At 33.9% G+C, this 278464-nt stretch overlaps 5 protein-coding genes and 3 long non-coding RNA genes across 14 annotated transcripts in view; 4 read left to right on the plus strand and 4 right to left on the minus strand.

Annotated features, from left to right (window-relative positions):
* LOC105836320 (neuronal acetylcholine receptor subunit alpha-7) overlaps positions 1 to 3238 on the plus strand; it is a 197484-nt gene extending 194246 nt beyond the window's left edge. For both annotated transcript variants that reach the window (XM_028193255.2, XM_028193254.2), the window contains one exon: positions 1 to 3238. This exon is cut by the window's left edge and continues 7051 nt beyond it. The gene's annotated coding sequence lies outside the window, so the exon portion shown is untranslated.
* A 193-nt stretch (positions 3239 to 3431) lies between these two features.
* On the minus strand, positions 3432 to 10440 carry LOC105836321 (acetylcholine receptor subunit beta-like 1). The gene is made up of 7 exons (XM_012680264.3): positions 10091 to 10440; positions 9716 to 9852; positions 9420 to 9574; positions 8670 to 9008; positions 8156 to 8533; positions 7549 to 7879; positions 3432 to 7450 (listed from the first exon to the last, which is right to left on the minus strand). Exons 1-7 carry the CDS (start codon positions 10146 to 10148, stop codon positions 7286 to 7288), a joined length of 1563 nt encoding a protein of 520 aa, XP_012535718.1. The 5' UTR covers positions 10149 to 10440; the 3' UTR covers positions 3432 to 7285.
* Positions 10441 to 10785: 345 nt separating this feature from the next.
* On the plus strand, positions 10786 to 13033 carry LOC118647301. The gene is made up of 3 exons (XR_004964611.1): positions 10786 to 11551; positions 11854 to 12155; positions 12235 to 13033. It is a non-coding gene; the product is annotated as an uncharacterized LOC118647301 (long non-coding RNA).
* Positions 13034 to 24623: 11590 nt separating this feature from the next.
* On the plus strand, positions 24624 to 241049 carry LOC105835671 (furin-like protease 1). Of its 6 annotated transcripts, none has more exons than XM_036291646.1 (15): positions 24624 to 25289; positions 31801 to 33846; positions 108530 to 108616; positions 161560 to 161641; positions 205320 to 205538; positions 206004 to 206132; positions 207184 to 207349; positions 208170 to 208342; positions 214283 to 214700; positions 214980 to 215097; positions 216055 to 216136; positions 216735 to 216945; positions 218872 to 219606; positions 223948 to 224226; positions 240380 to 241049. In XM_036291646.1, exons 5-15 carry the CDS (start codon positions 205341 to 205343, stop codon positions 240823 to 240825), a joined length of 2955 nt encoding a protein of 984 aa, XP_036147539.1. In that variant the 5' UTR covers positions 24624 to 25289; positions 31801 to 33846; positions 108530 to 108616; positions 161560 to 161641; positions 205320 to 205340; the 3' UTR covers positions 240826 to 241049. The 6 variants fall into 6 exon arrangements, with proteins under 6 accessions (XP_036147539.1, XP_036147540.1, XP_036147541.1 ...); XM_036291649.1 differs by lacking the exons at positions 24624 to 25289; positions 31801 to 33846 and adding exons at positions 49796 to 50176; positions 50481 to 50520; XM_036291647.1 differs by lacking the exon at positions 108530 to 108616 and having other exon boundaries at positions 24625 to 25289.
* LOC118647221 lies at positions 46692 to 48943 on the minus strand. The gene is made up of 3 exons (XR_004964524.1): positions 47826 to 48943; positions 47505 to 47540; positions 46692 to 47413 (listed from the first exon to the last, which is right to left on the minus strand). It is a non-coding gene; the product is annotated as an uncharacterized LOC118647221 (long non-coding RNA).
* LOC105840423 (dynein intermediate chain 3, ciliary) lies at positions 173622 to 181371 on the minus strand. Its single transcript, XM_012687348.3, has 7 exons — positions 179155 to 181371; positions 178291 to 178719; positions 177503 to 177785; positions 176916 to 177200; positions 175508 to 175977; positions 174619 to 174957; positions 173622 to 174274 (listed from the first exon to the last, which is right to left on the minus strand). Exons 1-7 carry the CDS (start codon positions 179310 to 179312, stop codon positions 174022 to 174024), a joined length of 2217 nt encoding a protein of 738 aa, XP_012542802.2. The 5' UTR covers positions 179313 to 181371; the 3' UTR covers positions 173622 to 174021.
* Positions 194999 to 198438, minus strand: LOC105840424. Its single transcript, XR_003626498.2, has 2 exons — positions 197255 to 198438; positions 194999 to 196839 (listed from the first exon to the last, which is right to left on the minus strand). It is a non-coding gene; the product is annotated as an uncharacterized LOC105840424 (long non-coding RNA).
* On the plus strand, positions 198563 to 203504 carry LOC114255171. The gene is made up of 2 exons (XM_036291651.1): positions 198563 to 201273; positions 201512 to 203504. Exon 2 carries the CDS (start codon positions 201623 to 201625, stop codon positions 203354 to 203356), a length of 1734 nt encoding a protein of 577 aa, XP_036147544.1. The 5' UTR covers positions 198563 to 201273; positions 201512 to 201622; the 3' UTR covers positions 203357 to 203504.
* Positions 241050 to 278464: the final 37415 nt, after the last annotated feature.

The raw sequence follows: 278464 nt of genomic DNA on the forward strand, positions 1-278464 counted from the left end.
TGCACGTACCTGCATTCGTACATTTTGTATGAATTTGCAGAAATCGTGATCGTGTAACTGAGGATTTAACAAAACGTGGATTTGATTGAATAAAATTCGCGACAATTAAAAATCAACATAAAATTACTGATTATTACGTGGTCAACATATTTTACGACTTGGTCGATCCGATCGCGATGATCGACTAATGGCGGTGCGTTTCTTAAACGCGCGTAGCTTCAATTTCTGCTGACCTTTGGAGACAGTGTGAATTTTTCATAATAAATTATTCACACGCACACTTTCGATGGGAAAGCGACTTGGAGAAGTGACACTAGCAAAGAGTGATTACTATACTTTGTTACATTCAGAGTGCAGGGACCGAAGCGCCGAAACTACGAAAAAAAAAAATATATAGAAGCAATTACGCTTTCTACTTTTTAAATAGTACGTCAGACTTTGTGAAGAGGGTTAACTTTGGATCGGTGGAGACGTTCGAAAGATCGACGATCCCCCTTGCCCTTCTTATTAGACCGCTCTTTATACATACATGTATATAACTACATATGCATGGATTATATATTATACATACGCGACAGAGGTTTAATTATATCGACGACACGTAGCGTGTAAATCGTTGCGCTCAGCCCCCTTGTTAAATTAAGCGAAACGAGATATCGTCCGCGTAAGATATTGCTGTCGATTACACGAATCGCATCGTTCTGCTTATCGATCACTGTATTAAATTCTTGTAATGAATTTTTACGCGTAAAGAAAAGTGATGCGACAGAGAACGAAAGAAAAACTATTGTCGCAAAGTGATGCTACGTTACTGTAAAAATGTTACCACATTGTGTCGAAAAATATCATGTGTATTATAAATCATGCGTAAATAATATAAATACTAAGGTACTGCAAGTAAACTTTTTGATTCGGATAAAATACAACGGTAGACTAATTGTCAACACAAAGGGCATTCTTCTGATATTCTTCCGATTGGAAAGCCCGCGTATCCAATCTCGGCTTAAATCGCTCTTGATGGAACAATCGGAGATATTTTCGGTATAAAACTACGCCATCGTATTCGCGTTCGATGGCTCGTGGAAACCATCACGGCGAAATAGCAAAAGCAAAACGACGCTTTTCGTGCCATCGCACAGAGCGACGCGGATTTCGAGTGTCACGTTATCGCCATCAAAACGTTTTGTGCCGGCGCGGCTCGGGGCATGGTTTGCGTGTAAAAATTCCACTGTGCCATTGTTTGTAAAGCATTACAATGATCAATCACCCGGGTTGGACCGGTCGATTAGCGCGAGCAAGCGAAAACAAGAAAACCAGGATTAATTAAGGTATGCTCATGCGCGTATCTCTTTTTACAACGGTGGCGAATTAATTAATTAGATTAACTGATTAGGTGAAGTTGTAAGTTCAAGTGCCAAATTTTTAGCTAATCCTTAAAGCGTAAACGAGCGCACTGTGAAACGACCGTGTACGCGAATAGGTTTGAATAGGAATGTAATTAACATGGAGAAGATCAATGGCGGCGCGGAAGTAACACGTAGAATCGAACACGAATTAATTCGTTGCGGGGCTCAAGGAGAATTCGCGAATTGTAGATTTTAGAGGTTCCGTCAATTTATTTCGCTGTTACATTTATTTACTAAACCTGAATACAAAATAACAAAGACATTCTTCGGTACTCTTTGTAAACAATAAGTTCCTCGAGATAAAGATATAATTAAAAAAAAAAACAAATTAATGTCCGACAAGTATTACATATGTAACATCGGTTTGACAAGGAGCAAATCTAAAACACGTAAACGTTTACAAAACATTTACGTTTGTAAATATTTTGCAAATGTTTTGTAAATATTTTACGGTTGCAAATGTAAACAAAAGTAATGATTATTTCTTTAATACAGTTTCTTTTGATTATGCTTTCACATGTGGAATGCTACATAATAAGCAGGTTTAGTGCGCAAAATTGTGGACGACAGAGAAAACAAAATTCTGAGATCGAGTATCGAGGAAGTATTACATATTTTGTGTTCCACGGTAAACGCGTGACCGACAGGAAAAAGAAATATATAAAGAAGAATAGAAAAAAACGCGTCACAGCCAACTGAATTTAAAAATAAATTAAAAATTTTTACAAAAGCAAAAATGCACACACAGTTATTTCGGCAGGCAATTCTCGTTTCCTTTCGTTTTCAAATCTTCGCTCAGCTAACTTACCACGCGCGATTTCACGGAAAGCCGCGTTGTCCTGTCAAAAAAGAGAAACAACGATTACAAAAAAAAAAAAAATAAATAAAGAGAAAAAGGAATCGAGAATTTGCGTTGGGTGGTTAGCGAAATAGCGAAAAAGAAATATAGTTTCTAAATTACCGCAAAAAATAATAATAAATAAAAGCGAAACTATTAAGCACATGTACCACTAAACATAAACAATATATATATTTAAACTATTAAATGCTAAAGTCATATTCGTAATAATGAATAAAAGAAAATGGTTAATAATCGATTAACTGAATATTAAAGCTAGCCTGTAATCAATAGCGTCGTAGTTATACTCTGACAGTAATTATAGGGGTGATTCAAAGGTAGTCTATTAGCAATTAGGGTCGAACTTTATCGAGATCACTTTCTCTCTAAACTAACAATGGAAAAAAGATGAAGTTACAATTATTATCTCTCGATGCTAACCTAATGAATTTAAAGGACGTTAAAAACCGCGCTAATGCAATTTCAGAAAAACCGAAACTATGTAGAGCGCGATCTAACTTTCTTCATTACCTATCTATATCTTTATTCCTTATATACTTTTAAAAGAAAGAAATCGCCTCGTATTGTCCATTACGCCAGTCATTAAGATCGACTATTAAGGTGCGCGTCATCGATCACACCACCATCGAGAATGCGAGGGGAGAGAAGAACGAGAATAAAGAAAGAATGTTACTCTGTTTCCCTAGATCTTGGTGGGACGATACAATTGAACTGAACTCACCCGATCTCACTTGACTTTCACTTATGTCTCCGATGTAACAGCTTGGTCCGATTAATAGTAAATCCATACCGGAGGAGATATAAGAGAGCGTGAATGAAATTTGTTATATTTCTACGCTGGGCTCCTTTTCGAGGCAACGTTGATCGATATGAGAATCCCTGTTAACTGGTGAGCACTGTAATCGCCGCATTGTAATATTATTAACATTATTACGTTATTATGAAATTGTTGAAATAAATGAAATGAAAAGAACTGTCTTTCATTTTCCCCTCTCTTTCCCTCTCGGTCGTACACGAGATGCATTTAATTTGCTGTAGTGGATTCTTGTTGGAGATTCGAGCGTGAAATGTTATTCTTCAATGCCTCGTCTACACATTTGCAGCATTCAAAACGCTGCAAAGTATGATTGTGATATTAGTCAAGACATAAAATAAACGTGAAGATGTAAAATTCTTCATGAGTTTTATTGATGCATTATTTCATTATAAAAAGGACTACTTAACTTTTATGTTAAATTTCTCTTTTACCTGGCAACATACAGTAATGCACGAATATATAATCCCTATGTTATTTATCATGCATAATAAAGTACAAATTTTTCGGTTCAACAATTTTTTTTTGTTTTATGCGCAAGATAAACTATATAATACATATTCGCTGATGCGCGATCGTCTTCCTTTCCTCGGTAGACACATACGGACTGAATTGTAAAATCTCGTTTATTGTTATTCGTTTATGTTAAATCGCGTTCAATAACTGACAGAAAATCTTTTGACATGTGAGGAATGGAACAAAACGGAATATGCCATTATGCTTGGTTTCTAAATTTTAATTATTGTATTTCTTTCCAGGAAGACACGACATACGCTATCATTAAATAACGGCATTGTGTAACAGCAAAACATTGTCGATAAATTTGACTGTACAAAAACTCTTCTTTAATAAATTATATTGCAACGTAAATTTGTATCACATAAAAAATTCGTAAATGAAACAAAATTTATAAATAAATATTGTTGATTTATAATTAGTAAGAAGAACTTACTCTCTAAATCGGAATCTATGTATTAGTCACTGAAAAACAGTGAGTAATCTGTGATTTCGGTAATTTCTATAGTTATAATTATATAAATCAGTGATATATGTATGTATCTTTCGACGAATACTTTGGTTTCGGTCAAGAAGATTACTCTCCTCTTAATCGAAATCATTGAAAGACAGCGAATTATCACTGATGATCATAATTATAACATTGCAAATGAGTAAAATCTCTCTGATTCAGATTTAGACAGTGCATATTAAATTTATTTTAAAAATAAGATAAACCTTCCATACATAACCAAATTTACTAAGATTGACGCAAGTAAACAAGAGCATCTTCCTATTCTAGGATTCTGCGTTTCCTTACTATCGTTATCAAGCATCCTCATAAGTATGTCTAAAATTATTTTATTATATTTACTTCAATAAAGACAACGATCGGGATATATAACAACAGATTTAGATGCGTTTGAAGAAACCATTACAACTATAACATTAACATTAACTTCGTTAAACAGGATAATTGCTAATGCCGCTTATGACATTAAAAAATCGTGCGAGGTTAGTTAGTTAACAATCGATGTAGTCAAATAAATTATTATAATTTTTGGCAAACTGTAAAACTTATAAAAGAAATTTATAAATACTATAAATTTTTTGATATATTGAGAGATTGCAAGAAATTATAATTAATTGCACAAAATTATGAAGAAATATAAGAGATTACATTTTCAGTTTTTTTTTTCAGTTCATTTTTTTACTACTCGTAATAAAATCCTCGATATCCAACAATCGAATGCAATCTTCTCTCGGACCGAGTTTTTCCATTCTCTATTAGAGGATACTTGACCGTTTAACAGTCTCTCTGTACAATATATATGGTAAGCATGACTATGACGTTCTATTAACGCACGTTCTTATGACGAAGAAACGTGTTTCCTAATATGCGCATAATTATTGACGCAAAATATTGGCTCATATTCTCATTCCGCATTTAACTAAGTTTATTGAATAACTGGTTTTCGTTCATTTAATAACTTTTTACTCATTAAAACACAATTTCTTACATAAATTGCGTCTATATATACAAGTGACAGTAAATTAATAATAAAAGCCGTTTTATTATATGTTTGTAAAGTAAAACAGAGATATATTTGTTAATCTAATGAAGAAAAAAACTACAAAAAGTACAATTAAAAAGAGGCACGTAAATTATGTCTACATATTTTAAATAATACACTAAGTAATATTTAGTTCACACATATAATACAGCAATATTTTCGTGTAAGTACGCGATATGAGAATATGAGCTATTTTTTAGAAAGACCAATCAAATCAAAGCACAATTTTTGTTTGCTGTCAGTAAAGACACAATCAATTTTCTTACCAGAGAGATTTGTGTAGTGTTTCAATTAATGATACATAAATATGTCTTTCAGTAAATACGAATATGTCTTCGATTAATAAGAATACTCTCCTCTTATTCAAAATCTTTGAAAAACAATTAAGAAATTATTGTTAAGAATACCTTGAGTTGGATTGGTCTTCCGAGTTTCTCTCAAAAGTTACCGATTAGATACGAGAGTATCCCTTCGCAATTAATTTAATTTACAACGTCTCGTTCGCAAGTGAAATTTGTCACTACGAGCACGTTTGTATGTCTAACGATTACGTCAAGATCGTCGCGTTCGATATTTATGATCAATGCCATAATACGAGTATCAAACGCGAAATCGACTAAAATACGATGTGACGACTTGCGCGATTATTATCAAAATTATTTCAAATTTTTATATCTAAAACATTATCGCGATTGACTCAGCATGATCATTCGCATATGAATCCGCGCGCCATAAAGAACGTTTCGATCTTATGCGGAAATTTATAACTTTGATATCGAGAATTTGATCGATTTAATTGAAGCTGATCGCTAAAATTATTATCGAGAGATTAAATACAGGACTGATTTCCCTCACACGTTTAACACTAATATATTGACATCAAACGCGTGTATATAACGTATAGTAATTTAAACATAAACAAGAGGAACTATATTAAATGTATTAATAAATTGTTATCTGAAATTATGATTCTAGAAAAATATGCAATGTTTTTACATAATTTTTAATGTTAAACGTGAAATTCCTGTATATCTGAATTACTTTACGATAAATAATATTTTTGTTTTATATATTTCTCTAACTTACCAGACTATTGGATTATTTGTATTTTCTAATTAAGAGATATCGATAAGTTGACTAAACAGGTTTGTGCGTACCATCGTTATATTAATGTATTACAGTAATTCTGCCAATTTAACTAATTAACTAACGATTAACTAATTCCGTATTTTTCTAGATACGATATATAATACTACACAAGCGGATTTCATCGTTTAACATTAAGTGTGTTATGTGGTAACTATACTTTTAAAGGAGAGCAATTATGGGGTATTTCCAATAATCACCATATAAAATGTTATACAAAATAAGACATTAAAAAAATATATTAACTCAGATTTTTTTTCTGCAAAATCTTTGAGCAAAATTTCACTGAATTAGTAAGTATTAAAATTCTTTACAATATTATTTAAACAAAATCACTAAATTTTAAACAAGTTTTTTTTAATTTGGAAACCGTAATATTATTTAAAAAAATGTCTTTACAGCTAACATAATATATTACCTTGTAAAAATTATTAAACTGTAGTAACACGTTATAATATATGACTTCTCGTGTTTAAAACCTTCGGAAATACCCATTCCTTCGGTGAAATGAAGAATGAGAATTCATTCGATCGTTTCATAAATTCTTTGTCTAAGCGTGTCGCAATGGAGCTACCGGAAGTTAATGGCATCGGGGAAGACAATAATCGCAGAGAGGCAGCCATGATTAACTCTAGTGGAATTATTATCTACATAATGTATGCCACACATTTCGATCGCTCGAGTTTCGTCATTGAGAGAGCTTATAAATCGAATTTTACAATCTTACAATTGCACAGAACCGAAATATGCATACAATGGCAGAAGATTGTATCGATACTTTCATTAAATAAATTTGTACTTCATATACATGGAATTTCATAAAAATCTAGGTATAAAAAATAATTGCTTGTTGAGTTGTAAGCGTTTCACACTCACAATTGAAACGACAAAATTATTCACATGACATTATGAATTTATTTTTGAAGGAGACGAAATAAGAACGGTCTGATGGCATATTATTTGTGATTGCGCTTCGTTGGGGTAAATCAGATTATTTTCCGCGATAAATTTCTATGATACGATCCTGGTCCACGTATTCGAAAATATGAGGCGCGTCCATTAGGATCCCAATGGTACCCGCAGTCGTTACTAAAAAGAATATATAAAGTTGCAGTCGATCGATCACCATTGCGACGTATTTCCAATCCTCCCTTGTCTGGAAGAGAGATATCGAGAAGAGGGTATTTAGGGAAACGATTATATATCATCTGAAAAGTGTTATGTTTCTGCGCGTAGAAATTGCGAGGCACTCACCTGTATATACAAGTCCTCATTCCTGAGATGCTCCGCTATAAACTCCACGGCCTCGGTGGCCTTGCTGGCTTCGGGGCTGAGCAACACTGAATCCGAACTCTCGGATCCTCTTCTATCGCCCATACCTTCCCCTGCTCCAGCACCGCTGGAGCTACTCGTGGTGTGATGAACCTTACGATTAATCTTGCAATTCGGATGATGCAGATCGGACAGCTCCATCACCTCCATCTTCGATTTCGCCAGTGAAGCTGGCAGATGCTTCGGGACCTCGGTCGGACTTCCCGAGTATGTAGCGGCTGGCAGTGTTACGTTTGGTATCTCCATCATCCATCTAAAAAAAGTAATATTCGTTTTACTCGAGTAGTATTCTGTAAAAGCAAATTAAAAATCCTTACAAAGCTTCAGCGACACGTTTAGATAATTATTGTAAACAAAATCTATATTGTATATATTTATACGTTTATCAAATTTATGTCTATTAGAACTTATACATTTCATACTTTTAATTAATATTATCTTAATTACTATGATTATTATTTTTAATAAAACATAAGTATTATTATATTCTAATTAATTTTTCACAGATCTCTTAAGAAAAAGTCCATACCTCAACCGCGTCTTCTTTGGTCGTCTCATGAACAACATTATTGGTAGATATTTAAGAAAGATCTTGCGTATGAATTGAGGCATCCTGTGAGTCCTCGGCCCGCGAAAGTTCCAGTTGATGATGATCACAGTCACAAGGATACTGACAGTATTCATGATGAAAGTAAACAGCAAATATTTGGCTATCAATGGTAACACCAGCGAAGTTGGTGGTAAAATTTTGCTGACTAACAGGAGGAACACGACCAGTGATAGAAGAATGCTAATGCCTAGAGTGACTTTCTCACCGGCCTCCGCCGGAAGGTAGAAAACGAGCACGCAGAGGAAAGAGATCAGAACTGTCGGCAGTATCAAATTCACCGTGTAGAAGAGAGTCTTCCTGCAATAGCAATAGGAACGTTTGTGTAATATAAAATTATTATGTAATTAAATCTTGCATTATAGTCATAAAATACAGAAGCTGTAATTAAAGCCGAAAGTGGAATTGAAATAAGGATTAGAAATAAAACACTCACCTGCGGATAATTATGTAGAAAGTAATGTCCGTTTCTGTGGGAAAATCACCTTGGTAAGTGTTGAGATATGCCGGGACGCTAATAATGTCCCATGTGCCGCTCTTCCAATAGTCAGACAGATCGACGAAATTCTTATCGTTGTAGAGCGCGAGAGAGACTTGGTCGCCGTTGAAGGTCCATGAGCCGAACTTCATGATGCACGTTTGTTGATCAAATGGGAAATATGTTACATCGATTGTGCACGAGCTCTGATAAATTGCTGGAGGTACCCAAAGCACTTCGCCGTTCGGGTATATCAGCACGTTGCTCTTATAACGAACTTCATAATTACCGTCAGCGCTAAAAACAAAGTAAATATAAACATTATAAATGTGAACCTTTGAAGACGTACGTATGAATTTATATGACTAATTTTTTTTGAGAAAAAAAAATTTTAATTAAATTGCCGAGACATCTTTGACCAAGAAATGGAGAACTAAACGTTGTTTTATACTCACGGTTAATTAAAATAACTTTAAAGTAGTGGCAACTTTTAAATAATCTATTTAAAATGTTAATACTAATATAAAAATATAATGTTGATATTAATATAAATATATGCTTCAATTTTTTTCTACAAAGCTACTTTTTATAAAAGCGGTTTTTATGTTGACATAAAAACTTACGTAAGCTATTAAATGACTCATACACGATCGATAAAGTTTTCACGTTTAGTAAAGTATACAAATAAATTTTCTAATATATTCATACTTATTGAATAAGACTATGTCCGGTTTCCACACTTTGTCGGGTGGTAATCTGAGGACACCGATACCGCCGTAATCAGCCTCATCCCATTGCAGCTGATAATCCATCCATACAAATCTCAACCATACGTTCGATTTCATAATCTGATTCTTCTCATTCTGAAAAATTTTATGAATTTTATACGATGAAAATTTGTTTTTTGTTTATGTTTAATTATGTAATTTAAACGTGCACAATTTCCTGCGTCATCTGGTCCATTCGCGCCAAAATGTAACAGTAATGTAGCAAGAAAATCTCACCACATTGATCAATTGCACGAAGGCGAGGCCAAACCTCACGTGCACTTTCTCCGTCATATTTTGCACTGGTCGGATGAGTTTATTGTATCCTCTGAACAAGTCTCGCACCAGTCTCTCCTCATCCTCGGAGCACAGACCTGCAAGTAAGGCGATTAATGCGATTAACGGAAATAAACAATTCAATGGAACTCCGAATCGCGTGAGACAAATCCCGTAAATTATAAATTTGCACGTCGCCTTCTCACGTCGTTACTCCACTTTCTTCGCGGATGTCGAAAAAATTATTTGTTATTCTTAACCGAACGCTGCACTTTTTCTGCGAGGCGCGACACTTTTTCAAGCTTCACTCCGTCGCTCCGGAAACGGGGAACTTACCGACGCACAGGATCGCCGAGATCAGGAATAGTCGCACGAGACGCAGGCAAAAATACATTTTGGGCGGGTTCGTTGTAGGGTTGGTTGTGGTCCCACCCGAACACTCGAACGCGCCGCGAGCACAGCCGCCACCACCGCCGTACCTCCACCGCCACCACCACGGATCAATATAGAAGCGCAGACGCTGGCGAATAATTGCATTTCCTTCCTTGCAACCCGACACACCGAACCCACCCTCGTCGAGCAGTTGCGATCCTCGTCATTGTATACACCCTCACGATCTTCGAAGATTTATCGTCGAAGACATCGGTGAAATTGCCGTACGATCACTCAGCAAAAAGGAATGTTGTCGGGGGGAACGCGGAGAAACATCATCGGGCGTAGCGAGATTTTCAACGCGCCAGAGCAGACTGAGTTACCCTCGAAGGGTTGGCAGCTAGGGGTGGTTGGCCGTTCTTGCAGCGGATGCGCTGCTTTACCGAGGGATTCTGGACAAGTCGCGGAGAATAGAGTTGCATAGAGGGGAATCGATCGAATTCAATGTTGATTTTTGAACCCTGCTGAGAAAGTTTTCATAGAAAACTTTTTCTTTCGCAGCAAAATGATTAAATTAAGATTTTCATAAGAAAGAGGAAAACAAAATTTTTTTTAATTATTTTAAATAATTTTGTGTACATAAAAAAACAAGAATAAAGTATTAATTAAATTTGTTTACTTAATAATTATTATTGCATTAATAATATGCGGTCATGTATATTTGTTCTTATTAATTACAAAATTTATGCTAACGAAAATGCATTATTGATACATTACTGATTTTGATCTATAATTAATATGTTAACATATTAATTAATACATTTTATAATTTATACATTTTCTACATAACAACAAAAATCTAACTTTATATATAATAATTATTATACATGGAGAGTCTTTAACGCAATCTCGTTTCGGCTAATTAGTTGAAATTGCCTATATTATGTATAACGTATAAACGTTCGGCTCCACATACTTTGAAACTTATATATGGAAAACGCTATGCTGAGGCTGCAATTATGAATTATCTATTAGTTTCCTAACTTTTCAGTGACATATAATCCGCGTCGCAGTGAAACGGCAATATTATGCACAAGTTCGAAATTGTTTGGAAAACATGCGCCTATTTGAGAAAGTTTCTTTGCACATTGTCATTATTATGTTAACGAATGCACAACGCGATATCCGTCATGTGATGAATGTGTATAATTATCAACTACTACCGAAATATAATATAATCAGTGTTTTTGCCCCAAGAAATTTAATGGTTCCGAGCCGCGGCTTTTGCAGAGTTTTCCAAATTGAATTTTAAATTTATCGTCATTTACATTTCTATTAGCTCGTTATTCATGCATTACCTTTTTATAAAACCCGATCATCGGGTGGAACTTAACGCAGAGATTACAAGTGCAGTGATTTTATATGGTAATTAAAGAAATTTTGGATAAATGTTTTTAAAATAATCTACTGTTTACTCGAATTTACTTAAAAAAATTTATATAACTATTATAATTTGTTTGTTAAATAAAAAATAATTAAATGTACAAAATATTAAAAAAAAATTGTTATATATTAGACAAATAAATATTATATTAAAAATATTATATACATGTATAGAGAGAGAGAATTTTCGTCGCAGTAAGGATTTCTCACAAAAAACATTAATAATTTACAAATTACAATTTAACTCTAATGTAACAGTTTTCTACACGATTCTTGTTCACTAGCCACTGGGTGGAATATCTATCCAACTAATGCCTGTACTAGCTATACCAACAATGCTCCAGCTAAGTTTGATCATTGGCGTGTAACGTTGTGCTATGGTAAACGCTGCTATTGGCATAATATTGGAATAAGAACATACGGAACAGGATTGATACGACATTATATAGTTGAACTAGTACTTTGAAGATATTAGTGTTATTGGAGGATATTGATGTAATTAACATTGGCAGATATTGGTTTGAACCAATAATTAATAGGGAGAGATCTCAATACTCCGTTTCTTAGATTAAAATATTATTTGCACGTAAGCAAAGATTTTGCACTATATTAAGCCGCCATTGTTCTTAAATTATTTCTAACACTGTTTTGCATTAATATTGCAGGTTCGCCGGAATTAATGACGAAATACCACAGTGGGATGTTCTGATTAATAGTCAGCGAAGAAAATATTATTGTCTGGTTGTCACTACTGAGCATTGAACTCATTCGACAGTTTCTCGATGGATTTTTACAGCACGGAAGCGCCATAAAATTCCATATCGCGAAAGTGCACATTGGCAACTGCAGACGGATTTAACGGCGTCGTACGAATCACGTCAGGAGCAATCAACGGCAGTTCAGTTGACCAGAAACAATAACTCCGGAAACTCCAAATAGAGGGATCGGCTATAATAACGGTGCGCTCAGTAAAATAACGGGCGGGCAAAATCGGTGGTGTATCGCACCTCACACAGGAAACAAAGCCAGTCGGTCCGCCTGCATGCCACTGGGCCGTGCATGCAATGCGCGCTGGTCCACCGCAAAGCTACACGCGCGCACGCGACCGTGTATATGTATGCATCGGTACATGTTATTGTTTGATCAAGCGACGCCCGCGATGCAACTGCATCGAAGTAGACCATGTATGACGAAGCACACAACTTGGCCCGTACTCATCGTACTGCAACGAAACTGCACGCAGCGTCCGCTTTTTCGGGAAAATATTTGCAGTGACAAGCACGGTTCGCTTTCTCTGCCTCGTATATGCCTTCGCGTTCGTCGCGCGGAGAACTCTTCAAAGTCTAACTGTTCGCGCTCAAAGCGTGGTGTAACGAATTTCGAAACTCGACGTAGCTCAACATGAATTTGTTTTATTTTTATTCGAACATTGTTGTCTCTCTCTCTCGAGATTTTGTTTTATAAATAACATTAAAAAAAAAAGAATTATAAAAGATTATAGGGAAAAAGAATGATAGGAGATTAAAAAAATTTAAATAATAAATATAAATTTAAGCATGTGCATTGTAACTCGCTGAAAATAATTGGTTACATTTTTTTTTTTTCAGAACCGCCATGACATCGAAAAATAATGCAATATTGATTAGATTTCACGCACCTATTATTCGCAATTGCACTTTTAGAAGAAAAATAAACTTTTATCGTTTAATCATAAATATAGATGCAGTTTTGTTTAATTCTTTAATAAAACGAGACAAATGGATTTATCTTTTGCTTGGAAAAGCATAATCTCTTTCGGAGGATCATTCCTGTGTATTACGGTGAACCACTTCTCGGTATTAGCAATGTAGTTTTTTTTTTCCTTTAATTTAATGGACATACATAGCCACACGGCCATATCCGCGTTTCTTTCTTTTTTATTTTTATTTTTTAGGTCGTGCATTTAAAGTGGCCACAGTCGCTGGCTTAAAGCTACTCGCTCGTACTCACGGTAGAGTGAAGTAAAAATTTTCACATACGCGAAGGCGCGCATTTCACGGCGCGTGCGATTTCATAAAACCCCTCGCGCGTCGTCGCTCATTGCGTAACCATGGAAATTCAGTGGCGATAAAACGCGTCGGGTTTTATCACCCGTAATGTAGAAAAATGCATAAACTACACGGCACGTCGGGGTTAGCCGTAAAAAACGCGTTACTTCTATATTAAGGCGCCACGGCTGCAGCAAGACGCTCATACGCGAGTTACGATCGGATCGATTATTTCGGCATACATATAAATCAACGAGATTGAATTTTTTCATCGAAGACTATTTGTTTTAACAAATTACCTTCTCTCCACTTTCTTCATGTAAGACTTCATGTTCTCATCGAATTAAGCAAAATGACGTTTTTATACGTAATTTTTTAATTAAAATATTATAATTTTAATTTTGGTAATCGCACATATAAATTGCATACATAAATAGCGTCAATAAACTTGCTTTATATTTTCAAAAACACTTCAAACACTTTCAAATGTATAATAATTTATTAAAGCTTATAATTAATAATTGCGATATGATGCGTAGAGCAAAGAGAGAAAAATTATGAAAATATTTGTGAAAATTATTTTGAAATCATTTAAAATTAAAAAATTTGGAATTAGTGACACATTTTATAATATAATATATTTATTTTTATTTAAAAAAAATGCAATTTTGATGATAAATTTAGGTCACTTATCTATGAGATTAATTTTTTCATGCAGAGTAGCGCATGCAACGATGAAACCTGCAGAATCTAATGAAAAATCTTATTTGTTTCACAGAGACAAAGAAGGCTTCAATAGAGCTAATTAATGCACCTTTTGTCAAGTTTGCATTTGTTCGCGGCCATTGTGCCACTCTTAAGTACTTAAATGGGCTCTCCCGTGAAACTGGCTACGTTTGACAATTCATTTGAGTAATTTATTTTTTTATTACAATCCAAGAGGAAGGTCGCATTGTTATGACTTGCGATCACAGCCGAGTAAAACCCACTCTCTTTGTTCTATAAAATATGCTCGAACGTGGTTAGACGAAATCGAAATTTCGCCATAGAAGATGAGTCTTTGTTTAATCACTTTATTAAAATATAAGACGCAGACCTTTTAAATTTTCTAAAAAAATTTATACAAAGAAAAAACAGGAAATTCTAAAAGCTTAAAAGAAAACGCAAACGATTTTATAGTAAAAAGCAACGCGTTTCGAAAATTAATTTTTCTAAAATATTATTAAAGAGAGTGTTTGAATGTGAAATATTTGTCACATTTAATATTCACAGATTTTTCGTAATAATAATTATTTTATTCACTCTCAGAAGTATACATTTTATGGAACTATTTTATATCTTTATAAAAGATTTGTAAAAATTATATTATTGTTAATAAGAAAAATATAACTTTTATGTCCTCTTTTCTGAATTGTGATTCAGGATTCTGTTCATCTGAAGATTGAAGTGTAAGCCTCGTTGAAATTCTACCTCGTGACGCAAGCTCTGATAGCCGTTAAATTTGGGAGATCAAGCGAGTAACGAGCGGGGTTACTGTCAATCTTCGCGTAAATCGCAGACAAATGACCACTTCAGCATATGTCCAGCCGGCCCCTTTGTCTTCGTGAATATCGTTCGCCTATCGATCCCGCGCCGGTCAATATCTCGAGGTTCTCAATTAACCACCAAGCTGCAGATCCAATGTTCCCGTGGCAAACGCCTTAATCCTTCCGCATCCAGCTAGACACGTACATTGGCTTGTCGGTTGATCAAACCGACTCTATTAATTGGCTCTGGCAAACTCGAATGCGGATCAAAGCTTTTGACAAAGCTCCGCGCACAAATTTCTGCCATAGTACAGCAATAATCCGGTAAGACATTTTTATTATTAGAGCGATTTAATTTTCCCAAATAAAAATATAATAACTTGTTTTATTACATACCTAATTAAACATCTGCGCGAATTAAATCAAGAATCAAATAAAATTTGAATATATGTATCTAAATATTGTTAATAATACGTAATAAATGTACGTAACAAAATACATAGTAGACGTACTAAAATAAAATATTGAATTTTATTCGATGCATTTAAAGCATATAAAACATTATTATGTAACTGAGTAATATCCTTCTGTTTTAGTACAGAGATTAAATTATCTGACAATATTCTTTAATTGATCATATAATTATGCATTCACTTTATAATTAGCAATTTAAAAAGCGTAAATTAAAATATCGAAATTACCGACGGCTTTGATGTTAAATATTAAAAGCTTTTAATCTACGAAAGTAAAATTTGCAAAGTAATAATGTAATAACGTATGAATATAAAACAACTGCGACAAACTGAATAGCCAACAAAGCATCCCGCTGATCTCCGGACGTAATGTCGATCTAATAATTTGTGCCAGTGGTATGTCGTCGGTCAATTGTTAATAAATCGCAACAAATAATCGGAAGCTTCGCGCTGCGGATCGATCTGCCGACGGCAGAGTCCCGTCGCACCATTAGATAAATCGTCCGTTTGACAAACAACACGGCGAAAGGACAAACTAATTTAATCTCAGTACCCGATGCATCTCGGCATTTCTCATATTTGCCCATGTCGAAATCGAATTGCGAGCGCGCAATCGACGTATGGCGCGCACAGCTCGATATTTACATTTAGCGGCGGCAAATAGCAGACACCGGAGGTATAGATCCGGGAAGTTCCACAAATTTCCAATGTGTGGAGAATCGCGCCAAATTGCTGACATGAAACGCGAAATGACGTTACCAAATCGAAACTGACAGTCAGTGCAGACGCGAGACTCCTTTAAGATCGATCTCATGCTACGCGAACTGTCTAGTTACAGTAAGTATACTGCATCCGTCTGCATGTGTATCAATATTTGATATGGAACGAGAACGGCATGTTCATCTTTTCACTGTCAAGTCATAGTGGCGACATTGATTGATTACTCGTCTTCTGTGAAGTATTTTTGCAAAATATTAGTTATACATTAGTAGAACACGACCGGCACAGTTTCAGCTTTTATGTATACATGTGATATTTTCTAATTACAAAAATGTCAAAACATTCTGTGGAAAAAAACTTCACGCCGGCCTTCAACAAAATAAAAACAGTTGTTCGTGGGAATAATGTAGCACGAGTAGAAGCGGCGATGTGAAAACTGCATTGAGGTTACCGTACGTATACTTAATAATCCGTATTCAAGTTCTAACGCTTGCCGATGAGGGGCAAGTGCTTATATTTGCATACTGCTCATTTAACAGGAACATAAAGTTCGTTGAACGGACGCACTCTAAATATCTAAATAAGATGTTCTAATTCCATCTGGGCACGTCTTTTTGCAATAATTTCTATTAATAAGTCAAGCTTGTATTTTTTGCCACATTGCTCAACAAGAAGTAAAGAAGCTTAAACGATAGGCGAAATTTAAGCAGCTTACGTTTAACGCCGCCAGCCAGCAAGAAAGATTCTGTTTCGCATTTTCTTCGCTTTTACCTCGCATCGATAGTTAATTACGCAATTGCATTATATAATTTAGCATTACGTAATAAATTGAGCAATCATATTATTAATGAAAGCGACAATGTGTTAAACGATTACGGTGATTAAATGCGACTAAGCAAAAATAATTATTGTTATCCACATCAGTATCGATATGGTACACAAAAGCGCGCGTTTTACATGTCGTTAACATTTCTCACGGATCTTTCACGAGACAGTTGTCATTGTGCTTCCTCACAAATTGACTGCCTTTAAAGAATGCCGCCCCGCTTTTGTTTGCTCGACAGCAGGTCGTGTTTTCCGCTTTGTTGTCGATAATTCGCCGTTTCGCTTAGCACCAGTGCATCCGTTAATGCTTCTTCCGCGACGACTTACGAATCTGCGCAGCTGCGCTAATTGCTGCGGTACTAATCAGCTTAACTAGTCGAGTGGGCAAGTGAACGTCCACACACGTGCTTCCTAAATGCATTAGCGTAACACAGGAGGATCTGCCAACCGAGCGATTTCCTATCGATTTTCAGAGTGTCCCGTCGCCGCAGTGTTACGACATGAAACCGCATTTCTCTGCCAAAGCCCCGAAATTTCGTCTAATGGAAATCGACCAGACGAGTGTATCCCGTAAACAAAATTTAATGCCATATTAAATATATACACAGAGTACTTTCGTTGTTTTTTGCTTCTTACATTATCTTGATAATATAAATTTCTTAATTTAAAATTGATTTGTTCTTAACGAGATTATTGAAATAGCCATAAATATAAAATGTGAAAACTTGAAATAGTGTACAAGTAATAATAAAAAATAGAGTAGTTTTTATGCTTTTAGATTTACAAAAAAAATGAATAGATATTGTAAAAAATGTTTATTCTTTAAAATATTGAGTGTTTTATACATATCAAATGTATATTAGTTAATATAAAAATTTAAATGTAAAAAGAATATAAAAAATGATTAATATTATATTTGTGAGAAAGAAAAAAAAGCATGATTGCTCTTAGAAACATCTGATATAAATAGACAATAATCTATACATAACTGCTTATCAGTTTTATCATTTACTTTAGCGGCATTTTTGTTTCAAATCATTCAACCATCGCCAGCTTTCGTACTAATGACACTAATATTGATAAAAAGAGAGCAAACAAATGAACTATAAAAAAGCAATATGTTTGGTCCTTTAGTTTCAATCCAAGTAGAACACAAAAGTCATTTATGTATATGAGAATCATTTGTGACTTCATCAATATCATAATAATGTCAAAAAAGTATCTCATATGTATTCTTATAAATACATATAACATCGATAAATAAAGTTATGATTATCCTTATGATGTTGAGCAAAACCTTGATTTTTATATGCATAATTAAGATAGATAGATCTTGTCAAAATGCTTTCACTATAATTAATAACATGCAAACTCAAACAACTTTTATGTAATTATACGCTTCAATTAAGAGTAAATTTGACGGATAGAATCAAATGTATTATTGTTGTAGCGATCTATTAATTTAACCATTTGTTCGTAATAATCATATTAATTTGGTATGTTTCAGGATAATTATTGATTTCTGAATTAGCTATGCGACGAGGTATAATCGCCCAAGGGCGTTGAAATGACAGCGGCAGTATCGGTGAAGATGACAGAGACGTGACACGACAACGACGATCCACAGAAGGGCGAAAGAGGGTGCGCATGTAAGAACTATAATTGATGGCGTCCTGTTTTGACAGGACATTACACAGAGGATTTAGGTACGAGAGATCTCGTTTCGCTCCTGAATATCTTACTCTCCTTTCCAGTCTCGTGAGTTAACGAACAATTCCTGCGAATATCCTCATTTATGTACAGCAAGATTGAAGAAAGGGAGCAATTTTCAAAAACAATAGCATTGCTGTATTATTTGTGAGACTGATTCATAATTGAAAATATTATCCATAATAATGCAACTTCTTCATGCTCAATAGCTAATAATAAACATATTTAATTGTTAAAAACAAATATATTTCTATTTCTCTCTTACTTTTTTATTATTAAAAATTAAAAAATTTTAAACAAACGCTCGTTACTATAATAAAGAAAAATATGTTTTTATTCTGTAATTTAAAACTTTTTTTTATTATAATTTATTTTAATAAATATTGTATAATATTGAATATATAATATTTGAGCTGTTATTTTATACATATATATTTCAAAACATTTTATTTTTCTAGAGAAGATTTAAACTTTCAACTCGGATTAATGAGTAAATAACTGTAGCATGTTTAATTCTTGTTTTAGTTCTGCAAATCAAGTTCTCTCATCCCGTTAAATTTTCAGTTATCACTTTTCTCCCAGACATCAAGAATGACTGACAGAGATTAATGTGAAAGCGCTAAATGTCGAGTGAGATGAGACCGATAAAGATAACGGAAGGATCGCGGATTTCCGCTCTACAACTTCTGTTTTACTTCACAATCAATCTCTTCTTCTGTTCGCTGGTAAATCGGTCCATACTTATTGTCGATTAGCCATCTGTTGAGAAAAGTGCTCTCAATCCTTGTTTATAATATTATAAAATTGTAGAATATTAGTTTTTTAAAATTAACAAAATGCACCTTATAATCTGCATTGCATTCCAATCAAAATTCAACAAATAATATTTCAAGTTTGATAAATTGCAAAAGTAAAAAGTTACAACAGTTATATAACAATTGTCCTAAGCTAGTAAACTTTCGTGCGAAGACTCGGTCAATTGCGGCGGTAAGAAAATATGTAAGCAGCAGTGTACATGCCTTTAATATGAAAATAAATCAAGCTCATAAGAGCGTGAAAAATTGAAAAGACTAAGCTCACATGAGGTTGTTTGCGGACAATTTAACAGATTTAGCGAGCAGATAATAAAGCGGAACTTGAAAAAGTCGCCATTTATTTATTGCAACACGTGAAGTAAAAATCTTGCAGTCATTCAAGTCGCATATTAGAAACTTCTTTCAATTTATCTCTTATAATGAAATTCTCGGGAGCCGGAGCATCGATTTAAAGGAGGGATGAAATTGTAATTACGAAATGCGCGGATTGGCAGCTGCGTTTACAATAATGGCAACGGGAAATATCGAATTAATCGAGACTTCTGTTGGATGTAATTGAGGCGCGTTTTGTTACAAGAGCAGATGCTCAGAAGATTTCTTTTCGCAACACCTTAGCTTAAACGCGAATAAAAATTCTTTTTTTATATAAAAGGGAAGATTCAAACGAATTACTGATTCGAACGAATTAAATCGTTAGTGGATTTTTAGTGTTTGTTGACAACAGATGCGTTGCTTTCATTGATTATTTTGTATTCAATGATGATGACATTGATCTTTTATTAAAGACGACCTTTAATTGCGCGTAATCGATGGCACGTCTTTAGATTTGCATAAAATATATTACATGTCTCGAGTATTACTTATTCATGAAGGACGTCGCTCAAAGATAATAGCCAGATCGACAGTGGAATTTTCAAAAAATATGGTACGCCAACGTACAGGATTTTGCACTTTAGGCATCGATTATTCACGACAAATGCTACAAATATTGAAGGTCTACTCAGTAATCCTGGCAAAAAGCGTTATAATGTTAACTGTACGTCCAGCCTCGTTTTTCATGTATGTAAATTCCTTTATATGCTGACTGCCAACTGCGAGAGTTCGATAACTATTCGATTAGAGAACATAAATGGCGCAAATTCCCCACAGTGGTGTTGTGATGTGTACATATGTCATCTATTTTATATTTAAATGTCTATCTTTCTCTTACGTTATTAGTCTAAACGAAAAAAAAATTAATAAAAACGAAATCTATCGCGCGCCTTAATCTACACAATACTGTCCGAATAGATTACTTTACTATTTGAGATCTTATAAGCTTTGCAGTTATTACAAAGTTTTTTCTCGAGAGCATAAAAAGCGTAATGATGAACATAGGAAAAAAATTTTTTGCACGCTCCCACACAATAACCAACCCATAAAAAATTGAATCGAAGGCTCGGTATTTGACTTGCGGAGCACAGGATACACGCTCGGAAAGAGGTCGATAACGAGGATCCATATAGTGTCCTACCTATCGGATATCCGTATGTTCGCCGATAATAACGACGACGATAGTAGTTTTCTTCTACGTGATGCCATTTTTTTGTCAGTAACGCCGTGAGCCGAAAAATTAAGGACCGAGCGGAGATACTCAATCGGAAGAGGATCACGAAAGAGATCGCGTGATTAGGCGCGGAGGATGATAAAGAGGAAGGCAAATTTGAATTTTCGGGAATAAGCCGTGAAAGGCGGAGAGAATCTTGAGGGAAACATTAAGTTTCAAGTCGTGTTAGGAAAATGGTCTTGCTCTGGTATCTGACGAATTTGTTTTCGAAGCATCTCGGCCACACCTACAGCCTGACGAACGAAGGTTTCTTTATGGACGAAAATGAGACAAATTTATGGACGCGCACGCGAAAGAAACGAAGAAGAGAAACATACAATATTTCCATCATTGCAATTCTTGCAGAAGCGATATCTGACTACGTCTTATTTTGCACGGTACATACGTAATATGTGATACTCACACGTGATATACTTCATGAGTATATCTCAAGGTGATGCAGAAATTGAGATAGAAATCATGTTCTCTTTGAGTTATAAATAACTACATAATAAATATTGTACAAATCAACTCTTGGTAGTCAGAAGTCGAGAAGAGTATAATCGAGATTCCTCGATAAAATTTATTTCCGTCGTTAATTTGTATATTATTTATTTAACAGAATCATTTTTATACACGCTACATTAGATACGTTTATTTTCAAAAACAAATCTATTGCGATCGATTTATTAGTTGTTACAAATTCGATAAACAAAGATATGCAAAAATGATGATATTCTTTCAGTTTCTTGTTGAATTGTGTTGATTAAAGAGTTGCAAAACAATATACAAGATGCGCACTCACACAAAGGCATACATAAGCACACGGAGAGATGCATAAATCCGAGAAGAGATCCAAGTAGAATCTTCCTCTGAAGAAGGAAGGAAGAAGGAGAGATACAACTTCCCATTCGCTTCATCGGAATGCGCGCTCTCGGTGCTTAACATTCGCATTCGATACTCGTTGCGTCTTTGTTGCCGGACGGCCTTTGCAGGGAAGGTGAACGAGATGGATATATCGGGATCAGACAGTACGGAGAAGAAGTACATGGCTGGAAAGTTGCGGTGAGAGAAGGAGAAAGGAAAATGGCCTGTTAGAGAGATGGTCAGCGGAAGAGGGAAGGAGCGAGAGAACAGAGAACGGAGAAAAAGGCTGGGTTGCTGCTGGGTACCGCTTGTATATACATGGACGTACGTAGAGGAAGAAACAGGAGGGACAAGGAGGAACAGAGCAAAGTGAGACGTAAAAGGGATATGCCGCAACCACCAGGACCGATCAAAAGCCCGACGGTGCCCCTTGTAGTGCGGATTTCAAATACAGATAGAATTCAAGGCATCTTCCTTAGCGTGTCGACACAGCCAATGCTTGTACCTGATCTCGGAATGATGACGAGACTACGGTGTACAGGTGGGACACAGAAGCGCGGTTGCCGAGTGGTCAGACTGAGAAAGGAGCTACTATCCGTTCCGGTAGCTGAAGGTTTTCACTGGAGTAGAGTATGCGCGTGTTTATGCATCTGAAAGAGAAGTTCAAGAAAAGGAGAATATGCACGAGAAGGTAAGAGAAGGAAGAGCCGTTTCGTGCAGGAAATCCTAGGAATGTTCCTAGTGTAGTCGTGCGCGTGCGGATGAAGAAATCTAGGTGAGAACAGATGCGTTAACCGATTGTTAGACCTTGAAAACAAAATGCATTGTGCAACAGCGTATCATAGAATAATGAAATCAATTAGCCGTTTTAGTACGATAGTTATTAAACTACGGACCATGATAGACATTTATCGAATATTGAGAAATTAGGATACTTAAATTAATGACTGCATATGGCGCGATTAATATTCGCGTTTAATTATCGACATCATTAAAGATATTCGAGCCGAAGATAAATTCTCTCACTAAAAGCAATTAAGCTAGTGCGTAACAGACAAAACACAGCGTTCGATATTTGCATAATTTCATTTCAAGAGTACAGAGTAAATGTTTTCGTCATTGCATTAGTTGGCATTAATAGTTAGCACGTTAATAAAATTAACGCCAACTTTGACCCCGTTCCAAAATTTCGCTGCATAAGTTTCCAACTCTCGCTACACGCTTCCTTATTCAATAATTCGTGTAATTTATATCTCAGGTCAATAAACAACAGATACTAAAAGTAAATCTCGCCGTATTGGTCTTGTTTTACATCGAGATACACGATGGAAATTATTATTTCTTTAAAAAAACATATACATATTATTTCTGATTTTGATTCCGATGATCACATCTTTCACTGTTGACATATCGACGCACATTGAATGCACATTTTCATTGAGGTAGCTAAAAATTAATCCAAATTGAAATAATTAAATGTGCCGATAAATAACGGTATAATGCGCATTCAAACATTTATTTATATTTTTTCAGGGATTATTGTATTATATATGACGCACCGCATTAAAATACATCTAAAATACTTATACCCCGATAACAGTAATTATTTATAAAAAAGAATTCATTGCGCATACGCACCCATATTTCAAGGTTTCGCGATATCAAACCTGCATTTTACAGATCGATAAATTTGACCGTGCGCCCCGATATATCCTGCAACGTGAACTGTCAAATACATCTTAATTTGCATTTTCCGTCGGGGCCGCGGAATTTGCGTGACATTACAGTGAAATAATTATTCCAATAAAGAAAAGTGCGCTCTTCGATAAGGGATATATCGACGTGGCGGGGAATAAGAGTGAATATATACATATACCAAACTACTAGTAGCGAATAAAAAAGTTCGGTCGCACATATATCACGATATTAAAACGCGCCGTTTACCGGCGCTGACCTATATATCTTCATTTGGTAATTTTTTTGCTTTTTGCCGGTCAGCAAGAACGTATTTCCCGCAACTCTCGGAAATGGTTTTGGACCCCAAAAGGAGAACTCTGTCCCGCGAAAAAGTCAAGTGCCGGAGGGGAGGGGGAGGGGGAGGGGGGAGGAAAACCCGCGATAGAAAATTGAGAATTAAAACGAGAGTCGCGCGTCGCGCGGTAGGGAGGTAAATCAAAGAAACGGGAAATCGGGCAAAATGTGGAAGCGAACGCATAAAGAAAATCAAAGCCTTGGGTCTGCTTGTGCCATTACTCCGACACTGGCATCCGCCACGTCCGCTCGCTCATTCTCCCGTTCGCCCTCTCGCTCGTGCTTCCGTCTGGCGAAAGGTAGAAAGGGAGATCGCACGCGGGCGTGTTGGCGCGAGAGACCCGGAGAGAGCGAGGATAGCGCGGATCGTGGCGTGTGGACCGAAGAGAGAGAGAGAAACCGCGGAGGCCGAGGGAGAGACCGAGAGAGAGAACACGGCGAAAGGGAGGGGAGGGGGACGAGAGGAGGGAGGTTTCAGAGAGGAGATCCGAGCGAGACCGAAAATACGCTGCATAACGCCGGTAGACGGGGAAAGGTGCAGCGGGGGTGCTGCACCGAACCTTCGCGATGGTGGGGATGGACCGCGGCGGGTCGAGAGTCGTAGGCGCGAAATGGTCGTAGGGAAGGGATGAGGCGCGGGAGAAGAGAGCGGGTATAAGAGCGAGAGAGAGAGAGAGAGAGAGTGCAACGGGCGGTGGAGGGGGGGAGAAGGGCGAATGGTGGCGCGGAGCGACCCGAGCGACCAACCGTCTACCAGTCAGTCATTCGTGCTCCGTCGTACGAGTGAGATCGCGGCGGTGTGGTTACTCGCGCGCGCGCGACGACGGCAACGACGACGACGACGACGACGACGACGACGACGACGACGACGACGACGACTACTCGACGACGTCGTCGTCCGACAGTCTGCGGGTCGCCGGTGTGGACGTACAACGCGAGGACGCGGCGGACCGCGACGTCCGGAGGCAGCGATAGTAGCAGGCGGAGCGGTGGCAGTAGGAACACCAGCAACGGACCGTTTCTCGTGCACGCATCCTCTCCTCTTCCGCGTTCCTTCCCGTCGGACGACGACGAGGCGTGGACCTGGAGCAACAAGAGGGACTCAGCCGACGAGCGCGCTGCTCCGGGGTACGCGAATGGGGTAAGCAAATTCATTGTTTTATACTTTGATTTTCGTAACGTCGTAACGTAAACGCGCGGAACGCGCGTTCCTCTCGTACGTTGCTCTCGGATCGCGCGGCAACATGTGATCGCTCCGTTCGCTCTGTCGTCGTCGAGAATACGCGAATACCGTTAGGCCGCAGCCAGTCTCTCTCTCTCTCTCTCTCTCTCTCTGCCGGGCCGTGAACGCTTGAATTTCAGCGGCGAAAGGTCACTTGCCGCGGCTCTACGATCGTAGTAGTAGGCCGAGTATTTTCATTGTGTGGCTTTCGTGCTCCATCCGTCTCTCATCCGGGGAGAAGGAACACAATTACGTGGGCGCGAGGTGACGCGCCGACGACGACGGTACGGACCGCGCGCCGCGGAACGCCAAGGTCAAGGACACGCGTTGCATGTATCGTGGGAATTATTTTGATTCGGAGTATCTCTTGCTCCAACTCTTTCTCTCTCTCGCTCTCCCTCTCTCTTTCTCTCTCTCTTGTGTTTACGTCGGGCTCCCGTTCCCATTCCGTTCCGAAGTCACGAGACGCGCGTCACGTGAGTCGACCTTCACGCGCGCGCGGGAACCGCGTTAATTTCGAACCAACGTGCGCATACATGACCGTCGTTTACCTTTGGACTTAATTGCCCCGCGTACGTACCCTTTTACCTTCCGATACGCGGCTTACGAGAGATGCTTGGTATTCGCGCTCACGTCTTCTGAATTAATATACATTAGTAATTCGATGAAACTTGATATCGCTTGTGATTCTTAAACAGAATAATGAATAAGAAAGATAAGCATTTCCTCCACCGACGTCCCTTTTTGTTTTCTATATTTATTTTGTAATGAAAATAATCGAGATTTCTTGTTATGCCTTCAATTTTAATTTTTACTGCAAATATAATAAATGTAGTTAAAATATATTTTAATAGGAATGTGGGAAATATATCGAAATCTTTGGGAAAATTTTACTGATTTCTAACGAACAATGTTACTAATAGTAGAAGCGTAAAAAATGTAGAAATAGAAAGAGCGGAAATATATAGTGCAGTTATAAATACTTTATATACACAGTACACTTTATTAACTGCGTCAATATCAATATATTGCAAACGGTAATAATATTCTTACGGAAGTTTCTGCAAAGAGCAATATAAGGAAAAATATTAAATTTAAAGGTAACGAATAAAAAAACACGAAGAAATAGAAGGAAGAAGATTGACTAGAAGTAAAATAAGTAATTTCTGCCGTTTCAATATGTATTTATTTTAAGTTTTGTTTTCTTAGCATTTTTAATGATTTCCATATATATAAAATTAATTTCTTTCTCCATGTATTAATTTACATAGTATACACAATTTGGAATAATTTTCTAGCTTTTCTGTAAATATTTTTCGCAAAAACTATATTGGCTTATATCTCATATTTCGCGAGCGCCAGTATCAACGAGTTTCAATTAAACGTTCACTCACCAAAAATATTTCGTTTCTCCCGAGGGGGAGAACGTCGGGTGCAAATCGCCCCCTGAGTTTCATGGAGCGATGTTAATTTGCAACGCGATGTTTACCGATGGCGTGCGCGCACTGACCCGGTAGAAAACAAATTCTCCTGCGAAACGGGCATGCCAATCTCTTTATTGCGGTTGGGCGTGTATTTTTCGGGATTCGCGGCATATACCGTCGGGTAAGTAATCTCGTTCGATTGCATTCGCCGAGGGTAAACGTTTCCGATCGCTTCGCAGAGATCGTGTGGCCCTACTCCCCCCTCTTCTCCCTCTCATGATTATTCGCATCCCTGTATATTGCTTTGGCGATATCGAACGTTTCGTTAAATATGCAGCGAATGTATCAAAGATGTATTCTCCGATGGATTTCCGTAGACGATTTTTATATGCAGCAATAAGTTCTTTAAAAACGTATACGCAGAAAATATTATATATGTAATCGGTTTATCATATCGGAGCTCGATATGCCGGAAGACTAGAATCGCTTGAAGATTCTGTAATTGACTGCTGATCCGAATATAGGAACAGTTGTGAGAAAATGCGCCCTTTTGTAATTTCACATCGTGGAAATAAATCCGGTGCGTACCCCTCAGCGTCCTGTCTTAACAAGGGGTTTCGAATCGGTTAGTTTTTTTGCTTACACTTGCCCAGTATTTCCTCGTTACGATGAACTACGCTCGTGTCAAAGTACCTTTGTAGTCGCTGACCCCGGTTTCCTGTTACAAGAACGACCTTGGCATCGCTCCGTTTCAACGGCATTGTTCCACCTCGGCGAATCGCAATTTATTTTCATTATCTCACTAAATCCAGGCTTTATATACGTTCCGGTGAATCCTCAACGAAAGTAACGCGTATATAACGTGTATTAAATTTATCGAGGGACCTTTAAACGAAATTCTTATCTTCTGAAATGATCTGTGCGACATTGCGCAAATATTAATATTAATAAAGTATCTATTTACATATCGATCTCGTTGCGATGCTGCTATCCGCGCGGAATTTACACCGGATAGTTTGTCCCCGGCGGTGTTGCTTCATTTTCGCGTTTGTAATGCATTATCGATGAAGACGAGCGAAGTTACGCACAGTAATATCGTCTATGATAGAACCGGCCGCTTTTGCTTTACGATATAGAACCGCTTCGCGTAATATTGAGATACGTATCAGTGATACTGCACCGCTATTTCGAGAACTAAAATCAGTAACGAGATACGCTTTTGCGTTGGTAGATTCATCTCGTTATTATTCCATTAACAAAGCATCGCAAATATATGTACTCGAAAAGTATATACGTTAGCACTGTGCTAAAAATCTTTTGCTGTAGCCTGCTGTTCTGATATCGCGTATCTCCATTACTGCACATTAATAATCCGTAGTCAACCTACTATTTTTTTTAACTGTTTCATCGTTTTAATGTATCTGCGGGTTTTCGTTTTGCTTTTATTATAGCATCATATAGTCATTTGTACAATACATTTAATTCTGCATCAGCAATACGGGAAAAAAAAACAGAATGCAGTATGAAACAGCGCGACATCGTGCAATACGTGTTCTCATAAAAAAATAAAAAGGCTTATGAGAGGTATTAATCTTTCCGAGTATCGAAATGTGAAAAAGAATATTTTTAATATTTTACTTTTGTCGCAGAGTTATCAGGATTGTGATTATTTTCCATCAGTTGGAATTAATTATTTCCCATCGTTTATCTTTTTATCGTAATATACAGCATACATTGAATTGCAACTTGTATGAAATTTTTAATGAGATAAAATCCGAGGTAAAATGAACAAGAGAACGTAACGCTTAGGGTGCGGTATGCATTAACACATAGACAAGACGCGTTAATACACGCTGCTCTTTCAAATAAATACTCGTAACTCCGAACTCGGGGAACTCCCGCGTCGCTCGTTTTTGTTTGAGACCAACCGTCTAACTTTCGAATCGTGCACTATATCTTCATTACTCTTTGTTACGTCGCATAATCGACTGTCAGACTCGATCTTTATAACTGTAGTTTTGAATAAAATATAAATATAACTAAAATATTACAATTGAAAAGTTTCTACAAAAATAAAATTAATTATAAAAAATAAACATTTTAATTATTATATAATAATAGTAATATTATAAAATCTATATTAAATTGTTAATAATTCTCTGACTTTTTAATTTTAAAAATAATTTTTATAATTAACAAAATTATTGTAGATATTTTTGTAAAGTAAGAGATTAAATCAAATGTTACGCTCGAGTAAACGTGTCGATATAAAAATTAGATAAAAAGACATAATATATTATAAGATATTTTAGTTAAATTTTATGTATTTGTGTTTGCTCATTTTAACTAATTTGTTGATTTTGTGAAAATCTTCAATTTCTGGATTAAATTTTCAAGTTTAAATGTTTAAGTAAACTTTAAATCAAAATTTTGTTAAAGTAAAATTCTTATCCTCATCGATTTCGCGGTTACTTCGCCTCTAGAATAAGACCACCAAGTGAATCATCATCTTCGAATCGGCAGTCAGGTAAAGCTCAGACACTTTGCGGTATCTAAGATGAGTTCGTAGAGACCATTTTCCCGGGTGAAGGTGATTATTATATACCTGACGAGAGATCCGGCAGTGCCTCGTCCAGTTTAGTTCGGCCACACTTTAGTCAAGAGACCGAATCCGTTTTAAAAGAATACTTCTTTTCTCTGACGGGACTTATAACTCGACTTGATTGACCCTCCATTTTGTTCCCTCCCTCCCCCTCACTCCATTCAACTCCTCTCGAATGGCAGTTTTGCCCTCTTTTATCTCGAAATTAAAAAAAGGGCCATTGCCGTCATCTCGGCTGGTCGCGCCGCCGGCTCGGCTATGAAGAGGATAGAAACGACAAAGAGAAACCCGACACAAAGTGCGAGAGGATTGTGAAAGAAGGGAAAGGATGGTGTCAGAGATGAGGACGGGGGTAGTTGGATAGGACGCGAGTTGGCTTAAATTTAATTCACTTCTCTAGCAACCCTTTTCTACTCTCTCTTTATCACGACTCTGGCGGGACGTAGGGGTAAGGGAAGTAGGGGAGAAACGAGGTTGGTGGAAGACCAACTCGCGAATGCAATTTCCTCGTGGCGCGAGCTAGATGTTTCTGCGGGTTGCAACCGGACCGACCAATGTCGAGCCCTTTTTCCGGAAGCTGACTCACTCGAAAAGTCCTTTGAACGTGATGATAATGCGAACTTGCAGCACTTCATTTCACTATGGAAGTTTATAGCGCGCTAATAACGCGCGCAAGACGCTATTTGAGCGGAAGTCCTATTTCTTTAGACGCTGAGATGGGTTTTGTTAGATTGTTAGAATTTTGCGAGATAATAGTCGCAGTTGGAACTACGTCGAATGAAGCACGTCGAGAAATATTATATGAGTTTTCGTCGCAATGCGGAAAAATTAAATTGCAACGTTATAATAACTGAAAATTGTATTATGATACAGTGTTATTTTCATATATCTTTTAGTTTCTCTTTGTAAAATGAGAAAAAATTAAATGTAAGTAAAAAATTTTAAACAAGATTTGAACTTATTTAGTTTAATTTTGAAACATTTGTACACTGAGAAGAAACATAATTGATTCAATAAAATTTTTTTGTTGTGGGCTGCCAACAAAAGATATATTCAATACAACAATATATGGTATTGCAATATAAATATATAGTTCAATCAACATCATTGCACTTGCATTAACAGCAAATGTTGTTATATTAAGTATATCTTTTGTTGACAGCCCGCAACTAAACGTTTTGTTGAATCAATTATTTTTTTCTCAGGGTGATGTATATAAATCAATATTTTTTCAAACATTTTTCATTACTGTTAAAATTGGAAAACTTTTGCGATGATTATATATTTGAAGAAAATTCATTTTTATGTAATACATTTTTATATATAAAAAAAATATATACTTTATATGTATATAATTTTTATATGTAAAAAATACATAAATCTATACATATGCAGCATGTAATCTAATAATAATTGAGGAGAGACAACAATAAATTAACGAACTACTTTGTAAAGGTAGGAAATTAATCTTATTTAGCGACGCAATCACCGTGCCGACAGTAATTGCAGTAAATGATCTCGAATAATAATTTTTAATGCGCAACTTTCAGTTTCTGACTTAATCAAAGTTTACAATTGATGGATAGTATCGTGCGTGAGTTATGTAGCGTAACGAGAGTTATGTAAGAAACTTGGTACGGCGATAAATTCGATGGTATGCCACGTTAGCGACTGGCCTCATCAAAAATCATGTAACAACTGTTGCACTTGTTTCCGATTGTGATTTCGCCCCTTCAACGCGAAAACGTCGAGTAAAATTAATCTCTAATTCATTCAGAGAATCGGGTCACGTTATGTGGCGAATGCAATTTCGACGAAGCGAAACTATTCCGTCGTGCTATAATCACCGTAAACCGACGTGGATTTTTGTTGGGCTAAATCTTTTTTTTTTTTTTCGGCACGAGAATGCTGACGCAGCCGAACGTTTCTCAAACGTGACGCTAATACAGAACGTGAGTCCTTGGCGATGTGACGCATCGTTAACGTTGGAGAATAAAACGTTACGAAATGTCAAGAAATGCACATAGATAATGTCTTTAAATATGCTTTTTCTCTTGTGACTCGCGCGTGTGCATGTGTTTACTTTGAACTGTTTTTAAACCCCTTGACTTTTAAACCTCTTTCTTGAAATTAATTTTTCTGTAGTTCGCAGTTTCTCCAAGTTCTTTGACGCTTAAAGTTGATATATGAAAATTCATAAATCAAAAACTGACCAACTCAGGCTTCTTTAGTAAACAGTGTATACGACATCGTGTACCAGAACTTGCTTTAAAATTAATTTTCGTGATTATCGGGCACTTTTCGCAGCATTTAACTGCAATTTTGCAAGTTTAAGTGTCCCGGAACAGTTGGAAATTTTCGTCGGAAACTTGGACTAATCAATTTCTCTTAACATCATTTGCAGCTGAGAGACCCGTTCCGAAGCAAAGAGGTATCTCCCATCCAACTCAGCCAGGACCTTGGTGGTACAATCTCCTCGTCTCCTGTGGTGCGCCCAGGGGAGCGATGCGATGCTCGATGACGTGATCGACCTCTCGGTCAGCTACGTGCCGTGACCTCGTTCGAGTGGCTGGCCATTCACTTCTTCGCGGACGAGCATCATCGTACCAAATTCTAAGAGTACGACGAAACGCTAAAACCAAATCGAGGATCTCATCCTTTCTTTTTTCTTCTTCGAAAGAGTCAAGAAACGAAGAGAAGTTTCATGGAAGAGGGCGTCTCCCGAGGCATCGACTCGTTCACGTTCTCGAAAAGAGAGAATGTGCGAGAGGACGTCGAGATCATGAGGGTATCTTTGTAACGACGGGTATCGTATCTCTTTGATAGGACGAAGGCCGGGACGGTTGAGATGCGCGGAAGGCAAGCCTGACCAAATGCCTTGCTGACACCTGAAGAAAAGGGCACAGTGGAGGTATTCCAGAGGTATGATAAACGCGTGAGGAACGGAACGTTGACGACGTCACGTGAGTTACTGAGACGTGTCGGCGAAAAATTCCACGCCGACAAAGTGCATACACTTGCTCTGCTGCACTCGAGAAGAACGAGAGAGAAAGAGAGAGAGAGAGAGAGAGAGAGAGAGAGAGAGAGAGAGAGAGAGAGAGAGAGAGAACGCGCGAGCGAAGATACGATCGAGAAACAAGAGATTTAACACAATATTCATTACAAACGGAGGAAATGAAGACATGAAGATATGTAAAACCTTCAGCAAGCGGACGTGACTATGAGAGTCGACGGACGAAGATTCAAGATCGGATCAGAAGATTTTTTCATTAAGCCAGGAGAATTAGACGCGACAATCTCTGAAAGCCGATAAATTGAATTGGCTCAGTTTGAATAGAGGAAACGACAGGGAGCATCTTGCGGAAGATGACAAATCTCTGATCTTATTGAGGTTCCCTCCCTTGCGAGACAAGGTCGCGTTGGATGTCCGCGCGGGGCGGATCGGGAAGGCCATTCGCTACGACGACACGGCGACGACGACGACGACGACGGACATCCGCGTTCGCGGTCGCCCCCGCGACGCTGACACCGCGAGAATCATTCTGTCGTTTTCCCCACCCGTCGACGGCCACATGACTTGACGATTGCCTCCTTCTCCTCCCGCTGCTGCTCCTGCCCGTTGACCGAAGGCGGCGGTGCGGCAGTGGCGGCGACGACGTCACACGGCGACGTCGACGTGGATGATAGCGACGGACGAGGAGTCAACGGCTGACGCAGCCCGGTGGTGGAGGTCCGGGGTACTTAAAACGAGTGACACGCGGCGCCGGCGAGTCAGTCATTCGCAAGCGGAGTTGGTCCGCAGGTGCGGGGAGACGTGGGTGGATGCTGCGAGACGCGTATGTGTGTAGGTGTGCGTGTGAGTGATCGCGTTTTCCTGGATCGTCGTCCGCGCGTACACGTGCGTGATCCGTAGAAAGGGACTTCCCCTCCTCACACACGCACAGAACAGGCACAAAAGGATCGGCCAAGCAGAATCACAGCAGGGAACCAAAGAGAGAAATAGGGAGAGAGAGAGAAAGAGAGCGCATACGTAAAGTAGGCTGTGGATCCTTCATCTCAGTTTCGGCAACCGTGGTGCGTCGTGACGATTGCAGTGTTTATCGTGGTGGCACGGTGTTACCGTCCTGTCGCTGCTGCTCTGGCAAGCGGTGGAAGCGGTGGCGACGGTGGCGGTGGTGTTGGTGGTGGATACATATATATATAGCAGTGGATGAAAACGGTGGCCCGCGGGGGTGGCGAAACTGGAGCAGCCGGTGGCGATCGTCGTCGTCGGTGCAGCGGAGGAGCTATCATGTGCACGCGGCGGATTTTCGGACTGGCGGTCGTGGCCCTGCTGACTCTCGGCGGTCGAGCGCGCGCGTACACCAACCAGTGGGCGGCACACATCGATGGAGGAGAGGAGGTGGCCAAGCGAGTCGCCGAGGACTATGGATTTCGCTATTTGGGCAAGGTTAGTGCTCTCTTTCTTTTATTTTTTTATTTTTCGCGATTATGAGTTATTTTGTGGACGGAAAACCTTTCTTTCCACGACGCGTAGCGCGATATAAATGTCTGCCGACGCAGCTACTTTTGGTGATAATTATCATCGTATTGATATCGTTTAATTAATCGACCGTGGTAAAATGGAACGTTTATGAAACAGGACGAGTAATAATGAGTATTATGAAATTGAGATTAATTAATCTCAATACGTTTTTTTTTCTTTGGCCGTAATGCAACGGTTTCCTTCGGATCGTTAAATTAATGGAGCGATATTTGAATTAAATGAAAAAGCGGGATTATTGAATATTTGTTAACTGAATCGTTGAAAATCGAAGACTGTGCGGCGATACGACGGAATAAACAAGGATGATATCATCGCGAAGGTGAATTATACAATGCGCCTGAGATGAGGCACAATGAGATTAAATGGCACGTTCTTCTGGGCAACAAACGATCTACGCCATTTAGTTCGGGCGGCTCGATTAGTATACAACATCGAGGTTGAAATTACAAGATTTATTCACTTGACATTATCAGCGCTAAATTTGAATGCAAATTCGAGTTAGACAATTCTATTCTCGTGTAGGATAACTCGACGTGGTGCGGTGACGGTAAACCGCTTTGTACTTTAATTAAATTTTATTTCATCATTCATTCGTGAAGCTAAGAAGCGCAGAGATCGCTCAAAATAATCTCCCTCATAAATTGGATATGCGAATTAATATTTAAAGAAGAAACATGCTTCAGTGAGCGGTTTAAATGTACAATTAATAACCATCCGCAAATACGTTTTCATTGAATTTGCTTGCCGATATTAGCTCCATTTTTAATAGAGATGTTTTGAAGAGAAACGTAATCCCCATTGAGCGATATTTTAAAACATTTTATAATTTTCAATATTTTGGTATTTTTCTTCTGAAATTGAGAGAGAGACTTATCCGTTACGCTTCAATAACATATTGGTATCAAAGAAAACTTACTACATGATAACATTTAAAATCGAAATTGGTAAGGAGTTGAACTCAATTCATTTCCAACCGATAGATCTCGTGGAAAATCTGATCTGATATCTGTATTTTACTTTGATTGTGAGTTAAGTAGTTAAATAGTATAAATCTGACTTTCCTAAATTGAAATCCTTTCATGGAGCTCTATCATCTCATGCAGTTTAGTTCGTATACGATTTACATTGCAAGCGAATGCGCGCGACTAACTTTTTTTCATTGATACAACAGAAAATTAAATCCTATTTTTTTCTTGAAGAACACAAAACTGATTTTTTAGTGACATTTGGTTTTTCATTTTTTGCGATTCAGAGGAAACATGTCGATTTCGAAACGGACATCGAATCCGTTGCCATTGCCATATTTTCCCTGCCTTTGGCGATCACAATAGAAAAATTCTCCGCTATTCATTCATGCCGTTTCATCACGCTCTTTTTTTTACCGCGCTATCGCCAGGGAGATCCAATGCACTTCGTTGATCCGCTGTAATAATTTCTGGATTGTAATTTGTTCGGAAAATTATATAACTCTGTTCGGGAGAGAGAAATCCCGTATTTTTAGATTTCGATTTATATCTTTGCGTGAAGTAGACGTGATCTCATTTTGGCATTTGGTTAGCAACCAAGTGCACACACGCAGAAAGAGCATGTGATAATTCCGCTTGGTTTACCTTATGATATGCCTATTTTGCACACCTGTGCCTATATAAGTAGAAGCGTACAAAATATATTTTAAGAGTAATAAGCTTTATAAGTATGGAATAAGATTTATGTACAGTTTTAATTAATATTATTTTTTTTAAGAATTAAAATTTTAATCAAAATCTCTTTGTTATAAAATTATATTTAACAAACACAATTTTTTAATTTTAAAATGTTTTGGAAAGAAATTGAAATATTAGATGTGATCTGCATATTATACGTGAAAATCGTACTTAAGATCAATCGTACTTAATGGGGACCTTTCGCATCAATAAATTACAGCCCGCTACATTTGTATTGCCTATCAGATAAGATAACAATCCAATTCTCGTTATAACCGACTCGACTCTCGAGAAACAGCTCTGACGTAAGTCTTGGTGACGTGTGTCTGTTTCTCAGTGACCGTGAAGGTCGTGATGATGTAAACTTCATTGTCGCAGTTGTTACAGGCGGAAATTAACCTGCGCGACAATCTCCTTTCTGCCTAAATAGTTCGCGACGGAGAATTGAACCCGCGGCACTATCTTCGGTTTCCACGTCGGTTCTTCTTCAAACGGTGGACTTCAATTTGGAAGGCCGCGTACGCTGTTCCACCAAAATGTCGATGAAATATCGCTGGCGATAAAGTGATCGAGTTGAGAATATCACGAATTTTAGGTTATCGAGAAAACTTTTATGCGATAATTTTTTTATCCCTTTACGTTTACATTGTGCTTGTGATTTTTTTTACAACGATCAGTTTTATCTTGATAATATGTTTTGATAATAAAAACTGGTTCCATATTATTCTATCGTAGAGATAAATGATTAAGCGCGTATATGTCCTCCTCCAATTAATTAACATAACAAATTAATACATTAATAAAATAATAGGTGAATTGCTGAGAGTGAGTGAGAGAGAGAGAGAGAGAGAGAAAGTTAAGTAATATTTGATATGATTATTACGGTGTTATTTAAATGAGAGTTATTTCATGTAGTTAGTTAATACTTTATTAACGTGATTACCACTAATGTCTAAAACTTTGTTTCTCAAAATAATTGACTTCGATGTTGGCTCTTGTGTGTGTAATGTTTTTCCTAACAATTAACAAACGTCCACGCTTCTGCACCTCGCATTCTGTTTTTACTTGCGGTTGTGAAACAGCGGAAGCACGACAAAGCCCAGTTTGTAATTACGCGCGTACTGATAATACTGACGATTTTTAAGATCGGGTAACAACAGGATGTTGCAACCGAGGGGAGATAAGCGTACATTGTACGCGCGCGTACATTTCACCAGCGAGGAAACTCTTCCGCTCAATTTAGTCCGCGAAAAATTCGAGCTATATAAATGGCTCGCGTTTGATCGCATTATCTTTCCATTTTTATTTTCTTATTTCTCTTTTTTTTCCCCCATTGCATTGACACGCGGATGCCTTGTCACTCGTACCGACAGACAAACGGCATTCATGTGTAAACCGTGCTCTCGCAGAATACCGCCGTAACGTGAAATCGCGTTCGAAACTCTAATGTGATAAACAGAATTTTAAAACGGAGAAAATTCACGGAATTGCGAAATTTTAGTCATATTAATCTCTCTCGCGGAATATGGAAACATACGGGTTTTCCGTTACGCGCCAAAGTGGCCTCGAATGTTTGCCGATTTAATTTTGCAAACGGCTACATGGCAATCACTTGCGAAACGCCGAATGATCGCGACCGTGCGTTTATGAACGCCTCGATAATAGGACGAATACACATGCACGTTGGATGCTCTTCTGGCTTGAAGTATCGATCTCTCGTTGTTTTTTGCGAACTTCGTAATTTTCCGCGAATTGCTTACACACGCAGAATATTTATCAAGATAAAAGCAGCAACATGTGTCATTGATTATGCAAAGTATGCATTAAACATCTGTCAACGGAATGATTTACGCAAATACACACACACACACATACACCCAGAGGAAATATTCAAAAAATTATAAATATTAAAAAGTTATTATTCAATTGTATATATTTTTTATTTTACAGTTAATCATGATTATCCTTATTAATTATTAATTTTTTGAATTAATGAGCCATTTGAGGTATCTACCGTCGTTTATGTTTTACATTTTTTATTTCGATTTATCGTATTTCTAAAAATACACATTAGAGAGAGATAACGCGGTTCACATCAAATTCATAGTTCTAAGAAAAGATGTAGTTTTGCTTGTTTTGACAGATAATGATTAATCTTCTTAATGTCTTGATAAACTCTTACTATGTTGAAATTTCTCGCAACTGCTTTTATTTATCACATGCACAAGCAGTCCTTGAAAATTGTGTGTCTTATTGAGCAATAAAGTTTACGTTAATGTATATTACACATACGATTAGCACTTGTTAATGAACCAGGGTATTCCCAGTAACAGAAAATTCCATTTGAACCATATAAAAACTCAAATTAAAAGAATAATGATTTATATCCAGATATATTTAATTGCTGTAAATTTGTCATCGTGTTGCAAAAAGATAACAGTTTTTATTTTATCTTTTTAATTTTGGCTTTATTACTTTTTAATTTAATTAGGTTTAATTAATATGAATTTTCGATAAAATATTTGAAGTTTCTTTGATATTTTTATTAATATTAATTATGCAGTGTAATTACAAATATGTTAGAACTTAAATTGGATCTTAATAAATTTTTGCGGATTATTTATTTAAGCCCAAAACATATTCGATTTGAATTAAAAATTTATTGTTTTTATTTTTGTTACATTAGTAATTATATATTTTATTTAGATGTTTTCGAATCTTTCCTAAACCTCATACATTTTTTTTGTTAAAAAATTTTTTTTACTACATTAAATAGTTGCCTTTTATTTTTAAAAGTTATAAAAATATTATAAAATGTTAGTTTATAAAAATAGTTAGTTATATTATATATCTAACAATAGTTATATTTAATATAAACATGAGAATTTTTATTATTCAATAAGCTTGCGAGATTTTAATTATTTAATTATATCCAATATTTGTACAAATATAATTAACTTACATAACCAAACTATACCGATAGAATAGGATCAGGATTAAATTGAAATAGAAAATTGACAGTAGATGAAACTAGTAAGATACGATAGCGAAAGGGTTTACGAAGAGGAAATAATCGCAAAGAGATTTGCTTCGTCGATAAACTGCGACCGCAGAAAGAATCGTCTGCTTCTTATATTATTTCTGAATCTTTCTTTATTATCTCTTGTTCGGAGGAAAGAATAATGCTCATAAAATGGATATTTTTCAACCCAGATAAATAAAAGTATTTTTTAATTGCAAGGCTACTTGTTCTTGAGAGTTTGATATTTTTTTTACTTGAAATTCGCAGAATTTTATCTCTTCTGTTTTTGAGATAGAAATTTTTTGTAAAATAATTTCGTCCGTTTCATCTTAGCTAGATTTTATTTAGTAATAAAAAGATCTCTGCATATAATTGCTTTTTTTATTATAAAAGAAAACTGTTGTTTCTAGTATCTTGAACATACTTGAAAATTTTGTTTTGAATATATCCGAAACAATTACTCTTTGTCAATAATATCCTAGGTCTATTTGAATTGTATCGCATGAAAGTTTTTTTTTTCAGACTTTGCTGACAGTCCAATTAAAGTGTAAAGTTACACAAAGCAAAATAATATAACTGTTAAGAAATAATAGTAATCATTCGATAAGAAGTAAATTTTTTCTGACTCTATTAGAGTGACTGCAAAATTTTTTCTCATAAAATTTTATTGATTATTCGTGAGATTGTATAATATTGGTACTTTTTGTGTTAATATTTAACTTTGAAATATCTTGCAAATTGAATATTAATATTTCGATTGACAGAAGAAATTATATTTTTGAAATTATATTTTTGTGTGTATTCAATAATTTGAAATATTGTATGTAATTTAATTAATTAGTTGACATTGGATGAATTTTTTCTTTGATTATCACGAATATTAATCTTGGAAAAGGAGATGTTATCGGATATTATCAATATTTGATTAAATTTAAATATTTTTGTTACATAATGGTTTATAATAATAGTGAAAAAGCTTGTCTTATCACATATTGTAGCTAGTTTTAGCTCCTGTTTTAATGTCGCATTTAGTCTGATAGACGAGCTGTACGCATTAGTTTTCGTATAAACGTGATAGCCGAAATTCTGGCGGACAGTAACTGTCTGGGACTTTAAAACTAGTTAAAACTTGTGCGACCTGGACAAGAAATACGAGCCGTTAAATAGAACCGCTCGTTGAAACTGCGACCGCTGATATCTAGCTATATACGCTCATTTCATCCGCGATAAATGTATTATAGGCTGTTATTAATTTATCGCTATTCTAACGGAGCTCGATCCGAGCAGCTGTACGGCGGGGCTGCCATTACGGTAGCTTTCCCACCCCGGATTTTAACTATGAAATGTTGTTTAACGATGATACGTGTTGTCCTAGAACCTATGTGAACAGAGTTTTATTATCTTCGTAATGCACTCAGATCGCCTTTCGGAGAAACCACAGGAACAATGTAACACTCTGTAAAATCAGTCTTGAACGAGAAAATACCCGATAGTTTCGTATTTCGCCATCGGCGATTGACCGTAACGAAAAGATTGTGGTCACATGGTGTAGATTTTTACAGCTCGGTGTCTTTGTAAACACTGAAATAGGTACTTTAAAATACTTTATTAATTGAATTTTATTAAAAACTATGCATTTCAAAAAGAACTATTGGAATTTGAAGAAGAAAAATTCAACATTTATACATATATACATGTAGTATAGTATCTGTTTTGTACAAAAAGCCAGAGGAGATAAAAGAACAGAGAAAAATGTTAGTTTTTAAAACTATTTTAGATTGCAATATTTTTCTTAAAATCTGATTTTAAAATAATAAATTTAATACTTTTATCCGTTTTATTTTTGACTCAATTTTATATTCCTAAATATAGTTATGTTGTATTTTTTCTTTTCACTTTTTATATATTTTTTTTAATTTTATACATATATACATATATGAAATTGATATTTTAATGTTATTAATTTTTATTTTTAATACATTCTTTATGAATAAATATAAATATTGACTTATGCGTTTTGTAACTACACGTGACATGCTGCGTTCAGCACATTTACGATCCTAACAAAAGAATGCATTTCCTGTTACATGAGTTGCATTTCTCTTGAGTTGCATTTCAAGTTGCATTTTATATTATTCTGCAAGTCGATGAAAAGGCGAGCATGCAAAAGAACATCAGGTATTTGCGATTTGTCTGCACTCTTAAGGGAGTAAAAGGGTGACTATGGGTGATCCACTTGATGCTACAAACGTTTCGAAACATTCTATGATTGGCCAATTTGTGAAATTCTTTGTTCTGATTGGTCACTCAAATGCTTTAAAGCGTTTATGTAGCGTCAAGTGGATCGCATCTTATATCACATTAGGTGAACATTCAAAGCGGAGAGCCGCTAAACGGCTTTTGTCTTTTATGAGTTTTCATGCTACTTTGAGATCAAACGATCGAATGAAAGGGAGTAGACAAAAAATTGTAATGAGGTTTTATCGTTACATTACAAAGAAAAAATACGTTACGCGCCTGAAATCTAAACTTTTGATTAAATTTTTAAATTAATTTTTGTATAATAATATGCTTTATATAATATATATGTGCGCGCGCGCACGCACACACACACAAACACACACACACACACAAACACACACATTACGTGCCGATATCTTTACATTATAATTAAAAATGAATTAAAATGTATTTTATAATTGCTAAATATTGTGAACTATTTTATTCACATTAACGTACGAATTAAGTACCGTATAAAAAATTAATTTATAAATAGTAAAATATATTTGTAAGCTAAATTATTCTATTTGAACACTGTATAATTTTTTGTATTCTTGTAATATAATGTATTCTTATAAATTACTACACGTCTAAATTAAATTTTTTATAATAGTTTAGTGTTAAATGTGTTAAGTGTCATTTTAAATTGATAATTTTTAAAGGTTGTATAATTTACATTTTAGATGATTAATTAATAGTTTACGATGATGATATGTAGAATCTTGTCTCTGATTTTATTTGCCATCGTGTTTAAATAACGTATTGTGAAGTGTAAGTTATGTAATAGCCTTGCTTGACAGCTATTGTGTGTTGACTGTATTAGAATCAGTAAAACGCGCACTACTTTTTGTAGGTCTGAATTGATTTCTCTTACAACAAATGTTTGAATAGTGACAAGAATACAGACCAACCCAACTTTTATTCCATGTAATATAAGTCAGTAGTACATCGAGTCACTATATTTGTTGAAATAACTGAATCCAATAGTTTTCCTATTTTATTATTATTTCAATATTGCTTTTTTATAACCATATGCAATTTTCAATATCATTAAACATATTTTACATTCGATGCTAAACGTGTATACTAAATTTAAAATATACACGATAATTAATACAGAATTTTTATCATAGAAAAAAGTAGCTCTAAATTTGTTGTGTAATTTACTATGAAGAAGACGGCACATCTAATGATATGCCGTAAAATAATATTTTATGCTGCATCGTTAAAATTATTATTTGAAAAAAAAAGGAAGCAAAATAGTTTCGGAGCACTCGTGCAACACGATCGTTTTACGAAACCGCATATATTTTTCATGGCATGCTTCGATACGCTTCTCTAAGCCTATTCAATCCATTTTCTTGTCATATCTGAAATGTGAAAGAGTTCCATCTTATCACTGATATTGCTATTTGCCTCATCAAGGTGAAGTTACTCCATTCTATCAGGAAAGAACCGCGTCCAAAAATTGGATTCTCCTTCGGTACGAAGTTTCATCGTCGCTCGATATTCTCGTTGCAAGTAATTTTCTCTTTCATTGATCTCCGTTAATAATATTTTGGTCAGCTGCAGGAAAAAATAATTTAGGTTAATTGGCCATACGAAGCAACTAACTTTGCCACGTTTTTCGACATGCCTTTATGAACATATAAAATAGAACATAGCGTTTCTTAATATTTGATACAGGCATGTTGTGATAAATCATTGAGAGATGAGAATGTTTTATGAGAATTGAATGCTTAATTTTATTTTTTCATGATTAAATGAAAAAAAGTTAGTTTCATTGTTTTTTGAAAGAAAAATTTTAGGACGATAAATTTATGTTTTAGAGATCTTTGACAGATAATCCTAATATTTAACATGAATAATGTTTCATATTCACAGCAATTTTACTTGATTTTACGCGTTAGATTTCACTTATAAATTTTCAAGAAATGTGTAACGTATTATTGCAAATATTACTGAACTAAGTAGTAAAAAGTAAAAAGTACATGCAGTTGTACATAATATTTATTTATAAATTGTACACTTATTTCTAAATTTGTATTCTGAGACTGGATGACACAAAACGTAGTTCTAATGTCACTTGTCTAAATATATGTATAATTAGTGAATGTGATTGCGCTTAATGATGTTTCGCTTTTTTCTTAAGCGTCTGTCGATGTTGAAATGTCAATGGCCATAACACATTCTCTCCCATATCTTCTGTCCACCGCCGACATTGAGAAGAAATAAATCGTTAAAGCATTTCTATTGATGGGAATGGAGGGGTTGCAGTTCGAACAAAATTCTTCAGTCTAGACATCACGCGAGAGAGAGAGAGAGAGAGAGAGAGAGAGAGAGAGAGAGAGAGAGAGAGAGAGAGAGAGAGAGAGAGAGAGAGAGAGAGAGGAGAGAGAGAGAGAGAGAGAGAGAGAGAGAGAGAGAGAGAGAGAGAGAGAGAGAGAGAGAGAGAGAGAGAGAGAGAGAGAGAGAGAGAGAGAGAGAGATGCGCAGAAGCATTCAGTATTAGAAAGAGATAGGATGATGGAAGGAGCAACTGAAGATGGAGAGAGAAGATTGAGAGTGGAGAGAAAAAGGCAACGGACTGACTGGCTTTTTTCCGACTTTTCGAACTTTCTTCCTCTTGACCTCAGTCTTTCTACGCAACTTCGATCTCTTGCGCATCACTATTATGCAAGTTGTTAACTTTTCTATCGGGTTCAAAGTATGAAAGTTCTTTTTAATTTTAGCTGCGACAAGAAATTCTCATTATAAATATTTTTGTCACAAATATTTTTTAATTCCAAATTCCAAACTGCAAAACATTTATAAATAAAAAAATTGATTTTTTAAAAGAACATTTTTTATCTGTAGTTAGCTATTTTTATTTAAATTAACAAACATTAAGTTAATCACAATTTTATATTACAATATTTTTATAATTTCTTATATAAACTTTATGCATGTTCTTTTATCTCATTATAAAATTGATTATCAATAATTATAATACGCGATAAATTATTCTGCATAATCGTTTTTTCTTTGGTTTATCAATGAACATTTAATAAATGTTATTTATTACACGTGATAAAAGGAAGAATAAAAATAATTATTAATAACTTAGTGTGAAGTAAATAAAAGATTGTAAAATGAGAATGTAATGCAATCGATTTCTCTATGCTGTAATTGCGCTACTACATTCTAGCTTTGTCTTAAGACTATCGTAATTCTGTTCAATTAAATTTCAAGTTGCTCTCTGTTCAAGTGATCAAGTATCGGTCTGAATGCTTTCAGCAGTGTCTAGCTTTGCTTTAACGTTAGAATTGATTGGAGTAATTATTGCAGTAGAATGAACGTAAGAATTCATTAAAGCAAAATTATTGAAGATATCAGAATCTTTAAAATACTGTCGCTGCATTATTATTTATTCAATAGTTATCGAAAGTTTTGAGAATAGAAATTACTTAATATTTTAATATAGTGATGTTTCATTTATCTCAACTAGTCATCTCATTTATCGCTCGTGAATTTTTGATGTTTTTAATTTTAATTGCACTTATTAATTATCTATATGCCTAATTATACAATGATTATGAACTATTGATACTGATTTTATTTATAAAACTTAGCAGTATGCTAAATGAAGCACATGCAAAAGCTATTACGCGAGCATGTGAGAGTTATAAAATAACCTTCATTAGGAAGAAGAGCTGTAAAGATAATAACAATGCAGGCAGTAATTTTCGCGTCAACGCAAAAAAAGTTTCCGGGGATAACGACGAACTCTTCAAGTTCGTTTGAGCACGTCGAGCACGTCGTCCATTTTCCCGTTGCCTTCTCCTCTCAAACAATGTCATCTCGCCATTATTATATTCTCGTGCGGAATCTCGATCGCGTTCGGTGGGCCAATCGCACGCCCTTTATCGATCACCGTCGATGGAACGTGAAGCGGTTCTCAGCACCGCGACACAATGGCCATCGCCTTTGGAAGTTCGAGCGTTGCCGTGCACTTAAAGCTACGCGCATTTCCGACCGACATGTCGAAGTGCCCCGGTCGTTGCATCGAATGTATGCGTGTGTATGTGTGTGTCAAACATTAGAGCTCGGTTGCGCCCGGATGCCAATTTACAACCTGATCTGAATCAAGTCTAATAGAGGAACGAGATAGAATAAGATATTTTTATAATGTACGCAATATATTTCTTAATAATCTTTATTTTAATTCCTTTTTGCGATGTAAATGAAACAAAAGAAACAAAACAATGATCCTTCTAAAAATATAATACTGAGCAATATTAAATTGGCTAGTAATTATTACTTATTTTGAGTATTAAAAGTACTAACCGTAGTGCTTTTAATGATAAAAAAAAGTATTAATTATTGGCTAATTTAATACTGCCCATTACATTTGTATAAGGGGAGATAACAAACTCGATCACTAATTGTTTGCATTAGTATTATAGCCTTAATTTTTGCATTAAAGTTTTTGGTAACTTAAAATTATTGAAAATATTATTTTTTTATCTCGAGAAAATGTCTTATTTTTTCATCTTTTAACTATTACAAGTTAATGTTAATAATTCTATTAATATATTTTTTAATATATACAGACATTTATAGATAAGATGTATAAACGTTTTTCTAAAGGTTTTGGATCAAGAAATATTAAGGTAAAATCTTTAGAGGTGAATAATATATTGTGTAAGGGTACAGAGAATAATGGAGTTCGCCGGCAAACTGATTGCACAAAATCGATCTATCTCAACTATCTCGTCCCACATGTATTACCGTGTTTGACATTGATACATCGGGGCGAAGTATCAATTGCGGTTAGTGTTGCGGTACAGCCTTGCACTTGTGAGTAATTTTGCAATTGAGAATCATGCAGTCCACACGAGGATGCTGGATCGCTCGTATCGTGTACGACGGAGACTCGCCCATGCAGATTCTATCGGGATATATTACGGGAATCTCACGCTATACCGATGTACTTTTCGATGTTTCGATTTATACTTCTCGATATTGACTGTCGGCGCTGTGGCATCAATTTCACCATAGTACGAGCTCGCGTAAATTGCATCCTCCCTCCCCGCAACAGTTTTCTTTCATCCAATATCGCAATAATATATACGTCGGTATCAGCATTGCTCTGTGAAAGGAAAAGGAAATGGATTCTAAACGCGTCGTCGATATTGTATACAAGAGAAAATGAGATTCAGCAGAAGTATCCTTGTTTTTTTTCTACTCTGAAATTGCAATTGGCATTTGAATCAATAATGAATCTATAGAAAAAAAGTATAACTTAGTTACATCAAAGCATCTTTCAACAAAGAGCGTTCGGTTTTAGAAAGATTGTAATTATTAATGATCAAAATGATTCCTTTGTTAAACTATTTTATTTATTCTTTTGCACTGCAATTAATTTATCTTAACTGTAATTTTCATTGTCATTTCAATAAGGTTTATAATTAAATACGTTAATATTTCTGTCAAATTTAAATTTTGACGTGTTCAATTTTGCGTGTTATATGTGTTTTGCTTTTAATATTATTTAATATTATTATATAAAAAAATAAAAATAGAAAAATAATGTGAAAATAATAGCTCTATTACTACACTGAAAAAAAATGCAATATATCCAAGATATGTAATTGCGGGCTGCCAACTACAGATACTCAATACAATAATATATGCTATTGCAATATCAACATTGTACTTGCATTAATAGTAAATATTATTATATTGAATATTTTATGTAGTTGACAGCCCGCAATTACATATGTTATTGGCTATATTACTTTTTTTTCTGTATACCTATCTGATTATACTCTACTATCATAATAATATCGTAACATTTATATATAAATGTTATATATAATATTATTGAATAGTTTTGTAATTGGTACATTAATAAGAAATTATTTTAAAGATCTCATTTCAGAATACCATTATGATATGTTTTATATTATTGGAGTATATCAGCATCAATTTAATTAATGAAATAATATATAAATCAATAATTACATAATGGCAACAAATGATTGTATTTTCTACTACAGAAACTTATGTACATATAAATACGAATTATATCACTAATTACTTTGAGAGAGACAAATCTAAATTACCAAAGCATGCTAGAGTTATTTAGCGCGATTAAATTTATTATACATTAATATATGAGTATTAAAATCTATATTTCAATAAATTTTAGGTCACTCACGCCATTTAATTTTCTCTACGTAATACGGCCTTTCGTCAAAATCCGCTCAGCAGTCTACTTAATTGGAAGCGTTTTCAATTCCACTTGATCTCATTCCCTCGATTTCTATGGAAAATAAGTGCGTTTGGCCGGACCGGTCTGTCTCGTGTCTGCAAGAGGAGAGCTGAGTAATCAGTCTCATTGATCCGACTCCTCGGTGCAATGACTCTCTGTAGTTGCAGTGTGTGTGCGTGCGCGCACGAGATGCGTGCATGTGCGTGCACACTAGACGTACAATGTGAAAATCGCATAAACTTAAGTAAAAACAAATCTTATAAGTCCGGAATGACGAAAAAAAAAAAAAAATCTAACTTACCAATACCGATGCATAGCAGCGGAGTTGTGTCACCAACTAAAAAATACAAATGTACTCAAATTAATTATTCAAATATTCAAACAGTTGAGCTCATTCAGCAAACAAAGCAAATCAGTTAGCGTTCAGTAATTTATTAATATGATTAATTCTTGCTTTTAATTCTTCGCTGGTTCTTGGAAAGAAATTGGAGCTAATAAAGAAATAAAAAATCATAATAAAGAATCACTGACCGCTGAACGGGCCCATTATTTATGTCAAAGAATAATCATCGCGCGTGTGCAACAATTAATTTTGCGAGCAAAAGATAAAATAATAAGTTACCTCAAAGTTGCTCCGCCGATGCCCGATGCCTCTCAGCCTGCCTCCTCCTCATAGGTTAGAATTCCGCGCTCGCACAAAATTCACTCGCGAAAACACAGTTAATGACGATCGAGCGACACTCGACACGATATTCCGAGGTTAATTCAACCGCTTCGACGCGTCGTCACACATACTTTATCGCGACGCACGACAACGGGAAAACAATCTCGAGAAAAACAGAAGGACCGCGACATACGCGACGTACAGTGGAATGATTGCAAAGAGAAAAGAGAGGACTCTCGCGACTCCGAATTATGTTGCACCCGGGCACAGCTAGACTTGATGCACGACGAGCGTTTCACTTTTTTCAATATGATGATTAATTCGAAGGAAACTGAGCTCTCATTGGACATCGCTGATCGCTCGCAGCGTATCGAGTCCACAGCCTGTCCGGATGGTAACAGGTCACCGATGTACACGATCCACGCACGTCGAACTCAATTAAAATTTTTTATCCCGTATTAAAATCGAGATTAATTACACGATTATATTTATGCCAACTAACGACACATATTGATGATACGCGAGTGCGATGTATTTTAATGTTGAAAACGTGGAGTGTCTTACAGTATGGCTGCGTTTATTTATTCGCGAAAATAAGATAAAACGGTCGCGTACTTCCAGGAATGCGTACAGGACGACTGCTCCTTCCCTCTCTACCCTCCACTCCCTTCCCGTGCTTTCCCGCAAATTGCCGGCGTACGAAAACATTCCGTTGCACTTGCGATATTTTTGCTACTAAATATGGCACTGTTGTAAGATATTTTATATGTTCGATGCCATAATTGTTCGTTAATCACCGAAACGCGATCGTTCTCTACATCGGGCAATTATCAATTCGCGACAATGACCATAACCTTCACTCGATCTACGCGAGAGAGACGAGAGAGTGTCGCGATACCGGCGATGACGGTTACACTACAGATCCACTGAAACATACCGTGACGATTTTAATCCCCGCGACTTTCGCGATTCGCCGGTATACGACGGGGATGACGCTGCACCGATACGCGTGTCCGGAGCGTCGTGTACCACGGTAAGGTTACCGCGCGAACGAGCGATAAAGGGTAATGGTGAATAGCGCGGCGTAACTGAGGGGAGGGGATAGGCTCCGGCACTCGCTGCTCGCTGTTCGGCCGGGCTCGGCCGCCGCCGCCGAGTCCACCCGAGCGCCGAGTGCTCGTAGTGCTGTACGCTACTCCCCACCACTTACACCGCCGTTACTCGCTAGTACGCACTACGGCCCGCCGGAGCGGTGGGCCGCCGCTCGTTCGCGTGGTGACCTTGCCTTGGGACGCGACGTGCCGGACGCGTGTTATCGGTGCGGCGTCATCCCCGTCGTACACCGGCGAATGTCGCGGGGATTAAAATCGTCACAGTATGTTTCAGTGGATCTGTAGTGTAACCGTCACCGCCGGTATCGCGACGCTCTCTCGTCTCTCTCGCGTAGATCGAGTGAAGGTTATGGTGATTGTCGCGAATTGATAATTGCTCGATGTAGAGAACGATCGCATTTCGGTGAGAGTAGCAAAAATATCGCAAGTGCAACGGAATGTTTTCGTACGCCGGCAATTTGCGGGAAAGCTGGGGACGGGAGTGGAGGGGAGAGAGAGGAGGAGCAGTCGTCCCGAATGCATTCCTGGTGGAAATGCCGCGACCATTGTATCTTATTTTCGCGAATAAATAAACGCAGCCATACTGTAAGACACTCCACATTTTCAATATTAAAATACATCGCACTCGCGTTTCGTCAATATGTGTCGTTAGTTGGCATAAATGCAATCGTGTAATCAATCTCGATTTTAATACGGGATAAAAAATTTGAATCGAGTTCGACGTGCGTAGATCGTGTACATCGGTAACCTCTGTTACCGGCCGGGCAGGCTGGACTCGATATGCTGCGAGCGATCAGTGATATCCAATGAGAGCTCAGTTTCCTTCGAATTAATCGTCATATTGCAAAAAATGAAACGCTCGTCGTGCATAGAGTCTAGCTGTGCCCGGATGCAACATAATTTCGGAGTCGCGAGAGGCCTCTCTTTTCTCTCCTCATCGCAGTCATTCCACTGTACGTCGCGTATGTCGCGATCCTTCTGTTTTTCTCGAGATTGTCTTCCCGTTGTCGTGCGTCGCGATAAAGGATGTGTGACGACGCGTCGAAGCGGTCGAATTAACCTCGAAATATCGTGTCGAGTGTCGCGCGATCGTCATTAACTGTGTTTTCGCGAGTGAATTTTGTGCGAGTGTGGAATTCTAACCTATGAGGAGGAGGCGGGCTGAGAGGCATCGGGCATCGGCGGAGCAACTTTGAGGTGAGTAATTATTATTTTATCTTTTGCTCGCAAAATTAATTGTTGCACACGCGCGATAATTATTCTTTGACATAAATAATGGGCCCGTTCAGCGGATCAGTGAGCGGTCAGTGATTCTTTATTATGATTTTTTTATGTCTTTATTAGCTCCAATTTCTTTCCAAGAACCAGCGAAGAATTAAAGGCAAGAATTAATCATATTAATAAATTACTGAACGCTAACTGATTTGCTTTGTTTGCTGAATGAGCCCAACTGTTTGAATACTTGAATAATTAATTTGAGTACAATTTTTGTATTTTTTAGTTGGTGATACACACAACTCCGCTGCTATGCATCGGTGTTGGTAAGTCAGATTACTTTTTTTTTGTAATCATTTCTGGATTTTGTGAACTTGGTACTCGACAAGTAAATAAACAAATGCCTTTTTGATAATGTAAAGAAATTCTTACAAATTAAAATTATTTAACTAAATATTTTTTTAATTTTATATTAGAAAATATCAAGTATCATTCTTTATGATATGGAGTTTTGTAGTTTTTATTTTCATTTTATATGTCTAGAAGAAAGTTATTTAGTTATACAACATTAAAACTTTATCCAGAAAGGATGAATATGAAAAGTAATGAAAAAGATAATGAAAGAAATTACAGTAAAAAGAAATATTACTTCTGACTTGTAAAAGGATAAAGGATAAAGATGGAAACTATGAAATTCATAGCGTATCAAGGAGTTGGTAAGAAATATTCATGGAAGATTTTGCTATCATTTTTTGGTGCTTATTTCAAGCTTGTGGACATAAACGCAACAATCTGATCCGAATACAATTAAAATAAAGTTTTTTCTTTATGTGTAATTTAAAAATAAATCTTAATAAAAGAGTAATCTCAAACTAATCGAAATTTAATACGCGCAAATAATGTGCAAATACAGACTAAGAGAGTTTTCATTAGCATACAATATTTTAACAGCATATTTTTTCAATTAAAAATGAGAATTAATTATATTTATTATATAGAATTGGAAATTGTAATATAAAAATAGATTTTTTTCAGTTATTGAATACTTGATAAACAATTCTATTCTTTATAACGATAGAAATATATAAAATATTATTTATTCACACATATATATTTTTTAAAAATAAATTTTATCTTTGAAATAAATATAAAAATATTAGATTTAACACATATTGTTGACGGTATACTGAAATGGATTTTGCCTTAATTTCTATACATTTTTAGAAAATATGTGAAATATGCACTCATCTATTTAAAACATTGTAAACATTTTATTAAACAAAATATGTTTTTCAGGTTTTGGATGAGCCTGGTTCATAAAAGCGTCTATATATAAAGACCCCAATTCATGCTTTCCATCAACAATATGTTAATATGCAATAACAAGCGTTTATTAAAATTAATTTTACTTGAAAGATATGAAGGAAGTATTTGATGTTTAATATTTAAACACTTGGGTAACGATAAAACAAATTGATAGACATGCAGCTGTGTACATGCAATATTATGATCATTCACATGCCGACACTCGAGCGAACTAACGTTACGAGTTGCTCTGCGTATGTCACATTATTATCCTTTGAAATGCGATTATTTCCTACAAACGAATAGTAACCATCAGCTCACATTAATTCTCTGTCATTATTAAAGATTTTTTAGCATCTCGCGACGACTAAAACAAGATGTAGATGAAACAGATATGCACGAGTTATTTTCATTCCAAATTGAAGCGATAGAGAATCGTAATTATTAGTTACTGCTTCATAATATTAACATTAGAGATGTGTGGACTTTGATTTGATACGGATTTAAATTTGTGATTTCCAAATTTTGAATCTAAAAATTTTTAATATCAACATATATTGACAATCTCATAAAATTATATTTATGTTTACGTATATTAATTTTACGTTTTGTTTTTTTATAGTTTTTTTTTAAAGACGCCTGAATTTTTAAGTATATTTTGCATTGCATTACGTTTTAAATTTTGTTGATTTATTATACGTACAATTTTCTCGAGAACGCGAAATAATAAATCATTGATATACGTGATAGGTATCAATAGTTGCATAAACTGTGATATATGTATCAAAATATTATCAATCATTAGAAGAAATAGAATTTATACAGAGTGTCAACAAATATTTTGTGAAGTATTAAATATTTTGTAACGACTAGCGTGCTACGATCGCAATTCGGTATGTTTTTGTATGGCGTGTCGTGTATGCGTAAGGTCGCTTTGTTATCATTCGCTGGGTGAGATTCAAGTATGCAGATAAGAGCGAGTCAGTTGGCGTAACTCATTACTCTTCGTAACGTTGTCGCAACGAGTAGTATGAGATGTTAAATGTGATTATTTTTAATTGTTATTATTATTGATTATTAGTTTATACTAGTAGGACTTGAGAGTTGATCGAGACAAGGCTATGTGTTGAAAACTATTTTGATATCATTATCAATCAGGCGGGCAATTTGTTATCTCTCATGATTAAGATCACCCAAGCAAGTCAAGATAGATAAAATATCAATTTGTTATTTGATTGTCTCACAAATTAGATCACACACATACAATTAAAACTTAAAATTATTTTTTAAGTAAATAGATACAAGGCAATGAGAATAAGTGAAGTAAAAATGTCTCATTCACGTGTGTGATTTAGTTTTCCGCGTAAAAATAACAGCAAAACGTGTTAAACTACACGTTTAAATATGTAAATTCTTTTTATGCAGTATAGTGTGTTATTTTTACACGGAAAACTAAATCACACACACTTGCATACACACACGCATGTAAATAAGGGATTTTTTATATACTTGGATTTAGACTCTAAATTTTAGAGTGTTGTGTAACTCATAGAAAAATTTGATGTACGATTTTAAATATAGTAATATTTGAAAAGTAATACAGTTTATGAGTTCATACAAATTCTGTTTAATTTAAAATTGAAATGTAAATTTCACATTTCAATTTATACTTCGTAAATTTAACCTACATAAGCTTTGAAGCATAAATATTTGCATTTTGCGTAGTTCAATATGTTTCTACTTCGCTAAATACAAGTTATCTGATTATTGTTATGATTAATGTGGGTAGTGAAATTGAAACACATCCGAGAGCTTAATTTTTCTACTTAATTAGAAGCAAATATTATTTCGGTGGTAAATGTTTAACTCTATATATGCCATAAACAAAAACACATTTTTTTAAATTGTCTATGCTAATTAGAGATTAGTTAGAGATTACTTCTGCGTTATTACTTTTTTATAAATATTAAGAATGTGACTTTTGTGAAACGTATTGCGACTATGAATTTCGTTCTGCGTATATTATAGTAATTGTGTAATTTGGGGAGGGATACCGTCGATCGTTCCCCGCGGTTAATATTTCACGGCCACAGTGAATGAATTCTACTGTATTAATGAATTATCCGGGAAAGATAGAGAAGAAGAATGCCATTAATCATTTAAATTGCCATTCCCTTTAATCCGCGCCCGTAGACGCCCGTCCGCGACAAAAATATAATCGGTCTGAGTTACGAGCGTAATGCGTTCCACCGCGAGTAATCGTTTGACCTCTCTCATATAATTCATTACGTCATATTTCATACCGCACATATGTATCTTGTGCATAGGGTTGCCTCTAGTTACATGGGACGATCATATCCTTTGTAAAAATTTCGAGCTAGTTTATTGCTCATGTTAGTCTCTGTCGTATCGCTCTTGAAACGAAAATCGTAGAGGGACGATGTTCGATATAATTGCAAGATGCTCAGTTTATAAAATGAGATATGAGTTGTTCAACACGTACGCTGAAACACACACACATACACACACGTGTTATTTATCTGTCTTGAATAAACTGACAAAATATGATTAATTACATTCTTTATGCAATAATATTGTATATTTGTTGTAAATAAATCTCACTTTTAAAATATAGAGATGCAATTATCGTATGATTTTGTCAACATTATTAAAAAATTAATGTAAACATTGAGAATATTAACTGTTTACTTTTAAATACTTGAATATTGAAAAATTTATTATTGCGTTATCGTATTTCAGGGTATTAAACGTATAAAAACGGATAAAACCGTGTTTAGTGAAATCTGAAGAAAAATGTAGATTTTGAATTAGCTGAATTATTGAAAATAAAAAAAAATATATAAAGATATCATGGATATATTCTGAGGCAATCTTCAGATTATTATAGCGCGTTAAAAAAATTTTTGTTTGGTATTGAGCAACTGTGTAAATTATATAATTTAGTTATAACAATAGTAGTGCGCATTGTATCGTCGGATTAAGACGTTTCCGAGCCGTAAAATGACGAGCGACTTCTTCCCACGGGCTTAATGACCCGTTGATCTGCATAATGCAGATGGTCGGCCGTACTATAATTCAAAAAGGTCAGAGATAAGCGCGTTTATCGAGGGAGATTCACCTCGGATAGGCGCCTTCAATTACTTGATACAGCGCCCTCAACGTAGCGAAATTTCATGGCGGTCTGAAAGAAGTCCGCCTTTTATTCCTCTTTTCAGGCTATATTGTGTTCCTCCACCATTCTCCGTCGTCATCACGATACTCATCCCTTTTTCCTTTATCCTGACCCTACATGGTTATGTCGAAATATGTGGCTTAAGGATAAACCGCGTAATTATTGGATAACGAAAGTAATCGGGACAAGATTTCCCTTCTTCTCTCTTTTTTTTTTTAGAAAGGAACTTTTAGAACTCTTATGCTTGTAATAGATTTAGCTTATGATGAATTTTTAAACAAGCCCTTTTACGACAAAAGTTTAGAATCATTCTCTGTAAACATACAATATTTAATTCATAACTACTCCCATGTATAATATGTACATATTATAAGTTTAAAAAAATTTTTAGATTCACAGTTGCTCGATCAGAGCCTAACAATCGTGAAATATGTAATAAAATGTTGTAATATTGAGAATAGTGAATTGGATGTTAAGAATTTTTGAATGTCAGATGAATTAAGGATTTTTATGGAATGGAAAAATTCAAGAGAGAAAATAATTTTAACCTTAATCAGAATTAAACTCGAATTAAAATTAAATTTCACATAAAATCACGGACCATTTTGTAAGTATTCTCGCTGTTTCCACTCCAAATTTCTACTCGTTTGTTCCTATTATTAAAAAAACGACGTGTGTGTGTGTGTTTGATCCGATACTGGAAGTGTATTTTTTAATTTCGCTTCCTCTTCTCGCACAGTTATTTTCGCGTTTACAGCATCGACGCGACTGCGCGCTGCGAGAATCCCTTTTAAGTTATCAGCTTGCGAAATTCTCTTTCCAAATATTTCGCCATAGACGACACCTGTTCTGACTCGTCAGAATAAATCTCCCGTTCACATATGGACGTGTGGACCCTCACAATTTTGCTCATCGCGGTGTGCAGCGGCCGCGAGCGTATCTCTTCGACAATCACGCTCAGTCGCGCTGTTATCGCACTGTTTGGTAAAAATGTATTTCATGCTGCTACATTCTACATTCTACATTCTATATCAATCCGATAATTTTATGGTTTTACAGCGAATAAAAAACTCTACCCAGTATGTTGTAACTATAACACCCGCTTATTCACAGAGAGTATGCGAGTTATATATATGAAACATCGTTTCACTTTTCCATCAACGTTTCTATTTAAAAAATCAGTAATTGAAATTTCTTTTTCCTTCGTCTACTATTACACTTTTCGCCTCGTAATACATGTAACGTGATAATAATAATATATTAAAGCGACATCTGAGAATGTGAACATACATACGTGAACGACGCAAATTACGACGGATTACCTCTTCTCAAGGGGGGAACTAATTGCCCTTCGCGAGCCCTCACTCGCTGGCAGATTAGAACGAGTGATTAGCCTTTCCACGAGGCACCTGCTACAGCCAATTATGCGTGCCATAGTGCACGTACTGCTATTATCTTTGATCACGAGATTTTAAATCGTATTGATCGAAGCGCAATTAAAATCTAGTTAAACGCGACATTCTAATGGAATAGTCGGGCCATTGATACGTTGATTGGCACGATTTATGACGTAGCTTGTCACAGCAGCGAATTGAACGCTCGTGAAATATCGCGCGTTTGAGTATTTCCATTCTTGACGTATTCGTGTTTTAGTTGAGCCGAATGTACAGCAACTAATTTAATTAATAGCTTTCCGTATGCAAACTTTTCCAGGGGGAATAATTATTTTATACTCAAAAGTAATTAATATCGAGTGCGAATGTTTAAATAATGAAAATGTTAACCAGGAACGTAAAACGTTTATTGGCAGGCAAACAGATTGCTCAAATTGATCAGATCTTAATTATCCTCGTTATTCGTGTATCACAATGTTCGATATTAATGTTACTTTTATCGATGCATTCCTGTGTGACTTCCTTTTCATTGTAAGAGAAGATTTTGCACGGACCCCTCCTAGAATGAGATCTTGTTTTACTTCCTCTCATTAACAGTTATTTAGTGTTAATACTATTACACTTTGATACACGTATGATTCTCCGCCAGCTAATATGATACGCGGTAATTGAACGTTCTTTCTCAAACACGAAATGTCGTTGTCGTTTGGGACTTCACGTCGTGCACACTCGTTCTCGTAGCACTTGAAGCACCACCACAAACACCCGGAGCGGTCGCGTAATTATCCAGACTCGCAGCCGTTCGTTCGCCACGGTTACGTGCATTCGAGAGACCCCGCCGCGGCAGCGGCGAGTGCATAGTAGAAATAACAGCGCCGGTTTCCGTAACCGGCACGTAGTAACGTAACTGCGAGAACGAGCCTGGAGGACCGGCCCTCGTTAACGTTACGGTCGTCGAAACGAACCTGTGCACGCCGATGTCATTCAGAAAGGGATGAAATTAGAATACGGTAGCTTGTGTAAATAATTTTGCCGTGTGTTGACGAGAGGAGAATCTATATGTTTCTCTCCAACTTACACACCGTGACAAATTATACGAATCAAAATTCTGAAAATGGGTTGTTGATTTCATAGACGTGATATCTCGACGTCACTAATTCTGCTTCTTTTGCTCCTTTCAATTTTTATTCGCAGCTTTAATAGTAGAAAAAGAGAGACAGGAAGAAAGTGAAAGGACACGCGGGACGAGATAGACAAGAGACTTTTCTATGTTACTTTACTGTAAATTTCCTTTGCAGTTTTCACACGCCGAGTGTGTAATTCAATGTGCACACTCTCGACGCGATGTATTTATAAATGGTACACAAACCTAGAATGAAGAAGATAGAGTAGGTCGGAAGAGGAAGAGAGAGAGAGAGAGAGAGAGAGAGAGAGAGAGAGAGAGAGAGAGAGAGAAAGGATCGGAGGGCTTTCATGGAGGATCAGGGCAGGCAAGCGACGACGGAATAATAGCAAAACCATGATGTAAGAATACACCAGGTGTAGCAAAGCGCATTATAGCAGCATGATAAAAGGATCCGTCGTAAATGCACGCGCGACATTCTTCTCAAGCTTTGAAAAATGTTACGTTGCATTCGTATGACGAATGGTGTGGGACATTGCGAATTTACCTGCTTCTTTTCCTTTTCTTTCCTTCGAGGGCGTTTAATTGCGCTTTTCTTAGCATTGTTATTAGTATGAGGAAATAAGAAGACATCAAGAGAACATCATAAGAATATGTAATAATTAATGTATAAATTTAATCCGAATGAGTACGCATTTTATCGGATTGTCATTGTGTATCATGCGTGAACACTAGAACCGCATGGATGATCATAAATTTCCTCTCTTTATCTTAGCAACAGAATTAGATTTTCCAAGTTTGCAGCACAGAGCGCAGGTGAGACAATATTGAACTTGACTTAGGTGACTTTTAGTAGTCAAACGGAGCACTCTCGCGCGAAGCAAGATTAATTTACATAATTACTTCTGCGTACGAATTATTACCAAGTGCATTTAATTGTGAAAGGATATGTAAAATAATCGCGACAAATGTTAATGCTTATGTAACGAATATTTTGTACATTATACTTTCCTTTTCACCGTTGCAATGAAAATGTTTATTATTATTATTAGCACATTCCGCATGCACGGGCGTGTGTGTAAGAAGTAGAAATATTTGTAATTATATAATAACGATATTAGAATAAATAACAAATGCAACGTTACGCAATTTCGTGTATTCGTTACTCATCACAATCTTGCAATACGGTGATATTGCAGAAACATTACAGTATTTAACTTTGAACATCTGCGTATATTTCCATAGTAATCTTTTATTTTGAGAGATGTAATGTAGATTCAACGGTCCATAATATTTTATGTTTGATGTACCGAGAAGAGAAAGCATAGAAATCTAGTAAAATGTGAATGGAAATTGTGGAAAATTGAACGAGAGAATAATTCATGTTAAAATAACGAATTCTATCGTAACAAGGGACCTCAATTTCATAATTATATGTGCTTAGTTTTATTGTCGTGCCGTTCCACTTTAGTATCATAAACTTATGCTTGCCCTCATTAATCTCGACTTCCCTATCTTTGCTCGCAGCTTCTTTATGACTCGCTAAATTGATACATAAACTAACGTTTAGAACAATTTCTATTTTATGAATTACTAGTTTAATTTAGTATAATATTTTTAAATAGATTTACATTTATCTAATAACAATTTTAACTTTAAAGAAACTTTCATATGTAATGTATGAAAATGTCACTTTTGCAGTATTTGATGCGTAAAAATTTGAAATTGCAATGTATATTTTTAACGTTTTCATCTCATAATAATATGTTTTTCGTTTAGTTTATGCAATCACGGATTTACACGTGGTGATTCTCAGCAGCGAATTTACTACGCAAATATAATACTGACATAAAAAACTTTTTACTTCGTTGAATCCTCGTTGGATTTTATATTAGTACGCTTCTTGCGTCAAATACTGGTACGTTTAAATGCATCGAAAAGAAGAAACCTTGGAAAAAACTTTTTCTAATTTTCATCTTTTTCTCTCGCTAACTGTTGAAGCTAATACATTGAGAATGTTGAGATGTGTCATTAAATGTATTTAGTATTTTGCATGTATCACAGTTTATGTTATGTAAATACGTTTTACATTTGTAGTCATATTCTTTGTCGGAAGCGGGAATAATTTTTCTTTAAAGTAAAAATAAAACGAGATAAATAATCTTTGAGTAACATATAAGGAAAAAAATGACAATAAATGTGACGTTAAAGTTTTATTTATTTAAAAAAGTTATTTTTATAGAATTTTTGACAAAGAAATATTGCTTCACTTGAACGCGACTATTACTGAACATCTTATAGTTAAAGATTGTGTCGTGGGCACCGAGCCATTTGTGCTCATGTCTGGACTATCCAGACATTCTAGGCACATCCGTAGTGAGATCGACTAGTGAGAGGAACGATCGTTGGAGCGAAAGAGGTGGCAGACGCGCGGATGAGCACGACAGAAATAGTAGAGTCGGGACGTGAATAGGCAACGAGGACGGAGCGAAGGTGGCATCGAGAAACGGCGAGTGCAGTGTAGAGATGCGAGAAAGTGAGTTGAACAGAGAGGTGGAAAGTGATGCAGTCAAGTGCAAGTGTCGAGCTTTTGATAAAACGTGTCTGAGATACGCGCTACGTCTATAAAATTAGGTTGATTTAGATTGGATTTAATGCGTATTCCTTTTTTTTCTAACTTCTTCCCGTTTTCTTTAACTTTTTCTTTCTCTCTCTCCCTCTCTCTCTTTCACTTTTCAAATAAATTTACTTTTCTCTTCCTTTTTCCGTTTGCCCCACGTTCTACTTTTCTCCTTTTCATTGTCGTGATCAGTATAATACACTTGTCTATCAGGTACACAACAAAACATCACGTGTGTCATCGATTTCGCAATTTCACGAACGAGCGGCATGTGGGCATTGTTTAGATCGTACATTGAACCCTATCATGAAACTGTTTATAGATAGAACACTCGATAAGATTTACGTTTCCCGATAAAGTAATTGTGGGGAGCCTGTTGTATTAATGGTAGAAGCGTCGTAGCGATCATTTCCATTAGCGAATAAACCTGCTCTGTAGCTCGAAGGGATTTTGCGCTGTTTTGACTTCCGTTCTGCTGGCTTTTACGTTTTCCACTTTTAGTAGTAATAGGAACCGCTGGATGGTCTACAGCGCAATATAAACACGCGAATGTGTTGATTCTTCTCGTATTCTTATCAAATTTAAGTTCCAATTTTCGTTTCGTTTTTCTTCATTATCTAAAATTTTGTTTGTTAGGAAACATTTTTTATTAAACAAACTATGCGTACAACAAATACATTGATTACCTATCTTGATTTCCGTGAAATTTTGTTTGAAATTTAATTTTGTTTTTAAAAAATTTTATATTATTTAGAATCTTGCTCTTTGAGCTTTTATCATTATTACATTTAGCAGATCGTTGACTTTATGACGTTATCTATCATCATCTTCAAGTTCTCTAATAACTCATTGAGATAAGGATGGCAAATGTCGGGAGTTAATCTACCACTTTCTTGAAATAATGAGATCTACGTGCCCTTCTTATTCTCAACGTTTATTTAACCATCACCACTTGTCATCCCTCATTATCCTGTAACTCGTCGAACAAACATGTTAATCGGATCTTCTCCAAATCGGGCAACTTTCCGTCTCAATCCCCAAATTCCATAGGTAGACACGTTCGATTCATCATCAGCCCTTTCCATTATTGCGTCCCGTTCGTTTGGAAGAATAATACGAAAACAAGCGAGACTAACAATGAGATATGATCATTCTGACTTTATATTTGATTTGAAAATAAACCAGTACGTTTATTGCAGCTTACAATAGATGAAGAAAAAATAGACATATAGTTAAATAGATAATATTATTTTATAAATTTAAGATTATTACTGTCTTAAATCAAAGATTTAGAGTTTATAAACAGAATTTTTCATAATACATAAGAGGGAAAATATGAAAAATAGATCGCTAATAATTTAAAAAATAAAGGTTTAGGATACTTTTATATTTAGATCTAAAAGCTAAAAAAAATGTTAAGATTTAAATTAATAAAGTAAAAAATATTTGTGATCATACAAACGTGATGTTATTGTGAATTTTTAGCAATGGAAAAGATGAATCATAAACCTCGAAAAAATAAAATGTAAGTAAAGATGTTCTTACAGTCGAGATGATTGCGATGAAGGAGTTTGAGTGCGCATTCCATGTCGAAGATCTGTTGTAGCGAAGAATGGTATTTTTCGGACGAATGGAGAATCCTATTTCGCGCTTTCCTGTGAGAATCATTTGAAGGCGTGACCAGGAACAGAGTTGTCTTGAAATAAAAACCTTGTCGCGTATCATACGACGGAATTGCAATAGCGATCGGACTCAGTGGACTACTTCGGCTTTGGAAATTTCCAGACCTACGCTTTTAATTTAGAAAGACACTTTCACATATATGTGAATTAACTAAAAGGGTTTATTTTGTGACTATTTTTTTTATAATGATAACGATTAAATAGTCTATTATTTTTTAGTAGAATCAATAACTTAAATTGTTTTTTTTTCTAAATTACACTTTTTGAATTCTTATGCATTTGTGAATTATGCAAATTTTATCCTTTATTTGTCTTCTTAACTTCTTTTTATGTTGATAAATGAAATTTGGTTCCGTTTTTGATTGTAAAACCATGCGTAAAGATTCTACATAGACATTCGCGTAGAAAAGTTTAGAAATTCAAGAGTCTTTTCATTTCAACTCTTTTCGCCTTTATGAGTAAGAATGAGTCATACTATGGTATATAAAGATATATTGACGGTGATAAATCCCAATAAAATTTTCGAGTCTGCTCCTTCGTGCTCAGGTGTCCGATGGCTTTTCTTTCGCGCGATCTACGGTGCAAATTCGCTTTGAATCTGGAAATGGTTTTGGTGTGAATCGGCGATCCTATTTGCACTTCACGTGATAACTCTCTTGAGGAAAATCTGAGACTATAGCACAGGCCAGAATTATGGTGATCTTAGCCAGTGATGTAGTGCACGTTTAATGCGTTTGGAATGAATTATCTTATGGCCGCGCAAATCGTGTGGCACATAGGAATACGAAGAGAACAATCGTACGTGCTCGGTAAAATTCTCGGACGTTATATTAAGAAAACGAATTGTTCCTGGATGCTTGTTCATAGAAATTTTTATAAAAGTATCTCTGAGATGCAATCATTAATTTTGTTCTGTTTTAATAATTTAGAGGAGATTGAGCAGAAATATCGAAAAATAATATGTGAATTAAAAGCGATTGTAATGAATTATATTAATAATGTAATGGTATAATGAATAAAATAAAGGATTATTAATTTGTTAAATATATTAGAAGCAACTCATATTTTAACTAATTAATTAATGTCATTTGTACAAAACTTAAATAAGCTTTACAGTGCTAATTTCAAATAAAAACTAAGCATTATATAATAGAAGTCGGATTCAAAACTTTGAAAATAAATTATTGATAACTGAAAAAAGGAAAGAAAAATATTGAATTTTTTTACAAATAAAGATTCCTTGAATTTCGGCCAGACATTAAATTGTAGAATTGGAGCTGTATTATTTTTGAAAATATTTATATATATATATATATATATATATATATATATATCGCACAACCGTGACGTTTCTTTTTCAGGCACATTTGTCTCGAGTTGTCATTATACAATTTAATGTAGAAAATTAATGACAATATATATATATATATATATATATATATATATATATTTATGTATTGCCATTAATTTTCTACATTAAATTCTATAAATGTTTAATTAATGCCTTTTAGTGACAACACGAGACAAATGTGCTTGGAAAAGAAACGTCACGGTTACGCAATGGAATGCAAAATATCTGCGAAAATTACCGCTGTGACTCGTGATTCGCACGTGCATAGTATTCGGTGGTTCGCAGAATGGTATTTTTCGTGCGCGAATACGGGGATCCTATTTCGCGCGCTTGCCACCGAGGCGTGACTTGTTTGCAGAAAAGTTGGAAATATAACGACAAAGTTATCACACGCTATGGTAGAACTTCTAATGAATCTGGGGAAGAACCACTCGCATTCGGACGGAATTGCCTTCCTCTTAACAATCCAGCTGCCGGATAACAAGACAGCATATTAGAATGTAAATTTACACGGAAGTTTTTGTGCTCGTAATTTATGAGCGAGCAATTTTCGGCGGAATTCCGGAAGGAAATATATTATTGCTGATAGCTCGAGAGTGCTTAATTTGGAGTGATTCGATGAAAACTTCCAAGGAATTGATCCAAGAAAACTGGAGAAAAGAAATAATATATATAAGAATGTATTACGATTTATTAAAAATTGTACTTTTCATGATTGCTGTGAATTGGAAACAGTAGTTTTTGCATAGATACATTATTTAACATAATTATTTGATATCAATTTAAGTATAATATTGTGAAGTTGTCTAAAAGCAACAAAAATTATTATCTTGATACACTTAAATCTTTTGCTTAGAAATTTCTCATAAATTTACAAGTTTAGATTTTCGTTTTTACTTATGATAGAAGTACATACACTCAATTCCTTTGTAGAGTTGTGTTAGAGAAATATATAAAATATATACTTGAAATAGTTGAACAAAATAGAAATATGAAGTAATACTGCAAGCACTCTCGACTTAATGTTAAAACGGATTGAACAGTCTGAATTTTACTTCACTTGATCGACATTTTATGCTTTTTTCTGCCTAAATAACGTGACCATTATGTCAAGTGGCTTCGTGTAGCAAGAGTTATGGTACGATGTCCGACAATTAGATCGGGCTTGCTCGTTGGTGTGTCCGGGGGGAACGATCGAGAAGATCTACGTTCGTGACCGAGGATGCGTGATCTGTGTTGGAACGCATCGACGGTACTCTTCCGTAGCTCGCAGTATTTTTTGTGCTCGTTAAGAAATCGTGGGACAGTCGTTAATAGTGAAAGACCTGCTTTTACTTGATTGCACTTGCAATATCGCAATAAATTCGAACATTCCCGATAAATTATTGTGTTTCCTGAATATTGGAGTTAGAAGCAAATTCGATATTGCTCGCTTAATTTTCCCTATATATTTCGACATTTTAATATAAAATTAAAAATATTTGAATTATATTCGAGAGAGCATGTTTTTAATTAATTAATGAAATAATATTAGTAAATGATTAATATAAAATTTTGAACTAAAAAAGTTATTTTTATATAATGATAAATGAGCCGTTTCTTTTTATTAATCTGCAAGTGCATTTTATTAATATATGTATACATTTTCTTTTATGCAATATAATTTACTTTAAATTCTCTCTTGTAAAAAAACTGATAAGCACTTTTAAGTTTTAAACTTTGAAATAAGTGGATCAAAAAATTATTTAATGACAGAAAATTTAAAGTAAAAGTGATATGTAAGTATCAAAACGTGATTTTTGTTAACGCGAGTACAAAAGCGTTTTCCGATAAATAAATTTTTCAGACAATCAAGTTTATTGGAATTAACATATATTTACATTATCAATGTTTAATCTCCTCTGAAAAATCTTTGTAATGCGCGTGTAATCTAGCGTAAGAATTCGATTTCTCAGTTATCATAACAATTATTTCCGGACGAAAGATAACACTCTCTCGTTGTGGCACATCACGGAATAGTTTCCTTGGACGTGGGAAAAAGATCAGACAAAAATTTTGAAAGCACGGCAAGGAAAATATGTTTTAAGAGTCAGATTCGAGAAAAATTTCCGTCCGTCTCCGCAATACGCGGGAAATTCCGGAATGTGCGGGTATGAGAATGGAGATGTACGCCCGCGAATAAGGTTATCTAGGTAGAATGATGCCTTTTCGTATTGTACCGAAAAATCGCGTGTTGCATTTTATGGCAGGATCTGAGTTGAATGAGAAATAGGCAGAATGGAGGCCGTAAAGTAAGCTACCGAAAAACGGTGGACGAATCATATCATATGTCGACTTTAAAATACATTAATAGAAAAATGTGTCATATTTGTGATTATAATTGCATAGTAAAATAATTATAGTCGGGAAATATAATTTTTATTGTAATTATTATTATAATATTGGTAATAATAATTATATTCTATGTTTCAAAGTTGTATAATTAATAATACAATTTTTTCATAGTTGGTTATCACTATAAGTATATGTAAAAATGACTATATTCCTAACTATAATTACTTTACCATGCAATTATAGTCGTATATATCGTATATTTTTCTATCAATGTAGAATTTATCATTATATTTCTTGTTTTTAATCCCGTCAAAATTTTATTATTACCTAAAGAATATCACTCTTAATTACGTTTTATGTCACACATATTCTTTCTTTGTTTCATTTTATTATATTATTATTCATGCACATGAAGTTAGAAAGAGTACACGTGCGTGTACATACATACGTGTATTATAGCATTGCAAACTTGTCTTTTTTACATTTTTCATCCCATCCATTCCTATTTCTATGTTTGTATGCGAAATTCCCTTTGGGGAAAAGTGGAGAGAGCCTGGTTGCGTGGAACGTGCGAGTCTGTTCTTCGAGCGCAAAATTTCTTGCTTGTCGTTTTGCCCTCGCGATATATCGGACGTTTCGGGCCGGTGGGGCTCGGCGTGGCAGAGAGACGAGAGTGTCGAGAATAAAAAAAAGAGGGAAAAAGCGAGAGAGAGAGCGAGAGAGAGAGATGAACGTGCTCGATTCGTGCACTAAGACATTTAATCTAACCCCACTCACGCGACATGGTGAGCCCGGAAACATTACATCCGCGAGCAAGACGTCTCGCGTTTCGATACACACGCGTTACGCTTTACGAGCGTTTCTGAAAGCGCGCGCGCGAGAATGCATACGATGCCGCGCGTCGTAGCAGATCTGGGAGTTTGCGGGATATTACAAGCGCGTCTCCAGGGACGAATGGAAAAGCGCGTGCACTGGATTCGCGAAATAATAGACGCGGTCTGCGCGTCTCTAGACACGTATCTCGACGGTGTGTTCAACGGCCGTGATTTGTATACATGGAGAATTCCGCAGTGTGATGTAATAAACGTGTTGCCGAAACGAGCGGCGGATTGCTGGAGCACGAAGAGAGAGACAGAGAGATCACGACTTATAACAGGATACGTTGGCTGCAGCCGACCGCGATTTTCTCTAATTATAGACCGCGCGGACGCGTGGTTTGAAATAAACGGGCGACATGTTTTCGAGAAAGAAACGACCACTTCCGTTTGTTCCGCCAATGGAACAGGTAATTCTATCAATTGTTTATTACTTTTTTTTTATGGAGTTATAAATTTTTTCTATGTACGTATCATTGATCCAGTTTGCTAACACGTGCGTATGACAAAATGTGAAATAAAAGCAATATCTGTTTCGTGTGATCGATCGATAATATACGCGAAACGAATAGTTAGTAGAGAAAACTAAAATTTTTAGTTACTTTCTCAGACGTGCAACACTGAGAAAAAAGTTGTTAATTTTATTAAATTCTTCAACTTGATTAAATTTCTTCGACTCAAGCGTTCATGTATTTTAGTCAAATATATATAAATATTATATTTATATTGAATTAAGTTAAAGTATTTTTTATATTTAAGTTAAATGCATAAATACTTAAATCGAAGAAATCTAATTAAGTTAATAAATTTACTCAAACATTTTTTCTTAGTGCAGTAGATAAAATTTGTTCACGCTGTATCTTACATTTGATATTCTGCAATAACGGGTTAAGAGAAAAATATTTGAACACTGGAGATAAGTTAGTTTTACAGTAAGATAACGTAAGATCTCCAAATATCATCTCTGTGATACTTATGATAGTATCGCTCTGAGATATTGTCGTCGTTAGAAGACGCGTCAGAAGTTGTAGGAGTACCAAGATATGCGACAATGTCTTCTCTCGATTCGATCCGCGCGAATATCGAGGGGACTTTACGAGACTAACGGCGAAGAAAACTATGGAGGAAGGGAAAGAACGCCCATTCGTGGATGAGGTGTGTGTGATTTGTGCTGGAATGCATCGATAGCTTTCCGGATACCATTGGGAAGAATGATATTTTCTACGCGCCAGTCGGAAAATCGTATTTCGTTGGAAAATCGTCGGGAAAACGTCGAGAGCCAGCGTCGCGCGTGTTAAACGATCACTTCGCCGTGATTTATGTACCGAGTGTAACAATCCGAGATTGTGCATTTTCTTAAATATTTGGCTATAGCGCGAAACAAATCAGTTTAGCGCGATAAGATGTTTAATTATGCGCACATGATTCTGTTAAAGCCGATAAATTTGAATTTTTAATGGAAGAGTAGTTTTTTGGGATAGTAAATTAAGTTTTCATGTAAAGTAATAAAAAAATATATATATAAATATATATATATGAAAATGATTTAAATTTGAAATTATAATATTCCAATAATATAATTCTGAAACAAAATTATATAAAATATCAAGAATAGCAAAAAAAGGTATGAAATGATTTTAACTCATATTGTGGTTACACATAAATATACATGTTAATATAATATTATATTATAATGAATATGTGTGTGTGTTATAATAAATTGTCAAAGTCGATTTTATTTTTGTGGAGAGAAAGTTAAATTTATCGGTATTTTACATTGAAAACCTTGAACGACGTAAAGTACATTTACGTTTCCGTTCCAATTGTGGTATACATTACCATGATTTAGTGGAAAGAGGAACAAATTCTTTAACGAGACGAAAAGACTTCGGTACTCCTCGCGAGAGAAGACGTCTTGCATTGATATGAGTATTATTCGCAATCCAGTGGCAGGTTTGATTCGTATCAACGACAGGAGTCTTTAGGATTTACCTGCGTTTGCAGTATCTGGGTGTCCTCGTGAATAAATGATGACGAGTCGTACGTCTCAAAGGGTCGATGTACTTTGTGCTACTACATACCTGATTGTATGCAGCATGTAACGAGGTCACCAAACTTTGGTATCATAGCGGACTTATGGCGCATAGCATGGAATAACGATACAGTCCAGTTTTATTGAACGTATAATGCCGGGTAACAAAACGTAGGTAAATTATAGGAGTTTAAACATTAAACACAGAATATTTTTGTAAATTCATGGATTGACTAATGAAGCTGTATCTGCATTTTTAATATTTAACGGATACAAAGAGTAACTTTCATTATTTTATCATATATTATTGTCGATTAGCTCGATCGCTGCTGTATTATTTTTATTAGTGCTGTATCGCATTGATGTGTTTCATATGTAATGCTGTTTTGATAACAACATATAAATCATGATAGGGATGTATTATAATTTCAAAAATGTTTCTGATATATTATATAAAACGTAAATACTCGATGGGTAATTTTATGTGTGATAAGCGGAGGTCGTTGACTCTAAAATAAATTTATCGACGTTTCGCTAAATTAATAAACTGCCATCCATCAGTCCATCGCATCCATCAGTCTAGCCGTTCCATTTTGCCAATATCGAGTGGGCGGAAAGAAGTCCATCCTGTTTCGACAACGAGTTTTGCTTTGAGAAAATAGCATCTGCGGTCTTTCTGGACGTGACACGCTTAATGGAATTCGGTTCGTTCGTCTTGGTAAAATGTGGACCTATAGGACTCCGTCGTCGACTTTCCCATCTACGGTGATGTAGCCGTTTATCGAACATCATTCTCGCGACGCCCCCGAGCGTGGATTTTCCCGCGGCGGAACCGAATGGACTTGGCCCGTGTCACCGGTTGTGGCACTTTGTCCAACTTCTGCGTTCTATTCCTGGCGGCTTTTCCGCGCTCGATGAATTGATTCGATCCGTACGACCGTCGTCTACATGTGGAAATTGGGCTGACTGATACTGAGTTACTACAGACGAAAAGATAATTGCGTTACAACTGATTCATGATTTCGATTGTTGTATTGAACACATTCCACCCTCTCTCTCTCTCTCTCTCTCTCTCTCTCTCTCTCTCTCTCTCTCTCTCTCTCTCTCTCTCTCTCTCTCTCTCTCTCTCTCTCTCTCTCTGCATATACTTGAAGACAAATTGAAACAAGGAGATTTTTATGACACAGCAACATTAAATAGTAGCAGAACAAAGGAAATTGAAGAATTGTGAAAAATAGACCGTTGTAACTTAATTAAATAAAAAGGCAATTTGTTAGTTACTCTCAACTGACTTTTACTTTAAATGTAAGATGAGATTTAAAGTTTAATTGTTAAAGAATACGAAATTTTGGTGGTTTTAACAAAAATTTCCTACAAGTAGTAGTTTTTATTAATAAGATTAAGTCTTAATAAAATTGAATTAATACTTTAATTGCACATTTAAAACCAGAATATTTCAAGCAATGTTAAATGATGGCAAGTACACGACGCGGTGCGCATGATTTCATCATCGATGATATTAATAGCACTGTTTGTCAAGATTAGCACAGTCGCGGGAATCCCGTTTCTAGTTCGTTGTTAGTGGCAAACCCGTTGCTAAATATACTTTTGACAGTGGCCAAGAGAAACATAAATTGATAATTTAATTATTATTAAGGCTACAACTGCACTTGATAGAAATTTTTATTCTGCATATAGTTATAATAAAACTTCAAAATTTTGATTTTTTATTTGATTAGAACACTGATACTGTATTAAATATATTAAAACTACATGATTGATTATAAATAATTCACAATGTAAAATCTGTTATTAATATTGCTTTTCAAGAAGGTCTTCGTTCTTAGTGCGGCATCAGACTAATTTAAACACGTGGAACGGATGCAACTTAGAATGGTGTCACACAGTCCCGCCACTTCTTGGCATCTTCAGCGTTTGCGCGTGTGGTCAGCTGTTTGCTAACTTTGGCTACCACTCGCACTGTGCTAATTTGTGGGTCTGCGGTACGCCGCATTGTGGAATGTTTTGCCTCATTCTGGTAGAATGGTAGACTGATACGCGCAATCCGTAGCACCAGATAAATTGATGCTGATCTGATTGTCATGATTGCAAATTGTCGAATCATTCTAACATTAATTGAAGAATTCAGCACAAATTTAAATTTTGCGAAAAACAAAATAATTTTGTTAATGACAAATGCATCTACTGATACCTTTAACTTTTTGGAAATAGTAAGAAACGACATAATACATGATACTATATATTTTATATTGAATAAAACAGAGTGTGTGAATGAAAATATTAAGCATAACATTTCGCGATTTTTTATTTTATAAAAAAATGAAATTATATATTATACTATATTTTTGAGGGAGAATTGGTACTTATATCATTCAAGAGTTATTTTTTTAACTAAAAAACCGTTTAATTGTAGACATATGACTACTATTATTTTTATATATACACGTATAATCTTCTTTTTATAAAATTTTACAAATAATAAGCTGTGTAAATTACAAATTTTTTTTAACTCTCTCTTTCTCTTTCTCTCTCTCTCTCTCTCTCTTTGAACAAGTTGCTATTAAGAGCAGGAATTTTAACGCATCTTATTTACTTTATCAAATTTATCCTTACAATAAAGTAGAAATGATATTATCCACAACATACGAAACTCAACATTCCATTATATTTTATATGCGCATTTATCCAATTTAATACAGATTACCATATTAAATTTACATAACCGGATATAACTATCGGTTAATTACCATTACGCGGTCATTGTTACTAAACCGCGATATGTATTGGTATTTATTTTATTTTGAATTAAATTCCGTATTTGTATTTTATACCCAATAATAAATATATTACATTTTTTATTTTTTTTTATATACAAATTTTGATTGTTTTCATAAGTTTTGAGTAACCATTACATTTTATACAAAATTTAAAAAGTAATAAGAAAATTATCAAATATAATGTACTGTTTTATTATAAAAATGAAACTTTTATCTGCAATTATTATCATGATTTATTACTTTTTGTTTATCTAAAATTAGTTTGTTATTTATAAAATAACTATTTTATTTTTTATCAATCTATTTTATATTGTATTAAATTTTAGTTGAAATAATTAAAAATAATATTATTGAATCATTAATAATTTATCGAAATAAAAATTTAGATATAAATTATTTAAGCATGTTTTTAATAAGCGTCAAAGAATTAAAGAAAAATGATGGAAAACTGTCAGAAGAAAAATAATTTTTAACATTGAACAAAAAAGTAAATCATTTAAATCCTTGCAAATTCGATAGAAAATCTCGAGCCATCGGATAGTTGATAATTTCTGAAACACTGTCGTCTTTATGTCAACCATTGAGCGAGATAGAAACGCCGTTATACGACCCAATGCGGATTAAATATCACAGCTCTGCTGATTTTCGCAGGTTTTTCGCGTCTCTTTCGCGGACACGGCGTCTCACGAGCGTCACGAGTTCTCGTTTTAAATGGGGAACAGAGCGAATGGCAGTGGAAATATCGCGTTTTACACAAACGCTGGTGTCGGAGTTTTACAATCGCGCAAAACGCCTGGAGGGATGTAAAAGACAAATTGTGTAACGAGAAAGCTGGATGAGAACTGCAAAACGCGACGGTCTTTCTCTCGCCGATCTAAATTCGCTCGTGCAAATATGTTTTGTACTATAATGAACAAATACAAGATGATTGGCGTGATAGAAAAGAGCGAATTATACTTTTGTTGCGAATTGAAGCATGATTATCTTTAATTAAATGGATTTTAGTTAAATAGGATTTCTTCATGGAATTACATTGAAAAGAATATTTTATCAAAAGATTTAACTATTATACGAAGAACGGAAGTAAGATATGTACATCAACGCTGAATAATCATCAGTAATATGTATGTTACATTATGCATTAAATTTTGAAGTACTTTAATAGATATAATATAACTTAATAGATATAAAATTGTGGAAGAAGGAATAAAAAGCAAAAAATTGGTGTCCTTTTTTTTGTGAAAGTTTTCTTGTTTTATAATTTTATAAGTAAATATTAATTTAATAAAAACACACTGTTCCAATTTTTTGAATTTTACTTTAGGCTATGGTCAAAGATAGAAAAAAGGAAGAAAGAAAATTGAAATTATTTTTCACTTTTTTAGTTTTGATCATATTTCTAAATTAGTATATACAGATGTATTATATATATATATTACGAGAGATAAATTGCAAAATTTATACTTTTTAGGTACTCATATCGCATGTGGTATAGATATTAGGTAATTTTTACTGTTAACAATAATAATAATTTATTTTAATTTTAAAACATTTTAATTTTAAATAACTAATAATACATATTTATAATAATAGACATAATTTTTTGTACACAGTTTCTTTTAATGATATATTTGTATAAGAATAATTTATTTGTATTAGAAGAATAGATAGAAGAATAGATAATGCTTTAGAATAAACCATTAAATTTTAGACGATTATTATTTTCAAATAATCTTTTTAATTAAACTTCGTGGAAATTAAAAATGTAGAGAAAAACGCGCGAAGAGAAATTTTATTTCTGCTTGAAATAGGTCGAGTAATTGCTGAATCCGTCCACATCGAGAAGATCGCACTTGACGTGCAATTAAGAGTAATTACGTTCGTAACAATTCGTAAGATTAAATTTCTACTACATTCGAAAAAGCAGGGATGATTTATGCATCTTAGTTTTGAAAATGGCATTAAGTAATACTTTGAAAAATGAATCTATTTTGATCGATAATGTGTAGGAATGATTAATTTATTATAAGTGGCAAATTTCTTTATACCAGGGGTAATCTCTTCAAGATCGGTAATTTAATATTTTTGTTATTTCTCTTGTGAACTTACAATCTTATTGTTAATGCATCTTTTTCTCTTTCTCTCTCTTTTGTGTGATTTACTAGAGAAATAGATTTTATTTTAACATTGAAATTTAATAAACTTTGGATGCTTGAGTTTCTGTTAAATTAAAACTAAAATTTTTATCCTACATTTAGTGATTATTAAGTAATTGCTGAATAAGTAATCGTTGAAGTTTTATCCTGAATCTTTTTATATATGTATAGGATATAACAAATTATGATTTATGATGTTTTTTATAATTACCTCTAAAGTTTTTTTATTAATCTTTTTAAAGTTTTTTTTTTTGAGACACTAATTTTTGAGGATTCAAAGTTTGTTTTATAATAATTTTGAATATTCGATTAAGAGAAAGGGATGAAATTTATATCCATATCGAACTTTTCCTCGACCGACTTTTGCCGCTGATCGAAGCACATCCAAAAATGCGGCATACCATTTCTGTTGGTTTGAAATCCCGTTTACATATATTCATACAGAACACAAAGACGCAAATACATTTATTCATAAAGCTGCGAAGACATAGATACATTTGCATATTTTCTTGATAAGTAGGATCAGATTAAGCTATTTCATAATTTCATGCGAATGGTTTCGAGTATATGAAAATTTTATTATTCCTTTTGTAGGATTAATTATAATATAACTATAATATATGATACATGCTTTAATATTTAAACACAGGCGCAAAATATTGTGTAAAACACATTGGAAATACTCATATGCAGAGAGATAAGAAATAAATTAGATATAATTATAAAAATTATATATTGAATTTTAAAATTGTATAGCACAGCACATTTTTTAGAATATATGCAAATGAAAATATTACAAAAGTAGAGAACGAAAGATTAAACGCTGATAATTTATATCATAGTCTCTCGATTTATATTTCTACATTATAAAAATAATAATAAAATAAATTAATATTTTATAAATTTTTATATATTAAACTTAATAACGTTTCGTATTTTAGTCTAATTTTGTGTTAAAAATCTCGGATAGCACAATTACAGAATGAAGAACAAGGCAATTGTTGGTCTATCGAACGCAACGATAGTTGCAAAAAAAGGAAGAATTGCAGAGAAGTGTAAGCACACAACGTACATCGTATTTTGTATGCAAACCACGCAGTCGGTTTCGCATTGTGCGTTTCGCGAATGTGAGCAGTGCGCTCGAAAGATTTTTTCTTCCCTTTTGCAAGCTCTAGTTTGCCCAGCAAACCAAACGAGAGTTTTCAATGATTTTAATTGGAATAAAACTTACATTGGTTACTTTAGATACTTTTTAATAGAAACAGAATTTCAGGAAGCTTAATTTGATTTAAACAATAGTTGTGTATAATATGTCAGATATAATGAAACTGGAGACATTGCGCATATTTATAATATTGGAATAATATGTACATAATTAGCTTCTCTCAAAGTACGAATTTCATCTAATTCAAAGTTTCCGTATCGTCATATTTTAATGAGAACTCTTTTCCATTTATATGTAGGTGGATTTCCCTTTGGCCTATAAAATATCGAGATTCGAATGTAATAGGAAATTGGATTTTGCACCGTGAAAGCTGCTCGCGGGCGCGTAGAAGTGAGTCAGAAGCCGCTATAAAACCAGAATGACTCTCGCGTCAGTCGGCGAAGAGACGGTTCTCTTACTCATGCATTATGTAATCTGCTGGATTTCAACATTCAATCATAGGTCCATGTGGTCCATACGCTTATAAGACTACAAGTTAATTCCTTGATTTTTCCATTAGTGTGTAAAGTATAAAAATAATTTTTAAACACGTGGAGTGGTAACTCTTAATATCTTAGTCCACAGAAGAGAAAATATTATTCTTTTAGGCAAATAAAGGATTTTTGTTATTAATTATTGATTAAAAAAAATTTAATGTAATAAAGTTTGATTCTAATTACTTTTATTAATACATATTTTTTTATACATACTTTTATTAATACATATTTATTGAATATAAATAGAAAGCTTTAATATTGATGCGATATTGATAACAGGGATTAAAAGACAAATAAATCTTTACATGTTAAAATTAAGTTTATTTTTATAATATGTACATTTAATGGTTACATATTATATGGTTAAAATATTTCCGAGTCAAATAACTAAATGAATAGGTATTTTGTGACATTTTCAGCTGACAATAGTACAAAAGCACGGCAAGAGTATACGGCACGATTCGTACCACGGTGATGCGAATGTATCTCCATAATTTCACAGTCGTGACCATGCCTTTTCTCGAACAATATTTACTTTAATCGAAGCCGCTACAATGAAATAATATGCAATCAGCTGTTCGTTGGTTAGCGGTCGCCGGTTGCATAATAAGCGATTCCACTTCCGCTTCGTTGTCTCCAATTTGATACGGTGTCGAGCGCGACTTGCTTATTCGCGGTGCGATAGTACGAGAGTTACGCGAGAAATGAGGTGTACGGTAAAGAAATAATGTACGGAGGAGGAAGATATTGCCACGGTAGAATGGCCTCCTTTCCGAGGTTTGCTTATTGCCTTGCACTTTGCGCATTCAGTAGCTCACACTTAAGGTTTTTTCTCTCGCGATAGCGAAGAGGTTTATTGCACATCGGAAACATTCGTGCTATCTAACTATTGTAGCGCATGATAGGCGGAGAAATATTGCTGTATAATATGGCAAAGTTTCTTAACTCGTCAGCAGTATCGCGTACAGGTTTCCGTAGTTTACGTAAATATATCTAAACGCTCATATCTCTTAAACAGAATATTCCGAGAACTACTTCAGTTTCCATTGTCATCTACAGTTCCTTGAAACTTGCATGAATATAGATTTCTTGTAAAGTATTTATGTAGGATAACTCATAACTTTCATGGAATACTCAAAGACTGCTCCGGAGCTGTAATATTGGATATCATCCTTAAGTCCTTCAAACTTGTATAAGTACTTGTATATTTACATATACCTAGCTAGACGATAAAAGAACAAATCAATTGACTTCAATCTTCAGAATTATTTGCCAAGAGACTCTCGGCAACTTAATTCGTACTCTATACTTTTAAAGTTTGTTACTTGACGTGCAGTTTGTCGGAAAATTCTCATGACAATTTAAATTAACTGAAAGCTAATTTATTTTTTTAATTAATCAATAAAGAAAGCAGTTAACCGCATGAATAAACAGATCTAATATTGTCGAGGTTGATGCGCGCACGCGCACGCGCACGTGTGTGTGTGTGTGAATGTCTTTGATTTTGATGTCTCTACTTATTGCTTCTATTCGAGCACTTTTATCTGAAGCACTCTATCCAAGCGCAACTATTTTTCCACTAAGTTGGATCGCGTAAGATTCTTCTTCGCACTTTCGTTCCGACTGCAAGTTACGCTTTCGACCGTCTCGTTCACTTTGTTTCCGACTCGTACCGTTGAATTGGCTGGTTTATACATCCGCGTTATTTTAGTTTTCTCATTTGCCAGACTGGCAAAGGATCCGCCGTTGGAAATTGACTTCGCCGCGGAAGTAAAGAACTTTAGTGTATCTGCTAATTTATTTTTGTTGGCGGATAAGCAACGATTAAATTTAGAATAGTTACTTTGGAAAACGAAACACGTTTTATATCTTTCAGCTACTCTCTTCGTGTATAAACTTCACACAAAATAACAGCGGTGTAATAACTTTTCACTATGAAGAGAATAAATATACATTGTAGTTAGTTCTACCTTCTTTGGAAAATTAATTGTATTGATATTTATCTTTTGTAAAGTAATTCTTTAATATTTATTTTTATATTAATATTTTATATACTCTTCTTAGTATCTGCAGTTTTCTTTACATATTATATTAATATTTTTTTTAATACATAATAACTTCTATACGCTTAGTTGTTTAGCACCGTTTTATCTATTCTGATTTATCATGCCGCGTTACGCAATTGCTTTTCACTAGAAATACGAATCGATACGGATAAGAAAAGCTATTGTTAACGGACGTACCTATGTAGGAGATAGTAGAGAACTAGAGAAAGAGAGAGAGAGAGAGAGAGAGAGAGAGAGAGAGAGAGAGAGAGAGAAGAAGAAGAAGAAGAAGAAGAAGAAGTATGTGCGAGTATTCGATGCATAATTCAAAAACGCAAAATGTATAAGATGAAATAAAATATACTTTATATTTAATAAACATTTTATTGCACACTCGCGTTTGAGAGAAGATCACAGGTGGCAAAAATAATCTTCGCTTTTTATACTCGATTTATGACATCGATTGCCTCTTGTAAAGCATGATATCACGAACAAAATGCCGTCTTGTACTGCTCTGTTATTTGCTAAACGCGAGGTAAAACCATGTAATCATCGTTTCCTATAATTACGAGTCGCTATTAACCGTGTGCGTTACGTTTACATTTTAAGTAATTACTGTTCCTCGAGGTTATTTCCATCTTAAAAAGGCAAGCGAGGCGTTGCGATTTACATATTAACTAACTTGATTAAGATGAAAACGCTAATTTTATTTTTTAGGAATTACATTTGTGAGGGAAAAAAAGGGAAAAGAAAAAGGGCATTTAGAATATTTAACATCCGCGATACGTTGCGGTATGGCCTTCTCTCTTTATTCGACATTCCGTACGTCCCGCAGGATCGGTATGAGGTCGAATCGTAATCGAATCGACCGCAATGTCTCGAACGCATTAGAATTTCCCTTTTCAGCGACCGATACGGGCCGCGCGAGTTGCATTATGCAACGTTTGCTTCGGCGTTTATGCGTTACACAATACGTTTTGCGTTACGACATTAACTAACTAACAAGTTAAGCTATCGGAAACGTACACGAGTTAGTTTTGGGACACAAAGCGTCGATTTATCACGTCGATCGATCTGATAAATATCGTATGCTTTTGGGAACCTATCGTGTAAGCATTCGGAAAGATATCCAATCGGATGGTTCCCGTTTTTCAGCCGTTATCCTATCACGATCGTTTGAATAGTTTTCGAAACGATTCCAAGCTTCTGACACGTTGCGTACTAACGGGACGTCGATTCCAATCGGAATAGTTTTATGACTTTCTCTCGGATAAGATTGATCAACTTAATTATCTACACCGAAAGAAAAAAAAATATAGTTACGCAAATATCACACTTTTTTTTTTAGTGTATATTGATGCGAAATTTACTCTCCGAATACTCAGAGAGTAGAAAATTAAAAATGTATGCGTGTTTTAAAATATGTACCTAAATTTTGCACTTCTCGATTAACTTTTGCGCGAACATAAAAATCAGTGAAATGGGGGCGCTGTATTTTTTACACGTTGATCCTTGGAGCAGCGGATGTGAGAACAACGCGAAAATTAGCCCGTCGGGACTAATTTTACGGTCACTGCGTGTAAAACATTTGCGTGCAGTGAGGAAGTGCAGTTTAAATATCGCCTATATACATATATGAGAGCATGCACTACGTGCACGATACGTGGAGGGAAAAAACGTCATTATTTCGCGGTTTGTTGCGACTTTTTTTTATTAACTTCTTCACAGACTTGCTCAAAATATCGTGAATAGGAAAAATTGTCAACTGACGTCAGCATCAATTAGTACGCAAATAATTTTTACCGGGTTCTATTTTACATTCTCGTTTGTAAGGTAAAAAGCGTCGCCAATTCTTCTCATATTTATTTTTTTAATTAACTTTTTGCAGTCTCTATTAAAACCCTCGAGGCTCGAGAGTTCGCTGCCTTGTCGGCTATTGAAGCCGAATTTTATCGCATCGCCATAAATTCCCGTTTACGGGCGTGAAAAGAACGATTTTCTTCGTAAAGGCGACCTGATATCTGTGCCTGCACAGGGTATTGTGTTTAGTTCATTAGGTGGAAGTATCAATCGATTGGGTTTGAATGGATCGACGTGATATCTCGAAATGGGAACGATGGACTTTCGATCCGATTCTGAACAATGATGGAATATTTCTCGGATTATTTAATAGAGCTATCAAAAAAGGAAGCAATTGAAAATTATATGAAATTGTAATTAGTAATCGTACAATAAGGGGCAAAAAGAAATTTTATATTTTTTAGAATTTGTTGTTATTTATAGAAGTATCAAACCGTTTTTGAATCTTTTTTTTAAAATAAGTTTGAAATTGAGTATTACACAAAGTATACTATTAACAAAATTAATATATTAATTAATCTTTATAATCATATGGAGGGCTATTTAAAGATATTGCTTTGTCTTGTTTTGTTAAACAAATTATTGATTGCAACAAACTTTCTTGAATAATGTTAACGACAAACTTCACGTGACAGTTAATAAACCTGATAGATTCACAATAATAACTAATGCTAGAATATTAGGAATTTTAATTTGTTATCGTAACAAATCGATTTAGCTCAATCAGAAATGAGCATGATTGGAGATTAGCATTTCCAAGCACGTAATCGCTGTCAAGAGGAAAGTGGATGTTCTCATGCTTTTCACTTCTACTGAGAAAATCGAGAAAGAGCCATTTTTATGATCGAAGAGGTGTATTTCTGAACAAAAGCCGAGTTTATGTAACAATTTCTCTCTCTCTCTCTCTCTCTCTCTTTCTCTCTTTCTCTCTCCCTTTCTCACTCTTGCATTAAACAATACATCGGGCCGATTGATCCAATGAATTGCTTTCGACGTAAGGCAATATCACTCAACGCCGCTTGAGCACGTATCCTGGAATGTTTACTGGATCTGATCTCCGAAGGAACGACTGTAATCACGTTGATATCGAGCTTCTGAACGTCCCATTTGGCGCATCGATGCGCCCATTTAATGTCGTGATAGGTATCGGAAGTTACTTCGTATTTTTTCAATTGCACTTTTGTAGCACGAACTTCTCCAATCGTTCTCTTTTTAGTTAAAACGTCGAGGATATATTAAAAAGGACGTACTAGAGAGCGTATAATAGTGCAGCGTGACTCTTTTGCGCAATCTAGAAAGCAATAATCGTCATTCTCTATTAAAAATGTACGATACAATTTTATATAAAGAATTTTAAAAAATGAGCACAATATTTTTTATGTGAAATAAAAATTTAAAAATTATTTTATGTATATGTTGAAGCAATTATTAAACATTATAATGATATTTTATATAACAACGAATACTACTTTAGGAAGAAAGAATTAATTAAATTATTAGTAATAATGTTTATTTATCTTCATTTATGTTTTATTAAATTTTATTTCCAGTATAGGAATTATATTGTTGTATACGTAAAAGCGGAATAAATTTCCAGTAAGAAAGAGAGATTTTTATTTTTTGAATTATAATGGTCATTTCGAAGTTATATTCGCGCGAAGTTATATTACATCTATAAATTGCTGAAACTTGTTTTATTACTCTCAATTTCATATATGTTTTTACTGTTATGCTTTGCTACCGCAAAACTTAATGTATATGTGAAAATTTATAATGCATAATGTAATAATATTAAAAATCTTTTGTAACAGTTTGTAATCAAGTACTTCAGACGGTATTACGGTTTGAAATGACACTCTAAGTTAAACATGTTATAAAATTGCAGAGATTTCTAAATTAATTTAGATTAAAAAGTATTCTGCGTCCTTATTAACATTTATTTATAATATATTTTATAAAATTAAAAATGCGACAAATTATTGCAAGTAAATATTAGACGCGTTTGATTTGTACGTAAAGCTAGAGAGGGATGATTTTTTGCCGTCGAATATATTGTAATGTCGTTTATTTTATTGCAGTGCGCATAGTCGCGTTGAAAACGCGGAATACATTGAGTTATACGATACTAGATTTTGCATTTTGTCAGGGCAATAAGTATTGAATAATCACCGGAGAGAGTTCATTTTCGACCGGCGATGACACTCAATCGTCGATGCGCCCGCGATCACGCCAGTATCCGCCCTCGATTTGGATCACTCGTGGGTACCGGTGGTGAAATTTATGGCCCTTCCGCCGTACGTCGATGCATTTTCCACAAATGTCGGAGATAAACGGCGAGTTCGCCGTCCGTAAAGGAAGGAGGGATTTAGAGGGTGAGAGTTATGAGGTAAAAGGGTTGTTAGAAGACGGTGTTCGCACGCGCGCGAAGGGTTGCATCAGATGAAATAACAATCCCCGACGCGTCCCTAAGTCTACCTGCAACGGGTGGGTAAGATTAACTGACTCGCGCGAAAATTTATGGCGTTGCTACTTTCAGTGTGCGAGAAAAATGAGCTCGTTGCACGTGAGAGGGGGACGATTAACCGAAAGGAGTGAAGGGAAGGACGAGGGGAGATACAAATAACCAGAAGCGAAGATTCGCTGTGCTATTTTACTTGTGAGACGTAAAGAAAAAAAAAAAAACGCAAAGACTGCAAGTTGCACGATTTGTAAAAGTTCTTGCACGACTTGACCGCAACTTAAAAGCGAGACATATTGCGATAGGTACATAACGTAATGGGTTTGCGTTATACGTATACACGTGCATAATACTTGAAATAATTAATTAGATGCAAATTGCAACGAAATTAGACGAAATTGTTTTATAATGGAATAGTATGTCATTGTATATTATCATATAAAAAACGCGAATCTATTTTCTACTGAAAAATTTTGTCAGCTGTTACACATACTTGGCTGTGGTTAAAGGAATTCTCGTTTGTTCGATCTAACATACTGATTTGTCCACATAGATACATAATATACAAGTAATATTTTTATTCATTGCAATAAGAATACAGACATGTAAAAATGTTTACGCCTTTTATATTACGTTTACGTCATTTTAATGAAAATATTTTGAAATTTTGTTTTTATTGGCGGTATTTAGCATTTTGATATTTGTTAGTGAAGGTTTACCTCTTGTGCGCTGTAATTATTATATACATTATAACTTTAAAAATGGCTCGTAAATATTAAAGCAGATTCTTCAAGAGTATTAAAAGTTATTATTTTTATGTAATTATTTATTATTTTTTCTTACATACAATTATTTTCTAAATTTCTTAATCACAAATTAAAATACTATTTTAAAACATTTGTTTTATTTTTTGTAAAATTGAAAAACACTGTGCCAGATTAAACACTATATTATAATAATGATAAAAGAAAATTTTTTAACTATTATTTGAATATTTTAATAAAAAAAAGGAAGAGCAGATTTGAGCGCTTTTGAAGCAGCATATAATTTTCAGCGACATACCTCGCATATGAACATATCGACAAAAATGTTTGCCGAAGCCAGGCTGTCTGAATATTTCAACAAGAAATATCTAGAAGAGCCGCACAGGAAGAAGGGGTTGGGTACGACGAGAGAGGAGGGATTGCATTAGATGAGGTTTTTCGTAGCAAGCCGAAGCTTGAACGTATATATTTGTGTGCCGCTTTTAAGCAGTTCCCAAATATTTTTCGTGGCCAGTCGAACTCATATAACAGAATATCGTGCAGACTTTTCTGCAGGATAATCCGTCAAGTTGTCATCAGACTGCAACTTATCACATATAGCTTTCAAATCAAAATTTTTTCTTTGCGGAAATTTATTCTAAAGTACAATTAATTATTATACAATTAGGAAGTAAATATTTAATTGTTATCAGTGATTGTGATTTAAATTATTAAGATAGAAAAATTGAATTAAGTTTTTTGCATACATACTATTTGGATGCAAGGTGTTTTTAAAATTATATATATGATTATATTATCATAAAATTTGTTCAATAAAAATAAATTACTTTTAAATATTACAATTTTACTAATTTGTTTTCTAAATTTTATTCAAATTTTATTCAAATAAGTAAAATTTGTAATGAATTTATGTACATGCTATCGTGAGTGAGGTAAAGGTTTTAAAATACCGTAAACACGCACATCTATCTATCAGATTCCGTAATAAACACTTTTGTTCGTATATATAAGCATGCATGCATAATTTATTGAGACACTCAGACAATAAATTTCCAAATTCTATTCTTTTTTAATCAGTAAAAATTTAAGACAAAACGTGAGCCAGATAATAAATTTTTTTTTTTTTTTGATAATTTTGTAATTTTTAATATGATTTAAAAATAAAGGAGTTATATGCATTTTTAATTAATGTTCATACTTTCAAAGCAATTGTTAAAACAAATACTCTTACATATTTTTATACATTAAACACCACAGACGCGCGCTTTGCGCGCGCTATTTGACTTTTTATTTTTTACTTTTTAAAAAAATAAATTGCAACGATAATTTTATAGATAACCATCTAAACAAAGACAGCTGCAAAATTCAATTGCAATAATAGTTACTCTCGCAGCACGAAGTAAGCGCAGCAAAAGAATCAATCATCATCATGGAAAATTGTCAACAATACAATCGATAACATTTCCTTTTTAAGAGTGGATACATACATGTTCTCTTTTGTTTTCTTTTTCAGTATATCTTCAATGTAAAAGCAAAGTTTGAAACAGCTTTCAATCTTGATTATTTTATCTTCAGAACATTTTTTGGGAAAAGCAAACAGTCATTTGTTTCACATTTTTATATCTTCTATAAGAATATTAAATAAATTTGATCAATTAATACAATTACGCTAATATTAATTACATTAGTAATAATAAATAAAATTAATAGTAACTGTATATATACGTGACAAAATTATTTTATAAAGAGCACAAACAGAATTTTAATATCTTTTGTTTTACATTGAAGAAAAAGAAAAGAAATTATAATAATATCAATTAATAATATAATTTATTAAATAATTATGGACTAGTACTTCCATAACACCGCTAATTACGAGATTATTTATTATCACGGCATTATTTCATAAATAAGGTCATTAGGTGGAATACATTTTGCCGAGGTAACCACGATAGCTAACATATATGAATAATGAATATTCAAATTTTGATGATACCCATAATTCATAGAGATAATATTGTCTGCTATACGTTAGCAGTCTATTACAAATATTTCACAGATTCCGTAGCTTCCATAACTACAACTTCAATTTACAATAAAAATACATTTTTTCTCGTAAAGGTATTTTTTCAAAATTGCTTTCTAGAACGTATAGTATCCTACTTCCAGCGTTATATGGACGTTATATTATTTTTTAAATTTTTATTTGACTTTTAGTCGAATCTAGCGATTACTGCGCAATTGCAGCATTATGTAACATTGAAAATTATAAAAGTATTTCGCCGCAAGCAAGTTTAACATGAACATTCCAATTTTTGAAACCTCATACAAGTTAAGACTAATATTTTCCGTTCATAACATACAAAATTTAACACAACCACGAAGGGAAATTTTCGAAAAATCTAATTTGCAATTTTCAAAGCTTTCTTTGTAATACTATTTCAACGTATTGTAACGCACTTGATATGTATATTCGTATATGCGTAAACGTAATATTTGCAGATTCCGGAAAACGTGACGTTTCGCCGCGCAGTGCAGCTAATTGCGAAAAACGCACGGGAATCGAAAGTCGGGCGAGCTCTCGTATTTTCCGCGTTATCCGTTTTTTCGCGTGTTTTCTCCTGTCGCGTCGCATACACATAGAAATTCGGACGCACGCTCTGCGGATGGAAATCGTTGGAAAGGCATTTACATGCGCGAATTTTATCGCGCCTCGTAACCTCCCCTGCGTTTGCCTTTGATGTTGTGCTATTTTTTTTTCTTTTTTTGGTTTGTCATCGCGATTTCAGCATGGAAAAAACGTTTCGTCAACGCGACAAGTGTTTCTAATGGATTATTGACAAAATATTTTGATTTGTAAACTATTGTTTTTAGACCAAATTTAGAAATGCAAATTAATGGTACTGATTTTTATTTATGTATAACATTTCTTTTTTAATTTATTGTTTATAAGACAATGTTATAAGTTGTTTTATTTTAATGCAGATAACTGAAATTAAAATCCATTAAGTAAATGAGAAAATAACGCAACATTTTCCAGCATATGGAAGAATATTAAAAACTATGAAATTATTGAATATATTAATTGACAATACATATGGTAAATAATTATTATTTATTTAATTATTTGAAAACATATGAGTGTTACATATAATGTCATAATTAATATCAATTATTGATTGATGCTATATTCCGTATATTCTTTTAATAAAGTATGTGAAAATTAATGAAAATATATAATGAAAGAAATTATTTTTGTCAATTAAGCTTATCGAATAATTTAGCTGAATTTTCTACATGTATTTATAATTATATTTATAATATCCGTGAAGAAATACAACAAGGATATAATTATTAAATTATTTTTTAATTAATTGCGTGAAGAGAAAGAAGATTGTTCAGTATTATGTGCAGTTTTGTGGAACTTAGAAAAATTTATTTTAACTTTAAAAAGCTACTTTTTCTATCTTTGAAATTTTATTTTTTGTAACTTTTTAATCTCAGTTTTTGTTAATCATAATCGAACTCGGTGAAATTTCATTCGTTTTATTTAATCAACAAAGTGTTATTGTTTTCTTATAATAAGATTAAATAAGCAGAATTCGTTCTACTTTTGATTAATTTATCAAATATTTGATTTATATTTGATAAATTTTAGTTAATTAATTAATTTATTATAGATCGGCCTAATACGCCATACAATTATATCAAATTTGTGAAAGTTTAAAAGCTCTTTTATTAAAATCTTGTATTTGTCGAAATTACGTTAAACAGAAAAAAGTTCACCAGTGTTAGCGAATTAAACGAATGGTTAAACGAATGGTAATTGACTCTTCAGACGAACCAATTAATTAAGCTTTGTAGATCAGCCATAGAAATTGTTTAATGACGCCTTTCAATCGGGAAGAGCCGATTAAATAAAGTACCGCTTTGAGAGTTTGAAAGGTTGTTAAATTCGTATCAGGTTAACAATTACTTTAAATATTAGGTACAAAGTATTTTTTGATTGTTTGAAAATATTTAAAGTAGATTTTTTTTGTTTATTTAATCAATCTAAAGCACTTTACAAAATAATTATGTAATGTTTATGTATTCAGTTAATGAAAGACATTGTGTGCTGAATTTTTCAATTAACATTTTATTTGTGAATTAAAACTGCAGTTTGGAAGACTCTCTCAGATGATTTAAAATAGATTGATATCATTAAGTTGCAATTCTCGCTTACGCAATACGTCGTATCGACGTAAGACTCTCATGTGTTTCATGGTTGTTCATCGTGTCTTCCGACACGACAAACGTTCATACGTGCGCGCGAATAATCGAGCCGGAATAATGCGATTATTGCGGTGGTGCGCGAGCGTACATTCTGGTAGCATTGTACCGCTAATGACGGCGTACCGTTTCGCAGATGAGATATTTTTAAAGAGCGAGAAATCAAGATTCTAATACAGCCATAGCTCGCGGTGAATAGTTCTGGAATTACGTTGACACATATAAACAGACCGATGTCACGGCGTGGCCTGGTGCTTCTAGTCAGCGCGCTGCATTTACATGCAATGAGGAAGTTAGGGTAATTCTGCGAGTTAGGAAACTCCCTTTCGAGATTCTGATGCCGTACTCTTCCGACAATATCATATTCGTAGCGTATCCACAGAAATTTTATTATATCAAAAGATATTGTTTAGCGTTACCAATCGGTTGAAAGACACGTTTTAAGAAATAATTAACAGAATCGTCCAAGTTTGCAAGCAATTTTTGAGAATGGAAGAAATATCTATTGTCTTGTTCATTATTTATTTTCAAATAATAACTCAGTGACGAAAATTGCATGTTATTGGCCACACTGAAGACAGAGTTTGGTAATAATAATCAAGTCTGGATGATAGTTATCAAGTTTTGGTGGAATAATTTTAATTAATGTTCAGTTAATCAAATATTTACTAATTATAAGTATAATAATTATGAAATAATATCCAGTAACCGTTTGCCAGCCTAATTGGTTACTATTCTTATATTATTAATATTATTACTAAATATTACTAAAGATTGTGTAATATTAATTAAACGTTTAATTAAAATTATTTAATTAGATTATTATTATCAAACTCCATTATCAGTGCACCATGGATCAAGAGTGGTGTTAAGTGTGAATTTGTAATATGGAACACTTCGAGTGTACTTCGGGACATAACTTTTGTGGCGAGAAATTTTATTTTTTAGTATATCTAACTTTTGCACCAATTATTGTATTACTGTCGAGCACAAATCAATCGTATATTGATTACGGACCCCAATTTTCGACATTTCTTTCAAACATAATCCTCCCGTGGTATAAATCAATATAGCGTCATGAATATTCTGCATTGGACGCGTGTCCACGGTATTATAACTTCCAATCGACGTCAGGCCGCGTTACCGTAAACGCGCGCGTCGCCATTTCAGCAGTAAATCCTTCTACATCGTGTCCTAAAAGCCAAATCACATTACGGCGACGGGTCGTGATGGCATCGATCCGAGTTACTACTCGACGAACACTTTCGTATTTCAGAATAAATAAATATGAACTCTATTATTGAAATAAATGCATTGTCACATGTCAACAATTTCAGCGGCGTGTTCGTTCACAGTAAATAACTGGATTATTGCGGTTTTTGCATTTAATCCATTTGTTCTCGCAACGTGCGCGTATACTTTCAATATCAGTATTGATTACGTGTTATTACGATATACCGTACCAGTATTCTCTTTAAAAAAAGAGTATATATAAATTATTGACTGCACTATATCGTATTGCAATATTATAACAATTCTGCTTTTTCTAAATATATTTTTATGTTTTAAATGCTAATGATGCCAGTTAATACCTGATTCGTAATTTTAATAATTTAATTATTAATAATTAATTTTTAATTTAAGCGGTTTAATTTAATTAAATTTTTCTCTATTACTTATTTTTTTTACGATAATGGAAATTTTCTTTGATATTTGTGTCAATATAGGATAATTAAGTTTTCGTCTCTATATAACAATTCTATGTAGAACCCAGCTTACGACTGTTATGTACGAGGTCATATGCTTGAAAACATAAACTTTATTCTCGTCGCAAATGCGGAATGTAGGCTTACATCTACAGGAAGACCACGTAGCTATGCAAATTCCGGTGATAAAGCCTGCCTAAATTACAGGACCTCGCGATTAATGTCCGATAACGATATCCGAATTCCACGGCAGCCGCGACAACTCGGCACACACGTATCATCGTTAGATAACTCGCATGACCGCTTACCTTCATGCTCAGAACACGACATGGGGAACTCGAAACTGATGTCTCTTTAAAGGCCGAAGATGCCTATTATGACATGCCTATGTCTACCTTCCACATTGCATAGAGCTTAGGTATTTGCTGTATTTGCACGGTTTGCTGTTGATAATCATCAATCATAATGATCATAATTTAGAGTCAAATTTTTTTCTTAACAAAGCTTTTAAGTTACAAACAATTGAAAAACTTTTTGAAGGAAAACAAGCCGAGATAAAAAAACAACAAAACCTTACTGTTTTTCAAAAATAAGTAAATTGTAAATTTGAAAAAAATTAAAATATTAAAATTGCTTATATTTTTGTTTAAAAAAAAGAAAATAATCTACTTTAACATGTTTAAAGAATTCATAGGCAGTTTGATACTTTTGAATATATTATTAAATTTTTATCATTAATAAATTTCTCTTAAAATTGCGATTTTATGAATAGGAAACTTTTGAATAATCTAAAAAGTTATATTTGCGTCCCAAACGTTGTCATCGCTACTGCTAATAGAAATTATACATTGATTGCATTCGCAATGTGCAATCCGGATTGCAGAGTTAAAGACTTGTATTAAACTTGTGTTTAGTGTATATACGTTTGTTATGGAACCGTCGATTCACGTATGCTGCTGATATTACACCATTACAAAACTGGCCGCGCACTGGAGATAAACCCGAGATAATGGCGTAACGTGCACGACGGCGAATACTCGTATCGGATCAGCGGTTGTTACTGAGCTTTCCATATGCCTCTGATATCCGTCAGTTAGCGAACTTCAATGTCTGATACGTGCATTGTAAACGTGAGAGTTTTTGCCATTTGTATTTTAGTGTAACATAACATTACGATTTAATATATTATTACGACCATAATTAATATGCATCTTTAATAATTTTATAACATAATAATTTTAATATGTATATAAAAAAAAACAGAAAGTTAAACGTAAACATTAAAGAAATTTAATTATAAAGAAGTGTTATAATTACGAGACTTAAAAAACATTAATTAATAATTATATACGGGAACATACTTATTGAAAACGGTACTTATGTGCAATATTAACTAATTAGAAATTCGTATTTATATAGAAAGATTTTTTTTTAGATTTAATAAACAATTTTGTTCGACTATTCCAAAACATATATTTTTTATGGTTTTAATAACACATTTCTTTAGATTTAATAAAATTTATTAGAATTAAAGAAATATATGCTTTGGAATAATTGAACAAAACGGTTTATTAAATTTAAAGAAATCTTTTTCTCTGTGTACGAGTACGTCGAAATTTGTTTTTTATATACAACAGTTAAAAAGTATAATTATTCATAAATCGACAAAAATATAAAAATATCTATTAATAAAAAACGTAAAAAATAATATTTAATAAGATAATCTTTATAGAAAATTTGTATCGAAAGCTTTTGTATGATCTTGTAACTATCACAAATATCAGCTTCTTCGATCGTTACACAATTATTACATCGACGTTGATCGACTGCCTCGTCAAGCGCATAACAAGCTTAAATTTAATACCGCTTTAATAGCTATTGTTGCGTTTTGGCCGCTAATGGAATATTTTACTAGAAACAAGGAATATTACAGATCACCGCGCATATTAATCTCGTTAAATCACGTCCGTTACGCAAGGTAAATAATTTCGCCGCACAACGCTGTTTACGGTTGATGCGAGCTAAACATTAATTCGAATTAACTAGTAAATTGCGGCGACAATTTTGCAAATTTTGTGACATTAAAGAAAAATATTGACGCAATTTTTTAAAATAATTTTTTTTGTTGTCTATTGCATGATCACATAATTACATATTTTTATTAAATAACTTTTTACATCTTTATTCGAGTTTTTTACACGTGAAACATGTAGCACGTGACTTTATAAATGTCGGACATTGTAAGTCGAATGATCGGTCAACCCATCATTCTGTTTACGGAATAAGGAGATCAATAACAAGAGAATCATAGTGTCATTGTATTCAGCGAGAAATATGCTTTTTGCAACTTGTTCGTCATATTAATTTGATAAATAAAGGCATTTTGCGTGAATTAAAAATAAGTACAGCATATTTGTCTTTCTATTTCTGAATCATAGAACGATACTGCTCGTTCATTCATTCTTAATTAGTGTTTTAATTTTTAATTTAAGGAAAAAAATGCGGATACACAGATTTTTCTAGAAATAATATAACAATGTGAGGTGCATGCAGTTCTCACTTAAAGTAATGTGAACGTAAAATTTATTCTAAAAATAAGGTGATTAATATAAGAAGTTTGAAATATTAATTTTAATAAAACCGCTGGCTAGTAATATTTTATTTATGGCAGAATTTTCAACAATACACGACTTCATACTTCTTTAAATTGAACATTGCATACTATATTAATTAAAATGCATACGTAGAATGTATACGCAAACTTGGGCCATGATTGATTTATTAAAATGTCATAACTAAACATGTTTTAGATATTCCATGGAAGAAATAAATATATTATTTATTATTTCAAGATGGATGTCTTAAAATGTTTGGTGCGAAAATCTACCATGGGTTAGAATGATGTATTGAATCGTAAAGACATTTGCGTGTACTGGAAGTTTCGAAAGTGAGATCCATCTATCCGTCAATAAGCTTAGTTAATTGATCAATCGGATCAAAAGGCATAATTGCGAAAATGGAGAAGCATAATCGTAACTTTTACAGTTCCATCATTGTCATGTTCATTGTGATATTCTAGAAGCAACGAGAACATTCTTGCAACAGATTTAACGGTTTGCAAAAATTTGATTACGATTTTTGAATGACGGTTATTTTCTTAGAGTTTTTTTTTAGAACATATAAAAATATTGTCTTCTCCATGGTATCTCTTTTACGACTGACAAAAGCAATAATCAATTGATGGAAATGGCAGCGTTTAGATGAATGTAGTGCGCGGTTATTCATACTCATTTGGCATTTACGTCGCGAGTGTCATAAAAATCTTTCCGATACGAAGAAACGCAACTATTCATATCTCATAGCTGCTCCACTTTTTGGTTATTTGCTCCGATCTTCTTCTAATCGTGTTCCGAATAATCTCTTGTAAAATAACCGTCTATTAATTCAATTTCCACGCTACTGCAGGGGATGATCTGCAGTCATTTGGACTTAGCGAATCTAAACTTAATATACTGTAGATACTCGTATACATCTACGTATCGCATTTATACATTATATATACATAAACATGCTATGTTGAGCGATAATGCATTTGAGAAAAATGAAAGTAATTTAATCTAGGATTAATAAAAGAAAGTAAGAATAACAAGAACTAGATTCACATATATTTGATACAATTGGAGCAAGACAGTGAGAAAACTAAAATTTATATTTTATTTATATCTTTTACTTAAAGAAAAAGTTCAAGATTACTCAAGATTAGATTAAGACGATTATCTTGATGAAAGGAAAAGGAAAAAAAAATTCGCAGTTTTGTCAAGTGAAAACATTTTTGAGAACAATTTTTTTAATTTAAGGGAAAAGACTTTTTATATCATATAGCGAACGTGTCTATGTTCGGCAATGTGTATTTATGATTACACAAGTCTATATACGAAAGCTTATTTTTAAAGACTTATTCAATAAGTAACAGAAGTAAGACGAAGGTTTAACACGTGCCTCAACCTTCGAATTTACGTCATTGAGATAATTGGCTGTCTAGCTGGCCGCTTAAAAATAGAGTGCCTAGCTGAAAAATAATCATCACCGTTCCGGCCAGTAAACCACAGTGTGCTTGGTAAAGTGCCGATTTCACGGAGGCCGATCGGTTACTCAACGCTTACTTTTACACCTTCTCGTGTAAAACAGTCGTAATTGTGGCGGAAAATTGTATGTTTGTCTTAATGTTATTGTCTATCATGATTTCTGAGTGAAAGTTTCATTAATCATAGTTGCCATTACGCAAATACATCTCGGTATAAATAAGCTTAATTTTATTTATGACAATTTTGTTTATAACAAAATAATCTTTTTGCACAATTTATAAAAAATAATATTAACTCAAGGCTACCATAATATACTTGGCATATTTTAGAGTAAACTTTTAATGTGAATTGATATCTTTAGTTTATGTTTTAAAAAGGAAATTAAAAAATGATTACCTTTGTGTGATTAGTTTTGAAAATCTATAGTCTTGCCTTATATTAAGTGTATAATTTCATATTATGTAACGTTGCCATAATATATCAGTCTTAAATTTTGTACGTTATCAGAGTTGTTTGTACGCATTATATAAATTATTATCTTATCACAATCTAATATAAAAATAGAGAAAAATTTTTGTTAAATAATATCTTGCTTATAATATTTATTTGCCGTATAGATGAAACACCTTGAGCGATATAATATCACTCACGAAACAGATATTTCAGCGCTGTGTAATGATATGCTGACAAAAGGGATATGTGAAAGTACCGGAAGTAGGTTTAGTTATCGTCCGCGTTTAAACCGGTTTACCTATTACTCCTTCTTCCAAAAAATGTACATTAGTAACTCGCTGGCGCAATCATGCTAATCACGCCAATTAGCATGTCTTTACTTTTACGGTCGCTACGTTCATTCCGCTGAGTGATAAAAAAATGAACCGTCTGTAAGGAAAAGATGGTACGAGTTCTTGCATGCGCGCGTTTTCTGACACTCTCGCGTGATTAAAAGTTTCGAGAAAGTTGCCCTCGATGCAACGGGGAGTAGTGCATCGCGTGCTCAAATACCGATACAATGCTTCTCTTTCTGTGTGTGTTAAGTTAGTCCCCACACATTAAAATTTGATAGTTCTGATATGAGTTCCTGTTTTATTTTAAAGAGATAAAGAGTTCTCTGTGGTTTAGAAAAAGAATTCTGTTGATTAATGGTTTGGAGTTTTGAGTAGTTTTGACTGCATTTCTGAGTAGTTTTCGACGAGTTTTAATTAAAAGTCTTACAAGTGAAAGCGATCGGATCAACGGTTTGCAAGGTACTGTCACATATTAAAACGGTAACCGCAAAATTTTCTAAGTTCCCGTTGTCGAAAAATTTTTTGGAGTTCCGAATAGTTCTGATTATATTTTTGGGTAGTTCTCGACGAGTTTTGACGAAAAGTCTTACAAGTCAAAGCGATCGAACGACATGATAACCACATGTCATTTTTATCTGATTTTAAAATTTCGTTTATAGTGCATAATTCTATAAGTTTTTGATCTAATTTTTTTTATTCATTGAGAACTCTTTGAAATAAGTAAAATAACAATAGAAACATTGCAGAAGTATTGTATCTTAAAATAGAATATTTAACCATTTTTAATTTTTTTTAATTAATCGAAAATTTTTTTATGCTTTAAGAACTCTAATTGCAAAATGAAGGTATTGAACCATTCAGAACTATTTGATTTGAAATCTCGATAAGAAATTAGCACTTCATTTTTAAAATTTTAATTTCCGACCGTTAATCAACAGAACTCTTTCTAAATTAGAAAGAAATTTTTTTTATCTTTTCAAAATGAAACGGGAACTCATATCAGAACTACCGAATTTTAATGTATTGGGGGGGGGGGGCTAACTTAACATACGTTCTTTTTCATATAGTTACCGGCGAACTTCACGTTTAACTTTGAAACTACAGTTTCGTTGCGCACATGTAATTTTGTATTTTGCAACAGCGTTGACACAATACATCAATAAATGTTTCGAACTTTATGTCAGTTTTTCTTTATCAGTAGAATTTTGCGTTATACATATATCGTTATACATATATATAAATTTATTTACCGTATCATTTTACAATGTTGTGAGCGTTATGAGTTTATATTACTACAGAAACAATAATTCAATATCACACGTTCACACACACTTGAAATTTTAGTAATTATTATCTGAGTGTATTTGAATGCGTGTAATATGATATATCCGTTTCTTAATAGATTTATAATTTATTTTGTCTATTTTTGGTATTAATTTTTTATTATATAAATGGAGAAATTATTATTAATGTTTACTTTCTTGTTTATATTTAATTATTGGCATGTGTTTATGCACTTGATACCATAACCGGAAGAAGCGAAACTCGCGAGAGAGAATGAAGCACGACGTGTACACGCCGTCGTTGCTTCTTGATTACACATCGAGCGATTACGCGCTTTTAGAACGGCTCGTTAATTAAAAACCCTCGCCGCGGGTTGTCAGACGGCCAATCGTGAAAGTCGCTGAGAGAAACTTATATTAATTAAAGAGTTCAACGCGCGGAAAGGGTTGTAAGAGTATGTCTGCATCAAAGGCGCATTTAGATTTTTGATAATATATTTTATAAATAATATTCTTGATTTTTATTTATTAAAAAATAATAAACTGCAAATGTTAGTTATGTACGTGTGTGAAGTTAGCATCTCAAAGTTTAGCATCTCATAAAAATACTGCAGAATTACTTGCATCCAGCATAGTTCTACAGTTCTTGATAGGTTTTAACAATAGTTCCGTTGAATTACCTATTTTAATTAAATTTTTATAAATGAGATGCTAATAACTTCCAAAATCACATAATAGCATCTTACCGTATTTTGAATATACGACCACAGAGAAGACTAAATCTATAGAGTTCTATCGTTTAGAGACGTTCTATCAATAGTTCTGATGATTAAATTAATAAAAAAAAAATTTTTTGTTACAAAACATACGTATATATGCGTATACGTTTGCGCACGTGGATTTGGTGTAACTGGCATCTCAGATAGACAAAATTAATTAATTTAAAAAATTTAGAAAGTATTTTTCAACAACTATCTTGATGGAAAACTTGTATTTATAGGTCTAGACATGAGATGCTGGTCGAATATCGACAGTTCTATTTCATTTAACGCAGTTCCTATATAGATACGGACGCGTACAATAATTTTCTAAAAAGTTCCTGTGATATAATTAATTAAAACATTTTTTAAACAATTATTTTGTCCGGAAAACTTGAATTTTGAGAGCTAGACGTGAGATGCTGGTCGAATATCGACAGTTCTATTTATTTTAACGCAGTTCTCATATTGTTCCGGACGCGTACAATAATTTTCTAAAAAGTTCCAGTGATATAATTAATTAAAACATTTTTTAAACAATTATTTTGCCCGGAAAACTAGAATTTTGAGGGCTAGACGTGAGATGCTGGTCGAATCTCGATAGTTCTATTTCTTTTAACGCAGTTCTCATATAGTTCTCATATAGTTTCGGACGCGTACAATAATTTTCTAAAAAGTTTTGGTGGTATAATTAATTAAAACATTTTTTAAACAATTATTTTGCCCGGAAAACTTGAATTTTGAGGGCTAGACGTGAGATGCTGGTCGAATATCGACAGTTCTATTTATTTTAACGCAGTTCTCATATTGTTCCGGACGCGTACAATAATTTTCTAAAAAATTCCTGTGATATAATTAATTAAAACATTTTTTAAACAATTATTTTGTCCGAAAAACTTGAATTTTGAGGGCTAGACGTGAGATGCTGATCGAATATCGACAGTTCTATTTCTTTTAACGCAGTTCTCATATTGTTTCGGACGCGTACAATAATTTTCTAAAAAGTTCCGGTGATATAATTAATTAAAACATTTTTTAAACATTTATTTTGCTCTTAAAATTCAAATTTTTCGGGTGAGACCGGGAGAGACGGGGAGAGACGAGGAGAGACCGGGAGAGATGGGGAGAGACCGGGAGAGATGGGGAGAGACGGGGAGAGACGGAAAGAGACGGGGAGAGACCAGGAGAGACCAGGAGAGACGGGGAGAGACCAGGAGAGACGGGGAGAGACTGGGAGAGACCGGAAGAGACGGAAAGAGACCGGGAGAGACGGAAAGAGACCGGGAGAGACGGGGAGAGACCGGTAGAGACGGAAAGAGACCGGGAGAGACGGGTAAAGACGGGGAGAGCCGGGAAGAGACCGGGAGAGATTGTTCGCGTCCGGAACTATATGAGAACTGCGTTAAAATAAATAGAACTGTCGATATTCGACCAGCATCTCATGTCTAGACCTATAAATACAAGTTTTCCATCAAGATAGTTGTTGAAAAATATTTTCTAAATTTTTTAAATTAATTAATTTTGTCTATCTGAGATGCCAGTTACATTAAATCCACGTGCGCAGATGTATACGCATATATACGTATGTTTTGTAACAAAAAATTGTTTTTTTTTTATTAATTTAATCATCAGAACTATTGATAGAACGTCTCTAAACGATAGAACTCTATAGTTTTAGTCTTCTCTGTGGTCGTATATTTGAAATACGGTGAGATGCTATTATGTGATTTTGGAAGTTATTAGCATCTTATTTATAAAAATTTAATTAAAATACGTAATTCAACGGAACTATTGTTGAAACCTATCAAGAACTGTAGAACTATGCTGGATGCAAGTAATTCTGCAGTATTTTTATGAGATGCTAACTTCACACACGTTAGTTATGTTATTATATTCAGAAATTGTTTATTTAGTAATATATTATTTAATAATTAATATACGTGATATTTATATACGTTTACATTGTATGGGGTTTACTATTAAATATTTCATCCAAGTTAATTTAAGTTAATTGTAATTGCAAAAGGTTTTAATATTTGACTTTTCTTTTGTAAGAATTTTCACGTTTTTTCGCACAAAACACTGTGCAACCATGGAACAATTGTTGTTATTATAATCAATTTCAAATATAGAAGAATAATAAATATTAAAAGAATGAATAAAAACGAGAATGCTGAAGTAAAACAATGAATTTGAACAAATAACATTATTATATATATGTATAAAGAGTTGTAACTAGATAGCTTGTATCAGAACGTAAGAGAAAAAGAAATTATTACATAAAAAAATTTGGGCAAATTAGTTATCTAAAAATTCAGTTATTTTATAATGCAGAGATCGATTTTGAAACTGCATATTTATAGTATACATAATTTCAAGATTATTCTAACTGCTTTAAATTTTGCTCCAGCAGATATCTATGGGGGAAAAACATAAATGTCTAATAAATTTATTTTTAAAAATATAGGTGCTTAATATATTTGTAATCTTTATATATAGTTTTTAAATTAATATTTGTGCTTTTTTTCTTGAATACTTTATTCTTATTCTCGGGAGAGAAGAATTAATTCTGTTCGTGTTGGTTGTCGATTGTTAGTTTAGTATTTGCTGTGCTTAATCCGAGGAGTTGTTTCAATGAATTCCTTTAACGTTATACCACGGGAAATTCACGAGATTGAATTTCCGAAGAGAGTGGCGTCGCATAAAATGTAGGTGGAATATCATCGTTAATATACGGAGCGCTCTACTTATACTGCAGAATGCCTATTTAAGTGAGAGGGGACAAATATTTTTTTTTAGTTGGTTACGTAGAAATCTTTTAATTAAAATTTTTATAGCAATAGCATTATATACGGACAAGTACGCGCGAGATAAATACACGCGAATAAAACGATAATTTGAAAAATGAACGTAACGCTAACTTCATTTTTATTATTTTAAATGTACTATTCTATCTTTATTATTCGTAAAAGGATCATGTGTGTATTTTGTTTACTAAATAAATATACACATTACATATACATTTCCGTAAACATGGCTTTTTACTATCAATACTCTCATTATCAGTATATGCTTCTTTGATAGTTAAATGAGACGTACCGGTGAAAAAAAGACGTGAAAAGTTAATTATAAAGCTGCCCAGTCGTTTATTAGCGTAATTACCGTCTCATCGTTTACTTCCTGTGTAAAATACGATCGGCCGACACACAAGAAAGTATAGCAACCGTCGTTAATCACACCTTATCTTGCACTTCCTGATGCAGAGGGTTTCATCAAGGTTAATGCATTCGCAGTGATAAACTACGATGGCACGCCCTACCGTACGTTATCGACTGCGCTGCAAATATGGGGGTACAGTGCGAAAATGTACAATCGTAGAACACAGCCATTCAATAGCATTAATTTCGTTCGCTTTTACATAATTGACGTATGTTTCAAAATAAAAAATTCGTTTGTTTGAAACTTTTATTTTTATGAAATTTAAAAAATGCAGAGGCAACTGGCAACAGTTAATTTCTGAAAATGTTAAAAAATAGAAATAATTAAAGTTTTCTCTCGTTTTTTATGACTTATGATTATTTATAGAATAATCTAATCTTTTTATTGTAAACTTTAGTAATAAGTATTGATGGCAAATATTTAATAATGCAACAATGCTCTTATAATGAACATATTGTTTGTTAAAATGTACTTTATAAAAAAGAAAATAACCGTTTATTTTCAATGTATAATATTTGACATATATTAAAAATTTATGCTAAAAACTTTGAAATATCATTATACGATACAGAATCGGATTTTTTCAAATATGTTGGCCAACAACATTTCTGCTTGCTGACTCAATTGTATCACTCTATATGAATATGTTTGATCACATATAAATGTAAAGCTATTTTTATTTTACTTTGAAAAATTTGAACAAATTATTAATATAAGTGACATAAATTACAAACAATGTTGTTGACGTAAATTAAATTTAACCATTTCAAACAATAGATGTTGTTGGAATATTTCATCAATTTTATTTTAACGACAAAACATCTTTCATGCAATATATAATGATACAATAAGTAATTTTTTTTGTGTATATAATTGTTTCTTTTGATTATTGATTTTTTTTGGAAGAGACGATTATCAATATATCCTATTGCATACAGAAGTAAAGTCTTATATCAATATGTCCAATGTTATATTTCTGTCTTCGGTACAAATATCTGCAGCTTGCGAAATGTTCTTAAAAATGTTATATCGAATATTTGCTTACTGCACATATTACTTTCGTTGAACATGTTCACCTTCGAAGCCGGATATTGCTGACGTCTGTCTTTTCTGTTGGGTAACAATGCCATTATCAGAATTACGTTTATACTTACATAAAAATATAATTTGATACGCAGAAATTCTTGCGAAAATGTTTTGCATCACAGATTAGTAGGTAAATTTATTTTTTTTAATTGTCGATTTTTAAGAAATAATATAGTAATTATGTTTATCAAAAAGTTATATATTCTAAAGTCAAATTACAAGAATATTTGTCGTGCAAACTCAGCATATTGCGTACCACTTGCTTAACCAATGCTTTTTGAAATTATTGTTTTCCATTATACACATGGTCGAATGTCTTACACAAGTATTAAATCGTTTTTAGTCGAGAAGATATTACAAGCGTCTTCGTTGTTACTTCAGATTACTTGGCAGCGTTTTTGTCGCGTAATATAATCGTGAATGCACTCGTGGAACACAACATTGATTCTTTCGTACAATACAAACAATTACTCTTTATTAAAAATACTTGACGCGTGAATAAAAAATGCGTGCAATAAATATTGATAGCGGCAAAAAGTAAATTATTTAAAGATTAATATGATAAACAGGAGGAATTATTAATAAGATTTTTTCCTTGAGAGGCACCAGGAGAATTAATTACATCACTTTATTATACATTTTTTTATCTTGCTCAAGATTTTATAATTAGCGAGGGATTTTATAATTTATTAGAGTAACCTATTTTTTTACATGCTGATAATCTTGACTTTTTATTTTCAACTGCTTCTAGGATTATTACGAGCAACGGAGACAAGTTTTTTGTTAAACCTATTGATTATATACTGTTCTATATCCAAGTTCGGCTTTACGTGCAGCTGCAATAAGAAATACACTGCAAGACCGTTGTACGCTCGACTTAGCAAAGGCAATGTACTTAGCTATCTCCGCCGTTTAATTTTACTTAGGCAGCAGACTCATACTCGCGTGTTCCTTCTGGATTAGGGAGGTTCCCAGTAATTGCAATACATCGTTATAGTTGTCGCACGAAATGGGCTATATTCCCGTCTCCGTGAACCCGGATGCAGCTTCGTGAAATTGAAATCCTCACGGGCAAACGGAGCTCCGTGAAAATTAAGAACAGCCGATAATCTCTTCCTGGGATTGTTAAAGCAATCTCGAATTGTAAGAAAATTGTAAGAAAACTGAAATCTGTGTACGAAGTCGAACGTTTACGTCTTTGTTACATAATATTTTTTATTAAAAGAGCTCTTATCTGATATTATTTTGAATTGATTTGAAACAAACTATTATGCGAATAATATTTGTATTTTGAACGACTATACATTTAGGTATAAATTTAATTTTTAAAATAATGTAGGCAATACAAGAGATATAAAGGAATTAATTATAATTGTACTAAATGGGATGTTAACTATTATACGATAATATTAAATCTAATTTAACGGAAATATAATATGGCAATTAATGTTAAAGCTATTAAATATTGTATTTATCGCATTGTAGTACAATGCTTGTGTATATAATATATATACGTGTATATATTATACGTGCATTTAACTACAATGAATATAAAGCATTTAGTGTATTAGTAATAATATACGTAGCTCTATTACATTTTTTCTCCGAAAATTTTGACAAGAGCACATCGACCAATTTAATTTAAAAAAGTCAGATTCATAAAATTATATATATGGATCAGTTTTGTATAATAGAGTTTCCAAATTTTTTTTTTATAAAAACAGTAATTACAATTTTGACATAAAAATTTATTATCTGCAATGTTTTTTTAAAACTTATAAAAAATTTATTAAAAATTTTATGTATAACATAATTTTTACATATTACATTTATACGTACAAACAATTTTATATCCAATCAAAATTTGTTTTTTATTATTATATAGTATTGCATATGTAAATAAAAATTCTCTCGTTCGATGGATAGATGTCGATATCGCTCTCATAAAGATGACGTAATCCGTTTATAATGCTGCAAGTGACACGGAATAGAAATGTCGCGGCGAAAGAGAAGACCGTTGACAGGTCGGCGCCGTCACATCAGGAAATTGTTCTGAGAATTTTGCAGAAGGCAAATGAGAAAAGCTGAATTCTCCTTTCATTCAGTCACGCTGAATTTCCATTTTCTGTACGTAATGCAAAATTTATCCGGATCGGATAATACAAAGAAACGGAAATGCAAAATGTAGAATTTCCGCTATTATGCCTATTCGAGTCACATGTCGACACGAATTTACAACAATGGAATCGAGTTCGAAATGAGACGCAAAGAAGTAAATGAAAAAAGTTTTCTCCGGTTTACGTGTAGCTACATGTCATTTTACGCGTGTAAAATTTTAAATTTCTGAACTTCAAATTCTTTCGTAAGAGATGCCACTATCATTCGTCCATTTTTAGTAGACTGTATCATTCAATCTGGCATGATATTCTTTGCCAACTTTTGAACATATTTTGACATGGAGTCGGATTGATAAATTCAAATTGTTGAACACCAATCAATCATAAAATAAAATGTGATGAATCTGTTAAATACTGTAGAGAAATGAAGAGGAAAATTTGTCTTTGTCAACGTGTGTTTGCGAGACGTCGCGCATACGTCATGTTCGACGCGTGTAATACTCTTTTTTCCGCTGCGGCGACATATTGTCGACGGTAAGTTTCAATATGCGGACGTAAAAATGTATTGGTGATATGGGACAGGTTTCAATAGTCCGATAAGTCGAGGAGGAGTGAAAAAGTATGCGATTGAGCGAAAAACCAATAATCGTCTCGAATCGCAAAATATTTTCCTCCATCGCTCCGGATGCGTTACGCGCGCGTACGGTCGGGGGATACGCGTCTTGTGTATCGCATAATATACAGCTCTATGTCTGCATGATAATGCATCGGAATACGCATTTCGCACGTATAATGTGCGCTTGGCATCTACGTAATAATACAAGACGCTTCACTCTAACCTCCGCCGGAGAGTATTAAGTGACCGAATTTGTCCTTGACAAAATTCGTATCGATTGTCCTTTTGAAAATCTAATTTGAAATGCTACATCTTATGGTAATACATTTACAATAATATGATTATGAAAATGGAATATGCGATCTAACTTTTGGTAATCTTTTAAAACTTTAAACAAGACTATTTTTAAAATATTTCCGTGTAATTAAGTTAATATTAGAATATTTCTGTTTGAAAAAATGATTTAATTGTTGAAAAGATTTGAAATATATGGTCTTGGTTGGTGAAGACAAGTGATGTAACGAAAGGGATAGTTTGCGAAATTTCATCTTGAAGGGAATACTCTCTTAGATTGTCGAAATTGTTCCCCTACGAACGGTATGAAACATTTAGTAGGTAAATTCCACAGCTCGCCAGACGAGAACTTGTACAAACAGCCGCTGTATGAATCACATCTTCGAAGAGGGAAGAAATTTTCGTTTTTATTAAAACGTGTACACGAATTGTCTTTTTTGTTAATTATCTCGCGACGTATATAATTACTCATTGAATGAGTCCAACTTTTACACATATTTTTTTATAAATTAATTATTATTTATATCATAAATATTTGTTCAGTAAAGTTTTGTGGAACAATTTGTTACGAGATATAAATTTTGTAAAGAAAAATGTTGCATTTTGCATACGAAAAATACATTGTTATTAGATTGATATTAATGAAGGAATTGTAGATTTCAATAAGGTTTAGCAGTAAAACTTTTGACCGTATAAATATTACATTTCTATTTCAAGATACCGCGAAATATTTAATGGGCGTTTGCGTCTTCCACGATCACGCATGTCTGCGAAAATCATCGAAATAGCTATCTGCCAGCAATACGAATTTCAATTACCCTCATCTAGCTATTCCGGTTGTGATTAAGTGAGATATACAAGCAACTGGAACAGCGGCTGGCTTGCACGTCGAGCACTGCGCAGTCTGAGCTTTGTTCCCGAGTGCATAGTCGAGCTCGTTCTATGGACCAATTACGCGGTCTCGCAACTATATCATAATAATTGAGGCAGACAACCGTAGTGAAATCGCGATCGCGGCCGCATCACTTCTAGGTCAAGTTGAATTCTAATTTTCCTCACAGAGCGATATGCAGATATGTACCGAATACGTGCAAAGTTTCTGACAGTTATCTTATTATAATAATAATAATCAGTAGAAGCAACACATTTTTTGTTTATCGATAAGAAGCTATTCATACTTTGCCTCAGATTTATTTTTCTGTCTTTTCAAATCGAGAAAGCGCATATGTTATGAGAAACGGTTGCGATGGCCGCACTCGTTGATGATCGCGGGAAAGTTTCGTTTCAACTTCGACTCGCCAAAGTTGTCGTAAAGCATAAGCACGAAATGTCATTGCACTTTCTAAATTATCAGTGTCGTCACGCGACATTCCGCGACGCCGTCGTTGCAAACGCAACTCACCGAGGGCTGGTATCGTAGTAGCGACGAGCGTCGTTTTCGAGAACCAGGCGAAAACTGCATAGATAATATAGCTATCGCGTGGCGGTGGTAAATTTGTCCCTCTGCATGATACGACGCTGGCATAGGGAAAGGCAAGCTCTGACTGCAAAGTGTCGTGCAAACGGGAAAAGTCGCGCCCTATCGCGTTGAATACAAATGACGTCGTCCTTCTTTTTAGTATATTATCATAAAATGTTTACAGTTTTGCGACTGTCACGATATTGTGAAAGTTACGATTCAGACAAGTTACATCTAATTTATGCGTCGTGTTAAAGAAAAATCGTTACGTACGGAGAAAAGGGTAAAAGAGAATTCGTTAATGTATGTGCGAACTGTTAATTTCTAAATATTCTCTGAGATAAATATAATTAATGCACATTTATAATTACCATTGTAATCATCACGATAACAATTGCCATTTAGCATTAGTTAAGATAATTTTCTTGACGCATTTTTCCTAAAAGAAGTGTTTTGCATTTATTAATTTCTTTTCTTATATTAATAGAAAACACGAAGGTACATCAGATTTTGAATATTTTTTGTAGAATAAATGAAAGTTGATGAATAAGTTATGTCATAGAGAAATACCCGCATGTCCGCGATTGTTGGAGGTTGCAATGAAACGTCGCAAATTAACAAAGTCGACATTTTTTGCATCCTGGTGAATTACAAGATTAATTATTGTGATGGCTGCGTATGTCGGAGCATTTAATATGAGTTCGAAAAAGCAGACACCACGACAAACTGTCGTGGGAAATGAGATGCGACCCAGTTTCCCGCTTGCAGCGTCGTCGCATCACTGCACCGTAAGCATTTTCGCCGCGAACCATACCGCACACGTGGATAAGCATGTGTGGTTGCACATTTGCTACTTGCTTTTTCGAAATTTTTTTCTTGCCGATGGGATCTTTGATGAATCGCGACCATAATTTTTTGAACGATTAGCGTTACTTGAACACAAATTGAGGATTGCATTTCGAATCAAGTGAAAGCTTGTGATTATAATATTTAATAATATATTTTAAACTGCAGAGCTTCCGTATGGCTATGCATTGAAAAATTGATCGATTGTTTCTGCGATAACAAATTTGCGACGTATGTGGATTAGTTATCGATGTAAATCCCATTCCAATAGAACGTCTTGTTTAATTTTTTATTATAAAATTTCATTGATTCGATGATATTACTGTTTTAAAATAAGTATATACTGAAACTTTAACGTAACTTTAAATTTTTATGGAATAAGAGGTATAGCAGAAAAAAACGCGCTTGTGATTGTTTCAAAAGATACTCTCAAGCAAGTATAACAAATCCACCCTAAATGTATATTTCACTAAAATTTATATCAACTCCTGGGAGAGTTGCTCGGCCATTGTTCACTCACGTTATGAATATGCTACGACTACGAATAAACACGCAATGGACAGTACTGTTAATTCTGCACGCGATTGGTTTTATCGCTGTTTTATTTTTTATTAAATTTCGCGTTCTATATACAATAGCTTCTATATGTAATAGCTTCAGTATTTATTAAAACTATGTAAGTGCCGAGATGAAAGAGCGGATGAAAAAGTTAATCTTCGGCAATCCTCCACGCATGTAATATGTATAAAAGCATCTAAAGTTGATTCTTCTTTTCTAATTTTCAATGCCTGACACGTAGACACGAGGATACCTTGTCCTAGAATCGTCGAGATTACCGAATAAAAAACAAGAGAGACAGAATACGTTTGGCTCCCAACCCATACTTTACATGCCTTGTAACATACTGCACCGAGAGGTCGTGCTCGGGAAACCCGCTATTGTACCGTCTTCCCCCCCTCCTTTTCTCTTCCATTCCTTTTTTTTCATGCCGGGTTCATTGCGGCGGAAATTTAAAATAAACGTCCGGCTACGGATGCGCCAACAATTAAGAGAGCATTCTGCTGCAGGAGCGTAGAAATTACAGCAGACGTTCTTTTCTCTTCGTTTTTTGCGAGCGAGCCTGCCGGCGACGTTTATCGACGTTACGGTCAAGATACGCATCCTTAGCGTTGTTTACGAAGTCTTAACGTTAATGGAAAATTAATAGTGATGGAAGTAACGTTGGAAAATGTATGTCGTGTAAGATCTAAAAGAATTTTGCTACTTAAAAGCAATGGAATACGACAATTAGTTTGAAAAGTAACCAATATTACACTACGTAAAAACACACGACATAAAAAGGTAGATTTTCAAAGTCTTTACATGTGAAATTTTTTTCTTTTTCCTTTCTTTACTTGCGGAAATAAAGTACTACAAGATTTTTTTTGGTTTTCTCTTGGGTGGTTGTCTGTATGTCACACCTTTAATTACTACCTCGTTCTCGTGATAACGGTTAGGAAATAGTTGGCTACGCTCCTAACAATGCGGGAGTACGGTAGTGGCACATTTTTCAGTGTGTAATGCGGTTAGGAGATCTTGCAGACGCAATGACCTTAATGTATTTCTCATGCAAACGACTGCCGGTCTTACTTTGCGTTCTCGACATCGATGTTTTCCAGGTTTATTGGTGCTTTCCGATGTAACGCATCTTGAAAATCGTACTTTATATGTTCTTGATTGAAATACTCTAAATAATAAAATGTGGCAAGTGTTGTTGTTAAATTTTCGAGTATGGGATCGGAAATATTACGATCAAAAAATGTCAATTAAAGTACTTTTTAGTCAATTTAACATTATTTTAAAAATATATATAAATATTTTTATAAAAGATTATATATAGTTTTTTTATTGCTTAATACTAAGCAATAAAAACTCTAATATCAGTTATAGCTTTTGCTGATATTAGAATTGAACACAACAACTAATAAATAAATTGATAAAATTATTGAAAGATTGATATCGTAGAATTGATGTTTACGTGTTCAATCTCTGCTCGAGAGATATATTGTTCATATTGATACATTAATTAAACAGGTATATCCGTGGTATATCCGTAAACACCGTTGACGAGATAAAAATCCTTCGACAACACGAGCGAACGTGTTATGTAAATTATAGCGAAATGTTATAATTGCACAAATGCAGATGCAATGTTGGTCGGATTGGAAACTATTAAATGTGTTGCTACGATAACCGCTTGATGTGAATATGTAAATGAGTTCAATCAGACATAGTGGCAGAGATTGCACTTAAATCCTAAAGCAGCCAAAAAATTTAATATATATAACTCATTATTTTACATAAATCATAAGTATATAATATAACTTGTTTTTGTTGACATTAATATGTAATACTTCTACTTGTATGAAGCAACATAAATAAGATATTTAATTATTTTATATTTTCCATAATGTATTCCATATTAACATGTTGATATTAAAATAATATTTATAAGATTTTTTATAGAAAATTAGAAAAATTATTTTATCATTAAGTTCAATATGAGTGTTTTAATCGAAAATCAACAATAGGTATTTTTTTGTTTCTTACTTTTTATTTTTTAATAAAAGTTTGCATTTTGAGGAAGATAAGTGGATGATAAACTTTATTTTTTGAAAAACAGAAGTTTGGAAGAATCAATTTGCGTTAAGCAAATATTTATATGCATAGAGATATGATAGAGAGCAAGTATAAACACAGGGAAAGTTTAATCTAATACTGTACATTACAATGATTAGATGCCAAATTTCAAATTTATTGGCGCATCTGGTGTTTGAACGTTGGATCATGTTACAAACGCCATAATGTTTGCAGTAATCATAATCCGGATAATGGCAGTACGATAGATTTAACAATCTGCAGATTCTACATAATTCGCTTTGCAATCGTAACACAGTCGGTATAAGCTTTATCGAATCGATTATCTCATTCTCTCTTCAACGTCCATCTTGTCGACGATAAAACGACCTTCGCGTCACTCCCGTACAACCAGCTGTGCCAATTGACCATCGTGTTCCCTTTCGTTAACCGGTTTTCCTTCGATCAAGTTCAAGAGTGATAGCAGTACTCGTATATAACTATATAAGATCAGTATTTCAATCGAAGAACGATTATAACTGTGAATTTAATATTTTTTTGCTGGATAAATTAGAAATTTTTCTAATTGTGATTTTTTAATTGGAAAATGATCTGAACGTAACTTCCGTTCTATTTACCAGATAGCAATTATTGAGTTAATTTTACTTAAGTACTTTACATAAGTTTTTTTTTCTCTTAATAAAATTGCGGTTACTGGAAAATTAACGTTTATAATTATTCCATTATTAATCTGATAAATGCTCGCAATATTTCTGAGAAAACTTCTCTATCTTAAAATTTATGTTTAATTTATGTTATTGATTCAAGATGAAAATGGAATATTCAATGTCATTCTATTTAGAGATAGAAAAGAACGAGCAGTACAATTCTCTGAGCATATAACCTTTCTTTGATTTTTCATTACAGAAGATAATGATTCTAATTCTCTTTTAATTTCATTTACTTTTAATTATCTTTTATAATATGTGTGTGTTTTTCTTTAAAGGTTGTATAAAGTATATAAAAGTTTCTCGTAGTTTATAGAATTTATAAAATTATTATCACACTGATGTGTTAATTTAAATTACGAAAAAAATTAAAAATTATATTCAATTTAGTAATAAATAATAAATATAATAATTATAATAATAGTAAATATAAATTAATAAAAGAAGGTGTACACACACATACATTTATTTTATATCATACATAATTAAAACATAATTTGAAATACCTGCATACTTCTATATACATATGTGCATATTATACATATATGCATTTATAATAGCTGTTATATTAACGGTAACGCATATTTATTTTATTCACTTATGCTTTGCGGATTTATGATTTCTCTTTCTCGTAAATCCGTACAATTTGCTTCATTAGCTATACTTCGCAAGAGCAATAAGCTACTTTCGCATATTAGAGAATTGCGAATCACATATTGCGAATAAATCAATCTGCTCGCAGAGCATAACCGTAACTTCTTTGTGTTTCAGGTAAGAGTGCGCTAGTCGAAAGGAAACGTGTTCACCGTACCGTTAGATAATCGAAACGCACCATTATAGTTGGAGAACGACAGTTGAGTAAGTCAGTTGAAATTAATGGTTGAAGTTTAAGGTGTCCTATATGTGATAGTTATATTGCTTATGTCGCGGTAGCGTAACAAACCAGCCTGCCAAGACGAATGCCATTATTCTGTTGAATAATAAGCCACGTATGCATACGTGTGTACATGTTATGTGACATTCTCTTGTAATCTCTTTCTTTGGAAAGTTTCGAGTTAGCGATTTCTTGATATAAATATTATATTTTGATTCTTTTAATTTTAATAGCATAAATTAATGATTAATGGTAATTTTTTAAGTGAAGAATAATTCAAAGATTTGACGGAAACATTATAATGTTTGATTATATTTTAACACAATTTTAGAAACAATTGGCCTCAATTTGACCTGCATCGTTTGCATTAATATACAAATTTAAACTGAAATGATTTACTTTCGTGAGTCTTGGTGCTTGTTACTAGCACAAATTGGGTCTTAGAAAGTTAAAGGTATGGCATGCGTTTGATTATGCTTCTTTTCATCTTGAATATAATACGATTTCCTCGAGCCGTACGTTTGCATATAGTTTAATGAAAAAAACATAGATGCACAGCGAATGAAATAAAGTGGTGCAAGTTTTAGAAAAACCACTCTAGCGAGCGACGATAAATAAACTTGTTTACTTACCTCCGGGATAAATATTGTGAAATCATAGACCTGTCGCTATCAATGCAACATGATGAAATGTGGCAACATCAAATGAAATTGATAGAGTGAAAATGGGGCACCACGCTGATGCACGCATTTACGTTCAGACGCGAATGCAAATGCGGGAATAAAATAAATGAAATTATTTTATTTTTGATTTACGCGTACCGCAATTATATATCTGTTCGGGATACACGATCGGAGTAATGTATCACGTCGAAATTAGTATTGGTGAGCATAGAAAATTCATGACTAATATTTAATTACATTGAGTAAAAAGCGTCTTTTATAGTTTTTATATCTTTATGTTTTCTTTGCGATATGCAAATCATAGATTGATCAATCATAGATGAATCATAGATCAAAGATGGTATGAACTTCTTTCTATTTAATTAGTAGCGAGTAATATAATACCAACTAAAAGAGTTTATATCATTTGATATATTTTTATGATTTTACTTTTATTATACATATAACATTAAAGTACAATCTTTTTAAATTTATATAATACATTTGTGTTTTCAATTTTTAAAAATTGATGGTACAAACGGTATATCTCGTTGAAATACTTTTAATCGATACTTTAAAATAGTATTATCTAGTTTCCGAAACAGAGTGCCCATTTGAGTGACGCGTTGGATATTCGCGCGGTGCAAAATATTTATATTTATTTGACCGTTGGACCGGAAAATCCCGTGTTTTCGTGACGCTTGTTCGACGATAACCTGGCCGCGTGACTAGCCGGTTAAATGCATTTCCGATTTCGAACGCGATTCGTTTCAACTCCGTGCACTCCGGATTTACGAGTTGCGCGCTCGTGATATTGCACGCGATTGTATCGCGAACGCTGAATAAGTCATACATGCGCGAGGGCCAGCTCTCTTGTAACGAACAATGTCAGGCCGCTGTCGTGGTGCTCTTCGAAAGTCATTTCGGTGCTTGACTCCATCACGTCTCTTCAAGTTGGTCGTCAATCGGAGTAAGAAATTTTTCAGTCTTTTGTGCCCTGGTGAACGGTTTAAAGAATCGCGGTCTTTAAACTTCCGCATTGCGTATTTCTGCAAAAAATTCATCGTATATACGAAAAAAGTATTCTTGATTTTTTATTTTTTTTTTTAAACGTTGTATTTCGGAGTAATGTTAATAGGCTTCTAATGTTTAACAATATAGTTTAAAAGTATTATTCATTGCGCTAAAAAGTTCATAGATATAAGAATTAACAGTTTTTTTACTAAGTTGGATATTAATCCGTAGATTCTCTCTGGTTCTCAGCAACAGTGGATATATATGCTTGTCAGAATATTGCATAATCATCGTGGATAATCGTAATTCATGAATAAAAGCTTAAGTAAATACGCGGTAGAAAATATTGAGTGCGCCATTACACCGGGGGATTTCAAGGCTAATTAGCGAAAATCATTATCCCCACATGGATTACCGTACGCAAACACGGTGGTTATTCGGCCGTTTAATTACCCTTCAATGACGGTAACTTCTCACCTGTGAGATTCGCTTAACAGTTTTGTGCACAAATAGTCGAGTTTCTTTGTGCCGATATCCGTATATAGAACAGTTCAAAGTCATTGTCCTGCCCGTTTAAAATATATACTTTTTTATTGTTTTCATAAATATAAATTTTATATAAAAATTAACTTTTCTTTTGAACAATATTTTTTGTAGTTTCTATTGACAAAAAAATTTATATTAGGATATAATTAATAATTTTTTATATTTAGAAATTACAATAACAAACAGTAATTTCAATTTAGCTTTATTATTTGAGTTATTTCTTCTTAAAAAATTCTTTATTTTTTAATAGTTACTTGACATTAAAAAATACTGAGATATTAACTAACAAATTAATTATATTTTGTTAATTTTGTATACTTTTTAGTTAGCTTTAATTTTTTTTATTTAATGAGAATATGTCTATTAGATGTTGATTCTGGTGTAAAAATAGCGCGAGTGATTATTATTAAAGTATTTTTAATTTAGATTAGATTCATAGACGTTACGACCATGAGATTTGCATGGAACTCTAGCACTTGCATCGACAAAGCTACGTATGTTATGTAAAATTGTTGAAATAGTTTAAATTACAAATTGATCGTAATTTTGCTATGCAAATATTTTAACTAGTGAACATAATTAGTTGGTAGGCGTGTTAAAGCGGAAATATCTACGCAAAATGATTTCCTCAAGACGCTTGACATAAAAGACTTGCGATCGATGATAGGCACGTGTGCACAGACGTCAACATGTCCCCTTGCACGTGTGCTCAGCTGTGCCGAATGTATGTCTTTCGCTGTATCTAACTGTGATAAGATATCCTGTCATCATTAACTCATTCAACAATCTCGAGTTTGATTCGTCATTTACGATACTAATCAACACGAAACTTGATGATTGTGTCTGTCGAAAGAGGTTTATAAAACTTGTGAAAAAAATCAGTTTTAACAATTGTGTGTGTGTGCGACTGATTGATATCATATAGTTATTGCTATATTACAGTGTTATTTTTTTACTTTTGTGACAGATATTAATTCTATGTGTTGCTTGTACTATTATTTAATATTAAATTGATTAAGATAAAAACTGTAACGTTTTATTACAAGTGAACAACGGAATAGCGTCGAGAAAAACATAATCATAGTGAAAGGTACTTTCTAAAACATACGTATATATGTATAAGGAATGCGGGAAAAGTAATTAATCACAGTCAGCGTGATTACACGTTGAAATAACAAAAGAATAAAACGGAAAGCTATTTCAGAAAATTCACGATCAATGTTGAGTGTCTTGAGAAGACATACATATAATAAATTACACAATGTATTAATCATAAAATATTGCGTGTAATAGATTTTTTATTATTTTACGAACATGATACTTGTGCAAAATGACAGATGACGACATATTGTGTTTCTAAACATAATCTTTTTTTTTTCTTTTTACGAAATTACACCGAAATGACGTCACTTTTGTTTTATGATTGAAAAATGAGAACTTTGTGTAAACGGGATCGTGTGTGAGTGCGCGAGCCTGCGGTGAACGTTCGATTTTTCCACGCTAATGGTTCTTTATACGTTCACAATGGTGCTTAAACAAGTATGTGTATTGCAATGCATGTGTTCCGCATTTTACCTGCCAGCCGCACGTGTCGTACAGGTCAATACAATGACCTTTGAAAAATTTTACTTCATATTCTACTTGGTACGTAGTTTTGCCATTTATCAGACTATTTATCAGACTTGATCATGGATTTTTAAGAACAATATCAATAAATGAAAATGAGAAATTACAATTTTTGATATATTTCAGCGAATAAAGAACAATATTTCGAAATCAATATTATTCATACGTCAACACTTAGCATGAACGAAAATATAACGACAAAGAGTTTATTGAAACGAACAGATAATATCTTTCAGACTCTCAGCAAGCAGCTAATATTGGATATGGCAGACGTGCACGTGACATGCATTGAACATGACATGTGTGAGTAAGTTCAATACGGAAACGTAGCGAATGTAATGCTTTTCATGGATCAAAGAAGTGCAAATAGATAAATAAGATTGTCGTTACTTGTAACTAGCGTTACATTATCGACAGCGTAGAAAAAGAAAAAGACATAAATGCGACACGAGAGAGAGAGAGAGAGAGAGAGAGAGAGAGAGAGAGAGAGAGAGAGAGAGAGAGAGAGAGAGAGAGAGAGAGAGAGAGAGTGGGAAAATGTTCACCATCAAAGGGAGATTTATTTTCTCACAAGTGACGGTAGGAACTGGTATTACATTTCATGAATATTAAATCTTATGTCCGGTTGGCAAAGTACCGACGCAAATTTGGAGGCCTTCATTAAAATTTTAGATCTCCTCGCGTGCATTTAGACGTAACGACAAACAGCCGCGGTTTATTGTGAAGTAATGTGCGGTCTTTTGTTTTACCCGCGAAAATTTGCAGTTGAAAGCTGCGAGAATTTTATTGCATAAATACATGGTAACAAGTTAAAGTCTATTCTTAATGTGATACGTGTAAAAATAATGATATTTGAGAAACTAAGTTAGATAGTATCATGAAAACATTTCAAGATAAGTTAAATGAGGAGAAAAACTTACAAATTGCGTATCTTATCTAATTAGAAAAAATTGTGACAATATTAAATTGCATTGCAAAATTATTATCTTATAAATTATATTTATATTTTATCTACCAATTTTATAGATTTAATGAAAGAATGCCTCAATGAAAAGTATGCTTTATAAAGATTAATAATTAATTATTATTAGGAAATTAAGTTAAAAAGATTGATATACCCTAATAAGAAAATGTAATCACATGAGACTGATAAAAAGAGATGGAATTTTCTGCGATAAGAACGAAGAACAGTTCGTTAACTTACCTCTCGCACTTTAGCGATACATCACTCGGACATTCATTGAATGCAGTGATGGATCGTCAGTCGTTGAATTGCATACTTACACGCGATAAATAATACAAACGGATTATCCATACGGAAGTATGGATTTATCGCGACCCTTATCCAGCTCATTTTTTATGACTACGTATAGATAATACATTTTTTTCCACTTAAAAGAAATTTTTTTACTTGAATTGTCGTTTAATCTTTTTCTTTCTCTCCAGTACGTCATTGGAAAATCAACAAGTTTAGTATAATATTATTATATAATATCGTTTACTTAATTGTTCAACGTAAGAATAAAATAATTTAATTTTTTAATTTATTTAAATACGAATTTATATATTATATCTATGTTTTATAAAAAGTTATATCTTTTAATTTACACTGATTTTTTAATTCTAGTTTATTATTATTTATAAACAAATTATATATATAACAAATCTACTAAACACTGCAATGGATATTTTTTGACAATTAAATTTTATACAACATTCTAAAGAAATGCTTTGCAGCAGAGTAGCTTGAATGAATTTACCACTCTTTCGTAATATATAAGACTTCCTTTCGTAAGATTTTCTTTTGTATAAGATTGCGCGCTGGAATTGGTTAAAAATTATTTGCACATAATTTCTCTTCAAAGTTTACCTAAGTGAAATTATTGTAGCGAATAATGTCGATAGCTATTCGAATTTGCCATTCGTTTCTATTCACGAGTGAGTGATCTGATGTTATTGCATTTGGTTAGAGCATATCTCTTGGATCCCAATTACGGTTCCTTGATGTCATCATTTTACACCGCGTTCCCATAACGTGTTTCTCAAACAGTAAAGTAAATTCAACGAAATTGGATCTCTCATTACGCTTGATTCTCCTCCGTTGTCTCCGGTTTCATCAGCAACATATATAATTTATATCTAGAATAAACGTGTTTAGAAAAATTTTAATATATAAATAAAAAATGTGTTTTCTCCTTTACAATGGAGAAAGGAGTGATAAATGCTTCGAAAGTACTTTTTTCTGATATCCTTCTTCTACGACCATAACTTTATCGGCGATCAAACCGTGCTATTTGCTTTGCATTCTCTGATGCGCTCGTCTATGACTGCAAACATGCTTCCCGACGGTCGTCGTGTTTATTCGGGTCGTCAGGACGTCGCGTCCAGGCACTAATTGCGATCGCGCTGATGGATCGCACTTGCCTTTGCAGATCCGTGTGAAGGAATATACGCTGATTTTAATTCCAGATAAATCCTCATACTGACCGGGCTGGCCGCGTTTATCCCCGGAATGATTTCAATCTTCGCAAATTACAATGCGGTAGACGCACGCTTTGTTCAATTTTGCAATATACAAAGTGGTATTCTTATAATTATATGGAAAATTCTATTTCTCTTTTTTCTCTCTTTTCCGTTCCCCCTCTCTACTAAACTTTACATTACCATATTATGTATAAGAAAGAGAAATTCATATTCAAGTACCTGCGTGTTATTATTGCGTCTAGAGAGCGCGGGAGAGAAAAATGCAATTTTTACCTCTCTCTTCCTCTCGAAGCGCTTGTTTAATGAATGTAAATTGCATACGCCGAGACTACTCGCGTATAAATTAAGAGCTCCATAAACAAAAAGTTGATTTTAAATTAAGAAATGTAATTAAAATATAGTGAGCGGGAGTACGCACGGTCGGTGGTGACCTAAAAAGCGTTGAAATACGACAAATTACAGGCGACATTCGCGACGACTGAGAAAATATATGCGAGTTTATGTGACCCCGCTCGATAAAAGGTCGGAAGCGAACGGCATTTTCATAGCACACGTAAATCGGAGAGCTTTAAAGAGACACTTTGAAAAATGAACGATACATATATCGTAACGATGTGCTCTATTACAAGCGTATCTTGTACTACTACGTTTGCTTAACGTGAGACTGGCTCCTATTACACGCGTAAAGTGTAATAAAAGAAAAAGGGGAAATGGAAAAGAGAGTTCCCGTGTAACGTCTTGTACGTAGCGCTCGGTGTTCTTTCGTCGCGGTGCATCCTTTCGAAAAGCTTTTGCCGTCGCACCTTTCGCTCGTCTCGTCCGCCGAACGTAATTATACGCGAAACATAGACCCTTTGTGCCGTAATGATAATACCACCATCCACGCCACTCGGGAGTTCGTCACGATGCTCGGAACTGCGAATTATGCAAATTGTTCCACCGTCTCGCCGCTACTCTCGCGGGCTTGCTCAATCTCGGACCCGGCAGCGTCGCGAATAGATGTACGTGAAATCGATCGCGATAAACCGGTTAACGATCGCGCGATTGACTATCGCGTTTATAAGCGATCTCACGTTTACGAGCGGCTCTGTCCGGCTTTCAGGCTTACCTCCTTTCACAGTCGTGACACGTAACGGCTGACCAGTAAAGGCAATCATAAAGACGAAACGATTCGACAATTCAATCCAATCAATAACGTCACGGGAGTATTACGATTTTGATTATAAGGATAATTTACTTGTGCAAATTAAGAATGCGGTTATATTAATTTAATGATTGCAGTTATTCGTTTTCGAGTAGATTTTTTACTTTAATTATGATATTTATAATAAATTAAAAATGAAACTGTAAAATTGAAGTTGCGTTGTACCAAGAAGGTGAGAAAAGAAGGGGGGATAAAAATGTGCAGTCTAAAGTAATATGTAAAAGGTTTACATATAATTTTTTATTTAATATTTGCTGAAATTTTGTCATTACTTCTTTAATTGTATCTTATTTATAACAGTATTTGACTTGAAGTTGTATCTGATTCTTTTTGCTTTTGAGGATATTTGTCTGAAATATAAAATATATAACTGCACTTGTATATAAAACACTCGGTTTATTAAAAGCACAGTTTTCAAATCATTAATATAATTGTTGTCGAAGTATAATTTTAGTCGAACTATTAAGTTGATATTAGTGCTGCTTTTTTTAACGATATCGACAGCGTTGACCTCGCCGCACACTAATTATACTCTAATTGGTTTCCGATAAAAGATTCATTCTCGCGTATAGCCCGTAACAAATGGCGTCTAATGCAACGGATGAATCCGGAAATCACGGGAGGATTCGGCAAGCCATCAATCACGGCTCGTCCGTCTCTTCGTCAGAAACGTTGCGATTCCTTGCGATTTCGTTTGGTTGGATTCCCGGAGTAACGTGGAAGAATCCGCTTGGGGAGATCGCGAATTCGATATCCGAAATTCGTCGCGTGCTTCAGTGTCAGTCCTGTCGATCAACTTGAAAGCAGATCAACCTCGATATCGAGGCACGAAGGAATCCCGAGGAATCGATAAACGTCCGCGCGATAGGCGGCCGCTTTGTCGCCCAAGACGCAAAATAAATGTTTGAACGCGCTGCAATGCAGACCCAATTTTACCGTCGCGCGCTCACCTGAACATTTATTGAACGCGGTCAGGGCGCGTTCGGGCGACGACAAATTTCGCGTCACAAAAATATATTTCATTCACAGCACTCGATGTTGCCGCCGAGTGTAACCTACCTACGTTGCGGAGATTCTCTCTCAACGGACAAGATAAATTTTAGATTTGTCCGTATGTTCAGACTGCTCGAAATCACCTATTTTAAATCGAAGATGCCGCAGACGTCTTCATGCATTCCCGATTCTCGAGTTGGAATTGCTGAGTCCATGGAACCTTGGCTCCATAAGTCATTGTTCGACACAATTCCTATCTGATTCGCTACCACATATCCTCTCAGTTTCACAGATACTTCGTGCCGAAGATTCTGGGTTCCAGATAGTCGGGGTTGGCGCATAGAGAGAAGCTTGCAGATTCTCGACTATAAGAAGTCCTTCGTTCTCGCAGAGATGTGATCCGCATAGTTATTTATTATAACAGCAAATTCATGGAACCGATACAATTCCATATATTTATATCTCATACATAATTCATATGCACGTTTCTAACAATACGCAATAATATAATAATATTCGAGGAAAGATACGAACAACAAATTTATGGATAACAGAAACAATAGGAGTATGAGAATTATACATGTTTGTCGCTCAAGACACAAAATAAATGTTTGAATGTGCTGCAAAGAAATTTTCCGTGTTTATGTTAACATTTAACATGATTAATGTAGTTAAAACATGATATTGAAACCTAAGATTTATTTTTTATTTATATTTTTAATATAAAAAGAGAATTTCTTTGCTTGTTTATTTTCAGATTTGATTATACAAATTCTATTTTTCACTGATACTTGTGCAAGCTTTAGCTTTTTATAAGTACTTCTTATAAGTCGCTATCATGTTAATACCATCGTTATACCAACTTGAATATTTATTGCTATTTGTAGATTGAAATACTTTATTGCACAAAGTATATTGTTGCAGAATGAAGTCCGTAGATCCGACATAGTCGACAATTTTCTCGTCACGAACTTCCGTTTTACTGTTACACGGAAGTTCGTGCACACGCCAAGCTTCAGGTTGTAGCTTTAACAGAGTGTTGTATTTCATGAATCTCAAGTTCATCTGAAATTTCTTTTCTCATCTAAACGGATAAGAGGTGCAAGGTACATTTCTCTTTACGTAATGCATTCGCCTCTGTATATATGTATATTTTTATTCAATTTATTGTATTTGCTTAGCAGATTTATTCGACGATAAATCTATGATACTTATATTGTTTTTTTTTGTTTTTTATGATTTTGAAATGCTTTGTCTCATACACAATTGATGATTTTATTTCAGCTATAAAGTGTGAAAAAAATACAATTCTGAATTACTAATAATAATAGTTAATTTTGAATAAGTAATTAATTGAATCAATACAATATTCATATAATTTTCCAAATCTGTTGTTTCGACAGTGAGCTTGCGACAGACTTTTATGTGACGAATTTATAGCGCGATAGAATTAAATTATACTGACTCTTCGCGTAGCAAAAATTTCGAAATGTAACCAGGCGCAATCCTGATTCCGATGAAAAAGTGAAATCTAAAGAATTTCTTACATTTCACGTTTTCTCAAATGAATGAGCAAATTATTAGGAGGATCGTTCATTTAACTAGAACGTAGCATACTTCAGAAGTTGTACCTGTAGTGATTGTTAATAAGCGAGATCTGATAATTAATGACTCCTTCGCGTTTCACTGCGAGTTCACTGGTTAAACAACTGACGCATGTATTACGAGACTTCGTAACAACTCATGCGACAGAAAAATTTATGCGTACTCGGGGAAATCGCGGAAATTGAAAACTGCCGTCATGCTACAGCAGTTAGTGTACTTTTAGCTAACACGAAATTTATTGCGTCTGATAAAATTGCATTTTAAATCTTGATTCTAATGGCTCTTATCGATAATTTATATGCCGATTAAATTTTATTATTACATAATATTTATCTCGTTAATTATATTGAATAACTAAAAAATTACGTAAGTTAAAAGTAACTAAAAAATTTTAAAAGATATTAAATAACGAAATATTACGTGACAAATAATGTTGCTTTTGAAATAATTATAAGTTTACATACAGGAAAACTAATTATTTTATATTATATGATATGAGTGGAATTATTTATATGTATTGATGTTTATTTTCTCGTAATTTTTTTATACAACTTAAAAATGATTGCCGAGAAGAAATAATCATGCTGAATTTATTCTGAGCGCACAATACATTAAATATTAAATACAAATATTTATAATTATATAATATAAAAGGAGGCGTTACTTTATTACAGCGTGTACAAGTTTTGGCACTGCCAATTCACCCTCGACAAATCACAATTAATTCATTTAACTCAATGAAAGAGCTGAGTTCAAGTAATTTGCATTAATGAAACGTCCTGCTTTTCTCTTCTTCGTTCTCTCGTGTCCGACTGTAATTGAATAAAGAAATTGCTTTAGTTGAAGCGACGAACGCGCGTTCCAAAGGCCGTCGGAGAATTTTCCTTACGCGCGATTCGCATATTTCTCGACAGTTTCGTCGCGTGCTTCGTGTACCCCGCCCGCATGAGAAATGCTGGGCGATCCAACGATTAGCTTTCCGGTTCCGGGCTCTCGGTCATGGATGATTAAGTCGAATGATTAAATTGCGCGTATCGTGTGCCACAATGGTGGAGGGTTACCGCATCTGATTGCTACGGATAATTGTCTTTACTTGTACGCTATTAGAAACCGCTGTCACTTACGACGAGAATTTCCAGCGAAGAAAAACACTGAATAGTGTTGATTTGATATTTTTCCTAATAACACACTTAATCTTGAATATCTCTTGAATTTCTCTTCTTTCGATTTTATTAGTTTATAATGTGCTAAATGCCTTTTAATGCTATAATTTAATTTAATCTAAATAACGTAATCTAATTATTTTTTAAGTAGCCTCCAGTATTTTTACATTTGATACAGAATAATTGTTAGAATGATAATTTCAGATAATTTTGTAAAATATTAATTTATTCCATTACGATATACGAGTGTAACTTTAAAATTGTATCTTTTTGATTCTTTTAATTAACTAAAAAATTTACTATTAAAATTAATGACTTCGAAACATACTATAAACAAGTAATTTTGTAGTACTTGTAAATATTTCGCGAAAATTTCCTCGAGTTTGACGGAGAAAAATTAAATTTCGGCGTCCTACATTCTTTGAATCCGTTACAATGTCGACATACGAACGATCGATCGCTTTTGTTTTATCAAGTTCTGGTAAACCTAATTTCTCCGGGGCGGATTACGTCGTGAAACTCGCGCTGGCGCATTTGCAATCATTTTCTCTCTCTTATTTTTTCCCGCAGTTTATTTATGCATTCTCACGAGAGGGTCGACGGTTCTCCGGTAATTCGCGCGACCCGATCGACAGACGTCGTGTCACGAATTCCTGGACATCGCGATGTCGGTCAACAGCACCCGCTGCTGTCGACATATCTCGGCCCGAAATAGGAATGTCGAGGGAATCGATAAACTCGCTCTCCCGCGATATGTAGGCTGCCGCGCCTCCGCGTCTCCTCTCTCTTTCTCTCTCTCTCTCTCTCTCTCTCCCTCTCTTTCTCTTTCTCTTTTACACTCTTTCTTCGGCACCGTGCAACCTCCGAGCGCGCCCCGTTCGCGTGTTCATCCTCGAAAGCGCGTGAATGGCGCGTTTGTTCCGCCGCGAGAATTGTAGATTGCGAATACAAAACGATGTATGCAAATGTTGGAACGAATAGTTTTTAGTAAGCGAAACAAAAGGGCTCTCTTGCACAGTCAATGATAACATGTTACAACTGTTAACGAATATACATATACGAAGGCGAATAGATAACATTGCATAGGAAGAGATAGGGAATCAACTTCTCCGGCACTAGAACAAATATGAAGCTGAAACGTCTCTTTGTAGTAGCGAAATGAAGCGAGTTTGAATTTCCGTTCTCGAGTATGTCGATGTCGTAAATTTTATCACGCGCCGCTCGCATAATTTATTGGACGCTTAAGTATCGTCTCTTGCTTAGAGCCTCGCGGCATAGATGTTGCATATACCAATATGAATATGCGCCTATATCTTTGTTATATGCAAACTCGACCGGCTAACCGGAATCAAATAGCCAGAGGCCTCGTTCTGACCTACCCAGAACTTCTCGTCACGTTCATGGCTACGGCTACGCGGCGTCTAAATTTCATGCTGCTACGAATCATGGAGAATTGCAGTAGCCTACCGTTCTTTGCACAAAAGAATGCAAAATATGTGCGCGTTTTTTATTCTATTGTTGCTGTATTTCGTCATTGAATGTCGAGCGAAATATTTTTCTGGAAGACTAGCTCATATTTTGCATCTGTCGTCATATTGTAATATGAATTATTACCCCCCTCGCGACATATTTTCATCGCTCAGAGGTAACGTAATAAAATCTTCAAAAATAATTTATATACGCTTTTGCGTATTTGGTCCAGCTATGAACATCTCTCGCTTTTAAAAATATTTTTTACTTTCATTTATAGCAGAGCATAAATCACAGAGTATTTTCATGCCAACCTCCTACGTTTCTCAGATTAATTAACTTATTAGTTAACTTATTATATTAGTTGTTATAATAAATGTAGATGATATGATAATATAAATATAAGCAATGAGCATTTCGAGAATGAAGAAATTCTTAATTAGAACGAATTGTCTGTGACATTTTATTTCAATCGATTAAATTATCATAAGAAGTTGATATTCATGAACAATGTAGGAAGTTCAGATGACATTAAAATTCAAAGGTGAAACAAGAGTCTATGTATCTGCGCGATACAAAGGGAGTTTGAAAATTGATGCTTTTCATGGCACAAAGGAATGCAAAATTTGACGATGGCTATTCACTAGTTTAATATTACAGAGGCGGTTTGTATGAGAGTAGAGAGAAATTGATGCGAGACATAGCTTACTTATGGATTATGTTTAAACATTTTTTACACAGTATTATTTAAATTAGTGATTAGAGAAAATAACGCTAACATCTACTTTTTTTTACTTAAAAACGGTTCAATTGTATTAGAATTATTTCAATTTTAATATAAATGAATATATAAATTTTATCTAAACTCTTTTTTGCGCTAAATATAAATATTGTTTAAAATGTAGTTAATTATGAAACGTGATCACGTTACTGTATATAAATGAAAATAGATAAAGAATGATATAATTGTAAACGTGCATCACTGTTTCACTTATCGTTACTTTTCGTTTATTAATGATGTTCACCTAACAATCTTAGAGCGGTGCCATGATTATTGACAGAATAACTATTAATTAGAGATTGTTGTGCTTACATTGTTACTCTTATCATATTAGTCGCGTGCTCGCAGCAATCCACATGAGAATTTCGACCTACTTTACAAACTATGGTAGATTATTGAATCTTTGATAGCGTCGTGAACTCGGAAAATACGATGTGCAGTACATTCGCACAATATCCAACATTGTCCAATGAGAAATGCATCGAGATGGTGGCCGATTGTGTTGCATTTAATATTTATGTATTCCTTGTTTGACATTAGCTGTATTTGAAAAGCTGTATTTGACAAGTATTGTACGATAGCAACAAGTATATTAAACAAGGTTAACGATTTTAACCCTCATTAAATTTTCTCTTAAGTATTTATTTTGCATACTTTTTGATCATTTATTTTACGTATTTTTTGAAAATTTTTATAGTAAAAAGAGCATGATATATTTTATTTTTAAAATCCTTAACTTGAAGTTAGAGAAAGAGCGAGAGAAAGAGAGAGAGAGAGAGAGAGAGAGAGAGAGAGAGAGAGAGAGAGACCGAAAATAGTCCAGAGAGCAAGAAATGCTTGAAAATTCGATGCTCGTTTCACAGCACGGAAGTGTACGATAAACCGTTCGGAAGAAATACGCGTAGAATTGCTTCTCGAACGATTGCCCTTCGTGCTCGTCCGTTTTACTGAAGACGACGAGTCTCAACTTTAGGAAGTACTCTATGTCGCGATCCTTATTACATCTTTGTTAAATACAGTTCACAGCATTGTTATCTATGCATGTATTCGTATATATAACCATGTACATATTATACAATATTAAAAATAATGAAGTGAGTACAATAAATAATGAATTATTACACGTTACATATTATATTAAGTAAACAATTTTTTAATGTTGGCAATTGATTAACAATATTTGACGTCACACTACATGGTTTTAGAGTTTTACATAAATTTATAAAACTCTTTTTTTCTCTGAGAACATATTTTTGTTATAATTTTTGTGACTCGATTTTTTAGTGAAGAGAATCAGTTGTAAGTTTTTACAAAATTTTCACAATTTCTGTGTATTTTTCTCTCTTAACGTTAGATTTTTATACTAATGAAATTTTCTTTGAAAAAATTTTAAGCTTTTAATAGTAAAAATGCCTTTTAAGAAATGTCAATTGTTTTATGTTAACACAGTGCATAACTGCAGACTGGACAAATTAGTGCGCATAAGTAATCACTAGAATTTCTCACCTAATAACGAAAATATTACGACTGATAATACCTACAAGGATCGTAATACCACCTCCTTTTCTATTATACGTAAGATTAATCTTTTATTCTTTTTGTGCTTTTAAGTTAACAAGTGCTTGAGAAAAGTGCAATTAATCCCGAACGTGCATACGAGGCACTAAAATTCCGCCGTGCCTTCGAAATACGAAATCGCGATAAACTGCTCTAGAGGTAGATGAGCCTCAGAAAGCTGTTCCTCCGTACGGATGCCCGTCTCGCTTTCGTCTCGCTGATCTTGTATGCCGAGTGTAACGAGTTCCGCGCGCTATCGCGAGCTTGCGGGCTTACGGAGCTTACCGTAGCTTTCTTGCACGATCTACGACTCTCTCGTGCTTGCTCGTTTTTTCCATTTTCCCTGTTTACACTTTTATGCTTACACCGTTGTGTCTACGGTATTGTAACACGGAAACAATAAAATTGCCAGCCGCGCCGTTTAATCTTTGATAACACGGTGACGTGAATACTTTATTATACTTTCTTCCTCGTGAGTAAAAATCGAGTGCAGAATGTAACATATAAAAAAAAAAGAATCGTAATCCATTTGCATATACCGAGCTGCTAGGTACTGCATACACGATATGCATAAACTTTTGAATAAATATGTATGTATATGTTTTTTTAATTGAAAAATAAATGAAATTTATTTACTTTATGTTTTCTAAGTGCTTTGTAAAGATTATCTTTTATAGAAATAATATATACATATACTGTGTATATGAGGCTCATACATATATGTGAGCAGCATCTACACCATTATTTCTAATTATTTATACAAATTTTTTTTGTTCTTATTAATACATCTCATAAATATATCATTTACTGTCTTAATGATATTGACTACTTTATGATATTAACAAATATAATTGCGTATACAAACAACTTGAAATAATGGGGATCAACAAGGGATTAATTCTGATTGAAAAGGGTACAATGTGCTTCATAAAAATGTTTCTGAATCCCATCGAAACGTTTGGTTGTCTCGTGCTCTAATAAAGCTCGTTTAGAGTGACGATATAGTGGCTTCTACCGCGACAAAGTATTCATCGCTGCATCACACCATGCGTTGACTGATCAGTGGGCGTACTGCTCATAAAGATCTCCCCTCCGGCGTCACATGGCATTTAGTAACGGTGTAAATTAATTGCGTTGATAAGAGATATATAACTGTATGCATCACGCGTTAACCCGTTATATTACTGCCGGACATCAAGCTCATTCTCGTACTTCCCTTAATCTTTTTATTGGCGAACATTGAAAAAAATTTTTCTCACATATTCTTTTTACATCTATCAATAATCTCGACATATCCTTTTTATTAATCTAAGCTAAAAGAAAGTTTCATGCTTTTTGTCGATTTCTATGTAATTTGTATTTGATAAACGCGATCATTGAGCTTCTTATTTTTTTAATTCGTAGACGTGCGATGCTTTTCTTCTTTAATTTTAATATATTTTCAAAATTTGTGCCATATACATATATTTTGAAGCGAATTCCTTGAGTTATTGTGACTGTATTAATTTATGTTTCATTAACAATTTTCTCAGCTGTCCTTATCTCAGACGAGTAAATTTAGCAGGAATTCGCGAACACCTCTCAAGATGCTAACTCTTGCGGTTTGGAACAAGGACACCTTTGACATAAATTAAGGCCTACTTGGAGTGTGTCGGAAGTAAAACGCATTGGGTTATAATATATTAAACTCAACACATGATGTTGATCGATAGAGATTTATCGTTTAAGATACGTAGGCCACGTGTATTACGTCTTTCAAAAATAAATTTTTAATAACGTAATTTTTATAATTTTTAATTTTGCAATCGTTTTAACAAGTATAAATGTAGTATTAATTTGTATATAATTTACTTTTTTCTTTTTTCTTTTTTCTATACGTGTCTAAAAATAGGACAAATTCTAAGACCTTAATAAATTTTTTGCGATAAAGGAAAATATGTTAAATAAATTTTTCTAAAGTAAAACCTAATAATTTGTGAAAATTACTATAAAATTATTATGTGATAGATGAATTAATGTCATGAGTTGTTAGATATATTATAAATTATTCATGCATAAGTATTATTTTTGGTAATAATATGAATTTTAATATTAAAATTGTGGAGCATTAGTACTCTAAATGTAAATTATGTGAGTGTAGAACAAATATAGCTTGATGTTTTAATCGGTCGCAGTGATTCTCTAACGAGGGCACACTTTTTATTCTTCGTCGACGCGATGGGGATGCAATTCGTACACAAGGCTCCTGATATATAGCGGATATTTAAATGCAACGTGGTGGTACACGGGCGTCACGTGTCGCCACGTCGCCGTAATTACAGGGTGAGCTAAACAACGCTTTCCTCAGACCGGCAATCTTGTAATTTTCACAACGCCGTAACGATATCCCGTTACATCGTCCGTGCAATAAACGCCGTCTGTCCCTAGATACTTGTTAGTCATCAATGCAATATAAAATTGCTCTCGCGATAACAGACCGACGAGTTTCCCCAAAAACAATAAAACTCAACGTTTTTTCTTTTATCAATTTTTAGTCTTTGCCTTAATAAATTTATTGGAACTCTGCGTGTGAATCGCTTCAACGATATTAACTTTTTCATAAATTATTAATACTTTGATTTTTTAATACATGTGCACTTTATATGACGTCCAGAATCTTTATTTTCAACATTATATGGCATTTTCTCATATAGATACTAAAATATCTCATACAGATACTAAAATTTATTCCGTAAGGTGTAATAATGTCGCCATTTCTATTCCATCATATGACGCGAACGTTCTGCTATTCGTGCGCTCTTTGCAGCGACATAAATCTCACACATTCTTCTTCTAGATGGATAGCAATTGTTTATGAGATAACAGTGCTCCGAGCAGCTCGGCTACTCATGGTAGAAATAACAAACACTCGCAAACTGCTTAAGGTAGTTTCCTTGAGTACTCAAGGTGAAATACCGTTTAGCTCAGTACGAAAGTCTTTGCTGCAGCTCAGGATAAATAATTTTCATTCTACGGACGACAGGAGTGAGTCAGGATGTTGGATTAAGATCGTTTCGAACGTCAATTTCATTATAATGCGGAAGTATCCGCACGGCAAGCAATTGATGCTCGGCAGTAATTAATAGTTGCTCGTCTGTCTGATTGAATTATTGTCATTTAATCGAATAAAGATCTTAACACCAGATTCATTTAATGCATTATGTAAACGCTGGCATTATACACGCGCATGTTTGAAACGATGAATCTCCTTATCACATTAATCATGAAACTCTAACGGATGTTACATGTTTTTGCTCGAGCTCACATAACACACGCGGGAGTTGGAATTGCGAAAGACAATGTTACAGGAAACGGGATAACATTCGGGTATTTGCTTTCGATAAATTTCGGCGAAAAGTCGCGATAGCTTCTTCTCGTCTTGATCCACTCTGCTTTCATCTAAGCGGAATTTTCGTGAAGCAGGTCGATGTTTCGCGCCGAAGTACGAATCGGATCGAACGCTGTTCCCCGGGAACGCTGTGCTGGCACATCGCCCAGAAACATATTATGCCCCCGTTCGCCGAAACTCTGAGTGAAACGGGCAGGGATGCTCTAGAACCGCGCTGCGAAATATCCGAAAGCTTCCGTAATTCTAAGACTCGGCTATTCCGAACAGCTGGAAACGAACCTCCGCGGCGATAGCTTATTCTGACTATTTTTACAGAACAAATAATCGGACCAATAACGTTTGAACGTATAAATATTGATTAAACGTTTTATATTGCGATGCCAAAGATAGTGTGTGTATAATCATTCTTTCACATCTTTATTTTTCCAATTTCTTTTGCAAAATAAAAAATGAGTTCTGATGTGATTTCAAGTGGCCTCACATTATTTGTCTAATAAAATAATTTATACAACGATATTATTAATTTTGTACACAAGTAATAAATTTACACGTGAGTTTCAGTTATCAAATTTTCCGCATGAATTGTTCAAACTTTATCGTATTACGCTAATTGGAAGGATGACCATCTCTCTTTCGAAGAGAAGCCGAAATCAATATTCTAGTCGTGTCGATGCCAAGCTCAAGCTACGGGATACCCAAAATCTTGGGCAAGTTGGGATAGTTCGCTTAGCTAAATCGTGTATCGAATCAATTTACACTGGACAAAGTTATCTAGTTATCCTCCAATCAACGTATAAGTTTATAACGCTCACGAACGTTGTAAACTTTTTATTTGATATGCTGGATTAAGTTATTAAAAAATATTAATATTTAAATATGATCACCTCATTGTCTTTTGTTGTCTCGAAAATATATTTACGGAATATTTTTTCTCTCCCCCCCCTCTTTTTTTTATATAAACAACTGTCTTAGCTGTAATGATCTATTACGATATCGTTGAACATCTTGTTATAGCAAAAGTAACGAGATATTATTTCGTACGAAACTTTCGTTTCTCCTTTATTTTACGAGAATAAACGAGATGAGGGCAAATGAAGTTCTTAAATTATACTTGGCATTAATCACATCACCCTGACGAGTGTAATGAGAAATTAAGCTTTCGTGAATTAATATACGGGGCTAATTACCGAAGACTAATTACGCTGTGTTACAGAACGAGCAAATCAGAATACCGTGAGTCTCATTATCTTTTATATTTGTTTGTAAAATTGCGCAAATTTATTATAATTTAGCAATTTTTATTCTAGTCTATATGCAGTTGGAAAATTAAACATATGTTAAATTTAACATTTTGCATGTCCTATATAATCTATTCAAATTTTTGTGCTAATTTAAAGACACAAGATAAATATATTAAAAATACTATTAAAAATTATGTCACATTTTGACATAATTAGGAAATAGTTTGTGAACACATAATTCTTTAGTGAAATTAACATTTACAATATATTGACACACATACATTTATTAATTTTAGAATTTATGTTTAAAAATTTTCTGAATTATTATTTTTATATTATTTATTTACTTAATTTAAATTATGTTATTTTAACACTAATAAGTGTTGAATATTTAACGCAATTTAACACGAAATTTTTTAATAACACAATTACGTTGTGTTAAATTACTCGGGTAAGTGAACAATTTTAATAAAGATCAGTTTTAATGTGAATGGTAAATTGTTGTATCTACCGTGTACATTTATAACAAAGTCTTCTTTAAAGTGAATGTTTATTTAAATTGAAATATTGCGCAATATTCCACATCCACATCTTCGAGACAATCTTTCAAATAGGAGATTGAACGGTACCGGTGATACGATAAATGTGTATGCGCATTTCTCAATGTGTCAATAATACTGTTATAAATCAATCTCACGAGTGTCTCGTAAATCGGAAACTCGAGGCGGTGCGCATCACGATAATGCAGTTGGATGTCTCTTTCGTACTTGCATTCGACACTTCAAAGCAATACTCCGAGCATACGTGTAGCACTCGTGGCATCCACACCAGGTACTCTCGTGAGCAATCGATACCGGGTGTTCACGAAAAATGGCGGCCGTATCGACAAGCAAATATATTGATATTTCATAATATATCAAACGTCACGACTAGTTACGGCGGACTTGTATGGTGCACTTTTGGTGATCATTTCAGATTTATCACGATAAAGCGATAAAATAGTGATCCCGGTAGATAACGCTTTTTGCAGAAATAAACGCGTTGATCGCTGAAAAAGATAGAGTCATTCTTCATCTCCATTTATCTCAGATTACCCGAGATGAGTTAATCAAACCAAAATTTGCGAGTTATTATATTAAATTTATTAATTTAATTTTGCACAATTAGAGATACAAATTGAGCTTGTAAGTAATAATAGTTTTTAAACAGAATTATTTTTGTATTTCTACTCTTCGTTTTCAAGTTATAACGAAGTTGATGAAAGATAGCAATTTAGGTCGCATCGTAGACTAACTCTGTTATAGACAAAATTTCTCCTCAACAGTCCATAATTTCTTCCAGTTTTATCTCCAGACGTAGACAAAATCAGATTTATTTATCTCTGTGTGCATCTGCGTCGATATAAGAATTATCTTGTTGTTTGCTTCTGATGATATCTACGTTTGAATGAAAATTCGTTTAGTCGGCACTTTTGCTCCGGATGATTCATCCGGGGCGGTCATCTCGAGTGAACCGTATACGTTCTCCTTTAGGCACGCAGAGACGGAACACGCATCCCCACGCCCTCATCAATCCATGTCGAGTAGGCGTCATATCGCCGTTTCGATTTGCGGCTTGCCTCTCAATGCTGGGTACTCACCGACGCGGCGCAAAAAAGGTCCTCGGTGTCGAGAACGCGCTGCGTACTGCCACGATAACCCGACGTGACGCCTGTCGTGAATTCGGGATCAGACGACTTCCGAAAATTGCCGATTGACGTGCGAACTTGAAATCGTTCGCGTCGATACAGGAAATTGCGTAAATAATAACTAAATTCGTCCATTTGTATGCGGACGGTCTCGTCTCGACAATGTCGTGCGTCGGGTGTCAAATGTGTCGATCAAACGGTTTTTCCTTGGCAAAAAGCTTAACGGGCAGCCAATATTTTTTTTCACTCAAGATTTTCGCTCGCAACTTTCTTCAGATCTAGTCTTGAATTAAACTTCTACGAAGTGTGATCTAAATTAAATTAGATCAGCAAACAATCTGTGGGCTTTTTCAACTAGTTTTGCGCTGTATATCTTAAAAACTCCTGGTTAATCAATTTCTTAAATATCGGAAGAAGAAGTCTTATACGCAATTATAAGATATTTGAAAGTTGTTTTCTCTATGTTATTTATTAAAGTGCATTATTGTATAATCGGATTCTGTGACAATCGCAAGCGCTTTCTTTAACGCGGCTTACTCAACGATTTTTATTCGGGCGTCCCCGAATTTGCGTTGCTATTTCAATTTGCAGACTGCCACTCAACGTTGCCCTCGTTAGGTTTCGGCAAAAGTAATGGGACGCCGAGTAAATTGCACGTCTGACGCGAGTCGTAGCATTAGGCCAGCTGCATCCAGACTGCATCCAGGCAATGAAAGAGAGACGGCCGAAATTCCGTGCTGATAGTTTCGTGCTCGCACGCACGTCAGCCAAAATTCGTTGCCCACCGAAGAACGATATTTCAATCCGATAGTTAAATGTAGTTAGGCGTGTATTCGGTTGCAGGTGTATCAGTATAAGATATACCTCTGCGCACAGATTTAAGATATACCTTTAAATTATTTGTAATTATAATTAAAAATGTATTTTATTTTTATCTCGAAGGAACACGAAGGAATTTAGCTGATGTATCTAAAAATTTAGATACAGATCTGAAAAATTTTTTGTTAGATCGGCAATACAACTATGTAACATGCTCAAGTATGATACATGCTGCAAAAAATTTGACATTCTAATAATATTTTAATAATTAATTGACGTGGGACATATATCTAAGTTACCCTATATAATTTTATGTATATTTTAATTCATTAAGTATAGGAGATATATAGAAGAATATTTTTCTTAGATATACAAAACATTCTATATTAAGGAAAGAGAGATGTTCTCTATTAAATATAAATCGATAATTTATCACGTAACATCATAACTTGCGTGATGTTTCGATAAATTTGTCTGACACTTCCCATTTTTCATCTTTTCGCAACTCTTAAGAGGTCGCCTGATTGACCTAACATTAACACGTCTCTGCCAGGCCGTAACCGTAAATTTTCGTTCGACGTTTACGATGGTGTCATTCGAACTTGCCCGATGTAGTTACGCGACTTGAAGAGACGGCGCGCGCTAACTTTTTCCGGGTTATCTTTGAAGTTGCGATAAGTACCCCTAGCGCACCGTGGCGATAAAAAACTTGCGATTTCTTACGTGCTGTACAGGGAAAGATAACGTTATAGATGCTAAAGCGAGGTGTCGGCGTAGATGGTTCAGCAGTGCAGACGCGTTATCCTCCCCCAAATAGCTCCTTGTTAGAGCGACAGCGGGAAAAGGGATAATAGGAGGCACTATTACCCATTAAAGTCACAGAATGTTAGCGCCGGAAAGTTCGCGCCCATTATTGCAACTACTTGCTGCTGTAATAATGCGCTTTTGCTCCGATGCAATTTACGTCTTGGCTGCAACCCGCGTATTATTACACGCGGCGGGGATATTTGCTCGAGAGATTTTTTTTTTTCTTATCTTCGTTATGATTATCGGTTAAGCTTCGCGCAAAGGTGCTGTACGGTTGCTATCATCGCGTTATCGGAGGGTCGCGAATAAAGACGATATGCATATTTCAATTCCCATGACTCTGCTTTTCCATGGCTGCCGTTAACGCGTAATCATCGTCGCCGCCGTTTTAATGTTCTCCACTGCTGCGCCGGGAACGAAATTGGCAATTTGCAAACCAGACGTGTCTTATTACATATTTTTTTCTATACGAGTCGCAACGGGCAATAATGCGCTGTTTCATTATAAAACTCATCTGTTTTTTACCGCGCTTTACTTAAGTATTTATTTTTTTAATTGACTCGAAACAGATATTTTTTCTGCAAAAATAGACTTTAAGTCCAAGAGTTTTTGAACTTTAAAGATTCATGAGATTAAAATTTTAATAAAGTGTATATCTTTATTTGACTTAAATATTTAGATATTATAGAAAATTATACATAAATATATGGTTGTTTTATAGGAAAAATTATCAAAATTTATTGATAACCAATAAAACTGCATAAAAATTTCTTTACTTTAAAATAAATTGATTCAGATATTTCTTCTTATAAAAAACTTTATAATAGGATTTAAGCACACACAAACACACACACGTATTATATAATTAAACATTTTGGAAATACTCTGTATATATACCCGAAAAATGTATCGTTGTTTTGCATAAAAATATACATATCTCCATTCGTGCCCGGGGCGAAAATATTTATGCATGAGATCATACAAACGAGAATAGAGACTCATACGTAGTTATTATTGTAACGCTCTTCTTTTTTCAAGTTTTCCTCGTGGGATTTTTCTCATATACGCCCATTGAGCTTTTTCAAATATCCAAATAAACGGATATACAAAGATCGTGCCAAGCTAGAAAATTCCATGCAACACAGGGTTTGTATTCTACAGCTATGATCGTAAATAGTTCTTTTCCACGTAGATACTCCGATAACATAAGCCGATTTCGGTGGCGAAGCAAAAAGAGTTTTGCCATAAAATTGGATACTCGGAGAAGTAATTGCGAAATATGAAGCTATTATCGAAAAATGCAAAATAAACTTTCCACATATAACCATTTAAATTTTATAACTTGTGTCTTGAATTTTTGACATTACATAATAATAAATAAAGATTCGGATAGAATTAACCGCTTTTATCTGCGATTTTCGGTTTTAAATTAGTCTTTAAAAAGTTTAAAGGCTTCAATTTTGTATGTAAATATAAAAGATCGTAAAATACTATGTGCACGTATCTTTAATGTGAGAAAAGCAGAGAAAGTTACAGCGATGCTTTTTCTATTGTTTCTTTCTTTGTTGGTTAAAACAATTATCATTAATTTTGTCTAAATAAGTAAAAATTAATAAAGCGAGAGAGGAAGAAGTTTAACTAAATTTCTTTACGACGTACATTATGCAAGGTGACACAAAAACGCATTTATAATTTGCCAATGCAATCGTCGATGTAAATGAACCGGACAGAGAGTATGTTATGACCGTTAACCCTTTGAAGGATCCTTTTGTGCGCGTCAAACGCGCGGCTCTGTACACAAATAAGCTCAGTATTGAATATGCCAAAGCCAGCCTGCGTGATGCTGGCATCACATGCGAGGAGAATTGCAGTCGGAGGAAAATCATATGTTACAGTTTAAATGCCCCCCAGATATGTGCCGGCAAATAATACCGGAAACGAGAGAAGGTACTTTCTGTTCCGAGCGAGCATCCTGACTGCTCGGGAAGAGTTGAAGAATAATATTTCCGGGTTCGACAAGTTTGAAACATTTGCGGTGCATAAATCGTGTTTTTTCTTGCGTGAATAGATATTTTCGCAAAACTTTCGATGATGTACATATGATGAATATTATGAAAAACAAAAGAATATTTCGCGCACGCTGTGTAAGCACGCTTTCCATGTGATGTGATGTTTTGCAGCCGTTATTATAAAACACAAAATATTGGTGTTAAAAAAATAATCAATATTCCAGAAGTGCATTGTATAGCATATAAATCCGATACATAAAAATAGATAAATAATAACGCGCGATTCTGTTTAAAAATTTCATCACTTGAGCTGCGACCAATTAAAACTGAAAATTTTTTTATTAATTAAACTTTTAGGCTACAGTTAAACAACGGAGCTTTATTTTCAAATAAATTTGAATAAATTTTTTTTTTTTCTATACGTTATTGAGAGATTTATTATTTTAAATATTAAAAATATTAATTAATATATTTCCTTTAGAAAATTTGATTTAAACACATTATTATTCCTATTATTAAAAACCATGTTTTGAAACATGTATACGAAATTTCGAATAGCAAAGCGCACTGTCCTGGAGCATAACTCTACCTTTCACTAACGAAGAACACAATGCCTAAGAAACTATGCGGGACCAAAAAGCCACTAACACAAGGACCGAGGTCGGCGATGTGCGACCCCAAAGTTAATTCGCCGTTTTTTATCGGCATCATAAAATGCGGTCGGCCGTATTGCGGTTTTTGCAAACTCGAGCACGTGCGCCAAACTATTCCTTCTTCCTTCTTTTCGGCCAATAATTCATCGACGTCGTAAGGAAAAGTCAAAGTACGAGTCGCTCCCGCTCTGCGAGCTTTATGTGAGTCGTAAAGAAAAGCGTATGTATGAAATACCTTGCATCTCGATACCTCGATTCAACATTGCACCGATATGACCAAAGGCGTACGAGAAAAAGTACTTAAGTTGAGAAAGACGATTTCAAAGAGAAGAGCTTTTTTTTATTTTTTATCGATCAATACATGGAAAACACATTTGAAATGGAATTATATGGGTACAATGCGCTATGAAATTTAATAATAAAATAAAAACGTACGATATGCTTTATTAGCTGTTCAATAAAATTTCTAACTTTACACCAATTTTTAATTATAATACTAGTACAGTTCTCTTTATTTTAGTTATTTTTATTAATTATGTAATTAATATATATTTTAAATTACATTTTTTTATTTTATTTTATTCATGTAACATATATTTCTAAACTTAATACATAATGTATATTTCTCAATTTTGCATACACGGAGAGAATTTTCTCTTAAAATTTACCCTCGAAATCTGGTAATTGTAGGATAATGTGTGACCTCGAGGAATTTTACTATACCTTTTAGTAAAATTTACTATACTTTTAGTAAATTGTACTAAAAACATAGTAAATTTCATTATACTTTTAGTAAATTTTATTAAAAAGTATAGTAAAATTCCTCGAGGTTACACATTATCTCTCAATTATCAGATTTTGAGGGTAAATTTTAAGAGATTCTCTCCGTGTAGATACTATCATGATGTCAACGCTAAAATTTCTTTACACTTTTCTTAGATGTAGTTAAATGTTTTTAAGTCAGAAAGACAAGAAACGCGTAGAAAAGCAAAAGGATCGTGTAGAAGTAAGAAGCAAAACTCAGCGAACCAACGCCTGCTCGTTAATCTAATGTGTACCAAAAGTAGTCGGGTAAGAAAAAGAACAGTGACGGGAAGCGACAACCCGTCGGGCTCGGAAAGTATGAAGGTGACGGCGAGGGGGATGAAGGATCTTTTACAGTTCACAGCCGGCGAACACACGCGTGGTAAAAGAGCGCGAGACAAAACGTGGAATGGTGTCAAGCGAAGTTCGCTGTGACGACACGATGAGACGTAATGTGTAGTGCGAACTCGTTTGCAATTTATGGCTTCCAAACTCGCATTTAGAAGTTGTAAATCAAAGAGAGATCGTTTGCGATCGTGACGACGCGTTGCGGTTTTGAATGTGCTGCTAAATCGCGATTCTACGTGCTTCTGAAACAATTTTGATTACGATGATTGCAAAGAGCTACAAAACGAAAAAATTTCGAGTTTTCACGCAGAAACTCTACATATTTTCATACAATTCCCAAAAGCATACGAAATTATTTTTAGTTCTATTATATTTTATTATTTATTTTTTTTATTACAATAATTCTCTCTCTCTCTCTCTCTCTCTTATCATAGAATTATTTATGTATAAAAACGACTTTATGTTAATACGATTGTTAAACATAGCTCGATTAATTTATAAAAAAAAGGATATTACGATAAACTTACGTGATTATACAATGATTATTAGGTATTTTTATTACAAATTATTTTTCTTATATAATTGCAATCGATTTGAGTTCATAATAGTAATAAGATTATTACATGAAATACTTTTGGTCGTCTCTCATTCTTTCTCTTTCTTTTTTTTTCTCTTTCTTGCTTTATCAGATACGAAACACGAGTAATAAAAGAAAAATAATATCGGGAAAGCGGGATTATATCGACAGTTTCAGTTACCGCTTGGATCAATCGGATGTTGTATACCGAGTGTATTTAGTATTTTATACGAGACAAGAAACCTCGGTGTCCATAAATCTGAAATGTGTGTACTTCACGCAAACACCATCAAATATTCGATACGAATGTATGCCCGCCATAGTCTAGTTTTCAGTTGCGATTTTGGGAAGTAAAGTTTGCAAGTGCGCGTTTTAACTTGTAATGTATATTCCTGTATGTGTTTTTTAATACAAAGGTATGCGTTTATAACGTAATTTATAAATGAGAAATTATGGTGACATAAATTCTAGAAATAAGAATTTGGATTTTGCATAAATATCACCTATGTACTGTTGCAAAGAGCAAAATATGGCATAAGTAAAAAAAATTTTTTTAAAGATTGGTAGTGAAAGTAAGATAATATTTAAAATAATGGCATAAATTGCGGAAAATGGAATAGTGACGTCTTTAATTTAATGGCAGAGATAGCTTTAATTTTTACTGCTCCGTAATTACCATCTCTAATCGTAGATTCGACCCTAATTTGCTCTCGAGCGCTCATCCAGGGAAGATTTAGGCGAGAAGTCAGCGGTAACTTTCAGTTCGCGACTCTAAATCGGGGTCTCTGCATCGTGTTTCCCTTCGTGAAATGGCTCGCGTTCTCTTCGGCTCCTCACAGCCGCGTAAAATTCATTTCGAATAGGGAGCTGCGATAGGGTGACTCTTTGGGGGAGAAATTCGAGAGAAACATTTCCGGAATGGTAAACGAGGGCGCGATTCGGCGAGGGAAACGAAACGGGTGAGAGCCAGAGAAAAATAATGGAGAGAAAAAGGGCGTTCCGAGTTTGGTTGTGACAGTCTGTAGGTTGTATCAGATGATATTTTCACTTGTTTTGAATATTGTAATTATTGAAATTCTTAGCTCAAATATCCTACGACGCTTTCTGAGTAAAGAGAAGCGATTTTATTTTGCTGGGCGTTAAGTTGATGAAGTTACGTGTCAAATATACAATTGTTGTTATATCAGAAATTGTTTTGGCTGACTTAGTATATTACATTTTTATAAATCTAGGAAACGTGGGTAAAATGATTGAAATTCCTTTCTGAGAACAATTCCGACTACACAAACTAGTAGCATGAAAGAGCGAGATGGAATAAATGTACAACAGAAAGAGGCGAGAAGATATAATAAGATGTAGAAGAAAGCCCGAGGAAAATAATATTCATTTTTGTACAGATTCGTGGCAATCCGCAATCATCTTTCACTTCTTTTTCTATCAACTTTTTTTGAAAGCGCTGAAGAAACACAATCTGTTGTTTTTAATTTTTTTTAATTAAAATGTATATTTTGTAGTGTGTCAACATATCTTTTATCTCGATTATAGAGATCACAAAAAATTTTTCGAAAAATACTTATCGCCCGTTTTGAAATAACAAACATCTTTCTTTTGTTTAATTTTTACCACATTTGTAACATTTTTATCAGTTATCTAAACATTGTTTAATCTAAAAAATTAATATTTAATCTTTTTTGATAAAAATTAATATTTAATCGTATTTATTATACAAAAATATATTTCAACTTTACATAATTGTATATAATCCATTGTATATCTACATATTTATATAATAAAATCAACAGTCAGAAAGGTAATACAAAAGCTAGGCACAAGATAAGAAAAAGTTTGATTGTATATATTTTTAAAGTAAACTATATTTTTTCTATTAATCTATATTTTATTTCTAATAAATTTTAAGACCTACGATTTCTCGTGGAATTTTGGATGAACCATTCGGGGTACATGAATAGTTCCCTGCTTTTACGATTCGCTCCAATTCCTTTGCGTTCTTTTTATTTATGTGAGACGTGGGATAAAATATAAAAGAAGAGCCACAGTATACGATATTTTATTTTTCTCTTAAAAAAGTTAATTTTAAATTATTGGATGATTTTGTTTAGTTTTTCTCTCTGTCTCTGTCTCTTTCTCTTTCTTAGATTTATTAAAATTTGACTAAGTAGAATATTAAAACTGTTTACAAAAATACATTGATTGCTGGTAAAATTGTAAGACAAATAACAAAGCTAATAATATTTATGTGAGACATATTGCATATATACTACAATGTATTGAATTAATTGTGTTTTATGTTTAATTATTTTTAAAGACATAAAATTTATTTACCTGAGAGCTAGTTTAACGACAAACATATCGATTGCGCTATAAATTTGTTCTCTACGTACGGAAATTGCATACCTTTGAAGGCAATGTATTTCCGAGGCGTTTCATTGAACGTGAATTCTCGTAACGGCAGAATGGTTTCACTGGAAGAAGTCCCTTCCCGTGAGAAATATCTCAACGCCGAGTTGCAAAGTACCTATGTATTCGATTCCAACAAGGATAGGCAGATGACTATAAAAAGACCCAATATAATGTAAAATAAAAATTGAGTGCCTTCTTGATAGTATTTTGTGGGGTAAAATTTATACCGAAAATCGAAGGAAAGAAAGAGATATGTCCATGAGGATTAAACTCGTTTCGTAGATTTCACGATTGTATTGCAAATCCCTTGATCGTTTCACGTAATATAACATCAGGGGCTGCAGCTCTTTTTTTTGTTTGAGAAAAATTTAAATCTTAAAAGATTGGACGAATTTGTTTTAGGAATGGAGAAAGGAATAACAGATAGAAAGTTTGAGATTGAAAACTTCCATTTCCCTTTACATCTGTATTTCTTTTTATTTGTACAATGTGCGAATATGTCGCTTCATATTTTACATTATTACATAAGCATATCGAAAAAACGTCAAACTCCCTTGTATACAGACTAAATGTTACCGCAGAAATGGATGCAAATTGATTTTGCTTGGCAACAATCGCGGTGGTAAATAAAAGTAGCTATCGCAAAACGCTGAATTCATTAAATTTCCACATGAATGATTAGAGACTACTTCGATATCGGCAAACGAATACTGACAGTATAATCCAAAGCGATTTACGACAGTGCTGTATTTCTAGTGGAGCAGGAAACAATGTCTCTGTTCTGATTAAATGTGATTTGTCGGCAAAACTTGATAGCGGTTTTATCATTTATTGTAGAATATTTTGTTCTTGATCAAGGTGTTTTCTTTATTTTTATTATGCACTATATAATTTATCTCTTTGATGTACTTTATTATTTTTTAAATTAGACTTTGAGAGCACGGTTAATTTTAATATAATTTTAATTTAAAATTTAATTATTAAAATATCAAAGATTTAAAAGTATGTGTTGAAATTAAAAAATAACGCTTTATGTAAATGTAATTAAAAATCTACATTTTGGCAAATTTATTTTAAAAATAATTTTAAAGAATACTTCGAGTTTAAATAAAATTAGATATAATTTCTTTCTTTTATATTAAAGGTTTTCAATCAATAGTTAATATTTTGAATTTTTTTTGTTAACGATCAAAATCAAGAGACTTGCGCGAAATTAAAATTACTTGTAAATATAATATAATATATAAAATTGTGCACATGAATTGATTTTCTCTCATCTCGAATCTAATGTCATGCGAAATGGCATTTAATATCGAAGTTTTATAAGAGCGATTACGAGGAAGAAGTTACGATCCGTTTAAAGGTGAATGCTGAATACATTCACTGAATAATAAAAAGTAAAATATGCCATAAAGCAATACCTCGCTTCTTAGTCTCTGTAATATAGTTATGACATTTATTTAATGTTTTTATTAAATGTTTTGAAATTATTGTATAATATTTGTATCTAGTTTGTAGAACTAAAGCATTCAAATTAATTTTATAATATGCTAATAAAGCAAAGAAATTATTTTACCTTTAATTTTAAGAAGATACAATATATTAAGCGCCTCGTAAGAAAAGTAATATGTCGAAAAGTAATATGAAAAGTACTATGTTGCTTAAGAGGAGAATAAGATATTACATTTGAACGTTGGACTCATAATACAAACACTCACGATCGAAATTGTTCTTCCAACAAGTGAGTTGATAGACTTGTACTTTCCATCAAATGCATTGGCCTAGTGCAACAGCGCCGGTGCACGAAAGCACTGGCAAATAAAAGGATACATCACGGCCGTTATATCTCGGTAAGGTAACCGAAGATACCTGCCCGTTCAAGCTGGATCAACAGGTAGCTCTTACCAGGAGCGTACCATGGGAATAGCGTGACGAATACTAGAAGTTTAAAGCAGCGATTCAATCAGTGAAGAAACGCTCGCTAAATTTACGTTTTCCTTATTAAATTGTTTCGCTAGTATATCTTACAATAACGCGAAGAATTGTATCAAGAAAGTATCAAGAATTTTATTCTCGAATTTCATATAAAGTTATGATTACAAGATTAAAAATGTTCGCATGAGTTTTTGAAGTGGTATTTTTATAGATTTTTATTTTTTAACATTTTGATTTAATGTTTTGAATTTATGTACTTGACGGTATGTTATTTAATGTTTTGTTTAATATGAATATGTTTATAGTTAATTCTAGATCCTAGAGGAGTTGAATTTCAAATTAGTTGCACATTGCAAAATTGTAATACAATTTTGATGAAATTTTGGCACGCGAATTATAGTTTAGTAATCTTTTTAATCAGGTAGATCGAATGTTTCGGTATTTTAGTGGCTCTTAACACGCTTGGCGCCAAATGACTTAATCGACTTGAGGTCGAAAATAGGGAAACAGGAGCAATGCCTCTTGCCAATTTTCTCCGGCGTTCGCCTAGAGCCCAATATCGCGGCTATGCAACTCCGCGAAAGTAATAACATGAGCAGCTGGCGCTCAACAGCTGTCCTTTATGAACACGAATATCAAAATGGAGCCCCCTGTATCGGAAGCTACGTTTTTATATGGCGCTTCATTCATGAACCATTCGCGAGATATTGCTGCTTTTCGATATTCCTATTTCTCGAACTTTTCCCTCGCCAGAGAGAAAATATCAATTCAAATCTCTGTATCGAACACATCCGGAGTTTCGTGACGCAGATGCGTTGACACATCTGTATATAAAAACAAAAATGAAACGTGTTATAATTGCAAGATATTCAAAATCAGGAATCAGATAGTTCCAAACGAGTTTCTGAGGTAACTTAATAGTTGTAATAGATTAAAACAAACAATGAGTAATTGTTATTTTTTTTTAGCAAATAGGGAATTATTTTTATCAAAATTACAGATGTTGATTTTATTGTAATTGCTTGGCCGATTGGAACATTGCATATCTCGTAATTGGCTGAAATGCATTAAATTACATTTTGTTCCCTTCGCGTTATCTTGTACAGTTATGTCATGAATTTCAGGGGTTCCGATACGTCATGCCTGGCGGCGTTACGTATCGTATAACAGTGGTATATGCTGCAAATCAATCTCATGTGATTTGTATATTTAACTGGCGCCTCTAATTTTTCTGTCCGTTTCGACATATCGTGACGCCTGTATCGCGATTCGCATTATTTTCGCATTTCGAGAAAAATGTAGAAAAATATTCAGACAGCAACGCCACACAACAATTTGATTCGTTTCATGACAGTATGAAACAGATTTTTCCGGATTTTTATATTCAAATTTTCCCAATGCGTTTCAGCAAAATAGAAAAACAAATAATTTTATATTTGGTCATTTTTAAATAGAGCGTGTGTATTGGCACTGATTAATCTTGATCTATTAAATAGCAATGTTATACTTTGGATTTTTATTATTATATTTATAGTGTATTATATTTTATTAGCCAAAGATTATTAAAGAAACTATTGATATTAAATTGCCTAGTCTTTGATTTGTACAGAATCAAATTCTAAATTTTTATAATATTACTAGCTATGCCCTGCCACGCGTTGCTGTGCCTCTCTATTCTTATGCTACGTTTTTTTTTAAATTTTCTTTGCTTTCGTTGTTTAACTTTCAAGAGCCTTGCTTTACTGTTGCTCTTTTTATTTTATTTTTGAATAAGCATTTATCTATCTTTAATAAATCTAGTATTCATTCATTCACGTACTTTTCACTTTTTTTCTAAAAGCTGCCATGGATTTAGAAATCCATTCAAAAGACTGTTTTAAATAAGTTCCTTTTTTTCAATAAAATAACAGCCATCTTTATTTTTCTTATAACCTTAATTTAAACACAATAGAAACATTCTTCGCCTCTTCCAGTCTCTCCCGTCTCTCCCGTCTCTCCCCGTTTTTCCCGGTTTCTCCCCGTCTCTCCCGGTCTCTCCCCGTCTCTCCCGGTCTCTCCCGGTCTCTCCCCGTCTCTCCCCGTCTCTCCCGGTCTCTCCCCGTCTCTCCCCGTTTCTCTCCGTCTCCCCCGGTCTCTCCCCGTTTCTCCCCGTCTCTCCCGGTCTCTCCCCGTCTCTCCCGGTCTCTCGCGGTCTCTCCCCGTCTCTCCCGGTCTCTCCCGGTCTCTCCCCGTCTCTCCCCGTCTCTCCCGGTCTCTCCCCGTCTCTCCCCGTTTCTCTCCGTCTCCCCCGGTCTCTCCCCGTTTCTCCCCGTCTCTCCCGGTCTCTCCCCGTCTCTCCCGGTCTCTCGCGGTCTCTCCCCGTCTCTCCCGGTCTCTCCCGGTTTCTACCTGTCTCTCCCCGTCTCTTCCCGTCTCTATCCGTCTCTCCCCGTCTTTCCCGGTCTCTCCCCGTCTCTTCCCGTCTCTCTCCGTTTCTCTGCGTCTCTCCCGATCTTTCCCGGTCTCTTCCCGTCTCAATGTGTCAAAATTTCAATGATATTAATGAAAAACTATTTTTTACACTTAAATTATGGCCATCATTTTTTAAACACCGGTATATCCAAAATCAAACCCCATAAGAACACTTCCGTTTTCGAATGCAACGTTGTGTCAAAATTTCAAAGCAATCGGTGAAAAACTTACGGAGATCTTAGAGATGAGGAACAAACATTTACATTTTTATTTATATAGATAGATATAAAATATATTTTAATAATTAATGATTATCTACATCACTTAATATTGTCTACAGCAATCGAATCCTTTTGTTCGTGAGTGGAAAATTTATAATATCACACTTGAGAATATTAATTTTCGTCAGGAAATATTTCGCCCTATTACTTCGTCTCTCTCATCCAGCCAACCTGTACAGGATTCAGGCTTAAGCGAGCGATTCATCATTCCGGTATTCCCGCGCTCCTTCGACCCGTGATTTATCGTTCCGCAAAACGCGCGATGTGCGCGCCGCTGCGAAGTTCTGAATTATTGTTGCCGTGTCGGCGCATCGGGATACATCGTGCTTTTTCTGAAATGCATTTGTGAGAAAAAACTCGTGCGTCTGAAAATCAAATGGCGTTTGACGAGAGTTTTGCTAAATATATTTTATATTTTACACAATTTTAATATAAAATAATTCTAATATAAAAATTATTTAATGTTTTTAATCCATTCACATCTATGTGCTTACATTTTAAAATACACATAAGCAATTAAATATTCGCAGATTTCCAAGCTATTTTATTCACGCGTTACGATTTACTTGTACTTTACTTGAAGAGATAAAAAATACGAATGTATATAATGTTGATTTTTGCATGATAATTTATAATTTGAAAAAGATCTCGTGAGGAGTTCGAAATATCATTTTATATTGTCATATGTTTATATGATTTATATTAGATATGTTATGAAATACACTATACATACAAAAAGCTAAAAGTGACGAACGTTGTCCCTTTGATTCGTAATTTACCTAACGAAGTATATATTATTTGCAATACACGAACGTGTAATTCATGACAATTATCTTCCGCAGTGAGGCATTGAATATTGGCAAATTATTTCACGCGTAAACAATTTATTTAAAGTCGACCTCGATCACCGATCAGATCGATATCGAGCGCGATGTTTATATCAACATCAAATAAACGTCAAAACAGAGAGATGTATAAAAAACGAAAGAAAAAGAAACAAAGCCAGACAGATCTACCAGTTGTCTCTTTACGTGCATCAAACGTTCAGACAGACGTGTTTAACGAGCGCTAATTCGCATCGCCGATTTCTCGCTGTACCGTGATAATTTTCAAACTTCATCCTAGCGGTTCACCGAACCGTTAACGTTCTGACTTAATTAATAATCACATCATATATATATATATATATATATATATATAGCTTGTCGTGGCATTCGCATTTCTACCATCATTTGTTATCGTTTTATCGTCATGCGGAATTATACCTCCCGCGAGTCGACATCTAGACATATTTCACAAAAATTGAAAATTGCTTCGTGTCATTCGAAACTGTCGGGTTTTGAGCAACGCTTGTGAATATAATTAATCCGCAGATGTCGTGAAAAGTTACACGTTATTTTGGAGGCTACTGGAAAAGCAATTAAGCGGAAAGCGATTAATAATCGTTATTAAAGCTCATATAAAATAAGCATCGACTCTACATTACGATAATTGCTTTGTACAATAATGCATTTCCGCGAACATTGCATTATATTATGTTATTATTACGATGTTTATAATGCAAATACTCAACGGGTTAACGTTCGCAAACTCGAGTTGCAGCCAGCATGCGAGCTAACAGTTTTCGAGTCGACTATAACTTCTAGTTAAGTTTCATTCTCCCTCTGCGTCTTGCTTAATTAATAATCCTATTGTTTGACGTGTCTCTCACACGACGCGTCTGCTATCTCGTGCTATTAAATAATGAATACAACCGGGCGTCGCTCCGTATGATCACCTCAAAATAACGTCTTACCAAGCGGTTAATTAAACATTTTGACTTGCTATAGAATTAAGCAGTCTTATGTTAAGTATCGTAATTTATCTTGGATTTATAGAACAAATGTAGCAATGCAGTATATAGCTATTTTTCGTCGTAAAAATTATTTTTATTATATTTTTAATTATAATTATTAATAAGTATAAGTTTTTTCCTCTCAAAAGCTTTTTACTATATTAATGGAAGATTTGTCGGTTTGAATAATGACGTACATACAGGTCTAATTTTTTAAAATTATTTTTAAAGTATGCATTTTTTGTATCTGGAAATTATAGTTTTTTTCGATAATATTATATAGAATATATAGATAGTTTAAAAATTTAGAAACATGTACATCTTTTTATTTCTTTGATTTAGACTTCTAATTGTTGTTTTTGTCTCTCGAGAGCATAGTCGAAAATTGATCACGCAATTGCATGGCTTCAATGGAATTTATTGGGTGCAGCTTTTTTTACGTCCAGATGATTTTCAATGCACTATGTTGCTGTAATGTCACACACCGCGCGACTCTTGTTTAGATCTATTACATTGTAACGTCAACCGAGTTTAGATTCCATTACCCGTGAAATAAGCGAAACGTGTATTACGTTACGGAAAAACACAGTATGTAAACGGAATCCGTCTTCCTCCGCAACATGTAACGAATTACGCGTACCGTAAGAAAAGTAAAGAGGATTCAACCGCAAACGTAGTGTATTTATCGTTTAATTAAATCTCCCGGCTTAAATTAGTTTTGTATCGCTTCATCTGCATTCGGAGTAACATCCGAAACAAATTACAAGAGGAAGGCGCCAGTTTTTTTAGTCATTCTTTTTACCATCTTTTCTTTAAGTACGAATTGTTTTTTATATTTCTTATTCTATAGATATATAATTTTAAATATAATAACACATTTTAAATTTTACTTATCAAATTTTATTTAAGGAATAAGATTTAAAAAATATATATATAATATAAATAAGACGTAATATAAATTTGTTTCAAATCCGATGAGTTATATTGGTACTGTCTGTAAATCTGAAAAATGTATTTAATATTTGTTATAAAATTGTTATGAAATTATTGGTATCAAGTTCTCTCTTTCTCCTTCTCTTTGCTCTGATAAAAAATAGCATTTTCTTCCATTTCTTGTATTAATTCTAATTTAGTTTTCAATTTCTGACAATCAGTAATGGACCAAAGACGATTATGATTGATTAGTAATGCTTTGCTGATAATACCGTGAGCGTGCAATTGTGTATCTCAAGGTGTATCTATTTGATCGATGCAAAGTGTTCTAGAGCATGCAAACTGCTCTAACTTGTCTAATGACCAATCATCCAATTGATTATTAGATTGAAATTGCTATTTGTTTATTGAAATAACAGAATAATAAATAAATAAAATTTATAGTAAAATCGTGTAACATTACTTAATTAAAAATCAGTTATGAATCACATGAATAAATATTTTGAAATACCAATAAAAAATACAAAAATAATTAATCGGTGAAATAATAATTTGCTTAATTGAATGAAAATAAAAAAAAACAAAGTATTTTAAAACTCGACAACAACCAATATTTTTTTAAATATAAAAATAAGCATGATATAATTTATTACGAAATTTATTATTTAATTTAAAAAGACTTACATAAATCATAATTTTACAGCTTTTGTGTGTTAGAAAAAATTAACATTATTTCTTTTTACAATCATGATTACACTTTATGACAGTGAGCTGATGAAGCTAGACAGTATTGAGAACGCAAAACATCTGGAAATTAAACGAAGGTACTTGAAGTTCAACCAAATGACACTTTCAAATTGAAACAATAAAGATTTTTGAACAAATGTACATGTAGCTTTTGGGTTATCAGATTTTTGATATACCGATTTTATTGTTAAATCTAACAATTAATATTTTTAAACGATTCATGATAGGAGTTTGAATTTCATATTCAAACGATAGGAGCGTATCGTTGCGTTGTGAATACTTCTTGTGTTGTTCCTCTACCTTTTTATCAAGCACACTTGAAGACGCGAGATAGGAACAATTTGTTAGACATTTTATTTTTTTTTATTTTAAGACCCATCTACCGATAAAGAATTTGCCATCTGGTATTGCATTTTTGTAATATAACGAACGGTTTAACTTATAACATAAAAAAAAAACTAATACGTTACATAGTATTTCATCTTAAAATTATTTAACTTTGTGTTATTTTTTATAATTACATTGTATTATATTTAAATCTTACAAAATGCTATTTTTTAAGATGCTTTCCGGATCTTCGTTTCTTAAGGGTGCGTCTTGACATGAAAAAATGGAGTGTAATAGGCTGAAAGGGTCGGCTTCTAAAGGGAGGCAAGGTTCACGAGATGCTGTCCGATCGAGTTGCCCTTTCAAGAAAGGGAGGAAACGACTAGAAGGGTCAAGAAAATCCGAGGATGGTTGGTTTGGATACTAGTATTCGACTAGAGTTCTCTCTAATTTTAGACTCTCGTCGATTTTTCCTTACCAGACGAACCAATATTTACTATATAAATTACACATAATCTCGAAGTATCGTTTCTATTATAAAATTTTAATTGAAGAGTGATGGTAATTTTTTAGTATGATTTTCTTCTTACCTCTCTCTTATTCTTTAATACTTATTATGTTTTTTCTTTGACAGACATATTCGCAACTATCTCTTTATATAATATTTAAAAAATTTTATTACAACACAAATCTAATAATTTAATTTTATAAAATATTGATGGATACTTAATACAACAAAATCTTGTCCGGTCCTGAAATAAATATTTATAAATAATTGGTAAGAAAATAGCGGGAAAAGCTATCGCATGTATAGTTTCTACAGAGATATCTGAGATGCTCGCTACGAACATCTGTAATGTCACGAAGTTGGGGATGCTGGGCTCCCTCCGTAAAATCGTTATAGGGAATTCTTCGTGTCTATGTGTCCGCCGATCGATATTCGCATCTCGCGCGGAACGACGCCTACATCTCCTACCTTACGGCGCACGTGCACTTATAAAAAGATAATTTCCTGTTTCCCTCGAAGTGCCGACTTAGTCTTACGGAATTAAGTAGACTACGAGGTAGTCTAAAAAGTAGAAATGAAGAATACACGAAAATCCGTCTTAGTGGACAATTCCAATTATTTCTAATCAAATAATATTACTTAATAGTATGTCGTAGCGTACATTTTTTGCGTATCCGGAATTATAAACGCGTAATGCTCACGCGAAAATGATCTTCGTGCTGATTTAATTCGACGCAATATTGCCGCAATAATGCGCTGGATACTGATATTCGAAGCATTTGGATATTAGGGGGCACCCCGAGTTTCTGCTTGTTTGCGCAAACATAATATGACGCGAGAGGGAGAACGCACCCTCGGTGGTAACGAATATCTGTACGCATGGTGTTTGCGCGTGACCGGAATTGTATTAATTAAATTCATTTCGATCCGATATATATCATGCCGGTGTAAATTGAGGCTCGTCATACGTGCTTACTTTGGGAATGGCGTGAACCCTGTTTTGGAATGTCACGCATAATTACCAACTAGTAGTAATTATAGTGATAAAAGAAATATTAAGGTAAATTTATTATCATTAACGATCACAAACGCCACGTATTTATAAATTACTTAAATAACTTTATAATAAAAATTATCAATCTTTTATACTGATGTAACTTAAATTGATGAAAATTAAATTTTAATGGAAAATAAGGGCGAATAAGAGAGGAATACTACTAGAAGAGTAAAGATTTCTAATCTACTAAAATACTAAATTATTTTGCAAATACAACCGATATATAACTTAATATTGAAGATATTGTACAACTGAAATATGCATAAGTGTTTGTGCGATATATTATTCTGTTCACTAACACTGAAATAACTTCTAAGCCGCTTGCCTTATTATACAAAATACCCTTATGCTACTTATAGCCAAGAGTTATAGGCAGATGTTCTCCCTTGTTTTTCGATCGATATAGACTATGTTGCTTAAGCAACGTTATCCAAGTAAAGGCTGTCGCGAAACGGCGTGGAATGTCCTTGCTAGAGCGTTACCTAAGTCTCCGCTAAAGGCCGTTTTCGTATCCGGTTATTTAAGATTACTCTCAGGGGTCTACCCTACAATTTATGAAACTCGTAATGGGCTCCCCTAGGCGTTACCTTCTGCCGACGTATAATGATTACGCGGGTGCCTATGACGGTGAAACAGGAACTCGTCGGAGTTACATTTAACGATTCCCCTCTGTACTGTTAAATCCAACTGACGCGGCCGAATTTGTAAGATGAGCTATAATATGTGTTGTTTGACGCAAAATGAGCCGAAATATATCCGCGATTACTATTTTATTTATGAAAAAGAACGATTGACAAATATAATTAATTTATAATTTTCTATACAGAATTTGTTCAATTTTAAAACAAAATAACTAATCGCTAATGACAACGAATTGTCATAAGATATGTGCAATTGTTTACTATTAGTAGGTTTTAAATTTGCGTTAAATCAGTATTTCTCTGCAAACAGTAACAATGTATTAAAGTCGATGCCAAAATCAATTTTAAACTAAAAATCGATCGAATCTCTTCTTTACGGAAATGATTAAGGCCAAGTTTGTAAGCATCTCCCATCTTTCTAGAACACGTCTTCCCTTTTCTTTGTCAGCTGCTGTATTTCCCGCACAAAGGAAGGCACCTTTTGGATAAAAAGAAGCCCGCCGTCTTCCAATCCCCATCACTTATCGCGCGCGTTTGACGTATTGCTCCGACCTCAGTAATTTGCAGAAAATAATTTTTTGTTTGTAAATTACATGAGCAATATCGACATCATTCTTTGATGTCTATTGTACCTACACAAAAAGAGCGAAAAATTGGTATTCATTATCGACGAATCAGTAAAACAAACGAAACGTCCGAAATACTTAACAAAATTCACATCACGCGCGGTATTGCCCATTGAACGCGGTCGGTTGATTTTTTATTCCTTCGACGCCCGATGCTCATTAACTTTTGCTCCTGATCTGAAATTAGATCACCATTGGGTTCCGTAACAATCGACGTATGCATGTATGCATACGTCATGTGCATCGCTTAGTATCAGCTTGCGGTAATTTATGGTTACAATCGTCCGATGAATTATACCGAAGTTTCACCGTAACGTGCCGCATTTACGCGTTTACGGAAACTGCTTCCTTGAATAATAGGAGAGATTATTGTTTTTATTTTAATTATTTAGTCCAATGTTCTCTTAAAAATATGTTTTGGGAAAATACGAAACATTAAACAAGAAAAGTTCACGCTCTAGCGAATAAAACTTTGAGGCAGCAAGGTAAAAATAACGAAAAAAAAAAAAAAACTAGCATACATTTAATCGAGTTCAAATGTGATATTTTTTTAAGTCTAAAATAAATGAAAAAACTCTTCAACGCGCGGTATGAAAGCCAGCTTGCATTTCGATAGCACGCTTTGACGCTCTACAGTTGACACATCAAGTAACATGGAAACGTTTTACGTGTCTCCGGAAAACTTCGCGAGTGAGGTCGCGCATCCGGATTTTTTCCGAATGCCACTTAGGGATCGCAATTGATTCAGTTTTTTTTGCGACGCTCAACGCGAAATTGGTCGACGTTACAGCTTTACTGCGCAATAATTCGCTCCTTTTGCTCATGGCAAGAAAAATGTCGAATGCGTTGGTTCCTCCCCGCGCCGTTTTCTCTTCTGAAAATCCGTCCTCGTGGAAGAGCACAATGCAGTCTTGGCTCAATTCATTAATGGTCGCATACATCGTACGAACAGAAAGAGAGAGAGAGAGAGAGAGAGAGAGAGAGAGAGAGAGAGAGAGAGAGAGAGAGAGAGAGAGAGATGTACGAGGCAACCCCGTAAGTCGGGAGTAGTAAAGTGTCGCCTTTGGCCAGCCTCGGGGACGCCATTATCTCTCCTTCTCCCACGGTAATCCCCTGTCACGCTCTTAAACGTGTGGCGCAGTTTTGCCGCCTTCTCCATCGTTTGTCTTGTCTCTTATTCTTCTCCAGCGAGATTGCAAACCCATATACGTGTATACAATGCACATGAAAGAAGTGCATTTATTAAGTAAACTCTGCGCAATTTAGTCATTTGTTTGCTTTATCATTCAAGAGATTATTGCTATTGTTATAGCAATAACTAAACAGATTGAAATTGTCACAATTATACACGACTAGTTTGCAACATTGATTTTTATTGAGCGAGAGAGCGACATAATTAAGCTACATAATGGTATAAGCTGAATTGTGGAACAGTAATGGGATATTAGTGAATATGCATTCTGCTCGAAAATGTGCTGAGCGAGATCATAAAGAGATAGTGTTTACGAAAATATTGCCTTTGGCTAGCCATAATGGCGCCGTTTCCTGTGATGCTCCTTTTTATGCGCCTGTCTTTTCTCTTCCTAAACGATGCCGCAATCATGTCCTTTTTATGTGAAAAAGTATCAAGAGATCATTTCTCTTTAATTACGACTTAAAAAATTTGTAATATAATCGCGTTAGAAAGTTTAACAGTTTTTTCCAATTAAAATGTTGATCATTGAAGGCTAACGGCACATTTAACTCGACAATATTCCAGTCACTTTTATCATCTTTTTGTTAATTTATTTAAAATTTAGATCCCTCGGAAGACTTAAATTATAATTCACGCCATGTCTATGAACAGAAAAGCAACAACACCGAAGGTCCCTAAAACTCTATGCTCGCAATTGAGTATGCTCGGAGCGGAAGGATTAAAACGAATTCACGGTGCCTGCCGTAGTTCTTTTACGGTATAAGACGTTTCTTTGTCGGGCAAAGGGAAAGGGAAAGCTCGAGGGCGCCCCATTCACGTGCGGTACGTGTCATTAATACCGAGAAGCTCGAAAAATCTCACACCGGCGGATCCGGACGTCGGACGAACACGCTTCGTGCAGCGAATTTCGCGGCGAGGAGTGTCGGAAAGCGACGCGTTTAGCGCGGAAACTTAATTTGCGGGAACCTGGAACTCCCCAGCGAGAGATACCTTTTAATTCTCTTTACCTTTCTACGTTACTCACCGCTTTGTCGGAACGAGCCAGTTTCGCGCGGGAGCTGCGATAAGAGCTGGCAATAAAAGAAAAATAACATTGTCTTTCATTTCGGCTACGAAACACACGGCTTAAATACCGTAAATAAGAACGGAAATGTTATTCGCCAAGGTACTGTGAGGTAGGTTTAAACTAGGATTAGATGCGTAATTTAATCTCAGTACATTAAGCTTACATACGAATTAATACTTGTATATACGTGTAGAATGTCCCGTAAAGATCGTAACAATGATTAAGAGTAGATTTCTGAGATTATTTTGAGATGAAAACTTTAAAACCAAGATACTACAATAATTTGTAAAAGAGGAAAGTTTAAACTGGCAAATTAACTGAACCAGAAATTTGCGTGCTCAAATATGGTGCATCGCAGTAAAGGTATATACAAAATCAATATGAAAATAAAAATCATATCTAAGAACATCTTTACTACTGTGCGCATTCTGAACAATTTAATCTGCCAATTTTAAACCTCTTTAATTTAAATATTATACCTTATCTTAGCTTCAACATTTTTGTTGAGTTAGGGTTTTTTTAAAACGATTTCAGGGAAATCTCAGGGAATCTTTAATTAAATTACAATTTATATAGGACACCATGGCGTACTGAATAAATCATATAAGTAATTGTTTTTTTTTTTCGTTAATTAATCTTTTTTAAATAGAATCTTTAGCAAAAAATGAACGCGATGATGTGCTATTTGATTTTCTGCAGAACTTTGGTCGAGAGAACTCTCGCGGAATCTCAAGATTACGTCGAAGTTCTCACTGTCAAGTTTTCCGCCGAAGTGAGCGCGACTTCGTCAACTCCCGACGTAACCCCCGTGACAATCCGTAAGAGCGGTAGAGAATCAAGTTTGCGGTGCATCTAGTTTTGCATCTGCGGGAGATATCCTTGCGCATGAAATGCGAATCGCGACGGCGAACTGGAAATAGGTATGTCTTCCATGAAAATGCGGGTGCTCGGATAGATGGGTACTCCAACAAGTTCTGCAACGAGGTAGTCGACTTCTACTGTTTCAGAAGTTGCTGTCGCGATCACGTGCCATGTACACATTGCCGATAACAAGCTTTGAATTCGGAAAGGGGATGAAGATACTCGTATAGGTTCACGTGAGCCTCCATAGAAATAAAGTTTTATGATATCATATTTCTTCAAATACTCTCAGTATATCGTCTTGCGCGCAAATTAATACGCTCCTTTTAATATATTATTGAATCTATCTAAACGTAAATCCCATAAAAACACATTTGAAATAACAATAAAGATTTCCACTTGTAGGTAAACATAGAATATCCTTAAAATATCGAAAAACGGCGAATGTGAAATCGTATAATGGAATTTCTATGATCTTAATGTATAATCTTTTTTTTATAATCTTCGTTTTATAGAATTCATTTTAATTATTCTCATTCATTCACTTTAAGATTCGAAGAAATGATTGTATTAACGTAGCAATTTATTATACTTGTTTGAATAGGTAATTAATATTCTATTTTAATTTCTGTTTTTGTATAAATAGTGAAATATGTTTATGTTTCGTAAACGCGCTAATACATTTGAAGAACTTAGTAAAATAATTTTTACTTAAAAAATACATACAAGATATAATTAGTAATAAAATATAATTTTATCTAATTTTACAAAATTTATTAATTAATTAACGTTCTCTATTTAAAATAATTACTTGAAACAAGGATTGTTATAAATTACACATATGTATTTAAGTATATCTTAATATGAATATTTTTCATAAGATTTTCTATCGACTTTAATAGAATTATTGGACTGCGATGAATTAATTGCTCTTTCAACTCCAACAATACGATTGTTATAGCGCGATATTAAAGACGTCATTCAAACTGAAGGATTGCAGAGAGCAGCTCATTGGAAGCACACGTACATAGACCGAAATTAATGTCGGCTCTTCCAGCGTTTTAGTGTGCTCGTACTTATTAATTCTCGTCAACTTCAATATTTATAAATAGCTCACGAAGTTCCTCTCTCTCTCTCTTTCTCTCTCTCTCTCTTTCATATATTTTAAAAATCAATTATTTGTTAATTCCAAGCAAATTAATTTAAAAATTAAACTAAATATATATGCTGTTATGATTTTTTATCACGGATAATAAATTAATATAATTATTGTGCTTTTAGTAAAAATATTAAAATTTAAAGTAAAGGAATGGAATAGCTTAATATTATATATACGTGAACATTGATTAGATTATGAGATATGTACAAAATTTTAACATTATTGCATATATAAAATTAATATAAAATTTGTATTTTTTATCGTAGAATTTTTATTTTATTACATAGAAGAGTGCACTTGTATTTCTGTGCACACACTATTTCTGTACGAACGCAACATAAAAGGCTTCTGTCGCCGTTTAAGATTGCCTTTAATCGAAGTCCAACAGGTTATCGCGAATAGAGATTCTCGGCAATTACGGCCCGATACTCGCAACTCCTGCACGTAATTGTGTCTGACACTTGATACACTCGCGCTACTTACTACCAAAGTTTCGATGGCACGAGTGTTAGTGCAATGTGTTGCTATCACATACATACAAACAACATGTATACACATACGCAATTATTATAGAATGAACAGTCTAAGGTATTTTAGTATATTATTTATTATATAGTATATATATAGTATATTTAATAATATAGTATATTTAGTAATATTATTTATTGATAATTTATCTATTTAAATAAACTTTTTCTTTAAAATTTAACTTATGTTTAGTTAACATTTTAGCATTTTTAATTGCATAATTTTTATACTTAATAATTATGAAAAAGTTATACTAAAAAATATTTGATAAATATTTGTTTTGTCCTTTCGTATCGTTTAAGTAAAGTTTATAAAATTTTGGTTGCCGTCCATTTCGGTCATTTTATACTACGGCTGTTAGTTGTCAAAATATTGGATATATCAATCAAGCATTTTGAAATCAATTCAACTAAACATCCATTTTAACAATGCTGACAAAAAACGACTAAAATTGGATTGAGAAGTCTGTGATAAGTTAATTTGTCGACTTAAATGTTATAAAATTTTATTAAATAAAAAGTATATTTCTTTCGATAGCTGAGAATTTGTACAAGACTGAAGTAAGAAGTAAACTAATCATTTAAACATTAGAACCATCAAGAAAGATTAAGTATAAAAGATTTAACTTTAAAATATTAGAATTTTATAAATTTATTATTCCATTAGTATTATTAGATATTTTTTACAGAATATTTAAAAAGGGTTAATTCTATACATTAAATTTTATAAACATTTATTATAGTCTGCCAATAATGTTGTATCGAAGCTCTTAATATTATTTATTGTTACCGCATTATATCGATATCGATCGCTATTATACAGGTCGGTCATTAAATATCAGGCTTTAGCAGCAAAATCATCTTCTTGATCTAATTCGGAATGGACTCTTTCTTCGTCGAGCGCTTATCGAGCGCTCGTTATGGAGATAATGCGATATTAAAAACCGGGTCTTACGAGACACCCTGTATACGTCGAGCCTCCAATGCGCTCATAACGTGGCTGATATTACGAAGCTTCGCGTAGCAAAACTAACGAGCTGTCACGGTAATTTGCCTACATTATTCAAAATAAAATTGCAAGATGTCACGAAACTGCGGGAAAAATTTTATTTTTGCGGTTGGATATCCCTGTTGAGACAAATTACGAGAAAAACGTCTCCGTATATTAAATGCTCCGATATTAAATTTTTACGTAAATTGAAATTAATTATATATCTGCAGATTCAATATTCTGCATCTTGAGGACATTATGGATATTTCCAAGTTTACATCGTCCACCCAACGTATTTTTTAAGGACAAACAAGTAGTGACAAAATATGACGTACCGCGCGGACCACAAGGTGCAACGCAACTCGGATGAAAAATTGCCCGTCGTCATCATAAATCATAAGACGTCAAAGCTTAACTTGTTATGGAAACACAGATCAGGTGCTCGACTCAGTACTTTCACGCCTCGCCAGTATTATTAAATAGGAATAAGAGCTACAAAAATATCAGTATATATCAGCGATAAATTATGTCTTAACTTATTGTCTTACAGCATTTTTAAATTCTATCTGCTCTCGTAGCATTTTCGTGTGTTTGATCAGGAAACATGACTGCAGATGAAATTAAAAGAAAACTAAATAAATAAGCAAAAACGATTTGTTTGATCTTCGCGTTATTTTATAAAACATTTGTACAGAGAGTCTAATTTATAAGTTAACAAATTTTTTGCTAACAGAAGTTACATTTTTTTTTAAAAGAGGATTGGAATTAAATATGCTAGTACCAGGTTGCATTAACGAGCTTTGAGACGCTATTAACTTGATAAAAGGGTCTCGTAATAAAATGAGAAAAGTTGTGGCCGTGATAAAGTTTTGAACTATCAAAGTAAAGTTCTTCTTGAGAACTTTCTGAAAACATGGATGATCTTACAAATTAGCACACTATTTTTAAGAGGTTTAGAATAATCTTTGATTTTCTGTTTAGGCTTACTTTGTAATTTGTGCAATAAAATATAATGCGATTTTAACGTAATTTTTTACTAGAGGGATATAATATTTTATTTATTTATGTATATAAAATTGCGTAAAATAAGTGACATGAATTTTTATGCTTTAAAATTGTAATAATTTTTATGCAGTAAACATATATGAAATGTATTGATATTTTATCTACGGTATTAATCAGTTTGCACGATGTTATATATCGAGATTGATTACACAACTATATAAAGACCACAAAATATTTTATCAGAAATGCTTTGATCTTTTTATTAAATTATTTCACGAAAAAAAAAAAACAAATTTATATAGAAAAAAGAGCAGCTATTATTTGGGAAAATTTTGAGAAAGCAACTCTCCTTTTTATAAATTTTTCTCTTGCTTTCGTAATTCTGAAATTTTTTATAACGAGTGTGATAAAAAGGCATGATTAATGTGTGATTAACTTAACAGAAATTATCTCTTTATATTAAACGTGCATTAGCAAAGAGAAGAGATCAGTTTGAATCAATTTAAGACAAAATTCTTGTGAGAAAAAAGAAAATCTTTACATGTGTTTTTTAAAAATTCGCTATAATAGACATAATTTGTGCAAACAGGATTAATGATTTGAAATAATTTAAAATATTTAGAATAAGAGAAAAAAAAGATAATCGAGACATTTAGGAAAAATATGGAAACATGCAAGGCATTTATTAATGTAAAAGAAATTGAAGAATATAATCAATGTTACGTGAACTTTTGAACGCGGACTGTATCTCCTGAATAACGTATCACTTGAAACAGACAATTTTAACGTTGTCCAAAAAATCAAAATTATCCAAGAAGCAGGAATGTGATGGAAAGTTCTACAATTAAGAGTTATAATGGAAGAGTTGAAGTTTGTAACTCTCACTCCTAGAAATCAACTGCACGAAATATTTGGAGAGGGCTTCATATATCGCCGCCCGCTTACTTTAATTGCCATGACATTTGCACGTTATAAATTCGAATCGAACTATTGAGTAATTATCGGTAGATCGATTATTGGTTAAACTACGGCAGTTGAAAGCTGTGAGCGTTTTCATCGCAAGGGAATACTTGTCCCGTAATTAATGCGTCATTCAAGAATAAAGCTATATTCCGCGTGTGCGCTAAAATTTTTTAAATAATAAAAATTATAACTGTGAAGATATTGAATTAAAACAAGATTAAATGCAGAAAAATAAAAAATGTAGTTAATTGTTTAAAAAATTGTCATAATATATCGTTTCTTTTAAAAGTATTTTTTAAATTTAAATCTTTAAATTTATTTTGTAAAATAACACACCTTTTTTTACTCTTAATGGCGTAAATGAGAAAGTATATATACCCAACCAAATTATACAAGTGATCCAATTTCCTGGACTTTTCTCCTTTGTTCTGTTGATAAAATTAACAAAAGGATAGAACAAAGAAGTAGACGGCAGAAAGGTCGGAACGACACCCTTCGTATTTTTATTACTATAGGACCCGCATTAACGCACCCCTGTTAGTATTACGGGTTGCGGAACCACACCCCAACATTCGTCGCAATGCGAATTTGTATTGTGACGTATTATAAAGAATAATGGACGTGCGCTCCGAATGGGAACAAGCATTCGGCAAAAATGAAAGAAGGTCGACTTTTATTTCTGTACTTTTATTTCTGACTCAACTACGCAGCGATTATTTACCCTTTTTGCGAAAGATTGTGATTAATTTTCACAATACCTTGCTACATGAATATAATGCAATATAGCGTAACAAGCGTGATACGATGTAATAAATTTGACAATGTCAGTTAATTGTCAATGACGGTAAAATTAAGTTCTTATTTTCTCTATAAAGTACATCAAGCAATTTATTTAATTCATAAATATTTCTTTGGATCTTTTCTTTTGCATTAGCATAATGAATGAAAGTATAAATGAATCGATACTTTGTATTTGCACTCGTTTTATGCATGCATAAATGGCGTGCAACTTTTATTGCTGTGCAAAGTGCACTAGAGTATTTGTGGGACACGCTATTTAAACTAAGCAATTCAATTATCGATTGTGTATATTATGCTTTACTCATTAATGACGGTGAAACTTGAAGGATAAATAAATAGCAACTCGGAGAAACCAATATGGGTCGTACATTTAACGGACGAGGACAGTTTGACGCGATCTCTTGCGGATAATGCGGCCTCTGCGGTGCGTCGCTTGCGTTGCAGCAGCAAAATTCCGACGTGGCGTTATTACTTTCGGGTACGCGGGGTAATATAGCGCCGTGACTGCGCGCGAAATGGGAGTCCCATGTCAAAGTTTGTTTGAGTTGGAATCTCGTGAAATTTCGTGGACCAAAATTAACGGATCCTGGCGGTATCATTTCGTGAAGGGCCAGTCTACAATTTCGCCGACGGGAACTTCCGTGTTGCGCTTTTCGACGCTGCTAGCAACACGATAAATTCATTATTATATTCAACTCTTTGACAGATGTGCTAAACTGTACAAACTCTTTTTATTTAAATTCACTTGACATATATTGTTTAATATTATTTGTGATAATATAATTTATTTTATTATTAATTATATGTATACAATATATATAAAAAAAATATATATATATATATATGTATGTGTGTGTATATATAATACTTGCGATATTATAATAAGTCATCTTGCGTGACATAGAATATAAATGGAAAACGTTTATTTATCTTTACGAAGTGTGTCATATTTTTTTATACATTTAAAAATTGAGACAATTCAAACATTGTTTTTAAAAAGCAAACATTTTTTTCATATGTACAGCTGTTATTTGAAATAGATAATTTTAAAAAACTTTTTAATTTGCCTTGATTATAATTGAAACTTTTCAATTTTTCAATGTTTACATTGTTTATAATTTTAATTTTGATAAAATTAATTTTATGTACAAAAATTTTGTGACCAAGTCAAACAGTAGAGAGTACAGTTTTTTATTTAACAAATAAATTAACAATTATATTATTTCGGATTAATTTAATTAATGGAATAGGACCGCATCGAAAAATTGACGGTAGCACACGTGGCGTTTTTAATTTGTTTGCGATACGATTATTATTCCAAAATCAAAAATTTTACTTAAAATTGTTTTGCTTTAAAATGTTATAAACGCATACATTTTTTGTGTTTAATCCATAATTGTATCTATCTATAATGGAATATATAATCGCATCAACATGCAGGACAATGTCGTAGCCAAATGCAAAGATTGGTTCGACTCTGTGCATATGCACTATCGTCGTTATGGAAATGAGTCGCGACTAATCACGGCCATTGCCAATGGCTGTGACGTCGACGACTGTTAATCAGTCAAACGCGGCCGTGAGCAACTTGCGCGAGACGCTAATGAGAACGTAATAACTTGCAGGTGAATCCCAAAATTATCTATTCCATAAATTGTCGCACAGATTCCTACCATGTTTGCCACTGATTACTTAACGCGAATATAACTGTGTAATTACTTGGCACCATTTTGGAACGAGTTTATTACGATCATGTTTTATAATTCTTTCAATCGCTGTTGCTTTACACCGATTTACGTGCAGAGCAAATTTATTTGGACTTTATTATGTTTTTAAGAAAAGTATTATATTATGAATAAAATTGTAAATAAGTTTATTTGTACAATTAATAATTAATATTACAATTCCTAATTAGAAATACGTGTAACATAATTTTATACAATATATGTAAAATTACATAATAATTCCACAAATTTTATTTCATAGTTAACAAAAATGATTACTTTATTTAATTTACAGGACATATGAATTTCGTTTACTATCTCATTACATTTTGCTTTTCTCGAAAATACTTAATTAAAGCTTATAATAAAATAAATACGCGTTGATAAAAAGTCCTTAACAAAGCAAAAACATTACATCAATAATAAAACGAAAAATAACTGAAAATATATTATAAAAATAAGAGTTATTTTTATGATATTTTGCACACTCAATGGATAAATAGATGAATAAATATAATATTTTGAAACATGTGAAATATTCCAACATTCTCTTTCCAAGCGCGACACGAATAAAACTGGCAAGAGTCTCTTTGTTTCCATAAATATTCAAAGCAAGATAATATTTGCTCGAGCACGTTTAATGTAAAGTGCAAGTAAACACGCACAACTTTTGTAAAATAATATTCGTCGCGAGTTGTCAGTGCCGTTATAGCTGCGAGGCAGAACCTCTTTTTAAAGAAGTGTAAAATTGAAGAAGGGGAAGAAATAAAGATGTCAACGCATTTAAAGCGGTGCATTTTAAGAAGACGTTTGTCTTAGGGATCGAAGTGTAGAGTGCTCCGGCTTTTACAGTCATTAAGAGATCCTTGTTGAATATTTAATGAGTATACATTACCCAGCGCCGCGTCACACCATCAGACTTTAAGTGATGCAACAGCAAACGCACGCCGGAAATTCTAAAATTAAAATGCAGGAAACATGTTCATGCGTTTAATTAAAATTTCTTATTTTTGCGTTGCGAACAAGCGTTGCGGCAAATTAATTAATTTAGCCAAAACATTTTGGTAATATAATATAATGATAAATAACATTTTTATGTAATAGAAAAAAATTTATGCTGAAATTAAAAATAATAAGATTTGATTATAGCAAATTTTTCTTATTAAAAAGAAGAAAACTAATTTACAGAAAACAATATTACGAGGCATAACATTTTATAATAATTAAACAAAATATTTATAATTTTCAAAAGATTGCCATAGATTATTACATTAATAGCACGTAATAATACAATAACAAAAATTTACAATATTAATTCTTTTCAATTTATTTAAATTCTAACGAAATAATATATTAAAATATCATATTACGACATTTTTATCTTTTACTGTGGATTATTTGCTAACCTAACCGAACTATCTTTTTTTATGTTGCAGGTAGGTTTCAAAGCTTATTGGCCATGTGAAGAATACTTTTTACGACTGACTCGGGTCTCCAGAAAGTAACTAGGATAAAAAGGTAACGTCAGTTTCTGACAGCCAAGCTTGACTCTTATATTGCAAGTGTTCAACTTATGTAACTAAAGTATACACAAAACTTCTGCAACGATCAAATATCTAGCATAAAAACGAGGCTGTTGAAGAATAACTTATTTAATTCTCTTGGGGCCTCTCATACGAAACACTGTCTTAACATTTAATGAACATTTATGCAATTTATCGGAGAGAGAAAGAAAGAGAGAGAGAGAGAGAGAGAGGAGAAGAAGGAGAGAGATATACTTTAAAAAAAGTTTAGTTTAAAAAGTTTTATGAAAATAACAATTGGTGAATATTATTTATAAAACTTTTTAAAATATCTATTATTTAGAAAGAAATCATTAAAAATAATTCCATGTTCTACATCAAACGAGAGTCCGACTTTTCTATTCAAAGGGATAAAAATGGATTTTAACATGAGAACATATTTTCGTTTTAAGTTAAAATGGACTTTGTATAATGCTACCAGTTCAGTGTACGTGCGTAAAATTATGAATTGCAACTTGCCATCCGAAATGTAAGCTATACGGGTATAACTAAACGCTTATCAAAATTACGTGTATCGCATTTAAATTTTATGTAATTTAAAAACTCTAAATAGTTCGGTTACAGCCGCAGAAAATATCCACGACCTGAGATATTGTTGTAACTTTTATCTTTTACATTATCAAATTCATCTTTTTTTTATATAAAAAATTGTTTACGCAACTTCTTATGAAGAATTATTGTTGTAAGAGTATTGCTAAATGAACCGAGTAAAAGAAGATACGACAGTGAAAAAGCTAAAGCGATGTAGAAAGTCGAAGTTACCAGAAGCGCACTTTTGCATGCGATCGTTTTACATAAAGTTTCCTCTCTTCGGTCGGAGCAGATATTGCACGATGCACATTTGCCCAGTGTCATTTATGAAATTGTATTAAGACAGTCCTGCCATACAGTACTGAAAATAAATGGCAATAGCTAATAATGGTGGTCATTTAAGTAAAGCTGTCTAGTGAGGGTATTTATTTTACTGTTAGAAATTCTGGTACTTACTTCATTTCGAGGTACTTTGCAAACGTGAAGTTTGTTTTTATGAAGTATTAAATGCAATATTTCCGTAATATGCTTGAGAAAGAGAGAAATATTCAATAAATTATGCAATTAATTATCCAAATTTATTTTTAATTTGTTTTAATACACGAAGGATTTTACAATCAATTTGTATTCTTGAAATTTAGTACAGGAAAACTTCTAACTTTGCAATTCAAAACTATTACTACCTACAGACATTATTCATCAGGAAACGTAGCTGCAACTTATTTAATCTGTAGATAGAAATAAAATTTCGGGATTATTTTCTTTGTATTACTCAAAATGGATTGTACTTCGTTACGGCGGTTAACATTAACAAATTACATATTTTCTATTAATGACTTTGTAATGACATTAAAGTATAAGTTGATTATCAGTCTATGCAGCATCATATGATGAATACATGTCGATGGTTGGCAATATCGCGGAGGAGGATTGCCATCCCTCGCGCATACATCCTCGTCCTCGTAAATCCTAGGCCGGTTTTACGGCCGCGCGTTTACGGTGTTCGGCGAACAAAGAGCCGACGGTGACGACGACAACGTCGACGACGTCCGTTCACGGCGGGAGCGGCATTGCGCTTTGCGCGGCTCCATAAAGCATTGTCAGCGGCAAGATCCCGGTCTTGACTAAAGTGAATATGTCGCTGACAAGGACGTACGATCGCGTTATAGTCAGAGAAGGCGACGAGAAGCGGGATTCCACATGCTAGTCACGATCCCCGTAGTTCGCTCGATCTTTCATCCCAGGCTGCACTTGAATTATTGTTGCTTACCCGGCACGTCCCTGTCAGTTGTTTACTTCGCTCTACGTAGACGCAAATTAAAAGCCGGGTATTAATTAAGATTAGTGAAGAAATATCAGTCTAGGAAACGACGTAATGTGCAAGATTCTTTCACGTTAAGGCGTCTTTTTACAGCCTCTCTTGGATTCGATCGCGCCTTTGATTTTTTGCTTTCATCGTGTCTTCTACAATCTGTATCATTTATAATCTATAAATCAACAGAGCGTGTTGCTCTGCGAAAGAGCGTCAAATTTTTTCTAAATTTTCGATGGGTTGCATCTAGCTCGTATAGTTTCGGAGGGATTTCAATGCTGTACATGCGACTGCATTTTTCATGCACTTCAGGATATATGCAGGTGTGGGAGTCATGAAGCGTCGCGCTTGACAAGTGGTTTTTGCGCGCTGTCTGTCACTTGAAAGTGTCCGGGACCATGTTATCCTAAGAGAAGGGGTGACACTTTAGATGGAACGGTAGTAAAGGGAGACGTGTGCCTTGCGTCTCATCTCGCAGGTAACAAGGCCCATGTCAAACGCTCGCCTTCCCTCTCACCCCTTTTTCCCTTTTCCATCTACGTCAAAGCGAACGATGAACTCTTTCTCTCTCTCTCTCTCTCTCTCTCTCTCTCTCTCTCTCTCTCTCTCTCTCTCTTGCTTAGAAACTCGACAAGACTTCATTCAAAGTTCTGTTTTACTTTTAGATTTTAGTTTATCATAGTAGGCAATTTATATATCGGAAATGAGCGGTAAATTTTTATTTTCTTTATATATTCTGACGATTATTATTTTCGTTGGGCGCATTATTCGTGTTGCGAAGAGATCGATAGACATTTTATTTCTTCAGGAAATAACTTTTTTATTATGTTTATTTAATTAATTTTCCTATGGTTGTTTACTGTAAATTTCGATTAGCGTTAACTTTAACGCTAAATTTAGACATTATCGGAAATTCAATTTAAAGCTTTTAGTCACCCAGTTTCTTAATTTTTAAAGAGAAAATGCAATTTTTTTTGTACTGTTAGAAGTTATTCTATATATTGCGGTTATGAACATGTAGATCTATCCTTTACGAAAATAATATTAATTTACTCAAAAGAAATTCTGAAGGCATACGTTAGATGAACCTAGGAGCAAATTATTAATACGATATGATTAATATTAATATATCAAATTGAAATAATTTTTTTTTAATTTAATGATTGAGTATATCTTTTCTATACTCTAACGAATCTAACGCACTTATGTTTCTACACAGAGAGAAAAATTTTTTAAATTTAACAAACTGTTTTGTTCGACTATTCCAAAGCATATATTTCTTTCTAATCAATTTTATTAAATCTAAAGAAATCTGTATAAAATTTATTAAAACCAAAGAACTATATGCTTTGGAATAGTTGAACAAAATTAATTTATTAAATCTAAAGAAATCTTTCTCTCTATGTACACATGTTATATTTTATTCATGCTGTTGCGTGTGTAAATTGCTTACAATAGGCATTATTAAAGTATACGCAAATATTAAACATCCATTATGGTACTAATACAGAATTATAATTATGGTAATATTCTGCGGAGGATATTCACTATCCGTTAAAAGCGAAAGGATTAAAGGACTAATCCTGTAGCAACCCGGCATGACTAATATCCGCGAACTCGACTCGCGTCGGTCCAATTATCACATCGATGATCTGGATAATTGCGTATCAATAATCTGGACTATTGCATGTCATTGCAAACACGCATTCCATTTTAACGCGGTTAACGATTTTAACACAAACGCAACAACGTCGCGCGCATGCACCGTCCGAGCGGCTATCATCTACGAAATCGCTCACCTTGCTCACGGTAAATTCAGTTTCACGTGCCGTTTCGAGCACACGGCCCTGTAGTTGATTCGCTCGACATATTTCAAAAAGAAAAAAAAAAAAATCGGAAAAGAGGAAACTAACCAGTCGATTTGTTGTCCATTCGCGCGAGTGGAAATCCCGTTTCATTTAATCGGTACTGCATACGTACCGAATCCGATAGAATGTCGACGGGGATGAAATCTGGTTCTACGTGAACGACTTTTTTGTGGATCGAATAAATGACGCGAGGAATGCCGAGACAATCTCGTTCTGGAAAATTTAAGATCGATCCGATGCATGCACCAATCTCGCGTCGATAGGACATAGCACGACTCCTGTGGCATTCGGTATAACGACTTTAAGTTCCGATACACCGCGCTGCTATGAATCTAGAATTTGCAATTTAAATGCGTGTATTCCGCTACATCTCGTACTATCCATTCATCATAAATCACCGTTCATCCTTTACTGTTGCAAACAGGTATAACTGAATGTTACCGCTTATCTTTATCAGATCGATTTCTTTATTTTTCTTCATACATTTTGTATAACGAGGTTTTTCAATTTATAATGACCATTTATAATAATATAAGTAGTTTGATGTTCTTAATTTAATTTAAAAATTTTAATATGCTGTTATGCTTAGAAAGAAAAGAGAATCTTTCTGCTTCTTATCTTATTCGTCTGCTATCATTCTCTCGATCTCTTTCAACTTTTGTGCTTGCTCGCCTTGCCTTCGACGACGGTCTCGACCAGTCTCGACCCTTATCAGTTCTTCCGCAGCGTTGAGAAGAACGATAATCGAGATCGACTTTTTAATTACCTATCTTCGTGTTCCAGTTTCGTACTTTCATGAAGTTTTCTTCTCAGAGCAGTCGAGTTCTCTTTGTCTCTGGCAATAAATCTTATGGTTGTGATGGCGTAATTTTTCGAGCAAACCTCACAATCTCTCTTATTCTGATTCACATGTTCGATGAGGTTACTTTTTTGCAGAAATAATTGCAAAAATATTTGGTAAATTAACGTATTAAATGGGACATTCCTTGCTCAACGATTTAATAATTCAGGTGACATAACATGACAAATATGAGGCGTAAATAATTTTAAAATTATTATATGTTGTAAAATTGTAACAAAGTTATCGTTTACTTTTTGAGTATTTTATATTTGTTACGGTAAAAAAATAGTATTATTTTTTTTTTGTAGATATAAAATTCAAAAAATTTAATTTTATACAGATTATTATTATTAAAATGTCAGTAAGAAATGAAAACCAAAATAAAGAAAAATATAAATTAACACAAACATGTGCATTTCATGTTCATTTATGTGCATTTATTTGTATGGAAACTTGTTTCACTATGATAATTGTGATTTATCACATCGTACAAATGATAATATTGGATGTCATTAACTCTTGGAAAATGCATTCCCATTAATCGCTGAAAAAGGTCGGTAGTGATTTTCTCGTTGCACGATAATCGCTGATACCGTCATTTTACTGAATAAACGATAGATTGTTAACAAAAATGACAGTTCAACAACATTTTCTCGAAGCTATGCACTCATCGCACGTATTTCATTTTTGCATTACACAAAATCTCTCTGCTATTTTACAATTATTTATTTAAAGCAAAAGTAATGCAAACATTTTTCTTTATCATGCAAATTAATTCTAGTGAAGCATAGTTTTTGTTAAATTAGATTTTTTACAGCGAAAACAAATTTAACTTAATAATATTTTATAAAATCAGAAATCATAATGATACAAATTAATAAACCTTTATTTTTTTTAGTAATAGGTTGTATTGTTGTGGAAAGTATATGTATTTATTGATCCATTTAATCGCATCAGTGAGTATTACCTAGCGCATGCACGAAAATGCATAAAAGAACATTTATGCTGCGGAAATTATATGCGGATGCTACTTTTTTCTATCTGTGGCACTTTCTATGATATCATGAGAAATAGCAAGCACCGTAATCGATTTTGTATTAGCGTTGCGCATCGTGTATCAGATCTTAACGACCATCGCGCTTTTCTGTATACAATTTACATAATTTCTCAAACATATGCGTTTTTGTAAAGCGCATATAGAAATGTGCAATGTTGACTTTTGATTTTTATTAAAGAAATATATTAATATCCAATTACATATCATCTACCTATTTTATTGCCCTATATAAATTGTTACGCAATTTTTGTAAAATTTTTTATATAATTTTTATTATTTATTATATTTATATTTATATATATTTTTTATATTAACTTGTATTTATATTCCCAAATTACTTTTATACGTATTTTTAAATTTAAATCTTAAACTTAATTATGCATTATAAATTATTTTAATTCAGTTAAGTTTGAATTTATTCGTCGACATAAATTAAATCTAAATGCAATATATGCACGATATTTTTTTACCGTATACGCCCGATATCAATACTACTATGGTTCGTTGATTACGTAAAACAAACTTTTGTGAAAAAGATCATTTTACTGGTATATGCTGATCTTTCGCGACATGATCGTGTAAGAAGAGCATTAAGCTGGTACTTTTATCTCATCCTCGCACTTTCCTATACCTGCCGGAAATTATTCTAAGTGCTGACCTAAGTGTTCCGCCTAAGTGGATTACTTGGACCTATAAACATGCTGCGAGCGATGAAAAATCCTGTACAGCATGTTATGCAAATCGTATATCTGCATGGAAAAGACGTTGCGTCGTTAAGTTTGAGTATAACGCTTGACACCGATTTAAAATCGATTATGGCGTCCGTGCATTTGTGATCAAGGATGCCACAGGTGAAAAAAAAACTGAACAGTCTGCATATTGTCTGCATATTGAAATGTCTTTCTATACAAAATTTTGATTAAATATGAAAAATAAAATTAAAAAACACTAGGTACATTTGTTTTCAACTCTTGGAAAATATTATTGAATTGAAGTTTTTTACTATGCATTGTTTCTTTGAATTTTGTTAAAGTAAACTAATTATTAATGCAATTTAACAATGTCAATTGATTTATTGTTTTTAATTGTTGGATACATATTATAAATTTTATATCTTAATTATTTAAGTGTTATTTCATTTGTTAATTATTTATTGTAATATAATTTTAAAAAGACAACAATAATTTTAAGCAAAAATAAACACAATTTAATTCAATATTATAAATCTTACTATGTTTTTAGCAAAGTTATTATTATGTTTCATGTATCCCTGGACATATTTTGTTATGTATAATGCATCATTTAGTAATTAATGTAATTATTGTGTAATTATTATAGAACATTTCACATTTTACAATACTTCATATTTTGTTTACATTTTATTTAATAATTCTAATTATTTTGTTACAAAAATTTACACATTAAAATAATCAAAAAGTTGTTTTAAGGTTTATTAGTTTATTAACATCAGCAAATTTTTTGTGTATTTATTTCAATTTATTTATTGATAAAGAAGGAAAAAATCGTGAATATTGCTTATTAATTTATTAGTTTAATATAAATGCTGTTATAATATTATCTATTAATCAAGATTGAGCCATATTATTCAGATCTATTTAATCGAAATAACAGTAGAGATTGACTGTTTACAACTAATATTATTTCCGCAAAAAATAAATTTTTCTACATTTTTTAAAATATTTAATTTGCTAGCTTCGTATTCGTACTGAAATAGTTGCTTTTTATGCAGTTATTTCTATCTTATCCAATGGAACAATCACTTTTCTTTCTTTCCCAACTAATTTTCGTTAATTCGAGATAGCTAGCAAGAATAGCATTCCTGTGGTTAAACTGAGATTAATTGCTAAATGACACTGACGAATCAAAGGTTATCGCCGACGGCCATCAACCTAATTCCAGTAAAGCCACTCCAGATTTTTAACTTAACATTTTTCGCTCTCGCCGCGCCATTTCGTTTTAATGAAACGAAACGGAAATAATCGTCGAGATAACACTGTATTCTATTAATCCTTTCTTCTACTCTTAAGCATTAAATAATTTTGTACATTAAATCATAAGGAAATATTTTACCTTTATGTATTTTTCTCTTAATTAACACATATGGCGCCTTATATACACAAATATAATAATCTAGAAATATGTGTAATAACAGGAAAGATTTTTTGTTTCCTAGAGAAAGTATTTGATTTATTAATGTTTAAAAATAATTTTAAAAATAATTTAATAATATAATATAATATTATAAAGTAATATATATTAATATATATTTCAATCTCCTTTATTGGATTTGTCTAATATTTGATGAACAACATCTAAAAAAGTATAGATAATATTACGTGCATCATTTTTTCTTTTATATATAAATTATGCTAATTTACTTATTCAATCTATTTTATTTTGTACTGTCGCATTTTTATTCTTGCCAAGTACATACTTTTCAAGTCCTTGTGATATTCCATTCTCATCTTTTCTATTTACTTGTACGCTAGTCAGCTAGCTCGTTCGCTCCCTCGTAAGTATTTTCATAGGCTAAGGTATAATACAATTCCATCGAATCCCAATGGGGTAGCATTTTGTAGCGTGCAGTGCTGCAATATTAAAATCGATTGTTTTGTTTTATCTCGTACATTGGCTGCGTACCAAAATGATACCCGCGAGTTACATCGGCCGATTTTCCATTTAATCCTAGAAGCTGATTTAACGGGTGTACATTTGTTACGGGCATTAGGCGCGCTCATTATTTATTGTGGACCGATAAATTTCGCCGCGGAAACGGGTGTTTAATTTTACACGCGTTCAAAAGCAATAATTGGAGGATGAAAAAGCTTCTATAGACAATTATTCGCGCGTATTTATCGGAAATGGATAAGCATCGAAAGATTCTAAAATGTGAGTTTACAATGCTTTATTGATTAGGAGTAATGCCATTATCGAAAAATCAACTTTGCTTTTGTGAACGTAATAGAAGAGTTACAATTTTAATTGCATTTACGAAGGAAAATCGTTCTTATATAATTTAGTATTATTTATATTTTTCAAGATATTTGGAATTTGCGTTTTATTTTTACTAAAAATAAGTTGAATTTAATTGAAATTGGATCGTAAGCATAATTGTGTCATTAAAGAAAATTTTCGCATTTTATGAAATGTCAGAAACACTGATAATCAAGCTTGCATAATATTGAAATCGATCTAATCACATTGCCAGTTCAAATATAATTTATGATCCTATGTCCAATATAAATTATGCTGCTGAAGTAGCTCGATTACCTCAATAATTAGAATGTAATGGTACCGTAATGCGTCGGAAACGTACTTCACGATTAATTAATGCGTTATTAAATTGCAATGCCGAATAATTTACGACTACGTTGCATTATATGTACAATTGTGCAATTATATGCACTAGGCGTAAAAGTGTCATGCATATTAATAATTGCATTACCGATTTATTATTGTATTATAATAATCATTGAACTTGAAATTGCGGTAATAATGTTCTAATTTATCTTTTCAAGAGAAGCAGTTTCACGTGTGTGAAGTTAGCATCTCAAAGTTTAGCATCTCATAAAAATACTGCAGAATTACTTGCATCCAGCACAGTTCTACAGTTCTTGGTAGGTTTCAACAATAGTTCCGTTGAATTACCTATTTTAATTAAATTTTTATAAATGAAATGCTAACTTCCAAAATCACATAATAGCATCTCACCGTATTTCGAATATACGACCACAGAGAAGACTAAATCTATAGAGTTCTATCGTTTAAAGACGTCCTGTCAATAGTTCTGATGATTAAATTAATTAAAAAAAATTTTTTGTTACAAAACATACGTATATATGCATATACGTCTGCGCACGTGGATTTGATGTAACTGGCATCTCAGATAGACAAAATTAATTAATTTAAAAAATTTAGAAAATATTTTTCAACAACTATCTTGATGGAAAACTTGTATTTATAGGTCTAGACATGAGATGCTGGTCGAATATCGACAGTTCTATTTATTTTAACGCAGTTCTCATATAGTTCCGGACGCGAACAATAATTTTCTAAAGAGTTCCGATAATATAAATAATTATAACATTTTTTAAACAATTATTTTGCCCTATAAAATAGGTAATTTAACGAAACTATTGTTGAAACCTATCAAGAACTGTAGAACTATGCTGGATGCAAGTAATTCTGCAGTATTTTTATGAGATGCTAAACTTTGAGATGCTAACTTTACACACGTAGCAGTTTCTTGGAAAATTTGCGTTTTTGCATTAATTTTTTGAAATTATTAATAAATTATTATTTTTTTCACGCTTCTCAGAAACAACAAGTAAAATTGCTACAGTCATTCTATCGTTTTTATTTCTTCTATTCTAAACTCTTTATACGAATTCAGTATCGTATAAAAATTGATAATGTCTATATTTATAATGTAAACACGTAAATCATGATGTTATTGGATAGATCGTCCTGCATGCAGGAAGCGACTCGTAAATTCGTTTTTTTTGGAAATGATTTAGCTAGGGATTTTGCGGCTCAGAGTCACACATTTATTGTTCTCACTTGGAACTTTCTATGTGACGTCCTTTCTCGAATTTCTATCTTTTCGTCGGCGAATGGTAACGTCCGATTGGCGACACGTTGAGCGTTGCTTGCGCGCCGCAGGGATTTTCCTTGGAAATTGCAGTGTGAATAATTTGTCGCAATATGCAACGTTCGTCGCGTCAACGCTCTGAATTATTTCTATTAGGATGCATCTTGATTCGCATCTTTTAAAGCGTCCTCAAAGATTTTCTTCCGTGAACGTTAATTTTGCATAAGCGATTACAGATAAAAAGCAGATATAATCGTACTTCGGAAAGAGTAAATTATTTTAGTTTTATACAAGTTTGAATTATGGAGTAATATATTTATCACATAATCTGAGGATTGTACACAAAATAGTTACATATTATGTTCATAAAATAGAAAAAATTAGATTATTGTTTGCAATAGTGTATTATATTGACGAGAAGCCTTTAAAGCTAATCAATTTTGTGATGAATACTTTATAAGAAAAATTTTGCCTTTTAATTAATATAAAATATATAATTAAATTATGTACAATTATGACATCGAGTCCCACTGTGTCCTCATTAAGTATTATCAAACAATGTGACATAATTATAATTACATGTATTAGATCATTAGGAAATATATTTCGAAATTCGAACATTCGAATCACGGTCAGTTATAGCAGAAAGATACGTGAACACTTGCCAAATAGAAACAATTATTTTTCTGCGGACGCCAGAGAACCTGCCCATTCGGGTATTACCTCTGTCTGAGTTAACTGATAAAACTTTTTTCTAGTTATTTTCTAGGCGTCAGCTATTTCCTGAGCGACAGTCTATAAATAACGAGTTGGAAACACTATACAGTTCTTGTCGTCATTCGCGAAATGAATGATTAAAGTGGGAATGATTTTACTTCTGTAATCGACCGGTGAAATAATAAGAAATCGTCAAGGTATTTGGTGGCGAGCAACAAAAAGTTCCGGAAAGTAGTGTTAATGTTATCCATTTAAACTTTCGCAAAGAAAACGTGCCCTTTGAACGCGTCAAGGAACTCGTAGATTAACGTAAAGTATACAGCTTGCTTATACATCCCTTCTCAAATCGCCCGCTTCTCCTCGAAGGAACTGAAATTGCGCGCAAGGGAAAACCTCCATTTCAACTTTCGTTAAAGCACGCCGAACTTTCATCTGGTTTCACATTGCCGGTGAAGGAGGTGCGATTCGCAAAACGATAGCGCTTAATTTTTCATCGTGTGAAAAGTATTTTTGCATGCATCGCTGTATATACGCGCTAATTGCGTGACATGTGTTTGTGTTGCGTAGGTGTATGTGTCTATGTGTGTGTGTGTTTGTATATGTGTATGTGCGTGCGCGCGAAGTTCTCGGGGGTGGAATACCGGAAGTCGAGCTGGACGTTGGTGTCCTACCGGAAATGTCGTCTTGCTCTACTGTCCGGTCTACGGCCGGAATCGAGCCTTGAATGTTAGCTCTTCCTGCGCGAATTTATCATCCCGAATCCCTGAAGACCCAAGAGGATTTCCCGTCGTTCCTTTTCGACTCACGATAATACGAATCGCCGTGTAGCCTCGAGCGAATGGGATTAAGTTAGTTTGCACGATTCGGTTTTTCACGTGAATCACGGAGAGATCGAAGACATATATCACATGTGATTTATTTGAAGAAGTAAAGAATATAAGTCTCGCTGTGTGTGAATTGAAACAAATCCATTGAAATAATACAATGCACACATAAGTATATTTATTGCCAAGAAGAAATAACTATAATAATAAATTCACTAGGCCGTTGTTGATTTAATATAATTATTTGATATTCATCAAGTTATTTTATATTCATCAAGAATTATATTGGATATTTATTTGGAATTCTTAACTAATTCTAATTATAATTACGTGTGCAAAATACAATAAATATTATTAAAAATCACGTAAAAAAAAATAAATATTCATATTCTCTTTCTCTCTCAATAAAGAAAGAAAAATTTTTGAAGTTAGTCTTGTAACACTAACATGAGGGAAAGCTAGGAACGCTTTGGATAACGCAACATTACGCGATGGATTGGAAGTCGGAAATCCGTAGATAAACTCTAACGCGAGTGGCTTCGATCTCCTCCGCCTAAGCCACGTCGGGTTTCGTCTCTTTGTCGATCGATTCCGGCAGAAAACCTACGAAAAGTGTCTGCAGATCCTTCGCAAGGGAGGGTGGTTCCCAAGGAATGCAACGATCTGTCATGACAACCGTACGCATCTTCTTTCCCATCCGCGCCGTAAGAATCCTCCTCGTCCTGCTTGTGACCTCCTTAACACGTTTCTCCTCACCTCCTTCCGATCCTCTTGAGGTGTCTCGGGATTTTTCCGCAGCCATAGCTCTGTATAAAATATCGCGGCTAAATTATCGATAGCTCAATATTAGATGGAATGCGACGAAAAATTTAGTTTTCGAATCTGCAAATTTTTTAAATAAAGCGCTTGACGCGAAATGCTCTTTGCGCAAATTTATTAAATATCGTTTTTACATTGTGATTCAATACTGTTTGTCTAATACCAGTAATAAATAATACTTGGTTAAATAAAATGAAAAAATTCATAGATGAGGCAAATGATAAAAAGCTCTTGAGATGTAACTTAAAGAAAATGAAATCTCCTGAAAATAAAATTCTAAAGATAAGTCAGTCCAAGTCCAATTCTGAAAAACGTAGAATCGGAAACTAACCTGCTTTTCAGAGTTTTCTTGGTGAGTTCCCTTGCTTTTGTCCTTGCCATGTTAGCTTCTTGGATTTCCTTTTTAGCTTTTCTCACATCTTCTGTCATGCTGGCGAATTCCTCAGGAGGTGCCATTATTTTCTGAAAGAAACGAATTTTTTCTTCCCCGCTGTACTCCCTAGTTAACTCTCTGCGCTTATAAACGCGCAGGAGCTTCGTCCAGCATTCTCTTTCCTTCCGTTTCATTTTGTCCTTGATTGACGATCTCGTTCTGATGTCATCCTTCGATCTCGTTCTCTCGTCGACCTCGCTCCATTTCTCACGATCTTTGACTGTTCGATCTGTAGGTCTAATGCTGGCAATTTAATATACTTTTCTTGTAGATTTTAAAATTAAGAAAAGGAAAGAAAAAGAGAAAGAAATAAGATTGATTCAAAATTTAAGTGAGGGTTATTCAATTTTCATTGATATTAGAAAAGTTTAAAAGTCATTAAGAGTTTATCAATCTTAACAAAATCGAGTCTTTCAAGCTTTTCTCCATTTGATATATTAACTTTTTTATTAAAGTTATTATATCGGATGGAGAAGTTGTAATACACGATGGAATTATAATATAATGAAAAAGTATCTTGTATGTGGTATTACTATAAAATAAAGATAAAATCAATAAAAAGATTATATATACAACATGTGTTATAAAAAATTTATATATAAAATTAATATTTTTATATAATTATTAAACGTTAATCAATATCAGGTTAATTATAAAAAATCAATTAAAAGAAAAATTGTGAAATATTTTTAAAGTACTACATAAGTACAATATATGACTATATAAATAATGTTTTTTTAATTGTCAAAAATTTATTGTGCTAAGATTAAATTTATGAATATTGTACCTAATTAATTTTCTAGAGGTAGTTCTGCGGCAGCAAATATTAGGTTTGCAAACAACAACTTTACACGGTCTCGCCAATCTGAAAATGACGGGTCGCAATCGCTTCTTCCGCGCCTTCTTTCTGCGCTTTCTCTTGCTAATTTCCTGCAGAGGAGATTCTACAATCGCTTCCACCAACGGAGGCAAGGGCTCTTCTGCCAACAAAGGCAAGGGCTCTTCCGCCATTGCCTTCTCCTGTTCAACGTCTTGCGCTATTTCCGCCTTGGAAATTTCGACGGTCTCGGTTTTCTTTGGATATTTTTCTCGCACTTTGAATATTTTCTTGGGTGGCATTTTCTCGAGCTCTGTCGCTTCATCTATCGGTAAATGTGAATCCTTTTCGATTTTTCGACCCGTGAATTTTTTCGTGAAGCGACTTATTTTCGAAGATGAGATATCTAAATCCTCGAGTTCTTCATATTGCTGTTTTTCCTGCAAAGTTCAGATATATAATTAAATTAATATAAAAAAGCAACAAATAAAATTAGCGATATATAATAAAATCACTTAATTATCTGTGTATATTTCATCACTTTAATTGTATTAGATGCAATTACACATATGGTGTCTAATACTCTGAAATTTTAACATATATAATTTTAATAAATGTGTCTTACATATTGTAATAATTGGAAGTAATCTTTTAAAAAAATTTCTGTATAAAATTTCTATCTAAAATAATTAAAGTAGAAAAAATTGGCACATTTTAAGTAATAATAAATTATATATAAATGATTACGTGAATGTAATCTTTTAATTCCTGATTGTATTTAACTTGAAATGAAGAATTGTAATAATGAAACGAATAAGAGAAAATGATAAAATTGTTTAAAAATAATCATAATGTAATAAATATCTAATTAATCATTTCTAATTTGATATAAAGTTATTGATGGTTATACATAATTTATATATATTACATGAATTTATATTTTTAACAGCTATATTAAATTTTGTTGAGGACATAATTATTGTTTAGCGATATTTCGCGCAACAGTGGACGATAAATCACACCGAAAAGTAAAAGGTCGCATTCGAATGAAAGATAGATGAAAAATTACAAAAGTTTTCTAATATATAGCAGTTAGCTGACCACAGTGATATATTAGAAATTTTATTAAATCATGAAACAATAGTCAATGAAGAATAGTCATGTACAATTAAAGATATTCAAATAACACGCCAATTTTTATACAAAATTTATACTCACAATACAAAGTATATCTTCATGCAACTTTGATTAAACATTTTTAATTTTTTATTATTATTAAAAAGTTATTAAATGCCATTTCTGATTGGTTAGAAATTTTAATTTGAAAAATGTTGATGAAAATGATTATTTTGTATTCTACAAATTATTTTATTATTACCCTTTTTACAATCTCAAAAAATTTGTCTTCTACTTCTTGCAGTTCGGGAGATTCTTCTTTAAGTTTTTTCTTGGATATAATTTTAGATTTCTCTCGTGTCTCTTTTAGCCTTTCTTTGTCGATTTTTCGTTTGTTACGATCATTCATTAATCGTTTATCCTTCTTTTTATCTCTCAGATCTGCTAACGAAACTTCTGACGGCGGTTCCTCTGCAGTTCTTGTTAATTTTATTTCTTTCATTTTCGTGTCTATTGCCTTTGCGAAACGCGAACATCTATCCAGGTACTGGCATCATATTTCGGAGAAATGCAATAAATATTCTAATTATATACTCCTTTTTAATTAATTGTAATTTTGTAAAATTTAATTACAGAGTTAAATAAATTCTACAGAGTTTAATAAAATTTAAATAATTATATATAAAAAAGTTGATTTGGGTCAGGTTTTGAATAAAGAATTATTATCAAAATTCGTTATATTTTATAATATCAACAGCGATTTTTCAACATCTATCTTTTACGTACTGCTTTATAAATTTCTCAGGAATTAATTCCATAATACAAATTTATTAGACTGTCGATACTCACTGACGTTAAATCGATTCTATCATTTTTATCAAACGTATATAATGCCTTCGTCAATTCAACAAGATAAACATAACCGGCAGAATTTCCGACGGCCACTAAAGAACCCATCTCGTGTGACGCGACCGCAGTTAATTTTTGCTCGCATAGTTTCACTGCCAAGATTGGTTCTTGCAGGCCCTCCAGAAGGTCCCATATAGTCAACACACCGATACGCGTCGCTACATAAAATACAGAGTGCCTTGTTTTGTTCCAGCAACCACAGATTGCGCCCTCTGGTATAAATCTGAAGATTAATAAGCGTATGATAAAAATCTTAGACTCATTGTCAGTTATGTTTAATTATGTTCTATACATATTGAGAAACAATTGTAATATTTTAATATATGAAAAATGAATTGATATTTATTTATTAACGATTATTTTATTAAATATTGATCAATTTAATATTGATATTTAATGTTAAATACCCCATATTAAATCCCAGCTATATCTCTGTCAACAATTATTTATATTTGTACAACAGACGACTTGTATTTTGTTACTGAAATGATTCACAATGATGAATAATGATTGTATTATCAATTATGGTCTCGATTTACGCAGTTTGAATATAATTTGATCATTTTTATTTTAACATATTTACGAAAACGCACACAGTATTGAGTTATCGAACGGAAACATACATATTTTTTTATTGCAAACATCTTTGTTACTTATATTAGATACAGACATTATCGTTCTTACAATTATTTCTTCGAATGTCTTATTTCAAAGAAAAAAGAAAGTACCTTGTCGCTACGAGACTGCTGTCTCTAGTGTCTTCTGCCCAAAAACGAGCCGTACAGTCGCCGATAGTCATAAAAATCTTTGGATTGAAACCACTGCGATCGACGGAAAAAACTGGGCTGTAATGAGCATTGAATCTCAAGGCCATTTTGTCGGCCGGCGTTCTCGCTTTTCTCGAACCACTGATCACCATGCCATTCTCAAAACCGAACATGAATTTCGTGCCTACGCTCGGTTCATAATCACCCGACATGATTCCGGTCGCACGGTCCATCCTCGGCTCATTTGGCGTTTCAAAATCGAACACGAGAATTTCAGTGGGTTGTCGCAACTTCCTGGTGTCCCACCACATGGCACGGCCGTCCGAGGAACCCGAGAAAAACTCTGTATTACTTTTCGTGGCGATCCACTTCACCACCGTCGTGCAATCCCTTAGAAAATATTACAAGATTTTTATACACAGTATTTAAAAAGTACAGTACATTTATAAAAGGGATTTAACTATATTTTTTTATTAATTATATTTTCTTTTTTCTTACATGTATATTTCAAAGATAAAAATATCCTTCTTATATATACTGTTGCTGCAATTTTCACGGATAAAACGAAATACACAAAGATAATTAAATCGGTATTGCATGCGCGTTGTTGGTAAAAGAGAAATCACGCGCGAGTGTCGTGTGAAAAATAGAATGAAACTTAATTGAAGCCGGAAATGTAACAGGGATAACGTTTTAATCATTCATCATCATGCCGCGTGAGCACGAAACGCTCTTTTGGCCGACCAAGAACAAGGCACTCTGGTACTGAATTATGAAATTCAAAGTTCCAAACGTCGTGCACGGGCATGTTCATGTCGAGATTACCAATGACTGAATTGACGATGAGACATTTGAACCGGAGAGGTGCCAGTCCTGACGTCCCAGCTGCAAACTTGGCCTGACACCAAGCCGCTGGCAAGTATGGAAGGATCCCGGGGATTAAACTCGCTGACCACCGTGGCAGACGGAGCCTCCAGTGCCATCCACGGCTTATTAGGATTGTCTGCCGTGATGTTTTCCGAATGTTTGGGACCAGTTTCACGACGTTACGGTCGTCGACCGTACGAGTACGAACGCATAGAAAAACAGTGTGTTATTTTTAAAAGATTAAAAAGTTGCGCTCGTGAAATCCGATTTCAAGCCATTAGAGACGTACCGTTAAAAAATACATGCGTTGAATGAAGTGTATGGCTACACATTCCATTTCCGATACGCGAGAAATGCAATATCGTTGGGTTTTTGTATCCGATTTATTCGCGTGCATTGTTTGGCTAGCGTTTCATTCGTTATAGAAATAAGATGATTGCAGTTGCTGATGTAGAAACATTGCATTTTTAATCAATAGTAATGCATTACAACTTGATCGATCAACATTTTATCGAGTATCGAATAGATATTGTGTAGTGAGAATTTGCATCGTATATCTCATCGCTAAAATGGAATTCCACGTAGGACTTTGTAATCTAACTTTATGTTCAAAATGAAATGAAAGAAAATGTCTGTTTTACTTACAAATTATGTGATATATCTAACAATTTCTACTATAATTTAATAATATACCGTACATATAATTTATTTCTATTATAACAGAGTTATATTGGCAGATATTTTTATATATCTTTTATTAAAAGATTTATTTAACGTCAACAAATAATAAAAATTTCTGACGTTTCGTTACTTTCAAAATTTAAAATGTTTTATTACGAACAATTAGATAATTGTAGAAAAGAATAAAAGCAACGCATGTATTCTCTTAAAACGATTGATTAAAACGATTGAGATTGTTATTTATCGAAGCTATTTGCATGCCGTATAAAAAACTCGTCGTTACTAAAAACGTTAATGCGGATTAAGAGCGAACGTTGTGCAACCGTAATCAAGTGCACCGTCTAAATGCTGTTAAGGCTCTTGCACGCTCTTTCCACCTACCAATCTGCCAGATGTACGCAATGTTGTTATAATCTGGCTTGATTCCAAAGGAGCAGTACGAGACCACCATTTTACTACCAGAGTCTGGCGACCAAGAAATATTGTTCACTGATCTCGCCAGCGTTTGAGGATCCTCGTAAACGTTCACTGTCCTGAAATAAAATTGCTGACTCTAATACAAAAGAAATATTATACTTTCTTTTACGCGGTAATAATACCATTAAAATGATGTCCAATATGTATCTAACGTGAAAATATGGGACTTTAATATTTTGAAAAATAATACGAATTCCACGTTCTGCAAGTTGCACGATGATGATGAACTTTGTAATATATACAAATCCTCTTAGTATTAATATATGGTATTTGATAAATGTATTATCGCGGTAACCTAGTTCACATTGTGAAAATTTACTGTATTATTTCCGTCTCTGTTTTTATGGTACGCTCAAATTTTCATCTATTTTATATTAAATTTAACGGTGTTAAATTTGATTTTATTTTACGTTTACATTTATTTTACATTATTCTAAAAAATGTACTTTATATTGATAAATTATTGAAATTATTATTTTGTCTTTCCTTCTTTTCAAATTAGTTAAATTACTAAATAGTTAAAAGTCGCCCGCAGCAGAAAATCGTTAGTTTAAAACAGAGGAAAGCAAATTTAGCGAGTAGGATGCATAATTCATTCGCGTCCACTACGCGACTCCGGAATCTCGACATATGTTCAGATACCTTCGGGCTCGGCGCGGGTTTAAATTTTAAATCTTTTGATGGTCGAACCAACGTAGTCGTTCTTGTCCTCCACGAATATATACATTTTAAAATTGTCCATCTAAAATCACACAAAGTTCCATATGCGGTATCAATGTGTCGTGTGATAATGGGAACTTTAACCGATTAAAACCCTTTAAACTGATTAAATTACAGTTTTACAATTATCATGAATACGACCACGTTGATTAAATCTTTTGATATAAATATTATACACTTATGCATTATTTTATTACACACGACAACGTCAATCTATGTTCGTGGTATACATGAATTATAAATACTTTATTTGCTATAAATAAAATATAGATGAAGTACAAGAAAATTAAATTTTCACCTGAGATCACGAGGTTTCACTAATTCTGTGGGAATCATATCATCGAAATAGTGTTCGTATATGTTAATTGCGCCGTTCTGACGAATACCATTTTCTGTTTGCTGCAAGAAAGACAATGACATAATTTCTACGTTTACTCGAGTAAATAAATATAAGATTGTATTAATATATAGAGTCATGCAGAATCAATCAAGAAATGTAATTAATTTCTTGATTTTGATATTAATTATTGAGAATTCTGTTAAGTTCTACCCATATAACATCGATATATATGATCCATTTAATATACTTGGAATAAGTTGTGCAATTTCGACGCCCAATCTTCGTCCTTCTCGACTCGCCTGCGAAACCTTGCTGTAGTTTCCTCGTCCTTTGGATTGATTTCCTTCGGCCAACCACCCTCGAAGTGAAACATTCCGCTGCTCTTCGTCTGGCTGCCGACAGTTTGGGCCTGGAATTCCGTAGGAATGATTGCTAGGACGATAAGCTGAAATTCCACGGGGTTGACCACTGGATCGTATGTGTTCGAATGAGTCTATTTCTGTTTATTCCTCACTTCCCAATACACAATAACGTAACATTAACGGTAAAATTAGCACAAATTTAGGATTATTTGGAATGATTTTTGTATGTTATATATTATATATATTTTATCATTTATTTTCTTCCAAACATATGGCAGAACTTTGAAATATTCCGCACAGGAACACGGCATTAAAATTATGAGTCACGAAATTGTTGTTCTTAAAGTAATATCGAATGTCTGTCTTAAGTTGTCTCATTATAAAACAGAACGTGATGGCCGCGTAAAATTCGTGTGAGCTACACTACACACGTCTTTCCACGTTGCAGTTTCATAGAAAGTTACACATTTGTGGCATCAGGTAGCGAACTCCGCGAGATGCGGATGTTGCGCCGTCAGGCGCGCCAGTCTGACGCCAATTTTACCGCAAGTTGCGTCTAGTTCCGTTAAAGTAAAGCGCAGTTGATTTTTGAATATATTAGCAGAGTTTTTGAACTGAAGGGAGGGAGGGTTAGGGAGGTTGCCACAAAGTGTAGTTCGTTACTCTTTACATCAGATCCGACATTGTAACGCTAAAGATGTTATTACAATGGAAATCTCGAACATGTAATCTTGTAAATTTAATAAATTTAATAAACGATCAGTCTTTTCGAAAAACTTTTCCTGCACGTTTAATGAATATAATAACATTATAATAACATTATTAGATAATCAATGTTGAATGTAACAAATTATTAGTAATTAACCTCATGCAAGGCAAACTGTTTAGTGTTCTGCACGCCGACGTTGCACTGAGACTTTATAATGTAATGTGCCATTGCGTCAGGATCCGGCTTGATCTCCTCGTCTAACTGTGGACCGCATGTGTCGAAGATGCACTGCTTGCCAAATTCGGCACGTGTTTTCAGAAAAACTTGCTTGATCTCCATTATATTGTATTCAACGTCACCGAACTGAACCAATGATTCTAACTCGCACGTGCGAAGCTTTCGAAATCAATATTTAAAATGTAGGAAATAACTAAAGCGTCACACGTGTATTCCCACATGTGTTTTACCGCGTGAAATTGCGTACGATCGGTTTTTCTTGATGCGATTAATATCTATTTGTCATTTTCTTTTTCAATATGAAGTACTGTAGTACATCTTAAACGTATAATAATTAAACAATAATTAAACAAAACTCTATCAAAATAACATTTTTGTTTAGTTTTAAAATTAATTAAAATTTAAATTATCGTTCTGTTGAACGAAATATTGAATAATTGTAATTTTACAAACATAATTAAAAATTATTTTTTTTTTATTATATTTTTTTTAACAAGATACAATATATCTCACAAAAATAATTTTTTAAGAGCATTCTTTGTTACGTAATCAAGTATATTCTATTTTTATCAAAACTAAAATGAATTAAACACATTATTTCTTAAATAAAATATGAATATAGAAATAAAAATAAAGAATGTTTTATATTTTGTCAATCTCATCCTTGAACTATAGAACTTATTAAATTTGATTTGTACAAATCTCTCGTTTTTTCGATCAAGCTGATTGAACGAATGTAAGACACTGGTAGATTGGCGAAGGTTGCAATCAAGATTTCTGCTCTTGTATGTAATACTTAGTACATCGAGAATCGCTGATGTAACTATTCCATCTTAACGATCATTCCATACTTTTTATTGTGACTTCAATATCATGCTTGTCACGTCTTCTACGTGAAAGATTGCTCGCGTATGATAAAAAATTTTATAAATTTTACAAAAGTCATTGTTTCAGAACTAAACATTTTAGAATTTTTTAAATTTACTTTGAATAAGACTAATAGGACTTTTTATAAAATCTGATTAAGATTATTTTATGTAAAAATTGTGTAAATGAAAAGAATTTTATATTATTTTGTTTAAGTTTGGCATCTTTACCGTAATTTCTTTGACTTGTCTAGAACTATTTATTTTTATTTAATTTATCAAAAATTACAAAATTACTACATAAAATTATTATATGAATACCACATTTATTGTATAGTGCCGGAATTTTCTAAAGCGACTTCGAAGCGGTCGATGAAATTGCACAGTAACTTTATATTGTACAATCATATTGTTCATGTCTATATTGACATCAATATTATATCTACATGATATTTTTTTTAGTTACATGCTGTTGCATCAGTAATATTGATCGTATATAGACGCAGCTTTGATAGTTAACGAGCTTTGACGAAATGATACACTAGCTTTATATATGCATGCACAAAAATACGAGCATCCGAAATTGGACATTGATCGAGGTTCACTGAACAATTTTTTAAAATTAAAATAAAAACCCATAAAATATCTTCTGCTGCATGATGCGATGAAACGCGCCTGCATATTGGTATTTTTATTAGCCAACGAAAATGTTATGGTGATTTATGTACATGTACTCATACATGTTTTATCACATACGGTGCTGCATCAAATTGCTATCACGATGACTATTAACATTAAGTATGTAAATTAGCATATTAGAAATTCAATAGGAAATAAATTAAGTAAAAATTAAGATGACTGTGAGATTAATTAGCAAATTTCTTTCCTTCGGTCCAAAATGGAAACGAATTTTCCAAATAATTTTACATAAATTTTACATACATGTTGACTAAGGCCAGTTTCTATCAACATAGATTAACTTTAATCTCAATTTAACTTATTTGTTATCTCATTTTAATCTTCCAAAGATTAGAAAAGGTGGTAGAAATGGATCTAAGTGAGGTATTAAAAGGTATTCTCAGATTTCATCACTCAAATTTTTCATATAAATCAATCAATAATTACAAATAAGATATTATGAATGTATAATTGTTTCTTAAACTCACCCTTTGACTTGTATTACATTTCAAAAGAGAAGCTTGTTAAAAAAAGAAGAGATGTTTAGCTAAACTTGATTATAAATATGCAACATAGTTATTCTATCGTGATAAATCGTTTAGCATTTGAAAGGATCAGTTGTTTTTCCGATAGACTTGATGGTCTTCTTCGAGCAGCTTTTTCTTCTCACACATTGTAATTTCCGATCTCACGATTCGTAGAGCTCGATAAACTACGATGCCCTCATCAACTAATGGCCGCGGTATCCGTTTGTTAGCATCCGCCGACCACGTTCCATCAACAATAATCAACGTAGGCGAAGATTCGTATTGTTTTCGAATTCATGCATCACGATGCTAACATTGCTACAATTTACGAACTAACACAGGTATATAGTATCGATTGTTGAAACTTGTATACCTTTCGACCTATCCTTTTGAAATGATGCGATTACGAGATCGTATATACAGTATATACAACATTGAAAAAATACACAAATGATTTTGTACCACATTAGTATTAAAAACGTCAAAAAATTCAAACATAAATTGTTTAACAATACAAATGTACGAAGGTGTACATTTATAATTATATATATTATACAAAAATAAATATTTCACGTTTACGTTTACATTTCTCACAATTCCTACAGTTTGTTTTATTATTGCTACATTTTACAACGATTTCGTAAATCAAGTATAGTTTCAGTAGGAATTATCCCGAAATGGAGTGGCGAGTTGCAACACGAAAGACTCGATAGTTACGGTACGTTTCTCGAGTGTCTATCGATTTGCTAATCCGCGCTACACCTGTAGTTTTCCAGCAGGATTTACCGAACAAATAAAGAACTTAAACGAGACCCGGCTAACCGATTACAAAACTAGGTCATTTGTAGAACTCTTTATTGTCAGCTCTTTTTATCTCTTAAAGTTTGCACGTGTATAATGAGTTGTGGTTTGTCGTCAGGACTTACTTCCTTATCAACTAAGAAACACCGATAAGAAAGATAAAAAAATATGTATTGTCCAGTACATGAGAAGTCGAAAATCTCTTTTTGCTAGAGAGTATCTCTTAACCTCGAACAAGATCTTTTAGCTGCAACTGAAATTGGATAAATTTTCTTATTGAATTCCTGCATGTCTACAAAAGTATATATTGTCATCAAAGCTTTTTCCAGTTGAGCGTACTTCTCTGCGGGAATTCACCGAGCCGAGCTATTCCGTGCGAACCCTTTCAATCAGGTCGCGCGGCTTTTCCATACGAGAACGCAAGTTTTCCCAAAGACACGAGTAGCGGAGGGAATCGTCTCATGACTCTTCCATGAGCGCAGTACGCCATCCATTTGCTTCGGCGCTCCACTCAACTTTCCATCCTTAACTCTTCACTCCGAACTTTCCTCCCTTGTACCGGGCAGAGAGCCTGCGATTCGCCAATTTCGCGCGGAATGCATATTCGTGATTTCACTCGTCCTCTATATGCTTAAACCTCCCCTATTTTCACCTATTTCCTCCGCGATCTCGACATTGATTAATTAATCTTCTAACTGACGCAATTCTTCCTGGAGCGTTTCATGGAATGCTTGCCGACGAGCTACTTTCATATCGCTTTTTGACCTATGCTTATGTTATATAGTTTCATTCTCATTTAGCATAATGGGATGTTATTTTATTGCACTGTGTTTTTTAATCCTAACATTGTTTATTTGACTTTTTATATTTCTGGAGGATTATAGAATTAATTTATTCAATTATGCACATAAAATTTCAGAAAAATAGAAGTATGTATTTTCTAAATAAATGTATGATTAATGAAGGTTTAATCGTTTAAAAAATTCTGTTGAGAAGAAATAAAAATGAGGAAATATTCGTTTTTATTTGGTCAAAGTTTTGTGTATCACGAAGTGAAAATTCGACTTTTGCAATCAGCATCCCAGATTTCCATAATTTAATTTCTATTGGCTCTCTTAATCCGCCAGCGTTTCAGATGCGCTGCAAACTTTACGGGGAGCTTGTCGCGGATTAAGCAACGAGCGTACTCGCTTGAATTTTTAAACTTTATCCATCTGTTTTAGAAAACTTTTTTTCCACGAGAGCATTAGTCTTATTTCCAATTCGGTGAGATTCATCTCGAAGTTTTTGCAGATCACACGCCAGTAGACGCGATACCTATTCCGCACATCTGCGCACTTTCTGTCCCGATGCTTCGAGAGGCACCGCGCGATCGATTAATCGGACTTAAACTTTAATGGCAGACTCCTTTGATCCTCGCGGTAATTTCGGCAATTTACCATCTTAAGTTTCAGCCTCCTCTAAGCCTCGTCGGTTATGACTTCTACAACAGAATCGCCCGGAACAGAATTTCGGTGGAAAGCCTTCTCGCATAATCATTATTTACAACGGTGTAGAATCATTAACGCATCGTTATGAAACGCTCGATTTTTTCCGTTTGCATTTTTCTTTTATTTTTAATACTCCCAACTTTCAGCTGAATCTGCTCTTTCGATTTCTTCTTCGTATGAGTACGTGAGCATATTTTGCATCTTATTTGTTCTATTTGATTCGCTTCTCTGTATACTACTACTTGAAAGTCTTACTATTCTATTCAAATATGAAGTATCCTTCACCAACTTCTTTCTCATGAATTTGTTGAATCATTCTCCGTTATTTCATACCCGTAACTTCGTTGGGCAACTTTGTAATTTCTGTTACTCAAAATCTTGAAATATCTCGGGAAATACTTAAATTGAATTATTGTCTTGCGAATACATTTTGCATACAATTTCCCGGATTTTTACGTTTCAATATTTGTGTCAATTAGTACATCAATGCAGTTCTCGCATTGTAAAATAATTACATTTAAAATTGTGCTGTCGCATTGAGTTAATTAATAAATCAGATTTTTGTTACGCTCGAAAATTTCTCTACCGTTAATTCTTTCGTATTGGATTTCGGCTTCGTTCTCGCAGTCGGAAATTTTAATATCACTGCCCGATAAATTTTGCCGAACTGATGAAATCATCGAAACACGAATCACGAATGTTAAATTATTGATTGCCGCCCTTACTCGCGTTTTGTCGATATCGTTGTTACCGTTATCCTCTGATTCATCAGTAAATGTTGATAATGTTGGATGCGTATCTTCTTCCCGGGCGCACTTTTCACGCTCCCTCGCGTCTCTTTTTCCGCGCGCTTTCAAAGTCTTGTCCTCGATCGCGGACTTCCATTTCGAACTCGTTTCTGTGAGCTGCCGAAAATCCGATCTTTCCTCCCCCGCGCCTCGCACAGGCGACTCGACGTCGCCGTTCCCGACTTCCTTCTTTTTTCCTTCTGGTTTCTCGTGTACAACCTCGATCGTGCGGGGCCGCCAGAAATCACGTTTGCCCAACGCGATTCTTTCCTGCCAAGCACGTATTTCCCTTCTGGCTTCCTCGACTTTGTCCGCGAATACGTCCGCCAGCGATTCGTCCTCCTACAACAGGATCTTTCTCTTCCCGACTGACGAATATTCCGGCAACTTCTGCTCAAGATCGAATAACTTACGTCGCCGTTGGATGATAACCCACGAAGACATCTCTTCCGAAGCGACTTTGGTCTGTAATTTTAGTCTTCCGCTTTTCCGAAATACAAAAATCGAATTGTCCAAACGTTGAATGAAAATGACAACTTTGGTACTTGCAATTTTATTTTTTTTTTTTTTAATTAACAATCATTTTTTATATATTAAGAGAATGACATTCTCTATAAAATTAATTAATATTCACCAATGTTAATTTTTTATATTACATTTCCAAGATTTCTACTCTTTATTAATTATAACATGAATTAATACAATATAATCGACTACGAAAATATTTATAAAACAGAATTGAAAAAAGCAACATTAAAAAATTTTTTATTTCAGTTTAATTTATTTTGAATGAGAGAGGGGAAGAGAGAGAGAGAGAGAGAGTAAGGCAACGGCACATTTTATTTCCTCCCACCAGATAAAACGTCATAGAGCTACGATATTCCCCCCGAGACCAATTATGCTGGACACTTCAATGCGCCCTCGATGTGTTTAAAACGTCCGGTGGGAAGACGACGAATGGTATCCGTTTTACCGCTCTAATCTAACGCTAGGGTGATTTCGTCCTGTCCAATTTTGTTCTATCGCTGCCGTTGATCTTGCCTTTATCTCATTTATTTAACCCTTTCAATCTAACCCTTTGAACCCTCCCGATGAAAACCCTCGCAGTAATACTTCAACTATCGTTATTAAATCTAAATTCATTTCTATGTGAAAAATAATATCTGCTCCTTATGACACTGTTGTCCGTTTATGTAATGTCTATTTTATGAAAAAAAAATCAATGTGGATTTTTAAACATTAATCTTTAATTTAAATTACTAGTTCAATGATATTCATTGAAATGTTAATCTTGAAATTTAAAATTATGTAAATAATTAAATATGTTGTACTTATCAATATTACAATTGTTTAAAAAATCGAAAAAATATATTCAAAATAAATATATATAATGATATATTTTATCGATGAAAGATAGAGAAAGAGATGAATATTAGAATTTAATAATGGAGCACTTTAAAAATAAAGGGGAAAAAAATATTTCTAACAATCAGAGCAAGATATTGCGCGTCATAGTTGTTGGCAAGACGGCAGAACCATAATGCATCTTTGATGGTACGTAACAAATTACAGTTTAATGGCGCAAGCCTGGTCTTGCGGTGATGCAACGTGCACATATCCGATTTAAGAAATCATTGAATTACAGCGGCACAAGAATACGACAGACGTACGTGAAGTTTGCTTGATAAAATCTGCAGGGTTCTTGCATATAGAAAAGAGGATTTCAAGAAGAAATTGAGGGGAAAGTATTATCGCAAAGTGCAGTTTCTTTGTTTTATCTGTCATGCTTTTCCTCGTGCTTGCCAGCGAAATAAAGCGAAATGAGACAGCCAATAAATTCTCATTGGGCAGATTCATGCGCGGATGTTTGTTGGTACGTCCTTCATTAAGAAACGGCGTTGAAAACGCCTCGCCGTCTCCAATTACGCCGGCGGATCTAAAACGGCCAAAGAGAAACAGCCACGTTGTGTGGAGCCCCCGAGTTTAGCGCATTAATCTAACTGTACAGGAGAGAGGACGCAGTTTATATAGACGCATATAAACGGTACGCTTCGAAACCGACCGCAATCGCGACAGCGACGTTCTTAATTAAGCTGCCCGATTGTGTCGCGCCACGGAGACGTCCTACCGTGCCGGATCAGCGAAATGCGGTGTCAATGGGAGACAGGCGAGAACATGAACGAATCGGAACAATGAACGTTTATCAATGTTTCCAGCCGACGTGGCGCTTTTGCGAGGTCCGATCATGGTTTTCCATTGAAACGTTTTTACGAAATTATCTCCTCCCCCCACCCCCCACGTTTTTCCGCTTCGCGGCGCTATCAATCTGCCCGCCGTGATATTTCTTGTATCACGTTTTGTTGCTGCCGATGCTCAAATGTGGAAGAAAATTACATAATGCCGCCATTGCAGGCTCAAATAAAGCCGCGCAGCCGAGGAAGCGCGGTATTATCGGATCACCCTGGGTTTCCAGCGGAGATCTCGTTACCCTGTCTGTCCGTTCTCGAGCGACGTCGATGGAAAGCGAAAAAAATAGTCTTATTCCGACCCGACGAAACGTCGTTTGCGCGCTGTCGTTGGAAACGGAAACTTACCTTCCAGGTCCGCGCAACAGATTTCCGGCTTGCAGACCTCGACGTCGCAGACTTTGCTTAAAATCTCCTCCCTGCGACCTTTCTTCACGGTCGTTCTCGGTCTTTTAAGAATGGCGCTTCAATTCTTGTAATCGCTCTTTCTCCAACTTCCTCCTTATCGAACTTCCTTTCTCCAACTTCCATCTCTTCAATCGAGGCTCCGATCGAAAATTCGGGCTTCACAACCCTCATCGTTTCTCTCCTGACGCGTTGCTTTTTGACAATTTTGTGCTCTACCGCCGCTGATTCGTGCATCTTTTTCTTGTTCGGTGTTTTCTGCATGTGCTCGACTATCTGTCCGCTTTCAGGATCCAGCTTTGGATAACTCACGAATTCCTAAGAAGATTAAACATAGTAAATTACAGATATAATTGTTTATTAGAATTTTTTCAAGACACTATCTTTTATCTAAATGAGATGAGTGACAATTAATTAAATCTGTGGTTCGATATTGCATACACATGTTGTAATAAAATATTACAAAGTAGATGAATAACACGTTATTCTTTTACCATCATAAACAGAAGCGTTGGTGTATAATAACGATCATTAACGTTTCAAGAGATGCAAAAATACGCGTTCTAAACAGCATGAAAGAAAATCTCGTGCCTACGGAAAGTGCAGCTTTCCTTCTTCTCGGCTACTTTAGTTTGCCTTTACCCTCTTTACTGTTTGAAAAAATGTCGCTTGTGATTCCGCTAGTTCCTCGAAGAACGCGGGGTCTTTCTCCGACCTCTTAGCTCGAGTTTTTTTCCCGTGGTGCCCGCCCTTTTCTTTAACGTGCGCCTTATTTCTATTTTTCTTCTTGTTGTTTCTTCTCCTCAGTCTGTTCTTTGATACGAACGGCGAGTGGTCCGCTGCGGAATCTTCGTGAACGCTGGCTTGCATTTCCTTCAATCGTGCGTCGACGGTCTTCTCAAACTGTCTGCACCTCTCAAGGTACTGCGACAAAAGATACATTTTGCTTTTTGTCTTTGTTTAGCATAAAATAATGCAAGATCAAAATTAAAACATACGGAATATACAAATTCGAAAAGAGTAATAACCAGTAAAGTCCAAGTTTATCATATCAAAGTATTACAGTGATACAAGGATTTAAGTTAAATTTGAGTTAGCCAGTTTCTAAAATACATCCAGTTATTACTCCTTTCGACACTACTTTTCAAAACACTGCAGTAAGATTCGCCTTGTCGGTTTTGATATTAATAATGTGCCCTTCGGAGCACTCTAATAGATATATATTGCCGTCGTGGCCATGTCGACTGTCAGGAGTTGACCGTCCTTGTGAGGCGCGACAACCGCGAGGCTGTCGTTGCAGATGCGAAACGTGTTCACCGGCGAATCCACGCCGTTCAGAATGTCATACACCTCCAGGAGACTCGTTGCATTTATGGTGAAGAACTCCGAGTACCTGGATCTGCTCCAGCAACCTCCACGTAAATCAACGTTTTGCTCGCTGTACGCATAAAATTTCATCTTGCACTTCGGTCTTTACCGAGCGTCTGCTCTGCGACACGATAACAACATTAACTTCGAAACTACGCCGGCAAAAATGACAATGGAAAGCTTCGACACTGATAAACAAGACATTAGTCGAATGGAGAAACCGCGAGATATATCATTCTGTTTACGTGAATTGCTGCATCGCTTTGTTTCGTGTTAAGTATTCATAACTCTATTCTACTCTTTGTATACTGACTAATTTACAGTCTGATATATACAGCACACAATAGTACTGATAATAATGCATACTAGTCTGGCATCTATACAATCTTAATATACGTAACATAGTTACATACATAACAAGTCTACAGCGAAAATAAATCAAAAGTGAGAAATTCTATGATCTCATTCTCTGAAGTAATTTCAAGATAAAAATAGTCGTAACCTTAACTCGCAAGACTAGTCGATTAAATTTAATAAATCTAACCGAATAGCGAGCAAGCTACCCTCTTTGATATCTTCCGTCCAGATCTTGACGGTCCAATCGCCCACGGTGAGGAAATTCTTTTTTACAAAAGGATTTCGATCGATGGGGATGACAGGGTCAACGTGACAGTTGAATCTCATTGCCAGTTTATAGACCGGACTCGTAAGTTTCCGGCTTACGTTGATCACCATGCCGTTCTCGGTACCCGCCAGGAATCTGTTTCCTATGAGCGGCTCGTAATGCAACTTCGTGACGCCGATTGCGTAAAGGATATCCGGTCGGCGCGGATTATTTAGGTCCATCACTAGCTCGTCGGTCGGTTGCCTCATCTTTCTGATATCCCACCACTTAATCGTGCCATCGCCGAGAAGAACTCCGTATTGGTCTTGGATTGGGTCCAGAATGCCTGGTTCGCCGGATTTCTTCCCGCGCCGTCGGAGAGAGAGAGAACGGGGGAAGAAACGGGAGTGACGGAGATTACAATTTGGCAGCGAAACGGCGGGCTCTTTGGAAACATTCTGCCACGACGACGGCAGAAATTGCGACCGCGTTTACACGAAAATGTATGAATTTTCAACGATCCGTAACCCTCCGCTGAGAACCACTTTACAAACCCTCATGGAGTCTGTTTAATTAACGTGTTTTGAATAATTAACGCGAAGGTGAAATTGATCTTTGAGAGACAGTGCAGTCGCAGCTTCTTAACCTGAGTAAAGTTGCGCAATATATCTGGCTATATCTATTTTGTTCTTCTCTCTACAGAGTTAATGAGAATAATTAATCGCAGTATTTTCCGATTTCCAACGGTTTAAACGTCGATACAAAATCATCGAAGGAATCGTAACTATTTATTTAATAATAAAATGTATGTCTTACAATTGATACTTGAAACGGGAAGAAATTAATAAAGGTAAAGATGAGATTGCCCATTTTAGCATTATTAAAATTTCAAAATATATACATAATTGTCAGCGCGGCGACTTTAAACTCCAATTACACTCGAACAAAATCACGTTGCAACGTTCCGGCTTATATTTTATGCGGAGGTATTCGCGTGTTCCTAATCACTGTTAACACAGTCGCGTCGATATACGTCATATCTGGACCTGTGTTAATTCAGGTATCAGAAACTGCCGTTTGCACGGCTTTGCAGCGTTTCTCTCGGAGGATATTTGCGATTCCGCAGGCCATACATCAAAGTCGAGCACGTCCAAGTTCTGGCCAATAATCTCGGCGGATAGGTGCAAGTTCCGAGGAACTTCCTATTCGCAGATAGATAGATAGATACCTGTGGCTAAACTGACGATGGGACATTTGCACTGGCCCATCCCCAATTCGGATGTCCCAGTTGCACACTTGCAGACATCAGTCCGCTAATCAGCATCGATGGATCGCGCGGATTAAACTTGATGATCATTAACGGTGACGATGATCTCCAGCATATCATCGGTGCGTTCGGGTTCTCTGCGACGACACAGAATTACGTGTTGCATAGCTTTTTCTGAAAGTTTAATGCTGTTAAATGAATAAGTGATGAAATTAATGCTTCTTGCCCAGAGAATTTTTTTCCTCTCTCTTTTTTTCGAAATTTAATTAAACGTATAAAAAAAAACCATTTTGCTTCCTCATTTTTTTTTTTTAAATTGATAAAGTTTATTTAACGTTGTTAAAAATTTTTTCAGTGTTCCAGTATTTTTAACAATAATAAAATTTTGATTCTTGTCAACTAAAGGTATATCATGGAAAGGTACAAATATCATGTTTTTAATATGAAACTGGAAAATATTATCTTTATCAACAATTTTATTTTTGATGACTTTTTATATATTTGTTAATAGTTTTTTTTTAAATTTATGCCAACTATGAAAGAAATATATATATTTTAAGCTTTGCCATATTATGCTACCAGAAATCGTGTTACTAGAAATACGTTCGGCTTTATAGGCGGTTGTTTTTGTCGTGTGATATGTTTCTGTCAATAACAAACGTGTCGCATAAACAACACGCATGCGTACCGGAGTCTGGTGTGTAGATATAAAGATTCATGTCAGCGAGACGCATTTCAAATATTATGAAGGACTTTGAAACGGCCAATCGATTTCCGCGACCGGAACCAGGACGAGCGTGTGACAGGTCGCGTTTGACGACGACATGATGAAACATGCTTTCCGATACGTTGTAAAACGTGTCAGATTCGACATTCTAAAAAAAAAATCTCTGCGCTGGATATTGCATTAGTATAGGAAAATTCAATAAAACTCACAAACACTCTCTCTGAACAAGGCTATACGGATCACGCGGATTATAGGAAAAACGGATAAAAATAATATTAACGTTAATTTTGAAATAATAATAATAGAAAATGTTTCTCTTGGATTATAAAGCCGAACTCGTGATTTCAATTTCCATTATACTTAATAAGTTTTCACATGGCGAGCATCGCAATAACGTAAACGTTATTATCTCTAAAAAAAATAAGCTAGATTTTTGTAGGTGAATTTTCGTTGCGAAAATATCGCGAAAGATTCGCGCTTCCTTTGATGGTGTTTTTTCCTAAATAAAGTACATGCTGTTATGCGATAACATAAGAGCATTATCATACTGATGTCCCATATATAAGAGAAAGGATTCACATTAGATGGTTTCGTCTCGAACTCCATGAAAGTGTAAGCGGCGGCCAATCGATTCTGTACATTGGGCGACCATGACAGGTGATTGATTGGTCTTACGATAGGTTGTGGATCGACGTACATGTTTGAGGTTCTGAAAAAAAAAAAAAAGAAAATTAAAGCTTCCGCAAAAATCCGCGCAAAATCGCACCCGTGGAAATTCGTTTCTCTCCTTTTATCTTTTTTCCCATCCCCGGGTACGTAAATCATCCGCTCGACGACGCGATAACGCCGTTGCTTTTACACGTTGCAGACGCCGTTCTTTTTGTTTCGTCCGCTCGGTAATACCCTTCGCGAAGCGATTAATTGTAACGACAGCCGTAGATTCTTCGTTAGGATGCGCGGAAATGTATGGATGTCATCAACGTTCGAAGTGAAAAGTGTCTTTCTACTACCTGGATTCGAGCTCTTCCTGCCGCGACTAAAATAGCCAGCTTTATTTTGAGAATTTATCGGATAAAGCAATAAAATAATGCGGTTTTGTATAATATTGCAAAAATACAGTAAGTTTGTTTCTATTTTCTTCTGTGTAAGTTAGTAAATTGTTACATTGTTGAAGTTGGACTCAACTTTTTGTTTCTTTTTGTTTATTCTTTTCTGGCTACTTCTTGGTTCCGAAAAAGCTTTTTTTAAAAACTTTTATTCTCTAGAAAGTTCTTTTATGTACTTTCTTAAAGTTTTCACATTTTTTTTTCCGCGGATATAGAAATGCATCGGTAACTGCAACGAATGCTTGTATCGCAGGCGGCGATGCTTAGAGGTACACCGAGTATACACGGAAGAAAAGCGGATCAATTCGCGCGCAAGAATCACGTGAGGCATCTGAGAGGCGCAACACGTGTTCGAACGTGCGAGGAAAAAGAGGGAGAAAAATTGCAACTTGTGTTAAACAAGCATCGAAAGACGAAAAGCCGACGAGATAAGAGAGTTTCCCCGCGAGCTTCTCAATGACAGCATCGTCGTCTACGCGAGACGTTGCATCGATTTATAGATTTCCCGTTCTATAAATAAGTTACCGGGTTTTATACAAAATACGCGACAATGCAGAATAATGTGACGATAAGTTCGTAGAATGGATTTTAGATCTATAAAAATTACAAGTATATTAATTGGAAACATTTTCTCGTATATTATTGGTATTTTTTTTCTATGTTTTAATACGCGGAACTCGTCACCGAATTTATGAGACTCTATCCTTTATGTCTGTACAAGAACGTGTCGCACGATCGGCATCAGTCTTGGCGAAGATATGCGTCGTACGATAATTCCGTACGTGACCGCGATTTGCGGAGAGAGATTTAACTCGTCCGCGGAAGCTTGCGTCGGGCACGTTGAAGCGAGACTTTGAATATTCCTCGGATATTGGCGATCGGGGATTTGCAGTTTAATGTATGCGGTTAAAAAAAATCAAGTAAGATCTAGCATTTTAGATTTCATAAGCATAAACTTTGAGTTTGAAGTAAGGAAATAAAAAAATTGAAAGAAGAGTATTTCTATAGTATTTTGATTGGGGCTTGAAAAACACAATTAAAAAGTATATTTATTTTATTTTTTTTCTATTATTACAATTAAATTTTATAAAATCGTGAAAATGATAATACTGCTTTTTTCATAGCGACAAAAATGCAACATACCTTATAACACGGGGAAAAACGAGTGCGGACGGTTCCAAATCATCAAAGTAATTTTCGTAGATGTTGATCGCGTTATTCTGCAGTATACAACGTTCCATCAGCTAAGTTAATAAAATGATAACAGAATTACTATCTAATCCTCTTATCTTATACTGCATTTTTATTGCATTAAGGAAAATGCGTTTCCTTAATTACGATTACATATTTTATACATGTATGTAGAGGAGAAGTAATATCATAGCCATCCATTTATATTTTGTACAATAACATTGTTATTAATCAATATTTTAAATAAAAATTTTAACATTTCATTCGCCAATGTGTTGTTTTATCGAGTTTAAACTCAAAATTATAAAATCTGATATTTATAGAATGTTATTAATAAAAATATGATAACATTGCATAATGGATCGAAGAAAAACAGATAATGTGGCTTTCATGGCTATTATGTAATGCTCTTTAAATGTGTGTGTGTATGTGTGTGTTTTATAACGGATATATTTCAAAATGACTCACGACAGTGAGGTTCTTCATCTTCGACCATAGTCTCTTCACGCTGACGGAATCTCAACACGGCTTTCTCGTCCTTCACGTTTATCTTCTTAGACCAACCACCCTCCAAGTGTAATATCCCGCTTTCTTTTGTTACCTTATGAGATATCTGCATCTAATGTAAAAATAAAAAAGAGATATCACAAGCTATATGCAATAATCACATTGTAAAAGCAGTTTTGCATCTCCATTTCTAATTTCTCTTCATTTCTATTCGCCTTTTGTTGCAAATGTAAAACACTCTTTATACTTAATACGCGAGCACCCTTGAGAAACGCGTCATGACATTAAGACGGTTTATTTAAAGAGAAAAGCGAAATCTTTCTGACATTTCCTTTCGCACTGTATTTTGCATTGTTAATTCGTATTTTTGTTTACCGATACAGTGCCTCTTTTTTAGATAAAATTTTTGTTTGTATGAAATTGATCGAAATTTACGAAACATTTGAACAAAAACCCACTGTTGTGGCAAACGTGTTGTCAAAAGCATACTCATAAATATTGATTGTTTATGTTTTTTGTGAATTTTGATAGATTTAATTTTTTCATTGCGAGAAATGCGATGATTTATGATGTAAACTGGAACTGCGAAATGCACCGTGAAATAATATTATGTTTAAATTAAACTTTCCCCGAGTTTTATTTTGCTTCCGGATTGAAAACAGGGATTTCCATCATAATTTTGCATATTTTTTAGAGAATTGCAGACAATATTTAATTTAAACTGACGTAACTCTGATCCTTTGAAATATAAAAATATTAGAGAAACTCACGGGAGGCTCGGGATATTTACAACGCATTTATTAATTCTTGAAAATTAAACATCAAACGCTAACTCGGTAAAATTAATTCGACGATGATACAGTAGAGCTGTTATTTATAATCCTCTAGCCTTCCCTTAAATCTTATATAAGATAAGGTATATCCTTATGATATATAAAGTCTTGACTACAGAAACTCATTAACTGGTTTAGCTAATGTTTAATTTACGGATAACCAGTTTATGTAACTGATATATCACGTAGACATGTAGCGTCACGTTAACACAGTAATAGAATAATCGACACGTATTTAAGATCTCGATTTGAATTTAATAATCTATATCTATTACTTGTCAAAAATTGTTAATACTTATTCAACATTTTATCTGCGACATTTTAAATTAATTGTCTTGATTATATAATTGGTAATTTGTATTTCTTTGATTAAAAGGGAAATTACATAACAAAATTAATTATATAAGAATAAAAATTAATAATAACTAAGAATTAAACTTAATAATAATCAATATATAAGATTAAAATAATATTAATAATTAACAAAATAAAATTTTTCGCTGAAATTTTTAACCCTCTCGGATGTGTAATTTTCTTACATCGTGAAGAGCGTATTGCTTGGAGAACTGTGTGTGTGTGTACCACGATGGCAGTGACTTGCATGGGTGTAGTCTCGCATGAGTTTCGGATCCGGTAGGATATTCTCCTGGATGGTAGGGTCACTCTTCTCGAAGAAGCATTGCTTACCAAACTGCAACCTTGGCTTGATGTATGCGTATTGAATCAGCATTATCGGAAATCGTTCTTCAGGTTGCGAGACGTATATATAAAACGATGACACGCTCATGCAAACAGAGATGAGGCAACACCGTTGAAATTATTTAGAGGGTGGGTAAAGAAAATCGGCGAACGGTGCAAGTTGCACGTTTATCTAACCGCCGATACTTTTCACGCACGAGCGCTTAACGTCGATCGTGATACGCGATACGCTCGATATAGCATGAAGGGCCATTAAGGTGATGTTCACCTTGTGAAACGTGAAACACGACGCGCGAACGAACCATGGCGTAATGTAGCCTTGCTCTTCTTGATCGAAAAGACCGATGTCTCAGATTCTTCATTAATGATAAATGTAGAAATTATAAATTCGGAAGTTACGAAAAAATGTTTTGAGTATCTTATACAAATGAATAAGATTTTTCACGCAGATTTAATTTAAAATCTGACTTTATGATCTTATTTTCTGATAACTAGAACTTTTTTCCAATGCGTTTATCTGTAACAAAAATTAAAAGAATCTCGGAAATTGTATAAAACAAATTAATTACTTCCTATTTTACTAAATATAAGAAATCTTTTTTTTATGAAATAGAAAGTAAGTCCAAAGGAATCGTTTTGAATTATTTACAATATGGACATATGCGCTTAGTAGAACTTGTGGGAAAAAATTTCATAGCGTTAATCTGCTACATGGCGCTCTGTTACCGCGATGCATCCTCTTTGTGCACCGGCGATTTGATTGCACGTCAATTCGCTGGATGCACTCTATGGAATTACGGTACGGTACGGTACGGGCGCGCATTCTCGTGCTGCCGGGCCATCGCGATGACATTATCCCTTCGCCGAGAGCACTCACAATTTCTGCGGTCCGCAATCCGGCGTCCGCCAATCAACGCTTTCGCGCCGCCCGATAAATCGGATGAGCCCGCCGCTGGGCGCTGCACCTAATGAATCAGATTCGATGCGAAGCCACCGGCATTGTGTGATCGATTATCCTACGTACGCGACGACACGAATCTAGAACTTGGCGCTACCCCAATGACAGGTTCAATTTACGAATTCCTAATAGCTGCGCGGGATTGGGTCGTCGGAATTTTAAGAAATTGCTGCTACACATCTAGTCATTTATTAGCGCTTGAGCTTAATAGCTGTAACAGCAACGATAATTGAAAGCAGTTTCTTAAAATGATATTTCCACACCTATAGTTCATTAATTAATTATTAATTTTATACAATTTAGAGATAAGTTATCAATACATTATACCTTTGCTTTTGGATAATATTTCTTGAAAGTTAAAAATAAAAGTAAAATTAATGTAAACCAGAAAGTGTCTTCTGATATTGTATATAGTAGTTTTTATAATACAGTTTCATATTTTGTAATAATTAATGTTTTCGTAACCTAATCTAACCAAAAATAAACGTCTGAGAAATTGGGCCTCAAAATTAAAAATAATAAACGGTTTAAGTGAAAATTACGACTATGTAACGTCATAATGAAGCGACGAAAACGAATCGAAGACATACGAAATTAATTCAACCGCGACAGTTCGCGTGAACGTAAACTGACAATATTATTCCGCGAGTTCCTGAACGGAATTCTCCAATCAATCTCCCCGTACGAGTTCTCAAATCAGATAATCTCGGAGACCGAACTGGACTGAACCACTCCTAATGAATCTGATCGATCGAACTGGGTCGTCGCGTATGTGCGACGACACATATCGAAGATGAACCCCGCGCGCCGTTAAAGCAATTTGGCGGATTCTAAACCACGGTAGCGGCGTCGCGAATGGAAAGTTTGGAATGGAATTCACACGACCTCTCCCACGATTCTAGGGTTCTCCGAATTTTGGTGGCAATTAGGACCGACGTTCAATGGACGATCTCCGGCCGGCGAAGTTACGAGAGGGACTGGAAATTAGTTTTGGGCGTCGAAATGAAATGATAGAAGCGATAAATTGTGACATTTATATTCTAATTCTATTATATAAATTGGATACATGCATTTACAGCAGACACATTGTAACTTTCACACGCGTGAACATTGCAATATCGATCAAATCTCCTCTCGTCGCGTACTTCAATCGTTCAACTTTTACTCAGCAAACCGCGTACGTTTGATACGTGTTGCGTCAAAATTTCCGGTAACCACAATAGTTTTCGAAATTCAAATAAATCCAAAAGTGGTCGTTTTGGAACCCGAGTGGAACCTTTTTATTACTTAAATTATTGACGCAATTATGAGCTTTTTATTGTGCCTGATAATATTTTGACATTTCAAAAATGTTACTTTGACCTTAATAAGCGAGAAAAAGCGACGATAGAGAAGAGGATTGAGAAAAGTAACAAGATCAAAGTCGAACTACGGGAAATTCTATCCTAAAGCTTCCAGCGAAAAAGATGTTGGGAGCTTTCTGGCGTAAGGTAAAGTCATGTTGAAAGTCTCAACTTACACCGAGTGTAAAATATGTGTTAAAAGACCGTGAAGATTTAACTCGCACATTTTATACAAAGATAGTGCTCTGCATTGAACCGTCTTATATTTATTAAGAAGCCGGGCTTGTTTACCAACGAGTGAGCTCTCAGTGAGAGCAAATTCAAATATTGCAGACGCTTCGAAGATTTCATATTTCTTGCGCAAATAATACATCTTCTCATCCAGGTGTCCACAAAGACGACCTCAGTGCCGCACTCATTTATGAAACTGAGAATACTGTCAAAGAAATTTATCAAAGAAGAATTTCATTCGTCTCACTAGAGTAGGATCTGCAAGATGAATATTTTGCCTAGAATCCTGACATTTTTGTCGCATGAGAAGTCACAAGTGACACATGTGTTAAATGAATCTCTGAGGATTCCACAGAGATTACTGGCGTCTCATATTGTTCCAAATCGTATGCTTTCGTACAGAAATGTTAGTATGGGAGGGAATGATTTTATGACAAATGATGATTTGTCACTTTTGCAACGTAATATTAATAAAGGCATAATTACACGACTTAAACATGGGAAAAACACGCGATCCAGCTGTGAAACGGAAGAAGACCAAAGACGCATCGAGGATCACCGGCAAGACTCCTGCGAAGAACCGCGTGAATGGCGTAGCGATGGTTATCAGATATCGAAAGAAAGTTATCAAAAGATTTGCGACGATTTATCGAGTCGGTCGATCGAATCCAATTCCCCGATCTGCTTGGACAAACCTATGCCGTATAATAATCGGCGAGAGTGCGAGTCATCGGTAAACCAGTGTAATGAATCGGACCAAGCGACTGTAATAGAATGTGAGAGATGGTTTTGTGGAAAACCAGCAACGAAAGGCAAAATTTATTACAAATGCAAGCCAAAATTGTGCGTTTATTCAGTCAAAAAAGAAGCGACGTGCAAGCCACGAGATTATTGCGGAGATAAGTCGAGACAAACTACATTTTGTCCTGACTCAGAGCCTTCCCAAAAAGTTACATCGAACGAGAAAGAAACTTGTCATGTTGAAATACCGAAGGAGCAATTTGCACGAGATACATATGAGTACTACATAAAACCCGATCCTCCACCACCGAAATGTCTACACTGGAGTGAAGAGCTACCGTCTCATTACTCGAAGAAAACGACTCGTTCGACCTCTGTTAAATCCTCACCAATGATTCCTGAGAAAGGACCACCGAAATATCGGGCGAAAGTCACTGCGTCATCTGCACAGAATATTCATGAGGATTTCAGCAGGAGTCCGAATGAAAATGAGCGCGGCAAAACCGATACGAAAAAGGCCCCGTATTTGCACAAGAAGGCGTCAAAAAAATGTAAGCCTCGTTGTGTGATTTCTTTCGAGGACAAGTGTGCTGATTCTTTGACACTTCCTGTGCCAGTTGGCAGAACGACGGAATCTAATATTCAACAATTTCCCAAGCTGACAAGGGACGGCCGTTGTTGCGTGAAGAAGCCCGAGAGGAAATCTGTCACGTCGGATATCGGCGACTGCAATCCTAACATGGCGAGTTTCAAGCATCGATTGAGTAAGTGTCCTGGCATTAAGAAAATGTCGGGTACCGATGTCAAACACGAGCCACCTGTTGACGTTAGTGTGCAGCAAAAGCAAGGAGCTCTTTTGGCCCACTGTAAGAAGACGAAGAGATCAGAGTCGCGGCAAGAAACCGCAAAAAGAAAAAGAAGGAAGTTCAAGTCACGAGCACCAGTGTCCAGCGGCTGGAAGCGACAGAGATACAAGATTCGTCTGAAGATTTTCCAAAAGGGGGACGGACGTCTCGATCCTTGCCTTCCGCGAATCGCCGAAGTGAGACAGCCGCGCGGCGAGAAAATGCAGCCGGAGCTATTAAAGTCCGCCGCGGACAAAGGCGAATTTTCTTCGCAATCGAGGCGCTCGTGCCCGCATTATTCGCCATCCAAGATGCCAATTGTCGAGACGAAGAGCTACCCGACGAAAATGGATGAGAGCAGGGTGATTCGCGATCAATATCTGGAAAAACACCCTTGCAAAAAGCGTCGCTGAGCTTTCGGAAACTACTCTGCGATGTGTAATATTTGGAATATTTCACGTTCAGTCAACATTTACTTTAGGAATGTTCAAAATTCGCACTTATTTATTATTATATACTTTCGGTATAAATATGTACGTTTATACAGAAAACAGACGTAAATATGTAATAAAAGTTAAAAAAAAATAGAACATTAATAGTATTATTTTATTAAAAATTTTAGGTACAGCTTAATTACTGACAAATATGAATTATCAAAAAGCAATGCTTGTCAAAGTAAAATCTACATTATAGTTATCTATAAACAATTATTTTATTTTACCGAAATAGTACGCAGATTACGATATATAGAATTCTGTATAAAAATGGAGCAAATGGTTTTTAGAGAGTGCCTACATAATTTATATTGCTCTTTGTTTATATTATATTAATAGGAAGTAGCATAACAGCTTTTTAAGTGAAATATATGCGCTAGACATGCAAAGGTGACATTGTAAAGGCGTAGGAAGGGAGGCGCGGAAATGAAAAAAATGCAGCTCGCGTGGTCCGAGACGGCTGCAAAAGAAGTCTGTTCGCAGCAGCTGGCCTCCAACTTTTCACGTTTATCATTATCTCACTCTCTCGGCGTACACCCTTATTTTTGCACTCGGTGGAACAAACTTGCGCATCAAACGCCGTTGTTTTATGGCCGGTATACATTTTCATTTCTGTCGGAAAATGATATATCTCGTAGTCCTAATAAACGCGACTCGGGGATTTAGTGAGCATTTATCTTGTCTACATTGTCGGGAATAATGGGAAAAAATAAAAACATGCGAGTTTGCGTTAATCCAATTCCAATAATTAATGCGGAGATCGCGGTGGATTTTGCATCTCGCAATTTGTGCTCGCTCAATATAGTATATTTTCTCTCGATAGTTTCGGAGAATATTAAAATTGTAAAACTACTATATAATTAATTTTTATTTCATTTTTATTATAACGTAAAATTTGACGAGAGAGAGAGAGAGAGAGAGAGAGAGAGAGAGAGAGAGAGAGAGAGAGAGAGAGAGAGAGAGAGAGAGAGAGAGAGAGAGAGAGAGAGAGAGAGAGAGAGGAGAGAGAGAGAGAGGAGAGAGAGAGAGAGAGGAGAGAGAGAGAGAAGAGAGAGAGAGAGAGAGGAGAGAGAGAGAGAGAGAGAAGAGAGAGAGAGAGAGAGAGAGAGGGAAGAGAGAGAGAGAGAGTCTAGAGAGCTCTCTCGAGAGAGAGAGAGAGAGAGAGAGAGAGAGGAGAGAGAGAGAGAGAGAGAGAGGAGAGAGCTCCTCTCTCTCTCTCTCTCTCTCTCTCTCTCGGAGCTCTCTCTCGATCTCTTCTCTCTCTCTCTCGCTGCCTCCTCCCTCTCGCTCTGCTCTCTCTCGTCTCTTCGCCTCTAATCGTCCCTCTCTCTCTCTCTCTCTCCCTCCTTCCCTCTTCTAGAGAGAGAGAGAGAGAGAGAGAGAGAGAGAGAGAGAGAGAGATTAAATTGTTGCCTGTTTCTAAAATATTAAATATTAAAATTTACAATATATATTATACGTTCAAATTATCTTACACATAGATGTACATTTCTTTCGAATTTAATGCTTGATTTATACAATACATACTTACAATACATACGTACTTTCCTTCTACATTCATTTAACGAGTTTGTAATATATACAAGTGGTGTGTTACATCGCTCCAACGGCTCAAAATTGCTACCCATTTATAAATTAACCTGCACTCGTTTTTTCCTCTACATTGATATTGCATGTGATTAAAGGGTGTGTTTCGAAAGAAGTACGGTAAAACAGCGGAAGAACGATCGCTGCTCGTAACGTTCACGATTATTAACTTCTAATTGAACATCGATGAATAACTAGTTCCCGGTTTAGTCGTTTTTCGTAACGGACTCGAAATAACAAAATCACCACAATGACAATTCACGATACTCATACGGAACGATTCGCGTTGTTGCAGATAAATGATGATTGGTTCCACATGGAGCATCGATCCGTGGCAAAGAGGTCGACGGAACCGCATCTCGAAGTGCACCAGAGGCTAATGAATGACTCCAGAGTACGTCGAGCGGAGCAGCAGCGAGCAAAATCACGCAGCAAAAGGGATCTTATAATCAAACGTCCGTCCAATATACTAACCATGCTAAACGATGAGAGGTGGCCTCAGATGTGGTACCTGGTAAGCAATTTTAATCAAGGACACGTTATCCCGCGTACGACAAGATTATTAGTCAAGAGTCGCATCGCTAAATAAACATACTGAAAGAGCTTACATGAATAAAAATAAAACATAGAATATTTGAATAAAAAATTAATAAATATATTTTGTATTTTTGGTATCAAAAATATAGAATTATTTTCATTAAAAACATATTGCAAACAATATTTCCAGATCAAAAGTTTATACATTCAATTTAGCAAAAATTGTACATGTTCGACATTATTGATACGACAAAAGCAACAGTAGGACATTTTATGACTTTACTTTGAGAGAGTTTTGATGATAATAAAATAAATAAAAAACAGTTAAAAAATATTTTACAAAGTACAAAACACAAATTTGATCGACATCAGCATCACCGGTTTATATCGTAAATTAAGATTTACGAAAAATAGCACAAAAGTATGAAGTAATTTTTTTCAGAACAGGGGAAAGGGGTTGGACATGAACGTGCAGGGTGCTTGGACTGAGGGAATTACTGGAAATGGCATCGTAGTCACAATACTTGACGATGGATTGGAGAAAGATCATCCTGATCTTTATAAAAATTATGTAAGTATATTTAATATTGTATTTTTTTAAACTTAGCGATTTTCTGGTTTCTATAAAAAAAATATTTTTTCTCTAACGTGATAATAAAATAGTAAACACACATTTTTAGTATTAAAACGATAAATCTCCATTTAACTTTTGTTTATAGAATTTTGCGAACTGAAAGCAATTATATTTATGTAAATTGTGTGTTGTCACTTTTTATGGCAGATTTGGTAATCTTGTAAAGTAGCTTTCTATTTGATTAAATTGACACGGATAAGTAAAATCGCAGGCTCTTAATACCTTATCTAATATCACTTGAGGAATGAATGTTCGATACGTAAATACATTGACAAAAAAAGCAAAGAGAGAAATAACTTCGGAGCGCACAATAGAATATGGTCGATGAAGACGTATCGCGAATGCACCAAAAATATCGGCTGTTAAGCGCGAATATCAGTACGGGTTATCCAATGCATGCATATATATATATATATACAATACACACCAAGTGCTCTATTGATTCACGGATGGTTACATTGAATGAGGCATCTGCGCACGCAGTAGAAAGTGAATCGCATTAATCAGCCAGTAGACACATGCTGCGATGGTGCACCTTAGCACGCTGCTCTGATTATGCGAGCTTATATCCCTTCACATGTATTTCTCATTATGCAGATGATGCATAAATGAATAGGTATTAAGAAGATATCCGGATGCGCGTGATCAGGGATTAAAGCGTAGTATTTCGTCACTCTGGCGACAATAAAGTCTTATTATCATAATCCCTCTCTGTTACGTATTATCTGTTCGAAAGATCTCTCTTAGATAAAGAAATGTAAATTTATTTCGCTTACAAAAGTTTTTAACATATTAATAATTTTTCATTAAAAACTTTGCTTTTAACTTTTGAAGCTTCACTCGAAATGTAGTTTCACTCATTGTACGATTGTGTACACGTGTTTTATTTTTAATAATTTTATCAAATAAATACTGCTTCATAGAAATGTATTAATGCTTTTACATATAGTTTTACTTGTATTAATGCCATGCTTGATTTCTGTTGTAGGACCCTCAGGCGAGTTACGACGTTAACAGTCACGATGAAGATCCCATGCCGAGGTACGATCTGGTAGATAGCAATCGACACGGCACCAGGTGCGCCGGAGAGGTCGCAGCCACTGCCAACAATTCTCTTTGCGCTGTAGGTGTTGCTTTTGGAGCCGGCGTAGGTGGTGAGTGTTCTATGAAAAGGATTATTTAATCTTTCGATTATTTAATCTTCGACTTTAAGAACCAGAAAGATCTCACGTGCACTTTTCAGAACTTTCTAACATATATAATTTAAGAGCTCTGATTTAAGAGCTAAGAAAAATTTTATTTTAATCCGTGTCTTGTCTTAATCTTGAGTCGCATGAGCGCGCGAGTAACGTAAAATTTTAATTGCTGCTTTAATAAAAGCTTATTGCGCAAAAGTTTGAAATAAAATAAAAATGAGATATTAAAAAACTTTTAGGAAGAGAAAGATAAGATACTCAAATATTAAATCGTTGGAAATGACAGTTCAGTTCCCAGCAATCGCTTAAATCTATTTGCAGTTCTGTTTCCAATTAGCAGCAGCGAAGTCAGTGTCGGAACTCGCGTTACTGCGTTTACTGCGAACGACACGTGTTTGTAATAAGCAGAATTGATATCGCGAGGGTGCATCACTTTCGAATTAGATTCAGGATTAGCAATAGCCTATTACGTGCATTACATTCGCAACTGATCCAAATCGGTGCGCGATGCCCAATTTCGATCTTGTAAATGGGAATTCTCTATTTCACATGGCAATTGTGTAGGATAATTAACTCACAGGAAAATGTATGCTGTTTAACAGTTTGGAAACGGATTCTTGACATACATATACATACGTGTTTATATCTGTGAATATTCTTAGAAAACTAGCAGTAAAAATTTGTATGGAAACTTATGCATATAGAAAATTAGTTATTTATAAATATATATACTATATAATGTTAGTTATTAATTTTTCGCAATTCTAATTTTATACAGGTGTTCGAATGCTGGACGGCGATGTGACAGATGCCGTCGAAGCAAGATCCTTGAGCCTTAATCCCCAACACATTGATATTTATAGCGCCTCATGGGGACCGGATGACGATGGAAAAACTGTAGACGGTCCTGGTGAATTGGCCACCAGAGCTTTCATCGAAGGAATCACCAAAGTGAGTGTTTGTCATTAGAATTATATTATTGTATATATTTACCAATTTAGACGTATATCATTAAAAATTCTAAAACCTTTTAAGTTTTTCATTATTTTGATACATTTGATATTTACTGTCTGCATTCTTAACTCTTGAAATAAAAATACAAAAACCCGCGGGTAGATAAAATAAATTATAGTTACATTTTCATTTTTAATTTAATTTTAATCTAGCTGGCAATGTTTCTTTTTAGAAAAATAATTTTACTCAGAAGATTAGTTTAAGATCAAAGATATTTCGTAAATAAATGTAGTTTTCTTCGTAAACATTACATAAACGCTAAAACCTAATTGAAACATTATTTAATACTCATAATAATATTAATTGTCATATCATTTTTATTATGTCTAACAAGTTGAAAGAAAATATGCCGCGTCTTGAAGCTTCGACGTAGCAGCGTAATCCACTTAGGACTGCAATTTTCTTCGCTATAATTTCCCGCGCTATGACAAGATAAATGCAATTAGCTACAAGGTACCTTCGTACGACATGGAAGCTTCCAGTTTGCTTTCAGACACTTCCTTACTCTCAAGCGTCAAGCAGGGGATTTTAAAGCTTCGCATTACAATGCTTATGCTTTGTTAATACGTTGTATTAACGATAGAATTCAAATTAAACACAAGCTATACAGAAACTCTAGATCAGGTAATTGGTGATTTTTAATGGAAAATTAATTGAAAATTTTAATTAAAGATCTTTCTGTGTGTGTATATATAGAAAATTCTTAGAAGAGTAATATACTTTACACAAGAGTAACAAAAGCCGATCGATAAACTATTTAATACGACATTGCAGTACTGAAATACCGATGCAAGTTGTTCTCGCACCTAAACTGGAGATCGTTTTACTTTGTCTGATTTTCTATTATTTTTCTATGGCTCAAGATTTCTTTACAATTACTCTCATCAGCTATCTAAATTCTTATTTGAGAATAAAACGAGAATTTAACAGCTGTCCTGATTAAAGTTGACGAACTTCAAGTTCAATTATCGCCTTTCTGATTTCTTACATCTTGCGCCAAAGAAATACATTTAACTTGATAAAGCTTTTCTTTGTAGAACTAAATAAAAGAAAGAAGTTTGCTTTAAGTGCCGTAACTATTACAGGTTTCTCACTCAATAAGAATTGCGAAAATTTAAATCTTCGTTTTTTGATATGGGATAGTAATATAAGTATATTTCGAATAATTTTAATATTATATTGAATATTCGTATTATAATTTTATAATTGTATTTTATTATTGTATTATTCTTAGAGTAATGTACGAATTTTACCTATATTTTTACTTACATTTTTTCGATAATAAAGTGTCGCGAAAACATTATATCTCTTTAAAAATAATTATGCGCAGAAAAGGATGCACAATGTATCTTTACTTTCCATCTTTTAATCGAAGATTTAGTGACGCATAATTTATTTTCATAAAAACAGGAATACTAAATTTCGGATTAACTTTTTTCATTTTTAAAATTAATTATATTGTTACAAATTATATAAAATATTATTACGTATAAAAGAACACACGATGTCTCATCGCATCTCTTCGAATCCTCGTTCTCTTCGAAAGCAAAATTCGTCGGTTTATCATTAATGAGATTTGTATGCTCGTGTCCAAACAACGTCGCGGGATGAAATGAAATTCGCACAAATGTATCACGCAGAAGCATTCCCTGAAATCTTCCGAGTTTCAGTAGCGACAATGGCCATTGTCATCACGATGTATACGCCTCGGCTCTTCGATCGCGTTCGCAACGTTCCTTTATCACGATGGCGAACTTTAGCATTGAGAGGGTCCCTGCTTCAAGTAGCGATCATTAAAGCGCAGATATCTAACATTAAAAGGGAGCCATCAGATGCTGTCGAGAAACTATAGTAAAGATCCCCCCATTTCTATTATCTGTCTGATTCACACAAACCTGTGTCCCATTTTATGATAGTAATTCAAAATATTAATTTTCATTAGCTTTTTTATAATCAAAAGTATTTTTTACGAAACTCATTTTTGAAATGAGCACACAATGATAAATTATATCGTTGATGTCAAAATTTATATGAATTATATTAATAATTAATGTTTTATATATATTAGCTCTCTGTTAATGCAATGGCATCGTATATTAAAATATTACTGGAAATAAAGTAGTGAAAAAGTACAGAGATCGTCAATAATGGGGGTAGACCTTCTAAAATGATATCTTACTTCTCAGAAATTAAACATTACGCTATGTTAATACTAAAAACATTGATTTATTTAAATAATTAAAGAAATAAAATCTAGTTTATATAATTATATGTAGCTTTTTTCTATATCAAATTTTCCATATAAAATGTGTCCATAATCAACGTATGTCCGTAATCAATGATTGATTTCCTTCGATATTATAGTCGACTGTATCGTCGACGAAACGATGACAGATGTAATTCGATTAACGAGAACGACGAAGAACTTCAGTTAGACCTGGTTTAATAGACTTGCTCGAGAGGTCAGCCCCTCAGAAAGTTTCTAATTGGGTGCTTTTAAGCAACTGGCCGGCTTGAGCTACGCTAACACATATTACCATTTAAACTTACTGCCAGCAACGTAACTGCAAATCATATGCAAATGTCAGTATGGTTAGTACAAAATACGTTTATTTCATAACTGTCGAATGAAATATATCAAAGAAGTTAGTCACATATGCATTTCCACCAAAATAACCAAAAGATTTAATAATATAAGCAATTTAGATATCAATTTTTATATATGTATTATAAATTATGACAGAAATTATAAAAAATGAAAAAAAAACAAGCTAAAAAGGCTATTAAAAAGATACCAAAAAGATAAGAAATTATTATATAAATATATTACAAACAATAATATTTAAAACATTTCTGGAACTGGTATAAAAAACACACATTATCCATAAATATTTAAAATAAAATCATAAAATTATCGCTCCAATTGCAGCTTTTTTTAATTTAAAAATTACGCGAAAACATTCTTATCTATTGTAGGAATTACTTATATCCAGTAAACGTTCATAAACAGGATCAACAAGTAGTGATATTAATACTGTTTAAATCATTTTCCAGTAGCAATGTTAAATGGCCATCATTCTGTCGAGATTACTTTCATCTCGTGAAATCTTTTACACATATACTTTGTAATCCATTTTAATTTGCCTTAAAAAACTTGTTTTATATAGATGAAACAAAAATTAAACTGTTGCAACGTTACTGCATATCAATATATGTAACATAATGAAAGTATTGAAGTTCAAAGTACACACACACACACACACACACACACACACACACACACACACACACACACACACACACACACACACACACACACACACACACACACACACACACACACACACACACACACCACACACACACACACACACACACTCTCTCTCCCTGTCTCTCCCTGTCTCTCCTTGTCTCTCCCGGTCTCTCCCTGTCTCTCCCTCTCTCCCTGTCTTTCCCGGTCTCTCCCTGTCTCTTTCGGTCTCTCCCTGTCTCTCCCTGTCTCTCCTTGTCTCTCCCTATCTCTCCCTGTCTCTCCCTGTCTCTCCTTGTCTCTCCCGGTCTCTCCCGGTCTCTCCCTGTCTCTCTCTGCCTCTTCCTGTCTTTCCCGGTTTCTCCCGGTCTCTCCCTATCTCTCCCTGTCTCTCCCTGTCTCTCCTTGTCTCTCCCGGTCTCTCCCGGTCTCTCCCGGTCTCTCCCTGTCTCTCCCGGTCTCTCCCTGTCTTTAGAAAATATCTTTTAAGATATTTCGCGCTATAGAATTAAAATTTTCTGGAACAGATCTTTATTAACTATGCACGAACAAAACATTTCACACCAGAAAGAAAGAAAATAAGATCAGATATGTGAAAAAATTTTAATAGAAAGTTTTTTTAATCGGACTTTCGAACTTTCTTTAAATTTATTTTAAATCTTAATTAATTTAATCAAATTGATAATTTGTTCTTTTATTATTAAATATATACTATTAGTGTATAGTCTAATAATTATATACTTTTTAACAAATGTTTGAAATTATGTTTTGTTTCTAAAGACATAATCAAAATTTATATGTGATATAATATTTTAATTTTTATTAATTATTAGATGTTAATGATTTTGTTAAATATTACAAAAATTACAAAATGTAATGATTATATTAATTTAATATAATACTATCAATACAGTAGCCTTATTTTTCCCTAAATCTTCTATTTTTAAAGACGCGATAAGTATTATATCTATATTTAAATAATCGAAATAAATATAACACTGTTATATGTCAAGCCGCGTCATTTTCGATAACTGTTTGAGTTTGTGTATCGTTACATAATAACCTAACAACGGTTCCCTTTGTATAACATAATATTCCATCTTATATCCGACAAAGGCAAATACGTATGGACTAGCTCAAAATTCTCTTCGGGACCTGTTATCAAGTTTGATCATTTCACCCTTTAGTCGACAGAAATATACTAGAACTCGTATGTATGTATATCTTGTATGTGTGTGTGTGTGTATATATATATATATATATATATATATATATGATGCAATTGTGTTATTACGTGTTATTACATTACGTAAATTCCTATATATTTTATTTTTTTCAGCATCGTCAATTTTATATTGTATCTTATGATTTTGGATAGGTTACAATTTTAAATAATAATATTTTTATAAGTGGCTGGATTAAAAATAAAGAATAATATATTTGTATAAAACTAACAAATTATTTTATCAATTAAATTTTGACTTGCATTTAGAAGAATACATCCATAGTATTATTAAGTTAATTTAATGTAAAACGTATTATATACTAATTTTAATATAATCAGTTATACAGAGACAATTGTTATACAGATCGAATTTGGCTGTCTAATACAGTCAGGCGGATACCTTATCACTTTACGATCAAATAGCTTTACTGATCAAAGGCTAGAACACTATATTGCTGAATTAGTTAACGTCGAGCCTCAAAGAGAGTTCAGAGTTCGCGGTCACGCTTAGTGTACCTTAGTATCGGACGGCTGGTCTTATCACGAAATGGCTGGACATGCAGGATCGATAAAGAATGCACTTGTAAAATTGTAAGCAATATATACAATAATAAGTTAGACCGATGAATAACGCGAGAAATAAGAATTGGCACTTTTTAATCAAAGCGTATTTAATGAAATTATCAATTGTTAAATGTATTTTTCAATTCTGTAAACTGTGTCTAAATTCATTGAAATAATTACCGTGGACTTCAGACGCAATCATAAACTGAATTTAGAAAAAATGTCTCTAATTTGAGCATCAGATTTGATATTGAGATGACACTACAAACATCTTAAAACTCAATTGCTAAAACTTTTCTTTTAATCTTTGAATGGGAACATATACAAAATGTAGGGGTGTTTCCCGTTACGAGCTCAAGTCATACAATTCAGCCTCGATCTTACGGAGACCATTAGCGCTAAACACTCAGCCTCATCGACTTCTTAACAATGGTTTCGTTCCGAATCATCTACTATTGTACGTTTACGGGCGCGTAGAAAGCGGCTTTAACATGCAAAGTGTCTCGAACTTCTAAAGCGCCTTAAGCGTTTCGAGCATCTTAAAGCCAAGTAGCAATGAAAAAAGTCAACCACGTCCAAAGTATTATCTGGAACGATAAACTCAGAATTCACTTTAGTTTGAACTGAATAATACGTTTACTAAATCCCGCCTTTACAATCTGCGGTCTGAATTTGCTTGTTATGATATGCTATCTTCTAAAATATTTGTATGCACTAAAACCATCTTAAATATTTCGAGAGAACAAATTTTATTGCATATAGTGCAACATATATATTATATAATAGGTTTTTTTGTAATGTGAATTAAATTAATAAAAGATCTTTAAAACACCGCCAGGGTCGCAACGGTAAGGGTTCGATCTTCGTGTGGGCGTCCGGGAACGGCGGCCGGGACCACGATAACTGCAATTGTGATGGCTATACCAATAGTATCTGGACGCTGTCGATCAGTAGTGCGACAGAGAACGGCCTTGTGCCGTGGTACAGCGAGGCGTGCTCGTCCACCCTCGCCACTACATACAGCTCGGGTTCTACCGGTGAGAAACAGGTCGTCACTACGGATCTGCATCATCACTGTACTAGCAGCCACACTGGCACCTCCGCATCGGCGCCGCTGGCGGCTGGCATTTGCGCGCTCGCCCTGGAAGCGAATAGAGATCTTACCTGGCGGGACATGCAACACATCGTAGTCAGAACCGCTAAACCTGCGAACCTGCAGGCACCCGATTGGGTGGTCAACGGTGTCGGCAGAAACGGTGAATATCTCAAGTTCTTGGTAGAGAGAACAGATTCGTATAGATTGAATGCGCGTGATCTTCATAAAAAGAAAAAAAATTACCATGATAAAATTAAATTGTAAAAGTTTTAATCTTTCGTAGAAGGTAAATCTAATAATAAAATATAATCTTTTTACGAGAATATTTTAATTAATTCGACAAATTTATATAGTGAATAAATATAGAATTCCAATCTAGATTAATAAAAAAATTGAATCAATATCGTTTTAATTTTGCGATTCAATTTCTGTTTGACAGTGAGCCACAGCTTTGGTTATGGACTGATGGACGCCACTGCCATGGTACGCTTAGCGAGAAGATGGCGAACCGTCCCGGAGCAGCACAGATGCGAAGTATCGGCGCCGCATACGGGCAGGTAAGTGTTTACAAGTTATGGTTTTAAAGAAATATAATAGGAACTTTTCAAAAATATTTTCTTGTTTAAAATATCACTACACAGAGAAATGTGAAACGGTTATACAAGAAATTATCGGTCTTAAGAAAAAATCCTAAAAGAGACGAGAAAGATGGAAAATCGGGACTTGACTGTACAGATCGCTATCTGCCCCTTGGGGGAGAAACAAACATGTCTCTCGCAGATTACAGATTCATTCGAGCATGTTAGCTACCGTCAAGCGGGCTTCACTCATCTGAAATTGCACTAGAAATCATGTGTAATACACCGTTTACACTGCCGAGGATTATAACAAATGAGGACAAATCGCACGTGTTGCGTTAAACAAACATTTACATACTTAAAACTTAATCATTTTGGAGTTGCACTTCTCTAAAGCCACTAAACATAAAAGCCGTAATTAGAATTACATTCTATGCACAACAATTTTGAAAGATTTATGCTACTGATGAACGAGTAAAATTATTAATATGATTTAATAATTATTTTATTATAGCTTTAAAATGATATCCATTGTTTAAAGCAGATATTACACTCGTGCCTTCTATAACCTTATTCTTCGGAAAACTTATTATTGTGTTTTCTTATTTTATATTAATATACTAACACTAAAAGAATTACAGAAATACAGATACTAAAGGAACATTTTTTTCATTAAAATTGTATAGAATAAAATAACTATGATTGACTTATATTTTTTTATATAAAATATCAAGTTACTTCTATATAAAAGCGTGATTCGAGAAGTGGCACAGTTCGAAGAGTATAAAAATTATTTAACAGTTTAATACGCAATTGACCGAATCGTTCGAGTGATGATTCAAACGAGACAAAAGAATATATTCTTTTAAAAATATCTAGAAAAAATTGTATGTGCGAGCTTGTTAATACTTGACCGGAATTTTATTTATTTTCTAGGACGATACCACCAAAGAGCCAATTGGTTCTTGACTTACATGTCAAGGAGTGCAGCGGTGTTAATTTTCTCGAGCATGTTCAGGTAAGTTGAGCATGTCATTCACATTGCTAATTAGTGGATTTCGTGTTGGCTATGAGAAGCATAAACTCGGGCAACATTTTGAGGACGAAATGTTTCGCCGACTGGCGCTGAAGCGGCAGAATTTTATTTACTTTTCGTTTAAATAAACTAATTTATTTGTCATCGTTTTACACTGTCTATGGTAAGATAAGATAAACTGTAACTCATGCTAAATAATTATTTAGTTCTCGCCAAATTAACTTAAAGTGTATTAATGACTGTATCTGCCGGCGAAACGTAATTACTAGATCCGGTTCAGATCTCGTATTAAAGAAACTAAATAAATTGAGTTAATTACATTTGTAAAATTACCAGTTACAGCGCGAAATTACTTCGTTACTAAATTTTAATCTAACTTCTTTTTTTCTAAACCAGCTAACTAGTAGGACTAGATGTATACAAATTTAAATGTATGAAATTATTAATGAAATATTATGATTTTAAAATTTGTCAAATTTCAAATTTGTTGTACAAAGATATGTAACACAAATCTGTAAATGATAGTAATAAAAAATGTATATGATTTGAAATAATAACGCAATTATGTCACTTGTCGCAGGCGAAGGTATCGCTGATGGCAGCGAGACGAGGGGATCTTCAAATTCAACTTACATCTCCTCAAGGTACAAAGAGCACTCTTCTCGCTAAAAGGCCACACGACATTTCGAAGGCCGGTTTCAGCCAATGGCCATTCATGTCAGTGCATACGTGGGGAGAGAGACCGCACGGCACTTGGAAATTAGAAATTCACAATGAGGGTCGGTACCTCGGTAAGTCGATCGTATTTTCTTATAATTAACATTAGCGTATAATCATTGAAGAATGCTTAACTAATTACAATTTGCGATCTAATGCGCGATAATTAATGCAAGCATTAATTTTCATCGTTAATAATTGACTATCAATTAAATTAAACTAATTGAAATTACTTTGCTAAATTATTGATCGTGAAACTAATACGCTTAATTGCCAAACAATTATTTAACTTCAAGTTAAAAAAAAATTCTCAATAAAACAAGTGCTCATTAAAATTACTTTTAACACTTTAGGACAACTGTTTTCTTCAGCCTGACATAACTTTTTTAATTTATATCTTTGACTTTTTAAAATTTATGACTTTTTAAAATTAGTTAGATTTATATAGCCAAGAAAAGGATACAGTTTTATGATATAGAGTATCACAATTCTTTTACATATAGAAAGATTAATTGTATTAATTACTACATTAAATATATAATATATTTAAATGATTAAATTATAAATGTTTCAAGAACATTTCAATATTCTCAATAACATAAAATTTTTATTGATCTAATGATATAAAGCTTTTTCTAAAGATTTAAAAAATAGGATTTCTTTCAATCGTTACTTGGAATATATGAAATATAGTCAATTAACATTCATGTAAAGACTATTATGCGAAATCTTAGATTCACAAACGTCAAAGACAAAGCCCTTTGTAGATTATGTCGGCATTAGCTCCTACATTCGGACATGCCCTTCGGTTGATTTAAATTTCAAATAGAACTCTATCTTGTTCGCCGCAACAATAGTTTCCGAGTGCTTCAGCGCCTTCGTAAGGTCACGGTTACCAAGTTTCTCTGTCAGTTGCATCTCCCAGTTGAAAATGTCCGCAAGAAATTCTGACATTAACATCCATTTCTCTAACTTACATTGAAAGAAATATTGTGTGAAAAATCTATTTCGAAGCGCGACAGTTATCCATTATACTCTCCGTGATCTTTATTACTCCTCGAGACAATTATAAACCGTATGACAAAGGATTAACCAATTCATACGCGTGACATCCAAACGGAATGGCTTAGACATGTCTAGCATTGCACGCGCATCCTGCGATCCAATGCCGAGTTGGTGTTCAGCTCCGTCGGGATCCTTCGGGATCCACCGCATTCTCGTAGCTCCCCTCGTAGTCTGGGACGCAAACCGAGAGAGCTCTTACGTAAGACCCATTCGCACGTGAACGCCTAAGAAGCTGCATTATCCCTAGAGGCGGATAATTGCCGGATTCAAGCTACGGAGTCCTTCCGCAAGCTACCCTACTTATCCTTAACGGCAAATAGCAGCGAGGTATTTCGTAGAGTAACGAACACGCGGTCGATCCTCGCGCGTAAGGTGCAAGCGTTAAAGCCACTTCGAACTGTTTCCGCGTCGGCTCATCAAGGCCGATGGCTACGTAAACTTCCTTATGTGCTTATGCATCGCCGACCTATATCGCAGAGCGCATTCACATCTATTGTCGCGGATTGCATTCCGGAGGCGAGAGGATCGTCGGGGATATATTCATGACACCGCTAAGCCATTCCAGTGTTTATACTGCCACAAGTATTCCGTGGACGTATCGTACAGTCCCTAAGCGCGATGTGCTGCTTACGTACCATCGAATAGAGACTTCCACAAGAAGAATATCCGTGTTAATTCCCAAGCGTTCTCGTTAACTTCCTTTAAGACGCCCGCTGAGGATAACGCGCATTATATAGCTTTATCGAATCACCATTTAATGAACAAACTTCGGACCGACGTTTAATCCTTTAAGACCAGATAATTTTCGATGTACCGCATTAGTGTGTATCATGTTGTTCAATACACGCCAGGAAGCGTGCGTCCTGCGTGTCTTTATTAAACTTTTTGACGTCCGCTTTCTTTCCTGCTGCATTCATGGACGCATACCGGATCAGGACGCGCAACTCTCCACGAGTGGGCGCTGATTTTCTACGGCACTGCAACGCTGCCCGATCGAACTGAATACGCCCTTTATAATCCGGCCGGCATGAGTATACCTAGACGACCGTTCGTTAAACCGCGCGAGACTATCCCGAAGAGCCAGAACACCCTGGCGAAGGGCAAACAGACGCAGCATAAATCCGACAAGTCTGGCAGTCTGAGCCCGCCCTACGTGATGAACGCTCAGATTCAGTCTCAGAGAAAGGGCAAGGCCCGCGGGCAACACAAGAACGGCAAGTCGGCCAATCGGCCGAATCCTAAGCCCACCGCTCAAACTCTTCGAGGTCTCACCGGCATCAACAGAGGGCCCAACGTAGCCGGTGACGTGCGTCTAATTACGTCAAGACCACGTGGTAGAAGTACACCGAGCCCTATTACTAGCACCGTGACCCAGCTTGTTGCGACAACGAAGGCGCCGGCCACAACGATAAGCAAACAGATTATCACACAGAAGATTATCGACGTGGTTACCGCGGCGCCCCTTCAAAGGGGACTGATCTTGTTAGAGCCACCGGCAAAGGCGGCCACTAACAAGGTTCCGGAAGTATTTCAACAATATCCCAAGATCCAGCAGCTCTATCCGGTTTATGGTGGAACACGCGGCGCCGGTCAGCACGCTACAAGAGCCAAAGGACTCGATTTGCTGCAGGACGAGCAATTTGACCCAAGGAATCTGCAGTTGGACAAGGGTACCTAACTACCTTCGAATAAAAAACGGCGAGATGCGCCGGTTGTTTAATGGCGACGGCCGGAAGCTATTATTGTGTTTGTGTGAAAAATAATTATCGATTACTTTAAATTCGATTCTTACAGAGTCAATTAATTTTTATCTCAACTAAATTTAATTAAATATTGAAATAAAATCTAATTGCAAATCCATAAGTTACGAGGCACTTCTTAAAACTGTTTTTTCATTATCAAGAGATTTTTTTTTAAAATAAGTTCTTTCACGTGTAATCCGATAATCGAATTTAAAAGATTAAAAAATATCAGTATCACACAATCTCAATGTAATACACCGCGGTTGATTAAACGTGTCTACGAAAAATTGTAGTGTCGCGCGCACAGATAATCGCGGTGACTAATAACGTCAATCTATCTGCGCTATTGTTTCCGAGCGATATTTTATACCTCGGGACAACAAAGAAGAATCGTTTCGCAGCTTCCGATCGTTCCCCATTCACTTCCACGCATCCGCCCGCACACCCGCGCTTCATTGTGGAAAGTAGAGATGCATCGCGCATAAAGCCCCGAAGATTGAATGGATCCGCTGGAATTTGGTTTTCGTATTCTCTCTTTTGTATTAGTTGTTTTGCTGATTGCGGCCACATCGTAATCACCGTTACTTTCGTTTGTGTACATGGATATACATTATCCCTAGCTATTAATACGCAGCACCGTAGACAAGCTTATTTCCCATTATTTGTGTCTTTTATTTTGTTATCTGAGTTTAGAATGTTTCACAAGGAAGAGGATATTCTTATGCATCGTCATACTACGTATGACGAAAGACTATCTCCTTTTTAATTAAAAATGAAATTTCTCGATGTTTTTTTCTGCAGAATTTTATTTTATCTGTGACATCTCTGTCGAGTCACTTAATACGAAATATGTGTAATATTTCGTGTAAGGCTAAGTAATATCTTTAGTTTTCGTAGTTCATTAGATGGATCTAGATCAATGTCGTAAGTGAAATTCGTTGAGTAAATTATATATTTGCATGATCAATGTGTGCACCAATAGAATTACATGATATAACAATTTTTTTTCTAAACAAATTTTGACTGTATTACTGCACTTAATGGTTTTCGCAAGCTGATAAAAGAACCGCCAGAACCAGTTTGCTGTGTAGCTGTAAATTATTTAAGAAGATTATTCGATACGCCATACATTTATATAAGTTTGTAAAACTTCTTTAACTGTGTAAGTTATTCGCCATCGTATTCGCCAAACTTGCGGAAACTTTCCTGTTAAGTATAAGTAACATACACTTAAATATTTTGCATAGTTTTGTCGCTCTTTCAAGTGTCAAGTGCCGTCGGGTTTTTCGTCATGTTGACGCTTCCTGCGTCAACGTTCTTCCTGTTATTCAACAATCGAAGCCTCTTGCGTGAACGGCAGGTCGATAATAGGAAAACTTATCGAGGCCGATAACGCGGGCTATGGCCTTCAATCAAAACTTTCAATGACTTGGTTATCGATGAATTTCATACGTAGCCTCGAGCGCATCTGTATGCAACGGCTATCTAATGTATTGCCAGCATGTATCACCTTGTATCCTATTATCCTCATACACGATGCTGCGCAGACCATTGTCTTTTACACGAGCGGGATTGTGTTCCGCAACTTAGCTTTCCAAAAATATACGTAATAGAAAACACGAGTTAAAAAAGAAATTATTGTACCCTCAGATTCCATTTCTCAAGTTGTTATTAAAAAATATTAGTTATAAAGATATAATATTTAGGCAAATTTATATATATTATTCTTTTTATATACAAATAAAATCTCATCTTTTCTATATCATTATCCATTTCTCGACTCAAAACCATGTCATGTGATATTTTAATAATTAAAAATTTTTTTCTTAAAAAACAGCAACGTTTATGGCGTAAATCTCGCAAATCGCGTTCGCATTACGCGTTACGCTTGTTATCTCCTTTCCGAATCTCGAATTCTAGATCACCGCGTAACCGCAAATCGCTCAAAATTCAATGAAACGCGACGACGCGAACGGCGCGCGTTGAAAACCGCTAATGCGTGCCGTGAAATGGAAAAGCCGACGAGATCGAAACGAACCCCATCATGGTGGAGAACCGAGCTCCTATCGTCCATCATCGCTGCTAAATAATTTCCGCCATGATTGGAAATTTTTTCACTCGCTTACCCCGCAAAATGGTTCCCCGCTCTTAAGGCACTATTATCGAGGCTCGCGCTCCTCCAATAGTTAGCTCGCTAACGACCCATCGAGCACAATGCCCTTACGTTCCCATTGTCTTACTGAATAGTCTGCCACGTTGTCCCACGATCGACTTTTGACATTTTTGTGCACCTCCCTTCTCGCGTCATCCGTCTGCTCATTTCAGTCTCAGCCCTCGATCGCAAGTTATTTTCTCGATACTTCCTATAAAAGCGAGAAGCTGTCCGAGCATCCCTGTCACTTTATAGTGCACTCGTAACAGCAACATTTTAACGATGACTTTATTAAAGCTGGCAACCGGTAGTTTACGGTATGCCAACCAAAAAAGCGCACACGAGAGCGGTCCCGTCACGACAAATTGAATCCGCTTTTCCACCACTTTGATTTCCGGTTTCCTGTCACTACTCTCCGTCTGTGAATTTAGCTTTTCCCACGGATCTGATTTCATCTGAAGCCATATGTAGATACAGTTTAACTTTTCTACGCTGCTCTATGTAAAGGAGATATAATATAAATTAATATTAACGCGTCTAGAGAGAAGTTATATAACTTATTTCTTAAGGAACACCTTATCGTAAACAGTGCAGAAAATAATGAAATATTTTGCAAGCAACTTTAAAATTAAAATTTATATTACTGATAACGAAGCATAATGTTTTTAATCTATTTTTCAAATTTATTTCTTGATTAAAAAATATACAAATCTGATTGATGCGGCATGGCTTAAACCAGTGGTTGAGTATTAAATAATCTTCTGAGATCTTAATGGTTAGCCGAGAAGACATGATATTTAAAATTAGCTTCCATTCCGTTAGCTTCCATTTAGCTAGCTTTTCTGTCTTGCCCGCAGCGCAAGGGAAACTTGCAGATGTATCTTACCCGGAATAAAAACGATAATCGTCGACGAGTTTTTACTATTCTCTCGTTGCAGAGCACTTTGCATTTAATTCTGGCGTACACATTTCGCTGAGTAAATGTGCGCGAGGAGTCGTCGCCGATTACTCGGTTATTTTTAACTCTAATTTAATCAAGACTCGGCCCTTCCTCCCCCGCGCTCGAACTTTCCTCCCCATCGCAGGCATTGTTCCCGCGAGCAAGCTTAGGACGAAATTTTCCCCACGGCATCGCGACGCTTTATTAATTTCCCGGACGGCGCCGTCGACGTCTCCGCCACCCCTTCCGCTGTCTCGTTCGCGTCTCGTCTACCTCGTGAAACCTCTTCCATTTTACCGTCCTCATCCCTCTGTGAAATACAATATCTTACGTTATATTTGCGGGCAAGGTCGCGAAATAATTTCTGAGAAAGTGAAAAGCATATTTAATAAGGCAGATGATGAAAAATTAATAATAAATACGTTCAATAATTATGATTTTGCTGCTATGTGATGATTTATTAATATGAATGTTTCATAAGGCTTGTGTCTTAAAAAAAATGCACATTTTGATATTATTATAATTTTATTATAATTTCAACTCTACTCCATCAAAATCTCATTTATGAAAATGGCATAGCAAGGTCCTGCGAGCTTACATTTCTATTCTCAGGAATCCACGGTATGTATATCATGTAAAATCTACTAGAGTTGATTGCAATCCTGTCTGCACGTGTGTATTTAATGTAAAAATCACAGTAGGTAGTTATTATTGCGTAATTGCTTACAGAACAAATACGTTATTTTCAGTCCATTTCTTGTTTAAAGAGCAAAGATAAAATTTGGAACGTTTGCATTTTTAAAAAATATTTTATCTCAATATCGCATACATTATACTTTTCAGATTATAATTGTTTAAAGAATACTAGAAAAAGAGATGAAAGAATTTTTAAGTGTTAAACAGAAAAAAGAATGTTATATATATAGAGAGAGAGAGAAATTTTCAATGCATTACAACTTTCGACAATCATTTAAATTTCCTTTTTTTTAAATTATAGATGCTACATTCTTTCTTGCAACTTTGTTCTGCCTCAAATGCTTTTAAGACACGCTCTTATCAAAGAGACTGTGTGGAATTGTATGTGAATCACTTATCGCGAAATATTTCGCACAATTATATGATATGAAAGCCATTAGCTATTCGAATCGCGCTAATGTAGCTGACGATGTTGTTTTAGACACGTTGGAAGAATGGAAGCTCGTATTCTTCGGCACGGATACCTCAGTGGAAGTCGACGACGAGCTAGACAAGGACAAACCGCTGCCGCCAGTGGTCCAGGAGGAAGTGAACAACACGCCTTCGGACGTGCGGCATAACGCTGTAGACACCGAGGGTGATCCGTGGACAGGTAGCCGGCAGATGAATCGGGTGTCACACCCGGAGGTGCAGAGGCCAACGACGGAGAACCAGACGAGCGGCTGCGCCGCCTTCGAAGCCGGAGGCAACGGGTGCCTAGGTGGGTGCCTCATACTACTCCTTCTAGCCTACCTGACCAGTGTGCCCGGCTGGCGGGATTTGATCACCAGCTGGCCTGCCTCGAACAGTCGGAACGAGTTGGGTACGGAGGCGGATCGGCTGCTGATCGCGGTAGCAAACGTCGTCCCGACGGCGACGTCATGGGTCAGCGACGCGACGATAGATCGCGCGCCGGAAGCGTGCAGGTGTTCATGATAACAGCGGGTCGCGTTCGATCCCACGACGGCTCGCGACCCGATCCTGTGACTCAGCGGTTCACAGGGATTCTGTCGACCTGGGTGGCCGCGTGGATCTCCATGACGTGTGCCTGACGCGTTCTTGTGATCCGTGAAAAGAATTTTAATACATTAGTGATGCGCGCGAGGGGAAAGTGTATCGCGCGTAGAAATCAGAAAAGGGAAAGGGAACGAAGAGGAGGACTCGTATCTCCTTTCCCGGTGCTAATTGTCTCTCGAGAAGAGATCGAAGGGACTGTCAAAGTTGGATTATCTGTCTGTCCTTTTCTTCCTGGGAAAGAAATGAATGATGTGTATTGGATAATGGACACATCGGGTATAAGGATTTTATGGCTTCGTTAGAGCGTTCCTCGTGATCAGGGAAATGTGATTTTCTCGCTAACACGCGTCATTAGGATTGGCCTAATTCGTTTGTGTCGTGCAAGGAAGCAAGTCTCGACACGAAACGTCCGGACGCTTGCACCGTGACAACACTCCACTCGTGAGGAGTGCCGATGGTGGTTTCGACTGATCGAAGTTCGTCGCGATGAGGATGAGACGGGAACTAGAGTTACGGAGGCAGGAAATGCTCTGTTATCGACAGCATGATAAACTCCCGATTTTCCGTTAAAAACGCTTATTTCTGAAGGAGTTCGACATGGAGCGTCCTATTTGGACTGTTAATAAGATTATATCTCTTTTCTTATCATTAATTTTTTTCATATTTAAAAAAGAAGTATTTAAGTTATATATCTTACAAAAAACTTCCGCGAAACTGCATATCAGGCAGCAAAAGTTTATGGGAAGCTTCAAGTAACAATTTTACGAAATTGTGTGTTGACATAAAATCTCGGGGGAAATTTAACATTGCAAATTTTTCGACAGACACGAGGAAACGTGATTTTTTTACACGTTGCACGACCCGTTAGCGGCGGTAGTTTCCCACACGATCTTTCGCCGCGAGTTTTCCTCTAAAGTAATGCAAAGTAAATTTCCCCAGTAACGTGAAACAAGTAAAATGAAAAGTAAATGTATTATAATGCACAAATAATAAAGAATAAATAATAAATTTAAGATTTAATATTATGACGCGCGGAAATCGAGGGTTTGTCAGTTTTCTAGATTTTCCTATCTCCATAAAATTGATGCGGTTACAGCGGTTATAGTAATTCTACGGGGACGTGCTTGTAAATATATGCAAAGCGTATTTATTATACCTCGCGGAGTTACGTACGATCTTAGGAGAGTTTCAAGAGTAATGGCGCTGCAATCCCGTGGCATCCTCTTCCGCCACGTTGAACGAAGCAGAAATGAGTAAACAACCGATGTTTTGACAAATACATTCTGGAACTTCGCTTAACTTTTACACGAAAGCAGTCGCAAGGCCATAATAATGAATCTTAAATCCATGTTCGGTATTTTTATCCGACACTGTATTTAACGTTAGTAAAAACGAGTAATTGAATTTATGTTTATTAATACAAGAAATCAAATTTAACATATCCATGAATTAAGCATGTTGCCCACATAAAAAAATGTAAACTTAGTTATTCTGCATCTTTTTAATTCTATAGCGATTTATGTGCGCAATCACGTTAATTGAATTTTCTTCCAGGAAGCAAATTTGTAATCCTTTCGAATTTTTTTTCTTTAAATTTGAAAAAATCAAAGAAAAATTTGTACGATCGACATATCTGTTTTGTGCTCAGTTCTGCAAAAGAGCCTTTCAGTCGAGGCCCGCCATACATGACAACGTCCCATATTCGCATGTGTAATTTTCCACGTGAACTTTTTCTACGAGACAAAAATATAACAGGGAGCCAACTGCCATTAGCGAGACTCCGACTCGCCCCGGTCTCGCGCCCTGTCTCTCCTGGAAAAATTGCCTCGCGTAACATAGTTACATCCGATGGAGCTGCCGTTTACTTCAGAGAGACTCGCCACGTCGTCGATTTTGATCGACGGTTTTTGGCTTCAACGTGTTCCAGGGGGGAAGGGAGGGAACAGTTTTTCTCTCGCCTTCTTCTATTTCTTCTTCTCTTTTGTCCTATCTCTGTTTCCTTTTTTCTCCCCTTCCTTCTTCCCTCTCTCTTTCTCTCTCTCTCTTTCTCTCGCTCGGTCACTGAAGTGCATGAAAATACGGTCTTTCTCTTTCACTCTTTCTTTCTTTCTTGTCTCCACGTCTATTTGGTGTACCTTTTGTTTTTCAATATCCTTAACATCCTCCTGTCTGTCAACTCTCTCTTATATTTTGTTTCTGAACCTTCCTCCACGCTTCGAAAGCACTCAGCGTCCCTCCAAGGAGGTAGGATATTCGGTGAGCTATCAGCACTGCCGAAACTAGGAGCTATAGGAAGGTTCTCCGGCTGCCTATGTAAACAGTTGGGGATGGGATACATGAGGTTGCGTGTGGATTTTGGATGCATATTGAGCCTCGGGCTTTATTAAGATCACCGACAATGACCGTGTACTTAGAAATTTACTTTAACGAGTAATATCGTTTCTTTTTGTTACTGAGATAATATGTACATATATGTGTACATATTTCGTTAACTTTGTAAATGCTAATAATTTATTATTTTCAATATAAAATATATAAATATTATATATATATTTCGATAGAATATTCAATAAAGAATATTCCAGTCTATTACTGTATTGAAAATGTTTTAAATATGCAATCATATAATATATTGTTATATAATACAAAAATTTTTAATTTACATTATTTTTAGTACTTTATTTAGAGAAAAAAAATCATGTGTGTGCCACAAGTGTCGTTCGTACATCCGCATAATTCACATTCAGCCTCGAAGGTACAGTATATCAAATTTTCGACACGAAACTTGCTCAAAACGTTGTTATGATAATTAAAAATCGCGTAATACAGAGGCGTACGTAATTAATAAACGCCCGCAACGCTTAGTCGAGTCGATAAGAGTGCCGTGCAACGTTAAACAACCCGATATTTTCTGAACAATTTTTAGACACCATCGTTTTGCTTGGAGTAATCGATAAAAAATTACGGCGGATACGTTCTATTGCGCGCTTAGAGGTGCTCGTGCATGTTTTGTAAAAATTTCGATTGCGGGGATAAGCGATAAACTCGACGAGAAACCCGGAGCTTCGCGGCGGGTTGACGGGGCGATTTTTCTTTATCGGGGAACGATCGTCAACGAGTTATCGAGTCGGAAGGAAGTTTTCACCATCGAGAATCCGCCACTGCGAAAATTCGTTTTTAGGATTTACGATTTATATCAATGCGCAAAATCCAATCATACTTCGTGAAAGTTGTAGGCCACAAATCAGAAGTTAACTGCGCACGACAAGCCAGGAATCGAATTACAATCGATATATTGTTACTTCTGCTTGAACAATACGTGCCGATTATAAATGAAATGCGAACAGTTTTGAAAGCTTGTACGAAATCGTTGATTAAGAAACTCTACAGATTTTTTCACTGTTACTCCTCAATCAAGAAATCACACGAAAGAGATACATATTACAGTTTAATCAAATTATCTAATAAATTGTTAGCTTCTGTATTACATATAAAATATATACGAATATGATCAGTAAAGTTTTGAAAATCGGAAAAGGTTCGCTGTGTACAATACTTTCGTAACGCATCAATACTCTAGAGACCTGATGCACTACCGAAGGACTGAACAATACGTACGAAAAAGAGAATATCAAAATGGCTGCGAAATTAAATTGGCGTTACAGTCGCGATACTGAACGTCTCTTTTCAAGCGGTGTCCTGCGAATGAAACGTTTGTGATTTTTCGAGATGCACTGATGCTCTAATGGATAGCTATCGAGAATGCAATTGCGAGGAAAAAAATATGCTTGAACATATTAATCCCTGGATTCGATGATGCTATCTTGGTCAAGAGACGCAAAAATCGGTCAAGTACTTCTGCATGGAATACACTCAACTCCGAAATTAGTATTTGCTGCGTATAAAATTCATATGATATTAATATGCTCAACAAAAAAATAGCATTTTATTATTTGACTTATATATAATTAAATACGTAAAAATTTTTATCAAATATATTACAATTTAGAATGGAAACCTAACTAATAACAAAAACATTTGTTATGCTCGAAGATTTTAGCATATATAAATTTCTATTAATTTTTAATTACATAACAAAAATATTGCATTCTCGATCTTAAAAAAAAAGTGAATTTTATTCTATTTTTTATAGTAGAAATATTAGAAAATAAAATTAACGATAATATATTTTTTACGGTTTCTGCATTTTCAAAATTGTACACTACCGTGCATATTACATATTAAAATATTTACATATTTGGTTTACTATCGTTGCTCAATCTAAATATGTTGAAATTTGTTTTATCAAACGTCTTTGTCAATGACGGGAAAGTATAGCAGAAGATTATTAAGAGAAAGGTTGCGACTTTTATCCACGGATAAGATCAGACAGAATATCGGAGTAATTTGAAATTAGGTTACATCAGCAACTAAATTCTCGTGCCTTACAAAATGGGACAGGCACCGAGTTCTGGTATCTCCCTCGATAGATGGATGGAAAAGATATTTAATATTCCAATTCTTCGATATTGAGAAAGAGAAACGCAAGTAGAATCAGTTTTTTTACAGCCTTTATATTTGGTGTCCATTTCTTACACGAATGAATAAGATTTTTACTAGCGATTGACGTAAGAAAAGAAAACTAAATTTTTATAGCAGGAGAACGAAAATTCGTATTTGTTCGATACAATTTCTAGGAATCCCTCCACCTTTATGTCTTATGCATTTTTTTTATTTCTTGCATATGCTCGTGAATGTAAAAAATGTAAACTTTGCAGAATTAGAGAATCAGAAATAGACATATTTTATTATATCTCCATATCGTTTTCTATTATAACTATTTTGTGCTCTTCTTTGTATATGATATTAAAACTTTGATGTTAAACAAAAATAACATTTTATATGATAGAATAATTTTTTATCATCAATACTACTCTTTTCTTTATCTTTTTTATGAATAAATATTGGCTTGTGTTCCTTTTTTAAAGGAATTCAATTCTATGACAAACTAGTTCTATCAAATCTTCAGCATTCGCGAAGGTTCTCTTTAATCAAAAATACGTTTTTCGCGCTATAAAATGGAAAAAACCATCATATCGCAAGGTACATTGAAAGGAAGTGAACAATTCTGTGATATCGTTTGAAGCAGCGGAAGTTGGGCTAAAGCGGGATGGAAATTCAAAGGAGAGTTGATTTACAAACGAAGATTCCCTGAATTTCATCTCTGATCAAAAGAGTAATTCGGTCAGCATTTTGCGAAACGCCTCGCTCGCAAGCGAATAATTTTAATGGCGTACGAGCAAAATTTTATGAAAGAAATACCTGCAATAGTAATCCGTATTCGCAGATTAATTACGAAATGTAGAATAAAACTATTAGATCGATCTTACTATTAAAATGAAAATGTTCATTTCATAATCATCAAAAGTTAATTTTTCGTTCGTAGTCTTGAACGACAAATAAGAATTCTTTTAATCTCGTGTCAAAAAATTACATTTCTCCTTATTAAATCTTAAATTATATTACATAAACCTAGAATTACATTTAAAAATCCTGACACATATTCAAGTATACAAAATACATGATTTAAGTTAAATATTGTGTAATAGAGTTTTTTTCATTATTTACTTTGGAAGATGTATTTTTTTCAAATGATTCTTTGCAAATTATTCATTGAAAACTATATTTGTAGTAAGAAAACCGATGACGAAATAGATTTCTCGATTGAGGATTTTCGACTTTTATCATTTTTACATATAAACACATAAGATTGTAATTCAATTTCCAAATATGCTGTAAGTCAACGTACACCACCCTCCATGTTTCATGCATCGCATCTCCTTCTGCTTTTCCCTACACTATCTTTTATTTTAAATTATTTTCTCAAAAGCAGGCTGTAACTTCTACGCTCTGCTTCCATCATTTTCTTTCTTATTGTTTCCGTTTCTATATATTTTCTAATTGTTGTAATTTAATATTGTAAATATATAGAGCAATATGTGATAAGTAATGAACTTTCTCTACTTTTTCCCATTCTCCTGCATTATATATTTTCTTCAATTGTTTCCTATCTGAATATTTTTGATTTTGGAAAAATATTGGACATTGAAAATTTGTAGAATATTTTCTTTTATTTTGTTTATATGTGCTTATATATATGGAAGAAAGATAGTCTTCCACATTTTAGTTTTCTGTAAACTTTGTTTAGTTGATGTACAGTAGTTATAGAATTCTCTTACGAGAATAATGATAACTTTATTAAAATGTCATAAAAACAGAAAATTTAATATTTTTCCATGTGATATTTCTGTTTCTTTATTTTAATATTTGAAAAAATGGTTCCTCTACATAAGCATAAGACTCGACTTTCGATCCCTTCGTTGGCCATGATATATATTTTTAGAGAATAGGCAGTCAAAAAAGCGAGTACGAATGCATATTAAATAACGAAAGAATTTTTATTACTATCGTTCGTATCGATAACATGTATAGCAGCTATATTAGTTTATTACTTATTGTGATTATATTATTACATTTCATATCAACATAAGGTGCGTATTAGTCGCTGGTGCCGTAATTATTATCGTCCTCGAATACATGTCGGACTGTTCATGCACATATCATTTCAATCAAATCACAAATGGGTGCTGTTTTCAATTAGTGTACACATATTTCGTTTTTCTTAGTAATTAGGTGTCCCGAGATTGAATAATTTACGAAACGTTAATACAGGATGATCTACAAGAAAATTATATATTTTTAAATAAAATCACGAGAAAATTCTTTCTAAACTTTTTCTGAATTATAATTCTATTAAAACTGATTACTCGTATAAGTAAGAAAAGAAACATTATTCCTAGAAATTCTTATAAAATAAAATAATCATATAATATGTGTACGTATAATTTAATGAAACAAAAAAAATAAGAATAATAAAAAATTTTTTTATAATTCAAAATATGTTTTCTATGGACCATCCTGTATCATAAATTATCAAAAGAGATGACGATAAGAGAAATATTATCATTGGGGTATCTCATATTTAATAAAACTTTTAATTTAAAAAATTTTAATGCAAATTAATTAGTTGATATTTACACTTATAAACGTACTTAGATCAATAATTTTCATTTCCCAGTGAGAAAATAAGTGAAATTTTTTCAGATTAATTAGTTTTTGAAATTAATTGTAATGTGTATAAATTGATTTGTTCAAAGTAATATTATAATTAAGTAATGCTTTTCAAAGTGTTATAATTAATTCTCATCACACGCAGCGACGTAAGATATAGCATTCATCGACATTTGTGAAAAGTTTTCGACAGTTCTCTATTGTTGTAAATTGTACTTATGTGTCCCGATAGATCAAACGAAGCTGTATGTAATTAAGAAAGAATACGCTTCCACGATTCATAGATACATTCTCTGCGCTGTGCGTCTAGTTGGTATCATTTATCCATTTATATCTGAACCAAAGCGAGTTTATACATATAGTTCGCTCATTTTGCATGAATCATTCAGATTGATCATTAACTCACGACGTCAATGCCGTTTTCTTTTATCTTTCGTTTCGTTTATCAAGTTCTTCAAATGAGGATGCTCGTAATACTGCCTACCGAAAAACGAGAACTTGAAACTATAGAGGGGTTCTCATGAATAAAAATTCAACAGCAATACAAATAAATGCAAAAAATGTGGCGGTATTATTACGTCGGTTAAATATTAAAAAACGTTCATTATGAATTCTCGTGAATACTAATCATTGTTTGGCAAAAAAATCGAGATATCGCGAGCAATAACTTAAATCTATCAGTTAATCATCTGTCGTCCAATTTTCGTTAATTAATATCGAAAAAATTATAAAACATTGGTGCGAAATAAAAATAAAATACAAAAAAGAAATTGTATATACATATCTAAAATTTGCGGTAACTGTCCTGTTTCGGAAAAAGTTACAGCTTATTTTTATTTATAGAAAGTCGATCCTTTGCGCTTCCACAAAAAAATGTTTGATAGGCGATGATTGTAAAAAAAATTTCAAAAGAAGAAAGCTTCGAAAAGTTTAATTTTGAAGCGTCAATTATGATCAGAACATATTAGAAATTACTTTTTTTTTAATTCTTACTAGATGTTTAATACTAAATTTGGATTTCGTCTCGATTTCTATTAAAGTATGATCGTGGTATTAATAAAATAACCTTCGCTATCGGATTTAGTTCTAAATGCGGTAGAAAAGGATGAGAATATTGGTTCAATGTATCGATTCTTCGAAGATCTCGTTGAGTCTCGCGTTTCTTTGTGAGCGAGAAAGATTGTAAAACGTTGCGTGATTTTTCTCGCGCGACTTACACCACGATTCGAGGAAAGATGCATTAATCGTGACTCAATTAATCCCCGATTTTGGGAAATGACATTCATCACGAAGACATTTACTGACGTAACGAAGTTATCCTGTAGCAGGATTGGAAGGATAGAAACAGAAACTTTTCGAGCGAATCGATTGAAGGAACCGGCGGCTTTTCACGAGTTTTATGACGAACCTTCATCCCGCGGAATCTCGTTTTGCTGTCATTCAAAGAGTAAAGGCGAAAGTTGTACCAAGAGTCGGTGAGCTTGTTCTAGATCACGAGAGACAAATAAAAGAAAGAAAGAGAGAGATAATTTTATTACACACTCTAGAATGAGATCCCCTAAGAGAGCAGAAAAGAAATACAAAGTCGAAAGATACAAGAGCAAAATGTGTGTATGTGTGTGTGTGTATGCTTGAAGCAGAACGAAAGGCAGTAAATGAGAATACGAGAGAAAAAATGAAGTTACGAAATGAAAAAAAAACGAAAGTACAGACCGATTATCTATATGTATAGCGAAATTCAGTTCTACGAATAAGAGTCAATTATATTAATCAGTGTGGAGAGGTGTTGGTTTCCGGAAAAACACAGAAAAAAAAACTGATATAAACGTGGACGCTACAAGTAGTACAAGAGACTTTGGATGTATTTTGATTCGTTCAGATGTGACGTATCTTCCAAAATGTACAATACCAGCGACATCGCGTCGGGGCAATCTGACTTTTAGTAACAAAAGTGGAAAAACGCTGCAACAATTTTATTTTCAAATTTCGATAAAATTTGTTTTGCAAGTAATGGCAACGTTCATTGCACATTCATTTGTAGCGTTTAACAGACCGTATAAAAAAATATTTTTTTTATACGGTCTGTTAAAGAGACTATATTACCTTTGTTGCAATAATTTCAATTTACTACGTATCTTTATATGCGTATACGCACAATAAATTTTATTAGGTGAGAGAAACAATTTTATAAGGTTATTTTTGTTCTCTTCACTTTTTATGTCAATACGTTTCGCGAATTTTGCATGAATGCACTTTGTACTTAATTTATCTCGTCGAATGTGACCAGCCGAACTGGAAATTCACATTGCGAGAAATTCGATTTTTCCAAATTAAATTCGGTCAAATTATCCAGATGAGCAATTTAGGGGCGAGTCGACGTTTAACATTCGATAGGTACTGTGTACCACTGATCACACGTGGTTCAATCGCGACAATAATTCACATTGCACGACACAGCGTGCATCCCTCACTAAATCGTTATGTGAACATCGACTCGGAAATGCCCAAATCAAATTGTCACGATTGGAAAAATCTGTAGGACCTTCAACGCGAATAGCGCGAATATTTACATATTTCGCTTGAATTACATTTTATATCAAATATCATTATGTTCATGACCCAAAACTGCCAAAGGAACGATCACATTAATATATAACTTCATCCTCTTTTCTTTATAGTTTTATAATATTATTTTACCAAATTTATTTCTATTTTATAACGAAAACATAATTTATCTCTTTTATAGTCTTAATCTGAAACACGAAAGCACTTTTCTGTTCCACTTTCTCGTAATTTATATTTGTACGAGACTATAAATATCGCCCTTACGAATTTATAATTTTGTACTTAACAAAAGCAAACTAATTTATTTAAAGATATTTAAAAATACGTGTAAATTATAAATGGTAAAACAAAATGATTTATTGAAAAAAATACATTTTATTGAAAGTTTTAGGAGATATCTTTCTTCAATGTTCATGTGCTTTAATATTTCTATATGAATTACTAAGAAAAAATATGAAAGATGCACAATCATTTTGTAGATGTATATAATATTGACAAGTATAATAATTAATCAGATTATTACTTGCAAATCTATGATTTGTTTAATGTCGAATCTAAAACGCAGCCGAGTCGGATGCTGTCCCGCCGCGATTGTTTGCCATATTGTTAATGTATCTATTGTAAATGTTTGTATATGTATTGTAAAATGTATCTTGCTTGGAGAGGCGACATATCTTAAGTTATAATGTTTCCGAAGAGGTGAGAAGAAGAACGTGAGATGCGATTTCGCAATTCGCGCCCACGTTGCACGCTCGCGCGCTCGTCCCATCCGTTTCTTCCTTCCTTTGACTTCACTCCTCTCTTTGCTACGATTCACCGTTGAAAGATATCGTCACGGAGATTCCATCGGGCCCGATCATTCTTTGACAGCGAAATCTATAAGGAACGGTCATGGGAGGAGGCGCGACTCGTGCTGGGCGCGAGTGTCTGCTAAACACATTTATGTACACATATACATAATATATTGTATAAGCAATGGCAGAACTACTACGAGTCATTATATACGACATTGGAATTTGTATATCATGAACGAATTAAAAGAGGAGGATCTCCTGAATAATTATTTGGATATTATTAATCCGCAGACGCTCCGACGTCTTGTAGGGCGGGTCAGTCGGATCAAAGGGTCGATCGTATTCGTATTAAATACTTGCGCTCAAAAGTAAATATGAAAACTGAGTTGAAATATAATTGCGCGGGTATAAATCTGCGTATGAATTTAATCGTGACATTAAATCGTAATATTTGATCGACAATGACAAATGACAATTTATTTATTGTCAATTCAATTAGTATGAATGTGACTCGGCTCCTTCATCCGCTTATTACCTTTTTTATTTAAGACACAATTCATACTTCAATCCTACCCGTTGGTCATTAGTTTACTAATCTGCAACTCGCGAGCCAATTAACGCTTCTAATACTGCTCGATGTTCTAATCCCGATTACGCGAGGATATATGCAGGTATGTGCCAATTAAAGCATGCCCCGGTTCGTAAATAAAGCCATGTGATGAATAGAGATCCGACTGGAAGGGTTACCATAATTCCCCCATAACGATCGTTCATTATCCGATTAATCTTTTGTGTGCTTATATATCTCATTACTTCTATTATCTTCTATTATCTCTAAAATCTCCATAATTTTGAAAAAAATACAGAACAGGGAATAAAACAAATAATTTTTAAAAAATCAGTATTATATTTCAAAATAATAATTCTCTGCGTTTTGTACAAATTGTACATTATTGATTATCTTTAATTTTAATATTGCGATTAAGCATAAAACAACACTATTAAAAATGACAAGAAAATTATCTTAGATAACTAATTTGGATCATAATATAAGCAGAATATATATTTATATTATCGGTATCAGAATTTTTCATGTCATAAATTATTTCTTTGATGAATTCTTTGTAAAAAATGTCGCGACAGAAACTTGATAAATATTTTAATCGAAGGTATTAAATGGTGCAAATTGCGTTTATGAAAGACAAACTACGTCAAAGTAGTTGAAAAACATTGATTATAAAGAAATTTATTTCTCATTAAGGCCAAGTAACTAAGTACTGTTTAATCATTAAATATATTCAGGCGAATATCTCATTTCTTAAAAATAACAATGCATGACAAATGAATTTCTTTGAATACACATTAAAACCTTAATCATACCTTTCGAAATGCATGTAGTTATAATATAGCTATAATGCCCCGTAATTGTCATATTCTGTCATAAAAAAAGAAATATCAAGGCGAAGGAAAAAAAAAGAAATAAAGAATTAAAGATGCCCAGACAAATAAACAAGAAAATCAATACTAAAATTATTATATAATTAATTAAAAAATTAATTAAACTTTACTGCATATGAAAAGCTTTTTGTAAATAACTCAAGAAAAACTCTACTTAGTAAAGTCTAGTATGATATCTGTATACAATAAATTCCTTTAATTATAAATGTTTTAATTATGTATGAAACAGACATATATATGTTTTAAAAAATGTTAATAATATATTATAATATTAATAATAATTCTGCATGAAATGTTACATTAGATATTAACTATTTATTAAGGTAATTATTTTATGATATTTGATTTAAAATGCATGTTAAATATATTGAGTATTGCACTTCTAACTTACTCAATTCTTGAAAAAAAAAGGGGTTTTTCAAATAGCACACTATCGCTTATATAATATGCACGCACATTAGTGCAACGTGTTTGAATTGCTTTCTGACGATTTCAGTGTGTCTTCTAATTTACTCCCGTTCCACAGTATTTGCACATGATGGAAATTTAAATTTAATAAAATATATAGAAACTCTGTATTGCTTCCTTTTCTTTAAAATTTCTTTAAAATTGATACTATGATATATGATTTATAGTCACTGAAATTCTTTTATCATAATACTTTTTTCAATCCGTTGAATTGTATTCCATTACGTTGAAAAAGTATTAAGGTAATTTTCGTTCCCACATTTCAACCAAGATTTTGCATTATTTTTTGATCTGCAATTATTTCAGTCGTATGATTTTTATCGTAGAAAGATTATTTTCTGGAAACGTAATTCAATCTCGCAGTTAAATTAATGATGCACTTTTTATCCTTTCTTTTTTATTGAACCATCTATTCATTTTATCTGGATCAAAACGGATGTGGAGAATGTTGGAAGACGACACGTTAGAGCCGTGTGAGCTTGTGGCAGCGTGGACCTGGTACAATTATCCGTTATCGCGATCCTACTAGGACAGGAACGATTAATCTGCACACCGTGCAGAAGTAACTCTTAGGGATTTGATGATTAACTAGTGCGAACACATCCTAACCAGATAGCCCTTTCACTATATATTACCGAGGACTCATCAGCCCATTTAATTGAGCCGTTCAAGTATATAAGTCAAAGACCTACTATCTATTTCTTTTATATTACTTTCTTACGCATTAGTAGTAATTACACTTCAGTCTATAATTCCATTAAAATCGCAATTAAAAAACATGAAATTGCTTTTATAAGTTAGTAAAATATAATTATATTTCTTTGATATCATTTTTAATTTAGTGAAAATTTAGAATTGTTAAATCAATTCTATGAACTTTAAAATTCAAAATAAAATTACGTATATTATCTTTTTTCTCTCCAAAATTTCACACTTAAATCACAGAAAAAAATTACGTGCCAAAGTATGATTGGAGTGTTTCTTAAATCATTTCCCAAAATTCGTAGTTCTTTCATGAATATCCTATGTGAACAATGCAATTTAAAAAATGAGCAAAGTTTTCTTGGCAAGTGTTATAAAAATCGAATTGTTTTTGAAATATGAATCGTTTCGAAATTATCACGCGAACGTCGCCTTTTATCCCTTTAACCTATAGCAGGCTTCAGAAAACGTATTTAGGTACTTGGACTCTCCGTGGGGACGAGTGCCGGACTTTCTCAGACCAGCCACCAACCATCACCATCACCAACCACATCCACACATCCACAACCGCACATAAAAACAAAAAATACTGCCTATCCCTGATCGCTTCACCAGCACGGTGAGTCTTACTTGTTCTTTCTATATAATATCCTATTTTAATCCTCTATCACACGATTTATCACTCTGGAAAGTACTTGGACGCCTAGGGAGATCGAGATTCGTTTCTCTAATTGTTCTCTAATTTCACGGCTGTGCTTTCTATAAAAAGGATCTCCAATAAAGATTTATGTTTTTCAATTTTTTACGTCTTGTCGCAGCAAGTGTTTAATCCCAGATTATTAATAAATTATTAACGCTAAAGACATTGCAATAACGCACTCAAGTTACTAAAATTTAATAATTATTGAAAATTTTAATAAGTTTTTACTTTACAAAAAATTTAAAAATTAATGAAAAAATCTGTTAACAACAAATGTATAATTCATTCTTCTCTGATAATATTGGATTTGTAGTAATTACGTTATTTTCTATGAATACTGCGTATTTCTCTTTGCGTTGTTATATTTTACATTTTTTATTATATAATTATAAATGATCAGTAATTCAAAATCTTGATATGTAACATCATATCAAGTTAACTTCAATTTAATTAGTCGAACCTCATTGTTGTTACAGTCGACAGTTAATTATTGCTAAATTATTTAGAGAAGCACCATGGAATTTAGAATTCGTTCTATGGCTTCCAAGAAATAAATGTATTCCTCTAGGTTTCACGTACTTTGACGAGAGATAGTTTCTATTTTCTCATTTCTGTACTAATGGCTTCTGTCTATGCATGTCTTTTTTGCTTACGTTTCTCGTATGAAGAATCCTCACATTAATTAATTTTCTACCAAAATCAATTTTGTGTTACTATAATTAATATAACATTAGTATAATCATTACCATCAATAGACAACAATAGACAATTACATGATAACTAATCATCAGAATAAATAATATAATGTACGAAATAGTAATATTATGTATAATAATATATAACAAATATTAATAATAGAATTAATAATGTGAGGATACTTTTATATTATTGTACATTTCATTTCCATCTTATAATGTGAAATAGTAATGGAGTATGATTGAATCGTCAATAAGAGAAATTATAAATATTTGTCAAGTGTGAATATTTATTAATCGTCGCTATTTTATTTTACATCTTACATAAAATTATATTGTGTTCTTAAAGAAAAACAATACAAAAATATATTTTTTAATATGTAATACCTTTTTTATCTGCAATTAATATCTAAAAAAGCGAGGAAATATTAAGACTGTATAAAGAAATTTCAATGTAGATAATGTAATATCAATTTGCTAACATCTTTTCCTTTGTATTTTGTAAAAGTTAATCAGTTTTACATGTAATAATTTTTTTTTATCACAAGATCGTGTACATTATGTATAAACAAAAATTGAAATAATATAATTTATTTATAGATAACAAACGAATTAATAAATTCCATAGGCTTATCAAGGCATTAAATATAAATGCAATACAAGTGCAAAAAATAGTGTATTTTTTACTGTTCTTTAAATATTGCATTCCAATATTACGTGTGTTTTGTAAAAAAAATTGTAAATGGAGTACAGCATGACATTGATACTTTCGCATGCTTGATAAATTTTGAATATTACAATGTTATCATTTTGCTTTATCATTTTGTGCATTTATTAATTTCAAAAATTTTCTTACATTTATTTTATAGTATACATTTGGCATTCGCCAAAAAGTCTAAGCTATGTATTGAAATAATTCGAAATTGTGGTATATGGTAATTTAACTTACTTTAACATGTTTTATCACAGAGATTTTTTAATAAATTTTTTAATAATAAATTTACATAGAATGTTACTAGAAATACACCTACTGTGTTGTGTGATTGGTTAGTTAACTGTTCGTGCAAACGATTGAATGGTGTTACATATAAATTTATCTAATATTATTGATTAATATATAAATATTATTTCTGATTATATTTTTGTGAAAAATTCTGAATTATCTAAATTTGATTTCTACTTGAATTCTTTTTGTTTCAATTTGAATTTTTTTCTTTGTAACGCCAATCATATCGACAATGCAATTGGCTATATCAATACATCACATTGCAATAACAGCAACGGCGACAGCAATAACACAATTTCGACTAAACGAGAATGAAGAACCGATGTCTAATTTTTCAGTGTGCAAACCAGATTGGTATCAGAGCAACGGTAGCTGCTTGCAACAGTGTCCATCTGGAACTTACGTGGTCCGAGATGGCGATTCTAGTGCTTTTTGCACCGCATGCCATTATTCGTGCCTAACTTGCAAAGGACCTAGCGACTCTGACTGCATCACGTGTCACACGGATTCGACGTTCGTGTGGAGTAACGGAAAGGCACTGTGCGTGCTGAGCAACATTTCCTGGCAAATACAGTCTACAGTGTGGTTCCGCAGGTTGACTGTGGTGTTCTTAATCAATTTAGGTCTAGTGATCGCTATTATTATTTACTTTATGTCCCTCTGGTACATTCGTAAACGTAAATCCGTCCATAAATACAGCAAAGTATTTATATCTTACTCTGGTAACGGCGAAGTCAATGCGGATACGGAATTAAAAAATGCTTACATCTCTGAAAGCGAGTAAGTCTATCACTAACGCTAAAAAATATTTTTGAAAAAAGATTATGAAGTTATCAAGAGCATTTTGAAAATATTCTGATATTCCATCTTTCAAAACTGTTCTTTATTAAGATATTGGATATAATATTTTGAAGATATTTTAGGAACATCTTTATATAAAACATCTTGATAAAGATATATTTTCTCTCTCTCTCTCTCTCTCTTTCATTTTCATATCGTGAGAATATTTTTTATTTACATATAACTTTTGTCCTAATAATTTCTTAGCTAAAAAACTTAAATAAATTTAAAGGTAATTTAATTTAATAATTATGTATGAATACAGAAATATTATTTTAAGAATATTTTCTGAAAATAGAAATGTTCTGAGATTGAAAAGGCATCTAGTAGTTTTATAAGATTCAAGATAAGAGACGTAAGAATTTTTCGGCACAGGTGCAGATGAAATACTTATTATTATAATGTATACTGCATGTAACAATATATAATAATATCATATATATTATAAAAATAGGATATATTTTATATAATGTATTGTTACATGCATAATATTATATCGACTTAAATTCTTTAAAAAGAATGGACAAAAATCAAAATGTAAGGAATGAAAATAATATTTTCAGAGAACATTTTTCGAGAAAAAATTTTCTAAGTACTTTTATTTCAATAAATGTTCTATAATTTTATTTGTTTTACGCGAATTCAGCATTATCTTACCGTCAAGTTTAAAAGCGATACTGCACTTCTGTGAAAGTAAGAATGTTCCTTTGTAGAAGCTTGTGAGATGTTTGAAACGTAAAGCGTTAATGGTGCCGATAGTTTCCTTTGAGATGAAGCAATTGCTTCGTTGCGACGCCAGTATTGTAGCAATAGTTCGTGACGATGGACCGTTTATCGATCGCGTGAATTAATGCGTAATGTCTCTTGAAGTACCGGAGAATGATTTTATGCGATCCAATGAGTCTCAAATACCTGTGTGATCATTCAGACTTCTATTGTGTGATTAAGAGTGAGAGTGATGAGCGTTAGTTTGGACTGTGATCTAACTAACACGATCACAAATAACTTTATAAGTATTAGTGAATGTTTATAAAGTATATTACCGGTAACTCTTATTTATTAGATCTAAACCAGTTTAATATGTAACATAATATAGACTAATGTGAAAATAACTTCAAGATAAGTTGAAAAAATGTGCATTAAAAAATAGATTAAAGAAAATTATACAACATTTCTGCATCTTTACAGAAACATATCAATATTTCATTTATTATCTATCGATTTGCAAGTAGTAAAATTTCTACATTGATAGACAACGCAAAGATATTTAATTAACGAAATTATCACATCGCATCATGTATGCATAATCTGCATCATAAATTAATCCCAAGTGATGATAAGATTTATTGCGATTAAAAATCGAAAATAACATAATAATTTCGTTATTTAAACAAAGCTAAAATAAAGCATATTTTTGTAAGAGCAATTTACCTCAGTAATGTGATACACGTGATTAGTATGAATTATAGATTATAAATATCATCGCGCCTACTATAATTATTCATAATTGTTATCAATAATCATTGAATCACGATGAGGATTGTTCTTGTTAACGTTGTAAATTTAATAAAATAATGAAAAATAATAGCGAAAGCATATGATATTATGTTTATTATTCCTTCACAAAGTCATCCCCTAATAAATTATTAAAATCCTTATAAAAAATATACTTTATGCAATACTTTATTTCGTAAATAAATTACAAAAATTTTTACTGTACTTTTGTTTTAAGTATTTATTTTTACTCTTATTTTAGAAAAATATTTTTTTGTCCTGAGATATTCATTTAATATAACATTCTAGAATTCATGTAAAGTCTTTATATTGATACCGTTGTTTTTATTCTAATTTACAGTTTAACGTTGAACATCGAGCATCGACGAAGCCAGTATCTAAAGCCAAAATTAGAAATGACGGAATAATCTGATAAACGTAATCCTAGTGACAAACATGGAAATATATGTATAAAAATAAACCACACAAACGGATTAAATAATTTAATTTAATTATAACCGCACGACAAATTTACGTACTGCACGCATTGCGAAATGTACAAAGCAACATTATTATTGCAAGCTGAATTGTGTAATTAATCCGCAGTGCCGTTAAAAATCGCTACTAACGAGCGGCTTCTCGATATAATTAGAGATTGGTTGCTTATCCTAATCAGTGAATCCATGTGACACAATCGACAGTGGGGCTTACTGCGTTTCACTGACGAAACAATTTACTAATTGTTGCCAATTAATATTCCCCAGTTTGGGCTTGTACTCTTGCTGCTAAATTCTCAAATGGAGATTCATTTTCAAAGTAAGTTTGTGGATGTGTGTTTATATATTCGAAAGAAACGCTGTCGACATAGAATTAAAATCGAGACAAAGCAATAAACATACTCTCTAAAAGGGATTATTAAATAATTTCTATTTATTTTCGCGCGATTTATGCGAAACGTATTTGTTCATGCAAATATCGCGGTGTGACATGTTCGAAATTTGGACCCACATATTTTCAGTAAAACTGTAGTTACACGAAATATTCGAGTGCATCAGTAATCGCTTCATAAAGATCAGATGAAAGCACCGCGATGACTGTATTTTCTGGAAAAAAAAAAGATATTTGTGCGTATTTACTGCCTGCGAAAAGCTTTCCATCAATATTCGATAGCACAACGAATATCGGGTTTCGTTACTGGGGTTTGTTATTGCAGCATGTCAAACGTACGTGGTTTTAATACGAAATATACAAGTTAATGTTACGGATAAAGGATACCTGTATCGAACATAAATTGCACAATGTGCCGTGCAATCGCTTCATAATGTGCTCAGTTGCAGGTTCAATTGCACGTAATTCACCGGTGAAACACGACGCACGTATACGTTCGGGAAAAAAGAATTTATCTTTATATTGCGTATCTCTGTAACTTGAAAATATAATTTAGTTACAAAATATATTTGTAGCCATTTTTTTCCTTTTTTTTGAAATTTTATTATAATCAGGATGGAAGTTTAAATGTTACATTTAATTAAAGCTAATTATTCAAACTATTGAATATTTTAAAATTATCATTGACAAAAAAAACGATTCTAAATCAAATAATTTATCGTTAAGCGTTAATACACAAAAATGAAACACATAGCAAATTGTATCCTGTTTCAGAAAGAAATGATAATAAAAAAATAGCGTGTTACACTGCACTACGTTAACTCTACGTCTTTTTTCCATATTTTAGGCAATTTTCTTCGCGCGGAAGTTACCAGAAATTACTCGCATAAATCGTTAATTTGCCAATAATGAAAACTTATTGAGCGCAAAAACGATCGTAAAAACGGTGGCGTCGGCATTATTATTCTTGCGGTCCTTCATCGGCCATCGACTCGTATACTCACAATTCATGAATCATAATTCCGCGTGTACTCAAACGACGCATTTACACGGACATCGCGGTCGCTGTACCCGCGAATAATAAAATTCTACGCTACCTTGCCATTGTAAAGCAAAGAGCGAAATGCTGTTACGTCTAGACGAACAGCACTATCCTTACCGGTATGAGAGTCTAAAACGACCGGATTTATATGACGCCGTCAAAATTCACGTTACTGTGGAATATCTAGGATCTGCAACTTTTTTTCTGCGACAAGCTGCTTGCGTCATAATGCTTTTTAATATTAAAAAAATATGCGAATCGTGGCAAACATTATTGTCAAAGAAAGCCTAGAACAATATACACCGTCTCTTATTTAATCTTATTAAAAAGTTATAAAGCATTTAATTTCACAATGATTAAATGCTCTGAAAAAAATATCAAAATCCAGATAATATATTTCATAAATTTAATAAAAAATAATATTATGATTATATCTATTTTTACATCTGTTCTTATAATAATAGTAAATTATCTAATTTTATTTTAATTTTTCATAGGCTGTCCACTTTCATTAATAATTTATCATCATCGCTCAAAGGAAAAAAGAATTTCACAATCTTACAAAATTTTAATAATATTCAATGATTTTAAGAAAGCAATCATTTCGCTTTTGAAAGTCGACTGAGTACACTTTCAATTAATCTCAAAATTTATTATGATTCATTTAGGTTTCAAGATATAAAACTTTATTTTTAAATACCTTACACACTACGTGTTTTGACAAAATATAACGATTAAATAAATACGAACCAAAGAGTCTTTTCAAAGCACTCACTAAACAATAAATGACTTATATTAGATGATTTACTCTGATTTATTTTAGAAAGAGAGAGGAAAGAGGATGAGAAAGGGAGGGAGGGAGGGAGGAAAAAAGGGAGAGAGAGAAAGAGAAAGACATCACATGTAAATTGATAACCCGCAGGCGAATAGAATGCTTCCAAGCAATTGCAACCGTCACGTAACGGTGTGACGTAACTTACTCCTCTTTTCTCCTATTCGCGAAAAGATTCACCGCCGATAATTCGTTTTCTTCGCTCGCGCCTGGACGTAAAATAAGAAGGAAATAATCGTTTCTCTTTCTATAAGAATACAGGGGCGTTTGGCAGAAAACCAAATCTTTGCTATCGTCTATTTTAAAGAAATGTCCGCGGGCACATCTCATATATATTTATTAATATAATTTACTCGCAGAAATCGAATCTTTAAAAAATTGATAAATGTTCTTGTACCATAGTAAAAAAAGATAAAAAGAAAAGTAAGACGTAATGACACGTGTAAAAATAAATTTTTATAACTTATATACGTATATTATCAAAGAAATACAAATCATATACGGTTGCAAATTAATTTTAATCATTTTTTATAGCTTTCTAAGTAATAGAATCAATTCTGTATCACACTGTACATAAAAAAGGGCAGGGGGAGAGATAAATAAATTAAATTATAATTTTATATAACATAATAATTTTTTTTTATATTTTAATCATAAAGCAAAAGATAAACATAAAATTAAGACTCTGCAGAAATAAAAAATAATCAGCTCTAATAACGGTTTTGTAATAATTTAATTTGTCCAACGTCTTCTGTTCAACCTTCGTCAGATCATGATTCAAATAAAAAAATTTTCTTCCTATGTGAATACCTTTACCTAACGCGTTGTAACAAACACGTGCACATTACACATCGTAATATCAACCCAGAAAGGAACAACTACAACTGTCGATTAAACATTAATCATTGATAAGATTTCTTAAATGTCGCTGCCGGTAATAAATGTCGCACCGTTTATCTACTTTCCTTCCTTTCATACAGTCTGGTCCATAAAACTTGTCGGTTATGGTTAACAGCATCGTATTTCACCCTTGATACATGCAAACACAGACAGTTTCGTGCAAAGGACCATGCGATAAATTGCGAAATTATTTATCGCACGTAAACGGAAATTTGAACGCGAACGAATCTCCATTAAAGCCAACTCGAACGAAGATTGAGAGATACTGTAAAAAATATATATACTATAATATAATAAAAACAAATGTTATATATGCAATAAATAATTAAAATCGGTAAACATATTATTATAAACGCTATTTAACACAAATTAGTTGACTATTTGAAGTTGTAACAAGTATAATTAGTAATATTAAATACATTATAAACCTCATGGCTTGACATAATATTACAGACCCCTAAAATATTATGTAATATCGTTTATTATATAATATTCCTTTAAATTAAACTAATGGAAAATTATAATCATATTCATATACAAGATTTTATCTATTTAAAATTATTATTAGCAAATCAATTGTTAACATATTTGCATTGAACTGTTTTAATGAAAACTGATTGTGTGTAGTTTATATAATAGACAATAATTCAGTGCTTCATTTATAATCTACATTAAATCTTAATTAAATTTTTTATATTATAAACATTATTAATACAAAAATCATTTTATTATATTATCTCTGCCTTTTAAAACAAAGTAAATTTTCATGTTTATTATTAAAATTAAATTTTTAATTTGTTTATACAAGAAATTTAAAAAATGACAATGGCTATCAAATTAAATCATACTTTATATTTCTTCTGAAAATTGCCAACGTGATTTTAATTCATATACTCGTAATATATGATAAGATTAAAAATGGAAGTTATGAAATAAAAGTATATTGTAATAAATTGTTTAAAACCACATATTTTTTGTAAAAATAAAATATTGTTTTTATTGTCAATAATTCTATATATTTTTTTAAAATAATAGTTTTATGGCAAAAATTATAAAGTACTAAAAAAGAAAGAGAAAAAGAGGGAGGGAGAGAGAGAGAGAGAGGAAAAATTAGTTTTATATAAAAATTATAAATTTGATATTAACAATATTTTAATATATCTATACTTTGAAATACAATATATACAGTAGTGACTAATAATATAAAATTTGAAATTGTTTCAAATGAATAAGGAGAGGATAATTTTGTAATTACTTACAGATCAATATTGCGAATAAAGAATTACTGAAATAAAGAAATATGGTGCGTATTTCTTTATTTCAGTCATGATGCAATATCGTTTTATAGACATTATTTATATCGTGATAAGATAATTTTACTTAACGAATAATAACGATTAATGAAAAGTAGATATTGAAGACTGTCTTTAATGAAAAGTAGATGTTGAAGATTAGCGGAAATGCTGGCGTACGACAAATGAGGCGAACTTGTACGACATTAGCGCTCGACAAAAGTAGAAATAAAGATCCCATTCGTTTCTCCCCGGCGCGCATACACCAACGAAAGGACAAATGTCCTCGCCAAATATACACCCGCCGATCGATATTTTCGCGTGCAATCTGTTGTCCGCTGGGATGTTACAGAATCCGCTCACAATTTTCAGGGATAACGTTAGAAAAAGGAAATACTGACTGACTTCTGTCATTCATTTACAAGAGAAAAATAATTTTATATTTTCGTATATATTACTCATAATCTTTATATATTATAGGTAAAATTTCAAATTAATTAATTAATAGATAAATTTTTACTACTTGTAATAAAAATGTTTACAGAAGAAAACATAAAAAGGTAAAGTTTTTAATTTGTTGATATTGAAAAAGATGTAAGGTTATAGGTTTAATTATAATAATATTAAAAATAATAAATTTTACTTAGAGCACTCATTGACAGCGAATTTAAAATGACTTATTCGTATTGATAGTGAATTTTATTCAATCAGTCACCAATGGAAATTTTAAATTTAATAACAGCAAGTCAAAGTGAATTATAATAGAAATTATTCTTTATAATGGAAATTTATTGTGTGAAAGTGAGTGTGATCAAATTCAAGCATTATTATATAACATGATCATTTTGCTTTGTGCTTTGCGCTTTTAACGTCATTACTCATTTCGATTTTACATTTATAAAAGCTGTCGATTGTAATAATACTCTTCAATGTAAAAGGAAACAAAAAACCTTCTAATGCGATACTATACAATTCGAATAATGATTACATTAATTTGTAACTTGTCGATGTTTGATTGTACATTTTGTTCTGTTATCATCAGTTAATACATATCTATTTGTATATGCATCATAACTAAATTACTTTACGGTCTCGCTCAATTTCATCAATTTACTTACAATTACACATTACTCAGCGCAACGCATTGCTCTCTATATTAAAATTAATTATTGTGATTATAAACTGTTTTGACATTTGATTTTCCAACTACAAATATTTATATTATATAACAAACGTAAAATATTTTGTGTTTACAATATTTTCATCAAAGCCATGGTTTTCAATATCCTGTTTAATATTAGCTGATTATACATGTCCTAATGCCAAATAAATAATAACTTAAAATTAATATACGTTAAATAGCATTTAAAGTCATATTAATATGTATGTTGTTCGTCATGTCGTACGTATGTCTGCACGTCATAAAATAATATTAATATGATTCAAGTACTTATGCATATATAGTATTTATGATGTGAAGAAACTTCCTCCTGTTACATTCTATATTACAGCATACGATTCTCTCTTTTTGAATGTATCATTGATTATTCCGTATTACAAGTATCTCACATGAGACAAGTTGGCACGAGCGCAACTTACAACCACTTATTTATTTATAATGCCAAACGACAGCAACAGCCCGCGCGATATCATAAATTTTTCTAACAGTATCACATTCAAACGCGCAAAAAGTTCGACAAAATTTTTATACGAGCGCGTAACACTTTTTTAAAAAAACAAATTCTTTTAAAATTTAGTATTAAAGTCCGCATAAATTTTTGTTAATTTGTAACAAAATATTCTATCACATAAGTGTATCTTACGCTTTATTGATTCATGAATATGAATTCACGAATGATGCAGTCAGAGGAAAATAATGAATTTGTGCTCATCGGCAAAGGTAATAGAATGCTTTTGTGATATTTAGTCAATGAGCTCATAAACGACGAGCAAACTGTGCTTGTTTAACATTCTGTTGCACGAAAGAGCAATTTGGTATCAGACGTGAGATCAAAAAGCACAGGCGTGTCCATAACGCGGTGTCAAACGCGAAGTATATGAAATTCAAAGTTTTATCGATATTTGAAACTCGAATTGTAATTATTCCTAAATTACTTAAAAAAACAAAAGAACAGTGCAATTAAGAAATGCAAACAACATAACTAAATATGAAATTTCTTGGATAAATCGCAATTTCTTCATTTTAAACATTATTGAAGCTAAAGCTATGATTGAGATAATTTAATAACAAGAAAAACATTACGGTTCTCTTTTCTGTTTAAAATTTATACTTTATTTTATGTTAATTTTATTTTAATACATATATATATCAAAATAAAATTTGATATATACATATATACAATTCTTTTTATTTGTCGCGTCTTTTGAATGCGTGATATATTAAATAAAGTAATAATTGTTATTACAACAGCTGAATGTCTTATTCACAGATTAATTTTCGAACACGGATTTCGATATGTATTCACTAGATAAATACAACGAGCGTATCTCTTTGAATTAGTTCTCCACGGATATACTGTCATAAAGCCAAGTCGATAGTTCTGCGGAAGTTACTCACAAGGAATTTAGATATCACTAGTGACCAGTAGAAGTCGAGTTTCGAGAATGGCGAGTGGACAAGCGCTAATGGAACAATGGATGTCTCGCGGGTAGAATGAGCTATTCGAGTATTTGCATTTGAAGTACTCCTTGTACATAGAACAAAACCAAGTGATCACGTTTCACGCATGAGGAAACGCTCAACAGTATTTCTTCTACACTATCTTCTACGTGCAAGAAATTTTAATATTAAACAATTCGTGATTATTGATTGAGTAATATCATGCCAAATTTGTACGTTTTAATAACAAAATAAAATCACACGGAGAAATTACAGCTAAAAGTTAATAAGTAAAAATAAAAAGTAATAAAGAGAAGCGATTAATATTCATATCTAAATTCGTAAAATTGCGAGACTTACAGTACAATAAATCCCACATATAAGATGCTGTTTACCAATTATGTATTGTAATACATTTTTAAAAAAGAGAAGACAAATACTATAACCACGTAATAAGAAACATACAATATACAAAATTCCAGCAAAAGTTAAGTGGGAACTAAACTTCACCCTTGTTGTCGGTGTACCATGGCCATGGTGGACGTTTTCCATCGATCTGGCGCGTTTTCCCCAATATTCTCGAAACAACGAAGGGTGAGAGTCATAGGGGGATGTTGAAGCGGGCGGGAATTCGACGAATGGTAACGCTGAGTTATTCAATAGGACCTAGCCCATTTCGGGACAGTTCCCGCGGGACTCGTATCGTTTCATCTCGATCCCGTGGGCACGTCCGCTATATGCCATTGTAACCCTGGGACATAGTTTGCGAGTTTCATGCGTACGTATGTACGTACTTGACGAAAGTCCGAGTGATCCCCGTCATTACGTTGCCAAGGGAAAAATGGAGCTCATATTTCTCGTCTGTACGAAAATTCTCTCCCTCGTAACGAAAAAAAGCTCGAAAAAAATATCCAGGCATCTGAATTACAAAACTCCTGTTACGTTTCATTAAATCCGCGTGATTTATTCCATTACGAAGAATTCCATGATATAAACTTTTTTCAATAAAATAATTGAAGATTATTATACGAGCGCAGAAATATAATTTTTTTAACTCAAATATAATAAGAGTATTTTTAAAGAAGTAAAATATTTCAAAAAGTATATATATTTATATTTTAGTTAAAAATAAAAGATAGAGTACCTTAGTAAAACTAAATTAGAATAGCTGCCTGCTATTGTTAAAATAAAAATCAATATTCTATAATTAATAACAATAAGCAAAATTCTTAATTCGATAAAATCAATACGATCGTTTAGAATAGTTCGGCGATATGTTTTATCTACTTTATACATTATATATACATTGGTGATAAATAGATAATGTAATTAATTTATTATAGGAATGACGAAAGACAAAAACAATCAGTAGTAATACCGATCAGTATCAGTATCGATCAACACAAATAACTTTGAAAACATCAATCAATCATTCAAGTTTTCGCGTTACAACGAAGTTCTCTGTCCCCTTCGCTTAAACTCTCGGCTGCAACCCCAATGAGGAATGGGGAAATTTGTGCCACCACAACGATCACTCAGGGTGTACAAAAACAACAGCCCAACATTCCTTGTTTCGCGGCAAAGATTTTTTCCACGGGTATATCACGGATACCTAGATTCGTAAATTTCTCTTGAAATTCTTACAAAAAAAAAGAGTCACAGATATATTGCGAAGTTGCAAGTACAGGGCATTAATGTCAGCGACAGCGTCGCGGTTCAAGGGTAGAAATCTCTTATTTATGCGAGGTTGGTTAGCTCGGAAGGACTCCTGACTGCATCTCGTTCTGCTTCCGACCCTCGATTCAACTTTCGCGAAGGCGAACAAGCATTCCACGCGAATGTCGACGTTGTATTTTCCCCGGCGGCGAAATCTCTCCTTCGCTCAATGACCGTTTCTTCTAGAAGCTTGAAGATAGCGACTTTGTCGAGGGAATAACGGGGAAAACGGCGGCCAATGCGGAAATCCACCGCTTTCTTAAGCCGAAATCTCGATTGCACACAATGGCGAGTAAGAATATAGGAGAGCGCTCCACAAAATTCGCTCGTTATTCGCCGTATACGATTATTATCAAAGATAACTGTCAGATAATCTCTTTTTCTTCATAATACGAAAAATGCGAGAAACTTAGAAAAAATTTGGAGTCGTCCTTCTCTTTATTTTCATTCGTTCTCATTTTCATTTCTCATTTTGCTCTACGACACTTCTGAGATAACAAATTGCAATTTCTTTTACATTAATGGCATAGTTTCCGCAAATTGCTATAATTTCTCTTTGATGTTACATGAATCTTCAAAGAGAAAGAGAATTTTATTTACAATTTCATATTTTACTGTTAAAATAAAAAATTTTTAATCAGTTAATGCTATAAGGAAAAAAACTCAATATTTTTAAGAAAATAATTTTTCAGCCCCAAAAAATAACGATGTGAAAACGATGAGTTTCAAAAGTGATGTTAAAATAACTCCCTTTAACCGGATAATCGGTTTGAAAATGTTTCCTGGCTGGTAGCAATTAATGGCGATTAAACTTTTATACAGGTATTCCCATGGAATACCCGTGGCAAAATTAATCTGAACTACATCGCGGTAACTTTTGCTACTTTTGCTAACACGTAAACGACAGACGACGACGTACCGGAGTTGCCTGTAATTGCGCCGATATTTCTCGGGTCGACGGCTCTGAAGATCGCAGGTGGAAGGTAAACGGCGGTACTTCTCCACGCCGTTCTTGTCCTCAGCTTTTCTCATTGCAGACGCGATTAAATGCTTCAACTTTCCTCATAGCCGAGTCGCAGACCGTGCAGTATTGTGCAAGACACTTTCGTTAAAGAAAAATACTCCCTCACGCTGTCGTACCTTTTATCGACTTGTCCGCTTTTGTCGCGATTTCTTATATGATCAGAGAAAATTAAAAGAACATCGTTGCCGGTCGGAGTTATTGCGATAAGTAAAGGAGAAAACATAATATTACAACTCTTGCGATATAAAAGTATAAAAGACATTCGTAATATTTTCGTTATTAAATGACAAATTCTAGTGATTTCTTATCGTTTGTTTAACGACTAATTGTAAGTAAAAAAACGTTTCACAATTTTTACAAGCGATTGGAAAATGCAATACCAGATGTAATATATTGTCAAGTCTTCAATTTCAAATATTTATAGCACTCAATATTATTACCAAAGCTATTACATGTGAAATAAAAATGGGAGGTCGTAATATCACCTTCTCCTCTATAATTGCAGTATTTACAGTCGCGATCGGTATTAACAGGTGTACAGCGCATTTCGCGTCGGCATGATTTATACGATTCCGTATAATGGATTTCTCGGAGAATAATAGCGAATGGTGAGTGCTATAAATAACGCGGACAGGTTCAGTTAACAAAAGTTTAAGCGTTATGTATGACTTGATGATCACGTCCGCAATATTACGAGCGAGCGTGTAACAAGGATAAAGAACGTCGCCCGCTCATATATTCGCGGGAACATCGTTCGTGAGTTCTCTGGCAATTCGTACGGACTCGGCTGTCGTCACACAAGCCATTTGATAATTTCCCGCCTCGTTAGTTAACGTAACGGGTTAGTTACCGTTCTGTACTTGCTCGGACGTGAAATATGGTTTTCGCGCGCGCGGCAGGCAGCAGTCTCTGTCGGCGTATCGTACGCATTAATGAATTTAGGCTGTCGACGGCGCTGCATCGCGGACATTTTAATAATTCCAAAGCTTTTTTTTTTTTTTTTTTTTTTTTTTTTTTTTTTTTTTTTTTAAAGCAAACCTTGAGCAAAGAGCGAGTTCGCCAACTAGCAATTTCAGTAATGGCGACGCGGTCTGGAACATCGCACAAAAAAATCGAAGTGCCAGCTGGCCTGATACATCCCGATGACGCTTTATTTATGACGCGGTTTTCCCAAGGCACAGAGATGATAATTATTTCCCTCTCTGTGACTCAAAAGAGAATCTATATCGAAATATTTGTATCTCATAATATGTAATGTATCTTATAAATATTTAATTCACAATTTTGTAAAAAAAAAAAGACAAAATGCTTGAAACAGATTGATAATGTAACTTTCAAATTAAATATCGAACAAAAGATGTAGTAATACATTATTAAATTGTTATATAAATTTTCAACAAATATATATAACAAAGATTTATTTATCGAAGCATTAAATTTGTAATTTATAAATTAATTATATCAATTCCATTTGTTATTCTGTGCCGCAAAATATGGTTCCATAAACACTTAATATTTGAAAGGGAGATGTTTTCACTTTGTCAAGGAAACTTGTGTTTCGTGTTCCGTGTGTCGGCAAAGAGTCTCAGTATATGTATATCGTGTGCCTCGTCTTACCTACTGTCTCTCACGTTCGCGTTTTGAATTCTGATAGGATCAAATTGTCTCCTACTAACCGCGCCGCCCCGAATAAATGTTATCTGGGGCTATAAAATTTAGTTGAATGGAATATAAAGCATAAAACGAAGCCGCGATAAGCCAATATCTCTCCTCACGGCTCGTTACGTTTACGAGTGTTTTACAAAGTTATCCAGCATTTCTTCCGCAAGAATTCCTAAACAAAATCCGTGAGGGACGCGTGACTGGAATTGCCCGCGATAATATTCAAGAATGCGCGGTTACGTGTGCATCGATGTATGCGCGGCTGCATTATTTCCGGGCGCATTATGTCTGTACGCAGACAAAATTATTTTCAATCGGAATGCTGCGACACAAAGGCATTTTTGCACAAAAAAAAATATTTGCGGATTATCCTTGTAAGTATAATCGCCTGTGAACATTTATTATTTGATTTCTCTTGACGAAATAATTCCGCCGTGTTTAAATTGTTTAATCGAAAAAAAAAAAATTAATATAAATTAAGTAGACGATATTATATACCTATATTATCTATTACGTAAATTTTTTAAAAATTAATAAATAAATAAAAAGCGTATACAAATACCATCCAGAATATATTTTTATAGTTAATTTCAAATAATCTTAATCTTTTAAATATATTTTATATTAAATTACCATATATTTTATATTAATTTACATTATAGATATATCAAAGAAACATGATTAAATATATTCAGTTTGAAAGGTGAAATTATCCATCAGATCGATAAGATATTGATACACGTGCGTTACTTTGTAAAATGCATTAGCGATTATATGGAAAAGGCCAGACTGAAAGTACACTCGGGCAACTGCGTGCAACAAAAGCGAACGCCGTAAAGAAATACAATTTGGATTTAAACGATTACTTTAAAAATAAAGTCAGAAAAGCTTCAATAGCGTATGCCTTTACCTCTATAAGCGTGTGTGTATTTTATGTGCGCTTAGAAGTTTTTATTCATAGCTAATCTTGGTGTCTGTTACTTTATTACTTTCATTCGCACGCAGTGGCTCCGCTTTCAAACTCCATTAAATCACTCCAATATCATGTTGTCCAAGAAATATATTTTTGTTCAATAACTAGATACGCCAACACTTTAACGGATCAATACAAAACATACCATACGAAACCAAGATTCACATTTAAGTGAAGATGACAAAACGGCATTACGAATTATTTAATCTTTCATCGCCGCCAAAAGGCGTGTTTGGTTTTTTTATTATATTTCTTACAAATCTTGTGCATATATCTCTGAGAGATTTATTTAACCTTTTATTTAGAGGTATAAGTATACGCGCAAACTTCGCATGTGCATTGACTCGGAAGCGTTCCGCCCCTTTACAATCACATCATGATTTATTGCCGTTTATATTCAAGTCGGGATTGCGAACTCTACCAATTCTTTCCTGCAGCATTTTATCATTAATGCATTGATAAGAAATAGAAAGCAGGTAATAATTTAAATGTACAAATCAAACAAAAGTCCGTATTTCTCTCTCTCTCTCTCTCTCTCTCTCTCTCTCTCTCTCTCTCTCAAAATTTATATAATATGAAATTAATATAAAACTCTAAATATTAATAAATTATTAAAATTATATCTCAAAATAAAAAAAATTATATTGCACAAAGTTTTATACAGATATATCAAAATGTGTCTCTCTTTAATAGAAAGTGCACGAGAGAAGTTATCAGCGTATTCTATCGTGTTTTAACGAGATAGTCTCTTTTGTTATAGCGAGGTAAAGTTTGAAAAGCTCCGGCGATTTATTTCAAGCTAGACGGAGATTGGCCGATTGATTTCCGGCGAGCGATTTACATCCGAGAGGAACTTAGGTCGGCCGCGAGTGAAAAAGTCCGTGCAAACCTTTCAATTCGCCGAGTCGAGAAATCCTTCAGAAGGCAATCAGCGCCGCACAAACATTATCGCGTGGCTCAAAGCGTTGACGTAAGAGAAGATATTCCAGATGAATGAGACGGTCGGCCGAGTCTCGCGGAAATTACTTTAACCGTCTACGAAAAAAAAAGTAGGAAAAACAAAAATTGCAGCGGAGAGGCAGCAAAGGGATTTTACGACGCCGAGAGAGGATGTTATAATGAAATCTTCGAAAATGTATTAAGATGAATGAGTACGTCTGACGTTATTGAGAAAGTATACTGATGTATCGTAGTTATAAATATGAGATATGCGATACATTCGTCATATACTTGTAAAATAAAATATAATATTACTTTATTATTACTTATCAATTTAATAAAAATACCATAGTATCATCACGGAAAACTACCAGAATGTCACTAGAGATGCGTGATTTTGCAATTTATCCCTAACAAACTTTGTGTAACGCATATTTCTAGTCAGTTGCCGTTCATGTTTTCAGAGTAATAATTAGCATTAAAAAATTTAATAGAAAAAACGGGATACAGCAATAGTTTTTGTTAAAATATATCACATATAGATAATTAAGGTAAACTCATTATCTATCACTAATTTTCACTATTTGAATGATATTAATTTTTCTGTTTAATTTATTTCAGATAAATATGATATATTCACGGTAAATTATATCTAAAAACTCTTCACTATACAACAAGGTTTATTCGACACTCCAAATTGGGAATCCTTTCAGCAGACATGCTGCTATGTGTCCGCGTGGTTAACGGCTTGAGACACAACCGCGTGTATCCGTCTGCCGGCATAAATCAGAGCGGCTATTGAACTAACATGCCTGGTAGTAACTAGATGTACACATTTAGGTAAGTAGAAATCTACATATTAGTAAGTAACCATCTTTGAAGTGAGTTAAGTACTGTCGGATCAATGTAAAAACGATAAATTAATTATTAATATATCAACGTTTGTAAATCAAAAAGATGTTAATTTATAAAAACACCAAAAGAAAGAATCCGATAACGTTTTCATTTCGCTGCCGTGATTAAAACTCAGGAGTAAATACATTAGCTTTTGTAATTAATCCTTAAAATTGGATGTTTCTTCATTTCTTTGTGAAAAATATAAATTTTCTGATTTAAATTTGAAAAATACGAGGTTTAGTGTATTTAAAAAACTATAACAAAAAGCAATTTTTTAATATATATTTATATTATTATAATTAGATACGCGCGCACTCCTTAAACATAAAAGGAAGGAGAAGAAGAGATTGGAGGAAATAAAAATTTAATTACGTAATTAACTTAAATAAAATTTTGCATTAATATATGCATGTACCGGTAGTTCCAAAATATCTTGTACAAACACGAAATTCGTTAATAGGTTAATTTTAAGCGACCTTATTAATTATTCATGCGATATTACATTGTGTCGATGAAACAACAACAATCCCAGCGCGCAACAAACCCGGGATCGCAATGGCTTGCCAATAGCAAACGCGAGTACAACGCGTCGATGCGTTAATGAAGTTGTTACTTCTGCCTGGTATAACCAGTTTGCTGGACGTTGTAATTCTGGCATAGTCAACTATCGAACATCGCAATTATAGCGAATCAATAATTTCAATCTGAGCGACGATTCGAGAACTACTCGTGTAACTTTGGCGTTCGACCGGAAACAGTACGACCAAATCTGTAATTCTGGTCGTACCACACTGGGAGTCTTTCACTGCCACTGAGTAAAATTTCATAACTGCAATAAGGTTCATTAATACGTGATAATTAATATCATGTATTAATAAATCGCCGTTATTAATAATCATAATACGTCCTCAAAAACATTTTCGATGCAATTTCTGAAAGCAGTGACTAAAACTAATTTTACATTGATTTCGTTAGACCAAATGTTTCAACATACTAATAAAATTGAATTTTCTCCCTTAATTTAAATTTAATTGCACAAAAAGTTTTATAATTATTGCATATATGCAATGCATGTTCTAAAAATATTCGTTTTCACTGTTGTATTGGAACTTTGCAAAATAACGGTATGCAAGCGTCAGTAATACAATATCACTGTGATAATGTTTGCTTTTATTATACACATAGCATGTATTAAATAAAATTCCTGTAAAATTTAAAAATTCTGATTACTTTCACAAAATTCTAACAGAATTGAATATCATGTACAATATATTTATATTCGATGGTAACATATATTTGAAACAGTAGAATGTAACAGTATCCTTCATAACAAAATGCTACTACCATAAATCTCGACGATCATTTATGTAAATTGAATACCGAAAATTAATTGGGCTTTAAGAGGACAGATTTGGTTTACCGAGATTTTTCAGTCTTTTTGTTGATTACATAGAATTGTAAATCCTTTTCCAATTAAAATACAGACAATATCGAGTAAAGTCAATCATTTCATACAAAAAACAAAAAAAAAGAGAAAATTAATTTGTGCCAATTTTGCATATCGACTTCTGTTGCCAACTTGTGATATTTGCTGCGCACAAAAGATTTAGACTTTGTATGTATAAAATTACATCTCTATCGGAATTATATAAAAGAACATTACTGTGCTTTTCAAAATAATGCTAGAAGCTTTTAATATAAAAGAATTTTATTTAAAAATATATACGTGTTTTATCGATGTTGTCATTTGTAGACATATATGTATTTTTACTACATCGATTTTGCACGCGCAGGTTTTAAATGTGACTTTGTATCTTTTTTATATCTTTATTTCTGGTATATAAGTAGTGTATAAATAAGTAAAATAGTAAAATTAGAAATTAATAATATCTTACTATACTACTACTATTTTTATTATTTACTTTATATTTTTATATATAGCAATTTCAAATTTCAAACAACCGGTCCAGAAGCGTAGCCAGTTTCTTACATAGTGACTTTAAAACAAAATCAATAAATGAACTGTGTGAAATTTGCAACCATTAGCAGCTTTAAATGTATTATTACGTGAAAATTCCGCTAGTGAATGATTTGCTTGGAATTTCCACAAACGGGAGCGCAGAAAGGTCGGTATTAGCGACCGCAAAGTGCTGCGGAATATCACATGACTGACAAAATTACTTTAATCTCGCCGTCTTTCCCTCTCTATTTCGGTGAACGCGGTACCGACTTTTCAAGCTAAGCTCCCTATTCCTCTTGGATAAAGAAATTTTTTAAGCACATTAAAGGATAAACCCTAAAGGCTTCGGATAAAACTCGGTACAAATTTTTAAAAAATTGCAAATTAATATATAAAACGCTAAAAATACTATAACATAAATAAAGAAAATATAAAATCGCTTTCAAATTAGATAAAGTTCAATCTAGAAACTCAAATTTCTATCATTTTATTATTTCTGACCTAATTCTTTCTTATTAAAAAAATATTTAAAAAATTATATATCTATTTGTATTTAATTTATTCGTCTGTTTTGATGAATATTTCTATTGTCGAATATTGAAGTGTAATTGAGAGAGTTAAAACGTCAATGTTAAAAGTGACGGCAGAAGGAAAGCAATGTTAATGTCATATGAATGAACATTCTATAACTTCATGGAGTTCTAAGGACATTGCTGAAATTCAACGGAGGATTCCGGAGAAGTTGGTAATTGTAGGTTTCCGAATTTCAGGATAGGTAGGTGCCAGTGTCCCAATTCGCTTACTTGAAACTTCAGTTCGGAGTCATGAACTTTGAGTCGATTAGACTAATAGTAAGTCAGTAGTTGCTCAATATTAACGCACGTATATATATCTAAATTTCTATTTTTTATTGGAAATGCATTCAGTTGTTGTTATATTGCTATCAGAAGCTATATTTTGATTAAAGAATATTATTAAAGAATAAATTAAAGAATAAAACTATTTTGAGACCATAATCGACAAGAAATTTTAAAGTAAATATGCATATTAATATCTAAAATTTACATTCCATAATAAAATACTCATTTTATGATTAATCTACAAAAAATAATTATGTATTTAAAATTAATCTATATAAAAATAGATATAATAAAGTTATACCTCTAGAATGTAAACAATCCATACACAATTCTTTAAATTGCGAATTAACTTAATCAAATTTGTTGGGAAATGGAGCTATTTTAATCGTTTGTTTGTAAATAATGCAAGAATCATAGATATAGAGATTGGTTGAGGTATAACGATGTTCTGTAATAAGCTGTAATTTTCATGTAAATAACTTTATTAGTAATTTAAATAACTAATTTTTTTTACATATTTACATATTGCATGTATAATTTCATCCCCGCGTGGAAATTTACATAACTCCATAATAATGTGCTTTTTATACGTATTTTAAGTTAGACGTTCTTTTAACCCTGTGCTGTGGCGTCGTTGAACGCTTACAAGATCTTACCTCTCAGCTTTTCTCTTTGCCTTCTAGCAGATTGCGGCAATATGGTGGCTACAGTTAAGAATTTCATTGAAGCGTGAGACCCTTGTTAGTCGATTGTACGAAGATCGGAAAGAATCGCGTATAAAAGTGGTACGGAATTTAATTTGTACGAAGCGTTCTGCGAAAATCCGTTTCAGATTCCACATTATTGTGCTTTCTTGAGACTTCCGTTTCGTTAGATACGACACGGAAATGCGCAAAAGAAACAGTGTGTAATCTCTCATTTACAAGATAAAATTTGTTTCGTTGGTTTTTTGTTGTCTGTTTTCATAAATTTAAACACTGTACAAATAACACAAATAAAAACATCTTACTAAAATATTTAAATAAAATAAAATAAATTTAAATTTAGATTAATAAAATTATATATAAATAAACAAATGCAAGAGCTCATGATTTATACCCCCCCCCCCCACACACACGTATATATTATTAGCATGTACATAAAATGTAAAATCAAGAACTAAGAAAAGATTTTCTTCTCTATGGGTCGATTGTTCCAACTTCTTGGTAAATTTACCTACCAGGTAAGCATGTGTCTATCTTCATTTCTTTTCTTAAATAAATAAAGACAAACATATATTTACCTGATAGGTAAATTTACCAGGAAGTTGGAACAACTGACCCTATATTCTATAACCACAATATAATATTAGCGCGCGTATTCTAAAAAAAATTAAAAACGGTAGATGTGACTTCTAAATTAAAAAATGATCGGTTATTAAAAAAAATTATTAATCATTTGCCATTACATAAACACATATGTATACATATATGAATAATGCTGTAAAGTTTGTAAAACATAGCGCAAATAGCGATAATAACCCATTTGTTGAAATTAACACGACAAAGAGTATAACACATTTGAATATGCGTTTATTTTGTAACTCATTAAATATTTGTGACGACAACGAATTGGTTGGTATACGATGCTGGATGATTGTTTTTGCGTAAATACACCGAAGTACACGGTGCGCTGTGCTTACACAAGATCGCTTTGTTATTCGCGCGGCGAGACTCGGGCGGGCAGCCAGCGACACAAAACGTGCCGTATATAACACATTACTCCTCGAAACATCGTCGTGAGACAAGCGGTAGATATCCACAAAGACGTCAAACGCAATCATTGTGAGAAGTAATAATTATAAATCCGCATGATTGACGACGATTGTTTCTCAAGATGTCGGCTATTAAGACAAGATTTTTCTTCATTCGTAAGTTGAAAAGATAGAAAATGAGTATAATAAGTAATTGTATTTTAATGCTACACATTTTTCATTTACGTCGTTAACTCTAGAATTGTACACTATTCATATTTTTCTGATATTACGTTAAATAAAAATTTATCTATAGTATAATATAAAAAATTAACAACCTTTCTTTCTATTTTATAGGTCACAAGATTTTAGAATACCTAAACTAATGTTAGTTTAATATAATCAAAAAAATGTCATTACACATTATTTTAAATTATCAAAATTTTAATAACAAAAATTGTATCAAGCTTAAATTAACACTTGATTGAAAATTTAGCACACTATGATTAATACTTATATTCGCATATATCATGCAATACACCAAACGTTTGAATTTGTTCCATCGGGATTCGATATCGTACAATTCATTCTCAGTGGATATGTATTTGCCTTTAATTTCATGTCGCATATTTATTAAAGTATAATATAAGTTAGTGATTGAAATGCAAGATAATGTAATTTATTATTCAGAGTACGGCAAATGTGCGAAAGTGGTAGAAGCAACAGGTACAGTATCGCTAGCAACGGGTGCCGCGTGATTTTCGAATTCCTTCACCATTGAAAGTTACGCGATTAGTAAGAATTCGTGGATATCGGGCAATTAAAACTTTATTTAATTGTTCTTTTTCATTCTTCCGTCGTAATGCAGTAAAATACGAATGTCGACAGAACCGTACTAAACATTTTTGTATTTTGTGTAATAATTAGCACGCATAATCATAATTAATCATTCGTGAATGCAGTAAAAAAGTACTAACATAAATTATTTTTTTATTAAAACACATAATAATAGTAGAAAAAATTGTTCACATTTTATTGTGTTATTGTATTTTCCCTTCCTTTTTTGCAAATATTTTTAAAATATAATTTAAGATCATTCTTTTAGCATTAAATATTATACAAACTACTGCAAAAATGTGCATCCATATTTGTTAATAATCGGCTTTATATCAATTGAAATTAAAAATCACGCAAATATCGCGTAAAACTGAATTTCATATAACATTCAAAGTGAGAAATGCGTGTACATATTATATAATTGTGAAATTAATCGTATCAACTCTATGCCATGCCATCGACTGATTTTGATCACTTGTAATTTAAAAATTATTACGGAAATTATTACAATCGCTTTTATTGGGATTTTTAATAATCTTTAGTATACGTTATTATAAAATGCAAAATATTCCGTACATTAAATTATTTCAATTAGATACTTTGTTAATTGCATAAAAACGTTAGAAATTAGTGGTACGTGAGATATTCGGTTATTGCAACATAATTCTCTTCTAGCGATAATCACAGATAGTTGACCTCTTGTATAAGAGAGGATTACCACTCAATAATCCAAGGATAGAACGACACGAGTCTCGGTCGTTATCTTGCTCTGATAATTAAAGCTATGATGTAGGTCAGAGAGTATAATGACATTAGCTGCATTTGCATACATTTACAAGTACGCACGCACACACACACACACACACATACACACAGAATTCTCGCGTTTAAATGCGCGGCATTTATGCAACATGTATATAGAATGGGACAACACAGTATTTTCTATGCGCACATAAATCTCCATGAGCGCATTCTTTTGCGCATATGCGGTACGCGCGGGACACGGTAAGAGACACAGCGTGCAAAAATATACTCTCGAGGTTTCATCGCAACCATAATCAACTCTCTCGCAACCCCAATGGTTCGCCGCCGAACATTTTTACATTGTGCCGTTAAATAAGAAAAATTATCCAATTTTTTAAAACGTCGTGTCTTTTTTCTTTTTTTGAAATGTGTAAAAAAAATTTCTTGAACAAAATAAACTTCATTTACAGAATTTTGTTCACGTTATATCCTTTAACTGCAAAATTAAAATTCTGTCAAATTATAACTTGATTGAATAAAAATTAATTTAAAAAGTAACACGTACTATGCTATTTAATTTAATTTTTAAAGTTTAAATTACTTTTGTACACTTATGATATTCAAAATACAATATTCAACAGTTTTTCTAATTAATAAAATATTAATGTAATGTAACATTCTAAAATAATAACTTTGCTGATAAATTATTATTGATAAATATATGTAAATACTCTTTCGCAATAACTGGCATTTATTGTTTATAATTATATTTTCATTAAAATTATTATTTATTAATTATTTTCATTCAAATCTTATTGCAATTAATTAAATAACGTTGGGCAATTTGCTAAACGAAACAGCAACGGAAAATACATTATTAGAGTCAGCGTCATTATTAATTGGTTCACAGACCAATGAGGACGAAGGCGTTCTATTAATTGGAGGAATACGGCGGGGCAATGAATCGAGACTCTATCGAGCCTAACCTGATGAAACCAGGATAATTATCTGGCCCGATAATAGCAGACAGAGTATACGCCGAGCATTCACCGTGTGTAACAGTGTCGCGTCAAAAGGCTTTGTAATTCGACTTGAATAATGATGCTGCATGCCATTCTACGTTGCTTTGTCATGTGTAATTGCAACCGCTAATATTGATGATTATAATCGCACTTTCCAAATCCCTATGTATGTTAAATATAATGACGAAAGGAGCCATAGATTGTGTAACTACAATTATCATATATAAAATTTATGTCGCGCTTGAGAAACTGAATAATTTTTTTAATGTTATAAGAAATAAAGAGACGGTGTACGTATATCTGAAAAATATTTGTCCTTTCTTTCTCATAATGTTTCTTTGATGAACCTAATACAAAGTATCAACATTATAAAGTAGTTAAAGATTAAATTGTAACTTTTTAAAAAAATACAAATTTGTTTATGAATTTATTATATATAACAGTTTGCTTTTTCTTAGATTTCTATGTAACAATTTCTATTGCAATATATAAAAGTGTATGATTAAATTGATTAATTTATTTTTCTCTGTCTCCTTTTTTATAAATATGTATAAATAGAAAAATAGAAAATAATCGTCAATCAATTTCGAAGATGTCTAGTTTTTAAAATTTCTAATTTCTAAAATGATTTAGTGTTAAATTTAATATAAAATGTCGGATCTCTCCACACATACATACATGAAATATTTTTTAATTAATATTTGAACATTTATTAGAAGAATAATTATAAATTACTTTGTGTAAAGAAACCAAATGTAAATATATTTTTCGTTTAATTTTAAGCATTTCTCATATCACTAACGCAATGTGCAGCTCTGTTTTGTCGTAAGTAAAATATTGCACTATTGGATAATAATCGGCTCAAAGATTGCGAGAACGCGCGATTGTATTAGTACATTATTGGTTTGATTTAGAGGAGCCAGTCTATTTTGGGGAGGTTCATTGCAATGTTGCGTACCTCGCTCTCGGGAGGGATGCGACCCTCTGCGGAATATTACGAAGCAGGATTCCGGTAACAAATGGCGCTACATGGCCAAAAGCCGCGTGCTGGTTATTGCAATTATTACTCCATATGAAGTATGTCTCCCGATTTGCATTATCGAAGCCATTAAAAGTATCGCGAATGTGAATAGTCAATCATGTTTCATTCTCGCGTACTGCCGAAAACTTCCTCCATTAATGTATTCGTCCCCCATGTTGTCCCACGCGCCAATAAACCGACCCTCGTGTTTAAATTTAGGGGTTTGTCCCGGTAATAAATAAGGGCTGGTGCAGCATGACTGGAACTGATCTTTGTCAATGAATAATTGCGTTGCGGGGGAGAATGTCCCATTATGAGGATCACAATAAGCGACGTAGCGAATTAAGAACATTAATTCTTTCACAGCAAGAAAACATATTCGGTTCATATGTGAGTAACAAAAACTGCCAATAGATGCAGTGCGGTTACTGTATGAATTATTATTAAAATATGTACAAATGTTACGTATTTTGATTCATAAACTTAACTTATAGTAAACATCTCGATGAAGCTACAGCTGATAGGATATCCGGTTATATCCTGTACATAGTTTCGGTCGCAAATAACTTCACAACAACGTTTACAGACTAACTCCGCGCTCGCCAGCTACAATTTCCAGCAAATGTTCGGCAACCAATCACGCTTTATATTACTCTCGGTCTATCTACATAACGTCAGTACTTACTTCTCGTTTACAAGCCTTGAAATTTCCTCCGTAGTAGCTTCCACGTCCTCGAGAGATTGCTGTGATACCCGGTGCAACGGAGTTGAATTAATACCACTTACATACACGTCGTTAATGAAAATTAAACACGGCTGTAGTATATGGTCAACCGTTGTACTGCAGATAACTAACCGTAATTGCATTTCGTAAAAATTATAATTTATCGGAAAATGCACAACAATTTCGCAAGGATTAAAAAGTGTATAAAAATACGTAGCATGCACATGATTTACATGTATTTAATTGTTATCAAAAAAATTTGGTTTAGTTTTATATAAGCTCCAAACCAAAAAATAATTGTAGAGAAAAATTCTCCATAAAATTTTATTTAACTATAACATAGCTATTTGCACGTGTGAATCCATGAATTAAGGTTATCGACACACACACACACACACATCTATACATTATATTGCTTATATCATTGGTTTATCTCTCGTTATTTTCCAGAAGAATAATTTCATTAATTATCTTTATTGCATTTACGCATAAATTATGTGTATTGCTAAATATCGATAAATAGTTTTAGTTTTAGTCTTTAGAGATAAGCCGTATCAACTGCTACTTTGAATAATTGGATTTTCCTCTAATATAAATTATATTTAAAAATATTAATAAAATCTATATATACTAATTGAAACTCTGAAAGTTTTGTAATTAAATTCGATCATAAATATAGACTTCGGAAATATGGATAAGCCCATGTATGCTTTCAATGGTCATACAAGCACACACATAATATATTCAAACAGTCTTGGTCATTAAATCTTCGACAGAATGTCGAATTATCGCTTAGTCGAAATCGAAACGTAGAAACGGAGAAATAGGAACGGGAGCTCACGGCGATAATTAATTCCACGTCGTTGACATATGGTATTCGCGAGGATGCTATTTCGAATTACCACGCTTTGCCAGCAGCTATACTGTTCGGAATAGCGTATGGCTACGACTTGTCGTTGCCAGGAAAGACATTTAATTAACTGAGCTAATCCAAGCTAAACAGTAATTAAAACTGCAGGCCTTACTCTTGCCTCGTTATTGCGCGATTAATAACTCGCTTCTTTGTTTTCTTAACGGTTATTGAAATGTTCCTCCACTTTTAATTGTAATTAATAAGTTGTAACAGAGAAGTTAGACGGATATTAGCTAAAATTTCTTTGTCATAAATTATTATATTTTATCAAAATATTACATATTGATTTTAAATAAACTTTCTCAATAGAGATTTATCTCGTTATTTCACTTAATGTGGTGCACTGACAGATATTGCACCAGCAACACTTTTGATCAATTACAAATTATCATACGTTGCAATGGTCTTGTTGTAACAAGGAAAAAACCCTTAAGACATTTATATAGCGATGCGAAATGTAGAAATATAAGTCTTACAATATAAAGTAAAAATTATTCTATTTACTTACATAAGATTATTCTATTCAGTTCATCTTCATTGTACATTTAATTGTTTTATTTATTCAAAAATAAATTTGTAACTTATTTGTAATGTCAAACACCTAATATAACATAATATAATATTAAATGTCAGTACGTATTATGTCATTTTTAATGCGATGTTTAATACAAATCGAACAATTTGATATCTGGAATAATATGTGCAAATAATATCTGTACAAGTATAGATCTAAAAAATATTTTAAAAATAAATCAATAGAGAGAAAATGATCGTTGGTAAACCAATATAGCTAATTCACGCGCAAAACTATCTGATTTTCTATATGAAAGGTAACAAGAGATAAACTTGAAATACGATATAATGCATATAACACATATAAATTTTGATATCTTTAATTTAACTTATAAAATACATTTAATATGTATATATATAGTTATATTATGCTCAAATATTCAGAAAATTTATCGTTCTTTGGATGATTGAGAATAGGCAAGTGGGTCTAAAAAATTATTTAAAAAATATATCAATAGAAAGCATGTTTAATATAAATGATTCAGGAAATTATTTGATTTCCTATTGGAAAATAACAGGAAATGAACTATCGGAAACATATAATATAATGCGCATAAATATGATACGGATACATTTCAATAGCTTCAATTTGTGGATTCACACGTGTAACAATTGTAATGTGATCAAATGTGCAGAAAATGGCGCATTAATTCAATGTCTATGTTAAAATCGAACAAAGTACATTGATGTCACGTGATTTATATTATAAATTTCTACTCGCTTCCACATGCAACAATATATTTCGTAATGTAAATTGACGATTAATAAAAAATACACTTTTACTCACAATTATCATTTCTATTAATTGAGCTTTGGAATAAAAATAAATTTTATAAATTGTTTTTATTCTTTTTGTCGCATGTTTCATACTGCAACGTGCAGGTTACGCAATGTTACCACAGCTGCAAGAGTAATCGCTGCATAACGGATCTTCCCTATATATCATTGCAAAAAGAATTGTCAGTTTTTTGAAATCGCACTCATGCTCCATAAATGTCTGTGTCAATAAATCGAGGCGACCGAAACAACTCGGCACGTAGATTTATCCACGTATTCGCTTTTAACGATCTCGTACGAAACTCGTGAAGACGATCCGTAACGATTTTTCCATTACATTTGATGGAATTCTTATGCGACAATTCCAAAAAAATTGTTGCATCGTGATACATCAGTAAATTTTATAAGCTTTTGCTTTTTATATTATTATTATATTTATATTTAAAAAAGTAATTTTATTAATTTTATAATTTATTATCAAATTCATTAATACAAAGTTTTAAATTAGTATCTTTCCAACAATTCTGTCATTGTGTCAAATAAAATATTAAAATTATATCGGGTTTTTTCACAATTAATACTGTCCATACTAATAAATAATAATTTATAAAATTGTAATTTAATCTTTTGCTCGCAGATCTTTTATTTCAGTCGTGAATAATTTTTAAATGTAAATTATATCAAAGAATGTTAAATCAAGATATTTCTTTACCGGATTAGCTAGACAATCAAAGACGCCCTCAAAGTTGCGGGAAACGATCGCGCCTTCGCGTTTAAAGGAATGCAATTTCTCCGTCACGTTCACCCACAATTGTTTCGCGAAAGAAACTTCGTGCTCGAAAGAGCGGATAATTGGCCAGAACTATCATCGAGGCAGACTGCGCGCGGTCGGAATTTCTTTGGGAAATCCATTCCCAGAGTCGAGCAGATGCTCATGTCAGTTATATAGACGCGATAGGTCTGTCGTAGAGAGAATTTTAATCAAGCAGGGATCGCGCGTGCTAAGTGTTCTATTTATTTACGCAAAAATTAGTGAACAAGAATTAAAAGATTCCACTGTCGAATATTTTTGTATCTATTTTTTTGATAATAAATTAAACAACATCTGTGTGTAACACAAAATTAATAAGAAAAAAGAGAAAAAATAATTTATTATGATTCATGTTATGAAACAGTAAAAAATTATTTCATACAATAAATTTTGCGCCAGATGCACACGTTAGTATCAATATCGCGTATTATTAAGGCAATTAAAATATCGATTATATTTCATATTGAAAAGTTTTTCGATATAACGCGTTAAAATAATTTATTGAGCGTATCGATGAAAAATCTCCTTGACATCAATTCTTCCATATATTATATTCATATAAATGATAGAATTCCATGCAGGTATTTCAATCGAAAATCAAATCACGCGTTACAAGAGGCGTAATCATCGTGCTAACGATGTAAAAGCGAAATATCATGAAAAGAAGCGTACTCGGTGAAATAGGCTTCCAAGCCTCGATTAACGTTTGTATCCAGCTCGTAAGTAACATGCGTTGATTACACTCTCTATGCGCTAATTATGTTTACGCATTTACGATCACGCGTGTTCACCGACTGCTAAAACTGCCCGTTCGCTTGCATACAATGTGTATTATTCACGAATGCCCAATTTTGCACGTGTTCAAAATAAATTAGCATCAATGATGCAGGCTTGTACTTATTTGACAAATCGAATAAATAAATATCTTAATTAAGAATAGCTCCTCGAAATGATCGAATACATATTTACAGGTTTTTCATAATTTTGAACGGTTTTTAAAATATAAGAGTGAGAGCAGATTTTAGAGATGTCCTATATGTACATATTGAGTTAACTTTTACATAAAAGGAAATTCCCGCACATATCTGCTTTAACATACTGCTTTTGATTCTCGCGCGCGAAGGATTCACAACTGAGGTTACCCAGAAAAGCTTCTTGATATCGATGCGTGACAGGGATTGTCGAAAGAAGGCATCACCGTCTAGAAAGAGGGTGCGACGTGCAGAAGAATGATGGCGGAAAGAGGAAGCCACGGAAGGGGGGATGAATTCAAAGATGAAAGAGAGCAAAAGACCGAAAAGACCGAAAACCAAATCAGGGAAGAGATTGGATGCAGCTGCATATTAACCTCCCGGTGGGAGGATTGTAATGAGGTCAGGTCGTCTCCCTTCCCTCGACTTATTCATTTGTCTTTGCGTGACGCAGGAGGGTTGCTTGAGACATCCATTAGATAGTCCTGAAATTCAATTTGCGGACGGCGAGCGTGTGCCGGATTTCACGCGGATTATTGTTAAGCCGGGAGTATTGTTACCCCTCGCAAAATTATACATTCGTTAAATACACTCAGCGGCGAAATTTTGCCGGCACTAGCAAGAAAATATACAGATAAAAAATATAATAAAATAATTTTTGCACTTGTACAAAATTATTAATAATATTAATGTTAATGCATAAGATATGTAATATGTATATAAATTTTACATATTAGTGTACAAACTTTTTTGTAATTAAACACGACAAGAAGACGATATACAATAGATAACGCTACGATATAAGAACAGCAGCAAAGATTATACTTAACAATTCGAGAGAGAGCAAAAGGGAATGGTGTAGAGAAAAAGTCGCGATAGGATTTGCATTTGTGGTGTTTGCTTTGTGCAATGTATTATAATTAGAAACTTCCGGGCGAGCTTTCCATAGCCCGAGGGCTAAGAGGAAAGCGCACCTCCGGAGAACGGTACGGAGTTATGCACCTCGCGCGACGCCGGGGGTTGCACTTGGCGCGAAATTTCACGGGAAATCCGTGCGGCATTAACGGCGGAAACGCGCAGTTTAAACCGCACCGCGCCGGGCGTAAAAGCGTGCAGTATCGCATTTGGGATTGTCTCCGGTTGACCGAGCACGCTTCTTCGTGGTCCACCGATTCAGTTATCCGCATAACGCTAAACGCATCAGCCTGCTTTTCCGCAAAATCCTCATTGCGGTTTAACAACGTCTCCCATATGTCGCCGCCAAAGAGCGAGCATCTGTGCCTCCGCGAGAATGTTGCTATTCCCGAATCAAGTCTTTACAATCCTTTATCAGCAAAAGCTTATAAGATTTATGTCATTTACCAAGATATTATTAGCAGAAAAATATAAATGTTTCTTTAAAGATTAATTCATTAAACCAAACATAAAAATTACCTTTATCTGTCACAAAATCAGTATCATAATTTTAATTACAAAAAAAATATTAAATTAGTTCAAAAAAACATAATAAAAAAAGAACCATTAGGAGTTGCCTTCTCTCTCATATTATTTAAAAAATTTTTCAATATTCTTACTTCTTGTCTGCCAACGTTATACATGTTGTTTCATTCGTCTGAATTAGACCCTGCTGCTGCTGTTGCCGACGCGATTCGAGAGAACGTTCTTGACGTGCCCGTCTTCACAAAATCCCCGTGCGGATATCGTCGCGACGCAGCTTTCCGCGGTGCGAGTCCGCGGATTTGCGGATCGCGACAAATCCGATATTTTCTCCCGGTCGACTCCGCGCTCGTATATCATTCACCGCAAGCAAAAATCCTCGAGCTTTATAGAATAACGTTTCCTCGCGCGGCGTACGAGTAGTCGCACACGATGAGAATTTATGCCGCGATAAATAAGCTCAAGTGCGCGCGCGCGCGTACGAGTACACGGTATACGCGATAGAGCATTCTTCTCACCCAGCATTCTAATCGCGTGTACGATACACGCGGTACGTTCTTATCGTTGTACTGCAAAGTGCGGGAGAAACTGCCGGTCGATGAATTGTAGAAAATGTTCCCGGAGACAGCAGTAAATGCGCGCAATGCACGCGCGGCTGCTACGCGCTCGTTTATAAAATTGAGTGTTAATTTCAGCAGGATGCAGAGACAAACGAATGTTGCGCGTAAGCTCAATATTATATATTGCGCGATCTTCGCGCGATTCGGTTTTATTCGCAAATTAAATTGCAATTTACGATATTACGAAATATTGGAATGCCATTATTGATGAAATAATTTCGAACGTGGGTCTTCCACGAACACTGATCTGTTTAAGTCGTCGTGATTCCTCTGAAAACGTTCCGTTTCTCCGGACAGTGATGTAACAGTTAATTGATTGACCCGGCCAAAAAATTACAAACACATCTCTGTAAGAAATGTAAACAAGAACTACGCGGCGAACAGTTCAATCAAAGGGCCTTCGATTGAACGCCTTGATCGTTCCGTAACTTTCGTCCGTTTACGCTCTTTTTGTCAGACTCGCCGGACCGGATATTCTCTCCGCGATAGACGGTCTCATCGGCGGCGTTACCGTTCAATCGCCGAACCGCTCTCTGAAAAAGCACTCGCCGCCGTTTGCTCATAAATCTTCGAGCACGAAGCAATTCAGCGAACGAAGATATCGCGGCGAGACCGATGCGCGACGGTGGATCAAAATCGGATCGTTTTATGCGGAGTCCCACGGTACTGTACGCATACATCACAACAGTCGGTACTTCGTTTCCGGAACGCGCAAAATCAATTTCCGATGCGTAAATAGGACTGCGCCGTCTGCCGATGAATTCCGCCGTAAAACGGACGCGTACGCGTGCGTGCGTGCGTGCGTGAGGCTTTAATGCGCGACTTTAGCATCAACGCTCGAATCATTGAGTTCAGCGAGCAAATATTATCCCCATTGAAAATTCATAACAGCAGCTGCTACATGCATAAGTCTAATTCGTTATATCGCTATATCTATTTTATCTTGCACACAATGAAACGCGTACATGTGTGGAACGTGGAAGTACCCTGAAACGCACAATAGTAGTTAATTACATAAGGAACACTTTAAAGTTCTGCAAACTAAAGAAATCTAATATTTATAGAATGTGTTAGTCAATCTGGGAATGAGCATATTTAATTTTTAATGTGCTGAAAATTATTAATAACCCCTCGTGGTCCGTTACTGTTTCTATATAAGGTAAAATGAATGGACCCGTTTTCCTAAAATAGACGAAAAGGTTTCTCTTTATATAGAGATCTAAAAAATTTGGAAGGATTAGTCAAGTAATTACGTAGTGTCAATATAAAATCGTGTTAATAATTAGTTAAGCCTAAAAAATTTGTTAGATCAAATTGCATCAAGAATGTGATTCTTTTCTAGCAAAATGATAAATGATATTAGTAGAAAGTAAGGAGATGATCGAACATTTATCACTTTTAAGCCTGAAATTCAAACACTCGTTTATCATCGCTATCTGGCCCCGATTTTTATACAAAGTTCGCGTGTGAAGGGAATAATTATGCTTGTTATTTGTCAGGAATATTCATTGCAGATAATATGCCTGCAGAAAGTAGCATTTTAGTATTTATTTATGCGATATTTTGCAACGCTTTTATATACAACGTATCCATAAACACACATCAATTGACAATGTAAACAGGTAATCGATTAGTCAATAGAATTCGAAAGCTCAACGCTCAACTGCATTCGACAAACAGTGCTCCATTTTTAATACGTTCTTCGTTAACGATAATTGTTAATCAACTGCTTTGAATTAGTAAGATTTAAATAAATTTAAAGTAGTGAAGCATACAATTGTAAATGGATCATAATATAACATGTAGATATTTTTCTGCAACTAATTAAATATCTCTTACTCAAAGAACATAAACCTATAAAATGTCATAAACTTAAAAAAAACTTTTCATGTTTTTAACATTCAAATATGTCTTTTTTAAGTTTTAAGATAAAAAACTTTAATATATTTAATAACTTAAATAAATAAATAATTTTTAAAATGATATGTTCATCACTTGATAAGAGTATACAGTATTATATTGAGATCAAAATTTCTAAAAGATTCGTTACGTTTGATTACAATTTTCTCAATAAAATTACGGAAGCTTAGTCTTGCATCAACCTCTAGGTACACTTTCGCTATGTCGTGCATTCCGTGTGACCAGAGATATGCAGCCTCGCTGAATATATGGGCCGCAAAACCCGTTCTTTTTTTTTTTTTTTTTTTGCGTCCGTCATAAACGCGCGACAAAGGCACAATGTAACCAACTGACTACAAAGATTAGTTGTGGATTGTGTGCATTGCTTTCGTGATAGGATTTTGACGAGATCAAAGCCGAGCGCGAAAGCAAGGTCCCCAGCATTTTCGGCTTGTCAAATGTGTATGCAAGAAAAGAGCATCACGATATTCAATATAAAACTTATAAAAATATATATCCCACACCATTATCGCAGCTATAATTACGTGTAAAAATATTTAATAAATAAATTATTTATATAACTAATATATATATATATATATATCATCAGTTACTTATGTAAATATTAATTGTTTATTTAATTCGATAATCAACTAAATCGATAAATGCAGTACACTGATTCTCATGCCGCATCAAGAATTGAAGAAATAAAAATAATGAATTTGTAAAACTCATTTATGCCCCTCTCGCAAATCTTGATTTATCCAATGCTCATTCGCCGGTATTGCCTGATCGAGTGCTCTTTGTTCGTATATTTCGATAAAATTTACATTGCACTGCGGCTCATTTCCGCACTCACGTGCCACTGTACGTAATGAATTTTCTGCTTATCGAACAACGATCGTGAACACAGAGCACTATTGTGCTTCATTGCCGCGAAGCGGCGCGGACAAAATTTCTATTTATCTTTACAAAATTAAAATATTACCGTCCGATGTGGTGACAATTAAATCGTTAATCACGTAAAATGGGCGTGTGCAAGAGAACAGCCGTCCACGTAATCCGTGTGCCATTTTACGCGTGGCAAGGTTGGAGTTTTTTGACAATGATCGGCATTATCATAACTCTGATATTATTTTGTTACAATTATATAAATGTAGGTAAATTTTGTAAAGCTTATGCATATATAAATATTTTCTCTTCCAAAATCTTAAAAAATCTCGAATGCCTATAACAAATGACATAGATTGACATATTGGAGGTTATTGCAATTTAAATGTCACACATTTATTTAAAATTACACATATTTGACTATATTTTAAACTAAGTTTATTTATATTATATTAAATTAATTTAAATGTATTTTCATATTGCATTTTTAAATTATATTTCATATTAATATTTACAATGTTTATCATGTTTATAATTGTCGTTGTATATACGTAAACTTTATTTGAAAATAATATTTTATAATTTAAAATATATTACACGCTATTCTTAATGATACTGTTACGGCTTCAAAAATTAATGACAAAACTTGACAATTTTACATTTACTCTTCAAGGTACACTTATATTAAACTGTACGTAAATGAATCATTAAAATTTTTCAATTTTAATTTGTATTTTAAAATATTCAAATTATCATTATAAAAGTGATTAATTACTGATTAAAATATTCAATCAATATATTAATACGATCATTAAAAATACATTATAAACATAATGCTTTGTATTCTTCTCTTTTTATCTTTACAAATGCTTGTCTGTTAAATGATAGAATAAACGGTAGAAAATTAAAATCACTTTTGGGATACAAAGTGACCACAATATAGTCACACGAAACTTTTCAGAGACCTTCAAGGTAACGGCATCGCAAAATTAAACCTATTCAAACTTACGAAGAAGTACGGAAGGACTAAGTAAATCAGAATTCCTAAATGAGCAATTACCATAATGAAGAAGTTATTCAAGAAAACCTTCAACTTCTCATTAATGCAAGCAGTAACTGAACTATTACCAGCATCGTATTCTCCGACCTCCGTCTGTCGTATTAAAAAAAGATTAATACCTAATTTGAAATAATAAATATATTAAAAATGTAAAAATTAATAAAAATAAATTTAAAATAATTTACCTATATCTAAGAATAATTTATTTAAAATTTTTCTTTAAATTGCATCATTATATCTGGTTATAAATAAATAATTACTCTGTTAATTAGTTATTTAAATACAAAATTTCTACCTAAAGCAATTTACATAAGAATTGATTATAACGACAAAAACTGTTTGGCGATCAGCTTTAATTAAATAGTTCATTACATCGCAGTATTACCTTTTACGAAAAAATCCATTATTATTATTAAATATTATAAACAAAATGAACATTTGTGTGATATGAGACTATAAAGATTTAAAAAAAATTTTTTTAATAAAAATGCATTTGGAAATTTGTAATGGGAAAGCTTTCTAAAATCAGGGATTACTCTTTAGTAAACTAGCAAGCGCCAAAGCGCGTAAAGTAAATCCGAGCTCTGGATGCAGACGTGGCAACGGTTGACATAACTGCCGTGTAAACGGAACTTCAATTTGCGTTGGGATTAAACATTAACCGCTTAAGGCGGCAGGAAATCTTATGCTTTCATACTGTGCAACTCCTGAGTACGCTGCACCATTTCTCAGTGGCTTAGAACCGTCTCGGAGTCCGTTTCGTGTATTTCGATCTCTCTGGATTTCCAGTATACATGAAGGATGTATAAATCCGGATCATACCCACAATGGTCTCTACTTAACAGTAAAAATTTTCGGAAATATGTTTATTTGAAACCGTACTTTAGAAGGATACGCGTGTATTTAATAACATATATTAAGTTTTATATAGAAAAAAAATTATTTGTTTCTATTAAATTGTACAAACATATATTGATTTAATATCATACATGTCATTATATTGTAACACACGATTAAAATAAATATTAATTAAAATACCATTTAATTACATAGTTCATTAAAGTACGCAATTTTGTTCCAATTAAATAAATATATAAAAATACTAACTGTAAAGATTATAAGAAAAACTGTTTTTGTTAACTTATTTTTTATTTAATACGTTATTTTTCTAGTTAAAGAATATGTTGAGAAATTACCATTTATATTTATATTTAAATTGCATTCCATGAAATATATCAAAATTATATAATGCAATTTAATTTTCTACATTACAATTCGTTTAATTACATATTATATTCGCACTTGTCAACAGCAGTAATCTTCTAAATTTTATGTGTTGTCTGCACTTGTAATTATATGTAATAATTACTATTTAATTATTGACCAATTCTGTTGACTATTTATAATAATAAATCGATAATACATTTCAAAGAGCTTAAAGAAATAGATTAAATTTTTCTTTATTTGCGAAAAAATTTCTTTAGTAAAATTTAAATCATACAAAAATATTTTCTTTAATATATCAAAAAATTTAAGAAAGACTAGCAATAAAATTTACGCTAAAAAATGGTCATAAGCTTATCAAAAAGTTTGGATTAAAAAAAATTGATACATGTAATATACAAAAAAATTATATCTTTTATATGTGCATACATTTAGAGTCCGGAAACATTAAAAAAGTTGTTTCAGGACGTTCAATTTTCGTTTCAGATTATAAACTACAAAATGTTTTAATCAATCTGTTAAAACTTTTTAAATATAAAATTATATAAAACTTCTGTTAAAAAGAAATTGGTATATACTACTTACACCCCCCCCCACACACACACATATGCATACACACGGTTGAAACGTCAGCCAATTTTAAATTTTATATCATTTATCATACACATTTAAAATATACATATATATATATTTATATATATATATGTATGTATATATTTCTGCTAGCTGGAAATTCATTACGAGCGACCGCTGGATGATGGCGACCACGTACTTGATTACTGGGGGCGCGCATATATTTGCAGCCGCGATTTACGGTTGTGTTTCCGGCGAGGCCGGAAACGGACGGCCGTGCCGGAGAACGCGCCGCTAGGCGATGTTGCACAGTGTGGAACGGAGACGTGGAGCTTCCGACGAAAATGAATTATTCGGTTGTTGGCTATCTTTCGCGGCCGACGCGAAACAGATAGGTACGTCCGAGAGAAAGAAGAGGAGCCAAGTAGAGATTCGACGGCGACGAAAGGGCGGACGAGAGATGAAGAACAGGAAGCAACCGCGCTCGCTCTCTCACACCATGTAGCTACCCCTCCGAGGATTTATGGTACATTGATTCTGCACGTTACTGCTGATTCGTGCCGATTTTTTTTTCTAAGAGCGATGGGGTCGCGAAAGCATCGAACACTGTTTTTCGATAGCGGATAACACCACGTGCAAATCTTTGTTTACTCTC

This window comes from Monomorium pharaonis, chromosome 9 (assembly GCF_013373865.1).
Source record: "Monomorium pharaonis isolate MP-MQ-018 chromosome 9, ASM1337386v2, whole genome shotgun sequence".
NCBI classification, from domain to species: domain Eukaryota; kingdom Metazoa; phylum Arthropoda; class Insecta; order Hymenoptera; family Formicidae; genus Monomorium; species Monomorium pharaonis.

Coding starts and splice junctions, on each gene's coding strand:
- LOC114255171 (XM_036291651.1), top strand. CDS start 201,623: ATGAATATTTTGCCTAGAATCCTGACATTTTTGTCGCATGAGAAGTCA.
- LOC105835671 (XM_036291645.1), top strand. CDS start 33,607: ATGAAAACGGTGGCCCGCGGGGGTGGCGAAACTGGAGCAGCCGGTGGC. Junction 208,343..214,282: donor TCATCGAAGGAATCACCAAA/GTGAGTGTTTGT, acceptor AAACACCGCCAG/GGTCGCAACGGTAAGGGTTC. Junction 215,098..216,054: donor TCGGCGCCGCATACGGGCAG/GTAAGTGTTTAC, acceptor TTTATTTTCTAG/GACGATACCACCAAAGAGCC.
- LOC105840423 (XM_012687348.3), bottom strand. CDS start 179,312: ATGGCACTGGAGGCTCCGTCTGCCACGGTGGTCAGCGAGTTTAATCCC. Junction 177,201..177,502: donor ATAGAATCGATTTAACGTCA/GTGAGTATCGAC, acceptor ATATGATGCCAG/TACCTGGATAGATGTTCGCG. Junction 174,275..174,618: donor AAGAAAACTCTGAAAAGCAG/GTTAGTTTCCGA, acceptor TATTTTATACAG/AGCTATGGCTGCGGAAAAAT.
- LOC105836321 (XM_012680264.3), bottom strand. CDS start 10,148: ATGTATTTTTGCCTGCGTCTCGTGCGACTATTCCTGATCTCGGCGATC. Junction 9,853..10,090: donor CTCGGCGATCCTGTGCGTCG/GTAAGTTCCCCG, acceptor CCTTACTTGCAG/GTCTGTGCTCCGAGGATGAG. Junction 7,880..8,155: donor CCAAAGAAGACGCGGTTGAG/GTATGGACTTTT, acceptor TACTTTTTTTAG/ATGGATGATGGAGATACCAA.